We start from the raw sequence: 288,358 nt of genomic DNA on the forward strand, positions 1-288,358 counted from the left end.
CTGTTGTGCAATTATTATTTTCTAAAATTTGTTCCCTTCACACTGTTTCCTGAGTGAAGATCACCCCCAAGAACAGCTTTCCCCCCTTTTAATGGGGAAAACAAGATGGGGGAAAAAGAGATCCTTCACAACACCCAGTCCCAAATATGGGTTTGAAGTGAGGCAGGGTGAATCATGGGATGTGAACATGTGAAGTGGGAGGGACACCTGAGTGTGTTCATTACCACTTAGGAAAGTGGCTGCTTGGAACTTCGTAACACTAAATGGTTTGCAGAATGGGGTGCAGACAGGACTTCCTCCTTTTATGCGATTGATGGAGGGAACCTCTCCGATGGAGCTTTCCCTTGTCTGGAAGCCACAGAGCCAGGAGAGAGGGAGACAGGTGGCATAAACAGCTGCAATAAAAATTACAATGTGTTCGTCTGTTCAAAAGTGTGTCCAACTAAGATCCTTTGGGATGGCTGATCCTGACTCAGGAAGAAACCAGGAAAGAATTTCACAGCCTGTTCTGCAGAAATGTCTGGGATTTGATACAGATTGTGCAACTTCCAGGTAGGTATCAGCTAAATTGCCTCCCCTTTTCAGAAATTGGCTGGGCTTTAAATCGAACTGCTTACATATGCTGCAACCGATGCTTTTTATTATGGTACTCACTATACAAAGTACCATCACCTTTCTTTTTCTTTCTTTTTTACTGCCCATGGCAGCCATTTTTTGCATCACGGGACAGGGAAATTTGACGGCTTTGGTTTCTTTCAACATATCATTTTTCCAATCTGAAAGTCAGTTTTTCTGATTTCTGCATCAGTCTGCTTTTTAAAAACATATAATAGATAAAAGTTAAAAAGTAATTAAACGATAATGGAATTAAAATGATATAAAAAACAAATATATTAAAACACAGAGAGTAAAAACATTGTTAGATGTGCATGTGCTGCATTTTGTATCCTATTTCCATTGATATGTGCATTTTCTTGCATACTTTAGAATTTTTGTATCTGCTGTTTGACTGGAGAACTTACAGACACTTATCCCAGTATATGCATTTTTGTGTACACCCAGTATGAACATTTCAGTCCATAAATATAAACGAAACTATAGGGATCCACGCCCTCTTCAAAAATAGTAAATCGTTAAATCAGTTTCACGCATTTGCTCAGTTAACATTTTATGGCTGTAGGGGTTAGCTCTGCCTCCACCTTGATGGTACGATAAAGGCAGACTAAATGAGGAAGATTGATTTATGCTGTTGACAAATGCCGGGCACTTAGACAAGCCTTAACAAGGAAGTGAGATGAGCCCTAAATGCAGATGGGCACTTCGTTTCCTCCAGAGAAGGAAGTTGTCAAGTATTTTTACATTACCGCCATATATTTTCCACTTTGAAAGGATTCCTGGTATTGCTGTCAACAAAAATATTGCAATGCCATATAGAGCTCTTGGTTACAACATCTGACAAAGGATACTGTTGAGGTGGGGAAAGTGTCAAGGTGATTAATGGGCTGCAGTTATACTCTGATGAGGAAAGGTTACAATGAACAGGACTTCTTCTTCTTCTTCTTCTTCTTCTTCTTCTTCTTCTTCTTCTTCTTCTTCTTCTTCTTCTTCTTCTTCTATTTAGATGTTCAGGTTTACAAACAATCATAAAGCAAACACATAAGACAATTTCCATAAGTTACCGTACCTTTGGCTCCCCTTCTCCCCTATTATCAGTCCTTAAATTAACTTTTTCTCCCTTCTCTGTTAATCCAATTCTATTAAATCTTCATAGCCCAACTTTTGACTGAGTGTTATTCCAATCGTACTAATAATTTTAATTGTTTACAATGATTTTTTAAATAAATTATATATTTTCCCCATTCTTTATTGAAATTTTGGTCTTCCTGGTTCCTAATTCTCCTGGTCAGTTTTGCCATTTCTGCAGAGTCCATCCGTTTAATATGCCATTCTTCCCTGGTAGGGACTGTGGCTTCTTTCCATCTCTGAGCTAATAGTGTCCGGGAAGCAGTAGACGTGTACATGAAAAGCCTCTTCTGGTCACTTGGAATTTTGGCAAATTCTGAAATGAATGGGACTTTTTAGCGAGGGGGGGTAGGCAAATAATTCTTTGTGGGTGTCAGGGACTGGGCAGCATAGCTGCCAAGTTTTCCCTTTTCTCGCAAGGAAGCCTATTCAGCATAAAGGAATTTCCCTTAAAAAAAGGGAGAACTTGGCAGCTATGCTGGGCAGAGGAGGAATGGTGGAGCCTGACCCTTCCCGAGAAGAGGAAGACAGTTCAGAATTACAACAGGGGTTTGAGGGAGGTCATAGCTCAGCCCCAGCCGGCACAACCAATGGTCAAGGAAGATGGGAGCTGTAGACCAGCAACGTTGATTCCCCATTCCTTGCTTTAACTGGAGCTTTGGGGGAGATTATTTCTATGTGAAACTTGTATTCTAATTCTCCGGTTCTTTCCAATGGAAAATGTTGCAACAGGCCACAGCAGCAGAAAACCTTTGACGTAAGATTGATGTCTACCCCAAGGCATATGTGCATCTCTATTTATTAGTCCTTTTGAAATCCCGATGATTTTGTACAGTTCATATCAAGGGAAATTTACTTCTGAATAGGCATTCTTAGGAGTGCACTGTCAGCCACAGACCCTGCAACTAGAAGGCCTGCTTCGCCGTAGCTCATGGACTCAGAAAGACTAAACTTTTGCTCTCAGCTTATTGACATGGCAGGAAACACCCAATGCCTCCAGGGTCCTGGAAGTGCTTTGTACACACATTCTCATGTCACAAATTTTTATAGAGGAACTATATGATATATGCAAAGAGGGAAATTGGCCAGAAGATTCCTTATTCTCGAAAGTTTCAGAAAGGAAATGACCTTGCCTGCCACAGGATTTTTACAAAGGAAGCTGGTTTTGTTTTGTTTTGTTTTCTGTTGGGGATATATACACACACACACCACATTTTCATGCCATCTCCTCCAGTTATTTTTATGTTTTTTTTCTGAAATGCACCATTGTATCTGCAAGGGCAATTATGTGAACTTCTCAGCCAGTGCAATCCCATCAACTAAGAGCCATTGTGTTTAGAGTGTCAAACTATGATCTGAGAGACAAAGGTTCAAATCCACACCTGCCCATGAAGCTCACTAAGTGACCTTGAGTCAGTCACATGGTTGTTTTAGGGATTAATTGAGGAGGGACTATGTAGGCCATCTTGAACTCACAGGAGTTTATTTCACCCAGGTCAAAGACCCACTTTGGCACGCACACATTTGCGTGTACACACCCACCCACCCACCCACCCACCCACCCACAGGCTGAGAGCCTCAGTGATGCCCCTTAGGAGGCTTCAACCGTGGCAAAAAACCTGACTAGCCCCCCCCCCTCTGCTACAGCTCCGCTCATAACTACAAGGGAGGGTTGTTAGACAAAGAACACAAAACAAACTATAGTGGTACCTCGGTTTACAAACACAATTGGTTCCGGAAGTCTGTACTTAACCTGAAGCGTACTTAACCTGAAGCGAACTTTCCCATTGAAAGTAGTGGAAAGTGGATTACAGTAATCTGTTCCAGACGGGTCCGCGGAGTACTCAACCTGAAGCGTACTTAACCCGAGGTATGAGTGTAATTGGTTCCGGAAGTCCGTACTTAACCTGAAGCGTACTTAACCTGAAGTGAACTTTCCATTGAAAGTAATGGAAAGTGGATTAATCCGTTCCAGATGGGTCTGCAGAGTACTTAAACTGAAAATACTCAAACCGAGGCATACTTAAACCGAGGTATGACTGTATCGAGGCCCTGTTCTGATCACACTCACCGTCTTTCATTCCTCGATCTTCTACTCGCCAATGCTTTGACCTTTTTTAAAAAAAACCAGAACCCCCTTTTCTCTGTTTTGTAGGTGCAACATTTCTCCAAACAAGTCTCCAGAATAGTCAGGCTTTGTTTAATAATAAGCCCCCTGCTCTCCAGCAGCCTGCTGATATCTAAGCCTATGCAGTATAGAGTCTTATTTCACCATGGGGAGCAACCTCAGCCCCAAAATAAAGATAAATGAAGTGTAAAAAAATTTTTTAAAAAAAAATGCTGCAGAACTTGCTAGCTGCCTGCCAAGCCTTCGTTTTGCCTGGGGCAGAGAATGAATCAAATGTCCCGAGCCTTTCTTACCGGCACTAAATGCTCCAAGATTTCACACATGAAAATCAGGACACACTTGTAACGCCCTCGTTTCCATATGAAGTGTCCCTGCCCCAAGCTACTCGTGCACACTTAAACATTGTGAATGGCTGTGCTCTTCCTTAAATGCTCTGAGATTGTCCGCTTGCCACAAATTAAAAAGCCATCTGTGTGTGTGTGTTTGCTTGGTTGGTTAAGGGGAAATAATACTTGCCCAAGATGTTATCAACAGTCCACAATGGACCTCAGCTGCTGGACAGTAGGAACAGGCAAACATGCCAATTTCGATTCCTCTCAGTCTCCTCATTTTTCCGCACTTCAATTCTTCTCCTTTCCACCTCTTGAAAATTAAAGACCTCATGGAGAATAAGACCACCTGTGACTACTAGTTATGGCTATGCTCTGTCGCCATGGTCAGAAGCCGTAATGCTTCTGAATACCAATTGCTGGAAACCACAGGAGGGGAGAGATTTCTTGTGCTCAGATCCTGCTGCTTGCAGGTTTTCTGCAGGCATCTGGTTGGCCACTTTGTGAACAGGATGCTGGATTGGATGGGCCATTGACCTGATCCAGCAGGCTCTTCTTATCTTCTGAAAATTCCCCAGCATTTTACAGCAAATTTCCCTAATATACAAATTTTTACAAACAACATTTCCTGGAATGTAATGATTTTTTGTGGGTGAACTTTTTTTTTTTGCTAATGTGTGCATTTTTAATGCACATTTCCCCCTAATAAACACATTTATTGTTCACATCACTTGGTTGGAGGCCTGCGGCAGAACGTTCGGAGACTGTGAAGTATAGCTGTGGTTTCGGTATGTGTATTTTTAGGGAGGAAATGCGAATTGAGTATGTGTGCATTCAAATATAACATGAACCCCATCCCTAGTGTGTGAACTGGTGAGCTCTGCAGTCTTTCTTTCGTGTTTATGTGCATGCAGTGAGAATAGAAGTGATACATCGGCTCCCTGCTCCAACGTCTAACTCATAGCTTTCCAAACTGTGTGTTGTGGCACTTTAGTGCATCGGCTGCAGTGTGTAGGTGTGTTGGGCAGTATGTGTCCATATCTCTTAATAACGGGTTAGTTTAACCTCCAGTTTGCAAGTAAAACCAAATTACCGTGTCACGAAATGATGCGTGTCTAAAATGTGTGTCACCAACATGAAAAGTGTGGAAAGCTCTAGTTTAACTTTTAGAAAGCTGAATATTGAAGAATGACAACTCTAGTAACTGAGTACTGGGCAGTGCAATAATACTGTGCCCTATCTGGAGGATCACAGTTTTAAAAGGGCAGGGCTTTTTTTCTTTCCAGCCGGAATTCACTGGAACTCAGTTCCGGCACCTCTCAGGTGGGTGCCATTGCCATTATAAAAGAACAAGGGACCTCCCTTGGTGAGTTCATGGTGAGTTCTGGCACCTCTTTTTCTAGAAAAATAGCACTGAAGAAGGGTACCAACAAACTGGGACATGTCTAGAGGAGGGTGACCAAGACAGTGAGGGGCCTGGAGATCAAGTTTCTGGGGAATCATGGAAGGATTTTGATATGTTTAGCCTGGACAAGAGACCATGAAGAGATAATATGGCTGCTGTCCTTAATATTTGGAGGGCTGGAATGGTGGAACAAGGGCTATAGCTTGGATGGTGGATGGTGGAACAAGGATGGTGGAACAAGGGCTGTAGCTCAGTGGTAGAACATCAGTCTTCATGCAGAAGGTCCCAGGGACTATCCCTGGCATACATGTTTGGGTGGGGAGAGACCTCTGCCTGAAACCCTGGACAGCTGCTGAGCCAGATAGCCCAATGATCTGCTTCAGTATCATACAGTGATGGGTCTCCTGCAAGAGCAAGGGGCTAGACCAGGGGTAGGCAGCCTAAGGCCCGGGGGCCGGATGCAGCCCAATCGCCTTCTCAATCCAACCCACGGACAGTCCGAGAATCAGCGTGTTTTTACATGAGTAGAATGTGTCCTTTTATTTAAAATGCATCTCTGGGTTATTTGTGGAGCATAGGAATTCATTCGTTCCCCCCCCCTCTCAAAATATTGTCCGGTGCACCACATGGTCTGAGGGACGGTGGACCGGCCCATGGCTGAAAAAGGTTGCTGACCCCTGGGCTAGACTATACAATCTTTGAGCTGTTAGCCTGCTTCATGATTCTTTTTTTTTTAAAATATTTTTATTAATTTTCCAATTAAAACCAATTATATCACATTCAATATTTCAAATTATACACATATATATATCAATCAAACCGAATGTTATGCCAAATCATCTAAAGAATTTTTTATTTGGGTTCCCATGCTTCAAGAAATTGGGAATTCCTCGCAACTGTCCACTGCCGTCTTTTTTCTAAAGTTCAAATCGTCCTCCAAGTTCATAATAATCCAGATCTTCCCCTTACAGTCACATAGATGTTTTCCACTTTCATCCGATTGTTTCCCAGCCGCTGAGATAAATATCAAACAACGTTTCACAGATGTTCTTTCTCCTGTGTGAGTTAATCAGTCCAGCCTCCCCATAAATCTTCTTAATGGAGCTCCTTGTTGCGTCGAAGCAGCCCGAAGCAGCGCCATCTCAAAAAGCTCAAATCACTTTCGCTTTCTCTCATAGCCATGAAGATTCACGATCATTATAGAATTTACAGCTTTTTCAGGCAGGAGACCCAAACATCAAACCATAAACTCTTGGTAAATTAATGGATCTCCTTGCCCTATAGCTGAACTTAGCTTCAGGTCGCTGCTCCAATTTAAAGTGCGTCACAACTCATAAATCCTCCGAGCGCGTCCAGAACTCCTTCCGTCCGACTAGGGGGAGGCTTTTCTCATCGGCAACTCCACATCTTTAAAAAAATATGCTCAGTAACAACAGTTATAAAGTTCAACTCACACAGTCTTTTGCTTCTCTTTCACTCCAAACAAGCCAGGACATCGCGTCCGGGAAGGTACGAGGCAACAATATGAAGGAAAAAAAAATAAAAACTCGCTTCCCTTATCGCTCCGTCCCCATCAATCCTTCTTCCAGATGCAGTACAATCTTTGACTCCTCTCCTTTCAGCAGCATAAATTTCTCAGCAGTAAACAGCGCTTCTTCCCCTCCTTCTGAAGTATGTCCATAGATTTAAGCCTAATTATCTTCTTTAACCATGGAAATCCCCGCCATGCAGATTAGCGTCCGGGAGTCCTGGCCCTCGTAAGTGCTCAGCCCAAGCTCCCCCCACTCCAAAAACAGTCGGAGTGGGTCTGGGGGCATCGCGGGCCAGCGGCCCCTCTCCGTAACCCCCGGAGAGGGTAGGGGGTTGCCATTTACTCCCCTAGCAACCGCCAAATTCCTTACGAAGGTCAGAGAGATGGAAAACAGGTCCGCCATTCCTGCAGGCGGAAACCGGAACCACCCTGCTTCATGATTCTAACGCGTACTAAATGATAGCTACCAAAAGCCCCAAACAGACAAACATAGGGGCAGATGCTGCAAACAAAGACTGTCTTTAGGATCATAACCTAGGGATTCGTAACATAGAACTTCGAGGACAGAATTTAGATTTATGGGGGCCTTATCTCATAGGAGAGGCACCGCAGTAATATCTGATTTGAGCACTATCCTGTGACAGAAAAAAGAAGCAGACTCTCCCAGCCATCACCATCATCCTCATGCACTTACTAGGATTCACATAAACTAATGCATCCTGTCAGTCAAAATATGTCTTATTCCCACAGGATTTCCCTCTCACTGCTATGCTCTTTGTACGGAACATTCTGAGAAGGTTATAAGAGGGATTTGCAGAGGCCTCAGCCCAGGACTTGAAACTCCGCCTCTCTTAATTGCCCCAAAGGATGGAGAGCTCTTGCCCTTATCAACCACCGTGCAAAGTCTTGCAAGATAAAAAGAAAAAAGTATTAATGGAAGAATCTCCCCCGAAAGGTTTGTTTAATGTAATGCCTCTCAGTTCCTCAAGTGCGTCCATTTCTTAATGACATCGTGAATATAATATTTCTCCCGATGGAAAGAAGGCTGTTTATTCTGGGAGACTTCTTGATTTATCATTCATTTTAATGGGAGTGTAGCAGGCAACGCTATACTTTGCAACTTGAGGAAAAAAGAGGCCCAGAATTAATGAGGATTCTGTGTGGGATTTTAGTTAGTCTGAAAATCCTAAGCAAATCTCCTTAGAAATAAATAGCTGTTGAAAACAATTGACCTTTCAAATAACCAAGCAATGGGTCTTCCCAGTCATCTGCAGTGTTATTGTCTTGCATTTATTATTTGTTACCACTACACAGCTTTACTTCCGCCTCCAGGGCTGTGCGAATTGGGGTTCAAAACATGGGGGGGCACCATGTTGGGGGAGGTTAACTTGGCTGATGTGTAGAGTTCAGGCACTGTGAGTTTCTAGACTCCCCCTCTTCCTCCTTTTGTGTTCCATTGACTAGAGCAGAGATGATAAGCTTCTTGTCCTGCAGATGCCGTTGGACTCTATCTCCCATCAGCCCCAACTATCATGGCCAGTGGTCAGGGATGATGGGAGCTGAAGTCCAACAACTCCTGGAAGGCCCACAGATTTTTTTTCCCATCCAAGGGCTAGAGCAGGCACGTCCAACAGGTAGATCATGATCTACTGGTAGATCACTGGATGTCTGTGGTAGATCACTGGTAGATCTGTGGATTCCCTCAAAGAAGCTCAACAACTTTGACTCCCCTAAAAAAGCTCAACAACTTTGACCTGAACCCCTCAAAATGGGTTTTCCTTCCTAAAAAAAAGCTCAACAACTTGAACCCCCCCAAAATGGGGTAGATCACTGCCTGTTTTTAACACTGTGAGTAGATCGCTGTCTCTTGGGGGTTGGCCACCCCTGGGCTAGAGAATGAATCTCCATGGGCATGGTTGTGTTTAGAGCCCTGCCAGGAAGTTGTTTATGAGCCTGATTAATAAACCGCTCAAGTCATCATTGCATCTGTGGACCCTGAATTCACTGCTCAAGTTTCAACAGGCAACCAAGTGGTCAATCTGCATTTAAAAATTGCACCTAAATTCCCATTCCTCTCATGGACTACAACAGCGAGCTCAAATCTAGAGCCAAAATGACTTAGATATGCTTAATGGCATAATTCCTTTCCAGCTTTTCATATCCAAATGGACACATCAAATCAGCTAATAGTCACGAGAACAAGCGCATATAAAATCATAAAATGGAACAAATAATTAGCTGGGATGTCTTACACAGAATGTCTTCCGCGGACAGTCTCCGGATTTACAAATCAGTCCCCTTACAAAATCCATTGAAATTGAAAAGTGTCCCCGGACTCATTGAAAAAAATCTGGTAACGTTTGAATGTACACAGCGAGAGTTTCTGTTGAATCTCATCAAGAAGGTCATTCAACAGAGCATGGGTCTGTAAGCTCAGGGTCATGGGTTCGAGCTCCAAGTTGGACAAAAGATTCTTGCATTGCAGGAGTTTGGGCTAGAGGCAGTGGTGTTGCAATGGGGGGCGGGCGGGCGGTGCGGTTCGTCCCAGGTGCCATGTCCGGGGGGGGGGGTGACAAGAAGGCACCCTGTGGGGGCTCGTGACAGCGTGAGCAGCCATCATGTCATCTCAGCCACATGTGGAGTATCCTCCATTCGCGGCTGCAGCCGCGAGCAGAGGATCCCGGCACCATGCGTACAGCGCTGGAGTGGCAGAGCTGGCAAACCGCTGCACATGCACCATCCATAGCAGTTTGTTCGCCCCTGTTTAGGTGACCCCTATGGTCCCTTCTAACTCTACAATTCTATGATTCTGACTCAGGTGCCAACGCTTACTTTGTGGTTCATTGAAGCAAAGCATCTCTTTTATTCTTTTTGTCCTCCTTTGGAAGGTAGGACTCAAGCCAATGGCTTCAAGTTGCAAGAAAGGAGATTCCGACTAAACATCGGGAAGAACTTTCTGACAGGAAGAGCTGTTCTAGAGGGGAACCGACTCCCTCGGGAGGTTGTGGACTCTGCTTCCTTGGAGGTTTTTAAGCAGAGATTGATTGGCCATCTGTCATGGATGCTTTAGTTGCAATTCCTGCATTGCAGAGAGTTGGACTAGATGACCCTTGGGGTCCCTTCCAACTCTAGCATTCTAGGATTCTATGACTTTCTGAATGCAAAGCAAATTCTCCTCCTCTGTGGCACCAACTTTCACACGTCATATCATGGCATGGCTGTGCTACTGTTAATGGCTAAAACATTGCCTCAGCATCCTTGCCAGAAAAGTTGATGTACTGTCACAGGATAATTCTAGCATAATCTGCCGTGAAGAAAAGCTCTGGTGTCCAAAGGCTACATCCATGCTGTGACAATTTAACCATCTCAGCAGAATTTGGAAGGAACGTGACGTTTCTTTTTCTTTTTTGTCGGAGTCCTCTTTGTCACATGCTATTGTTTCAAGGATCAGTTAAACCTCTAAAACCCTAAATGATCTGGGACTTCAGCCTTCTTGGGGCATTTTCCATCTTGCCACCAAAACATTAATATGCCTTCCTGGGGGACGTTCATCTGTCCAAAATGTGAGGGAATATGGATAATGGCAAAACCCGTTTGCCACTGTCAGCATCCTTGTGTGAATGTCAGCATTCCTGAATTTTTGAAATGCCCTCTAGTATATACACGTTACTAATCCTCCTTCAGAAAGAAATGCTGACGATGTCATTCATCTAGAGGCCTTAAGGCTTTTTTTTTTCACACACACACACACACACACACAGAGTCACAAATGCTGTGCTTATTTCTGCTTGGCAACTGACTCAGTAGGAGGGAAGAATCACGCTAAAATAAAATAGAGCGTGTGTCTAAATAAAGCGTTTTGGCTAAACGCTAGGAGACACATCCTAACAGTATAAGAGCTGTTCAACTGTGAACAGGAAATAACAACAACAACAACAACAACAACAACAACAACAACAACAACAACAACAACAAATAATAATAATAATAATAATAATAATAATAATAATAATAATAGGCTTTCCTTCTCAGGAAGTATTTAAAGAGAGGCTGTCAGGAATGCTGTGCTTGCACTGTGCCCAGAAAATCCTGCCTTATTCACGGAGCTTGTTTTTCCAGTAGGAGAAGGAAAAGTGACAAAGCTCATATCCATGGATGTTTGGGTTCAACTACTTTGATTAAAAGAAAAAGAGACTTGTTTAGCATTATATTTGCATTTTGTAAGGGAGCTGAGTTCATAAATAAAAGCTTGTTTTAAAACTATGATTTCTTTAAAAGCCTATGTGGTGTTATATATATATATATATATATATATATATATATATATATATATATATATAAATACTAGACTAGATAATGCTTGGCTTGAAAAAAAAAGATGCTATTTTCTTTTCTTACCTTCATGTGACTTTTCACGTATTGTGACATATCACAATTTAATCTATAGCTATGCTGTGAAAATTTAACCATCTCAATGTGAATGGGAGAATTTGAATGGCCAGTTAATTAATGACCACCACCATCATTAGTCACATTTTATGCACTCAGGTGTCTCAAAGCAACTTGCACAATAAAAATGGAAATAACAAAGACTTTAAAATCAGATCTGAAATCAGCAATAAACTAAAAATAAAAGGCTCATCTGAAAATATATTTAAAAGTCCTGCCCACCCCATTGAAAGGATGAGTACAACAAAGGTCACTTCCATACCTAACTATCCTCCCAATTAAAAACCCAAATTCTGGGTAAATAAGTATGCCTTTGGCTGGTGCCTAAAGACAGACAATGATGGTGCCAGCCTGTGCTTCCTTGGGGAGAACATTCCACAAGCAGGGAGCCACCACAGAAAAGGCTCTTCACACTTCCATTGGAAAGAAACCTGAAGAAGGGCAAATTGTGTTGAAATGTCTGTGTTCTTCAATTGGTGAAATGTAAATAAGATAAAAATATGTGTTGTTGTAAGAAGAATGTAAATGATTTTTAATATGTTAATTTGTAATGGGTATGGGGAGAATAGCAGAAAAACCAATAAAAATGATTGTGTTCTTCTGCGCACCTATTTGGAAACAAATGTGCAATCTATTGGCTCAGCTCTTTGAGAGACCCATGAGTCGATGGATCTCTTTGAAGATGGTGGAGTGCTCATGTGTTTGGTACCTACAGATCATGCTAGAAGTTATGCAGAATGTGGGCACAGACAGTAGGCCCAAACTTGTTCCCTCAAGCATGCTTTCCGCCTACATATGTGTAATGTAGCTTTGGGTGATGGAGCTGCCAAATTACTGGTTCATGTGGGGTGTACATGTACCTGTGCCTCCTCTGCCCAAATACAAACAAAACAAATAAACAAACAAACTAAAACAAACGAGTTTGGATTTCTAACCATCCACTGAAAAGGTTATTTAATTCAGTTTCTACAGTGCTCGCATGAGGTACGTCATTTTCTTAGCATGGGAGGTGGTTAATAGTAGCATTAGTATTGGTAAATTTCTGCAGCAATGTTAATGTGCAAAGGGCTTCACAACATAGCTGCCAAGTCTCCCTCCGAAAAATGCGGGATCAGCAGCGGCGCGGCACCGGAAGTCACTTCTACGCATGTCCGGACATGCGTAGAAACAACTTCCTGTGCCGCTCTACTCGAATTTTCGGTGCCCAGGCATGGGCAAAGCGGCACCGTAAGTCGCTTCTACGCATGTCCGGACATGCATAGAAGCGACTTGCGGTGCCGCGCTACCCATGTATGGGCACCGGAAATTGGGTGGCGCCAGGACCCAAAATGGAACCTCCCTGGCAGTTAAGAAATCCGGGGGATTTACGGGATTTTTTTCAATCCGGGCTGACAGCGGGAAACTGTTTAAAACACGGGGGTTTCCCGCAAGAAATGGGAGACTTGGCAGCTATGCTTTGCAACTGTTATCTCATTCATCTGCACACTGACCCCATGAGATAAGAGATGGAGGACGATATACAGTGAATCATTGTCCAAGGCATTCTAAAACTCGGAGGGGCTAGATGCTCAGCACATATGCTTTCTGGTATGTTTAAAAAGTGACCCAGATATGTAAATACTCGACGTTCCTCAGCCTCCATGGGTTTCGGCCTCCTCGGAAGCATCCAAAGTTATACAAAACTATGCTGCGGTATGTTTTACAACTCCCTTCATGAATTAAGATATGGAAAATATGTTTCATGCCGACAGCTTAAGTTAAGGCAGAGTCCTGTGACCAGGAGCATATGACAGGTCTTGTATAAGTTTCTTTGGCTCACTGGAGAAAAGGCATTCGGAGAGAAGACTGTGCCTCTGCAGAATTTTTTCAGAAAGCATGCAGATCTTTCGACCCGTCTCACTGTGTGCCAGATCAAAACATGAGACGCAGATTGTGTATTCAAATGTCAAGCTGTAGGGTCTCCTCACCACTAGCACAATGGCCACAGGAACATTTTCTTAATTGGAAAAACCTGTTCTTTAAGAATGCCTGCAGTCTGTGTGTACCAGAGATAAGGAAAGTAAAAATTAAAATAAAGCATGCCCCTGAATATGAGTTGCTGGGGAATCACAAGCGGGAAAAGTGCCTTTTGCACTCAGGTCCTGCTTATATTATAGGCATCTTTTTGGCCAATGTGTGAACATGATGCTAGACGAGATGGTCCTTTCACCTGATCCAGCAGGTCGTGGGTTTGAGATTCCTGCATTGCAGGGGGTTGGACTAGATTACCCTTGGGGTCCCTTCCAACTCTACAACTCTATGATTCCATGATTCCTATGCCATTAACTCATCAGATTATTTAACTGATGAGACAATGTTCGATCCTGGTTGAAACCATATAACTGGAGGCAACCATCAATGTTCGTTGTTTGAATGTGATGAGAATATGTAACATTCCAAATATCATCAGCATAACAAATTATAGTAATTAGTTGACACTGCAAGGGCTTTCATTTCAATGAGTTCAATTAAACACAGAACAGGCTGTGTCCTGGCCTGACCTAACCCATATTTGTCTGCATGGCTGCTTTCAAAACCTTCCCTGTCCCTGACCCCAATAGCTATAACAAATCTCAGTTGCCTGAAGGTCTCCTGGTTGTCACCCATTCCCCATGTTATCAAGTAAGCCTTATGCTGCTTTATTAGCCATGTGGGTTGGAGGTTCGCCACCCCTGCTTTGCCAGATCACTCTTTGCCGTTATTTCTCCTTTGTCTATAGCAAAAAAGGAAGGAGATGAAAGAAATTTTGTTGTTTAGTCGTGTCCGACTCTTCATGACCCCATGGACCATAGCACGCCAGGCACTCCTGTCTTGCACTGCCTCCCGCAATTTGGTCAAACTCATGTTCGTAGCTTCGAGAACACTGTCCAACCATCTCATCCTCTGTCGTCCCCTTCTCCTTGTGCCCTCCATCTTCCCCAACATCAGGGTCTTTTCCAGGGAGTCTTCTCTTCTCATGAGGTGGCCAAAGTATTGGAGCCTCAGCTTCACGATCTGTCCTTCCAGGGAGCACTCAGGGCTGATTTCCTTAAGAATGGATAGGTTTGATCTTCTTGCAGTCCATGGGACTCTCAAGAGTCTCCTCCAGCACCATAATTCAAAAGCATCAATTCTTCGGCGATCAGCCTTCTTTATGGTACAGCTCTCACTTCCGTACATCACTACTGGGAAAACCATAGCTTTAACTATACGGACCTTTGTCGGCAAGGTGATGTCTCTGCTTTTTAAGATGCTGTCTAGGTTTGTCATTGCTTTTCTCCCAAGAAGCAGGCGTCTTTTAATTTCGTGACTGCTGTCACCATCTGCAGTGATCAAGGAGATGAAAGAAATATCTGCTACTAAGCCCCGCTCAGCTTGGTTGGGCTGCTCCACAGGTTGCTGAGATCTTTTTCTTCGGAGGGCATAAGCATGGCATATGTGACATGAAAAGGCCACCAAGACCAGAGGCAGTGAATTATGTACATCTGATTTCCAGGTGCTGGAAGCTGCAAGAGGGGAAAGTGTGTTTGGGGACAGGTGCTGTTTGCTGGCTTCCTATGGGCATCTGTTGACCACTTGTGAGAATACAGAAGGGCTTTCCTTATGTTGCTCTGCTTCCAGAAAAGCAAGTCTTTTTAAATAATAATAATAATAATATTTTTATTGGGTTTTCTGCAAGTGTTACAAACATCACAAATAAACAAAGGGCAACAAACACTAACAAATACTACTACAAGAAATTAGAAAAAGAAAGAGAGAGAGAGAGAGAAAGGTTTGCATCAAAAGAGTAACATATCCATAAAATGGGATTATCCTAATCCTGTGACTTCCCCCCCCCTCCCCTGGTTCCTTAAAGTTCTTTTTTTAACTACATAACATTTCTACTCCAATTTTCTATTTTAACCTCAAATTTCCTGTACCATCTCTAAAATTACAAGTGCCTTTTTTTAATTAAATGATCTTTATTACAACCACTGACATACATAAATCACAACAAAAGTACATACATACATACTAACATATTAACATACATACAAACATACAGCATACAGCACAAAATCAATGTAAGTACATTACAGTACAAAATCAATGTAAATCAATGTAAGTACATTACAGTACAAAATCAATGTAAGTACATTACAGTACAAAATCAATGTAAAAATCATCTCAAATAATTCCTACTTCTACAAGTGTCTTTTAAAAATCCTGCCAATGTATTAAAATGTTTACAGTACTTTTGCAACTATATAATAAACATTTCCCATTCTTTTTTAAATTTCTCATCATCTTGGTTTCTGAGCTTTCCAGTTAATTTCGCCTTTTCAGCATAGTCCATTAACTTGGTTTGCCAATCTTCTTTGGTTGGGAGTGCTTCCTCTTTCCATCTTTGGGCTAGCAATATTTCTTCTGGTCTTTTGGAACCTCCGCTTCTATAATACCTTATTAAAAAGGCTTCTGGTTTTTAACAAAAGTTGCTCTAAACATTTTTTTCATTTCATTATAAATCGGCAGCACATATACTAAAATTGAAACGATACAGAGAAGATTAGCGTGGCCAGAAAAGCAAGTCTTGACCCCATCACATTCTTCTTGGAGGCCCATTTTGACGGGCCCAGTAGAGAATTCAGATCCACATTCAATATTCAGGTACAATTTTGCATGCCACTGTTCAGCACATGTAGAGATCAAATCCCGTCACAAGTACCTCTGACTACAACTTGTGTGCCTAGTGAAAGCAGGTAATGACAGGCTCAAATTCAGCCTATAAATCAATGCTTTCAAATCAGGCCAGAAGTCAAACTGGGCCACCCTCCCTATAAAGAGGTTGAAAGTGTGTCTCTGAAAACATGGCTTCTGGTTTCTGTTCATACATGTAGATAAATGGCAAATTGAATCTCAACTTCCTTTCTGCATTTCCTTAATGCCAGGGAAGAACAGAAAGGAGGGTGGGGAGAGACAAGGGCACAGCTTGCTAATCATTAATCATCCCCTCTTTGGCTTCCTGGGTGAATTGGGATATTGTGCTGCTTTGAAAGCCTAGCTAGACACCCATCCAGTTAGGAACACTTTGTTAACAATCTGTAAAAATAAAAAGAGGGGGAAAAGAGGAGAGAGTTCATTTCTATAGCTGTTTGTTTTCATGAGATTTCGATTGATGGCTGGTTTTTTGTTGTTGTTAAAGTTCTCACAGCTGGTGCTATACAGTGCAGCAAACTGCTCTGTTCAATTTTGCAGTTGAGTGAGTATTTCCCAAAGCTGCCGGGTAAAATGGAGATGGACAATGCTTGCCTTTATCATACTCTATTCTGTGGAATAAAATCCTATTGGAATTGGAACATGTGGCATCAGCAAAATATTACAGCATAACACCAGATGGATGTAGTCGTCTTCCTCCTCCTCCTCCTCCTCCTCCTCCTCCTCCTCCTCCTCCTCCTCCTCTTCTTCTTCTTCTTCTTCTTCTTCTTCTTCTTCTTCTTCTTCTTCTTCTTCTTCTTCTTCTTCTTCTTCTTCTTCTTCTTCTTACTATGGGGGTTTTTTTGTAGGAGAAAAGAAGGGGAAAACCATAGCCATGATTTAGCCACCTTGATGATTAACTCATTTGGCCTTGTTCACACCATGCATTTAAAGTGCTATGAAAACAGTCGTGGCTTCCCCAAAAGAATTCTGGGAGCTGTAGTTTGTTAAGGGCTCTGAGAGTTGTTAGGAGGCCCACACCCCCCTCAAAGAGCTACAATTTCCAGAGTGGTTTAACAACCAATTCCTCTTCACAGGGAACTCTCATACAGACTTGCCACATGGTTGGAACACCCATCCAACCAGGGGTCCAAGTGGCATGAGGGAATAGCTGCCCACATTGTGCAGATGCTGGGGAATGGGCTAGCCTAACTGCACCAAGGTGTGGTCCTATTTCCTTGCCTACCTGTGAGTAATAGATGTTCTCGCTCAGGCAAGCTTTTCATCATCCTTCTGTCCAGGAGGGAGCAATGTCCAGCCTGGGTAGGAGTGGCCGTTCCTGATCCTGAGAATACTTCACTGCCTGGAAGACATTGATAGCGATAGCTCATCTGATGGAGCAGCAGCACTCGGAGTGGAAGGGTCTCAGATCCAGGGCCGTCTTACCCATAGGCGCAAGGGGTGTGGGGCACCCGGGTGCCAGGCTCTCAGGGGTGCCAGGCCAAGAGTCCTGGGCCGAAAAGTTGAGTCCAGGGAAGAGCCCGCCCGTCGGTCGGAGCGCCGTGGCAGGTTCTTGTGCTGCCGGCGGCTCTGTGCCATGAGTTCAGGGGCAACCGAGGCAGCAAGATGCTGAGGTGGCCGGCCGGCTCCACCCTTCTGCACGCCTGGGACTGGGCAACCGGGGGGGCGCTGGACAGACCTTTGCACCCCAGCACCACATATGCTTAAGACAGCCCTGCTCAGATCTAGCCCTGGCAGCTCATAAGAAGAGTCCCACTGGATTTTTGTCCATTAGTAGAAAGACAAGCATGCTTTTGGCTTCACTGCAAAATTCTTTGATGTAGGAAAGGAAGGTGGTATTCGCGGATTAGCTTCCTGCATGGATGAATCTGAACAGAGAATTTTTGTCTGAGACCAAAACACATATCTTTCTCCCCTCATTTCCTTGCCTCCTCTATTTCAGTGGTTTGGAACATTACATAAATATCTTGCTTTGTACAGGATTCCAAAACGATTATTAAAAATATAGTATTTTTTTTCCATTTCAAAACTAAATAAGAAAGTAGAAGGAAAGGCACAATGGTTTTCATTTTCATTTTTGTCCTCCCCAGCTTCAACTGCATTAGTTTTACTAAATCAGAATCTCCATCTGTCCTGGAGGCATGCCAAGGACAACCCATGCAGATGCACAGGCATGTGGCCACAGATGCAGCATCACTAACATTAGAAGAGCCACACTTCATCGTGATTTAGCTCAACTACTTTCAGAGGTCGGTTTGCACCAAACTATAATAAAAGCAGCAATTATTCCTAGAAACTTTGGGGTAAAGCATTAGGGTCCCAGGTTAGTGATCCTGTGTGGGTGCAAGAACTCGTGTTTCTAAACAGAGATCTCCACCCATTGCATCTGTCTCATTCACACCAAAATCGGATATGTTTACTTCATTGAAACGGTTACGTAATTATAACTCATGGACATCCAGTGAAGATTCAGGGCCGATAAAAGAAAGCAATGCTTAATGTAGCACATAGTTAAACTATGGAACTTGCTCCTACAGGAAACAGTGCTAGCCACCAACTTAGATGGCTCTAGCTTGCAAAGACCATGTAAACAATACTTTCAAAGTAGATGCTACATATCCAGCTTCATGCACCTTACTCTCTTACATCCGACAATATAAACAAGCCAACTCCTTCAAACCACATTGCAACTGGGCCATTAAGTCACATCTGGTTTCAATAGCACACCAGCTACACCAAGACCAGCAGCTGTCCAAATGAATGGTTTGTTCATGGAGTGCATGGCTACAACGGGAGGCCTGGGTTGTGCTCATTGAACTCAGGTTCCATTAAGGAGCTAAGGAGAAGCAGGATGAACTAAGCAAGCTGGTTTTATCCTGCTCCAGAGGATAAACCAGCCTTCTTCCCTTGCCTGTTCCCCAGCTGGTTCCTCCCACTATTCCTTTATGTCCATCTTTGTGTCCATGACATCTTCATCCCCCTAACTCCTGAAAAGGACCTGATGCTACAAAAGAAAAGAAAAGTACCATGCACATTTTAGAACCGCTATCCTACACATTGTTTTTTTCCCTCCTGCCGCCACTTGGTGTGTCATTACAAAAAAGAAAAGAAAAAAAGAATGAGACAAATTCATGAAGGATCAGGCTTTCATTGGCTGCAGAATTATGATGGCAGGGCCTCTCCTCTTCCCAGAGGGTTGTGAGCGGGAATCGCTTCCCGTGCTTGCAGGGGGGGCGTGGCAACTCCCTCCGGCATTCAATCTCCAAAGTGCAGCCCCTTATCAGTGCTGAAACCAGCTGACTCGCGGCAAGATGGGCGCTGCTGTAGCAAGCGTGAATGGTTCTTTCAGGAGTGTGTGCATGGGGGTTGTGTGCTGGTGGAGGGGGAATGCTTGTATCTTACTTTTGGGGTTCCCATTGCTTGATTTTGCTTGCCTCCTTGGGAAGCTCTGTCTGGGTTTTCAAGAGTGATTGGCGTGTGTTTTGAGGGTGCACGAGGGAGGGAGTTGTTTTGTGCCGGCCCTTTTGCGGGGGCAAGAGGCTCCTCATCAGCTTCTTCCCCTCATCCCTTTCATGGGCTGCTTCCAGATCCAGATGTGGCAAACTTCTGAATTACAAGTTGCTGGGGTAGGAAAATACAGTTGCCCTCATATCCTGCTTTTGGGCTTCTCATAGGCGCCTGGTCAGCTACTGTGTGAAACAGGGTGTTAGACAAGATTGGCCTTTGGTCTGATCTAGCAGGGTTTTTCTTGTGTGTCACAATAGCCGGAGTCATGGGAGGTTAAGCAGCCATTCCTTGGAGTGTTGCAGGGAAGTTCCTATTTTCCTCTGTTAAGAGGATACATGCACCTGGGGCAAAATGCACAACAGATCCCACCCATTCCTAGTTAGCTCCTTGGCTGAATGTCCTATAAAAAGGCCCACCTAGACCAGAACTCCTTTCTCACAATGGCCAATCAGACATCTGTAGGAAGCCCAAAAGCAAGTTGTGAGCACAACTCTCTCTGCCCTGGTGTTTTGCAGCAATTGATATTCAGAGACATGCTGCCTCTGATATTGGAAGTGCAATGTTGTCGTTTTGCCAGGTAACCACTTTTAAGGAGTTTTAGGACATAGCCAACCATTTTTTAAAAAGTGTGGCTTTTCCTAGTTTATTTACAATATAATTTGACAAGAGAAGCTTACAATAGGCAGGGGTTTGTGGGGCAGCCTCTTGGCAACTATTCACGAAAGCAGGATGTTTGCATCCTACAGAAAGCTAAAATGTGCGTATGTTTTTGTTGTTTTTGAAAGCACAGATTTTTGAAGAATGGCTTCTTGCTGTAAGAGAACGGTTCAGTAGCACAAGATCAGGAAATCCTTTCTTTACAATGGCAACTCTGTAATGGCCACTGACCGAGCCAAAATTACATTATGACTCACTCAAGAAGCATGTAAAGTTTTTTTTCCTCTTAAATGTCTGGTGTTTGAGTCATCCAACACTCAGTCAACATTCCTTTCAGGCAAAATCTTTATTTTATTTCATTTTTTAAATGGCTGAATTTAGTCGGCTGGAAACTGAGAAGAACAGCAGCCAAAGGTCAGCGCTAGACAAACCTTTTCTTTTTTTAATGGTGTATTTGTGTAGTGATCATTAAATTAACTGTCAGCTTGTCAGTACAAATTTTCTGCTCTTCGTATGAAGCCTTTGAAGACCAAGAAGAATTTTGCACTGAGGCCCGTGTAAATCATGACCTCTCAGAACAACATGCGCGAGACTGAAATGAATCTCCATGGCCATGAGTTGTACTTTATTCATGTCTCTTGACAAAATGTTTAATAGTTTGCTGCGTTACTCAAGTTCAGCAGTGCTTTTAGGACCACTTCAGACATAACAATGTCCCTAGATGGGGAAAATATTCTGCAAAAGACTAGGAGTGCTACCTGTGAGAAGAGTGGTCACATCCACACCATACATTTAAATCACTATGATACCACTTTAAACAGCCATGGCTTCCCCCAAATAATTCTGTTTGTTAAGGGTGCTGAGAGTTGATAGAACTACAGTTCTCAGAGTGGCTTACTAATCCACCCCTCTTCTCGGGGAACTCTGGGAATTGTAGACCAGCAACATCTGGAGGGCCACAGGTTCCCTGCAGCTGTGGTAATATGTCTGTGAAAAGTGGAGTTTAATGATAATAAAAAAATGGCAGGGCATTGCTGATATGAAATAGGCTTGCACTGTTGTATTCTCTTTTTAAAAATAGGGCCGCATGTTCGTTTACAGGCATTGACATTTAGCTCATTAGAAATAAGGTTAAAATTTACACCCTGGGACAGACTGGGGGAAAATGTTATTGGTTTCTGAGGTCACAGGCACTAGCCAGTAGGTGCTTGCAACAGCTATGAACATGTATAAGAACCAGTCCTTCCCTTCCAACCTACTAGACACATTCAAATCCAGTTGGACCAGAGATCGTGGAAAGAGACACACAGAGAAAGATTGAATAAGGCTGCCATCCTATCGCCACTTACCTGGAAAGTAGCCCCACTGAATCCAGTAGGACTTACTTCTTAGTAGACATGCTTAGAATTCCACTGTAAATGTTGTTACTGCACACGGCTTGGTTAAGTGTCCATGTCCGAGCATGAATAAGCTCTGAGCCCGTGACTGTGGATAAAACCATAGCATCCAAAGCCCATATACAAATATTGATATACATATATACCAACCAGGGGCTCACTGACTCAGCCTCAGAATGTGTGCGATTGAATGTTAACATCTTCACAGTGAACTCTGTGTGGAGTTGGAACTGAGCTACTGGAAAAACCACAGGTAGGACAATAGGTTTGCCAGAGGCTGAGTCACACCATCCCACCATGAAACTAGAGAGGATGTTTTCAACAGGGTTTCTTGAAGTGGTTTGCTCTGAATCATGCTGGTACTTTGGCCTTGCGCAACAGCTTCAGTTGAACAATGACAGATCTTGACTGGAAGTAATAAGCAGAATATATGAGTTCCCTCACTGAAGCAGCAGGATTTACGTGAGAGGGATGTTCAAGTTTATATTTCAACAGTGGAGGGCACCATAACAGGCTAGCTCTTGCGTATTATTTACATTTGTGGTGGTTTAAAAAATAGATTTTGAGGGCATATCTTGGTGGAACAATAGGTCAAACAGTTGCTGATTAATCAACTGCAGTCTTGTTGACTAACCAACTAAGGAAGGTCTGTTGTTTGGCTGCTAGAAGGAGGAATTCAGCACACTATGTCAGCCATCCTGTCAGCACAAACATTTCAGCTTGCCAGATGTAATTATGCCCCCCCCTCTAGGCATGCTGTTCTGGGGGTTCCCTCGACCACCATGACCCAAGCCAATTTTGGAAGGTTATGCAAGCGTCCTGTTTTCAGTAGTGATCAGCCAGATACTTCTGGAAAGTTCACAGGCAGGGCACAAAGCCAACAGCCCTCCCAGTTGTTAGTACTCAGCATCTGATATTGAAAGAGAAAGCACATCTGAGAAGGGAGGTTCTGTTTAGCTTTGTGGCTAACGCAGATCCAGCCATCTGAGCTAGTGGCCATCACATCTTGTGGCAGTGAAGAGAAACAGAGGGAGAGAGGGAGAGAGAGAGAGGATGAGAGGGCCTTTGGCTAGTGCAAGAAAAGTTTATGATGAGAGAGGGAGAATCAGACTGAAAAGCTCAGAAGGAAGGCCACGAGTTGCCCTGGAAAAAGGGAAAAGGTGGTCTTTGCAGCATGATGTACCCAGAGAGATACTTTCCCAGCGTAGATCTCATATTAGGGTTGCCATACATCCAGGAAATCCCCCTGGACGTGTCTTCTTTGTGAGAGCCCATCTGGGTTGTTGCTGTTTTTTACAAGTTACAGGAATTGTCCGGGCTGGAAGGGGGTTGATTTTTAATTTTTAATTTGTATTTTACTTTTGTGTGTGCATGTGACTTGGTTTAAGGTTTGGGTTCTGGTTTGGGCTTGGGGTGTGGCATTGGCAGCAGCTCACAAGCGGGGGCGCAAGCGGGCGATCAGCAAAAAACAACTCAACAGCTTTTTTTCTCCGTATTTTTACTTCATGAAATATGGCAAACCTATCATAGATGATTTCTTAGGAAATCAGCCCTGAGTGCTCACTGGAAAGACAGATCCTGAAGCTAAGACTCCAAGACTTGGGCCACCTCATGAGAAGAGAAGACTCCCTGGAAAAGACCCTGATTTGGGGTAAGATTGAGGGCACAAGGAGAAGGGGACAACAGAGGACAAGATTGTTGGACAGTGTTCTCGAAGCTACCAACATGAATCTGACAAACTGTGGGCGGCAATGCAAGACAGGAGTGCCTGGCGTGCTCTGGTCCATGGGGTTACGAAGAGTCGGACACAACTAAACGACTAAACAACAAAATCATAGATGGAGACTCCATTGTGGAGTCCAGTGATTTAGCAAGAGTCTATAAATCTTACAAAATGCAGTATTAGACACAGAATTCAGCTTCCTGAAAAACTCTGCTTTCTTTTCTTTTTAAAAGTAATGTTTAAAAGTCCTTGTGATGGAGGAGAACATTTCTTGAAAGTGTGTGTGTGGTGAGGTGCCTGGTGAAATCTCAAGCCTTGCTGAATATGACTTTCAGTAGCTAGAAGGTAGTATGTCAGCATCCTATAGAGTTTCTTGCTCTATCCCGAATGAATAAGAAAAAATTGTAAATACCCTTAACTTGCATGATTTATATGGGTCACAAAATTCATCGTCGGTTGTTCCAGAATCTGGGTTACTGTGACACAGAATTGTGATGTGTGTGCCATCGTCATCATCAAAAATATTTACATACCACTTGATATGCAACGTCCCTGGGCAGTTTATATAAAACACAGGAAGATAATAAGAAAAAGAAAAAATGTAGGTACAGCATTTAAAACCAAAACCACAAAGGCAGACATCGGTAAAAACAGAGAAGCCATCCATAAAACATTAAGCTAAATATCAATAAATCATAAAACGGTATGATGTATGTAATTTAGAGAAACAGAACCAGCCAGCTCCATATTGGGCAGTTAAGGATTTTTTTCAGCCACGTTGAAGAACTGTAAATAATTACTGGGTGGAATTTCAATCACGGAGCTGTGCTTGCAAACAGCTTAATGCAAGACTGATGTTTCACCAGGCTGGCTCCAAAGCAGATGACTGCCCACCTCATATGTTTCCTGAAGTCCTAAATCTGCAGTTCCTTGAGTAGATAAGCCAGTCCATTAGAAGAAATACAATGATGAGAACCCCACAGCTAAAAGAGGGGCAGAGTCAAATATGGGTACAAACTATGTGGTTTTTTAGGCACAAGGAAGTAGATCTGGGAGGTTTTCCGTGTGTGCTTCAAAAAAAACCTTGGCAGACTGCTTGGAGTCTGCAGGTAGTTCTGCCACAGCCTCTCTGCAATACTTGAATGTGCTTTGAGCACCTCCTGGATAGTTGCCAGGAGGAAAGGAAAATAAACTTTGGGTGCCAAGCAGAGATTTCTCTCTGCTCTGCAGATTTTACAGAACAAAATAATCTATTTTAGAAGAGCAATTGAGACAACTCCCTCGCATTAAAAGAACGTGCAAGAAGTGTCACGAAGCCTCTTGAAAATTCATGGAGGATTTTATAGCGAGCTGATGGTATACTTGTAAATCACTTGAAGACTATTACAGTTAAGCAGCATAGAAATGGTTTAATTTATTTCTTGTTTATTCATTTAATTTCATCCAAAAATCACAGGGCAGTTGACAATATGAAAACTAAAAAATATATAGCATAATAACAAAATGAAACGAAACAAACAATTACTACACACACACACACTGTTTAAAAAGCCAATGTTCTAAAGGGTTGGAAGGCCTGCATGAAACCCATTTTTGAACCACCTTGTACTGGGCTTCATTTTCATCATACAGAAGTTCTTGATTCCGGCACGTAAGAAAGCAACCCATTACATGTCCCAGATTATGTATCTATCTGTCTTAATTGTAAACACAAGAGTCATGTGCAAAGCATCATGTTTCTAGGTCATCAACACTTTTAGCTCACACTGGGTTAGCATTGCTACATGCTGCACCAGCCAGTTGCTACAAATCCTTCCAAAACTTCAGCTCCAATCAAGCAAGCCATTTTGGTGCGGTCTTTTTCACAGCTTGAAGTCCAAATTTCCAATGGCTTGTCCTACTGTTGACAAATAACCTGTTGAGCAAAGTCAATCAGTTTCTCTTACACACAATAAATCAGCAAAATGCATCGTCCCAACTCTGCTATATTTTACACTTTAACCCGCGTGTATTACTTCTTTGGTTAGTACGTGTACTTTTCAACTGGTAAACCAGTTTATCCTGTGTGTTTGGGGGGGGGGAGAGTCTCTCAGAAGCAATAGAGGATACAAAGAATGCAGTAAGACTCTTCCGCCATTGAATAATAACAGTTTGAATGCGGATCTGGTATCATGGAGATTTGAGGAGACATGGGAACTGAGAGAAGCTGGGTAGGTCCGGGGATATGGCAATATTGTACGTAGGTTGCTGAACAATTTTGATCGCGGGCAATTTAAAATGGCAGTTCTGCTCTTTAAGCAAAGCCTCTGGACAATGGGTTACAGGACAGGCAGAAAGCAGGCATCAGCCACCGGCGAGCCTTATCAGGAGTGAGGACTTCAAGTCTACTCCACCTATTGACACTGCTACCCAAATGACTTGTGGCACTGTTGATGGAAGGTTGATACCAAGATCTGGTGAAAAAACTGTTCCCATGGCAACTCAAAGCAACTGACAATATTTTAAGAAAAAACAAACAAACAAATGCAAACATTAAAAGCAGTGAAAGAAAGAAGGAAAGAAAGAAAGAAACCCTGTATTAAAACATCTCACCCACTCAAGCAGGTCATAGATAGTTAAAAGCCAAAGGCCTATGAAGTGTAGGTGGGTTCCCACCAGGCAAGACACAGTGATAACAGTAAGAACCTTTATTGAACTAACAGAACTGGACAACAGGGGCAAAGCAATTGCTTATATACATTTCTGAAGGCCTGGGCCACTCCCACTCCCAATGTGATTGGCTGCCTAAACTTCCAAGCTGCGAATCATAACTCAGAGTTTAAGTGCCAATGGCAGAGGCCCAAATCCTGAAATGTTCTGTGATTGGATATCATGTACCGAATCAGAACACAGGGGCTCAGACTCCTTAGTCCAGACTCAAGCTCAGGCAAACACAGACCACTGAATACATGACAGCCTGGTTAAAAAGGAATGTTTAAATGTTAAAAACCTTCCCAACAGAAACACAACACCTGGAACCCCTGAAATCTTGTGCAAACGGTTGGTGGATATTGGGGTGGCATGTAACAATATGAGAGAGAGAGAGAGAGAGAGAGAGAGAGAGAGAGTTGGGAAGGGGAACATAGGTAAGGGAAGGCATGTAGAAAGTCCCAGGTTCAATCGCCAGCAGCTCCTGCCTAAAACTCTGGAGAGCAGCTGCCAGTCAGTGTAGACAATACTGAGCTAGATGGACCAACGAACTGGTGCAGTATAAGACAGCTTCCTGGTACTGTTTAATATCTCTAGCTCTTGCATGAAACCCGATCGGCTTGCATGGCTGGCGAGTGAGCAAACTCCATGGAGCTCGCATTCATGTTCAATTCCTGCAAAATTCTCCACCCTCCCCACTTCAAACATGATAGATATTCTTCTGCACAATGCAGGATGAGTCTCTGCAGGATTGGTGGGAGGCAGGCAGTGCGAGACAAAGTGGACTGAATTGCAAACACTGATTCAAACCGACCAGATAAATCTTTGGCTTCTGGTCTCTCGTAGCCACTATATTTGTCCTGTAAACTCCAGCAACCTTTATTTGGAGAGATAGAACAGCATTTCCCTAAGGGCAGGAAAACAGCAGTGCTGCTGTCCTTTTGCAGAGGGCAGCGTGACCAGCACACATGTTAACCTATAATGGCACATTCCTTCTAAAAGCACCCGACCCCACATAAATAGACTATGCAGCAAAGAGAAGCGCTGGCGAGCGTGACTCTCACTTGGTTGCAAACCAAGATCAGCTTTTACAATATTAGGTGAAACAACCACATTCCTTTTTCAGAAACAGTTAAGGTAAGTTGTACTTTTGTGCAGGCTCCAGTGAAGGCATGGGGAACCTCAGGCCTGGAGGCTAAATGTGTGTGGGGGGGCAGGCCTCTCTGCTTGGTTCTTGGGACTCTAACCAGGCCACACCCAATCCCCAGCCACACCCTTCTTGCATCTTTGTACTCTTGGTGGTGCATTTTGCTTGCTCAGATGGTAGGAGAGTGTCACAGGCTGGCAGAAACAGAAGATGCAGATAGGTAGTTTGCTGAGGGCTCAGGGAAGGGATTTCAGGGGAATGGGGAGGTTGCTACCTGGACCAGGGGTGGTGGGTGAGGACTGATTGGGGTCAGGAGCACCAGCTGATGAACCCCCAAGGGAAGAAGGCTCAGAGCCTGGGGACTGGTGGTGGGACAACAATGAGTGGCCAGAGGGAGAAGACTGGGAGAAGGAGGTATTGGAAGCTGAAAAGGCAACAGGGTGTAGTGAGCAGGGAGAGTCTGTGGCAGAGAAAAGTCCAGAATCAGAAGCTGAAGCAGGAGAGGAGGGAGGCCAAGAGGCAGAGATGAGTCAGGCTGGTGAAGAAGCAGAGGGGTCTCCTCTCCTGCTGTGACAAGCCTCCCTCCACCCTGGTCTCGCATGACCAGGTGAGGCATGAAGCAGGAGGAGCAAAGGCAGGCATGCCGGCGTAATCTCAGATTGCTTAAGAGAAACCCTGGAGAAAAGGAGACTTAGGCAGCTGTGGGAAGGTGGGGACCTTCAGACTCCACAGCTGCTTCATAGGGGCAAGTCCTACTGAGGAAGAATTGCTGTGCTCATTAGGCATGGCACTCCTGAGTAGATCCTGTTTCTTCTAAAAGTCAACTTCACTTACTCTGTGTGGTTTATGGTTGGCTCATTTCTGACAGCCTGATACTGAGGATCCTGGGGAGGGTCCAAGTTGGGAGGGAGTTCCATCCACCTGCTATCTTGCCCCACCAGTCACTGTGGCAAGAACCACAAGCCATGCCTCACTCTCCACAGCTGTCAGAGCCTTTCTATCGCACTGCCCACCCCAAAGCCCTCAGACAATGGGTCTAGCCTTGCTTCTCCAAAGGAGTTGCCCCACCTTCCCCGCCTGCCTCCTCCATCTCCTAGGTCCTGGAGACACCAATGAAGGTGTCAACAGATGGAGGAGGTTCCACCTTCTGGGCGGACTGCTAGATTGCTTGCTAAGGAGCCCACCCCATTAATTTATAATAGGATTGCAAAGGGCATGACTCAATGTCTCCACTTGAAGAGCTGGCCAGCCTACCATCCCTTTGCGCATCCATGCCTTCAATTAACTACAGTTTGTGCATTGCCTGCTGTAACTTTTATTAGCATTTTGCATATGTATCAACTGATGAATCAACACCTGAGTGTGAAGCCTTCTTCAACTAGGGCGGAATCTACACAGATATAAAAAAACACTGTGAAAATGCTTTTTTTTTAAAGTATTGATTTTGCCATAGCTCACCATTGCCATCTAGTGTCACATTTTATTTATTGCACTAATTATGGACTCACACAAGACCACATTCATGGAAGACAATCTTACTCGGCTACAAGTGATCGCCAAAGAAGAAGACATACCTCAAGCAAATTGATGATTTAGGGAGACAGGAAGAACACAGAGTTAAACCCCAGCTGCCTGGGACTTTGCTTATCCTCAGCAATTGCTGACATGTCACATGCATATACTGGAGGCTTCTGCCCCTGTTTGCTGCACTCGCCAACCTTGCCTACCCTTTTGCTCGTCTCCAACCAATTTCTCCCCTTTTACACCTCATTCAACACCTTACCTGTCCCGCCCCAGCTGTTCCTACTCCTTCCTTGATGCAGGTATATTTCAATGGGAGATGGTGCTCCACACACCGACTTGCTAAACCACTGTGGGAAGCACTTCCCCTCCACCATTAAACAGCTTGCCTGGGGCCTACCTGGCATTCCGCATACCGCAGTTGCTGCGGCTACCTATTGGTGGCCACCCCTACCACAGAGCATGATGACACCTTACGTTTGTTTGTATATAGGAAGAAATGCACATAGGCACACATCATGCCCGGGATATCTCGTGTGATTCAGGGCATACCTGAAGTCATGCAGGCTTAATTCCTACACTTATTTTGAGTGGGATTTTGAAGGGATTGACTATCAGTGGAGGCACCTCTATATCATATATGCACAGTACAGTATTGCCTGATGATACAGATGGGATTTCTGATAAGAGCAGTTATGCATCTGTCCTCAGTTACTTGCTATCTCCTTATCCAGAAGATTTGGGCTGTTGTTCTCCAAATTTGCTGATATGGTATGCAGTGAAATAAAGGCAGAGGGGGCTGGAGCACAAAAGATGGGTGTGTTTTCAAAAGCAATGTTTATTTGCAAAGGGTTGAGTCCAGATTTTTTTCAGTAGGTCTCCTCTCTTAGTATGACTAAACCTGGATCAAATCCAGAGGAATGATCGTATTGGACAGTTCCTTCTGTTATCTCAACACCACCCACCACACTTCATTTCTCCATCTGGCCTTTTCCTTGATTTCACAAGAAAATAAAAGAGAAAATAAAATAAAAGGCTTCTTCTTGTGTCGTTAGATATGATTGCAATTGAAAGAGGATTTTGTGTGATGTGGCCATCAGCATGAAAGTGGCTCTCATGGAATTTATTTTTATAAACCTGGGTAAGATCAAGCATAATGGCATAATTTTACTTTATTAAATCTAAATCAGGAGATGCATCCTGCCAGGTCTCTAAAGAGAAGAAGCATCCAGAGGTCTGTCTACTTAGCCCTGGAAAGCTGCCATATCAATAAAAGGGGATTACGTTAGAATTTGCTTTCTTAGAGGTTTAGATTAGAAGAAGAAAAAGGAAAAAAACAACACAATTCTTTGCACATAATCCTCACCAACCGTACAGAATGTAATGAAAAATGATGTCAGATTACTCCAGGTTATTTTGAATTCATCCTGTGGCATTCAGTACCAAAAAAAAAAATCAAAATCATATCCCTCCTCAAGAACCGCTGCCAGACATTTCCGAAAGCATTTCGAAAGGATGTGATTCTCTATTATTAGAGGACCTAAAATACCTGCAGGCCCTCCAGATGGTGTTGGACTCCGACTCGCTCCCATCAACCTTAGCCAACATGCTCAGCCATCAGGGATGGTGGAAGATTTAACCCAATAACATCCAGAGGGCCACTAGTACTCCAGCCTTGCAGGTTTAGAGGATGGATGTAATAACCTCTGGCTGCATGTTCCTGCAAGCTCCCCTCTTCAGCCCTGAAGCCACTGCAGGTGCTTTTTGGTGGGCAGGAGGCAGGAGTGGCATTAAAGGTTGGTGGCTTTGGACAGCAGCCCAAGGAGGCCTGGCGGTTGGGGATGGTCCATGGTTGACTCTTGGCCTGATGCAGTTGGTGAGGTGGAGCAGAAGCAGCCACCACAGCCTGTCTAGGGGATTGAGTCCCCTCGGGTTGTCTCTGCCTTTTCCGTCAGTGCTGGAGGCTCACCCCCAGGCTTTTTTTTAGCTGGAGCTCGGTGGAACTCAGTCGCAGCATCTCTCAGGTGGGCACCATTGCCATGATAAGAGAACATGTTCATGGTGACTTCCAGCACCACCTTCTTTCATAGCTGCCAAGTTTTCCCTTTTCTCACGAGGAAGCCTATTCAGCATAAGGGAATTTCCCTTTTAAAAAGGGATAACTTGGCAGCTATGCCTTTAAGAAAGAACAGCCCTGCTCATTCCCACCCTCACTGCTGACCACACAGAAGGAGGGAGAGGGTGAGCAAATTGCTCTAGAGAAAAAGCAAGTAAGAGGCGACGTGAAAGAAGTGGCATGGAGAAAGTGGAGAGAGGAAAGCTTTCCTCCCGCTCTCATAACACTAGAACTCATGGGCATGCAATGTTGGAAGATTCAGGACAGATAAGAGAAAATACTTCTGCAGGCAGCAGAATTAAACAGTGCAAACTTCTTCCACAAGAGGCAGTGATACCCCAACTCAGATGGCTTTATAAGGGGATGAAACAAATTAATGGGGAATAAGGCTATCGGTGGCTATGCCCTGCCTCCATGCCTGGAGGCAGCAGTGCTGCTGAATAACAATTGCTGGACACCACAGGAGGGGAGAGGGCTCTTGGGATCAGGTCTTACTTGCAGGTTTACTACAAGCACCTGAGTGGCCACTGGGAGAACAGAATGCTGGACTAGATGGGTTGTTTAATAATAATGATGATGATGTATTTATACCCACCCATCTGGCTGGGTTTTCCCGGCCACTCTGGGCGGCTCCCAACAGAATAGTAAAAACACTATGAAACATCATCGTTGGCCTGATCCAGCAGACTCTTCTTATGTTCTCCTCAGCTGCTATCCCCATTTGCAGTGTAAGTAATTATGAGCAGTTGTTAACAGCAAGGAGGGTCAATGGCCCCTTTCAGTTCTCTTCTTATGGGCAGAACACTGGCGAGAGGAAATGAAGTCTGTTTAGTCTTGCTAGTCTGCAGGGGGATTGCTAGTAGGCTGGCCACTTGTGTTTGGCTGAAAAACAGAAGAATCATTGCTTTGACACTGGTGATCTTTGCTTCTTCCAGTACACTGGCATTAGCTCACCTCTCTTCCCAGGTGATGTGTAAAAAAATTGGAGACACCGTTGATGGAATTCTTTGAGGAGTTGGAGATGGCGTTTATAAGTGGTCCACGTTTCACAAACATACAGTAAGGTTGGAAGTACAACCTTAGTACAATAGAAGCCATAGCTCAGTGGTAGAACATCTGCTTTGTATGCAAAAGGTCCCAGGTTCAATCTCTGGTATCTCCAAGTAGAACTGGGAACAGAAATGTCCCAGTCTGAAATGCTGAGGTGTCACTACTGGTCAGTGTAGGCAATAATGATCTAGATGAACCAAGTAATCAAAGAATGGGTTAGCAATCTGGGAGGGAATGATACAATCAATCAGGAATGAGGAATTCAATACTGTTGCAGTATTCCAGTAACAACATCCCTGAAATATAAACGCTTACACCATCAGCCTGACCACAAACATCCTCTGATGCCTAAACATTCAGAGAAATGGATTACAACCTCCATCTCGGCAAAGCTTTGTTCAATCACGGCAGATTTGCAGTAGCAGCAGTGAGTCAACTACAATTAGACATTCTTGATCTGCAAAGAGAAAATGATTTCATTGCTTTCTGTCTGCTGGAAGAGATTGTGAAATAAAATCCTCTGGCAGCATTCACTCTCCAAACTCCCTTCTTGTTATCTTTCCCCCATCAGAAAAGTGGGCCATATCTTAATTGACAAAATGGATAATATAGAGCACTTCAAACACACTAGCCCTATTCTCTAGGTGAGTAGAACAGGAATGAGGAACCTGTGGACCTCCAGGTGGTGTTGTACCCCAGGTCCCACCATCCCTGTACATGGCTTTGTAGTCCATGCCTGGCTTTGGGAGTTGGAGTCTCACAACATCTATAAGGCCAAAGGTTTCCTATCCATGGAGCAGAATGACTGCAAGGATGGGGAGGGGATCACACCTGCTGTTCCTAACTTCATACACCCACTGACCATACTCTCAAGCTCTTCACCTTCAATAAAAGGCGAGGAGATGATTTATTGCACATTTACAGCTATATGTGCATCAACCCTTCCAGTAGATTAGAGACATGGTGCATCCAGGGTTCTCAATCACATAGTAGGTCTACAGCAGTATCAATAAAATCATAGAATCATAAAATTAAAAGGTTGGAGGGGATCCCAAGGGCCATCTAGCCCAACTCCCTACAATGCAAGAATCACAGCTAAACCATCAATGACAGATGGCCATCCAACCTCTGCTTAAAAACCTCAAAGAGAGTCTACCACCTTCTAAGGAAGTCTGCTCCATGGTTGAACAGCTCTTATCATTAGAAAGATCTTCCTGGTGTTTAGTCAGAATCTCCTTTCTTATAAGCTATTGGTTTGGGTCCTACCCTCCAGAGCAGGAGAAAACAAGCTTGCTCCATCTTTCATGGGACAACCCTTTAGATATTTGAAGATGGCTATCATATCTCATCTCAGTCTCCTCTTTTCCAGGCTAAACATATCCAACTCCCTCAACTGTTCCTCATATAGCTTGGTTTCCAGACCCTGGATCACCTTGGTTCCCTTCCTCTATACATGTTCCAGCTTGACATTATCCTTCTTAAATTGTGGTGCCCAGAATTGGACACAAGTGCTCCAGGTGTGGCCTGACCATGGCAGAGTAGAATGGCACTATTACTTTCCTTGATCTGGACACTACAGTATACTTCTGTTGATGCAGCCTAGAGTCTCCATTTGACCATTGCTCCAGCTAGCTTACGTAGTACCACCTACAGGATCTGACTGCAGCTCTCCATGATTCCAGGCAGGGGTCTCTTCCTGCCCAGAGAACAGTTTTTGCTGGGTTGAACCTGGGACCTTTTCCATGCCAAACATGTGCTCAGCCACTGAGCTATGACCCTTGGTTCTGGGGTCACATGACAAAAAGGTATGTATTGGAACAATGCCAGGTTATGCTAGACTTTAGTAGCAGATGGGGTTTCATCTATATCACTGTGATGATCCAGGAAGCATTCCTAGTCTGCAACTCATAGCACACGCTCCATCCCAGAGAGCCAACAGCCACATGTCTGAGTCACTAAGAAAGAAAATAAAGTAACAGATTCAGTTGGCCAAGAGCTGTGGGTTTTGAAAGCAGTAAAAACTGCACATCAACACACCATTTCTGCGGTAGCCAATGCAAAGATTTGAGGTTAGGAGTGACGTTCGAAGCCTGACGGAATCCAGTGTGAAAGGTTGGCATGGGCAGCTTTGCTCTCAGCTCAGCAAGAATGAGAAGCTTAAAAAGTTCAAACTGAAACAATCCAGCTAACACAAATGCCTTACTTGTTAGAATCGTTGCATTTCTTGTTTTTATTTATAGGCAGTGATGTTGGTGAAGATCTTGAATATAACTGGGAGACTCCTGGGCATTGTATATGTCTTACACTAAGATAGGGTCTGTTGTGTTAACAAATTATTAGTTTCATCCTGCTTGAAAAAGACACAATCATCTACTTGCAGTGGCAGTGGAATTTGCTACCAAGGAGTGTGGTAGAGTCTCCTTCTTTGGAGGTCTTTAAGCAGAGGCTTGACAGGCATATGTCAAGAATGCTTTGATGGTGTTTCCTGCTCGGCAGGGGGTTGGACTGGATAGCCCTTGTGGTCTCTTCCAACTCTACGATTCTATGATTCTATGATTCTACTTTGCTTGTAACCATACTGTAACTCTTTCTTCATTTTCCTGTTATTTTCACTAGGGGTACTGATATGGGATGCGGGTGGCGCTGTGGGTTAAACCACAGAGCCTAGGGCTTGCCAATCAGAAGGTCGGCGGTTTGAATCCCAGCAACGGGGTGAGCTCCCGTTGCTCGGTCCCTGCTCCTGCCAACCTAGCAGTTCAAAAGCACGTCAAAGTGCAAGTAGATAAATAGGTACAGCTACAGCGGGAAGGTAAACGGCCTTTCTGTGTGCTGCTCTGGTTCAGCAGAATTGGCTTTGTCATGCTGGCCACATGACCTGGAAGCTGTACACCGGCTCCCTCGGCCAATAACGCGAGATGAGCGCCGCAACCCCAGAGTCGGCCACGACTGAACCTAATGGTCAGGGGTCCCTTTACCTTTACCTTTACTGATATATGAACATTTCGCCAACCCCAAATTTTCATATAACAGTACCAAATATGTTGTTTGAGCTCAGGCTTAGCTATGAAATTTGAGATTAAATTTAAGATTTAAGAGACTGCAAATTTGAGACTGCAAAACTTGTGTCTCATCAAAGGAGAGGCCAGATTTACAAGCCTGCAGTGTTTTTTTGGGGGGGGGGGGTTCGACCCCCTCGGGAGTCTCTTCCCATTCTACAATTCTATGATTCTAAGCCCCAACATTTCATCTAAGGCTCAAACTTTAATCAAAGTTCCAATCCCCACCCACCCAGTTCCCTAACCCTGAGCCTCTGAAGGTTATTGACCATAAAATATTTTTTTTAAAAATAACCAAGAAATCAGACAAAAAAAGACTTTATGACACCAGCTCCAAAAACACACTTTGAAAATAAACATGGTATGAGATAAAGGCAAAACGGCCTTTATAGGGGATGATTCGCCCCTCCTTTCCCTGCTCAAGATGCCCTGGAGCAGACAAAACCTACCAAGCTTCTGAAATGTTGTCATTGGAAGGAATCCCTTACCAGATCTCGTCAAGATGCTGCTGATTGACTCGACATTCCTAAGTGCATTCAAGTCACCATCTGTTGCCATGTTTCCTTCAGGTCTGCTGATGATGTGGTGGGGGGGGGGGGTTCAAGGACAAACTAAGAGGAGATTTTGGGCCACAAGTTGCTGTTACGGTAATATTTCTGTAGAAGATGCTGATTCCTATTTTTCTCCCCGCTCCAGCATAATCAGCCTTTTTCCTATTTGGAGGAGTGTCCATTAACAAAATGCACACATAGGCATAACCATTAATGGACTATTGGAATGATGATTTATACTTAGGCAGTAGCATTGATCAATGCGGAGATCAAGGAGATTTTTATCCGAGTTGGCTAATTCCAGTAAAAGCATCGTGGACAATTGGCGCTTTGTTTGGGCTCACTGAAATGAAATATACTGCATTGCGGTTCCTGTTCTCTAGGCCTTTTTGGGGGGGGGGAGGAATCAACAAAGGGAGAAAGGAGGAAGAGTTAATAGAGGTTAGTTAAATCTGAAATTGCATGTGGAAAACCGGCAAGTCTCGCCTTCTAAGATGTTAACATAAAAAAGAGGCAATGTGGTATAGTGGTTAGTTTTGATCTGGGATCTGAAAGGCCAGGGTTCAAATCCCCAACTCATCCATGAAGCGAACTGGACAATCTTGAGCTAGTCACTGCCTTTCAGCCTAACCTACCTCACAGGGTAGTTGTGGGGATTAAATGAGGAGGGAGAGAACCATGTTTGCCACCTTGAACTCCTTGGAGATAAAGGTGGGACATAAAGGCTATACATTAATTAATTCAATTAATTGAAATGAAAATGAAGTCCATTCATGATTTCAAGTTTGGATTAAGGATGTGTCTTGGGACTAACAAGGCTGGAGACTAGTAACATAAGGAATGTCATGCCTAAAAAAGGGACAGCCTCATTAATGCTGCTTGGCAAAGTTGAGGTGTGAACAAACCCAACATTTTAATTGAAAATTTCATAAAAATAGTAGGGCTACTTGTGGTCTGAGGCTTGAAGCGTGCTTTTAAAGATGCTTAAAGTGCCCAGTGATGGTGACCATTTAGAAATGCAGCTGGGGTGAATATAGGCTTTGAGTGCCTCTGATAATTCTGACTTTTGCTCCAGGTCAATGCCTATAAACATGTCAGAATGCCACCTTTCCCTTCTCCCTCACTTGGTCTCATGTAAAATATGCACCCACATAAAATTGCTTCACACAGTCCTACAACTGTGCAGAAGGAATGTATCCCGGTGTTAGAAATCATTATTTCTATCTCCAACGCACTGCTTACAGAGTGCGATGTCTGCACATCAGGAACAAAATATTCAAGCTTTGGGCCACGTATTTTAAAAACCTGAAATTCTGACTTCTGCTTCTGTTACTATTTCACATCCAGGCTCTGCTGCCTGTCTTCTGGGATGAATTTAATGAAAACTGTCTTCTTTTAAATTACCAAATTATGAGATGTGCTTCTTGTATACACTATGATGACAGTTCAGGTTAGTGGGGAGCAGATAAATTAAATTACAGACAGATGTGGTTGCAAAGGGCAATCATCGTGCCTAATTTAGATAACAGGCTAATGACTCTGAAAAAGAAATACAGTAAATATATCCCAATGGGCTTGGCATGTTTTAAAAAGGCCTTTCTGTCTCCATCAATGTAAATGCTCCAGCTTATTTTGAGACAGAGTTGCAGCAATACCCAGCGGCAAGAATTTGCCATGTCTGCCTCCAGAAAAAACAATTACCCGAATGCTGCTACCTTCTGTCTTCATAATTTAGACGTCATCCCAGGAGGGTTGGCTGCTCACAGCCTCTATGATGTTTCAGGGAGGTGTTTGTGGAACAGGACAACAGCAGTATCAGAGAAAGCATTCCCCCAATCCTACACACAGGTGCTTGAGAGCTGCCCATGATTTACCTGTACAGTGGTACCTCGGTTTATGAACACAATTGGTTCCGGAAGTCTGTTCATAAACTGAAGCGTTCATAAACTGAAGCGAACTTTTCCATTGAAAGTAATGAAAAGTGGATTAATCCGTTCCAGACAGTCCGCAGAGTACTTAAACTGAAGCGTTCATAAACTGAAGCGAACTTTCCCATTGAAAGTAATGGAAAGTGGATTAATCCGTTCCAGACGGGTCCGCGGAGTACTTAAACTGAAGCGTTCATAAACTGAAGCATGGGTGTAATTGGTTCCGGAAGTCTGTTCATAAACTGAAGCTCTAGTTACAGGTAGATAGCCGTGTTGGTCTGAGTCGAAGCAAAATAAAAAAATTCCTTCAGTAGCACCTTAAAGACCAACTAAGTTTATATTTTGGTATGAGCTTTCGTGTGTATCTGAAGAAGTGTGCATGCACACGAAAGCTCATACCAAAATATAAACTTAGTTGGTCTTTAAGGTGCTACTGAAGGAATTTTTTTGCATAAACTGAAGCGTTCATAAACTGAAGTGAACTTTCCCATTGAAAGTAATGGAAAATGAATTAATCCGTTCCAGATGGGTCCATGGTGTTCATAAACCGAAAATTCATAAACCGAGGTGTTCATAAACCGAGGTTCCACTGTAGTTAAGCACACTGTGAGGTGTATGGGGTGTTAGGGGAGAGGGACATGCTGTGCTCCTTCTGGGATGGTTTGCCCACCTTTGGTCCCTGCACTCAGTTCTTACCTTTGGCTCATAGAAGCTGTAAGCATGTGACAGCGGCCACACCCTAGGAATGGCTTCGACTGGCCCGCTAAATCAGGCAAGAGTAGCTGATGGGTCTCAAACCCTTGGTGAGTTAGGGGCTTCCCCTGCACATGAAGACAGGCTCTGGCAGATTGAGTAGACAAGTGGGTCCAATGGTCAAGAAGGCAGTTTCTGCACATGCTGTAGAGGAAAGTGAGGGGAAGATGGGGATCATCAACCTGGGGAGTAGCCCATCTAGGAGACGAAAAATTCTGACCCTAAACCTCTGCTGCCTTGCAGGATATATTTGAGAGAAGAAAAGGCTAAGGAGTAAACCAGGCATAGGCAACCTCAGCCCTCCAGATGTTTTGGGACTACAGCTTCCATGATCTCTAGCTAACAGGACCAGTGGTCAGGGATGATGGGAATTGTAGTCCCAAAACATCTGGAGGGCCGAGTTGGCCTATGCCTGGAGTAAACCTTACACAAATCCAAAGTGAGTCCCTAAGATGGTTGGATGGCGCCTTATATGCCTCCTTCCAGCAACTCATATAGCCATGCTGGTGCCGAATGTCTTGCTCTGTTTTCCTTTGGAGCACATCAGGAAGGCTGGGGGTGGCATGTTGGGTCATATGGGCAGCCCAGGACCTCCATACACACTGCCCAGGCTTGCACCCTGGAGAGGTCACTTTGGTGCTGCAAACGCAGCCATTTGACTAAACCCCGAAGATGCAAGTACATTGCAAAATTCAGAAAAGTCAGAGTTTCAAAGGATGGCCATGTTTCAGTTCTTGCATTCATTGTTTTGGAAGGTGTGAATTAGGGAGGTTTGCTTTTAAGTGCTTTTAAGTGCAAACTGAATCAGACTTATCCACCTTTTACACACCTTTTTGCTAAGCTAAAATCGTCTCTGGTTTCCCCTCTTTTTCATGGCATTAAGAGTGGGAAGGAAGAGCAGGAAAACATCTGATCGAGCAAAATGATGCAGTGATGTGTATACAGTTGGCAACAAAAGAGCAGGGAGCAGCTTTTGTTTGCAAAAACTGTTTATTTAGGAAAGACTTAGTGTCTCAGCATTTGCGAAGAGTATATTTTTTTAGGTTAGAACAAAAACGAGTTCAGTATGTGAAAAATAAACCAATGTCTTTGGGATTCATAGGCACCTTCAGTGTTATTTTTCTGGAAAAAGAGGTAGTTGAACTCACTATGAATGCCTCCCTTGTTAACTAATAATGGCAATGGTGCCCACCTGAGAGGTGCCGGAACTCAGTGCTGGCGAGTTTTGCTGAAAAAAATGCCCTGGGCACCTTTATAGAAATATAAAATCCTCCTTGGTTGTTTCCACTGTTGATTAACATAGACTCTGGTGCCTAGACTGCTCTCTTTATAGAAATATACCTTCATGCTGATTGATCAGTTCAGGGAATTCTCCAACATATCCCCACAGTTCCCCCAAAGCATTTTGAAGATGAGGAAATTGAGACACCTTGTCCTTCATTACCTAAGACAATTTGTGCACTGTTACTATTCTTCCCTTGCAATTCCCATCCTAAGGAAGTTGTTTATGTGCTTGTGTGACTTCTCATGAGAGCAAGCTAAGAGCTAAACTATAAGATGCATCTCACAATCCACTGCAATATACAGGAAGTTCTATGGACTTTATAGTGTCTGGGCTTGTTGAAAGAAAGTTGACCAGACAGCACAGAAGTCAAGACGGTTGTAAAGTTGTGAGTCTTCAGCCAAAATTTAGGGATTGACAGACATCTCCTAGCTAACTTACCACCACCATTCCACTGCCCCATTGACAGCCATCATTGCCCCCCCCAAAACCCTTCTTAGCAACTCCCCCCCCCAGAAAATGGTGTCTTATCAGCACTACTTCCACCTGTGGTAAATTCACATATATGTACAGAGCTCATGCTCAAGGATCCTTCTGAAATCTTCAAAAGCTCCCCCCTCCATTTCACCACCTGCAAATGGGTGGAATCTGAAGGGGTGGGGGAGAAATTTCAGCTCAGGTCTACATAAGAAAGGAAACAATGTACAAACAATTGGGAGTCAATTTTAAAATCTGGTTTTTCTTTGTTTTTCTTTTTTTTCCTGTTCTTTTTCTCTTTTCTCTTTCTTTTCAATTGTTTTTGTACCTTTTTTTGGATATGAGATTGTATATCTCTTTTTATGGATTGTTTGAGTTTCTCTGTAACCATGTTTAAGAATTTGAATAAAGCTTATTTTAAAACTTAAAAGAAGAAGAAGAAAAGAAAGTATGATCGGTTTGTGAGAGTGTGACTCAGGCTTTCCCAACTTTGTGCCTTCCAGAGGTTTTGAACTACCGGTATAACTTACACCAGGTTGGGAGTTCAAAATGGCCGAAAGCACCAGGTTGGGGGTGACTGCTATAACTTGACCAGACAGTCACTCAGGTTTATACTACTGCTATTCTTATTTATTTATATGGTACCTATGACCCATGACTTGAACAGAATATTGGTATTCAGAAACATTAGTGCTGTTCACCATAGAGCAGAGCATACAGTCATACCTCGGGTTAAGAACGCTTCAGGTTGAGTACTTTCAAATTAAGTACTCCGCGGACCCGTCTGGAACGGATTAATCCGCTTTCCATTACTTTCAATGGGAAAGTTCGCTTCGGATTAAGTACACTTCAGGTTAAGTACGGACTTCCAGAACCAATTAATTACTTAACCTGAGGTACCACTGTACATTGATTGTTGCCTTCATTTTATGGATCAATGGTCTCATTAGACCAGGCATAGGCAACCTTGGCTCTCTAGACGTTTTGGAACTACAACTCCCATGATCGCTAGCTAACAGGGCCCAGTGGTCAGGGATCACAGGAGTTGTAGTTCCAAAACATCTGGAGAGCCAAGGTTGCCTATGCCTGCATTAGACCAGGCATCCCCAAACTGCGGCCCTCAAGATGTTTTGGCCTACAACTCCCATGATCCCTAGCTAACAGAACCAGTGGTCAGGGATGATGGGAATTGTAGTCCAAAACATCTGGAGGGCCGAAGTTTGGGGATTCCTGCATTAGACAGTAAAATCCGTGTTAAATTGCTGTTTTAGGGGGTGTTTTTCTTCGTCTGGAACGGATTAATCCACTTTCCATTACTTTCAATGGGAAAGTTCGCTTCAGGTTAAGTTCGCTTCAGGTTAAGTACGGACTTCCGGAACCAATTAAGTACTTAACCTGAGGTACCACTGTACTCATCATGGCTAGAAGCCATGGACAGCCGCTCTCCCCAATGAATTTGTCAAATCCTCTTTCAAAGCCATCCAAGTTGGAAGCCATCGCTGCTTCCTGTGGGAATGAGTTTCATAGTTTGATGGTGTTCTCTGCAAAGAAATACTTCATCCTAGAGGGAGGGAAACTTTTCTCTATCCACTTTCTCCATGCCATGCATAATTTTTAAAATAAATTTCTGTATCATACCACTTTAAATAAACCTACACATTTAAAGCACTTCCTTCCCACATTTAAAGCACATAGCTTCCCCTAGAGAGTCCTGGGAACTACAATTTCTTTTCCTTTTCCCCCCTATAATTTTTATTAAATTTTCTGTTTTACATTTTAGAAAATTTATTTAAACAACCTGAAAATATCCGTGACTTCCCTTCTTCTCTTCCCATGGTTCATTTTGCATAACATAAATCCCTGCATATTTTACATAAACTAAACCATGCAGTATTCCATTGTTACATCCACCAAAACCTATTTACACTGTTGAATTTATCTTAATGCTGCTCACGTTTTCAAGTGTACACAATTTCTTCCCACATATTCAATAAACATTTTCCATTCTTCTTTAAATGCATGTTCTTCATGGTCTCTTATTCTATACCAGGCATCCCCAAACTTCGGCCCTCCAGATGTTTTGGACTACAATTCCCATCTTCCCCGACCACCGGTCCTGTTAGCTAGGGATCATGGGAGTTGTAGGCCAAAACATCTGGAGGGCTGCTGTTTGGGGATGCCTGTTCTATACAGTATGTTAGGTCCACAAGCTGCACATATTCCATCAGTTTAAGTTGCCATTCTTAGTTAGTTGGGACTTCGCTCGTTTTCCTTTTAGGGGCTAATAAAACAGGGGTCGCAGTAGTGGCATACACAAATATATTTTTTTGGCACCTGTGAATTTCCATCTGAATTATCCCCAAAGGGAACTAGAATTTCTTAAGGGTGCTGGAAATTGTATTTCTGTGAGGGGGGAACTACAATTCCCAGGATTCTTTGGGGGAAGTCATGTGCTTAAATGTGCATTAAATGTCTGGGGTAGGTCTACCCCCAGCCTGTGCCCATTTGGCCAATACAAAACACAATAATCTGTGTACCTTCTTAATACACAGCACATTCCTTCTGTTAGTTTTTAGGTGTAACAGCACAAGAGCCACTCACGAGACTCAGTTCTTTTAAGGATCTTGTCCACTTGATTTTTTTTTAAAGGAAATTTCTGAGCAATGACTGTACAGAGCCTCCACCTGGCTTGCAGCCCTCCCCTCCCCTCCCAGTTCCTTGGAAGCCAGAGCAGGATCTCGGCAGCAGCAGAAGCCCAGGTGGCCCACAGCCGATCTGTAAATGCTTGCTGACAGGAAGTGGGAAGGGAGCTACACTACACAATCTCGCAGCACGTAAGCTCTCTTCCCACATCCTGTCAGTGTCACTTGCAAACTGGGCACCAGCCGGCGGCTGACGAGATCTCAGTAGAACTGCTGCTGTTTTGCTGAGAGGTTGGCAGCAGCCCAGCTGGCCATCCTGGGCTTAGTTTGGGCTCTTTGCCCTGAGAACGTGGATCCACATTCACCTAACAGAGCCACTCTTCCTTAGAATTGCCACCATTGAAGCAGACAAAACCAAGGCTCAGTATAAGGCCCAGGGCCGTCTTCAGCATACCTGGTGCCCTGGTGCGACAGATCCCTCCGGCGCCCCCACCCCGTTTCGCAGCGCAGCGGGCGGGCGCAGCGCGCAGCACGGCTGCCGCCTGGAGGGGCAGCGTCCTGAGCCACCCAGCCTGGCCGTAGGGCTGGCCCTGGGCCAGGGGGCGCTGCCCGCCCCCTGTTGCGACACCCCTGCACGCAGCGGAGGCAGCCCCAGGCCCGCACGCCTCCAGAGAGCAGCCTGAAGCCGCTGAACAGCTGAGAGGCGCGCATGGGGCCGCATCCGCCGCGCCTCTCCACGGGCGCAGCGGTGCTCCTGGTGGCCTGGCGCCCCGTGCCACGGACCCGGGCCTAGAGACGGCCCTGATGAGGCCAATTCAGTACAAGGATGCAACTTTAGCTGCTGAGAAAATAGGAAGCCACCTCACATTGAGTCAGACCCACTGGTCCATCTAGACCAGTGATGGCGAACCTATGACACGCGTGTCAGACGTGACACGCAGAGCCCTCACTGCTGGCGCATGCCCCACCGGCCCATTCACGCTGTTGTTGTTGGTCCCCCCCATTTGTTCTCCTGCTCCTCCTACAGCTTGTCTGGGTCCTTTTTTGTTGTTGTTGTTGTTGTTGGTAGCCAGAGATTGTTTTTAACTCTTTCTGTGCTGGTTTTTTTCTGGCGCTTTGGCAGACTATGATTGGGTGTAACAGCATTCATTTTTTAACCCGTTCTCTGCTGGGGGTTTTTTGGCGCTTTGGCAGACTATTTCGGTGTCGCGTGTTAGTTCCAGCAAAGGTATTATTCATCATTTATTTCTGTTCTCCCCCCCCAAAAAAAAGCGCAGCAGCTTTGGGGCACCCCCCCCCCAAAAAAGCAAAGCAACTTTTGCACACACCCCCAAAAAAACCCTTCAAAACTTTGGTCAGCAGTTCCCCCAAAAAAGCTCAACAACACTGGGCACTTTGTGATAAATAAGGGTTTTTTGGTTTGGTTTGGTTAAATAATTAGGTTTTGGTTTATTAAATACAGTTATATATTACAATTATACATTTTTGTTATTTAAACTATAAATATCGCGAAATTGTGGGTTTTTTTCCTCGAAGTGACACACCACCCGAGTTATGCCCGGTTTTTTGGCGATTTTTGACACACCAAGCTCAAAAGGTTGCCCATCACTGATCAGACCAGTATTGTCTACCCTGACTGGCAATGGCTCTCCAGGGTTTCAGGCAGGGAGTCCCTCCCAGCCCTAAGTGGAAGTGCTGGAGACTGAACCTGGGACCTTCTAGGTACCTTTTATCACATGTGGTGGTCATGCAAGGTAATAAAGGCTTTCTGGGAAATGATATATAATGAACTGGAAAAAAATGTTTAAAATAACTTTTGTAAAAATAAAATAAAAAACAACAACAACCCAGAAGCTTTCTTATTAGGAATTGTAGGTACTGACATCCCAAAGGAACAGAAAATAATTTTCATGTATGCGACAACAGCAGCACAGATGCTTCTAGCCCAGGGATGGAAAGAAGAAAAAGTCCCTACAAGAAAGGAATGGCAAACCAAGCTGATGGACTACGCTGAAATGGCAAAACTGACTGGAAAGCTCAGGGACCAGGAAGACAAAAACTTCAAGAATGAACGGGGAAAATTTTTTAATTTACTTAGGAGATCACTGTAAGCCGATGAAAACATTAGCAGGATTTTAATCTTACTTGTAATGTAACAAATACTATGGACAATATGGATAGATATAAAACTTAAGACTATGAAATAATATGCACAGGGGCAGCTCGCCCATTGGCCCTAGTGGCGCGGGGTGCCAGGGCGCTGAGGGGCACCCCAGCAAGTGGGGGAGCTGCGCGGCGGCCTCCCTTTCCCTCCTCCTGGATGCCCGCCAGCCGCGCCGCTCAGGGGAGAGAGGTAAACGAGCGGAGCAGGGGCACTAGGACCCTGTTCCGCTCTGCAGCAACAGGGTCATCCCTCACTCCGGCGCTGTGTTTCATTGGTAGAGGCGATGCCACATGGCAGCACCTCTACCAATGAAACACAGCGCCCTAGCTTTCCTCTTTTTTAAAAAAGAGGGGGGGCGCCCGAGGGATCTGCACCAGGGCGCCCGATGACCTTAAGACGCTACTGAATATGCAGTTGAAAACATTGACAATAGGACCCGTGGAGGGAATGGGGGGAAGTCACGAGATTAAGAGAAATCTCTTTATATGGATATGTTATTTGGTTTTGTTATAAATTTACATCTGTAAAATCAAATAAAAATGATTTTTTAAGAAAGAAAGAACCTGGGACCGTCTACAACAAGAAAACCTTTAATAGGAAAATAAACCAAGAAAACCTTTAATAATAATAATAATAATAATAATAATAATAATAATAATAATAAATGCAAGGCCGATGTTCTACCACTGAGCTACGGTAAAGCTACAGTTTGTTGCAGTACAAACATCTGCCTGCCATGCTGCCAGAGGAGCAAACTATCATTCAGACTGCACAGTCATGAGTATTTTGCAAGAAGAAAATGAATCTGATGGCCTGATCCCATGAAGTCTTATGTGAACCTCCAAAGTACACAGAAACTAATGACTAGAGCAGGAGTTTGGAACGATTCAAAGAGCCCTGGTGCGGAACACTGGTACACCAAAGTCTGTTTTGTTTTGTTTTTTCTGCAATGGTAGAAAAGCGCACAAAATCTGTAGAGCTAAAGGCAAGATTAAAAATGACCTTTTTTGCAGTTTGGAATGATTTTATTAGGTACACATGTCAAGTAGAACACAGCTCAAGTCTGCCAACGCACTTTGTGCCGATTTGGAACTTATTACTTTGGACATTCCTGGAATATCGCAGCCCCACTATTCCTTTGCCTGTTGAAGATGATAAAAAATGGTTTGTTTCGCTGTTTGGTCACTCACAGTCTGGAGCAGGGTGGTTTAAATAAACATCTGAACAGCACCTGAAACAAAGGAATCTAAGGCTCAGGTTAGAGCAATTCCTAGGACATGTTACTTTTTAATATACTGAATTGAATCATTTTTATAAAAAAAATTAACCAGTGTTGTTCATGCAGCAGTTTGATGTCATGTCTGAGCCACACAACCAAATAGAAAGAAATCAGTGCTGAACATGCCTAATAATTCTGCACAGGAACCGGGCTGTAAACTACTGGTAGCTTTGATGGCTTAAGCATCTGAAGTATGCACGGCTTGTGAAATATGGACTAATGAAGCATTATAGACATCTTGGTGATGCCTGTTATGTAAAGAACTAAGACGGCTGCACTTGCTCTGCATTCTCCAGAATACTTTGACTTCCACAAAGCAGTACCCATTTGTACGGGAGCTGCTTTGAACATGGCCAAGGAAGAATTTGCGGGTTCGGTTAAATCACTTTCTCCTTTTCTAGAACCTGTAAGCACACATCACTTGAGGGCTTGTTTTCACATGCAAGAGGTAATCTCTTCTTTCCAGACACCCCTCGTGGCTTCTTTGTGTCTCCCACACATTACCTTTGGGGTACGTTGCAATGAAACCCACCATTCAAATCCTTGGAATCCCTGTGGAATTGAGATGAGGTGTAGCCAATCTGTGAATGAAACAATTGCTTTGGGCCTGTGAGCCATATCTGGATCCTGAAGATATTTTAGAGGCATGAAGTATTCACCTACTGAGTTGTGGCTAACGTAGGCAAGAGATAGTGCCAGCTTATCGTGAAACTTCCCAATGCCTATCTTCCAAACATAAAATCCAGGGTCAGGAAGAAAACAGGTCAAGATCAACCAAGTAAACCAACAAGGGTTTCTGTCCACTATCTGGTTTACAAAAGCAACAGCTGGCTCTATGAATAATGCTTAAATGTAGTACAAGAATTGTGGGTGTGAGTGTGAAACTTACCTCACAGGCTTGTTGTGAGGATAAAATGGGAAGGAAGAGAACCATGTATGCCACCTTGAGCTCCTTGGAAGAAAAGTTTGATATAAATGGAAACAACAACAACAACAACGACAACAGATGATGATGATGATGATGATGATGATGATGATGATGATGATATGAGCTCAGTTCTGGTTCTGAAAACAAATGAATGGTCCAAACATGCTCTCAGAAGCATCCTGTCAATTATTCACAAGTATTTTAGGACATGGGAAGTTGACTTGGTATAAATCAGACCATTAGTCAATCTAACTCTGTCTACACCAGCCTGATGTTCTTTGGCTACTGTTCCAAACATCCCTGATCATTGGCCATGCTGGCTAGGGCTGGTGGGAGTTCAACAACAGCTGTAAGGCACCAAAATGGGAAGGCTGATCCAGTGGCATAGCCTGCGAGGGGGGCTGAGGGGGCTGCCTCTGACACCTCTCACACCCAGGGGCGTAGCAACAGAGGTGTGGGGGTGTGATCCGCACTGGGTGCCATCCTGAAGGGGGGTGACATTTGGGGGCGCTCCACCACTCCCCCAAGCCCAGTGAGTGCCAATGCGGCGAGCAGCCAAAGCGGTGAAGCTGCTTCTGTGGCTCTCCTTTCCCTGTAGGCTTGGGAGTCATGGGGGGCATGCTGAAGGTCACCCCCCTTCAGCCTGAAGAGGGGTGACATTTGGCAGGGGGGGGGGCCGCACTGAGATCGGCCTGCGGGGAGGATCGCGCAGCCGCACCAAGATCGGACCGTGGGGAGGATCGCCTCACGCCTTGGGCGGATTGTCCCCACCCCCGTGGGTGGATCGCCCTGCCCCCAGGTGCATGGCATGTGTTCCACTCCGGTTGCCGGAGCACCTAGCTCCACCACTGCTCAGCTCTGCTCCCAAGTTGTATCTGACCCGGGAGGTGGGGAGAAGCAGGAGATTCATTGAAGCATTTCTCTCCCTCTCCTCAGCTGGGCAGTGCCACACAAGGATGCTGCCGAGGCAGCATTCTTGGGCGAATGCTGGCCTTCTGGGAAGGCACTCTGGCGTTCCTCAGACCAATCCTCCTCCCCTCAAGCCAATCCTCAGGGAATTGCAGCTCTGGAATGGGATTGGGAGAGGCAGAACAGGAGAGGGTGACCTTTCCCTGTCACAGGAAATCTATGACTGAGTCTCCCAACTTTTTGCTTTCAAAAGTGCCCGGGGGAAAGAGTGTAGAGTGTTCATCTTTCCCCAATCTCATTTTCCTGACCTAAACCGTCCCCTTCCCTAGAAATTCTCAGCTCCTGGAGCCTCTTGTGGCAGGGGGGGCTCTGGGGGGGAGGGGGGAGGCGGAGGGAAACTCAACTACAAAATGGATCACCTTTGGATGGTCACCTCTCATGGGTATCCCTAGTGGCAGGAGGGGGCCTGTGGGGAGGGGACACGAAGAAGGTGGAAATTGTTGGATAATCTGATTAAAGAATAAGATTTGAATTTAAGAGTAAGAAACCCGCTAGGATTAATATTAGGAAATTATGAAAACCAGGAAGAAGGGATTTGAGGAAGTCACTAAAATAATGTTTAATAATGTAAGAAATTGAAAAATGAGATATTTTAATTCCTTGTTTGTTTTTCCTTTTTTGTGTTTTCCTTTTCTTCTTCTTCTTCTTTTTTATATATAAATAGCTGGGGGGACACCAACCCATATCTCTCCTTGTCATCCTAGGGCTTCTTGGAGGCTCTGGGGGAAAGGAGGGGGGTGAGGACAAACCCATCTATAAAATGGACTTCATTCGACTCTCATCGTCCACGGGATTCTCTTGTGGCAGAAGGGGACTTGTGGAGGGAGGGAGAGAATGTGGATGAATATGTTCTGTATGCTTTTGTTTTTTTGTGTTATTATATAAAAACAATAAAAAATTTATATATATATATAAAAGAAATTCTCAGCTCCACCATGCATGTGTATACATGCATGTTACCTATAGCTGGGTTGTGATCCCCCCCCCCAGCAAAGCTAATAGTAACTGGGGGAAGGGGGCTGATTTTCACAGTGGAAATGGAATGAGGGGAAAGGGTTAAGTACCCCTCCCCCTTGAGCTGTTGCTCTGCTCAAAATCGAGAGTCATGCAGCTGCTTTAAAGCAAAGAGAGACAGAGCGGGTTGGGAAATCCAGTCCTCGATCATCTACGTTGTGCCTTTTTTAAGTTCCCAGTATCCCAGGCCGCTGCCGCTGGAGGACCTATTGCCCTGAAATGTCTTTGTTGTGCTACGACATTCTTGATAACGACGCTCTAAAAAAAGGACTTATCCAAAAAAAGGAAGGTCAAGAGCAGGGCAATGAAAAGGCTCTGTCCCAAGGGCTTGCCTTATGAGGAGAGAGACCAGAAGGGACTGTTTTAATTTAGCCTCTAAAGAGGATGATGAGTCAAGGGAGATAAAGAGCACTTGGAAACAGTGCACCTGACACACACACACACCACTAGAAAAAGGAGGAAATATCATGGAATTAAAAGATAATACATACAAACCAGGCACCAAAAGATGCTCTTTTGTTCCCAAAAGAGTGAAGGCAACTTGCGGAAAGCTAGAGGTTCATTATACCACTGGGAATCTTGTACAGTCTGTGTTCCTGATGGACAACTGGTGCCTTGACAGCTAAAATGGGAGTGGTGACTTCTGGTGCCCAGAATGGGCCAAGGGACCTAACTCTCATTGCCAAATCTTTAAAAGCATATTGTCAGTTTGGAAGAGGTGCAGAAAAGGGCAGCTAAAACGATACAACAAATCTGTGGTCGATTCGTTAAAATTTGGAAAGTCAATAAATATGATTTGGCTAAAATTAAAAAATAGATAAATAAAATCAACTGATCCAGGGGCTGGAGTAACTGTCCTATGAGGGAAGGCGACAGTGTGAAGGGCTATTTAGTTTTAGGGAAAGAAAGGTGATGGAGTAACATGATAGAGTTGCCTGGAATTATGCATGACGTGGGGAAAAAAGGAGGTGCTTTCTCCCGTTCTCATCATGCTACAACTCAGCAATCCAATGAAGCTGTAAGGTGGGAGATTAAGAACAGGTCAAAGGAATAACTTTGACATAGTGCATAGTTCTACGGAATTCACTGTGACAAGATGCTGCCAACCAACTTGGATGGCTTTAGACATTTCCATGAAGGAAACAGCCATCATCAGTGGCTATTAGTAGAGATGAGGAAGAAATTCAGTTCAGTTTTCCTTCAAAGCCGAACATGCCAAATTCCTACTCTTCAATACAATACATAAACCAACCTACATTCGTCCTTTGAAATTCACATTTTCTCTGAATTTTGCAATGCAATCCTCCAGCCAAGAGGGGTGTGCAAAAATGAATATGCTTGGGTAAAGTGTGCATTAAAATGCATATGTTGTCAAAAACTAACATACAAAAATGTGCTGTACAGTGGTACCTCTACTTATGAATTTAATGCGTTCCGAACGCACATTCGTAAGTCGAAAAAAATTGTAAGTCGAATCCCATAGGAATGCATTGGGAGAAAAAATTCGTAAGTCGAAGCAACCCTATCTAAAAATTCATAAGTAGAAAAAATCCTATCTAAACTGCATCCAATATGGCAGACGGAGCTCCGTTCATAAGTAGAAACATTCGTAAGTAGAGTTATTCGTAAGTAGAGGTACCACTGTATTAGGGGAAACCACTTTGCAAAAATGTGTAGATGAGTCACTGCACACAAATATACATTTATTAGGAGAAATTCATGCTGGTGAATTTGCAAGATGCTTTTTAAAATATGCAAGTTGCTGCAGAAATGAATTGAAGATTGGAAAAATTAGAAACTTGAAGAACTGAAATGAACATCCACCCCTATCTACTTACTACTCATGATGACGGTATACCACCTCTAGCATGTATAGCACTGTACATGCTAGCACTGTACATGCTAGCACTCTAGCACTGTATACCCATGATTTTCAGTTGCTGGGGTACATGAGCAGGAAAGGGCTGCTGCCCTCATGTTCCTGCTCATGAATATCTATCATAGGCATAGGCAACCTTGGCTCTCCAGATGTTTTGGAACTACAACTCCCATGATCCCTAGCTAACAGGGCCAGTGGTCAGGGATCATAGGAGTTGTAGTTCCAAAACGCCACTGTCTGAAACAAGGCACTGATAGGCCTTTGGCCTAATCCAGCGAGGCTCTTCTTATGCTCTCATCTGGCCTCCTACTTACTTAACAGCAAAGCTTGCTAGATATAGCCTCTAGACTTTTGCATTGCAGTTAAAGTCTGCAAAGGGCAGTCCTTTTCAAGCAAAGACCTGCCTTTCCAGTTGAAAAAGTCTAGACAAATGCCACTGTGTTGAATGGAATGGCTAAAAAGACTACAGAAGCAAAGAAGCGAGGAGGAAAGAATAACTGAACATATTAAAAGATTAGGGTAGGTTCATAGGATGGAAAGTTCTAAGAATCAACAGTGCTCCACACCCAAAAATATTCAAGAAGGGTCCCAAGTGACTCATCTAATGAAACGAGGAAAATTATATTGTCACCATAATCCTTACTTGGTTGATTACCGCCGAATTGCATATTCTTCTCAGCAGTTTTTGGAACGCTGCCATTTCTTGGGTTTCAAATGCATTTCAGCCACTGCAGATGTCAAGTGTGTTCAGAAAGCGCTTCTTTACTCTTGCTGTTTTCATAATGCCTCACCACCCCCACTTAGATGGATTACAACTCCCATCAGGAGTGCCAGCTTGGCCTTGCAACCGTGGGTGCCCGGGGCCATGGGTGCCCTACAGCAGTGGTCCTCAACCTTGGGCCTCCAAATGTTTTTGGCCTACAACTCCCATGATCCCTAGCTAGAAGGACCAGTGGTCAGGGATGATGGGAATTGTAGTCTCAAAACATCTGGAGGCCCAAGGTTGAGGACCACTGCCCTACAGCATGCATGGCCCTTGTGCCAAAAATTTTGGGTGCCCAGCCCCTTCATGGGGGATTTGTGGGGGCTCGGGCACCCAAGGTCCCAGGGAGTTGCTCCTATGACTCCCATCAAGCCCAGCCAGTGGACAGGAATGATGGGAGTTATAGTCCAGTAACATCTAGAGGGCCACATGTCCCCCACCCATGCTTTAATAGTTGTGTAGGCAAGCATGATGTCATCCTCCCTGCGTAGCCCTCTAGGGAAGGTCTTGCACTCAGAACTTCTGTTGACTCCATGTTGCTTCTTGGCTCTCTTCTCAGCCAACATGGTCCAAACAGATAATAGGTTGGGCAGCAAAATCCCTTTGGAGCCAGACTGAAAGTACTCAATCATTATGGAAGACCTAGAAAGCAGTTCGCCTTGCTAGCTGCTGCTACTGGTTGTCAGATAACTCTATAGCAGCAGTGGCTAACCACTGGTTCGGGGACCTGATTCAGCCCCCCTCCCCAGCAAAACTTTCTGCCCCCCCTCCTAAGTGCTCAGATTTTGGTGCTGACAAAAAGGAAAGATACAGTGCTGAGGTGGGCAAAGGCTAGTGCCTTGGCAAGGCTGCAAATTGTGCCCTTTCCGGTCATCAGACTGCATGAATCTGCTTAGGATTGGAGGTTGTGTGCCTGTGATATTTATCTGCATATATGTGTCATGGATGTAGATCTGGCCTTCAAGGATCGCGCCATGGTTGTGGCTGCCATGGTGGAAGCAGCAACTGAAATAATGGGCTAATGCTGCCAATTTCTTCAAAAGTCCAATACAATACAAGCAGCACGCAAGGGCACAAGATTCAATCAAGTTTCAATCAAGTATTATTAGTACAAAAAGAAAACAATAAGAGAACCATATACAAATGCTGACACAGAAAGCCAAAACCAAACGTCAAGCAGATAGCATATACAAATAAATACCGAAAGGCAAACCAGTCTTTATGGTCTTTGAGGCTATGTAGCGGTCAGCAAAGTGGCAGCAGGTCGAACGAAGTGTCAATGATAGACAGGCTGCCGGCGTTTTTCACCTGTTTCGCCCATATGACGGGCTTCTTCAGTAATTTCTCCTTCTGGTGGAAGCAGCAGCGACTGACACATTCTTTGCTGGACCCTCTCAATGTTCAGAGGCCGCTCAGCTCCACCACTGCTCCCCGTGATGTCACCTCATGGCCTCCTCAATAGAAAGATGGTGCCTCTGCATAAGAGCAGCCTCTGAAAACGGAGTGACAAGTCACAGACATTTGTTTCACCCAAAGCAGCCTGGGACTTGTAGTTTCTACAGGAGCTGCAGAGCCCCATGTTTCTGGGGTTGAGAGGTAAATGGGTATACTGTAAATCCCCCTGTGATCCTCAGATGAAGAGCAGGATATAAAATTAATAAATAAAGAATTAGTATAGAATCATAGAGTTGGAAGAGACCACAAGGGCCATCCAGTCCAACCCCCTGCCAAGCAGGAAACACCATCAAAGCATTCCTGACAGGTGGCTATCAAGCCTCTGCTTAAAGACCTCCAAAGAAGGGGACTCCACCACACTCCTTGGGAGCAAGTTCCACTGTCGAACAGCTCTTACTGTCAGGAAGTTCTTCCTAATGTTTAGGTGGAATCTTCTTTCTTGTAGCTTGAATCTATTGCTCCGTGTCCGCTTCTCTGGAGCAGCAGAAAACAACCTTTCACCCTCTTCCATATGACATCCTTTTATATATTTGAACATGGCTATCATATCACCCCTTAACCTTCTCTTCTCCAGGCTAAACATACCCAGCTCCCTAAGCCGTTCCTCATAAGGCATTGTTTCCAGGTCTTTGACTATTTTGGTTGCCCTCCTCTGGACACGTTCCAGCTTGTCAGTATCCTTCTTGAACTGTGGTGCCCAGAACTGGACACAGTACTCCAGGTGAGGTCTGACCAGAGCAGAATACAGTGGTACTATTACTTCCCTTGATCTAGATGCTATACTCCTATTGATTAAGCCCAGAATTGCATTGGTTTTTTTAGCTGCTACTACTAGTTGTAGTAGTTTAAATATGAGGGTGGGGGTGCTTTTGTGTCTTCACAATAGTACTTTTTCATACTCATTTGTTTTGCAGGCAACAAAACAAGGTACAGCAACACTGTGCTTCATTTACGAGAGAGAACGTGTTGCCTCATGATATCTGCGATCACCAAAGTTATATCCTCAAACTGGGACTGATAACATCAATCTGCACTGAATTCTGCCTTGTATGGCGTCGTGGGCACAAATGATGCATAACAGCTGTCTGCTGGAAAGGAATGTAATCACATAACAAAAGCTATATGGCTCTGGATCACTGAAATTCTTCTTGCAGCTGTCTACAATAACTATATATATAAGTTTATCCCCCCCAACCCCCGGTAATGGCTTCATCCACCTGTTTTGAGTTCAAGATTCTCCCTCTTCCCCACCCCCCAAAAAATTACAGGTTCACACACAGAGCTGACCTAGTCATCCTATACATTTTGAGGGTCACATGTGTTCCATGCAATGTGACTGCTGCAGTTGATCCCCCCCCCTTTTTTACACCATTGATTAGTTGGTGTGATCCAATTTTATTCAGGTTATTATTTAAGAGAAGATGCCCGTGAGAAGCTTGCAAGCAAGGCACGAGTGCAATAGTCATTCATAAGAAGCTCTTTGTTGGGCTTCTTGTTGAATGGTTGGATATGATGCAAGGCCAACTTAAAAACCCACACAATCTTGGTATAAACCCTCACTTTATATCATAACAACAACAAGAACAACAACAATTTATTATTTGTACCCCGCCCATCTGGCTGAGTCTCCCCGCACTCTTGGCGGCTCCCAATTGAATATTAAAACAATACAGTACAGCAGTAAATATTAAAAACTTCCCTAAACAGGGTGGCCTTCAGATGTCTTTTGAAAATAGGATAGCTGCTTATTTCCTTGACATCTGATGGAAGGGCGTTCCACAGGGTGGGTGCCACTACTGAGAAGGCCCTCTGTCTGGTTCCCTGTAACCTCACTTCTCGCAATGAGGGAACCGCCAGAAGGCCCTCGGCGCTGGATCTCAGTGTCCGGGCTGAATGATGGGGGTGGAGACGATCCTTCAGGTATACAGGACCGAGGCCATTTAGGGCTTTAAAGGTCAACACCAACACTTTGAATTGTGCTCGGAAACGTACTAGTTTCTAAAGATCCTTTAAGGCAGGAGAGGGAACCCCTATGGTCCTCCACATGCTGTTGGACTACAAGTCCCATCATCCCTGACCATTGACCAACTGGATAGCTCAGTCGGTTAGAGTGTGGTGTTGATAACAGCAAGGTTGCAGGTTTGAACTCCAAATGGGACAGCGGCATATTCTTGCCTTGCAAGGGTTGGACTTAGATAATCCTCAGGGTCCCTTCCAACTCTACAATTGTATGATTCTATGATTGGCCATGTTGATTGAGTTAGATGTTGATGAGAGTTAGAATCCAACAACATTGCTGCAGGGAGCAATTTCCCCCACCCCGATGTAAAGGCTGACTGAGAAGGCAAAAAGCTGACCAAATACAATGGCACGCTGTCAGAAAGTCAACATAATAGCACAGTCATGAAAGATGAAATCCCGGGGAAACAGAAAGATGGATCCATGATAAGATGATGAAAATGCCTGTTGGAGCAGAGCATTATATTAAAGTCATATTTCTGCAACATTAAAGTCATATTTTTAAGATGTAAAGAGCTATCCAAATGATGGAGGGAAAACAACGATGGGAACATATATTCTGGCATGTTACAACTGCAGGCGGGCCAAGAATCTGAGGAGTGACCAGCTAAAGTATTTCAAAACATACATTAGGAGCAAGAAGCCTGCCAGGGAATTGGTGGAGCTCAGAGACCACCAAAGTGCAAAGGGAGATTGGGGGTGGGGGAATCCGTAAGCGTCCATTGCAGTTCTTTTTAACTGCTTATTATTTGGCGATGTGGATGTGAAATTTCTAATAGTTATATTCGAAGTGTACTAATTTTGAATTTTCATTATATACATTTAGCTACCTTCCCTAATCCCTTCAAGGTTTTGGTTGACAACTCCCAAGAGCTTCTTCCAGCATGGCCAGCAGTCAGGAATGATGGGAGATTGTGGTCCAAAACTGTCATGGATCCCATGGGGCTGCCTTCGATGAGATGGTCTGATCCCAAGAAGGAGTGGGAGGAACTCAAAGAGTTTGAGCTAGATAACAGCGGAAGGACCCTAGCGGGATGGGGAAGGTGCTATGGACTTTTTCTAGAACACAGGTATTGATTGTGTTCTTTCCCTTTTCACGACACCGCTTGGGATTTGAGCTCTGTGTGCAGTGCAACCCACAGTAGAATTCATTACTAATTCCTTTTTGTTGCTTATAAAGTATGGTCTGTATCCAAGCATAACATGAACACTGGTAAATGGGTAACTAATTTATAGGTAGGAAAAATGAGATGTGTGCACATTCATTGCTGTTTATAAAACTTCTTTTGGTAATCATTTTTAACTATTTAGAAACATAATTATATTTATTTGAGATGTCTGTTTTATTGTTGGCTTAACATACATTATAATTTGAAGCATATTGGGTAGGAAAACTGTAGGTATCTGTGTGCAGTTATTGCTGTGTATAAAAAGTTGCTTGGGTAGTCATTACAAACTATCTAAAAGCATAATTCTATTTATTTAAGAGGCATGCTTTATGGCCAGTTTAATTTATAATATAAAGTGTTCCATTTTTTAGATAGAGACAATGCTCCTATGGTGCTGGGGATGAGCTAAAGAAGGAAATACCCTAGAATAGGCATCCCCAAACTTCGGCCCTCCAGATGTTTTGGACTACCACTGGTCCTCTTAGCTAGGGATCATGGGAGTTGTAGGCCAAAACATCTGGAGGGCCGCAGTTTGGGGATGCCTGTCCTAGAAAATGTAGGACACTGGATCGAAAGAGACCTATTTGGATCCCAGCATTCATAAGTTGGCATGCACACATGTCCTTTAAGTCCCCTATTCTTCATGGTTCCAAAGAGCAACTTTGCAAAAAACAAAACAAAACTTGACCTCTAGACCTTTCTGGTTTGGGTCCATGCAGTTAGACACACAATGATGGCAGCAGGCATGTAGGGAATTCGCAGAATCGTAGAAACTGAACAGTTGGCAAGGAACATGAGGACCATTGAATCCAATCCCCTGCAATGCGGGAATCTGTTTCCAATATGGGACATGAACACATGACCCTTAGTGATGTGCATGCAGGGAATCTCAGGTTCATTATCTGGAATTTCCAGACACAAAAGGATGAGGCAGCAGGTGATGAGAAAATGAGCCTGCTGAGCTACAGACAAGTCAGACTATGTGATGGAACCAAGGGCTAAGCTTGATAGGGTGGGATTTATATTTTCTTGCCACTGTGTTTCCTCTTGGGCTACCTTTCTCTGCTTGCCTGCATGCTTGCCTTCAGGCCAACACCCCTGATTAAAACAAACAAACTTAGATGGCGCCACATGCTAAAATCACCCATACTTTCCCACCGATGGCAATTCTCTATATAATTTTGGAGACTGACTCTGGAATTACTGTGCAGTTACTGCAGGAACATGCAACAAAGAAGACATATGTTTGTTCATGAGTCCATGGTAAGGTAAAAGGTAAAGGACCCCTGGATGGTTAAGTCCAGTCAAACGTGACTATGGGGTTGCGACGCTCATCTCACTTTCAGGCTGAGGGAGATGGCATTTGTCCACAGACAGCTTTCTGGGTCATGTGGCCAGCATGACTAAACTGCTTCTGGAGCAACGGAACACCATGATGGAAACCAGAGCGCATGGAAACACTGTTTACCTTCCTGCCACAGCGCTACCTATTTATCTACTTGCACTGGTGTGCTTTCAAACTGCTAGGTTGGCAGGAGCTGGGACAGTGCAATGGGAGCTCACCCCGTTGTGGGGATTTGAACCGCCCACCTTCTGATCAGCAAGCCCAAGAGGCTCAGTGGTTTAGACCACAGCACCACACACATCCCCAGTGATGAGGATCATAATGTATTTGTTTACAGAGATTATATCCTACAGCTTCAGTGTAGGTTTGTGCTTCCAGGGTGGCCAAGAGAGGAGCAAAAATCTTTTCCTCTGGTGCCAGAAGGTGGTAACAACGTCTCCAAGCAGACCTCCCTGGAGAGGACATTCCAAAGGCAAGGAGCCAACACAGAAAAGGCTCTCTTGAGAGACCACCCATTTCACTTAAAGCCAAAGAAAGGCCTTAGATGATGCAATTGACAACTCTGTAGGGAAATCGTTCATGAAGCAACATTCAAAATGTTTTCAAAAGATCAGCAGCTGCTTCTAATCTTTGGAAGGGCCTATCCATATGCATCTCTAATTTTAACATGAAGCAAGTCATCTGCAAAAAGTTAGCTGCATTGGAAGATACAAATCTGTTTTTTGATCAGACCTCAACCAATCAGTATGGCTTTCCCCCTTCCTAAGATCTGGAAGCAATGCAAGGAAACAAACAGGAATCACCACGAAAACTAAATCCAAGCCAGTAACTCTTTTTCAAACTCTTTAGTCCTATTTTTTGATTAGGCACTCGAATGCCGATAGAATTTCCCCTTCTTCTTACCACAGGCATTCCAGTGGCAATTCACATTCTCCGGCAGAAATGAAAGAGGATAAACTGTCCCTATAATCATTTAATGCACAGTAAGGATACGAAATGAAGGAATGTGATCCTCCCCACCACCTCCTGACTCACATGCATACATATTCATTCTCCTTTTATTTCAGCCAAAAGAACCAGGCTGAATTAATTTAAATAACTAGGTAAGTTGATATGGAAAATTGCAAGCAATATGATTTTCTATGAAAAGAAAATAATGTAATGGGGCCAGTTTGAAAGAACACCAAAGGCATTTTATTCACATTGCTTGTTCCCATTACTTTCAAAATACACTTATTTTTCTGCCTTGGGCCAGTTTCGAATGATCAGTCATTCCCTGCATATTCAAGGAAGCTTGAATCAAGCTTTTTTTGCATTCAGAAAGGAAAGTAAGACATCTGTATTGGGATCAGGAAAGGAATGAGAAAGACAGGCGTCTATTTTGCAAATGCCTTATCCTGGGCTTTTGCATATGAGACACTTTGGACTCCCCATGCCTAACTCAACCTACCAGCCACACATGGTGGTTTCCAATGGATAGGCAAGGTTTGATGGGTCCCCACCTGGCAAGCTATGTTTAGTTTGGAAGGTCCTGAGTTGTGCAGCTCTGCTTTAGACGCCATTCAGACACTTTTAATGGCTCTACTGATCCAAATAAGGATGGTGACTAACAAGAATAAAATGAACACAATAATATATAATAAAATACACGAAAACAGCAATAAAGTACAAAATAAGGAGAGTAAAAACAAAGCCTGCAAAAGATCAGCAAAATCAACCAATGAAGTAGCTTATTTGTTTCCAATGCATTTATCAGCCAAATGCTTGCGTAAATAAAAATGTAAAGGTAAAGGTAAAGGGACCCCTGACCATTAGGTCCAGTCGTGACCGACTCTGGGGTTGCGCGCTTATCTCGCATTATTGGCCGAGGGAGCCGGCGTATAGCTTCCAGGTCATGGGGCCAGCATGACAAAGCCGCTTTCTGGCAAACCAGAGCAGCACATGGAAACGCCGTTTACCTTCCCGCTGTAGCGGTTCCTATTTATCTACTTGCATTTTGACATGCTTTCGAACTGCTAGGTTGGCAGGAGCTGGGACCAAGCAACGGGAGCTCACCCCGTCACAAGGATTCGAACCGCCGACCTTCTGATCAGCAAGCCCTAGGCTCAGTGGTTTAACCACAGCGCCACCTGGGTCCCACTCAAATAAAAATGATCTACATGTAAAAAAATAGACTAAGCATAGTGCACGTGCTGTGTGAGAAATCAGAAAGATAACAATTGTGAGAGCCAGAGCAGTGTACTGATTAGAGAGATAGATTGGGGTTAAAATCCCTGCTCAGCCATTGAATGACCTCGGACTGGTCACAGTCTCTTAGTGTAACCTGTTTCACATTGTTGTAGGGACAGAACTTTGTACCTTATCTTGAGCTCTTTGGACAAAAGGTGGGATAAAAATGAAATAAGGTGAATGAATGAATGAAATAATGGACCTGAAGCAGCGGACACAGGGAGGGATTGTTCATAAGATTGAAAGCAAGGCATGATCCAGGCCAGGGACCAAAATAGCGAAGGAGGAAGACACAAAGGAGGCAGGAAATGAGCAGAAGAGAAGTCTAGCAGGCTTAATAGCTTCCTTCACCAACAATGATCCCTGAACTGAAGGAATGCAGGAGGACAGGAACTATAAAGCAGGAAATAAGTGGTTCGTGTAGAAGGGCTGAAGTTCCATGGTAGAGCATCTACATTGCATGGTAGAGCATCTACATTTCCCAACATCAGGGTATTTTCCAGGGAGTCTTCTCTTCTCATGAGGTGGCCAAAGTATTGGAGCCTCAGCTTCACGATCTGTCCTTCCAGTGAGCACTCAGGGCGGATTTCCTTAAGAATGGATAGGTCTGATCTTCTTGCAGTCCATGGGACTCTCAAGAGTCTCCTCCAGCACCATAATTCAAAAACATAAATTCTTCGGCGATCAGCCTTCTTTATGGTCCAGCTCTCACTTCCATACATCACTACTGGGAAAACCATAGCTTTAACTATACGGACCTTTGTCGGCAAGGTGATGTCTCTGCTTTTTAAGATGCTGTCTAGGTTTGTCATTGGTTTTCTCCCAAGAAGCAGGTATCTTTTAATTTCGTGACTGCTGTCAACATCTGCAGTGATCATGGAGCCCAAGAAAGTAAATGTTACTAGATACTTTATTTTAATTTTAAATAACTTTTTGCTTTTATTAGGAAAAAATATTTATCTTGTGGAGCTAATTTCCAGAGAGGTGGTTGCGTTAGTAAGAAGTAAGAATTGCAAAGTCTTGCGGCGCTTCTAAGATGGGTAACTAGAATCCATTTCACCCGATGCATGAAGTGTAACAAAAGTGTTTCACACACAAATGCAGGTATAATGAGCTGCGGGAGTAAACAGTAGGGTCAGGTGACAATGAAATAAAAAAAGGCACAATCAATTCAGTTAAAGGTTAAGTATATGCAAAATATACACAATATGAAAAATTCACAACAACTGTAACTGGGATATTAAAACCATCCTAGTGTTGCTAAAGATGCCTGCAGTGAGATATATATCTCTTCAAGTTAAAGAACTGACCTTCATAACTTGAAAGGGTATGTGGTTCAGTGGTGGAGCACATTCTTTTCATGCAAAACATCCCAGGCATTTCCAGATAGAACTGAGAGAGATCTCACCTGGAATCCTCTCACCTGGAATCCTGGAGAGCAGCGCCCATTCAGTGTAGGCAAGACTGAGCTAGATGGACCAATCGCCTCATTGCTTATAAGGTAAACATTCTTTGAAATTGTTCAAGAATGACAACTTTCAGGTTTGCAGCAAAGCATTCTGGGAAGTTTGGAAACATTCACCCACTGGTGTGTCCACTTAGTCTTCAATTGCCACATCAAGTCTTTGTCTTCTTTTTGTGGCCCTCTGATATTGAGGGTTCCTTTTGCTTGACCTGTGCTACCGCAAATAGGGTTTAATTCCTTCTAAATTCAAAACACAGTACCCAAGACACAGTGGGTGGTATTCAACTAAGCGTTACTCTGATTAGACTCACTGAAATTAACCAGCATGAGTATGTTAGATCTAGTAAATTCTAGTAAAGTCAACCCTGAGTAAGGCCAGCTACACTGTGGAATGCTACCCTTAATTTTAAGAACTGTAAGCTAGGATGTAATTTGTAGGCAAGCTCCCATTATGTGTTAACATATGCTCCCTTTAAAGGACAAAATGAAACGTCAGTTATTGGGGTCTTGGGGGAGGGGGGAGCACAAATAAAGCATTGATTTATAGAGGGAAATGATGTATTCATCCTATTGGGGGGAGGAATTAATGAGCACCCTTGTGTAAATGAAATGTGCCTGAACCGAGTCTGTGCCTTTTGCCTCAGTTGTCAATGTCATTAATCAGGAGCTATAATTTGTGCGTGTGGAATATGTAATGGAAATGAAAACACACATTCTGCTGTAACTAATCCTTCACTCGCAGTTAACTCCATTTTACAAGATGGTATTGTGCCCTTAAAAAGCAGTGTGCCCTTAACAGAAAGAACTGTATTTCATTACTATCAAATACTACTGCTTAATTTATAATCCTTTTTTTGCTGACATGTCTTAAATGCTCCATGTTCCAGCTTGATACTCTACCACACAACTTAGGAATGTGGGAAGTTTCGCAGAAAAGGAGCAGGTACCATTTCTTCTGGGACTCCCCTTGACTCATTATGGGAAGCTGGTTATTCACAGCCAAGGTTGTCTCTATATGGGGCATATGGGACGGTGAAGAGGAGGGACGGACTGAAACATACTGCCATTCAGAGACAGTGAAGACCAGGGGTCCCCAGACTTACCGGGCTTCGGGCCGGTGCCCGCCGCGCCGATTGCGCGGCGGGCCGGAGGGCAGGGGAGTGCACGCGCAGCGGGCCGGAGGGCGGGGGAGTGCGCGCCCGTGCACATGCGCGCACACACACGGTCGGAAAAAAATCGTCGAAAATCGCTTGTGCGCATGCGTATGGGCCTCCCCCAACCCGGAAGTGCATCGGAAATGACCTCTCCTGGGTCGGGAGAGGCCCATACGCATGCACACAAAGGATTTTCGGCGATTTTTTGCCGATTTTGAAGATCGCCGCCGTGCCGCGCGCGGTAAGAGCGGGCGGCGGCAGCGGGCGGCGGGGGTCATCGCGGGCCGGATTGGGAGGCCAATTGGGCCGCATCCGGCCCGGGGGCCGTAGTTTGGGGACCCCTGGTGAAGACATTCCGCTTCTCAGAAGCGGCAGGACCATTCAATGACCTGCTGCCAGGGCCGTCCTTCCCATTGGGCTGACTGGTGCGGTGCAGCATGCCAGGGCGCCCGCCCAGCAGGGGGTGCATCAAGGAGGCACACAGAGCTGCCCATGCCTCCGCCTCGCCCGCTTTGCTCCTTTCCCGGCAGTGGTGGCTGAAGCGAGGCGGCAGCAGCAGCGGCGGAGGTGCCTCCGTCGAGGGGTGGCAGGGAAGAGGAACAGGGCTCCCTTCCACCCACACTCCTTCAAGTCACAGCGAGCACAGACAGCGCGGCCCCACAATGCTCCGCGGCACCTTGTGGGGCAGCACTGTCTGTGCTCGCTGTGACTTGAAGGAGTGTGGGCGGAAGGTAGCCCTGTTCCTCTTCCCTGCCACCCCTCGACGGAGGCAGCTCCACCACCGCCATCACCTCGCTTCAGCCATGGCGGCGTCCCTGCTGTCGCGCCACGCCCTCCGGCTGCCCGCTGTGCCTGGCCCTGCCCGGCGGAGCGCAAGGGGTGCCGGAGGGATCATTGCGCCACGGTGCCCAATACACATATGACGGCCCTGCCTGCTGCACCCAAGGACCCCATAAGTCTCCAACAAATGGATAGAGGGGGCATTCAGACATACAGTGCATTTGTGTTCCTGGGTATAATGTCTCATTTCCTAACATACCTTTCACACTGCAGTACCTGTTGCATTATGGAACTGTGGCTTTCTGACTGATATGCCCACATATCATGCTGAATTTCATTCACATCAGAGGGCAAACAGATTTTTTTTATGGAATCAAATAACACAGCAGAAATGAATGCTGAACATGAACTATTTATTTATTGCATTTCCTTAGACAGCGGTGCCTCGACTTACGAATTTAATATGTTCCGTAGGCACCTTCGTAAGTCGAAAAACGCCATTGGAAATGCGATTTCCCATAGGAATGCTTTGAAAATGGAAAAAATTGTAAGTCAAAGCAACCCTATCTAAAAATTCATAAGTCGAAAAATCCCTATCTAAAACCGCCACGGTTTTTATTTCAGATGTCGAGACATTCAAAGCGTGCAGCCATTACCCCCATTCGTAAGTCGAAAAATTCGGAAGTCAAGTCGTTCGTAAGTCGAGGTACCACTGTATTGCAGATATTAATGCTACCTAGCCTGATGCGACTTGATTAAAAAAAAGCTGACTCCTTTTTGGAATAAAGCCATTCTCAAGAATAGGCTTAAGTCGCCTTCGGATGCATTGTTGCACCCTTACCTGTGCGTTGCAGGTAACAACTAGAGATCTTCTGTCTGGTTGCTTGTGTTGTTTATGTTGCAGTAAGGATGTTGACAGAAATTGCAAAAATGACAGCTGAAATGGAAAGTCAGCCTCATCTCTCAGCTTAGCTATTATTTTCTTTTTTGTTTGCGGTGAAAGCTTGCGGTTGGTGTTCTGCACAGACAGAAAATGGGAAGATGCTATAAAGTGTGTTTCCCCCTTGAGGCCAGCATACCCACCCAGTTTCACTGATGGAAACGAACTATTTTTAGAGAACACAAAGGGATGCTTCAGGCTTTCTGTCTTCCCTGGCCCAATAATCTGCTTCTGAAGTATGATCACCATGTACATTTGGGGCATGCGGTTTTCTTCTGTGTTTTTATAAGCAAAAATGGAAACAAAAGAGGCTTCTAAGTGCTGCTAATTTAAACTATTTGAAGTGATTACAGCTTCGAAACATCTAATATCCTTTTGATGACACATACTTCTAATTTAATTGACGACAAGCTATTTGACCGCAGGACCGGTTGGTGATAATAATGGCTGCACATTTCAAGAACATCAGATCCATTACCTTAGTGGGACTTTATAGCATTCTGTAGTGTTGGACACCAATTATTTTGCCCATTTTTAAGATGGGGTGGTGGTGAAAGCTCAGATAACATATTTTTTCTACTCATTCAGATATAATGTGGCATATTTGTTTTTAAATTCATGCTTGATTTTTTTTTTTGCTTCGAAAAGTGGTATTTATATTTGAAATACTGAATATTTAAACATGGTAAGGGGTGGGTATGGCAAAATTTCAAATAAATATATATGATCCTTCATTACATCTTCCTAATATGGTATTTATTCCAAGGAAGTTTCCATCAATCAGGTGTAAGGTTTGTACATCAGATGCCCTTGCATCAGGTGAACATTACTCTATCATTCAAGCATGACTGCAAATGAAGGAAAGGAAAATAAGCTCACTGGATGAATTATGGTCCCTGTGGAGTTTGCTGTTGAATTTATGGTAGGCATACTTCTGCCAATAGCTTGTAGTGACAGTATGGTGAGAATTCTCTTTTGTGATTTAAGACATGAGAGTTACTCTTTCATGTACATGCTAGGAACTACTTTAGAACCCAAGTCCAGTATCCCTTCTCTATTGCTTCAAAAAATATGACGTGAACAAGTGGGATTTCCAATCAGCAACATAATGTGCAGTTTGCAGTGCTGCTGTTCAGGATACCGGCTAGCTGGCCATGCCCTTTCCCAAAATGCTTCATCCCATCCCCAGTGCCCCCCACCCACAAGAAGTTAAAATTGGTTACTGAGCATCCACGTTGGACTGTTTTTGCCGCCAACCCCCCTTTATGATTTATTTTTTAAAAGAATGTTTTATATTTCTGCCAACTTTGGGGCTCCCCCATGCCTGCTGCTGCCTCCCCTGTGTGCATGCTCAAATACAGACGCAACACATAGCTAATGAATGTAATAAATGTATTATTATTGGTAGCATTTATTACATTCATTAGCTACGGGTTGCCGCTGCATTTGAGCAGATATCTCTGTATTGCAACACAGGGGTTTGTTTTTGTCACCCCTGTGTGCATGGCTGGTGCCATTCTGGCTACATAAGCAACAACATTCACCACCCGAGCATTGGAAATAGAGGAAAATATTGCAGTTACAGCTACCTGAAGGGCTTATTGGTTTTGCAAAACAAAAGTGGGGATTTAGGATGAAGAGGAGTTGTTACTTGCCTGCGTAGGATGCACTGTTACGAGAATTCATGAGCAATACTCAGTGAATATGGAAATCATTGTGGGATTGTAACCAATGGGTTGAAGATTACTAGCTGATGCTGTATTTAGGGAATGAATGTTTTACTGCATCATAATCAGAAAAATATGATTTTGTTAGAAGTGAAATGCTGCTGCTGCTGCTGCTGCTGCAACAACTTCTTAGCTGCTTGCTACCCAAAGGTCTCCAAGTAACATACATTAAAATTATAAACATCTTTAGTGTCTTTGTGTGCTGATTTTAGTAACTGGAGTGCTATGCAAATATTTCCTATGCAGAGTAGATCCATCAGACTCAACTGATTTAAGCTGCTAAGTCTGTTGATTCAATAGCTCTTCTCTGAATAAAACTATTGTTGGATATAACCCTTGAGTTTCGCAACAAGGGTGGAGAACCTTTTGTCCCATGAGTTAAGTGCAGCCCACATGATAGAAATTAATAAAATTATGCGAGGCATGGAGAAAGTGGTTGGAGAAATGTTTTTCTTCCTCTCTCATGACCCTAGAACTCGTGGACCTTTTTATGAAGCTGAACGTTGGAAGATTCAGGACAGACAAAAGGAAGTACTTGTTCACACAGTGAAGAAACTATAGAATGCATCCATGGGCGTAGCCAAGATTTTTGTTGGGGAGGGGGCAGCCAAAGTGAGCTTTTTAAAAAAGAGATTGCCCCCTAATGTTGTGGAGCATTTGGGGGGAAATCACAGGTAAAATTACCCCCAAGAAGAGGACATTACAGGGGGCAGGCTTGGGCGGGGCAGGCTTCTGCTGGGGAGGGGCAGAACCTCAGTTTATTGAGTACTTTCTTTTTATATTTTTATATTTGATTTTCCAAAATAGAAAAAAGAAAGGAAAGGAAAAAAATAAAAATAAACTTAACATCAAAAGATCATACAAATCCCATATGTTGAGATTACCGGTACTCGGACCTCCTGACTTCCCCCCATCCACGGATCTTCTTAATTCTATTTTCAACTGCATATCAATACTTCTCCAATTTTCATCTTCCTAGGTTATCTGTACTTTCTATTACATTACAAGTGAATTTAGAATCCTGCTAATGTTTTGACCTGTTTGCAATGCTTTTGTATATACATTACGGTATAAACATTTCCCATTCTTTTTTAAAGTTCTTGTCTTCTTTGTCCCTGAGTTTCCCAGTTAATTTTGCCATTTCGGCAGAGACCATCAACTTGATTTGCTTGATTTGCTTGGGATTGCAGCATCTGAGCAGCCCTTGTAGTTTCTTCTGAGCTTTTGGGATCTCAGTACCTATAATTCTTAGTTAAAAATGCTTCTGGTTTTTTAGGAAAGGTTATTTTAAACATTTTTTTCATTTCATTATATATCATTTCCCAGAATTTTAAAACTACATTACAATTCCACCACATAAGATAAAAGGTACCTTCTTTTTCTTTACATTTCCAGCATATATTGGTGCTTGTTCTATACATTTTTGCTAATTTTACTGGGGTTAAGTACCACCAATACATCATTTTCATATTGTTTTCTTTCGATGAAGAACATGCCGTAAATAATTTATTGAGTACTTTTAATGGTTTTCATGAACGCATCCTCACAGAGCTTGGGGAAGAAAGTGTGTCTGTATGTAAAGTAGAAGTCTGGAAAGATCTGTTCTTGGTGCAAAGATCCTTGCAACTTTTTCTATGGTGGATTACAACTGCCATCACATACCATGGGGAATAAATTGTCTGTGTGTTTCCGTTCCTAGCAGAGGCTAGGAAAGTTAACTTGGTTTGTGTTAGTATTCTCACTTCTGCCAGATTGATTTATATGCCAGAAAGGTAGACCTTTCTTAATTGGATACTGTAAAACAAATATAGACAAATATTTCAACATACGGGCTATATTTCATACAGTTTAGTCCTGGGTAGGGATAGAAGAATCTGCCCGTCTCAGATTCTTCCAGTTCCTTCTTTTTCCAATCTTGCCACATTTCCGCATCCGTTTATTTAATTTTTTTTAAAGTCCTCACAAAAACTCATCACCTATTTACCCATGCACATTACTTCCAAGATACACATTTTCCTAGGCAAGTTTATCTGATATACACAGCTTTCCAAGCAGTTTTGCCTAATGTGGAGCATTTTGCACCGTATTTTCACTAATGCATGCATTTTAATGCACATTTACAACCCCCCCCCCCCGGTACACATAGATTGTTATTCACCTGCTTTGCAAGATTCAGAGAAGAATACACATAGAAAGATGACTGTTTCAGGAAGCGTGAATTAAGTAAGTTGACATCAAAACTGCGAAGCAAGCTGGATTTCTCCCTGTCTGATTTCTCCCTGATTTCTCCCTGGATTTCTCCCTGTCTGAGGTGAGGGAACTCCCTATGCCTACTTTCTCTCCCCCCCCTGCCTGCCCATTTGGGAGGATGCCAGCCTCACACCAATCATCAGCAGTGGGGATCTTGATGGCCACTTCCCTTTCCCCTTTGAAACAGGTATAGTAAGTCATTCGTGCATCCCTGACCAGCCCAAACTCTCCAGAGATATCTGGGTTGCTTGGCAAAGGGGTGACTGTTCTTCTCATTCTCCCTGATCAGAAGCTAACCCTCAAGAGATGTGGCATGTTTTTCTGCCCCTCCATGGCTGCATAAAGCACCCATATCAACCACTGGGGGAGGCCTAGATGAACAGCTCCCATGGGATGGATGTGGTCTTTGTAGAAGGAAGAAGACAGGAGGACATGTGTCACTGTTTCTATACTGCCATCTCCACAGGGGCAAAGTCGTTTCTCGAGTAAGATCTTTTGGAATCGGCCCTCAAGTACGGCAGAAGGCAGAACATCCAGTCTAGCAAGTGTAAAAGCACGTCTATATTTTGGAATAGTAAGTTTGTGCAAATATGGAGCCATAGAATCAAAATGGAAGGTAGGAAAATGAGCATACCATGGACAAAATTCCTTTATAATAGTCAGATTATTTTGGTGCTCTGTATCTTTTAAACATTGTCCGATTAGACTTTTTTCTTTGATGGGGCCCATCGTGAGTAGATGTTGTGGGGATAGGAGTGACTTTTTGATGAACAAATTTGGTCCAAGCACTTTTGTGGGAATCTTGTGTTACTAAAGGCAATAAACTGGGTGGGTTTGAATTTAGGTGGAGCCAGAAATCAAGAGTTCTTTGCCAGGTCCGTACTGCTACAGAAGGGAGATTTGCCTCCAGTCGTAATGATGCATTTGGAATGCATGGCGGGACAGAAAAAATCTGCTTTGATTGGACAGATTCCAGAGTGCTGCGATGGTTACCAGTCCAAATTTGGGGCGCATTAAGTAGCTGCGCTAGGGGTTTGGCTTGAAAAACTTCTAGGGCTGATGGAATGTGTTTGCCACCCTTCATGTGGAAGAAACGGGTCAGCATTTTGGCACTTTGTTGGTGCTTTTTCTTTGGCACAGTTTTGATGTGGGTCCCATGACCCCGCTGACTGGAAGATAAGGCCCAGATACAGTACTTGAAGGCTTTAACCTGTTCGATTGGCTGGTTATCCATGCGCCAGCCACGGGGCCTATATTTTCTTGAGAAGACCATAACTTTGGTTTTCTGATAGTTTATGGCCAACTGTTCTCTCCAGCAATATGCTGAGAATTCTCCCATCAGTCTTTTTAGGCCTATTTTTGTTTGGGATAGGAGAACCGCATTGTCCGCATTTAATAGCATTGAGATTGGTTTTGCGGTCCATGGCTGCTATCAACTACTGGGGGAGGCCAAGATGAAAAGCTCCCATGGGATGGATGTAGTCCATTGATATAGTTTGCCCAATCCTGCTGTAAAAGATGGGTCTGGGGTGTTTTGTTTTTTTAATTAATCCCTTCACAGCTGGACATGGGGTTTTTGAGAATTGATTGCAGTTCTCAAAACGTACAATTAGGAAACCTTTAGCTTGGGCCCCATACATGAACTCCTTTAGGGATTATGACTATAAATTATCTTTAAATGCCTGCTTTCCCCTGAGAAAGCCTGGAAGCACTTGAAGAATTTACAATGAATGATTGTCATCCTCAGATACGATGTTGAATTTGCAATAAATGAGAGATGAAAAATGAGTTTGCTTCCCCTCGGGTTTTTTGCAGCGTCCAAAGAGATTTGCAAAACCTGGGTGGGACTCCTAAAACTGAGCGCTCATGGAAAGCAGTTTGCTATACTGGGGTGGTCCCGTGTTTTCCAGGTTTCCAATAGCAATTTGGCTGCCTGGAGCAGAGGAAAGTTGACACGAAGAAGTCATCAAGGAAAATCTAAGTTATCATTTTGCATTGGCACAATTCCAGAGTCCCAAGCTATCATATATATATATATATATATATATATATATATATATATATATATATATTCATTCCAATATCATGCTGCCAGTAACTGATATGATACCTGGATGATGTACTTCCTTTGGGTGGACATAGTTAATTCAGGACCTGATACTGATCATCTGCCCCAGTGGCTTGCTAATAATGCTTATGGTAGGAAATATCCATTCATTTTCTGCCCCCATCTGGGGGTGGAGAGAGAGAAGATTCCCAAACCACAACATTGCCTGCACAGATGACAGCACTCTATCAACACTTGACTTTGGAAGCAATGGGCTCTGGGAAAGGTTGCACTACCCATAGGAAGCAGAGAATACAGAGGAAAGAAGCCAGACCTTTTGAGCCTTCTTGACAGGAAGAAAAAAAAAGCGGAGTAGAAAACTGACTAGTGCACTTAATTCCTGTTTGTTTATTGAAAGCGTTTTTACTCAGCTTCAGCTAAAAAGGGTTCTCAAGCAGCTTACAAGCCAGTAATAAGACAATCCCTGCCTTCAGACTCACAAGGTAGAAGAGATGACATGAAAGGAAAAGGGATAGGGAGGGAGAAGGGAAGAAAGTGAACTCAGCCATTAGTTCTTTGTTCCATTAACTAGTTACTGTATTGTTAATGACCAGCAGGAATGGGGAGAGTTCAGTGAAAGGAGAACCCAATAGTTGCTGCCTTCTGAGCTGAACTGATGAAGAGGACCTGCTGTCCCATATTTCCTTCTGTTATATATGACCTTTGCTAGATGACAGTTAAGGGAGGAGCCTCATATACTCAGGTTTCTACTGTCGGCACCCGTCTTCTCAAGCGGGTGAAGTCATACCTTTTGAGAATCACAGCGCCCGCTGTGGCTGCAGAAACAAGTAACTCGTAACTACTGCTGCCTCCCACGTTGTTTTTGCTGCATTAGCAGCACCAAAGTGACCTCTCCAGGGTGCAAGTCTGGGCAGCATAGCTGCCAAGTTCTCCCTTTTTTTAAGGGAAATTCCCTTATGCTGAATAGGCTTCCTCGCGAGAAAAGGGAAAACTTGGCAGCTATGCTGGGCAGTGTGTATGGAGGTCCTGGGGTGCCCAGATGACAAGACCCCACTCTCGTCCTCACTGATGTGGTCCAAAGGAAAGCATTTCCCTCAACAGCACATGCAGAAACCGCCTTCTTGGCGATTGGATCCTTATTGATCTTGTGCATTCAATCTACTGGAGCCTGTCGTTGCATGCACGTGAAGACCCTAACTCACCGAGGGTTTGAGACCCATTGGCTACCCTCACCTGGTTTAGCCGGCCAGTTGAAGCTGTTTCCCAGGATGTGGCCGCTGTTTCATGCTGACAGCTTCGAGGAGCCACAGGTGAGTGCTGAGTGCAGGGTGGCGACCCAAAGTGGACCAACTTCCCCAGAAGGATCATGATATGTCTAGTGCTCTTGAAAATAATAAAGACCTGCAATTTATTATTTTAATAGCTATGTGTTTTTTTTGTAACTGGTCCTGAGGCTATTTAGTAAATGGCCAGCTGTAAATGCAAATAATACATAATATTTTAAATTTCCCTTAGGCTTCATTTAAGTTATGAGGTAGTGCAGACATTAGGCTTTGCGTATGCAACAAACATCTAATGCACTTAACCCTCCTCCCCAGTCCAGTAATCTGGGGAACTGTAGGTTGCTAAGGGTGGTGGGAATTATAAAGGTAAAGGTAAAGGGACCCCTGACCATTAGGTCCAGTCTTGACCAACTCTGGGGTTGCGGCACTCATCTCGCATTATTGGCCGAGGGAGCCGGCGTACAGCTTCCAGGTCATGTGGCCAGCATGACAAAGCTGCTTCTGGCAAAACAGAGCAGCACATGGAAACGCCGTTTACCTTCCCGCTGTAGCGGTTCCTATTTATCTACTTGCATTTTGACGTGCTTTCGAACTGCTAGGTTGGCAGGAGCTGGGACTGAGCAACGGGAGCTCACCCCATCACAGGGATTCAAACCGCCAACCTTCTGATCGGCAAGCTCTAGGCTCTGTGGTTTAACCCACAGCGCCACCTGTGACCCACCGTGGGAATTATAGGTATGTGTAAACTACAATTCCCAGGATTCTGGGGCAGGGGGCTGAAATTATGCACTTTAAATATGTGGTGTGTCTGCAGCCTTATTTATGGTATTCTGCACTCAACATATCCCAGTGGCGTTGTGAAACTATGCCAGTTCTTCATGATCAGAGTTCACATTCAGGAAAACTGCTGATTTTTTAAATAACTCGCCTACCTGAAAAATGTGAATTTCATAAGTGTGCCCCCCCCAGTCACTGCTACCCCCGCATCTTAACTGAAGAAATGTCATGGAGAATGTGGAGGGGGGGGGGAGAGAGATTGACTTAAAGGGAGATTGACAAAGGATGACCTGCATTATTAATCACCCATTTAATTCCCCTTGGACAGTTATTATACTTTACACAGACGGACTAGACAATCTTCCTGTGATATGGCAGCCAAATCCTGCCAGTCATATCTTGGTCTTGTCAAGAGAAAAGCTAACTGTCATCAGAACAGCTGCATCATCATTCTGTTCTGTTTAACATCATCTTCGTACATGTTTGACTTCGGTTCCATTTAATTTTATCTCCTTGCATTGTTTGCTAGCACTCTGTAGGCTATGAAGAGAATACACACACACTGAGATTCCTTCAGGTCTTATTCACATGTGCACCAACATGACCCAGTCTTTCTAGTGCTGCCTCGGTTTGAATTTCAGGTAGGGGTTGATTTTCTGAATGTTCCCCCCATAAAGACAAAGCAAAACCCTAAACTGCCCTTGCAGGTAGAAATCTAATGAGGACTTGACGCTTCCTCCACGAGAGAAACTATGTTATTGATTTATATAGCGTTCATAATTCAACACAGGAGAAGCAAGAGAGAAAGGGGATGGAAGGGGAGACAGGGGTGAACTGGGAAGGGAAAATGTGATTGTTTCAGTTACACATGCTTAGCTACAGTACAATAGTTCGGGGCAATTAGGGAACTGAGCCAAAGGCTTCACAGAAAATGTAGATTTTGAGCAGGGATTTGAAAGAAGCAAGCCGGTGACATCATGCAGGTGCTCTGGAAGCGAGTTCTAAACCCCAGCTGCAATACACTTTTACATAAAAGAAACTGTCTTAACTTCCTCCTTCCTATTAACCATGCCACCCATTGAATGTCCGTCTTGCCTCTTCTCCCCCACAAAACCCTTACCAGTCAAGAAGTTTATATAAAAAACAGGTTAAAAACAAACACCAGACTTCTCCAAGCATTGTGGGAGAATGAGCATGTTACTTGTTGCCAGGGTGCATTTTAAACATATATTCTTCCCTCTGTGTTGAAGGAGTCATACATATAGCCAGACCTGTATTTGTTTATTTTTCCAAAAGAGGACAAGTATCATCATGGCCATTCAGCTCCACAGCAAAGCAAGCCTCCTGCAGCCAGGCTATCCCCAACCTCTTCCAATCTGGTTTAAGGCCCAGGTTTGGCACTGAAACAGCCCTGGTTGATGATCTGCATCAGAAAAGTGATCTTGTTGAATTCTCAGCAGCTTTTGATAGCGTTCAAAATTTGGTATTGGAGGCAGGGTGATACAGTGGTTTCCTACCTCCCAAGTGCCCTGGGAAAAAAATGGACACCGTTTTCTCATGCAAGATCATAGCGGCCATTTTGGGTCCCGCTCTCTCTCTCTCTTTTCAGGGGATGAGAGCAAGACGCTGGTCACATGACTGATTCAGAAGACGCACATCCCAGTTTGGGGCTTGAAGAAGTTGGATGTTACCGTATTTTTCGCTCCATAGGACGCACCTGACCATAGGACGCACCTAGTTTTTAGAGTAGGAAAACAAGAAAAAAATATTTTGAATTGTCCTCATAGTTGTCAGCTCACAGTTGTGCATCTTACAAAGAGGGAAAGCTCCATTTTTGAGAATCAGCTCAAAGTTGTTGAGCTTACCTTGCAAAGGGAAAAAAATCCTGTTTTTATGGGGTTCAACTCATAGTTCTGCAGCTTCTCTAGGAAAGGAAAAGGGACCCATTTCTACAGTTTCCAGAGTGTCTGTTCCCAACTACATCTGTCTCAGCAGTTATGGCTATTCCTGGACCACTGGTGTAGCCTTGCCACACTAATCCATGCCCAGGCAACCTCATGTTTACATGATTGTAATGTGCTTTCTGTAGGGCTACTGCTGAAGATGGTCTGGAAATTGTAGCTAGTGTAGAACATGACAGTTGGAATTCTGACCAGTGCATCCATATGGAATCATATAAGGCAGATTCCAGAGGATCTACATGGCTACCTGTATGTTAGCGAGGCTGAATTCAAGGTGTGTAAAGCCCATAATAACTTGGTACCCAAATACTTGAAGGAGCTCCTCTTTCTGTGTCAGCTTAGGCCAGGGGTAGGCAACCTAAGGCCCATGGGCCACAAGTGAGGGGTGTTTAACTGGCCCACAAGCTGCCCCTGAACCGAGCTGTCCGCTTGGCGAGTCCCCGTGCGTGGCGCTAAACCGGCGTGGCCCGGTGCGGGGACTCGCTTCTGCGGTGCTGGAAATCACGTCTGCCGGAAATCATGTCTGTGCATGCTCAGATGCTGGAAATCGCAGCCACATGTGCTCCCGTGTGATCCGGCCCACGGAGGGATCTCCACTGGAGTGAACTGGCCCAGGCGAGGTAAACCTTGCTGATCCCTGGCTTAGGCTGATCCCTGGCTTGGTAGGGGTGTCCCTTCTCATTGTCCTGCCACAGGTGTAGCCTGCTATGCAGCAATGTAAGACAGGGCTTTCTCAGTGGCACCTCAACTATGGAATCCCCCCCCCCCCGGAGGCACAGATAATCTGGGGCTTCCAGCCTCAAAGATGTGTCTTTTTGGTCAGCTGTTTCAAGAAAATGGAAATTCAAGGTTTAGGTCAATTTGCAGCTGTGTTGGTGCAATGACCGCTATCTTAAAATGTTTAACATTTGTTGAATGGTTATATATTGAAATTTTATTATTTTAATGAACCGCCTTGAGATCTTAACTGATGAAGGGTGGTTTAAAAATGGAACCCCAAAAAATCCATTATGTGCAGACCAACTGCATTTTTGTCATTGCAAGAAACCTCGGGGAATAACATCCAAAAGCATTTCGGACAAGTTTTGACCGATTGTGCAGAAAACTCCTTGGTTAACAGCGATTAACATTCCCATCGTTCATAAATGTGTCTACTTCTTGGAACACAGTTATATTTCTGGCCATCAGCAAATCCCAGCTGTATAATTATAATACATTACAAATTCTGGAAACCATTTTCAAGAAACCATTTTCAAGAATCCACGAAATGTCACGGAACATTTCCTAGAACGCACTGACATGAACGAAATTTGTGCACTACTGAGTTTGGTGAGCAAATTGGATTCCTAATAGCATGATAGAAGCAATAAGTAGAAATAAAATATTTTATTTGCAGTGTTGTGATTAATGTTTGTTTTAGTTAATTTAATGAATTACCTTCCCTAATTATGTCTCCTTACATTATATAGGAGATTATTATTAGCAAAGGCATTCAGGAATATTACTATGATTTTCAATAAGTAATGATACAATGCAGTAGAGTTAAAATGGGATGTAAATTATATTCTATTTGTTACAAATTATGAGAAAAAATGTGTACCACTAAGATAATCACAAATTCCTCCTGTTAACCCCTACTTTCCCTTCCTGTGTGTCTGTCCTTAGAGCAGAGATGCGCCAAATCGCGACCCATACGTGTGCAGACACGGCACTGTGGATTGCGAACACTGCGGGTTGTGAACGTGCCTCTTGCACGGATCATATTCGCAACCCGAGTGTCCACTGTACATTCTTTCTGCAGTACCCCTGTGCGGCTCAGGAGCCCAGTTATGTCACCCCTTGCCTGCAGAGCTGGCAGCCCCTCGCCCCTTTTCAAACACCCTCCCTTAGGGAGTGTTCCCTCAGCCTTCTCTCTTCTCCCCTCTCCTTGGAAGTCCTCTGGGCATCCGCAGCTGCTGCCCTTGGTCTCTGAGTGCCCCCTGCCCCAAGACAGGTGCCTCCTCACATTGCCCCACAGCGAAGCACCCTTTGGCCAGCCCCAGAGGTCCCATTTGCCTGAGGAGCTTGTAGCCGGGGCTGCTGCAACAAACAGCTGTGCAAGCCGTTGGGAGGCAGAGAAGCAAGAGGGCATCAGAGGAGGGAGGGAAGGAAAGGGGAAGAAAGGCCAGTGTTGCCCGTGACACCCCTGACCATCAGTCAAGGCATGCCATGGTGCCATGGCACGCTGGTTGAAAACGACTGTCTTAGAGTGTAAAGCGCCTTGTGGCAGGGCCCTTCATTAAGCACATGTATGCTTGAAAAACATGGACCACTTATAAATGCCATCTCCAACTCCTCGAAAGATTCCATCAATGGTGTCTGAAAATTTTTACACATCACTTGGGAAGTTGTTGTTGTTTAGTCGTTTAGTCGTGTCTGACTCTTCATGACCCCATGGACCAGAGCACGCCAGGCACTCCTGTCTTGCACTGCCTCCCGCAGTTTGGTCAGACTCATGTTGGTAGATTCGAGAACACTGTCCAACCATCTCGTCCTCTGTCAGCCCCTTCTCCTTGTGCCCTCCATCTTTCTCAACATCAGGGTCTTTTCCAGGGGGAGTCTTCTCTTCTCATGAGGTGGCCAAAGTATTGGAGCCTCAGCTTCAGGATCTTTCCTTCCAGTGAGCACTCAGGGCTGATTTCCTTAAGAATGGATAGGTTTGATCTTCTTGTAGTCCATGGGACTCTCAAGAGCAGGCATCCCTAAACTGCGGCCCGCCAGATGTTTTGGCCTACAACTCCCATGATCCCTAGCTAACAATACCAGTGTTCGGGGAAGATGGGAATTGTAGTCCAAAACACCTGGAGGGCCGAAGTTTGGGGATGCCTGCTCAAGAGTCTCCTCCAGCACCATAATTCAAAAGCATCAATTCTTCAGCGATCAGCCTCCTTTATGATTTGGGAAGACAGGCAAACTAATATCAGTGTGCTGGAAGAAGCAAAGATCACCAGTGCAGAAGCAATGATTCTTCAACATCAACTTCGTTGGACTGGTCATGTCGTGCAGATGCCTGATTATCGTCTTCCAAAGCAACTGTTCTATTCCAAACTTAAAAATGGAAAGCATAATGCGGGTAGTCAACAAAAGAGGTTTAAAGACTGTCTCAAAGCAAATCTTTAAAAATGTAGTATAAACACCAACAATTGGGTAACACTGGTGTAAGGGGAAGGGCTTACAGAGAACAGCCCCCCCCCATCAGAAGCAGCCCATCTCCAAGCAGTCAGGAAAGCGAAGGGGAGGATGAGGAAAGTCAGGAGACGGGAAAGGGAGTGCCCAGGCTCTGGCAACATCCAAGAGCCCCTGCTCCACAGGCAGGAAGAGAGGGAGAGGGAGAGAGAGGAGAGGAATAGGGCAGACAGCAGACCCTTCCCCCTGACACCAGAATTGAGGAGGAGGAGAAGAGGGAGGAGATTCACTGTCCCGAGGCTCTTACGGTATGTTGGTCCAAATCGCGGAAGGGGGCAGTGCCGGATTCTGATTCGGACTGACAAGACATGCAACCAGCAGCTCACTTCACTGTAAATAATGTGCACAAATAAAACCTTCTGAAAGACAAGCATGCGGAGGGTTCTTTCTTCAAGAGAAGTTGTAACAACCCTGACAACTGGCCTGTGAATGTTCCAATTGAGAACAGCCTCTACCAAAGGTGTCATGGACTTTGAAGAAGCTTGAACTCAGGATGCAAGGGAGAAACTTGGTAAGAAGAAGGCACACTTTGCAAACCCTCACTATGATCAACTCTGGCCTGGAAACCTATGTTCCCATTGTGGAAGGATGTGTGGATCCAGAATTGGCCTCCACAGTCACTTACGGACTCACTGTTAAGACCATATTTATGGAAGACAATCTTACTCAGATCGCCAACGAAAGAAAGAAAGAAAGAAAGACATAGATGACACCATATAAATAAATTTCAGGCGTTTTCCATTTTAGTCTGGCTAATTTCACAGAAATTGCTCAGAAGGGTGCCTGCACATTTGAGCTCCTTGGAGAAAAAGGTGGCTTATATATGCAACAAACAAACAAACAAACGTGAGCCTGAGGCCAATGGGCTTCTTTCCCACATACAGCTGCGCTATCCTACGCCTTGCCCCCAAACCAACTTATTCCTTAGCAAGAGAGTCAAAGACCGATTGTACACCCATCAGAAGACGAGGCAGCAGCAACTTCACAGTGCGCACATGCACCGAGGCTGCAACTTAATGGTCTGGCGTGCGCTTGCTTGCTTGCGACATATGCACTACTCGACTCAATTCAACCTGTAGTAAGACAGACCGCGGGCCCATTTGCCGGTTGGGGCCACGGAACCCGGTCTTGGCGCACGCGCGCGCAAAACCTCAGCCCGGCGCGCCGCTCTCCAGCCTCCGCTCGGTCTCGCGCTGCTGCCCGCTCTCCCGCCCCGGACCCTCCCCCTCCTCCTCGCGTCCTCCCTCCCCTCCCCCACCCCCGCGCGGCGTGCGCAGCGCCACCATCGCTGGAGGGGAAGCCCCGGCTGCCAAGTGGGGCGGAGTCGGAAGCGCGAAAGCAAAGAGGGCTGCTGCGGGGCGGGCCTGAGAGCGGCAGCAGCTGCTGCGAGGGCAGGAACGAGCGGGCGCGCAGGCGGGTAGGCGAGCGGGTACCGGCCGCGCGTCGCCCTTGCCCAGCTGCCTGGGGAGCAGGAGCGGCGGGTGGCCCGACAACCGCCGCGCTAAGCAGCGCCGCGCATTGGGAGAGAGCCCAGCCGGCAGGCGGGCAGGCAGGCAGGGCAAGCGAGGCGAGCTGCTCATGCCCCAGGCACCCAGGGAGTAGCTGCCGCTGCTGCTGCTGCCGCCGCCGCCACCAGCCGCCGCGACGGTGAATGAGCTGCTCCCTCACTCCGCCCGCCTCCTCTTCCCAAGCGACGACAGCGGCTCCGCGCGGGGCTCCTCTGCGCCCAAGATGGACGGTTTCGCCGGCAGTTTGGGTAAGTTGGGGCGCCTGGTTGCCCCTCGAAGGGTGAGCAGGGAGAGAGGTGCCACGGTGCCCCCTCGGGCGGGGGTGCCTCGGTCGAAGCAGGGAGGGAGGCGGGCATGGACTCCCCGCCCCCCTGCCCGGGATTTTTCGTGTGTGCATAAGGAGGAAAACGCACCGCACTTCTTCTCCTTGATCTTTTACTGTGATCTTTTACAGTACTGTGATTCCACCCCTCTCTCCTGGAGGGTTGACGTGCAGTTACCTTGATGCAGTTCGCATCTTTCTTCTCGCCGTCGCTTGCTCGTCCCCTAATACCTCCTCCTCCTCCTCCCGAACTGCCCAGCAAAAACCCTTCTTTTCTTGCCTCCTGCGACGGGCATCGGAGGGAAACGCATCCGTGTCAGTCTTTTGGTTTGCCTTGCGAAGGACGGGGCCGCTTTCCCTCCCTTGACTGAAGTGTGGGGAGAGATGCAGGAGGGGTGTGGGGAGGGGGTGTCGACGAAGAAGACAGAAATCTTGTTCTCCCATCCCCCTCGCGTACCCCCCACCCAGTCTTAAGGAAAGCGCTGGGAGACATGCATGGTCTAGATCTCGTTATCATTGGGTTGCAAATGGGCGTTTAAAGGGAAAAACGTGGGGTGCGACCTCACGCTGTTGCCGAGCCTGTATCTTTTGCTCGTTTGCAAAAAAAACCAAAAACAAACACCACCCGTCACAATATGGAGTAAAATACTGCCTGGAGAACGAAACTAAATCCTTGGTTGAGGTGTACAGTGTGCTTATCTCTCTCTGCTCTTCTTTTCTCAGAGGTTTAATTGGCTGATGCACCTGCTTTCCTGTGCATCCAGTACTTGCACTGCTTGGCGTGTGCATAGGGTTGGAGATTATGGCATGGGAGTTAATGTGGATGAACCTGTTATTTGCCCTTAGGCAGTGAAGCTAAATAGTGTTTTCACTTTTGTCTAGGGCCCCACACGTCTTTGCTGTTTTCCCAGCCCACCAATGGCCTTTCTGAAAAAGGTTTAGGATGCAAGTAGATGTGATGCTTAGTGTGACCCAATGTGGGCTGATTTTCTTTAAAGTGGGGGCTGTGCTTCCAATGGCCTTTAATGTGGGATGGGGTAAAACAGGGGTGTCCAAACTTTTTTCAAAGAGGGCCAGATTTGATGAAGTGAACATGCATGAGGGCCGACATTTTTTTTAGGATTGAAATTGTTGAGCTTTTTAAGGGATTTTACCCCAGGAAATAAACTGCCACAGGGGCCGGATTAAACTGCCCTGTGGGCCAGATTAAGCCCCAAAATGGACTTTGGACATGCCTGGGGTAAAAGGGCAGTGTGAGCTGTAACATCACACCCCTTTTCCAGCCCATGCTTTGCACTCCTTCCTTGGAATCTCTACAGTTCTTGCTGCTGCTTGGAGTTCACCTCTGATTATGGAGCCTTGATGGGAGAGAAATGCTTTTGGGTGGGAAAATGTAGGCTGGATGAGAAAGGCTTCAGCCTCCCTTTCCTGCCCATGTTGCTCCTTAAATCTTCCTTCCGCATTGTAAGGAACTGAGAGTGACCTGACCACATGACATAATTTGCCACTGTAAAAGCTGCTTTATCTCTGAAATAGATGCCTGAGGAAAGAACTTGTTTAACTGACTGTGTGCGGACAGTAGTTTGCTGGAGAATGAAGTGTATTGTACAAAAGTTGTTTCCTGTGATACGTATTTTCATCTTTCCATATTGCTGTGGGGCCAAATTGTTTTAGTCTCTTGCAGTTCTTCAGATGTTTTTTGTGAAAGATGGAATAAACTCCCAGCAGCTCGAACTGGCAACCAGAATTTAGATACAATCATTGTGGATGTTTCTTGAGTCGTGCCCATGAGTATCTCATTGGCTGTGTTTGAACATCATGCCATACTTTACATTTAACCAGTCAATATTTCTCCTCAAACCACAAGCAGAAAATAAACTGTAGCTGATGCTTTGGAGAGAAGCAAACCATGAGCCCGTGTTCATAAAGCACGAGAAACCAAGGCTTGCGGTTTTTTGCTCTCTACAGGGTGAAATAAAGCAGTGATGTTTGAGCAGCGTGTACTACCACACTTCTTATTTGTGTTATGTCATACTTAAACATTAACTATTTGGATAATGTGACATGTAAGCAAGGCCTTCCTATCTCTCTGCCTCCATTCCAAACAGATCTGGAGCAGCTACTAACACTTTAAAATTATCTGACTAGGAGGAACGAGTGCATACCCACATTTATGTACTGTACATTGCCTTTTACAACTGAGCAAGAGGTCAGAATTAATGCAGGGTTAAATCTCAGCAATGACCCCCTGCCATTAAAGAACACTTTATTTTTTCATTCTCTGAGGAACTCCACTCCTTAGACCATTTGTCTGGCAAATATCATGACTTGGGTCTCTGAGCAGGCCTAGGGGAAGTGGGTGGAAATAGAATAGAATCTAAGTCTGCAGACTGTAGCTTCCTCATGCTTCTCACTTCAGCCTCTAGTCCTTCGGGTTTTGTATTTGCAGAAGTGCAACCTTTCTTGGAACATTTCTGCTTTTTGAATTATAATCCAGGGATGAGGAGTCTGTGCCCCCCCCAATGTTGTTGAACTCCAGCTCACATCAGTGTCAGCCAACTTGACCAGTCACCAGGGAGCTTCTGCTTGACCTCCCCTTCTGTTTTTATACCTTCTAATAAGCTACTAATTATAAGCTACTAATAACTCTTGATCAGGGCAAAAATATTGCAGTGGCGTTCATAGGAAGATAGTTCCATAGTTCCAGAGAAGCCTGCATAACGTTGGAATGCCCATGCAGAATTTCGCCTTTTCTTTCCCTCCTCAATTTCCAACCATGTGATCAGTTTTAATCTTCACAGGGCTGCATTTCATAAATCAGCTTATCTTTTTATGTAAGAATTGGTCACAAATATAGCTTGTTCTTTTTTTACTTGGCAAGGTCCCAAGAATAGAGATACACATGTTGGCATTGGGCATACAGAAAGAGCACCGACCACCTCCTGATCTTAAGGGACATGACCTTAGATGTGACATGTAGTCCTGTTGAAACTGGAGACATGCATAGCTAGCCGTAGTTAATGGTATGGACTCAGTATTTTAGCAAGGCATAACTGAGTGTACTCTGAGTTTACAAGTTAACACTCCTTCATACACACACAAAAGTCCTTGTGTTCAAACAAAATTCAAACAAACAAACAAACAAAATATTGTATGCCGGGTGTCAGACTACTGCTCTTTTCAGTAAAATGCCATGTTTCTGCATGCAGTCTGAAGTGTTACTGTCCAGACATGGATATATGCCTTCATTATGAAGTAGGCCTGCTTGAGGTCAGCGTGTGCAACGCAGTCCCAAGCATTTACCTGTAGAAGTAGGTGCCACTGAGTGTAATGGGACATAATTAAATGCATGCCATGCTTTTTAGGACTGCTGCCTTAGGTTGCGTTTATGCATTTTGTAGGGTCAGTTGCCTGTTATTGTTATTATTATTATTTATTAATGGGGTAGGGGGAAGAGGGGTAGAGCATCACTAAGTCAAAGTCTTTTGAGAAGCCAGACTTTTAAATTCTGGACCAATTATGTGATTGCTTTACTGGTGTGTTGTGATTCTGTAGAATTGCTTCCTTCCCATTTCCTCCCCAAGCTTCTACTCTTGGCAGTAGTGAATTAAGTTCAGGAACTTGAGTGAATGTTCTGCCGAACCACCCCCAGTGTGTATACTAAGTCCCAGTCTAGGAAGACAAACCCAGGAAGGTTTATCTTCCTAAATTAGGAATACAGAATCAGCAGTTGAACAGATTCTCATGTGTCTTGCAGACTCTGCTTTCCTTCTCAAGCACCAAGAGTGTTCTGAAGTGGCTGGGGTGTCCTGAGAGCCAGAAAGGCTCCTCTCCCCTGTTGAAATCCCATGCCAGCTGTAAACTCACAGGGTGGGATTAGGCAAATCACACTTCCCCACCTGCAATATTAAGATGATAATCCTAGTTTACCATACATGGTGACCCCAATTATAGTGACTGCATTTATTACCTGTCCCTTTCAAATGGAGAACCTAGGTAGGCTAAAGATGAATAAAAGAGAGCCATTAAAACTCCTTTTTAGTTTAAAACTTGCCACCATATTGGAGAATTTTTGGCTAGTCTCCCTGTGTTCTATTCTTGGGCAAGGTGCTTTAACCACGTGATAAGTTATCAGTTCCATGTTTTGGATGATATACAAGTTAAATGGTTCCATTATTAACATTAACTATTTTTAACATTGTGGTTTAATTGTTGTAGGCTGCTCTGGGGTCTTAAGGCGAAGAATGGGTAATTAATACAGATGACTTGCAACTTGAGTGGGGGTTAGGTTCTGGGGATTGTGCGTAAAGCTGGAATTGCATATAGCCAGAACCACCCCAAAACTGCCCCTGCATGAAAACCCAGTGTGGAAAGAACTTTTAAGCTCTGTGCCTTACATGCGTTTAATTAGTGCAGTTGCGGGTGGCCAACAACCAAGTGGATAAAGCTGTTAAATGTTAAATGCATGCAAGTTGTGTGTTATGTACCGGTTACCTTGTGAGACATGATAGGAAGGTATTTCTGCTGATACTGAATCTTTATACTGAGACAGACGACTGATCCGTCTAGTTACGTAGATATTGTCTATGCAGTGGCTCTCCAGGGTATTAGGCAGAAGTCTTTTAGCCCTACCTGGAAACGTTGAGGATTGAATTTGGAACCTTATGTACACAAAACAGGTCATTTCCTGCTGAGCTGTGGCCCTTCCTACCGGTATTTAAATTTGTGCTGAATGAAATGGCATTCTTCTAGATTTGTTACTTTAAAGGGTGCTTCTGAGCTCTTCTTTGTCCTTGGGTGGACATGATACATGTTCAGATGTAGCTACCTTTGGAAGTGAGGGGTCTGGGAAGGAAGCAGCACCCAAAATGAGAGACAGCTTCTAAGTGGTGCTGCAAAGTATCTTCAATAAGGCAATAAAGTAGTCACATTTCATATACAGTGGTACCTTGGTTTTCGAACAGCTTACCGTAGTTCTGAACAACTTGGAAATCGAACGCTGCAAACCCAGAAGTCGGTGTTCCGGTTTGCGAACTTTGCTTCGGAAGTCTAACGTGCTCTTGAGCTTCCATTTTGACTGTTGCGCTGCTAATTTGCGCCCCCCCTGGCATCGTAATTAAAGCCTCCTTCCTTCTGTTTTGGCTGTTGCGCTGCTAATTTGCATTCCCCCCCATTGTAATTGAAGCCTTCTGTTTCTGATTGCAGTGTTCTGAGGTGCTATTTGGTGCTTTTGTTTTTGCTATAAAAAAATATTGCGGTTTTGTTTGTGTGATTTGTTTTTGTGTGTGTGTGACTGTGACTTGTTCTTCGTTTTATGAGACTGTGACTTCGTTTTTGTGACTTGTTTTTGTGACTGGAACCCTACTGATTGATTGTGTGACACTGGAAATGGATAAAAGCCCCCAATCCAAACAATGACCTATCTGTGCAGGTAAGTTTTTTTTTTATCATCTACATTACTGTCTTATTTTATAGTACAGTGGTGCCTCGCTAGACAAATTTAATTCGTTCCACGGGTCTTTTCTTATACGAAAAATTCGTCTAGCGAATCCCATAGGAATGCATTGATTTTTTTTATTTTTATTTTGCCCATAGGAACACATTAATTGAATTTCAATGCATTCCTATGGGAAACCGCGATTCGCTAGACGAATTTTTCATAAAACGAATTCGTCTAGCGAGGCAACCTCCACTAGAAAAAACATTTCGTTAAGCGGAAATTTTGTTAAGCAGGGCATTCATTAAGCGAGGCACCACTGTACAGTACATAGATTATTGCTTTCATTTTATGGATCAATGGTTTTGTTAGATAGTAAAATTCATGTTAAATAGCTGTTTTAGGGGTTGTTTTTAAAAGTCTGGAATGGATTAATCCGTTTTGCATTACCTTCTATGGGAAAACGCGCCTTGGTTTTGGAACGGACTTCTGGAACGGATTAAGTTTGGGAACCAAGGTACCACTGTAAAGGATTTGGAACTTGCTCTCCAGGGAAGATTGGATGGCTGCTATACCATTAACAGTCTTTGATTGTTTGTTTGTATTGTATAGACATTCCTTGTATAGAAAGCTTTGGTTAAGCTTGCTAGCTGCTTTGAAGTCTTTAAGAAGAAAGATGGGATGAAAACGTGCTAACAGATAAACCCATAAAATACAGTTAATAGGTAAAAAGTGAATATTCCTCCAAAAAGGAGTTTCTTTACAATCTTCCGGAAGGAAAACATGTGTACACATGTACTGTATTAAAAGCTATGATGAGGGGGAAATAAATTTCAAAATACTCCCTCTTTGTCCAAGGTACATATAACATCACAATGTATAAATTCAGTTCTACAGCCCTACACTAAAACCCATAACACTTTCATGTTGGGTTTTCTGGAAAATGTTACTTATTGAAATGATCTTGAGCGTGAGCCTAACCCTCTAGGTTTTAAAATGTTTATTCTGGCAGTTGGGGCATCTGCCTGAACCAAATCGGTGAACCATAATTAGCAGTATGCTGCTTAAATCTGGCTCCCTGCCTGTTATTCCATCCAGTCTCAAATAATTTTCCTGGGCATTTTGAACCCTGTGATCAAGAAAGTACGTAGAATGAAATTATAATGGCTCCATTCCTTTTTCTTTAAAAGAATGTATTTGCCTGTGGGTGACTCATGCAAAGATGATAGTTAATATTTATGAGCATCTTTATTCCAATGTTGAGGTTGATCAGCATATCAAAGAGCAATAGTATTTGGTCAACCCTTTAAATGCCGACCTCCTACCTTCCTAGTACTGTATGCCTAAGGAAAATTCATTTTAAACACACACACACACACATAGGCAGAATATGCTTATTCAAGGTTATAAAATCACCGCTGAGGAGTTACTTGTTCTTGTATGGAAATGATTTTTTAGACCTTATTGCTTGTGTGAGTATTTATTCCATTTCTAATTGTGCTGTTGGTGCTTGTTGCTGTAAAGAGAGCCAACATGTGCCCAAGCATCAGATCATGTCTTGTCCTTGCGATTAACACAGATCTCTTCTTTCAGTGTGCTCATTTCTGAGTTGTATTTGATTTTTAAAATCTTCTGGCCTAAGCCAAATTTTCTAAAATGAAAATTTTCTCATCGCAGAAGCTTTTTCTGAGGACAAACTGTTTTAAGAAACGGGCCCTTCCTTGCTTCATCACCTGTTGGTAGTCCGGGCAACATTAACAACTGCACTTCATGGTGCTGTGAATGCAGGAAGCAATGGCCTTGCTCTGATCTGACTTGTATGTCACCATGTAGACAAGCTACAATGGAATGAGAACAATGATTCTTACCCTCACTCTGCTGCCAGGCAATAATGGAGAGGTATATTGCTGTCACCACTACTGGTAAGAGCCACTTAAAGAATTGGCCAAAGTGGTGGAGAGAATCGTCTTCACAATCTATTAAAGGACAGCGTTGTTGGGGGTTTATTTTGACTAACCTACGAACTGTTCAGACTGTCCAAAGCTGTGTTCTAGGTTAAGATCTGGCACATGGGCATTGCAGATGTTTATACTGTATAACTAAAGCTCCCTATAAATAGCTAATGATTGGAATGTTTTGTTTTTCCACATCTGCATGCTATTATTATTGTTATTATTTGTTTGTATTTTCCTCCTGCCCTTCTTCCAAGGATCGGATGGCATCATACAGCTCCCTGCACCCCATTTTATTCTTTCAATAGCTCTTTGTGGTGGGTTAGGGGACTGGCTCAAGAACACGCAGTGAGCTTTTACTATTAATTAGTCACCGTACAGTCTGTTAGCCACTATCCTGTACCAGTCGTGTTTGAAACCTCCGTTGAATCTACCGAAACTTATTGCTAAAAATGTTGGGGGAAGTATTGTGCAATACACTTGGGAACGATCCTAGCCCTTTGATATCTGCAGCACTTACAACTAAATACAGTGGTACCTCTACTTACGAATTCAATGCGTTCCAAACGCACATTTGTAAGTAGAAATTTTTTGTAAGTCGAATCCCATAGGAATGCATTGGGAGAAAAAATTCGTAAGTAGAAAAAATCCTATCTAAAAATACGTAAGTAGAAAAAATCCTATCTAAACCGCATCCAAGATGGCGGATGGAGCTCCATTCGTAAGTAGAAACATTCGTAAGTAGAGTTATTCGTAAGTAGAGGTACCACTGTACTGTATTTCTATTGGTGCATCAAGGATGATTCCAGTTCCTTCTCTTCCTCCATCTCCTGATAGCAGTTACAGTCATACCTTGGTTCTCGAATGCCCAGGAACTCGTACGTTTTGGCTCCTGATTGAAAACCAGAAGTGAGTGTTCCACTTTATGAACGTTCTTTTGTAAGCCGAATGTCCGACAGGACTTCCACAGCTTCAGTTTGGCTGCAGGAGCTTTGGCCTGCAGCCAATCAGAAGCCACGCTTTGGAAGTCAAACGTTTCAGAAGTTGAAGGGACTTATGGAACGGATTCTGTTCGACTTTCGAGGTACGACTGTACTTTGACTGGAAGCTTACCACATACTAACAATGCTCTCTCTCTCTCCCTAATGGGCAGATGCCCGAATGCGGAAGAATCGTGCCCAGGGAAAAACCTGAGCTGTGATTGGATAGTTCCGTCTGTATGTAGAAACCTCCCTCACAGAAATTTTGAACCTAGCTAACGTAAGGGCTTCATAAGCCAGGCATGCATCTGCACATGGGACCTGTATGAGCATTCTTTTCTTGCAGCACTATAGGTCCTTCCTTCTATCTTTTTATGCATTCAGTTTCAATTTATTGTTGTGTAACTTACTTATGCCTATCTGGTACCTGCTAATAGTATGGTAATTGTATGGGCTTCCATGTTTTCTTAACACTTTGGGAATCTTGTGTAAGTGCATTTGCTTAAATACCTTGCTGGGAAAGCTGTAAATTCTTCAAGCTAATTAGCTAGCTGAGAATAAATTGTCACAGCTATTGTGAGCATGTGTTTTCCCAGTGAAGTAAGCCTTTTTGCAGAGCCAGTTGCCTCATTAATAATTCCTCCTGTCATTGTTATCTGGATGTCAAAAACATTATTGCAGATGGTGCCCCGACAGTGCAGGCAGAAATACCTTCCTAACACGCCTCTTGCAGTTTGAAATATTTGACACAGCTGTCCTCTGAATTTGGACTTTCTAGTGGAAACTTGTGAGATCAAACAAATCCATTTCTACAGATAATTGCTGAAAAATTGTGCTTGAGATTAGAAGTAAAGAATTGTATGTAAGCCGTGGGAAAGTGCTGAAGTCTTAGAGTGCTAGAGGGAGGGTATAAATGCATATGTTGCAAGCTAGCTTTCACAGCTGATGCCATTTATTTATTCTCTTTCATGGAATCTTAACCAACTCTGTAACTTATGCCCATTTTTGTAACCGCTTTGCGGAAATATTGTGGTGTAAGAATGAGAATGTCTTGGCACTATTGTGACCGAAAACTGCTTGTGACCCCTTTAGCAAAATGTGTTGTACTGCTGTGGGCCAGGGCTTAGTAAATTGGACTTTGAGCTTGAGAGAGCTGGGTTCAAATCTTAACCTTCTCTGTGAATGCATGGTGTGGCCTTAGGAAATTTGCATTGGTGTTGCATCAGAAAAGTATATACAGTGGTACCTCGACTTACGAATGTAATCCGTTCCGAAGGCACCTTCGTAGGTCGAAAAATCCATAAGTCGAAAAGCGCCATTGGAAACGCGATTTCCCATAGGAATGCATTGGAAATGGAAAAAATCATAAGTCGAAGCAACCCTATCTAAAAATTCGTAAGTCGAAAAATCCCTATCTAAAACCGCCACGGTTTCCTTTTGGATGTTGAGACATTCGTAAGCGCGCGGCCATTTGCTCCATTTGTAAGTCGAAAAATTTGGTTGTCGAGTCATAGTAAATAAAAAAAACAATACAGCCCAAGACAACTGCAAAGAGTTGGTGAAATGTGTGGTTTTTGAATGGGTGTTTGAAAGAATTTGGATGAGATGCATCTCAGTGGGGAGGTCATTTGACATGAAGGGAATGATCTCCTAGTCTTTTAAACTCATGATTAAAAGCTTGTTAATGGGGGTCTTCGCATCATGGGTTATGTGTGTGTTAACCGATAAAGAAAAGAATGAAGTCTTTATTTATTTATTTGTTTATTTATTTATTTAGAGTGCTCAATATTTCCTTAAGAGTTTCTGCCTGCTCAGTCCTGGGCTTGTGACCCATGCACTCTTTGTCCTTATTTAAAATACTACCTACAATATTATTTTAACAACTTGGAATTATGTGAGCCTTTCTAGTGCATCCAGCTAAATTGGCAGGCTTTCAACTATGTCCTGGGAACATGGGAGCTTGTTGGTTGAAGGAACGCTGTCAAGTACATTAAGCACAAAAATCTGGCTTACCTTGAAGGGGATAACTTTTTGGATGGATTTATCCATCCTTCTGAGTAAGGACATGCGGATGTGTATGAGAGAACAAATTTAAGTATTTGTCGAGCACCTAGAAAGGATGTCGTAGAAGAGTGCAGATTTCTCTATTTGCATTTAAATGTGCTTTCTGTCTGTAAATAAAGTTGTGGCCTTAATTTACCCATTAACCTAAAATCACGTGTCCGGTTGTGTTTAATTTACTCCATGCGGGTGACGGATCATCGACACGCAACCATTCTTGTAAGCCATTCCATGGGTGTGGAAGGCTGTAATCTCAAAGGGTAATGCTCTTGTGCCATATTTTAGGGGGAGATACACAGTGTCTTTCTGACTCCTTGGGCAAATTCTATGAAACCACTTGCCTTAAGGGAAAACAGTTCTTAAGTATTCATGCCTTAATTTGTCTGTACCCTTTTATTTTTCCAATGCAAAGATAAGGTAATGCATGTCATATAGAATATGTAACTTTTCTGCTCCCTTATAATATATATATCTAGAGACAAAATTCCAAAGAAAGAGAGTTGAGCCAAGTAATATTCTGACCCCCCCCCACTATGAACCTTTAACTACAAGGGTTCTTACAGATTTTGGAATGAAATGGGGTTTTCTTGTCACTGAGAACCTTAGTTTAAGGAGCCCTGAACTGCTAGCCATTTTTATTTATTTCTTTCTGTTTGGAGCTGAATACAGCCCTTTAAAAACAAATGAACTATGCACTGAATATGGATTTCAAGGCAGTAGAGAAACTGTGGGATGACATGAGACTGTCACAAGGTTGAAAGGGGTCAGAACATCCACTTTGCCTAAGGGCAGGGTCATTTTTCAGTAAAATGTTTTGCAAATTTGTTACTTGTGTTTATAGTCAGCCTTTCTTGCGCAGAACTGAAAGAAGCATATGTGGGGTTCCAAGGTCATCTCTAGATAAGCACTGGCCAGATCCTGACATTTTTTTTTTAGTATAAAGCAAGGTTGCTGTGTCACGCAACTGCCGAAACAGTTGCTGCAGTTAACATCTACATGTAGTTGTAGAAGAGACTTGTTACTAGTTTTCCTTAGGATATACATGCTACCTGTCACTTCCAGTATTTCTGCTTTTAGCTTGAAAACATCTGAGTCTCCAACAATCTTGGTAACATTTGCTCCATAAGCCTGGGGGTTCTATCTCATCAATGGCCATTATAATTTGTTTGAGTGCATTCTGGAGTTGAACACTTAATGAGCATCATGGTGGAATTGAACAGTATTGAAACATGCCCCTGAGATACATTTTTTTTTCAACTGGTGGTGATTCCTCCTCCTGGTTTGTGACATTTGGAATGAAGGAAACTTATTCGGGTAATGTTATATGCTCAGGGCTTTTTTTCAGCTGGAACTCGGTTCCAGCACCTCTCAAGTGGGCACCATTGCCATTATAAGAGGACAAGAGTTCATTGTGAGTTCCAGCACCTCTTTTTCTAGAAAAAAAGCGCTGGTTATGCTGAGATGACATATACAGTGGTACCTCTACTTACAAATAACTCTACCTACGAATTTTTCTACTTACAAATGGAGCTCCGTCCGCCATCTTGGATGCGGTTTAGATAGGATTTTTTCTACTTATGAATTTTTAGATAGGGTTGCTTCGACTTACGAATTTTTCTCCCAATGCATTCCTATGGGATTCGACTTACATTTTTTTTCGACTTACAAATGTGTGTTCGGAACGCATTAAATTCGTAAGTAGAGGTACCACTGTATAGGGGCATGAATCTGACCACTGGAGCCTGGGCTTCAGATGTTTGGGAGCTATGGGCCATTTTTAAAACAAAAAAAATCACCAGGGGGCCTGTAGGAAAATTTACAATTCAAAGCTATATAGTTTCTGTCAACATGTGGATAGCTTCAATTTTTCAAGAAGAGAAATATCCCCTTGCATTGCCAATGCCAGCTGTAAACATCTGCCTGAATGCAACATAATTTGTTTAGAGCTTTCCCCACTCTTACATTAAGTAACATGGGTAATAAAACCATTTACCTGTCTTGTTTAAACTTGATGATGTATCTTACGTAAATTGAATCTTTGTAGTTTTCCCACATTTAAATTAGTGCAGCTGCTTTAGGCTGTGTAGACACACCTAGCACCTTGTAAAATGTTTTTTCCCCCGTTGCTCGCGGTGAAAACGGAAATGAGTTTGAGAGCATATAATTTTTTAAATTGGAGGAAAGTGTAGAAGTGGTTTTTAATACTGCTGCATTTTCAGGAACTTATTTGGAATATGTAATTTACTTGGTCAAGAACAAGATGGCTGGGCTGATTTCAGTAAGCCTAGTGTTCTTCTGCTTTGACGATCACTCGTAGCTGAGTAAGTTTGCTTTCCATGAACACTGTTTTAACAGTAACTATGTAAGTGATTGCGGAGGCCAATTCTGGATCCACACGTTCTTCCACAGTAGGGACATAGGGCTGGAGTTGATCATGATGAGGATTTTCCAAATGTGCCTTCCTCTTAGCACGTTTTTCCCTTTCGTCCCTTGCATCCTGAGTTCAAGCGTCTTCAAAGTCCATGACACCTTTGATAAATGCTGTTCTCCAATTGGAGAACACTGGCATTAGTTCGCCTGTCTTCCCAAGTGATGTGTGAAATTTTTTTGAGACACCGTTGATTGAATCTTTCAAGGCATTGGAGATGGCGTTTATAAGTGGTCCATGTTTCACCAGCATACCGTAAGGTTGGTAGTACAATAGCTTTGTAAAGAAGCATTTTGTTTTCCCGGTGAATGTCCCCATCCTCAAACACTCTGCACTTCAAGCTGCACTCGCATAACTCAGGCGAGTAAGCCTAGTGAACAGCTAGTCACTAAGAAGGAAAAAAGAACAGGAACTCACATCTTGTATCATTTCCTTATGAGGGAAATGGCTCTTTCAAAGAATATAGGATGTCCACTAATTGGCCGCTCCTCTATCTATCAATCCTCCGTACTTGTGACACTAGTTTATGTAGAGCCACTCTGGGGTTGTTGTTGTTGTTGTCGTTGTTTTAAAAAAATACGGTGTGCTTCCTAATAGTGTTTTGTTCCAGGTGATACAAACCAGATATTTTCAAGCAAAGCAGTAACATTTTGCAAGACTACCTAATTATCTTTTCTTGCAGTATGTAATTGCTAGAAACTAGCATTTCGTATGAAACTCCCCAGACTTCCTTAGATTAGTCACTCCACCCCACTCCCGGAGTTGAAGCGATTCCTGTTAATAAGGACACCGTGACTTTGCTTATGCAGATATTCTGCGAATGTGCTCTGTATAAGAATGCCAACAGCGGTTAGCTTTTTTGTTTTTTTGTTAATGAAGTGAGTTTTCAGCAGTAGAATATATTTGGCATGCGCTTGTGCCAGAATGTGTGAAAATGAATTGGTGTTACTTTTCCCTTTTTTTTTTTTTTTTAAAAAAAAGATGATTGCCTAGTTGGAAATTTCTTACATTAGTTATGTCTTGGCAGACTAGGACCCTGTAAGACAACTCTGTTTGAGGTAAAGACGTTATGTAGCTTTATATGGATTAACCTGAAAATGGGAGTTGATAGAGGTTTTTCTACTATGCTCATTCCATATCAAATGCCAATTCTCTTTTCTTATTTGTCCCTTCCATTATTCTTCAACTAGGATTCTCTTCTCCACTCTCACTATGCCTTCTGCAGCACTGTATATGTTCAAATGTATTACTGCTTTATTCCATTTTTAAAGAAATAAACAAGTTTGTTTTTTAAAATTCTTGAAAAATTGCTACAAGAAGGAATTCAGCTTTGTGACTTAAACAAATATGGAAGAGCAGGTTTCTTCTTGGCTAGATCTGGAGAGAAAATTCTGCTTTAGCCTAAAATGTTCTGAGCGCACTTCTACAGTGGGTTTGCTCCTGAACATCTGTATGAAAACTTTTATTAGCTATTTAAACACATTCAAAATAAATTTTTAACGTGCCCCTAGCTGAAAGGGTTATGTCAACAATTAAAATATTCAAATATCTACATGGGGCTGCTGACAATTTAAAAATTCATCAAGCTAGCATAATAAAATAGTTAAAAGAGATTAAAAAACAACAACGCCACCCAGGTTGGAATTATTGTATTTGCTTTCATGTAGAATTTAAAATCCAGGCCATTTCTAGCTGCTGCCTCTGCAGTTCAGTATTTTGAAGTGAAATTGGTAACTACTGAAGTGTCTGTTTCTGCCATGTACGCTGACAAACTTCAGTGGTAATAGGCTTTGTCTCTGTTTCAGACTAGAGCAGTGTGCCCTAGTTACATGTTAAATGGCTTTTTTCATTTTTTAGGAGGTGAACTCTAGGCCATGGGAACACCAGAAGGAATGTCAAGTGGTGACACTGCTACATGAGAGGAGAAGCGAATAGCATCTATCACTCACATATACACACAAGCACATGCATGTACACTCTCTTATTGATGTTTTTTGAGGGGAGGGTTTCATGGCAACTCAACTGCAGGCAGTACTCTCCACTCCCACCCCCTGCACGCCGCTCTTTGGAACGAAGCATTGCATTGTTGAAACACACAAAGGGTAGACAACTGCAGTATCTGTGAAATAACACTTTCTTTTTAGTTGGGTGGTGTGATGAGCACAATAACTGGATCCATTAAATTTGTCATGCCTTTGCTTTCTACTGTGGATGCTTGGGATATGTGTGGCAAGGCGGGTAACTGCATTTTATTTCTAAAGCATTTAATGCTTTAATCTCCTTTAACAGATCTAATTGATTTAATACATTTAATATATTGCAAAGCCTCAGTGGCACTTACATTTCAATTTAACAAGCAGAATCTATCCCCTAGGAAGAAAAGTGGTTAAGAGCGGTGGACTCGTAATCTGGTGAACCAAGTTCACGTCCCTATTCCTCCACATGCAGCTGCTGGGTGACCTTGGGCTAGTCACACTTCTCTGAAGTGTCTCAGCCTCACTCACCTCACAGAGTGTTTGTTGTGGGGGAGGAAGGGAAAGGAGATTGTTAGCCGCTTTGAGATTCCTTAAAGGGAAGTGAAAGGCGGGATATCAAGTCCAAACTCTTCTTCTTCATCATCATCCTGTTGTAGGGAGAATCGGGAGCTGTCAATGTCACCTGTCCAGGTGCTTTGCCCAGGCCTGACCCTCAGTAATGTATTTCCAAGGCAGAAGGCGATGGCCGTAGCTTTGTGGCAGTTGGGAGAAAATTTCTTAGACTGCTAATGAGGTGTAGATGGATATCACCCAATGGGTCTAGTCTGCGCTGCTGATCTGACTAGAACATGGGGCTTTTCCACATGACCTGTTTGTTAAACATTCTTTCTCATTTGCTTACACAAAGCTTACATGGAGGTTAGACTATGTGGTCTTATTTACGGAGAAATTGTGTGATAATTTCCATGTGAGTTACATTTCCAGTTACTGTACTATACATTTTAACTGTAACTGAAGGGATTGTTTAATAACATATAAAGGCGGCACATTGCTCACATATGTTTCCTCTGGACAAAAATATTTTTTATTTATCTAGCATTTGTTTGTGGGAGGAGAATGTAATACCACACATTTAGCCAGAATTATCCTGATTTGCTTGTGCAGTAGCTATACGCTTTCTCTATTAGTTTGTAGATTTTCGCTCTTTGGTGCGTTTCCCTGTCACTTCCCTAACTTCAAAAATACAGTTTCTTTTTAAAAGGGCTTGAATTGCTCCCACAAAATACTGACATTGTGAAGGTAGCCATGGTTGGGTTGGAAGTGGGTAGACCTGGAACCGCTAAGGTTTAGGCGGCATCCATGTTCCCTCTGCTGGTTCATAAGCCTCAAGTGGATCTGAAGAGGTGTGAGAAAGAGAGAGGGAGCTGACCTCAAGCAGTGGATGTGCTTCTTCTCAACAGGTCAGGGACGAGGCATGCCAGACGAGAGGGCATAGGTTGCTGCAGGATAAAGGAAGGATTGGGGGTTAGAAAGTGTTCCTCCAGGTGTATTTTCATTAAGTGAACAAGTATTTTCAGATCTGGCAAATAAGACTGACAGTTCAGCCTGGTCTCCTGGGGCAAGCAAGGAGCACCTGGGACTAAGCACTGAGGGGTTGGACCATGACAAAGTGTGACTATCCCCACTTCCCTACACTGCCACCAGCTTCCATCTACGGTACCGAAAAGCCAGCATTGCTGATCTGCCTGTAATATATACCTTGGTTCTCGAATGGCTTAGTTGACGAACAAATCGGCTCCCGAACACCAAAAGCCCAGAAGTAAGTGTCCCGGTTTTTGACCGTTTTTCAGAAGCCGAATGTCCGATGCGGCTTCCGCTCAAGTGCAGGAAGTTCCTGCAGCAATCGGAAGCCACGCCTTGGTTTTTGAATGGTTTCGGGACTCGAACAGACTTCCGGAATGGATTAAGTTAGAGAACCAAGGTTCCACTGTAAAAGGTGTAATATCTAAGATAGTCTAATGAAAATGTTAGGATTAAGGCTTCCAGAATTGTGTAAATTTTTACACTTGTTTTTATATGTAAATAGCTTGAGAACTTTTTTGTTGAAAGAGTGGTGCTGCGTTAGGGTGAAGTCAAAAACTACTCTTCCCTTCACTCATCTCAACCAGGTGAAACCGGGCCTCAGCCTTTGTTTGTTCTTTCTGTCGCGGTGGATTGAAGGGGAGTGATCTGTACTTCATGCTACAATCCTATGGGCTGATACAAGATTGCACTGCAGATCATTTATTTGAACAAAAGCCTTATTCGGAAGAACTTTATTCAGCCCTAGTTCGACGCGCACTTATTAAAGAAACCTCTTATCCTGTGAAAAATGTCTGCTGGTCTTTGCTGGGAGCTGGAGCAAATATATATATTTCTGTTTCTGGTTTGGAAAGCTGGCCTCTGGTCTCTGGGGAGGCATGGAAAGACTGCCAGCTCTTCAAGGATGGCGAGGGCAGCAGCTCCCCCTTTGATGACAGTGAAGAAAGAACGAGGAGAGTTGTGATGGCTTTTGGCATTGTGTTCTGCGAATGGCATCCAGTGGCTTCTGTTTGCGTGTACTCTGCCTCCTAACTGCTAATTCAGCTCTTGTGCAGTGACTTTGAATTTTCCTTGACAGCTAGTCCCCGGCCCTTGCAGCGCTGACAGGACAAAGCCAGGATTCGACACCATCTGGCCGCCGCCGTACGGCATGCAGGGCAACTCTTCCTCAGAAATGTTTTCACTTTCGTTAATTCTGAGTTTGCTCGACATGCTTTCCATATTCCCTTTCTGTGCCAGAGACTGTCATGAGCTGTTTTCTTTCCAGATGATTTTGTGATGGCGTTATAGTAGCGTTTCCCAAGCATTTGAGGCACACTCTCCCTTGCACCACCCTGCTTTGTAACCTGCCAACTTAATACTTTTATATCTCCAGAGCCTTGCTTGTTTGTGCAGTAGTGAGGAAGGAACCTCAGGCCTCAAGAGATTTGGCCCTCGAGACTCTAGTCTCCTTAGACCATGCCCCTCCTTCCCAGGCCACAGCCCTCACCAGCCCTGCTCCACGCTTTCCTTGAGTGTTTTTGCTTGGCTGGAGTCTGTCTTTAAACTGTGACAATGCCTCTTTTCTTGCCTGGATGGAGAGAGGCACCTCTGCCTTTTGTGTGGCTCAAATGGAGCCTCTTGGAAGAGTACTCAGATTGAATAAGGTTTCCTGCCCTGTCCTAGGCCCCATCTGCACTGTACATTTGAAGCATCAACAACATCCCACTTTAAACAGTCATGGCTTCCCAAAAGAATCCTGTGCAAAATATAGTTTATGGATGCTGATACTTCTTGGGAGACGCCTGTTCTCAGAGCTACAATTCTCAGAGTGGTCCCTCTTACCAGAGAACTCTGGGAAGTGTAGTGTTAGGCAGGGGGAAGTGATTTGAAAGTTGTGGAGAGAGGCTTAGGAGCCAGAAATGCATTGCATTTTGCTGCATTCAAGCTGTAATGCAAAAGTCATACAGCAATCTAACACAGCACCAGAAAAAATTGCCCCAACAGGCATAAAAATTTGAGTGGTCCGCCTAGACCCTCTGCAATGTTTAAGTGGTTGTGAAGAGGGGAGTTTGAAAACCACTGATTTAGGCAACTTTATGCAGAATAAGGCTGTCAATGGCTGCTAACCATCATGGTTGTATACTACCTCCACTGTTGGAGTGGGTATGCCTCTGAACACCTGTTTTGTCTCCAGAGTTTCTGGAAAGCAATAGTTAGAGAAACAGCCTGCACATGGGATGCGGGTGGCGCTGTGGGTTAAACCACAGAACCTAGGGCTTGCTGATCAGAAGGGCAGCGGTTTGAATCCCCACAACGGTGTGAGCTCCAGTTGCTTGGTCCCTGCTCCTGCCAACTTAGTAGTTCGAAAGCATGGCAAAGTGCAAGTAGATGAATAGGTACCGCTCTGGCGGGAAGGTAAACAGCGTTTCCGTGCACTGCTCTGGTTCTCCAGAAGCGGCTTAGTCATGCTGGCTACATGACCTGGAAGCTGTACGCCGGCTCCCTCTGCCAATAAAGCGAGATGAGCGGCCAGGGGTCCCTTTACCCCTTACCTTTACAGCCTGCACATCCTACTTCCTAGAGATACCTTGTTTGGCCACTGTGGGAAAGGGGGCGCTAGACTAGATGGACTTTCTGTTTGATGCAGCGGGTTCCTCTTATGCTCTGAGTTTCTATGTGAGCCAGTGTTCTGGGCATTGGTTTTTGAAGGAGGTGATCCTACATAAGATAGAGGACCTCATCCAGAAAAAATATATAGCTAAAGCAACAAATCACACAGACAGAAGTTAATTAGATCAGGGTTATGCAAACCTCAAGTTTATGGGATCTACCTTGTTTTTTACTCAAACATCAATACTCATGAATTGGCAACTGGTGCAAAAGACATACATTTACAATTAAAGAATTATGACCCTACAAATTTGTTTCGACATCCAGAACTGAATTGAGCTCTCAGCCTTCCTCATTTTTTTCTTTATTTCAGCAGTATAATTTAGTGGGTTGGGAGAGAGGTAGTTGTTGCTATTGTTAAACGATTGGGAATTGGAAATCCTTGCCTGAAATCACCCATACTGGTAGATGCCAAATCTACTTTCTGCCCACCCCTGATTTACGTAGCTTACTAGTATTCTCAAAGTCAAAGGTGCAGCATTTATGAGCTTTGTCAGTTGCAGGGATAGATCACCTGCTTTCTCCACTTAGCAAATATCACTTTGGATGCAGTGCAGCGTGCTAAAATAAGAGGACGATTGAGAGAGCTTTTCTCTGTTTAGATAATCATTGCCATCATTATGTTTAATGAAGGGATGGTTGTTGGCTTGCTGGCCCTTTCTTTTTCTCCATCCATGTGTTAATAATATCAGGAGCAATTTCCAGATTAGTTTTAATTAGGTTTAACAAATATGCTGTATTTTCACAGATGAGATAAGAAGGAAATTATGCTATGGTTAGCTAATGTTGCGCAACTGTGTGTTCTTTCCCTAGCAGGAGGCGTTATTGTGCTGAATTCCGCAAAACACATGAGATGCGTGGCCATGGTGGCTGGCAACACAGTGATCATTGCCAAAGCAAAGCACATAAGTAACAGCTCACGGAGGTTTTAGAGACATGATATAATTAGTGATTTCCTTTGTAGCCTCCATGTGCTTATCTCCAGCTCTTTATTCATTTCTTTGTAAAAAAATATTTATATATTTGCAGTTCGTCCAATACAGCATGGTGGTATACAATATATACAATAAAATATAGGACACAGTTAAAAAAACAACAACCCAGTACAAAATAATCATTTAAATGACAGGCTAAGCAACTGCATAGGCCTGTCCACACAAAATGGTTTTCAAGAGATGCTGGAAAATCTAAAGCAAGGGTGCCTGCTGAATCTCTGCAGGAAGAGTCTTCCATAGCACAGAACCAGTGTCACCAAGGTAAATGCCCAACTTCTAGTGGAGCCTAGTCTGATCTCAGTGACATGGGAGACAACTAACTGCCTTCTCTAGAATGTATTCATAATGCAGACGATGGGTAGGAAACCTGGTTCCCTCCAGATGTTGCTGGACTACAGTTCCATTTTTACTCAACCACTGATCATACTGGCTAGGTCTGATGGGAACTGAAATCCACAATATCTAACATCCCTGTTAGAAGGTTCATAACGTCTTACCAGTGAAGAATAATGTTGAATTTAGATACTGCTGTTATCCAGAAACTTGTACCCTGCAATATAGATGGGAAGACGCTATTCCTGAAAGCTTCAAAAAATGTGTGCATTTTCTGAGAAATGTTTTGCTTGCATTGTTCACTGCATGTGGGCAGGAGATGAGGACACAGAGAGAGGCAAAATCGTGGTTCAGAAGGAGAAATAAAACACAAGTCTCCAGACTGTTTGTGCCTAGCCATTGCAATTGTGCTGGAAGGCAATTGCTACTTGATCCATAGCTGAGATCTCAAAAGAACACATATTTAATGTACAATAGCAAGAGAGCCATGTACCGTGGGCAAAATATTGTCCATATATGTTATTGGGTGACACTGGGAGAAATCATGCTCTTTGCACCATTTAAGCTACAGAGTTGTTTTAGGAACAAAACAGGGCGAGGCAATCATGTAAATGCCCTGAGCACCTTGAAGAAAAGGTGGACTAAAATGCAGTAAAGCCTCTTCCCGGCTCGACGGGAGGAGGTGTTGTGGGCACACGCGACCTCCCGTGTGGGAGGAATGGCTAGCATTCCTCCCCAGCTCATTGGCCATTCTTCCTGCCGCGGCACGCCTACGGTGCGTCCAATCAGGGCGCACCGCAAGGGCGTGGCTTACCTATAAAGGTGAGCCCGCGGCAGGAGCTCACCCTCTTGCCCTCGGAAGCGACTAACCTTAAAAAAAAAAACAAAAAAAAAAAACACCGTGTATGCTTCTGGACGGATAACCAGGCGGTCGTTGGTATCTTATCCAGACAATCCTCTCATTCCCCTAGGGTCACTGCCTTACTTCGGGCCTTCGTCCTTCAGTGTCTGAAATTGAACATCTACTTTTCATCTAAATTTGTACCAGGTGTTAATAACGATATCGCGGACGCTTTATCTCGTTTCCAGATGGACCGTTTCCGCTCTCTAGCGCCAGAGGCTCAGGAGTTGCCGGAAGCATTCCCGGAACACCTTTGGAATCTTGGGAACGAGATGTCTTAGAGGGAGTATTGGCGTCGGTTTCCCCCTCCACTCTTAACACCTATAAGAAAGCTTGGTCGGATTTCAGGAATTTTCGATTTAAAACTCTGGGTTCGGGCCCTAATACCCCACCCACTACGCAGGAAGTACTAATGTACCTTGCAAGCTTGAGGAGGTTGGGCAGGGCCGCCAGGACCCTTCACATCCAAACGGCCGCCATTTCCTTTTTTAGTAAGGCCAGCTTTTCCGTTGACCCTTGTGCGGACTTCTTAGTTCGTAAGGCCCTTGAAGGGTGGCGCAGGCTTCAGCCCCCACGTAAGGACTATCGTAAGCCAATAACATTCGATATTTTGATGCAAATTCACAGACACCTGAGGGTCCTTTGCTGGTCCAAGTTTGAGACCAGACTTTTCTCGGCAGCCTTTTCAATCGCATTCTTTGGTGCCCTTAGGGTCGGTGAAGTGGTATGTGAGGGCCCCCCTGACAACATTAGGAAGGGCATCTTGCTGTCAGACTTGACATTGTCCAGCAAGGAATTGGTTATTCGCATTCGCCAATCAAAAACCGATCAGCTCGGAAGGGGCACCTTGATGCGATTGCCCGCCACAGGCCAAATAGGGCCGTGTCCAGTAAAGGACACCAGGCGTTTCCTACATTTAAGGCCCCCATCGCCTGGCCCTCTATTGATTCACCAGGATGGCTCTTGTTTAACCCGCCACCAGTTCACACGCGTCATGCGCCGGGCGATTTCGTCCTGTGGACTAGCTCCCTCGGAATTTGCACCTCATTCATTTCGTATTGGGGCCGCCACTACGGCTGTGCACATGGGCCTATCAAATGAGAGGATTCAGGATATGGGCCGGTGGAAGTCCAAGGCATACAAGGGATACCTCCGCCCTGCTAAGTAGTTTCCTCAGGCCACGCTCGACATCCACACTTACGTTCTCTTTGCTTTGCTTTCAGGAAATCTTATTAACATCTGGATGGTGGGCCATAGCATTATACACTGGGCTCGCGCTCGTGCTTGTGATCGGAACATGGGCCCGAACCTTGGGCTGCCACGCAGTGTCAGGATCACCTGGATTACCAGACGCGGCATGCGCTGGTCTGAATTTCTGCCGGCTGTAAAGGCTAAGATTGCTTTACGTGGGCCCCCCGATCTCTTGGTGGTGCAACTTGGCGAGAATGATTTGGCATACCGCAAAGGCCAAGATTTAAAGTGGAATATTTTTCGGGACTTTGATGAACTGTTGGCTGCCTGGCCAACTTTGACCATCTGTTGGTCTGCCCTGCTCGAGAGACGCACTTGGCGTGATTGCATTTCACCTGCTGCTGTGAACAAAGCAAGGAAGTTTTTGGATTTGGCTGTTGCCAAAAAGGTCCTGGCCTTGAACGGACTTGTGATATCGCATCCTGCTATAACCTTCTGTGAAGAACGCTTCTACCGTGCTGATGGCGTGCATCTCTCTAATGATGGCAACGATGTCTGGCTGGCTGATGTCTTGGATACTATTAGGTGTTGGTTACGGAAGTAAAGGTATTGGCGGCGAGCCCTTTCGGGCCCGATTGGCGGTAGGCATTGGATTATCCCTTGTAGGTACAGGTGTGGCGGGGAGGTTGCTGCCATCACCTCCCCGAAATGCGGAGGGGTACTCCCTTAAGGAGTCCAAGGGGCGCTGCCAAGTTCGAAACCGTGGAAGGTGAGGGCCTGAGGGCACGCCCCGAATGGTGGCCCCAGGATGGGTACCTAGTTGATGTGCATCGCAGGTCCCATCCAATGGTGGTTAACCCTTCACAGACTGCCAGCAGAGCGGGCTGGAGTCAGATATAGTCTATTAGATCCAATGCCTATGCCAATACCTCTCTTCTTCCGTAATCAATAAAGTTGTGGCCTATTCGACCCATTAACCTTAAGCTATGTGTCCAGTGTCTTTATTTCATTCCGGGAGGCCGTGGGAATTGCCACACAAAGCCTCTTCCCGGCTCGACGGGAGGAGGTGTTGTGGGCACACGCGACCTCCCGTGTGGGAGGAATGGCTAGCATTCCTCCCCAGCTCATTGGCCATTCTTCCTGCCGCGGCACGCCTACGGTGCGTCCAATCAGGGCGCACCACAAGGGCGTGGCTTACCTATAAAGGTGAGCCCGCGGCAGGAGCTCACCCTCTTGCCCTCGGAAGCGACTCACCTTCTTTTCCCACCCACCTCCCCCCTTTCAGGCAGGGTTTCCTTCTGACGTTGCCTACGGACTTTGGTTGGTCGCCGTATTCGGGGCCTGGTAGGAATTTTCCCACCTGGCAAATTGGCTCTGGCCAGGTGGTTTTCGCCTACCTCGTGGTAATCGTCACAACTTGGGTTTTGGCGGTAGGCATTGGATTATCCCTTGTAGGTACAGGTGTGGCGGGGAGGTTGCTGCCATCACCTCCCCGAAATGCGGAGGGGTACTCCCTTAAGGAGTCCAAGGGGCGCTGCCAAGTCCGAAACCGTGGAAGGTGAGGGCCTGAGGGCACGCCCCGAATGGTGGCCCCAGGATGGGTACCTAGTTGATGTGCATCGCAGGTCCCATCCAATGGTGGTTAACCCTTCACAGACTGCCAGCAGAGCGGGCTGGAGTCAGATATAGTCTATTAGATCCAATGCCTATGCCAATACCTCTCTTCTTCCGTAATCAATAAAGTTGTGGCCTATTCGACCCATTAACCTTAAGCTATGTGTCCAGTGTCTTTATTTCATTCCGGGAGGCCGTGGGAATTGCCACACAAATGGTTGACCCTGAGCTCGCAGATGGGTGCTTTCTGTTGTCTCTGCAGTCCAAGGGTAACTGACAATTGGAGGAGCAATGCTCTCTTCTGCTCATCTTGAGTCTTCATAAAAATGAACACTCTAGTATGTGAACAAGTCTTTGTTCAATCATACAATTCTTTTCTTGCAGTCTCTACTTCCATGGTCATTTGGATCGACAATTTTAGGTTTGTTGTTGTTTAGTCGTTTAGTCGTGTTCGACTCTTCGTGACCCCATGGACCATAGCACGCCAGGCACTCCTTTCTTCCACTGCCTCCCGCAGTTTGGTCAGACTCATGTTGGTAGCTTCGAGAACACTGTCCAACCATCTCATTCTCTGTCGTCCCCTTCTCCTAGTGCCCTCAATCTTTCCCAACATCAGGGTCTTTTCCAAGGATTCTTCTCTTCTCATGAGGTGGCCAAAGTATTGGAGCCTCAGCTTCACGATCTGTCCCTCCAGTGAGCACTCAGGGCTGATTTCCTTCAGAATGGATAGGTTTGATCTTCTTGCAGTCCATGGGACTCTCAAGAGTCATTTTTGGTTAGGGTACCACTTTTAATTATTTTTAAAGAGGGTGTTTAGTACAAGGTTCTCCTCCCCCCAATGTAACAGTGAAATGGAATTGCTCTTGCCACATCAGCAGCCAGAATTAAGTTATTCTTATGCATTAAAAACCAACACCAAACCTTATCAACAACACCTTTCATCAGAAAACCTCAGGGCAGGTTACAACAAATGCATACATACAACAAGCTACTAAGACAGCAGATAATATCACAAGCCTGTCAGTTTCCCGCTGCTGTGTAGGTCAGTTGAACAGCTTTAGGAATCCTGCCACAAAAGGTGGGTCTTCAGATGGCATCTGAATCCGGACGATGTCTGTGCCAGGCTAAACTCCATAATAGTGGTGTACGTTTTCCAGAAAATTTAGAAAGTAGAATTTTTTTCCTGTGCAAATTTGGCTAATTTGATTAGGGGAAATTACATTAGAAGGGCCAAATATAGCAAGTGTAATTTTTTTAATTAACAAAACTAAGAAAACAAAAAACGTTGAAACTGCCAAGCTTGCCCTTACCACCCTTGACAAACTATAGCTCCCACAGTTAATTGGGGGGAGCTGTAACTGTTAAAGTGGTATAACAATCCTTTAAATATATGGTTTGGGTGTGGTGCCAGTGTAGAACATTGGTGGCGCTGGGTAGAATGTCCGCTAGTGCCTGTTTTGTTTGATAGTAGTAATTCAGTGTTAATTAGTGGAGTAGATATAGCTGTGCAATTTAAGTGCAATTCAAACTGCACAAGAAACTTCACTTATTGAAGTTTTGAAAAACCCGAACATCAGCTTCACAAAGAAAAGTGCTGGAGTGTGTATTCTACTTTGAGCATTTCCTCTCTCTTGAGGAGTGAACACATGGCTTAATTGTATTCCACTGAAGGTTTTGCGCCAGTTCTTAGTTAATGATTATCTCGTTGATTAGGTCTTGTTTGAGATGACTCATTTCTCAAGGACTTCCATTACTTCAATTTACAACAGGAAGCCTGCAAGGAAGTGGAACATCAGTGGATTGAAGACGGGGCACTTTTCATTTTATAATGTTCTTGATTATAATAGCCAGTGACATTAAAGTTAATTATTTCTTAACTGGCTTTCTGTGCAAGACACCCGTTTTCATAACTTGCTTGATGGAAATGAATGCCACAATTCTCCTAGAGGAGAAAGCAGCAACAAACTAGTATTTTTGCAGCGTGGGCTTGGAATGAAAGGGTGGGAGTCTTTTTCACACAGCTAAGGTGATGTTAAGAGCGACCGTTAGGGCTCTTGTGTAAAATAATAAAACCACATTGAAATCAAGTCAGTATGAGAAAGGATTTAATGGGTAGAGAATATGACACTGTAAGTGGTGAGTTTAGTGTTTGCTTCTAATCTGCCTGCCATTTTGGATTAACCAGAAATGCAATGCTAATGTCAAGTCAGACATTGCATTTTGGGTTATTTTATGTGTTGGGTGGCCACCATGGATCAGAACCTAGCACTGGCTCTGCTTCCAGTCAATTGCTGCCAACTCCCTGCCAGTAAAACACATCCAGAAGGCTGGCAGGAGATGAATGGCAATGAATGATGTTTGGCAGCCCTGGGAAGGGGCCCAGGTTGGCATTAGTGAGGACCCTTAGTAGTTGGGTTTGAAAGCAAGCGGACAGGAGAGCAGTACTTCCAAGAGCAGCACGTAACAGGAGTCCTAAGGTTTCCTGAAGTAATTTTGGAGTTGAATAATTAGTACATAATTTTCTTTAAGAATGTAAGAATAGCCAGTTGGATCAGGCCAATGGCCCATCTAGTCCTACATCCTGTTCTCACAGTGGCCAACCAGCATGCAGGACCCGAGCACAAGAACACTCTTTTGGCCTCCTTCGGTTTCCAGCAACTGGTATTCAGAAGCATTGCTGCCTCCAGCTGTGGGGGCAGAACAATAACCATAATGGATAGTAGCCGTTGATAGCCCTCTCCTCCAAACAAATGCCTTCGTAGTTCGGGTCACATAAGTACTAAGCCATTCTTTAAAATCTGTTTTAAGACCACTTTTAATAACTTAACAAAGTAACAATGACTTTATTTAAATCATTCATAAGTGGAATTCAGGGCAAAACCCTCTTGAAGTGGTGTACAGTATTTTTTTTAATAGAAAAAGAACCCTCCAATAAGTGCATCATAATTACTAAAAAGCAGCAGAAACATAAAGCAACTAAAATCGGCAACAGAACCACACAGAGGACTGGTAGAATTGAGAAGACTTTAGAGCCCACCTAAAAGTCACGTCTGAGGAGGCCAAATGGATTTCTCAGGAGAGGAAATTCAAAAGGTGCGGGGCCACCACTCAGAAGGCTCTTTCCCTGATATCCCCCAACTTGATCATTCTTAGTAGTGGACCTAGAGAGCAGGGCCCAGGTGAGTTCACAAGGATCTAAGTAGGTCTTCAAAGAAGCTGCTGTAATGGATGCAGGGCTGGGATTGTATGCTTAGGCACCTGACTTGCACAAGCAACTTGGCAGCTGCATCCTGTAATGAAGCTTCTTTACTGTCTTCATTGACTATGCAAAAGCCTTTGACTGTGTCGACCACAGCAAACTATGGCAAGTTCTTAAAGAAATGGGAGTGCCTGATCACCTCACCTGTCTCCTGAGAAATCTCTATGTGGGACAAGAAGCTACAGTTAGAACTGGATATGGAACAACTGATTGGTTCAAAATTGGGAAAGGAGTACGACAAGGTTGTATATTGTCTCCCTGCTTATTTAACTTATATGCAGAATTCATCATGCGAAAGGCTGGTCTAGATGAATCCCAAGCAGGAATTAAGATTGCCGGAAGAAATATCAACAACCTCAGATATGCAGATGACACAACCTTGATGGCAGAAAGTGAGGAGGAATTAAATAACCTTTTAATGAGGGTGAAAGAGGAGAGCGCAAAATATGGTCTGAAGCTCAACATCAAAAAAACCAAGATCATGGCCACTGGTCCCATCACCTCCTGGCAAATAGAAGGGGAAGAAATGGAGGCAGTGAGAGATTTTACTTTCTTGGGCTCCTTGATCACTGCAGATGGTGACAGCAGTCACGAAATTAAAAGACGCCTGCTTCTTGGGAGAAAAGCAATGACAAACCTAGACAGCATCTTAAAAAGCAGAGACATCACCTTGCCTACAAAGGTCCGTATAGTTAAAGCTATGGTTTTCCCAGTAGTGATGTATGGAAGTGAGAGCTGGACCATAAAGAAGGCTGATCGCCGAAGAATTGATGCTTTTGAATTATGGTGCTGGAGGAGACTCTTGAGAGTCCCATGGACTGCAAGAAGATCAAACCTATCCATTCTTAAGGAAATCAGCCCTGAGTGCTCCCTGGAAGGACAGATCGTGAAGCTGAGGCTCCAATACTTTGGCCACCTCATGAGAAGAGAAGAATCTTTGGAAAAGACCTTGATGTTGGGAAAGATGGAGGGCACTAGGAGAAGGGGACGACAGAGGACGAGATGGTTGGACAGTGTTCTCGAAGCTACGAACATGAGTTTGACCAAACTGCGGGAGGCAGTGGAAGACAGGAGTGCCTGGCGTGCTATGGTCCATGGGGTCACGAAGAGTCGGACACGACTAAACAACTAAACAACAACAACTGTCTTCATAGGCAGCTCTATGTAGAGAGCATCATTGTAGTCTAGTTTTGAAGTAACCTGGGTGAATGTTAGATCTTTACTGTTTTATCAATTTTTCTCCCCAGGAATAACATAAGGGTTATCTTTAGCACTGTAGTTCTGCAGTGATAATTTGAAGCGTTTATTAAGCTGTTGCATCGATTTATGCTGATCTCAGTAAGTAATCCATTGGGAATCTGGCTTTTCCTACAGCTGAAGCCATGTATCATTCTTGGTCAGGCTAACCGGTTCCTTGTGTCTGTGAAGAATGTATGGCTTATGAATCAGAAGCTTCAGGATGCAGGTTCCTTGGAGATATAAAGTCGTATGAGGGTGGTACTTGAAAAATGACTGTGTTTCATGAGTACTCACATTTGCATAGGTAACCCCATGCTGGGCAATTTTTGGGTGTGAACTGTATTTCCCTGCTGTAGTTTGTATATGCAGATAGGTTGTGATAGACAAGGCTAACTGCAATGGTGCCTTCCATGTTGCCTGGTAACAAGTGGGAAGAGCTGTATTTGTTGGAGCTGTCACTTGTCCAAATCATGAACACTCACCGTTTCTGTGCATGCTTGTGCATCTATGGTGGTCCTGATGCTGGGTAACATGCTGACTGCATCAGCCTCCCCTTGTCCTCTGAAAGGGAGACTCATCCACAGTGAAAAGGAGACAGTTCCACAGTGTAAATGTCCTTGATCTGGTGTAACATCCCCCCAACCCCCAATACTGTGGCTATTGATGTTACACCAATGCAGAATAGATTGGTTGGCGAATCATTCTGCTGTTTGAGCGGTTGTGTTCTTTCTGTAAGAGCTGTTTGACAGTACAGCAAACTCCCTCAGGAGGTGGTGGACTCTGCTTCCTTGGAGGTTCATAGGCAGAGGCTGGATGGCCACCTGTCATGGATGCTATAGCCGAGATTCCTGCATTGCAGGGGGTTGGACTACATGACCCTTGGAGTCCCTTCCAACTCTACAATGATGCTATGATTCTGTGTTGCCAGCTGCTTAAATAATCCTGATGCTGCATTGCTTCCATGTTCAGACGATTTATCTTCCCCGCCCCTAGCCTTCATTTCTCTCGGTTTGGTAATACTAGAATGTTGAAGTCCTTCTGAAGTGAAGCTGTTTGTATAATCTTCTTCTGGGGGAAATTAAAACATGTGCATGCACTTTTATCTCCATTCTTCTTTTCTCCCTCTACTTTTGGAGGCTCTGCTATGGATTAGAATGCAAGGCTGCATTCTATTCCCAGATGACGTTTCCAGGTGGAAAGCTCATTTCACATAGCAGAAAAAGCCAATCTGAATTTTATTAGATTTCTAGAGCTGACGGCTTCTGATCTGATTATTTATAGAAATAGCATGATATCACAGCATAATACTGCTTGGATAAGAATATGGTATTTATCATGACCGTACTCTTCAAATCTATTTTATTCATTTATTTATTACAAGTCTTCCTATCCCACATTTCAGGATGCAAATCCTACCAAGGCGGGGGGCATATGAATATTTCTTTACAGAGCTGAAGTTCTATATTGTTAAAATCTTCAAAGCGCCTCTTTCTGTATATGAGTAATTTAATTCTCAAGGATTTATTATATTCTTGCAAACAAATAGAAAAATAAAGCCTGTTGTGCGTGTGTTTTTGATGAAAAAAATCCACTTTTATGGTCCCTGTTCTGTTGTTTTAATGTTTTATTTAGAAATAGAAATTGGGTGTAATGTTTGAATGTACATAATTTACTGTAATGCAGGGGTACACATTGTGGAAGATTCTGGACTACAGCTTCCATCATCCTTGGCCATTGACCATGCTGGCTGAGGCTGATGGGATTTGTAGTCCAACAACTCCTGGAAGGCACCATAATGGCTATCGCTGTGGTAGTTTATAGAAGTGGCACTCCTGGGTTCACTTCAGGCACTTGAATCAGGAATACACTTCACTAGATTCGCAAGTGATGCTTTTGTGGGGACAAAGGAAAATACAATACAAGGAGAAAAGTTAGGCTGCGTGTTGTAGGTGTAAAGCTAGGTTTTTAGGCTCTGTTCCAAGATGGAGATTGCAGACTGAATAAGCTATACAGTAGGTGGTAAATATATAGAGTTGCACATCTAGGATTCTGAGATGCCATCTAGGATTCTGAGATGCCATATACAGGAGGGAGAAAGGTTGTTTTCTGCTGCTCCAGAGAAGCGGACACAGAGCAATGGATTCAAACTACAAGAAAGAAGATTCCACCTAAACATTAGGAAGAACTTCCTGACGGTAAGAGCTGTCTGACAGTGGAATTTGCTGCCAAGGAGTGTGGTGGAGTCTCCTTCTTTGGAGGTCTTTAAGCAGAGGCTTGACAGCCATCTGTCAGGAATGTTTTGATGGTGTTTCCTGCTTGGCAGGGGGTTGGACTGGATGGCCCTTGTGGTCTCTTCCAACTCTATGATTCTATGAGATAAAGAAGCAATAGCTGCTCCCAGTTTTTGAAAACAAAGCCCACCTATTGCCAGGATTATATTTTAATCTACTGGGTTTAAATTGGGTGAAATAAGGCAGTAGAGCTCTTTACAAAGCAGGATATTTGCAGAAGTACGGGTTTAGTAACCCAGGAGGATTCAAACAGCACTAAACATGTGCGGTCATTATTATTAATTTTAAGTGCTAGGCTCACTTTAGATAATATGCCAAAATTGGGCACTCTGACTTGCTCGGGAGCAAGTTCCACTCTTCTCAACGGACAAAATGATTGGTTGCTTTTAGCTGTAGGCTATTCTTCACACCCCTTGGTTTTTCAATAGTGGCTGTTGTCTTTCCAAGATGTAAACATATTCTTATTTGAATATACAGTATACTGGTGGTGCTACATTTTAAGCGAAAATTGCTTTTGATACCCCAGTATGAAACAGGTGCACCGAGAAGTAAGTCTGCTGGTTTTAATATGAAGTGTTTGTTAATAAGTATACGTGGACTATTTTGTTTATCTGTTCAGAAAGCGTATGTCAAACAGGGATAAACTAAAACAACAACAACAAAGGAGTGATACAAGGGATAGCATCAGGCTCCTGTGTATAAGAAGCAGGTAACAAATAACATAGGCATGAGGCTTTTGTACAAGTTATGTGTATCCTTTCCAATAGCTTTCTTTACAGTGGTACCTCGGGTTACAAACACCGCGGGTTACAGACTCCACTAACCTGGAAGTAGTACCTCAGGCTAAGAACTTTGTTTCAGGATGAGAACAGAAATTGTGTGGCGGTGGTGCAGCGGGAGGCCCCATTAGCTAACGTGGTACCTCATGTTAAGAATGGATTCAGTTTAAGAATGGACCTCCGGAACAAATTAAGTTTGTACCCAGAGGTACCACTGTACTGGAGTTGCTTCCAACGATACACTCAAGGCAAAATTTTAAGTACAGGCGGAAGTTCCTCATCAGAAAAAATATATGAGGAATTTGAAGGGAAGCCAGAAGAATCTTAATGAGACTAGCACAAATTTCCCATGAGTGTCTCTCACACCCACTTTGTCAGATAGTGAGAAGTGGGGAAAATTCGGTAAGGAAATAAAAAGGGGAGTGGCTGTTGGGGTGTTTCAAAGGTTCAGTTAAAAGGTTCGTGTTAATCCATTTCACATTCTCACTCTCACTCTCATGGGCGTAACAGTGATAAATACATAAAATAGTCCTACATCCTTTGTGGCTCTTTTGCAGCTGCATACACAAAAGTAAAAAGAAGTTGTCTGTCTCATAAGTAGAACAGATTAAAGAAAGTGGAATTACGATGTCTGCCTTATGAAGAACATATTTGTATGTAAGCAAATCATCCATGTTCCACTGATGAGATGTGAAGGCCTGAGAAAATATGGGGGGGGAATGGAAAATATGCCCTCTCCTGCTCCCCCCACCCCCCAGGGATTCTTTTCAGTTTTCCCAACTGGAATTTTGGAAAAACATTGAAAAGAAACTTCTATAATATGTATTATCTTCTGGAATGAGTGAAATGCTTTAAAGACAGTTTTACTCACTCAAAATTCTTCTGAATGGTTACTAATATAATGATAATAGATAAAATAATGAATTCAAGTAGAGAGGCAGAGTGGGGAAGTCTTGCTGGAAGTGGAAGGTCTTCAGTATGTGCCAAAAAGACAACATTCTTTTTCAAGAAGTATCCCAAACTGTACCCAGACTAGCCATATTATTTTATACAAAAAAGCTGTCACCCCGTGAAGTTGATACCACTTTATTAATTAAGGTATCAGAGAACTATTCCAATTAGCAGCATGTAGTATTCTGGCTATAGAACGACACTCCTGTTGTATGCTTACTTCCTGATAAAGATAGGGAGTCGTCAGAGTAAACACCCAAAGTAGGATTCTGTAAGCTTTATAAATGTGCCAAATAGTAGAGTTTTATATTCTAGCTAAATTATAGCTAATGCATGTTATGCTGTCAAAGCACTAAAGCTAAGTTTAGGTTTGATGAGAAAGTATGGCATATATTTCTCTCTCCCCCAGACACAGAAAAAAAAAGTTCCTCCCCCACATGCTATCAGAATACAGGTAGGTAGCCGTGTTGGTCTGAGTCGAAGCAAAATAAAAAAATTAAAAAAATTCCTTCAGTAGCACCTTAAAGACCAACTAAGTTTATATTTTGGTATGAGCTTTCGTGTGCATGCACACTTCTTCAGGTATCTGAAGAAGTGTGCATGCACACGAAAGCTCATACCAAAATATAAACTTAGTTGGTCTTTAATATGCTATCAGAATGTTCAGAAAGTTTGCATCTCTTGAGTGATCTTAGCAAATTTAATATTTTTTTCAGTGACCCCTAGAAAACTACCAGAGAGGATTCCATGGTGATGTAAACCTCTGTGAAACACCCCTCTCACCTTTTGAATCTGTTCTCATTTTGTTTGTGCGAAATCTAGTGGGAAGCTGCCTACAATCATTCATACTTAAAAACTTTCTCCTTGAGTCATTGAGCTCTTTCAATAAAGACTGCGGCGTGAAGACAGATCAGTGGTTCATCAATTGCTTTGATAAGCTCAGTTTCTTGATCAGAGCATGTTAGAAGATTATTTTTCTTAAACAGAAACTCAAAAACGGCAGAATAGCTAGGTTCGAAACCTTAAACATCGTCTGCAGAAAATCATATACACCGAATTTCAGACCATATGGATGCAATTTGTCAAAGTTATGAGTAACTGAAAAAAGAGCTTGATAATGAAATGTTGTTGTTGGCTCTTTAAACTCTGGCATATATCTGCGTGCATGCTCTGACAAATGGTATGTATTCCATTTGAAAATGTCATGGATTTAATTACATAAAAATGACAGCATTACTCGTTTTTTGGGTTAGGGCTTTTTTCGCAGGTTAAAGTATTAAAATGCATTACTGATCTTACACATTAGTTCTGGCACAGGAATCATAGAGCAGATGCTGCTTCCCATATTTCATGAGAATTGATACACCATTCCTGCTTACGGCTCGTTTTGCAGCTCTGCAATATCATTTTAAAGGTGGTGCAACCAGAATTGAATTAGCCCTCAAAGTTTATGCTATTTAGATACTCGCTGTAAATAAGCTCCAAAAATTCCTAAATAGTTAGGTATGAATAGTTTCCCCCCCCTTTTAAGCACTCACCAGCCCATGTTAATGCTCCATACCCACACATTTTTCAGTCTTGTCCTTTTTCAGCTCCATAGATGCAACATATAATAAGTATTTAGGGGAAATCTTGCTCCAGAACAGGTGACAATCTTACTTGGAGACGAGAAATTGTCAAAGAGAGAGGGGCAGTCAGTGGATGTGACCATGGATGCCTCTCTCTTCAGCCACGAACTCAGTAAGAGACCCTGGTTACTATCGGCAGTATCCAACAAAGTAGTTCTTTTAGCACAAAGACTTCTCTCTGTGCAACAGAGCTTAACTCGCCTTTCCTCTCCCCACATAGGCTCCCTGCACCTCCCAAATATGTTCTAGGGTTTCTCCCAATCCCCTGGAACAGACTTGAGGGGGTTGCTTGGGGGAGAAGAGAAGGAAGGGGAATTCTGTCACACAGCCAGAAGTCCTTGTGCTAATGGAACTGCTTAGGGCAGTATTGAACAATGCCCCAAAGTCACTTTCTTTATGCGTGTGTCTAAACACACAAGAGCTTCAGATTACAGAGAGGAAAGTGTGAAGTGTCTTATTTTCCCAGGTGTTTCTTGTCATAGGCAGGCAGGCAAGTGCCTATTGACTCACCTGTCAATTCCATGTCAGTTCCATGTTCCCCAAGTTGGAATTGCAATCCCAAACATCTGAAGGGCACCAGGTTGGATATGGACTTAACCTGAAGCAGGTAAGAGAGGACACATATGCACAGGCTGTGTGATCCGTATGCCTTCTGTCATGTTTGTTTGTTCATATGTGTTCAAATGAAGAAGTGTGCATGCACACAAAAGCTCATACCTATGACAAACTTAGTTGGTCTCTAAGGTGCTACTGGAAGGATTTTTTTGTTTTTACTGCGTCAGACCAACACGGCTACCTACCTGTAACTAGTTCAAATGGAGAGTTCCTCTTATTTTCTTTTCTGAAGCATGATTATTAACGTTGCTAACTTGGCCCCCTTTCGCTCCCCAGTACATAGTGGTGCAAATATATTTAAGTACTTCTAATTTTGACGCCAGGTTCCTGATTTTACGATATATAATTGCTGTCAGTCTTTGTCCATGGAGTTTTCTTGGCAGGGATACTGGAGTGGCTTGCCAGTTCCTTCTCCAGGTGGATCACGTTTAGTCAAAACTCTCCACTATGACCTGTCCATCTTGGGTGGCCCTGCATGGCATAGCTCATAGCTTCTCTGAGTTATTCAAGCCCCTTCGCCACGACAAGGCATTGTTCTCGAAGCTACGAACATGAGTTTGACCAAACTGCGGGAGGCAGTGCAAGACAGGAGTGCCTGGCGTGCTATGGTCCATGGGGTCACGAAGAGTCGGACACGACTAAACGACTAAACAACAACAACAATTGCTGTCAGTATTCCTTCTAGGCAGACCATAATCATTGTACATTACTCAACACGAATTGCTTGCTAACACCCCCGAATCAATTAATTCCACTTATTATTATTTTTTATTTGCTTGCTTTGGACTTGGACATGCAAACAAGCAGTAAAAAAAAAGTATTTGCATTCTGCCTACCTGTGCCAGCAGGCTTTGAGTGAAAAAAAGAAAGGGCAAATAGAAGTGTTGACATTATGAACAATTAAGGATTTGGAATACGGAGTAAAAATGGATTTGTGGAAAGCTAGCTCCAGTTAGCAGCTTGGTGAACAGATGTCCATGTTTGCCCTGAGTTCCAAGCTGATAGTGGCAGTACCAGTCGTGGCAGCCAAAGCAACACCTGCAAATGAAACTGGGCCTGTAATTCTATCACTTGCACATTCTTTTTTGTGTGAAGCTGAACAAAAAATAAAACAATGGTTTTCAATCTGTGATATAGGTGCATTAAAATCCCATATGTATCTAATCAAGTTCTTTCTGGATTCTGGTCAAGTTTCCTCTTTTAGTTATTTTAAAATAAGCACCTTATGTTTCAAGTTGACATGTGCTTTTTCACAAGAAATGCATGGCAATAATGGCATTTTTAAAAATGCTGCGTTATAGCATCCTGTGAAAACTTTGCGTTCTAATCGCATTGAGTCTTATTCAACATCTTTATAAACGACTTGGATGATGGGCTTGAGGGCATCCTGAGCAAGTTTGCAGATGACACCAAATTGGGAGGGGTGGCTAATACCCCAGAGGACAGGATCACACTTCAGAAATGACCTTAACAGATTAGACAACTGGGCCAAAGCAAACAAGATGAATTTTAACAGGGAAAAATGTAAAGTACTACATTTGGGGGGGGGGAATGAAAGGCATAAATACAGGATGGGTGACACCTGGCTTGAGAGCAGTACATGTGAAAAGGATCTAGGAGTCTTGGTAGACCACAAACTTGACATGAGCCAACAGTGTGATGCAGCAGCTAAAAAAGCCAATGCAATTCTGGGCTGCATCAATAGGAGTATAGCATCTAGATCAAGGGAAGTAATAGTACCACTGTATTCTGCTGTGGTCAGACCTTACCTGAAGTACTGTGTCCAGTTCTGGGCACCACAGTTCAAGAAGGATACTGACGAGCTGGAACGTGTCCAGAGGAGGGCAACCAAAATGGTCAAAGGCCTGGAAACGATGCCTTATGAGGAACGGCTTAGGGAGCTGGGCATGTTTAGCCTAAAGAAGAAGGTTAAGGGGTGATATGATAGCCATGTTCAAATATATAAAAGGATGTCATATAGAGGAGGGAGAAAGGGTGTTTTCTGCTGCTCCAGAGAAGTGGACACTGAGCAGTGGATCCAAGCTACAAGAAAGAAGATTCCACCTAAACATTAGGAAGAACTTCCTGACAGTAAGAGCTGTTCGGCAGTGGAATTTGCTACCAAGGAGTGTGGTGGAGTCTCCTTCTTTGGAGGTCTTTAAGCAGAGGCTTGACAGGCATATCTCAGGAATGCTTTGATGGTGTTTCCTGCTTGGCAGGGGGTTGGACTGGATGGCCCTTGTGGTCTCTTCCAACTCTGTGATTCTAAGAGTTGCTGTCCATAGCCTCTGGACATTATAAGGAACATGGGCTGGTAGGCACAGGTTACCTCATTACCAGGAAATCTCTCCCTTTAGTATCATGTGGATTATGCATTACTGTGCCTGGAGCCATGGTTTTAAAATGCACTAATCAGACTGCTGAGACATCGCTCCGTCTCCTGGATAGCAGAGAGCAGATGGTCGTGTAGTTTAATAATTCATTTTCCAAATGCAAGAGCCGGAGGAGCACCGAGAAGCTCGACTTTTATTTGATTTGGGATGTAGGTACAAGTGTCATACTTTGCAATGCTGATTTTGTGTAGCTGCCCTTGAAGTGTACCCGGAAGCTGCAGTTAGTGCAAAATGCAGAGAGGCTCAGCTGTTCACTGGGTCCGAGTATCTCCACCATGCGACACTGCTGCTGTGAAATAATTGCACTGGCTGCCAATTAGCTGCCAAGCTAAGTTCAAGATGATGGTACTGGCATACATAGCCCTTGAGACAAGAATACCTAAAAGATGGCTTCATCCCATTATACAGCCAACAGTTTACTTGCTCCGCAGGAGAGGGCAGCCTGCAGGTGTCCATTTTGCATGGCGTATGTCAGGATGCTCCCAGTATAAAGACAAGGAAAAGTTTCTTACAGTCCTTTTTTATTTCAGTCTTTACAGAGAGAGCCTATAGAACCAAGTGAATCTCTAACCCGCCTGTCTCTCCCACTTCCTCATTTGTCATTGTCTCCTCTATGGGTGCTGCTACGTGCCCTCTGTCTTTGAGCTCTTTGCTCTCCTACTTTTAAGGCTCACCGGGTTCTGGGAGATGGAGGGTCTGGAACATAGCTGTCAAGTTTTCCCTTTTCTCACGAGGAAGCCTATTCATCATAAGGGACTTTCTCTTTAAAAAAGGGAAAACTTGACAGCTATGGTCTGGAATGCTTTCTAAGGACAACGTATCAATTGGGGGGGGTGTTCTGGCTCTCCCATGATTTCCCAACTTTCCCCCACATCTGCCTCTGAGCTGTGACCTCCCTCAATCCCCTGTTGTAAATCTATACTGTCTTCCTCTTCCTCCTCCCTGGAAGGGTCAGGATGGGGAGGTGGTCTCCACCATTCCTCCTCTGCCCAGTCCCTGACAATGTAGGAATCAAACCTTTAGCATGGCGGCACCTAGGCTTTGACTCTCCTTCCCATTCCATTCCATATCGAAATGGTGCCATCGCTATTATCTTTTGGGTGTCTGTTGAAGACTTTCCATTTTCAGTGGAGACTCTTATTCCAGCCAGCATCTGTATTGGATTTGAAATTGTTTTTATATATCCAATTTTCTATATATGTTTTTATTGTATTGTGAAATCACTGTAAAACGAAGTGTGTAATCCTGCAGGATACAGGATAGTTGGAGCTGGTATGTATGTTTGTGTTGGCCGACACATTTGAGAAATGGTATGTTGCACATGAATTTTGCATGCATGGCTTGTAGCAGTTTTGTTTGCTGTCAGTAAGCTGCAGTTTGTACTGTCAACATGATAGCCACCTGGAGGTAAAACTGGACAGTGTGTGCTCTACATGGCAAGTTACATGCACTCAATTGATTTTAACAAAATGATTGCCAAACCACAGCATGGAAAGAGGAGGTGCAAAATACATGATGAACTAGCTGGAATAACATTGAGAAATCCCAGTTCATTTGAATTTGGAGTCAGTAGCTATACCACTAATATGTGATAAACAGACTTTAAGTAATCTACTAAAATAGGGGTGGAAAACTTTGCCCTTAAACCACTAATATGTGATAATCAGACATTAAGTAATCTACTAAAATAGGGGTGGAAAACTTTACCCTTAAATAGCCTTGGACTTGACATATTCCTCAAGACTAACTAGTCTTCTGAGAACACTTTTTTTTTGCAACATGGAGAAAGGTGACTCTTTATTAAAAATGCTTCGTAGGTAATTTCCCCCTTTCCAACTGAGATATCTGCTCTCTGCCTCTTGAACAGGGCAAAAACCACTGTGCATTTTATATTCATGTTGTCCACAAGTAGTAATTTTTATAATTTTGACAGAGCCTGAGAGTATCCTAAATAGTTACTCTTGGGAGAGTAAAATGAGATCTACCTAATCAGAATGTTTCTTTCTGTCTGCACACCATAGGCTCCTAGTGTTGTTTTCTGGACTGGAATATTTTCCCATTTAATACTCTTCTGCCAATATATCAGTCTTTGGCTTATGCATATGCCAAGACCTATTTACTTTTTGCTTCACTGGACTAATTGCTGCTAAGAGTTGACTGTTCCACTATCTTCACCACCATCAATATCCTGTTCAAGTAAAAAACCTCCCTTTTATCGTATCTCACTGCAAATATTACCCTTGTGTCTAACCTTCTAGAATGCTCTTCAGTGCTCTTATTTAATGTTTTCTGACTTGCTCATATATATTTGATTATGTTGGCTCAAAAAGTTGCGGGAGAAATTTCTCAGCAACTGAATGTTGAAAACAGCTTGACATATTTGTCAAAATTATTTGGGAGAAGTATTCTGTAATGCAGGGGCTACAATGAGCCCCCTTTTCTGACTGGTATCAAGGACTGCTGTTGTAGTATATATCCTGCCCTTCTTCCCAAAGGAGTCCAGGGGATACGTGTGCTTTTATCACTCAGTGGTCAGCCTGGATAGCTCAGTTGGTTTGAACATGGTGCTGATAACGCCAAGCTTGCAGGTTCAACCCCTGTAGGGGACAGCTGCATAGTCCTGCATTTCAGGGGGTTGGACTAGATTATCATCACGGTCCCTTGCAACTCTACGATTTTATGATTTCCATAAAATTGCCAAGGCTCAAGGGTTGACATGCACGTGTGAATAAGATATGGGAGATCAGACACGGGTGCAAATGCATTCAAAGCAAGTTGCAAACTGCCATCCAGATACCGTAAGCAGTCTTCTGAGCCAACAGCAGTGCTGTCTTACCTGGATCAAGTTTCAGTTGTACCAATAAAATGCGGAAAACCTCTTTGGAACTTGAATGTTCTTGTTTGGCAGTCACTTTCATCTCATAGTTCTAAGTAGTTGTAATGAAAAAGGTAAACAAATGGAAGTTTTTCCTGTCTGTAATATAAAAGCTTGTGGGCGAGATGCAGGCTATGAAAAGGCGATGCATTGTGTAAGTGCTGTCAAAATGATCCTGTCTAATGGGCATAATAGTTTCCAGTGTAAGAATATTTGGCTATTATTTTTGTGGCTTTGCTTTAGGGTAGGCAGAGAGGAAAATTATGTGCATGTTGTAAAAGGTAAGGTTACCAGGTTTTTCCCCAAGAATCCGGGGACACTCTTTTTTTTTTTTTGAAAAGAGAAAAAAAAGTTATTTAAAAAAAAATTCTAAAAAGAAAATTAAGAAGTGATCTCTTCTGTAGTCTCCTCTGTCGCGTGGCCTTCCTCTGGGCCCCGGCCTGATCTCTTGGAGCACCATCCCCTGTGGAGTAGGCTCAGGTCGGGCCTGGGCTCGGCCACATGTCCTTGCCCTCCCGGTGCTCTTCTACCTCTCTTCTTTAGTGGCGGTGGCAGCAGCGCAGCAAGGGCAGGGCTCCCCTCTTTTTTTCTCCTTCCTCTTTCTCTCTCTTCCTTCTCCTCCTTCTCCCTGCATTGGCTCCGGGGGTTTTACTAGCCCTGGAGCGCCGCTGGGCAGTTGGCCGGGTGGCTGGGTGCTCTCACTCCCGGCTCGATTTGGGTCACCGGGGGGTGGTGCTGGTCAGCGGTTCCCCCCATTCTGCTTTCCCCTTAGCAGCGGCAGTCTCAGTATCCCGGAGCCAGCCTGGTAGTGCAGTTGTCTCTGGCTGGCTTCAGGAGCTGCTCACTGCCGTGGCACTCGTCATTGTACCTCGCCGGATGTGTCTTGTGCCGTTGAACCAATCACGCAACATTCATTCCCTACTAATAAATCTACAACACTTAAAATATAAATCCAAGGACATTAAATGAAATCTGGGGACATTCCCGGGACGGATTTTGTCCGGGGACAGATTTGTAAATCCAGGGACTGTCTCCGGGAAATGGGAACATCAGGTAACCATATTGTAAGGGTAGTATGTTAATGCATCTTTCTATAATGACGCGTCTCCTCCTTAACCCCTTAGTTGTTTTAAAGCAGGCATCCCCAAACTGCGGCCCTCCAGATGTTTTGGCCTACAACTCCCATGATCCCTAGCTAAGAGGACCAGTGATACTATTTCAGATACTATTTCTTCAGATACTATTTCAGTGTATCTGAAGAAGTGTGCATGCACACGAAAGCTCATACCAAAATAAAAACTTAGTTGGTCTTTAAGGTGCTACTGTAAAACTTTATTGTTTGTCTGGTTTTGATATTTTCTGAAGCAGCAACTAGGAATAGATCAGGCATCCACTTTTGGATTTGTTAGTGGGATGTATGTTGAATTTTTCACATCTGTGCCTTTTTAATTTGTAATAATAATCTAGCATATTTTATTGTGTGTTGGAGAGTGTGTGTGTGTGTCCAGTATCTTGTTTCTACAGCTCATTGTTACCATTGTCCCAGAAGACATGCAACCTCCACTTGCCTTCCATCTCTCGAAACATTTTTGCTAACTCCTCATCTTCCATCTGTTATAAGGGGTTTGTACTATAACATGTGCCGAGATGGGCACTAATTACAATTAATTGACTACGTTAAAAGTAAATTGGCCTCCACATGGCTATTCAGGTAAGCACTGCTTTTGACAATTCACTACCTTGAGTGGTATTAAAAATCTACACTTAATGGTCAAACGGGCGTCCCCTACTTTTGCTGCACACAGCAGAAAACACTGTAAATTAGATGGTGTCATGGACTGTGAATAGCACTTGGGTGCTTTTTCAGTGTGTAAATAATGGGAAAATGCAGTTTATTATTGGTGCAATAATATTTTCATATTACTGCAAAATGCCGACTCAAGACCCTTCTCCGTGTTCATGTCTCCCTATAGGTGGGGTGGGTGTGAGAGAGAAATGGAGGAGGATTTGCTTGTGCACGTAGACATCTTAGTTTGTTACCCCTGGCCCACTGTCTGCTGTTGTAGATAGCCCTGTAGGCAAGAGTGTGTCCTACAACATGTAACTGCTCTCAGAGGTGTTAGTTCAGTTGGTTAGAACATAGTGCTAATAACACCAAGGTTGCGGGCTCAATCCCCGTATGGGCCACCTGCATATTCCTGCATTGCAGGGGATTGGACTAGATAACCCTCGAGGTCCCTTCCAACTACCCAACTCTATGATTCTTTGAATCTTGGATTTTGCTTTGTGAAACCCTATAGCACTTAGCCTGCTTATCTCTTAAAAGGATCTGTTCTACCACATGCTTGAACAGGTTCCACACCTTGAGTAGCTGTCCTGTACATATGCTAAATCTGCTTCCTTGTCAATTGTTGCTCTTTGATTGTGTTGTAATTATTTTTAGTGCTTTGAGACATGTCGAGCCACGACTTCAGGTTTTAAGACACCGATTCTGTAGCATTGTTTGGGTGCAGTGTGCATCTTTCCCATTTAGTTAGAGTCGAAAGGGACCGGTTTTGTTTAGAAATACGTTATATGAACATTTAATTCAGTGAAAGGAAGCTTGAGCTTGTGGACGTGTCTTGTCTGTTACTCTCTTCAACCCACTGTCTGAATCGTGCATTGGCTAAAAGGCCCCTTTTGAATATCACCAGCAAATTCTGCCACCTGAAAAATAAAGCAGGTTTGGAAGTAAATACAGAATTGAATTGTGACCTTTCACTATAGCTAGAGTACAAATCATGCATGTGCTATCCAGTCTAAGGGCCAGTAAGAACCACCTCATATTAGCACGTGGTTGCAAGCATGTGTCTATTACTGCACAGGAGTCCACAAAGCCTGCCACAACCATGAGATTTTAACTTGGGCAGCTTCCCCTCTTCCTCTGGATGTTTAGTGTCAAACGATTCCCCTTCCACTAAGCAAAATGTTAAAATGCATTCTATGTGTCCTATTTTCTTTCTACTTTGGATCAGGGTCGGGACTTCATCGCGCAGAGAAGGGGAAGTTTAATCCTCCCCAGTCAGTCCTATGTGCAAGTCTTAGAGAAAATTCCTCCTTCTGCCCCAAAGCTAATTGAAGCCTGTGAAGTGTCCTCTCCTCCCATGTGGTTGCAATAAAAGTCAAGTGAAATGGTTAGAAAAGATCAATTATACCACAACAAGTAGTCTTCAGTGTGCCATTGTTTGAGAAGAAGAAGAAGAGTTTGGATTTGATATCCCGCTTTATCACTACCCTAAGGAGTCTCAAAGCGGCTAACATTCTCCTTTCCCTTCCTCCCCCACAACAAACACTCTGTGAGGTGAGTGGGGCTGAGAGACTTCAAAGAAGTGTAACTAGCCCAAGGTCATCCAGCAGCTGCATGTGGGGGAACGGAGACGCGAACCCGGTTCCCCAAATTGTGAGTCTACCACTCTTAATCACTACACCACACAGGCACACAGAATCACTGGTTTATAACTTCAGTACCAGATTCAATTCTGCATGTCAAATTATTTTCAAAGTAGGGGCCTTTGACTTTATATCACAAGAAAACAAATATTTTGCAGAGTGGCATTTTTCAGGAAACTCATAATTCACGTGCGATGTTGTCCCACCCACCACTGTCCTGAGTTTGACCAGTGGTTCCCAAACCTTTGCTTCCCACACACCGCTCAAAAGTAGCTAATTGTCTTGGCAGACCACCTAATGGTCCCCCACCCCAGGTTGTAGCAACTGTTATACACAGTGTTAGATGCTGTATGATTTTCAATTGCTTTTTTATTTCTTGCATTGTATTTTATAGAACTGCAATTTGCATTCCTTAGAATTCCAATTGCAATGCAACAAATTGCAATGTAACAAATAAAAGAAGCAGTAAAAATACAGTTGAAATCAGTATGAATATTTAACATAGACATGCCTCTGACCAACTGAATGAAGCTTGCGGATCACTGGTGGTCCATAGTTTGGGAAACCCTGTGTTAGAATATCATTTATGCAGCTGGGGGGTTCTTGGAAGTTTCCACTATGCTAATGTGCCTTTCTTATAATATGTAAATTAAAAAGTGGGTGGCCTGTTCAACACTCAGAAGCTTAAAATCTACAGTCTGCAACATATTCTCCTTGTTACTGGAGATCCAGTGTGGTACAGTGAGATCCATGTTCTGTTCAAGTCTCTGTTTTATCTATGATCCCTCTGGATGACCTTGGACCTAACCTAACCCACAGCATTGTAGCAAATGGAAGGTGGGTGGAGAACCTCCTACATGAGTTCTGTGTCTCCTGCAAAGTACTACTCTTATTGATAGGCATCTTTTTCTTGGTGTTCTCATATCATTATTTATTAATTTTTTTATTGCAACTTTGCTCTTGGGGGCTTTTTTTTTAAAAAAAGCATCAAAACAATACAATTCGAAATAGAACAAACAAAAGCATTTAAAATTGTGGTGCGTGAACGAAGTAGTTGTCTATGTGAGGTTCCTCCCCGTTGTTTTGAAATGTCTAATTACTCTGTGCAATATGATTACTCTGCAAAAGTTAATGCTGTTTCCATTGAATAACTAGGAACACATAGAGAGAGCTGTTCATTGAAATCAGGTAGAGGAAATGTTGCAATTCCTCCATATATTGCAAGGTATATTATTTCTTAATTGAAGTGCTACTTCGTTACACGCAATTTACCTGAAACCTATTTGCATTAATTGCTGAAGTGGGAGAGAGTGCACCTGCCCTTCTGCCAAAATTTGGCACACAGGGGTGGCAGTGAGAGATAAAGATCTGGCCCAGAGGGTCAGAAGGGCTCCCATCCCTGCAACAGAACAATTACCAATTACAGGATAATTTCCCAGAGGATAGTTTTAAGAGCTAGGACAGAAATGAAGAACCAACCAGGTGGTTAGCAAAAATAACTTCTTTTTCTTCCTCCCTCTAAATATCCCTGATTAGTGTACAAGGCCACCCGACATCAATGAGAAGTGGGTTAGGCAGAGAGTGAGAGATATTTTCCCAGAACATTATGATTGAATAATAAGACATCTCCAGGTTTGGTGTTAAAAGGATCCATGCACCTGCACTTTTCACCTGCCTGGTGACAGCTTTAGACTTGAGCTAGTGGCTTGAGCTGTGCTCAGTCTGAATAATAATAATAATAATAATAATAATAATAATAATAATAATAATAATAATAATAATGGCTTAAGCTACAAATGTGAGACTATGTGCAAATGTTCTGCTCTAGTGGTATCCTGTTTTGTAGTACATCTCCCCCCCCCTCTGACCTCAAATGCAAATTAGTCCCAATAACTGTTTATTACTGTAAGAAAAGGTAGCCTTATCAGGTTTTCTTTGAATACAGGAAGTCGAGTGTGCCAAAATTAATTCTCTTTTGACTTGCGCCATGTAGGGTTTTAGCAACCACACCTCTTTGAAGCTGCCTTCAGGTCTTTCCTGTAATCTTTGTCCTTTCCTTGTAATAATATCTGGTGCTTGTATCTACCGGTATTGGAGTAAAGCGACAGCTCAAGCGTATTAACATCCATTCTTCTGGAGCGGTGCTAGAAGTTGTAAAATTCCTTCAAGTGAGCACAGTTTTGCTGGCAGGCTTTGTTTGCTAATTGTTTTCAGTTGCAGTTGGGCAGCAACAGAGTTTGATGGATTCTGGTAGGTGGCTTTTAGTACAGAGTACTGTCTATGATCAAACCTATCCGTTCGGAAGGAAATCAGCCCTGAGTGCTCACTGGAAGGACAGATCCTGAAGCTGAGGCTCACTTTCGCCACCTCATGAGAAGAGAAGACTCCCTGGAAAAGACCCTGACGTTGGGAAAGATTGAGGGCACTAGGAGAAGGGGACGACAGAGGACGAGATGGTTGGACAGTGTTCTCGAAGCCACCAACATGAGTCTGACCAAACTGCGGGAGGCAGTGGAAGACACTGGAAGAGTGCCAGGCGTGCTCTGGTCCATGGGGTCACAGAGAGTCGGACACGACTAAACGACTAAACAACAACAACAACTGTCTTTGATGGCAACTCTTGGCAGCACTTTGACCTTTTGCAGATGCTTTATTGAGGTAGTAAAGTAGACTTCAAGTTCCCACCCCTCAAGCAATAGTTTGGAACTGACTGCATGAACATATTAGGCACTGGTAGGGTTTTACACAGATGTAAAAATGAGTGGTGCCTGTCCTGAAAGGATGCATTTCATTTGACCATCCTCTTTATTTCATCTCCCTGTGCTGCCAAAGATACACAGCAATCTGTGGCCACACTGTGTGTATCATTGCAGTGTTAGAAACTCAAATGTATAAGCTAGGAGCCTAATGGCTCCTTAAACCAAGGTTACAGTCACCAAATGTCTAGTTGACATTTTGGGGCAAGATGGCTCTGAAGTCTTATATTTCAAATGATTTGATTCTCAATTAAACATCTGGCTAGTTCAGATGACAACCTTGAGCCAAGAGCATTGAGAACCTAGAGAGAAAAAGTCACTTGATCAGGACCCATTCTGACCTCTTTTTCCTAATGGTGACTGCTGCTGCTCAGGCTGCAGAGAAAAAAGCATTTTGTTTCCAGAAATCCATTCTGATTGTGCAGATAAAATAAAACTTGATAGAATTCTACAGGACGGGGTATTCATGTGTGAAAACAATGCAGATCCAATTGTCCCTAGGCATGCACCTCCAGATAGTGGAGATGTCACGTGCCAGTTTGGCATCCAGGCATCTTAATTTGGTCTCAAGTGATCAAAAGCCAGGTGCAAAATGCACCTGGCGCCTGACTAATTTTGATCACTGTCTGCATGCTCAGTCTTCATTGAGTTACCTCTCCCACCCAAGCTTACACACCCTCAGATACCTGTATTTTTTCAAATCTTGAGGTCCCCCAAGCCCGTAGATTTAATTTTTACTTTATTTTATTAAAAAACCTTTATAAACCACTTAATTTTCCATATTTCTGATACTTCTCCTTATTGCATGGATAGCACTACATAACAATAATCGCTCCATGAATTAGCTTTAGTATTATAGGATTAGTTTCCAGATTTACTTCCTTTTCCTCTAGAGAAGCCTTTCTCAGCCTCGAGTCACATTAATTAATTATCAGGCACTCAAGGTGGCTTACAGGTTAAATAAGAACATTTAAAAACATGGGGGGAGAAACACACTTTTTTTAAAAAAATTAAACATTAATAGGATTAAAACCATATATAAATCAACCTTACAAATAAATATATAGAGCAGAGTATATATTCTGCTGTTCTCTGATTGATGGAAATCGGTTTATGAAGAGACATTGCCCCCAAAGCCTGATATATTCTTATTGTGCTAGAACATTAGTGAATGTGATAGGGCTTCCCATTCCTTTCGAGACCCCTGCACTCCCCCTCATCTGCTCCAGAAGGTACCCAACTCTCTGGAGCAGATTTCGGTCATGCAGAGGGACCTATAGGAAGGAGAAAGGTAATCATGGTTTGTACAAGCTGAAGTAGAACACCAGAACTGCAAATTTCCCATTGCAACAGTGAACTGTTTGCTTGAGCATTGCATGTTCAGAACACCTTCTCTTGCATTATGGTCACACACACCACTTCACATCTCTACCTGGGATTGTTATAAAAATGTAGATAGTATTTTCATTAGCTCAGTTGGTTGGAGTGTGGTGCACCAAGGTTGCAGGTTCGGTCCCTATATGGGACAGCTGCATATTTCTGCATTGCAGGGGGTTGGACTAGATGATCCCCAAGGCCCCTTCCAACTCTAGAATTCTATGATTTTAACAATCTAATTAAAGAGGGGGGGGAATCCCTACCTGCTAAATTTGTTGTTAAAACAGGCTATCAAAAGAATATGCGCCCCTTTATGCCTGCAGCAGTCCACACAGATATAAGCAAATGTGTAGTTTGCATATCAGAACAGTTGAATTTTCCCATTCAGACACTTTGAAAATTTGGATCCCAGCGGCAAATACTTCTTTGCCAAGTTCATGATTAATCCTTTTTCTCCAAACATGCCTGTACATAATGGTTACTTGAATTAATGATAGCCATCTTTACAGGTGTTGTAAAAATTGTGAAGAACATCTCATTTTTGATCATTCTGCTTTGCATTTTTATTTAATGAATCTGTATTTATTTCCCATTAACGTATGTTCTTACCCAGAGAAGTAGTTTTTGTGCCATTCCTAAAAGGCCTTCATTCTAGTGCAGGCATCCCCAAACTACGGCCCTCCAGATGTTTTGGACTACAATTCCCATCATCCCTGACCACTGGTCCTCTTAGCTAGGGATTGTGGGAGTTGCAGGCCAAAACATCTGGAGGGCCGCAGTTTGGGGGTGCCTGTTCTAGTGGCTATCCTAACATTTCTTTAAAGCTTCTATTGTGCTGTTGAATCTCTAGGAGGTTAAGGGAAGCATTTCAGGATGATAATTCAAGGCACTTGTAATGTTTGTGGATTTCATTTAGTTATTTTTTTAAAAAATATACCCTGCTTTTACCACCCAGGTCCTAGGGGCTTAGAACAATAAAAAATATACAAAAATGTAAAATATTTTAAATGACAGAAATTTCAGGACTCAGAAATGTAAATAAAGAACGTTAGAAACTTTTAAAACAGGCTTCCTCAACCTCGGCCCTCCAGATGTTTTGAGACTACAATTCCCATCATCCCTGACCCCTCGTCCTGCTAGCTAGGGATCATGGGAGTTGTAGGCCAAAAAACACCTGGAGGGCCAAGGTTGAGGATGCCTGTTTTAAAACATCAGATAAGCATTCATCACATAAAGGTGGCCTCCTGAAATAAAATGGTTTTAACCAGGCTTCTGAAACTGTTGGAACTTCTGTTGGGAGGAACTTCCATAAAGGTGGCCTCACAGCACTGAACGCATAGCTTCTCATTGACATGGGTCCTAATAGGTGAAAAATTCAGTCCCTTAGGTGAGGCTATTAGTCAATTTGTCTACTTCGCCTGGCAGCAGCTTTCCGGAGTCTTGGGTAAAAATCTTGCTCCTTGCTTTGCTACTGGAACTTTTTATCTGGAAATGCATCCAAATCAAGTTGCAGAGTAGAAATCGACACATAAGAAATGCTCCACTAGTGAAAGACATTAACCTGGACAGATAGGGAGATACATCTACCCTCTTTAGTGACGTACATAAAAGTTAGGAGAGAACTTGGAAGTGCAGCTTAACTAGCAAGGTTCTTTCAGGCTGTAGATCAGGCATCCCCAAACTTCAGCCCTCCAGATGTTTTGGACTACAATTCCCATCATCCCTGACCACTGGTCCTCTTAACTAGGGATCATGGGAGTTGTAGGCCAAAACATCTGGAGGGCCGCAGTTTGGGGATGCCTGCTGTAGATTGTACCCTTTCACATGAATACCAGCAGCTGATTATGCCGAAACCAGATCATGATTGCATGGTCCTTTGCAACATAAAATTGAGCATTGCAGTGCAAGATTTTTATGATCAAGGAAAAACAAGCCGACACAATCTACTGTTGTGAAATTGCTTTCAGCGTTGACTTTTGCACTACTCTACAAATAATTATAGGCCTCAGGATATGCCTGAGCATGCAGGTGTACCTGCTTGCATCTTAATGACTTTACAGTTTATTTTTATAGCCCAAATGTTCTGGTTCTTCAGCTTTTTGCTGGTGAGTCTAATCCCTGAGCCAGCCTTTGCCAGCCTGGTATCCTCCAAAGTTGTTTTGGACTACGACTTCCAAAATGGGGGTGCTGGCTGGGGCTGAAGGGAGTTGTAGATCAAAACATCTGGAGGGCACCAGATTGCTGAAGAGTATGTCCCAAGTTATTGGAAAGCTACCTATCTTCATGCTCTGTATATCATGTTCAGATGAAATGCTTAGCTTTGTTGTAGGGGTAGATACCTGGCAATGGCTCTTCAGCCCTCCCTGGTTGCCTGTAGTAACTGATTGCCTGTAGTAACAACACCAGTTACTTTCCTCCTTGCTGGATCCCTGTAGAACTTTGAAATCAACAGATCTGTGGGCACTGTATCTTCAGTAAATTAAAATTCCACTCTTTGCTCAAGCCATTTCCTGCCTTTGTCTAAGGTGGACCTATTTAGCTTCACTAAAGGAGAAGATCTGGGACATGTCTACTCCTGTCCAGAGAATACCAACATTGATGATGATTTTTGTTAGGAAGAATGAGGGTATCTGCAGCAGCCTCAGATACATTTTAGGATGTGACTTACATGCATTTCCCACCTCTTTGTGCTCGCTCACCTTATTGCAACTGCTTGTGGAAAGGCCTGCAGTTGTTGACTAGTGTTCTATCTTTAGCATACCAGGCAATTTCTAATTAAAGTTTAATTGCCAACCGGGAGTCTTGGATCAAATTAAACCGTAAATTGTTCCAATTTACACTGGGTTGCAAAATCAGCCTTACGCTAATGCAAGATGAAGACGTATACTGAAGAGTGAGAGCACTCTGTATTTCCAAATCTGCTTAAAGTGTACAAGAGATTTGTGCACATAATAAAGTTAATTAGGTCTCATTTTGTATCCAGTCCTGTACAAACATTGTAAGCCAGAGTCAATTTTCCCCAGGATGAAATGTTATTCTGAAGAAGCCTGAAGATAACTATTATTAGGTACCTAGGGTGTTCACTTGCTTTTATTGTTTGCAAAACTGTAATGCGGAAAATGCTCAATATTTTTGTTGTTAAAAGTCTGCCATGCCCACCTGTTACTGAACATCTTGTCCAGATAGTATTTGATTTGCATGTTCTAAGAACAAGAATAGAGTAGCAGCAGGGAACACGCCATGCATCTGATAAAATGTCAATGGAAGAGCTAAATTTATCCTGGGAGATATTTTTCTCCTAAAGAACAGTACATTTATGACTTCTCAGAAACGTCAGGAGTCAGAACCGTCAAGGGGACTATTGGGTTTCCACTAAGAATCAGCTATGGAAATTTGCCTTATCAAAGATGACACCACAGAGGTATAGCATCTGTTCTTTAGATGCCAGAGTTCTGGTTTTCTAAAATAAGCAGTACACATGTTTTATGACAGGCTGATGTGCTGGGATAAAGGGATAGCCTTTTTGAAACAAAGGACATCCCTTTGAAACTCGGAGTGAAAGTCATTATGCATGCAGAATTGCTCTTTGCTTTTTTTTTTTAACAGATTGCACAATAGTGCAGAATTCATTTGTTTAAGGGGATTTTAGTTTAAAGACAGACTCGTGGTTTTCATACATTTACAAAATGCTTCAGTCTTGAATACTTGATCCAGAGGTATGTGAAAAACATTATATTGTTCCAATACTTGGCAGTTGTTTTTAACCAAGACCTAGGAATGTTGGCATTATCCAGTGATGTCCTTTGGAAGGCTCCTGTGCATGCAGATTGTTCTCATGTTTGGGATAGCTTCTTTACTAGAGGCAACCGGGGAAGTCATTCCAGATGTATATTCCTCCTGGGTGTGCTCAGTGAATTGACATTGGAAACGTCTGCGCTCAAAGAGTATTCACAAGCATTTGAGTACATGCAGATCGGAGACGCACACAGGTCTGATCATTTTTTACTAATTTTCAGAGGGGGAGATGTGGTAGTCCGTGTCGCAGCAATGAACGCAAAGTGTCCTATGGCATCCTAAAGGCCGAGGCTGCATTCCAAATCTCCATCCACCTTGTTGGGGTGTGTGTGTGTGTGTGGAGTTGGGTTGAATGGAGTGGAGGCATTCCTATACAACAGCTCCACCAGCTTCTGCCCTCAGAGTGATGCTGACATGACTCCTCTGGTGTGGACCACCTTGTTTTCGCTGACAAAAGTGCAATCCTAACCCTGGAAACCACTGAGATTCTGGGGTAGCTTGTGGAAAGCCCCAAAGCAGAGTGGTGAGAGGCTGACCTGACCTGGGATCCACTGGATTCCAAGCCACCTCAGTGCCATCACTTCAGGCTCCAAGTAGCATCTGCCCCTGGCCAGTCTTGAGTACCAGGGCTCATGGCAGTGGCTTTGTGGCTGCACCATCCCTCGTTGTTGCCCAGTCTTGTTAGTATTGCTGTATAAGAAATTCATTAAGGCATACGCCGTTGTGGACTGTAATCCACATCATCAGATGTATTCTCAGTAACAGGTAAGAACATAAAAGCCTTGTTGAATCACCACTCTGTTTTAGAATGATAGAATCATAGAGCTGGAAGGGATCCCAAGGAACCCACTGCAATGCAGGAATCTCAACCTGTGGTCTCCCATCCACATTTGAAACCATACCAGACCCTGATTAGCTTTGCAGATATGCTAGCAGTTTTATTTCTGCAGTACTTCACAGCGGCCCGCCAGATACCTATGTAAACCCTGCAAGCAGGACCTGAATGCAGCAGCACTCTCCCTGCTTGTGATTTATATGCACCCATATTTCTGCTCCATTAGTCTTTACGAAGCCTGGAACTTCACAAATCTTTTCAGTGCTTTTCCCGCCCTTATTTTTCATTTTTGAACACCTTATTGCTATATGTTCTATATCAGGGCATTCATCTACCCCTTTAAGTATCCTAGGACTTGGAAACCAGCATTATTTTTTGGTTTTCCTATGACCTTTTCCTGTTCACAGCTTGGCCCTTTTATCACCTACCCACAAACATGCTTACTGTTACATTCACTTCCTCATTTGTGCAACTATTTTGCCTTCCTTCCTGTATTAGCATCCTGCTTAGAGCAACTGAAGAGGATGAGAACCAGAGGAAGGGCAAAAAAAAAGTTGGGTATTAGGATTCCGCTGTGGCTTCTTCTCCCACCTGCTGTGTATAAGTTGTCTCCAGCCTTGGGTTCAGCATGCATGGAGCCAAGGAGTGGAATTGTGCCTGCTGGCTACAATCAAGTTATATTGATGTGAAGTTTCAGAAGGATGCTTCTGTGTGCACACTCCAGCTGTATGCGCGCAGGCCCTTTCACATGTGTCCATGGTTGCATGGAATTGTCCATGCCCATAGAAGCCCATTCATGCCTTTGCCCCAGTATATGGAGGTTGGGGGCTGAGGTCAGACAGTGACATCCTGTTCCTCCTACCTGCACATCGAGAACCTGCGAGTATCAGGTTTATACTGGGAATGTTAGTCTTTAGTATGTAAAGGTTTTGATTATATATTTTTTAAAGTGGATTCAGTTGAAATAGGAGAGCTCTTGAGTTTTGGAAATGTAGGATAGAAATGATCAAAGATCAAACTTCAAACAAAAAAAGCCCTAAGTCATCCTGGACTGTAGCTTATGCATTGGACTTTTGGACACAAACTCTTTGAGCAGATGAAGATGGCTATTGCCTCTGTGCTTCCTTGTTTCTGTGTACGAATTCTTGCTGCCAACAAGTGACATTAGGAAGATGGGAAGTTGCATTACGCTGAGTCAGACAGTTATTCCATGCAGTTGATCACTGTCTACTACACCGACTGGCAACTGCATTCCAGATTGGGATCTCTTCCAGGCTGAGATGCTGGGGATTGAACCTAGAACTTTGCTGTATGGAAAGCAGTGCTATGGCCCCTGCCCTCATGGAGATCATACATTTTCTCCAATGCTATAAGTGCTGAATGAGAATAGCCTGCTTATCATCTTGTAGGTCGAAGTGGTCTGTCAGATAGCTAAAACCCCTCAAGACTCATTCCTCAGCTTGGACTATCCTGACCTCTCCTGGTCTATGTTTCACATTCCTTGTGAACCAAGTTAATCAGTCTTCATAATGCAAGCTAACACAGCTTTCAGGCTTCCCTGGGAACTGAAATTTAACGCTGCCATTCCTTGATCATTGCAGCAGCAGCAGTATTATTGCTCCTCTTTAAGACTCTGGATCCCTCCATAGGTTATTTGTCCAAACAGCACACTTCTTGCTTCTTTATCCATCTTTTTTTGCTGAAGCTCTGAGCTGGCTTCACTGAAGTGGGTTGACTTTCCTGTGCTGAGAGACTCGAGGATTCAGCAGAGGAACTTGCTGTGATGCCTCTTGACATTCTGTCTGCACCTTCTCTCGACACAACCCCTTTGGCCCTTTCCTCATCAGCAAATGTGGCGCTGAAAAAGATGCTCCTTCACAGTTTTTAGAGCTTTCTCTCTCTCTCTCCCCTCTCCCGTCTCCATCTCCCTGGTGATGGATTCAACAAGCCTTTAGGAGCCCTATTTCTTTTCTTGACCTCTGTTGGAGGAATTCAACATAGCGCTGCAGTATTTGTTCTGTCAGTAAAGCTTTTCAGCTTGCCGGATGGAAAGACACCCCCCTTCTTCTCCCTGCATGCATGCTGGGTTTCTTTGGGGGGGGTTCTCCTGACACCCCCCCCCCCAACGATCCAGTTTGGGAGGAGGGGAAAGCACTTGCAGAGGCCCTTGTGTGGACTTCCCCCCGCAGAACTTGTTAATTGAATCTGGCCTTTGGTGCCCTTATAAGTATATAGATTGAACACTTTAACACTGTCTCCTTAGTGCTGTCATTGCCATCTTTTTGGCACCCGCACAAGACTTTCTCTTTCTCCTTGGTATTTGTTGATCTTTCAAGCTTCTCTGTAGCTTTGGGACTATCTGCTAGCTTGGTTATATTTATGGGGATCATGTCGAGGTTGTGAAGTTTCTATTTCTATTTAATTTAGTGCATTGCTATTTTTTGTTGCGCCTGTTTGCATGTTATAAAATTATGCTGTATTCAGGTGGGTTTTTTGGTGGGTTTTTTTGCAATATTGCTTACCGTATGTTGCCTTGGGGCATTTTTGGCATAAGGGAATGCATACATAAGAGTGATAATAATAATAATGTAGGTAGATATGCAGATGCAATGCCTGAAAAGAAATTGCAAAGTTAGTCAGGCCCTGGACTGCCAACTCACCATACTGCTCTCTATAGCACTTTGGAAAATGTTTCATGAATTCTCCTCCAAGCTGAGTGATTTGCTATGCAGAAATAATAATAATAATAATCTTCAGGCAAAACAGCAGGGAGACTCAGAGGGTAGGTGGGAAAGATGATAGCAATAACCCTCGGGATCCAGCGGGGCTCAGTTGGATTTGTAACAAGTTGGTTTTGATTTACAGTGTTTAGCTTTTTGACTTGGGAGGAAAGGGAAATGGGTCACACTGGGAGACAAGTGCTACATCCTGCATAACAACTTGTTGAAGTATGTTTTAGACTTGCCCTTTCTCTGAGTCACCACTGCACAATAAAAATTCACTGGGTCAATACAATTAACTGCTTGCCGCTTCTATTCTGAGCATGTTAAGACAAAAGGAACTGCGAACCAGATAGCTTGTGTATGCAGGAATGATACCAAGGGTTGTATCCAGCTAAGTTTTCAGTGTAGACCCATTGAAATTGATGGACCTAAGTTAGTCATATTCCTTAATTTTATGCCAAGCAGAACTTAATTAGGAATCTTCTGTATACATCTCATTTTTCTTCTTTTTTTTTAAACACACATGCACACTTTTTAAATCTTTGTAACATTTGTTAAAATCCAAAAACTGTTCTCAAAGAAACTCTCAAACTTCTTCTGGAAATTTTATATTTGTCTGAAATGCCTGTAGAACTAATTACTAATGGGGATGAAGGATCTTCTGGGACCTTTGTACACAGAACCTAGATGGATTGGTTGATTTGATTGATGGTTGGTTGGTTGATCGATGGATATGTTCTCATAGATGCAGCTTTTCCTTCCTTGCTGCATGTTCGATTTCAGGGGCAGAAGCAGAAAATCCAAAAGACTGAGGGTTGTTGTTGTTTTTCATGTCTCAAGACTGGGTTCATGTCTCATAGACTGTAAATCCTTATTAAATAGAAGCTGCTTTGAGTGTGTTGACAGAAAGGCACAAAGTGTATAAATAAATAAACAACATTATTGGTGTGCCTTGCAGGGCTGTTACAAAGATTATGGAGAGAATGCATTGAACACTTAAAACTATTAAAAACTATTAAAGTATTAATACTCTTGGAGAGTCCTCCAGGACCCAGGATTTGATATTTCAGAGCGGCATAAGCATACTTGTATGACTGGTGCAAATAACTGGCTGATCTGTTTCTGTTGTGGGGAATGCTAGAGCAGGAGTAGACATCTGTACCTCTTGGGGTCTCTTCCTGCTGTCCCAGGTTTTCCAGCATGAGCAGAATGAACAACAGCGGTGACAATGGACATCCTTGCCTTGTTCCTTTTTGAATATTACATTTATCTGTTATCAGCCGATTTACAATTATTTTTGCATTCTGTTCTGAGTAAACAGCTTGTACCCCCCTATTAAAATTTGGTCCAAATCCCATTTCCTCCATCACTTTCCTCATGAAGCTCCAAGACACATTATCAAATGCTTTTTCTGCGTCTATAAACATCAATGCTGCTTTCCCCCCTCATTTCTCACTTCCAGGTATTCTATGATATTCAATACATTTCTAATATTATCTTTGCTTTGTCTGCCTGGAAGAAATCGAGATTGATCATAATGAATAAAATCTTTTAGAATTTTTTTCAATCCATTTGCCAAAACAAATGCAAACAATTTGTAATCATTATTTAATAATGTTATAGGCCTATAATTTTTTTTTACCAATGTTACATCTGAATCTTGTTTTGGCATCCAAGTTATATAAGCCTCTTTCCATGTTTCTGGAACCTCCCCTGTTATTAGGGCCTCATTCATAGTATCTTTCAATGGGTTCACAAGTTGGTCACTCAGTTTTTAAAATAATATTTAGCTGTCATTCCATCTGGCCCTGGAGACTTCCCTACCTTTGTTTGGTTTATTGCTTCAATTACTTCTTGGGACGATATCTCTGTATTTAATATCCTCATTTGCTCCTCTGTTATCTTTAGTAACTTACTATTTTTGATATAGTCTTCTATCAATGTCAACGTCTCTGGTCTCTTTTTGTAAAGATCAGTAAAATATTTTGCAAAGGCTTCCCTTATTTCCTTTGTTTTCTCAGTTATTCTACCATTAAGCTTTATCTTATTCACATAGTTATTTTGCTCACTTTTTCTCAATTGCCATGCCAAAAGTTTCCCTGGTTTATTAGCATTTTCAAAAAAAAATCTGCTTTGTTTTCTTAATTTTCCATGTTATTTTCTCATTAATTAACATAGTGATTGGAATAATTTTATCACCTGTTTTGTTGTTCCTTTGTTTGGTGCTCCTATTAATTCTTTTTCTTTCTCTGCTATTTTATTTAAAATTTCATTCTCTTATCTTTTAAAAATCTTTTAAAAATCGAATTTTGCTGGATAAATAATCCTCTCATGACCGCCTTGCTAGCGTCCCAGACTATTTGAAATTTGGTTTCATTATTCAAATTTTGTTCAAAATATTCTCTTAATACAACAGTTTTATATATTGGACTGGCATTGTACCGTTATGTAGAGTCAGGGTTGGTAGCAAGTGGTTATTCTGACCATTTATATTCTATTATGTGAAATTGAAAAGTTTTACTACTGTGGATAAAGCATTAACTGGTACTGGTCTGTGGAATGTGAGGTGCTGAAAAGTAGGAGATGCCTACTGGCAAGAATCTCACGTGCTAACCTTGCCTGGCTGACACAGTTTTCTCTCTTTGATCCCTTTTCAGATTAATCTTCACGAGAGCCATATAGCCCCCTTTACGTGAAAAAGATCTGTCGAACTCAAATTTGGTGCTCTTGTTCTTGGCACAGAAGCAAAAATAGTGAAAACATTCTGCATTTATAAGCAAATGAAAACTATATTTATTGTGCCTAAAGCAACAGCAACATACTTTTGAAACATCTGTCATTCTGATGTGTGTGTATTCATTCTCATGCTCTATTTTTTATAAATGAAGATTGCTTTTTGAAAGCATAAGCACATATTTCTGAATTCTCTCCATACTCACCCACCCGAAGGAAGACTGGAATGTGCGAATGAAAACTGAGCTGCAGCAGACTAGCATTTTGTCCCATGTGTGATTTTGCTTGCTGCGTCCTCTAAATTGTGGTATTGTGGCCTTGAAGTTTACTGAGTGATTTGGGCCATTCCCCCCTCTGCTTAACATGCAACACCAAATGGCAATAAAGATAAAATTGGGTTGGTTGGGGAACAGGATAACCTTCACGATTTTTTTAAAAGAAGTGTGGGATGCAAATATAATTTCAACTACTAAGAGGCAAACACACTATTCTGAGTTTTAGCTATTACCGTAGAAGTGGTTTTTTTTTTTTACTTGAACAGGAATTGCAGTGTTTTGTACTACATGCATAGCAAACTTCAGCTTTCTGTGGGATGTAAAAGCATCTTAACTACTTTGGAGCACACTTTGAAATTAAGGAGAAATGGGTACCAATTTTCAGATTTTAACAATACATTCTGGGTTGGATCCAAAAGCCTCTTCTACATATCAGATTGGATACAGGGAAAGCTCTTCTATTAAAGTAAGGGCTCCTACAGACTTGATTGAAGAGTGTTGCATGAGAAAAGTGACTCCAGATGCAGATGAGTTACTTTGTTTGTGCAAATTCTTCCGTAAGGCCTTAATCAGCTCATTCTCGAGAACTTTTTATGATCTACTTGGGTTAAAATGCACGACAGCCTGCAGTATATGCATTTTATTAGATGTTTCTTATGCTATAATGCAACCCCTCATATATAGTGGTGCTGCACTGCTTATACATGGAATAGCTTTTCTGCATTTTCTCCTTCTCATTGTTGCCTGGATTGAAGTTAATGTGTATTTTAATTCATTTATTTTGGAGAAGGAAACCTCGGATCTCAAACTTCTGTGATGTGCTTGGGAGTAGTAGTAGTAGAAGAAGAGTTTGGATTTGATATCCCGCTTTTATCACTACCCTAAGGAGTCTCAAAGTGGCTAACATTCTCCTTTCCCTTCCTCTTCCACAACAAACACTCTGTGAGGTGAGTGAGGCTGAGAGACTTCAAAGAAGTGTGACTAGCCCAAGTTCACCCAGCAGCTGCATGTGGAGGAGCGGAGACGCGAACCCGGTTCACCAGATTACGAGTCTACTGCTCTTAACCGCTACACCACACTGGCTCTGAAACTATAAATAGTTACAGAGTAAAAAATTGATACTGCAGCCCTAGCAGAATGCCAAAACTATGCATTCCTTTGTGGAACTCCTAAAAAATGTTGTTGGTTCTTTTTATTGTGGTTCCTGCATTCATTCTGTGCTACCAATAATTGGATCTATAACATTTGTATTTAAATCTTGCCCTTTCCAAAGGCTTCAGGGTGGGTAATTAACTTATAAAGTAAAATCCCAATTACAGTAATTAAAGCACGCTCAACTCACCTTATGGCACCACATTCCAGGCTGACGAAAAGTTATCTGAATTGTTTCTTTAAAAAAAGAACTAAATAAAAGCTGTTGGATTTTTTCCCCATGGTAGAAATGATAACAAGATTAAATTGAGCCTTCCTAATTTCACTGAAATCCGACACAACATTGTCCTTGGTCAGATTCCTTCCGTCTCTCTTCCATAATTCAAGCTACATGATGCCTTATCTTGCCAGGTATTTGAAATGTACTCATGACACAATTATTTTACAGCATGGTAAATACACCACATCCCCTTCAGGTGAAGTTAATTGCCGTTCTGTTTCATTTGATCCATTGTTCGCAAAGAGTTTAAAAAGAAGGTGTTTCAGTGTTCTGTTGGAACTTGAACACTGAAGCCTTGTTGGAAAATTGCATGTACTACAAACCATGGGACTGCCAGCTCTTGCTTGTGTGGCCAACTGAGTTTGATGTTTGACTGCCATATAGTGAAATGCCTTCTGTAGTAAATGTTAGACCATGTACACTTTTTAAATTATCCCAATAGCTATGAAAGTGCATGTTTTAGAGCATTAGTTAAATCATGGTGTTTGGTATTCACAGTTGACACACAGATTGTCAATGGAACTTAAAAACTTTTTTTTAAAAAGGTGTCTCCCTCTGTGTTCATCAGCTCCTTAGAGAAAACATAAAATTAACAAAACATACCTGTCAGGGGGACTCCTTACAGGGAGCCTCCCTCCATCATCCTGACCAGCACTTCGCCCAGCGACAGCACTAGCAGCTGGTCAGGGGGAAGCGGAATGGAGGAGGGAAGGCTCAGAGAGGCATCAGAGCCCTGGCAATGCTCTGGGGAACAGACGGTGGAAGAAGGGCTCAGCGAGGCATCAGAGACCCTGCACCACTCTGACCAACAAGTGGAGGAGGGACGGCTCAGGGAGACGATGGAGCCCAGGCACTGCCCCAGCCGGCCAGAGGAAGAAGGGGCACCGCTCCTTCCGGCGCCCAAATTGAGGCGGGAGCCCAAACGCAGGGCGAAGGGGTGGCATTTCGGGGTGCCCAGGTTATTACGCTGGCCTTGAAGCCGACCGGCACCATTGCCGGGTTCTGAGAGTGACTAGGAGGTCATGTTTTCTGCTACCTCTGCACTGTAAATAGTATGCACAATAAAACCCTTAAAGACACAACGGTCTGGAGCGTCTTTACTCGGGAGTAGCCACAACAACTCCCTGACAATACCCTTTAAGAACACAATCTCTGCTTCTATAGTGCTTTGCATCTTTGGTAGCTTTGTCAAGTGTGCTCTGGAATTTAGAATCTTTCTGAGTTGAAAATGTGACTGACTTTGAAGGGTCAGTCTGCTTCTGGAAGACTTCTGATCTTGATGAAACCATGCTGGAACTCTGTCCCAAGTCCATTCACTTGATTAACGATGGTTATGATTGGTATGAGGAAGCCTAGTCTTGGAGACTGGCTCCAAACGCAGGCTGCTGGCTAACCTGTGTGTTACCAGTGATCACAACTGCAGTGGATTTGGTTGAGAAGGCAGCCATCAAGTGCCTTCAATACAGTTGGATCCAGTTTTGTGGCTGTTTAGCATCGTAGTGGCAGCTGTATCAATAGAGGCTGTTTTTATTCACTGAAAATTTCTGTCTGTATCTTGCAGGGTGTCACTTTTTAAATCATGATATGAAGTTTTTGCATTTGGGAAGCAACAACAAAACTCATTTTTTGTAAGGTTCTCTTAATCTCTACTTCTTTCACAATTTTTTAAAAAAGCTATTTGAGACATTGGTCATGTGCCCAGCCAAATTTTAGCCTTAGAATTCATATTCCAGGTAATAGCTATTTACTCCTCTCATTTGATTAGTGAGCTAAGAGTTCCCCAGTGTGATGCATCCTTTTTGAACAGGCATCCCCAAACTGCGGCCCTCCAGATGTTTTGGCCTACAGCTCCCATGATCCCTAGCTAACAGGATCAGTGGTCAGGGATGATGGGAATTGTAGTCCAAAACATCTGGAGGGTGAAGTTTGGGGATGCCTGTTTTTGAAGGTCCGTAAGGACAAAGTCATATTAAGAACTAGTTTGCAGTCTCTCCCTAAAATATTTTGGGCCTTTCGTATTAGACAGGACATTGTGTACAAGTGTTCTTTCCTAATCCCTCTGACAAGGAGCTTCATGGTATGTTAGCAGAGCTCTACATTTTTAACCACATCACTCCTCTGTGAAGTGTTTATGAAGGACAATGCTCTCTCCTCTCTCTTCATTGCTTAATAGGATTTACATGATTTGTATCTTCTGTGAATGGAAGGAACTGAGTGGTTGAGGTGCTAGCCCACCTTGACCAGGCGGAAGGACCTTATGCACCAGGCTTCAGAACCTGTGGTTTTCCAGATGTTGTTGAGCTTCAGCTCACATTATCCCTGACTACTGGGTGTTTGGGGCAAGGCTGATGGGAGTCCAGCAACATCTGGAGGGCCACACATTCCCCATCCCTGCTCAGCAAGTTCCATGATCTGACATGTACATGTGTAGATCCCATAGAGCCACTCAAAGGATAGTAGTTCCATGTATAATTGCATACCTTTTATCTGTCAATTTGGAACAAAACAGGATTCTTTGTCCTGACCTATTGGCTGTTTTATTTTGCATTGCGCTTTCTACTATATACCACCTTGTGATTTCAGTGAAAGATGGTATATAAATATTTTTAAACCAATCATAACATTGTTCAGGTAAGATAGCTCACTTCTTTAGATTCATATAAACACATGCATATAAATATCCCCAAATGCCTTTGCCTTCCAAAGCCTGACTGGGAACACTTTTTCTGTAAGTGTAGTGTAACACCAGCCAGGTAGCAAACCTAAATCTAAACAGTATTTTACATACGGACTAGAAATGATCTTCTCATAATTACTGGGATATTTTAAACAAGCAAGATATCCGTTTACACTATTCTTTGTATAATTTTTATTGCGCCATAAAAATTCCAAAATCTAAAATTACCACCTGGCTATTAACAAACTTGAAAAAAGGTCAAGTCTCAAAATGGACTGTTGTGCTTATATGATGAGTAGCATCTACTTTAGCACTGGGATAGCAGGCTTTGTGGTTTCCCTATTGTTCTGGACTGCTATTCACATCTTTTATTCTATCACACCCTTCGACTTGCTAGTTAACTTGTGACTATGTCGCAGTCCTACACACACTTGGGAGTTTCCAGAGGGCACCAAAACAAGAGTCTTGTGGCACGAATAAAACCTATCAAATTTATTTTGGTATATGCGTACACCTTCTTTTGGAGGCCACGGGTGGTGGCAGCAGCAGCAGCAGCAGACTGTGAACAGTAACACCAAAAGGAGACAAGTTTTGTTACACAAATTGAAATGCTTTCACTAATGGAACCACATCATTGGATGCTAAGCAGTAGCTGTTTCTCCAAAAACAGCTGGTAGCACTTAACATCTTGGAACTGGCAAACCAATTCACACATGCAGTGTGATAAAAATCCATTGTCCTGCTTCACTCCACAAGTGATGAATCATAGAATTGTAGAGTTGGAAGGGACCCTAAGGGTTGTCTAGTCCAGCCCCCTGCAATGCAGGAATCTCAACTATATCATCCATGACAGATGGCCATCTCTGCTTAAGAACCTCCAAGGAAGGAGAGTCCACCACCTCTCATGGGAGTCTGTTCCACTGCCGAACAGCTCTTACTGTCAGAAAGATCTTCCTGATGTTTAGTCGGAATCGCCTTTCTTGTAACTTGAATCTTGTAACTTGCCATTGGTAGTCTTGATGAATGTAATTCAGTGGGTTCACACTGCAGCCTGCCTTTGCGGTTCCACTGTGTCCATTAATTTCAGTGAGTCTGCTCTGAGTATGACTTTAGATACAACCCTTTGAGTGTAAAACTGAACTTGAACCAGTAAATAACTATGCCCCAAGCATCAAAAGGTTTGTAATTTCAGCATTAGGAGGGACTCGGACACTAATCTTGGGAATGCAGTAGGAAACAAGCCTGCCTTTCTGTTTGGAGAGGCTTACAGTCAGAGCAGGGAGCAGCAGGAGAATCTGCACTTTCCTGCTGACCACACAACCATTCTTGGCTTCTTGAGATGCTAATGACATCCGACTGTGGTCACTGACTGGCCCAGGAGCTTGTTGATGAAGAAGTTCTTTAAACACTGTCTATGGCATAATTGCAGGGCTTGAGAGATGTGGTAATAACAGAGTGTCCGTTGAACCAGGTGACTTTACACGCTATTTTTTTCCTGACATCAATGTAAAGATAGGGAGTTAGAAGGGGAAGCAGCAAGCAAGCGAGTTCCTTCCTCCCCCTTCCCCAACTGATATAAGCTGGAAACACTGTGCCAGCTTAGTTGCATGCCAACTATTAGGAGCTTCTGGGAGTTCTTTTGGTTTTTTTGAAATCGGTAATTCTTGCTAGCATAAGGGTAGAACCCAAAGTGGGCTGTTCGTATGCAGAACATGAGATTGGCGACGGGTGGGTAGGAGCAGGGGGAGATGGCTGCAGGCGTATCTGCTCCTGTGGAGTATGCATCTATGTTCCTGAATGTGGAAAACTTAACAGGTGTGAGGCATATGGACTGCCTTTGTGCCAAAGGAAAATTGTCACCTTCAAAGCCAGCTCAGATACTAAGTTAGCAATTTATTTGTAGTGGGAAAAGTTGCAAGCGAATGGGCTGAATGTGCAGATCCGAAGCTTGACTGGTAGACATGTTGGTTGGTTGGTTGGTTGGTTGGTTTAGTAATCATACTGTAGTAAACATTAACAACTTAAGTTTTAATTATTTTAATTTTTGTAGGTATATTCTTATTGAGCAAAATGCTAAACTAGAACCTCCATGTTAAACATTAGCCAGGGTGAGGAAGGAGACAAAATGTATTCAATTTCTAATTTACATAGGCCTAGAAAACAAAATGTTGAATTCCATTTCCACAATAATAATAAAGCCTCAATTTTCAACTCTTTCCAAAAGCTACTATTAAATACTGATTTTCAGTAACTATATATATATATAGAAGGGTGGTTTTTTGTTTTGTTTTTTACATTGCACCTATAGTGTTTCTAATTCTGTCCTTCTTTCGCACAAAATGCAGGACTTCTCCCATTTCTGTGGTACGGAAGGTAAAAGAAAATACTTTTGTCATCCCAAGTGTGTGAATCTTCCCTGGTTCTGTCTTAGGTTTCTGCTTCCAAGTCATTGCTGACTCAAGAGTGGGGAACCCGTGGCCTTGCACATGTTATTGGACTATAACTCTCATTCTTTACCAGTGGTATGGTGAATGGGCTGATGGAAGTTGCAGTACAACAAATTCGGGAGGGCCATAGGGTCTCCGTCCCTGATTTTATTTGCCATGCAAAGGGTACTTCTGAATCTAACATTTTAAAAAGTAGGGCTTCCAACTTTCCTGTATCTTACAGTATCAGTCGGCTAACTAGCATTGGCATCTGAAAACCCAGTAAACTTCCTATGCTTACAACTGTTTCTTTTCTGTGGCATAGCATTCCTGTTGAGATACGACAGGCGGGCCACTGTCTTCATTCTTCCAGAAACAAATGAAGACATTTTGTTCAGATAAACTTCCCCAGTTGGGATATATAGCTCCCTGCCACGGGTGTCTCCTTTTGATTGTTTTCCAATTCATTTGCTTTTATTTTGGTTCTCGTATTGTTTCAGAAAGTGCAAATTTAACCATCTGGCTTCATGTGTGAACTAAATACCACCCCCCCCCCCAGGAATATTATAAAAGACCTTGCGAGCTGTGAGCATGGTGTGGCTTTCTTGTTGCCCGCTGTTTCCAAAAGAGGTCCGGGGACCCTTTCAAAATATTGTGGGAAAGGCTGCAGCGAAAAAGGGAGTGACTAGAAATCAGGCAAGGCTCCTTGAATGCCACACACCAGCTGTTCTGGAGGTGTTTCGAACCCAGTGTTCGAAACTTCCATTGTTTTAGGCACATTTTGAGATGGAATTTCATTAGCGTGAGCAATTCCTGAGCTCTGGGTGCAGTACTGTGCGTATGCTGTTGGAAAACCTGCCCTGTCACCATATTGGAACTTTGACACTACCTCGACGAGTAGCGGTGTAAGTTATTTGCAAAACAAACGCATAGTTACGTGAAGAAAGAAACCCCCTTTTAGTACATGCAATGTCAAAACAGTAAGTTTAATACTACGGTAGTACGTTTATTTAAGTTTCAATAAAGAGCTTAAAGTTTACTGAAAGTTGAAAAAAATGAAGAAAACAGCTCTTCCGACGATGAGACAGCAGCTACTAAACTAAAACTTCCGTAGATGATGTGTGCTGGGATGCTACTTCGGCCAGTTCGCCCCTTGGCGTCATCTAGCGGCTCATTTCAAAACTAAAGCGAGTTGGAAAACGTGCCCCTATGGAAAATGTGCCCCCGTCTCCCCTATACCTCATTAGAATTAGTTTGGGCCATGCATCAGTATTCTGCAACAGGAAACAGAAACTGATGCAAATAAAAGAAATCAGATATATATTTGAACAAGGTGCAGCCACTACCACACTACTAGACATTGTAAGTTTTTAAGATTCCAGGCTGTAAAATGGAGGTTGCAATTTCTCAGAAGACTATTCATGAAGTTCAGCTTAGAAGCTGCAGAGTATAGAGGCTGTGTGTTGGGGTTACTGATAGCTAGTCCACAGGAAGGAAGGAAGTCTAGGGCAAGTTCACAAAGAAACCACAGCAAAAGACACAGATAAAACGCTCAGGGCATCACAGCCACCCAGCATCCATTTAACCATCTTATATGCACCCGGTTACAATGTTTTTATTCTCTCTGGCATGTTAAACATATTTGTAAACAATCCCTGTACTTTGAAATTTTCCACTTTTGCTGTTTTATTGATTTTGAATTTTGTTGCCTATATTTTTGTGCTGCTCTCCTAGAGTGGTTATTACGTTTTAAAGTGTACTACAAGCCCGCCACCCCCACATTTTAAATATATACCTTGAACAAAATAAATTTAATCATATATGACTGAAGCCTGAGGCTTTCTGAACTGAAAAGCATAGGCTGATCTAAGTGCATTACTTAGGATTTTGAAGCTCTTTTAAATCAAGACTCTTGTGGGAAAGAATTCCTAGAGGGCAACACGGTCCCACAATGGACACACTGTGGAGAACCTTCTCTTTTAGTTCCTCACACCCTTTTTTGCCAAAGTCCCATAGCTATTGTACGAGGGAGGTGGTTTTGGGTGCCATGAAAGGGCAGCAAATGGTTAGCTACCATGGGGAGGGTTATTGTTTTGTTTCTTACTATGTTACGTATTTTTGGTTTTTTTTTAAATTGCAAACCGTCCTGTTTTCCTCAGGTGAAGGGCAGTATAAAAATTTAATAAATAGTAATAAAGAATAGCTTATTGTTGAATTTTTACTCCCAGGAGGCGCCTGTGGGATTTTTCTGCTTCAGGTGCTGAAATAACTTGACCAGCTTTAGGGTGACTTTCATTTCCTGCGGCACCTCAGGCACACCCCAGTTTTGCCTCTATTAAAGGGGCGGTTTTGGGGCCTTGTTCTGAAACCTTTCAAACTCTGTTTGACCAGAGGCAGCAGTGCAGTTAAATTAAGATGCCCAACAATATGAGATGGGATGCAAGTGTCATTCAGGAAGAAATATTGTCTATCTTCACTCAAAATTCCATCATAACCCCTCAGAATTTTGACTTTAACAAACTATCAACAGCAGCCACCGAAGTATAAATATTTTTATGTAGCACTTCCAGTTGCTCATGAATCAAAGCACATTTCCTCTATCTAAGAAAGATGAAGTAAATCATGAGGGGGCAAAATAGTCTACAGAAAGTTCAATTAACCGCAACAGAACAATTGCAAAATTCTGTTAGAAAAATTACATTAGTAGTTGCAAAATTCTGTTAGAAAAATTACATTAGTTTTGAGGAAAATGTGCACGGTGTGATTACAAGCTGGCTGTGCATTTCTTATACAAAATTGCACTGAATAGTCGGTTCATAAACCCACTCCTTAAAAAAAAGTTAAAAATCATTCTTTGATTTTTATTTTATTTTTATTTTATTTTTCAGATCCTTGTGAAAATGCAAATGCAGAAGCATCGTACTAAATCAATACTCTCAAATATTAAGAAATCCCCACCTCTGTCATTAAATTAGTTGACATTAAATCAATTTTCTCAACTCCTTGTCATAAAATGCTTGCAAAGACAAGAAAAGAACCTCATGGAAACATAGCAGGGGAATATGTTTTATTGCTGTAGGGGTTCAGATAGAACAGTTACATTTATGAGTTGCAGGAGATAGTGGTTTGTTTTGACGTGGGTGTATGCCTCATACCTCCATAAACAGGAACATTTAAACTTATCTAAAGGAAATGGTTTAGCAGAGCTATTTTGTTTATGAATCCTGCAATAAACCTAACTGCTGGGGGGTGGGTGGGAATTACAAGCCAATATATATCCTGGAGGATGGGGCAAAGAGAGGCAGAAAAGATGTGAATAAGGTTCATTACTTTAAGCAAATATATTAGTGGTCTACTCAATTCACACACACACACACACAAAGTGCATGCACACAAACACACATACGAAGGAGACAGTGTTGGACAGCCACAGAGTGCACAAAACTTGCCCACATTTGATCTTAAGAGGAGACCTCAATTTTGTAATTTATGGGTGAAGGGAGTGCCATTAGAATTTCAAGGATAAAGTGTTGGACCAAGACTTGAGTGAGTAGAAGGCTATATGCACAGTAGGGGCCTTCCCTACTGTTGTCTCTTGTAGCCTCCCCAAAAGAAATTCTGGAAGGTTAGAGCAGTGTTAGAAACTGAGACATGAAAGCTAGGAGCAAAATGGCACCTTAAACCTAGGTTATGGGCGCAACAATGGCATGTCTAGGTATGCTTTTTTTTATAACAAGAATACAAAGCTGGAAATCATTTAACTGCAGCTAAACTATTATGCTCTAGTCCTTCCCCTGCCGGCCCGCCCCTAATATTCTTAAGAGAGGTTTCTTCTCCAGTCTTCAGAGAGTAGCTGGAAGTGGGGAGGCAGAAAAAGGCCTTCCTTTCCTTCCACTCTGCAGTTTTAATCTGAAATCATAGGCGCAGCAGTGCGCCCAGAGCTCAGAAACTGCTCACGCTAATGAAATTCCCTGTCTCAAAATGCACCTAGAACAATGGGAGTCTTGAAAACTGGAAAAGTAGTTATCCGCTTCCACAGGTGACAATTGATACTTAACTGTGGAACATGACCATTTAGTATTTCTAACTCTGCAGCACATTCCTTGTTGTTGCATGTAGTGTAGTATAAGCATTTTATTTACTCTATCTTTCTGACAATCGCTGTCTTGTAAAACATTAGTAATTAACTGTAATGCCAGTTTAACCTGATTTTGCCCCTCTAGAATTCAGTGATTCCCAGTAAGCTCTGTTGGAGTGAGTAAATCAGTGCACTGAAATGTGATGACAACTGAGAGCTTTTTTTAAATGCATAGTTATATTAAGGGTGAGAGAACAGTGCTGCAGTATTGCACTAATTCACTACTGTATTATATGCTACACACCAATTTATGAATAAAAAATGTCATGTATCCTTGTTAGCCAGTAAGCATTATGCTAGTTCTTTTCTAGGGTTCCTTTCTCTTTGTATTAAAATCTTGCATTTAGTCGGCAGAGTGCTAGGAGAGATGTTAATTTCTTTTAACATATTTAAGAGATGTTGGGGGTGGAGAGTTCTCCACACAGTAAGATTGCTTTGTTTTGACATTTATCTTGCTGTGATCGTTCTGCCAGTTGGCTTTAGGCACGGCTACCAAAAGAGTGAACACATGTTGCATTCATTAACTTTCCTCTGGCTCTGCTCAATTTTGCAAGTCAGACAAAAGCATGATCATATTAAATTGACTATAGTGTGCAGTTGTAATATGAGTTCTCTCACACACTTAATGAAATGATAATCTTGAGAAACCTGCATCTCTCCCCCCCCCACCCCCAATTGTTGAGAGTTACTATGCCTCTCCAGCTCGGTGCAAATTCTTGTATGTGCATGTGTTGCCCCCTCCTTCTAAATTAAAACGCTGCAGCTGTAGATGTGTCATTCAGCCTTATTTGCATCTTCTCCTTCTTCCGTGATGCATTTGGCAATGTACAGTACATGGGGAAATCCCATGTCATCCTTACAATGGTTGTGTGAGGTTGGCCGGATTGAGAGAGTGAAACTGACCAAAGTTTGCCCAGCATGCTTCTTCATGGCTAAGCAGGAATTCCAACTTGGGTCTCTTCCAGCTATTTGCAGTGTTCTGTCCAACCACACTAGATGTAAAACCACAGATTTAATGCCTTTTCAAACTGCCTGTGTTGGATAATTTTGTTTATGTGTGTGAGCAAGTCCACTTAGGTGCAGCTTGTTTACTACGCATATTGATCTTTCGACTTGGTTTTTCTTTTATCGCTTATTTTTTGGATCTGTTGGCTGCTTTTCATCAGTAGTAGTCCCAGGACGACTTGTAGTAGTAGCTACATAGCAAATGCCACAGCTGTATGCAAACTAAAGTTCAATACCCTCCAACATGTTGATTCCCAAAATGGTGACGTGCGTCTTCCCATAAGTGCTCCCGTATGGGTCAAGTGACCCGCGTGAGATCATGGTGCCCCAAAGACGTGCTTTTGGGGGGGCTGTGCTCTCACAGCACCCAAAAACACATGTTTTGGGGTGCCTTGTGAGATCACGGCCACCAAAATGACGACTGTGCTCTTGCCGGGGGGGAAACCTGGATGTCCTGTTTTTTTCTGGGACACGTGCATGGTATGCTATAATCGTAAACATCCCTAAATATCAAAACATTAAAACCATAATTATATCAGCAGCAACAGCTGCACTACCCCTGGCTGGCAATACCCTTGCACAAGGAAAGGAGACTGTAGCTAATGCTAGTCAATAAGGATGCAAAATAGGAGAAAGGCATAACTGGGGGACCACTACTAAGAAACCCCCGCCCGAAGCCCACTTCCCAAAACCTTCACTTGCTAGTGGGCCTACCAGAAGAGGTGCCGCTTCAAGTGTTTAAGCCCCAAGTCATGTTTTTAGAAAGCATGTGATCATATATTTTTTAGTCAACATTAACTTAACATGTTTTCAAACCACTAGTAGAAGAGTTTGGATTTGATATCCCGCTTTATCACTACCCGAAGGAGTCTCAAAGCGGCTAACATTCTCCTTTCCCTTCCTCCCCCACAACAAACACTCTGTGAGGTGAGTGGGGCTGAGAGACTTCAGAGAAGTGTGACTAGCCCAAGGTTACCCAGCAGCTGCAAGTGGAGGAGCGGGGACACGAACCCGGTTCACCAGATTACGAGTCTGCCGCTCTTAACCACTACACCACACTGGCTCTATTTATTATTTACTGTCTCTAGTGTCTATTTAGTATTTATTTTCTAGGTGCATACCTTGGCATACCTTTTGGCTTTATTTCTCCTTTTTTCAAATAATAATAATAATAATAATAATAATAATAATAATAATAATAATAATAATAATAAGCCCCTTTATTTGTCTCCTTCCCTGAAGTGACTAATTGTAGAATATTTTATAAATCAAATTATGAGTTCTCTGACCGTAATAGCAAAAAAATGCCCAACAAATGAAGGGGCCAAATCTCCCAACTCCTTATTTTGATGCTGCAGGAACGCTGGGTTATTTGTTTATTTAACGTCTTATCCGCTGCTCTGTGGGCCATCTTCAGGAAAAGAAAAAGCCAAGTAGTAATTCCAGAGTGGACTCCGTAAGACGGTTGGATAGCATCATGTTACACCTCTTTCTGGCAACTTTTGCAGCCAAACTGGTGCCAAATATATTGTTCTGCTTTACTTTGGACCTCAGCAAGGATGCTGAAAGTGGGGTCTTGTCATCTGGGCATACACACTGCCCATGCTTCCACCCCGGAGACGTCACTTCTGTGTTGCTAACACAGCAAAAGCAATACGGGAGGCAACCGTAACGAGTTGCCGATCTCTGCAGCCACAGCAGGCTCTGTGATTCTCCCAGCAGTTTGATTTCAGCTCTGGAGATGCACTCCATTGTCTCTTGAGACAGAAGGATGCTTCCAAGAACAACATTTCAAAAATCTATACCGCCCTTCATCCGAGAATCATAGGTGGCTTACAATATTGAAACACAAAATACACACCATAGTACAAAATAAAAACAATACCCACTCCCCGCCTCCATGGGCTACAGCTCGTTAAATTAGCCAAAGGTCTGGGAGAGGAGGAATGTTTTTGCTTGGCACCTAAAGGATATGTAGCGAAGGTGCCAGGTGAGCCTCCATGGGGAGAGCATTCTACAAGCAGAGAGCCACCTCGGAAGAGGCCTGTTCTCACGTTTCCGCCATTCTTGTGGAGGAGGCAGATGAAGAAGAGCCTCAGATGATGTTCACAGGGTCCAGGATGGCTCACACGGGTAGAGATCTGTTAAGCTGCCTGTGCAAATTGTGGCACCAATTCAGCCTGATGTGAAGAAGAAAAGGGAGCTTAAGATTCAGGGCTCCGAATGCAATCTCTTGTTTCAGCTGCTTTAAACAAAAGATGAGTCTGTATTATGTTGACACTGTTGTGTCCCAGTCGATTCAGCATGCTAGTTAATAATAATAATAATAATAATAATAATAATAATAATAATAATAATAAATCATATAGCCTGCTTAATCACCAACTCTTTTAAAAAAAGAAAGAAGAAAAAGCAAACTTTTAGCCCTTAGTGATCTCTTCAATTCTTACTTCGTGCTGCAAGACAGATTACTGTGTTGTGTCTGGGCTAGTAAGTGCCTTTATTAGTGTATTTGTGACATCTAAGGTTTAGCCACTCCTTACAGCAGTCTCAGATTTTCTTCCCCCTCTCCCCTTATGTATCCCACCCCCTTCTGCCTCTCTCCCTCTCTCTCTCTCTAGCACACACACACGCTCGCTCTCAAACGCAGAAAGCTCTTTTGCTCAGTAGAGCTCCAGGGCTCGGAAGGAGGAAAGCTGATTGTCAGGACTTCTTGCTTGTGCTCTGCATAAGTGCTTTTGTGGCGGGCCATCTGGACTGGCAGGATTTCCTCAGAATATTTAAAGTATGTTGTCTGATTTGGAAAACGGGGGATTGCCGTGAAACTCTGGGAAGGCAGCAAGCAGGGAACGTAGACAGAACTGGTTTGCGGCTCGTAACGTAGGTGGCAGGAATGGAAGACGCATTGCCTTGCCTTGCTTCGGTGTGCAATTCATCAGCACTTATGAACTTCTGCACCGGTAAAGTATAACTTCTTTCCCTCCCTCCCCCTGCTTTAACTGGGAACACCAGTACAGCCACCGCAGTTTCATGCTAACCCACAAGGGGAAAGGACTGTCTCCCTCTTTTGTCTCCCCCCCTCCAAATCTTGATTTTATTATATTTTTTGTAAATCTTCCTCTACAACTTCTTTCACAACAAGAAGAAATGTATTTACCTCTTTGCAGACTTAGTTCTTTCCTAGGCTTAAAGGAAATCTGTTTTTTTGCTAGTTAATGCCTTTCACGTACAATGGAAAGCAGAAACCAAACGTTTTCGTTTGGGGAGACTACTCTTGCGGTATGAAAAATCCCCTCCCATGAGATAAATCTGAATATTGCATGCTTGGAATGGGGGTGGGGGAAGAGAACCTGTTGTATCATTGAATTTTAACCTTCAGCGTGTGTTAAAACACGTTTCCATATTTGTGTGCAGGATGCTTCAGTTAGACTTAACTTTCAGTGAAAGGTTGAACCCCTAGAGGAAAGTTTTGGATTGCATAGGGGGCCCCCTCAGGAAGTAGTACCGTAAAACATCTATGCACAATAAGTCATTATGTATGCTGCAGTCTTGAGCATTTGCAGCGCGGTTTGTATTTCTGCACAGCATGTGATATTTTCCAGACCAATTTATTCCTGGCTTTCTTGTGATCGTTAATCTGCAATTACTGGAGCATCTCAGTACAACTTCATATGCATACATCATTATCAGTAGCTAGATCTGTGTTTGTAGAAGAAAGCTGCCTATAGACGTTCTTGCTTCATAGAGTTTTTACGCTGGTTGTTTAGAAATATTGGGCCAAGAGTGCAGAGCCAAAACAAAATGTGGTAGAGCTCCAAATGCAATCCTGTTTTTCAAATGCACCTAATGATAAGTGAGTATAGAAATATTAATCTTGCTGATTTGTCCAAATTAATACATGTGTAAAAAAAAAGGCAGGTTCTTTTCTTTTTTGGGGGGGGGGCAGTTTTAGAGCATTAGGATGAAGAGAAAATGACTTCTGCAGAAAGATATAAAATGTTAAAATAGAAACTGCTTTGTACACCAAAAAAAGTTATACCGTTCCCCACTTACTTTTATTGGTAGGAAAAAATACACTTTTAAAGATAAATTCTGTAAGTAATGTTCAGTGCTGCAAAAAGCAATGATAGCACAGTATGTAATACAAAGGTGCTGAAATCCTGGCGTGGGGGTGGGGGGTTAGTTGGAGTTTGGTGGTTTAGAATGCTTGCTGATACAAGAAGTTAAGTACTCTTGTGCAGGATAAAATTTGTTCCCTTGGATTATGCAGATATGTGGCAGGAAATGGAGTGGAGGGAGGCAGAGATTCACCTTCTTTGTTTCCACTGAGTTCCATACTGGAGATTGCAAATCCAAATCCCGTTGATACTGCTACTGGGTTACATTTGTGGGCTTTGATAACAACTTTTTAAGGACTATTATTTTTCAACAAAAAAGCACTAAACATACCGTAGTTGGGTAGGCATGGGGGAGGGTTGGTTAAAGTTGAATGTGGAACTTAAGTAGCCCTTGAAATATTTGTGCTTACAGGTAAGCAAGCGGGGAACCTGGTTTGCCTGTGGCTGACATGTCCTTTGCATTTATTTATTTTGACATCTATAACTTTGCTTTGTATGCTATTCCAGTTCACCCTGTACAGGTTTGGTAACTGGTTGTGTTTCATTTCATGAGCAAAGCAACTTTTAAGTGACCTCATTCATTAGCTCTAGATCAGACATAACCCATAGATATTATAAAGGATGCTTTTAGATGAAAATAACTGGGGAAATAGTTCCATTTGTAGCATGTTTTGTTTTTGTTTTAATTTAAAGTGAGTTGTACCCTTAACATAAAAGGTCGTTTTGACCTTTTTAGGAGGGCAGAGTATAGAAGCCTATGCAAAAGCAACATTTGTATAATTGTGGGGGAGGAATGCATAAAATAGCTATCAGGCATGTTCACAATTTCATACATGTTCACAATTTCATTTTACTTGGGAAGCTGGTGGATGTTTGTTGTTGTTCATTTTTAACACTTGAAACAAAATTGATCACTCATTTTAAACCGGTCACCTGGTTTTATTTTACGGCTGTTGTCTGAGTAAAGTTGGAGAAAACATTTTTTAGAAGTTCCAGTTCTGTTATGGTTCACAAACAAACTTTTTTATCAGTTCGGTTTGACTCCCTGCAAGTAAGTATGTTTTGTGCTGTAGCCACAATTAACATAGAAGTAGTATGTATGGGCCACATCCTGTCACACATTCCTGCACTTAACAAGCAGTAGGGGAGGACACTGAAGGTCACTTGTGGATCAATGTTGTGCAAATCAATTCATTTGTGGTTGAGCCAAATTAGTAATGCAGGATCAAAGAGCTTTGCAATACAGCCTGTAATTTTGATTACAATCTGACATTACAAATCAAACTGGTGAGAGCAAAATAACTGATACAGTCCACTCCATATATTCTTACAGTCTTACTGTGGACAGATACATATTCTGGAAAACCATTTTCCTGGTGGTGACAGTTACTCTTTGTAAGTTACTGTTAAAACTATCCACCAGGCAATAAGGATCTGTCTATAGGTGCCACTTCTAGAGGATAGTGCTGTATGCACCAGATCTTTCATAGAACCCGAAGACAAAACAAAGCCATTTTTAGTGTAAGGTCATGATTAGGAAAATATTTCACAGCTGTTCACCCTACTGCCACCATTAAGCACCAGTGTGTTGTAGGGCTGGAAACTGCTCGACTTAAACACCTCATATGTAAGAACCCCGGGTACCTAGTGGCCTGGAATGTTTCCTGCTTAAGTGTCAGGCATGATAGCAAGAATATCTACAAAGGACAGTGTTCAAGCCTTGATTTGAATATTGTGCATACTATGGTTGCTGTGTCTTTTTGTTATTTTATTTTTAAGAGAACTAGCAGTGAGAGTAATTTGTTATTTTTATTTTTAAGAGATCTAGCTGTGAGAGTAAGGTGCACATCACAGGTCTAAATTTGTGGCCCAGGTTTCAGTGATGAAGCAGACCCCTGCAAAGACTTCAGGAGTGTCTATTGTTCACATACGATTTCATTTTTCTTGTTTGTTAGGGTAGTGGGGAAAGATGAGGAAACAACAAGATTTTGAGAACAAATGTGTTTTTGCTATCAGGTGCTGTGTATCTTCAACCTTTGGCCTTGATTCTGAAAATTAATCCTAGGTGCTTCAGCTGGTGTCATGAAATGTATTTATTCCATAACATTTATCTACCCTTTGATTGTAAAAACAAACAAACAAACAAGCCTCAAAACAGTACTGAATTGGCCTTGTGTAGGACCGATGCCTGAAAGAATTACAGTTGGTACATAAGAAAGTGTGCAGTGTGCTGTTCAAAGAGTCTTGGGTCTAAAGGTTCCCAGATGGGATAACTCTCGAACTGTGTGGAAATTAATCTAAGCTCCTCAGAGGAAGAGTGGGGTATATACCTAACTCATAGAACAATTTCCCCTTTATTCCTATCAATACCTTTGATATTAAATAAAACCAAGTTGGACCGGCAACAATATGTTGCAGGGTAGAATACTTCCTGCTTAGGATGCCAGCTCCATTCCAGTGAGAGCCAGTGTGGTGTAGTGGTTAAGAGGGGTAGACTCGTAATCTGGGGAACCGGGTCCGCGTCTCCGCTCCTCCACATGCAGCTGCTGGGTGACCTTGGGGTAGTCACACTTCTCTGCAGTCTCTCAGCCTCACTCACCTCACAGAGTGTTTGTTGTGGGGGAGGAAGGGAAAGGAGAATGTTAGCCACTTTGAGACTCCTTTGGGTAGTGATAAAGCGGGATATCAAATCCAAAGCCGTTGTCGTCGTCCTCCTCCTCTCTTCTTCTTCTTCTTCTTCTTCTTCTTCTTCTTCTTCTTCTTCTTCTTCTTCTTCTTCTTCTTCTTCTTCTTCTTCTTCTTCTTCTTCTCCCAACATTCTGTCAGTATTTCACAGACATTGAGATGGTGGTGGTTAAATTTATTGAGGTTGCTGAGTTCTTATTCCGCCGTTTTGTCCACCTTAGGTTTTTCCCTTCCTTAAAGTTCCCCTAGGGCTGAAGATTTCTCTGTCTTGTGGGTTGATGCTACCATTTTGGCTGCATGAATTCTGCCACTCGCACCATAAACTTTAGAAATAGTGGAAGTGATCATTCTGACAAAGGAGCTGAGAAGGTGATTTTTTTTATTTTTTGGAGTTCCAGATTCAATATTTTCATCTGACAGGATGAAAGGAAGATTGTGATGGATGGTTGCCATCCAAAGAAAGTTGCTCGTTTACACTTAGCTTTGGCATTATGTGCAAACTGGGCAAATGAATGGCAAATAAAAGCAGCAAATAACACCTTGTGCCTCTAAAGGTTTTAATTTTAATTTCTAAAAAAAAGAAAGGAAGGACCCAACCTGCAATACTGTTTTGAGAGGTAGCTTAAAACAGTTGCAAATATGTTAGGCTTGTTCATTATAAGTGAGAAGATGCACATATAGCTAAGTTTTGCAAACTGTGGTGACCACTGTGTGTCGAAAAATGAAGGGCGGTTAGTAACTGCTTTTCTTCAGGGTTGTCTGGATCAGGCCCACAATTTTCATATTAAACATACGCTCTGAATGCTTTTCTGATTTGCGTCTCCCTTTTCAGGTAACTGATACCTCAGAGCATGTCTTGCCTTTTCCAGCTGTGCCCAGAATAACCTAGGCTATGTCAGCACTGTGCAGAATGATGAGCAAAGCTTGCCTTTAAGACTGAACAAATGATTGTTTAGCTGAGCAGCGTAAACCAGATAATGCAACGCGTAGCTTCCAAAAGCTCTCCTTTTTCGGGGGGGGGGGGGGGGAAGGAGACTCATGGCTCTTCCGGCCTTAGTGTGGTTTCTAAGGCCATTACGATATATGGTTTGGTATTTGACTGCAGGAAGTAATTTCATTAAAGCGATTAATACTTGCATAAGATAAATATGCAGAGATTATAGGAATTACAGTTCCCCTCTCACACTTCTCTTTACATAATGGGTTACCTCTGTGCAACCTCAGAGAGCAACCAGGCTGCATTAATTAACTTTCTTTTTAAGCCGCTGGTCATAATTACACTGATGGCATCAGTCATCCATCATGTGTTGCACTCCCCCTTTGTAATGACCACAATAATTCATCCAAATAACTAGGAGCAGGGAGGTTGATCTGATAATGATAATGAGTAATATACAAAAAAGTATTTATCATTAAAGCAATCTTTGTTTTAGGAAAGAGTAATTCTGCAGTTAATCGATTCTTAATGAGTACAGTATCTGTAAATCAAGAAAGTGCATAACCTTTGTTGTGTTGTTTAGTCGTTTAGTCGTGTCCGACTCTTCGTGACCCCATGGACCATAGCACGCCAGGCATAACCTAGATTCCCTATTTATTATTACACCGTATTATACGTACACCATATTATTACATACCCTTTACACAATTTCACAGAAAACGCCCATGTTCCCAGTTGGCCACCTTAGTAAACCAGAAACGATGAGTTCTCCTCCCATGTGAGGTTGATCACCAAGAAACTGAATGAGCACGTCTGATTGCTGTCTGAAATGTAGTAGATACTTCCTTACAGCTGATTCAGACATGCAGCAGAATCCCATGGTGCAGTATTGGACTGCATGTGAGGGAATCACAACATTTTATTTTTCCACTGAACAATGGTTATCCTGAACCACGGATGGGGTACTTGTGGCCCCAGGTGTTGCTAGACGACAACTAGCACCATCTCTGCCTTGGCCATGTTTGGCTTGTGGCTGGTGGGAGTTGGAACCATAGCTGCCAAGTTTTCCCTTTTCTCGCGAGGAAGCCTATTCAGCATAAGGGAATTTCCCTTTAAAAAAAGGGAGAACTTGGCAGCTATGGTTGGAACCCAAATGCACCTGGAGAACCTCAGGTTTCCATCCTTGGCCTGACCTATTCTCTGTGATATGTTAGGTTTTTGCATTCTTCATTTTCACAGTGGAACTTTTAAATATGTGAGCTCCACAATAAACAAATATTTGATAGTGTAGTATTTGTCTAGACTGTACCTATGTGATTCTGGCCATGCATTACTGCATCTCTTGGGAGTAGTTGTAGTTAGTTTTCCCTCCTGAGCTATCATGTGTCTGTGTGTGTATGCAACAGTTTGAGCAAAATAGAGGTAGATCCATTACAGAGGGTCTCCTTTTTATCAGTTGGAAAGTGCTTTTTAACTTCATAGGAAACGGCATGGAATCTGAAAGAACAGCGAGATTGACAGCTGAAACTGTAATAGCTGAGGTTTGATTTTCACCTATAAAATGTACATTCACTGCAATAAGTGGCAGTGATGCATGCCTATAGATTTGAGTGAACATTTTCTCCTACACACACAGACACACAAAAAAACACCCTTTTAAAAAATAACTAAGTGACAACCTGCATCTTTCCCAGGTCTTGTTTCTAGATTGTTTTGTGTGTGTGTGTGTGCGCGCACACACACACACATCTAAATAGTGTAAATGCATGCCCTTAAGACCTTACAGCACACACATACACATTCTAACTTTGGACATGTGCTTCATGTTTCCTAAAAGGATGAATAGATCCTGTTGTAGTAGTGAGGGTGATCAGTGAGAGCTCAGTTAACTTGGCCTGGGAGCGGAGGGTTTTTAACGAGCGTATGTAAACGTGGCTGGTGAAATTATTCTCCACCTGGTACCAGTTAGTCCACATAAACAAAGCCTTGTATGACATCCTGTATTTAAAAACAAAAGCGATGTGTAAAACAGGATTTATAAATAGCACATTCATGCAAATGATCCCATACGTGGAGCTCTTCTAAACATACCAAGTCTATGATGTGGGACTAAATTAGAACTCTGTGTGGAATAATGGGAGCAGACGTCCTGGAAGTCCGGGCCACTGAAATGCAGCTGTGCTTTTGCTGCATGTGATCCTAACCAAAGAAAGGGTGTGAGTAAAACTTTCCCATGCAAAAAGATTGTGCAGGTGGGGTTTGGGGTGTTGTTGATTACGGTACTATCAAAACACATCCAATAGCATATGGAATCGAGAAGTGAAAGGTTTTAAAAACTTTTTTTCCAAAGCAGAGCTTGTTGGAACAGGAAGTTCCAAAAGCAGCTTGGTGTCATTTCACATGCAGAAATGTTAGGGTAGCAGGATGTTTCCCAAGGCCACACTTCATTCGAGTTTTAGAGTCCTCACTTCTGCTTCAGAATTTGTCCTCTTGGTGACCGTTCTTCGAGAACGTAGCATTTTAATTACTTCTGCGACTGGAAAGCTAAAAATCACACCATGGGAGAGGAGATGGGGGGGGGAGTATTCCAAAGGCCAGTTTACACCCAACACATGTGGATCCTGTGCACATAGTATGTCCTTACTGGCACAGGTATGTGGTAATATTGTGAACCGCCCTGACATCTTCGGATAAAGGGTATTATACAAATTCAATAAAATAAATAAATAAAATATTGTGGGATTCAAAACAATACTTGCTTCTGCATGTGATGCCTGAAACAAATTCACTTGAAAAGCTCATCAGATCTCTCCCTAGCCATTCATTGCTTGTGCGAATCCCATAGGAAAGCATTGAATGTTTTTTGAATATTTTTTTTTGCCCATAGGAACGCATTAATTGAATTTCAATGCATTCCTATGGGAAACCGCGATTTGCTAGACAAATTTTTCATAAAACGCATTCGTCTAGTGAGGCAACCTCCGCTAGAAAAAACCTTTCATTAAGCGGAAATTTCGTTAAGCAGGGCATTTGTTAAGCAGGGCATTTGTTAAGACTGTTCTCTGTCTGTTTTCAGTATTGGTTAACCTCATCAACTCACCTCCCAAAAGAGGTTGTTTGAACATCTTGCTGGTTATTATTATCGCTAGACGAATTTTTCGTTATAAGAAAAGACCTGTGGAACGAATTAAATTCATCTAGCGAGGCACCACTGTATAAGTTTGGCAGATAAATAAATGTGACCTTGTTTTGGGAAGGAAGTTCCCTTAATTTCAGACTGCAGCAGCTTGAGGCGCTACCTCATTTACATGTCTCTGAGTTGGGAGAGCGAATAGTTGCAAACTAACATCAGTGACAGAATAAAATAAATATGAGTTCATAAATGAAGAGTCAGGCATGCACTGTCTTAGATTATCTATCATAATTACTTCAATATTTTTTCCTGTTTTGTCTTTGAAATGTTCCAGAATTGATCAGGAAACGATGGGTTTAAACAGCACAACTCTGCTTCTGGGCAGAAATGTTTAGAGGCCACACACCACTTTTCTTTTTTAAAGTGTCCATGTTTGTTATTGGAATAAGCAAAACATGTTTACTAGGTTTGTAAAAGCTCTTTCCATGCTGGTTTGAATAAAACTCCTCCTAGCAGTAGTTTGGATTAACGTAGTTTACAGCAAAATCTCTGCCACAGGAAAGTTGCTATGTGCACACAGAGCAATTGGGTAAAATGTTTTCTTGATTTAAGCAGATGCAGGGCAGAATTGCTTAGAGATGCATGCAGTTGAAGCATGCAGTCATAGACTCAATTTAGCCAAGCAGTTTTCAAAATTAATTCTCTTTCTCATGTCCTTCTAGTTCACGGTCATTATGTTTCTAAAGCTTTTCCTACCTACTAGCACCGCGTGAACCAGTCAATGCTTCTCTCGATTCCTTCCTCCCGTTAACTCCACCCTATGCCTCTACATAACTCCATCCTTATTTCAGGCATCATTATATCTCAGTATATTGTGATGTTTAGGTGGTGATATGTTGCAGTGTTAAAAACCAGATATTGCCCAGCCCCTAGCTTAGAAGCCCAGTGTTGTCTCCTTGACTGAAAGCCACACCCCCAGGGGTCTTTTCCCAACACCTGCCATCTAAGCGGAGTTGTCAGGATTTAACCCTTTGGGTTTTTGCTTGTAAAGCACATGTCTTCCACTGAGTTATGAGCCCTTCTCCATGAGATGCCAAAGGTTCATCTTTCTAAGACAATGTGCAGATGCTAGCTTCCCCATGTTCCAATTTGATTGCTCCTGGGGTACCCTCACATGATGGGGATGTAACCATGACTATTGCTCTTGGGGGAGGGGAAGAATATCATGGAAGAGAAAAAAGACAAGTTAGCCTCTATTCTTCCTCTATTTAACAAGGTGCAAGTTCAAATATTTTCTCACCCAGGACCTAAGCCTCAGTGGGCTATGTGCCAGGAACAGGAACTCTATATAGAATCATAGAGTTGGAAAGGGTCCACAAGGGTCATCTAGTTCAACCCCCTACAATGCAGGAATCTCAGCTAAAGCATTCATGACCGATGGCCATCCAAGCTCTGTTTAAAAACCTCCAAGGAAGGAGAGTCCACCACTTCTCGTCGGAGTCTGTTCCACTGCTGAACAGCTCTTACTGTCAGAAATGTAAAAAAATTCCTTCAGTAGCACCTTAAAGACTAACTAAGTTTATATTTTGGTATGAGCTTTCGTGTGCATGCACACTTCTTCAGATACACTAGAAACAGAAGTGTCAGACCCTATATATATACAGAGGGTGGTGGGGGTGGGTGGGAATGGGAGATGGGCTGATGGGAGTGGTAAACCTGTAGATGGCTGTTAATGGCTGCTGATGGCTGCAATTAGTCCTGGGCTGAGGTGCTAAAGAAAGCTTGATCATGCATAATGAGATAAGAATCCGATATCTCTATTCATCCCAGGTGCTTCCATGGTTTTAAGCTTGGTAATGATTTCCAATTCAGCAACTTCCCTTTCCAGTCTGTTCCTGAAATTTCTCTGTAATAAAACAGCTGCTTTGAGATCTTGTATAGAATGTCCTGGGAGATTGAAGTGTTCTCCTACTGGTTTTTCAGTCTTATGGTTCCTGATGTCAGATTTATGTCCATTTATCCTTTTGTGTCAGAAATGTATGAGAGATGTTGCCATAATATTTTTTTAAATGGTTTACCAATTTATTATCTTCTACTTGCTGTAAAAGCAACCAGTTTTTTCTACCACTTATATAACACACCAAGTATCTCTGTCGCCAGGAGTACAGCTGCTCGAGACCCTAGGAGGGTGGGGTTGGGACGTGAGATGTAAAATGTTCAGAATGGATAGGTTTGATCTTCTTGCAGTCCATGGGACTCTCAAGAGTCTCCTCCAGCACCATAATTCAAAAGCATCAATTCTTCGGCGATCCGCCTTCTTTATGGTCCAGCTCTCACTTCCATACATCACTACTGGGAAAACCATAGCTTTAACTATATGGACCTTTGTTAGCAAGGTGATGTCTCTGCTTTTTAAGATGCTGTCTAGGTTTGTCATTGCTTTTCTCCCAAGAGGCAGGCGTCTTTTAATTTCGTGACTGCTGTCACCATCTGCAGTGATCATGGAACCCAAGAAAGTAAAATCTCTCACTGCCTCCATTTCTTCCCCTTCTATTTGCCAGGAGGTGATGGGACCAGTAAGCCTAATATAGAACTTTCCATGCCGATGGGGTCACATTTCTGCCACGAGTTGCTAGCACTTCTTTAGATTCTTATCTGTGGAACTGCATTATTGCCTGTTGATTTTGCATTTGTAAATCTGGCCTGTTTCTCCTTTAGTCACGATTGTATTAACTCACCGATGTAGGTGTTGAGGAGCTATCATAACCGCTTAAAAATATAAGCAGCTGATAATTGCCAAATTTAAAAATAATACTGGCAGTGGAACATCTTGAAATGATCAACAGTGGGAGATGTGAATCATACACCAATATGAGTAATCTAGAAATAGACCGGCGATACTTTGAATTGAGTCTGTGGTAGCAGATTCGCTTTGAGTACTGATTCCTGAATAATTTCATCTTTCGGCTTGTTTTTGTGCGTCTTCATTTGATTATTACAGGAGTGTCTTTAGATGTGTGTCTGTGTTGCCCACTCGCATCATTTACATTCAATATTCTGCTCACGAAGAACACCAGTTGCAACTGGAGCAGGATGGTATGAGAATAGGGGCATGAGCCAGAAATTAATGTTACTCAACAGGAAGGATCAGGCAGGTGGTGGTGGGATTCAATGAATCAAATTCATGAAACATCCAATCTAGCAATAAGTAACAACCCCCTCAGCACAAGGTTTTCTGCTTATGCAACAGGACTTCTAACTGCGCCCTTTAAAATTGTTTTGGAGGTTCACACAACCCCCTGGAGCAGATTTAGGCGAGGGGGCTGGGCAGGTGGAGGACAGTTCCCGCTGCGCAAGAAGATATCCTTGCGCTGATTGAACACTTACTTAGCGGTCCTTTGGATACAAGCCAATGTATTTTTGACCCTGTGACCCCAGCATATTCCAAGGGCAGGTTTTGAATGTCTACTTCATATAAGATATCCCCCTAAGATCTTAGATTGCCGTTAATAGCGATGCAGAATTCAAGTTGAGATTCTGCATTTCCAAAGATAAGATTCTGTAGACAGTTCATCCCACCTTCTTGTTCAGGAGCCAGCCTTAAAAGAAAACTTTGAGTCCGATATTTAGAGCAGCTTCAACTCATTACTGTGTCGGATCACATTTGCGTGGCACTCTGCCCATGAGATAGTCCTCCGGGAGAGGCGATTTTCACCAGTTCCTTCTGCAGAGCCCTGCTGTCCTCCTGAAAAGCTGCTCCAGAAGGACAGAGGACTGCCAGCGCTGAGAGCTCTAAGGGAAATTGGCAAAATCTAAAACGCTAAACAGTTCTGAAATGTCCAGTAGCAGTGAAGCTGTTTAAAACTGCCCCTGTGTGGTGGTCATAACACACAAAGCCAAATATGTTTGAAGTGAGCTTCAGAGCCCTTCCCTGTGTCGTGCATTTTTGCTGACTTTACATACTATACTGTGGCATTGCTTAATGGTGTTATGTGGACTGGTTATTTCTCGTGCCGATTTTGCTTCCTTCCACTTTGGGCACTTTGTACAGAAGGATTGGGTATAAATAATGACTAATGATTTATTTGCATTCATTTCAAAATCCTGCACAAACAGAGCTTTAGAACGCCGCATGACGTTCCTTCTGATTATTTCTTTCTTGGCAGATGACAGCATTTCTGCAGCAAGTACATCCGATGTCCAAGACCGCCTTTCGGCTCTTGAACTGAGAGTGCAGCAACAAGAGGATGAAATCACAGTGCTGAAAGCAGCTTTGGCTGATGTTTTGCGGCGCCTTGCCATCTCCGAAGATCATGTCGCATCTGTGAGGAAATCGGCACCAAGTAAAGGTAAGGCAGGCCTCGAGTGCACATGGTTTGGCATTCATTTGGGGAATGTTTATTGATTTAAAAAGAATTTGAGGGCGGTGCGCAGTAGCACGAAGGGAAAAGAAAAGCTAATTCACAGAACACATTTTAATAACAATCATTAAAATATAAAGCAAGACAAAGGCAAAAAAGGAAACACAAACAAACTAACTAAAAAGCAGACTAAGGCAGCTATCAGTTCTTGTAGAAGATTAGTGAAGCTAATTGAGCTTGACCCCAATGCACCATAGGAATGTAAAAAGCTGCCTTATACAGAGTCAAACCATTGGTCTGTTTAGCTCAGTATTGTCTGCACTAACTGTCAGCAGCTCTTCAGGGAACCTGAGTGCATTTTTATTAATGTTCTTAATTGTTAAACGTAGAATTGTAGAGTTGCAAGGGACCCTGAGGGTCATCTAGCCCAACCCCCTGCAATGCAGGAATCTTAACTAAAGCATCCATGACAGATGACCATCCAACCTCTGCTTAAAAATCTCCAGTGATTCAGAGTCTACCACCTTCCAGCGGAGTCTCTTTCACTGTCAAACAGCTCTTACTGTCAGAAAGTTCTTCCTGATGTTTAGTCGGAATCTCCTTTCTTGTAAGTTGAAACCATTGGTTCGGGTCCTACTCCCCAGAGCAGGAGAAAACAAACTTGTATCCTACATATGACAGCCCTTGAGATATTTGAAGATGGCTATCATATTTCTTCTCAATGTCCTCTTTTCCACGCTAAATGTACCCAGCTCCCTCTATTGTTCCTCACAAGGCTTGGTTTCCAGATTCTTGATCATCTGGGTTGCCCTCCTGCACACATCCCACCTTGTCAAGAATCCTTTTTAAATTGTGGTCCCCAGAATTGGACACAGTACCCCAGATGTGGTGTGACCAAGCCATAATAGAGCGATACTATGACTTACCTTAACCTGGACACTAGAATAGCATTAGTTTTGTTTGCTGCTACATTACACCATTGACACATTTTAAGCTTGTAGTCTGCTAAGATCCCAAGATCCTTTTCACGTGTACTAATGGCAAGCCAGGTGTCCCCCTGGCTTGTTATATCGCTATTGGTATAGCAGTCACTTAGAATTAACATAGGTAGGGTTTATAGGTCCTTTCCCCAAGGTGCTTACTTAGAGTAGGCTCACTGAATTAACTGGGTCTACTCTGAGTATGATGCGGGTGGCGCTGTGGGTTAAACCACAGAGCCTAGGGCTTGCCGATCAGAAGGTCAGCGGTTCGAATCCCAGCAACGGGGTGAGCTCCCATTGCTTGGTCCCAGCTCCTGCCCACCTAGCAGTTCAAAAGCATGTCAAAGTGCAAGTAGATAAATAGGTACAGTGGGAAGGTAAACGGCGTTTCCGTGTGCTGCTCTGGTTCGCCAGAAGCAGCTTTGTCATGTTGGCCACATGACCTGGAAGCTGTACGCTGGCTCCCTCGGCCAATAATGTGAGATGAGCGCCACAACCCCAGAGTTGGTCATGACTGGACCTAATGGTCAGGGGTCCCTTCACCTTTACTCTGAGTATGAGTAACATTGAACATCAAAGACAGGAGTGCCTGGCGTGCTCTGGTCCATGGGGTCACGAAGAGTCGGACACGACTAAACAACAACATTGAATAGCATCCTAAGTTCATTGGCTAGACTATGGCTTAGAATCTTCTGTAATCCACTGAAATTCTGTGGCAGCTTGCCAGCAGGTTCTTCACAGACAAGTTGGCATGGACGTTCCCTCAAGGCAGAATCTCAGAAAACCACAGACACACTTTCTCTAACGCAACCTTTCCCAACCCGGTGCCCTCCAGATGTTGAGAACTGCAGTTCACATCAGCCCCAGCAAGCATGGCTGCACTGGCTGGACCCGATCAGAGTTGTAGTCCAGAACATTTGGAGACCACAAGACTGGAGAAAGAACTAGTTTGTGAGCTGTTTTCAACATGATACTGTTGAAAATGTATGAAGCTTCTCTCTATCTGGACAGAATGTTTGTCCACCTGTCTCAGTACTATCTATTGTGACTGTTAGTCTCTAGAGTCTCATACAGGAATCTTTCCTAGCCTACCTGGAGATTTTGTGGCCTTTTACATTCAGGGCATGTACTCTACTGCTGTGCCTTCCTCATAAAAATATGAGAAAAGCTAGCGCTGGCGATGAAGAAAACGAAGTGTGCGTGTTGAGGGGTGAGGAGAATTTTAGAAGCACCTGTAAAATGCAATTTGCACATTTTTAAAAACAAACAAACAGTAATTTTCTTTTGCGATCTAGCCACAAATTAGCAGCTACTTCACCTGCATACTATAATATTAGCAATGGCAAGAATTGCCATGCTGCATTGTTAGAAATGTTTATTGGCCGTATTCCACAGTAAATGTCTATTGTCATTTGTGGATGCAGTTAATAACATTTCCCAGAAACGGTTTCGCAGCACCAAGAAAGCTATACCGCAGAGGTAGGTGCTAGTTCCTCATTACTTGCTAATTTGGGTCATGCATCTGGCTCCACTGACAGGATATGAAGGAAATACTTTGCCAGCAAATAATCAAATGCATATTCGGGCATGGTACGAAACATCACCATCGTAGCACTAAGTCTGCTTTCTGTAGGTATTCGTTCTTCCCTCCCCATTTAAAAAAAAAAAGAGCAATATTTATTCAGCCCAATACAAATGAAAATGATAAAGCTATTGGAACTTCGCAGTAGTTTTGATACATAAAATGTGGAGGATTCACAATACCTCCAGAGCACATGTCTGTACTTAACTTGAGAAAGGGTAATATATGCAATTCCTTGCCACAAGCAAACCTCTACAGTAAATATGTTAGCAATTTCCGAAGATAAATTAAATATCAGTAAAATGAAAAAATGTTAGTAATTCCCAGGTGATTACGCCAAACTCTGACTCCCATCTGCCACCATTTTGTTACTTGTGTGCTTCAGTAATTTCTATCTTAGGTGGGTCCTGGGGGCAGAAAGTTTGAGAAACCCTGATATAGGCCACATCTTGTATTCTTGTGCATCAGCTGGGAGCACTGTTATACAGTGGTTCCGCTCCTTCCTCCTGGACCGTGTTCAGAAAGTGGTGGTGGGGGATGAGTGTTCAGACCCCTGGGCTCTCACTTGTGGGGTGCCTCAGGGTTCCGTTCTCTCCCCCATGCTTTTTAACATCTATATGCAGCCGCTGGGAGAGATCATCAGGGGGGTTGGGCTGGGTGTTCATCAGTATGCGGATGATACCCAGCTCTACCTCTCTTTTAAATCAGAACCAGTGAAGGCGGTGAAGGTCCCGTGTGAGTGCCTGGAGGCGGTTGGAGGATGGATGGTGGCTAACGGATTGAGGTTGAATCCTGACAAGACAGAAGTACTGTTTTGGGGGGACAGGAGGCGGGCAGATGTGGAGGACTTCCTGGTCTTGAATGGGGTAACTGTGCCCCTGAAGGACCAGGTGCGCAGCCTGGGAGTCATTTTGGACTCACAGCTGTCCATGGAGGTACAGGTTAATTCTGTGTCCAGGGCGGCTGTCTACCAGCTCCATCTGGTACGCAGGCTGAGACCCTACCTGCCCGCAGACTGTCTCGCCAGAGTGGTGCATGCTCTGGTTATCTCCCGCTTGGACTACTGCAATGCGCTCTACGTGGGGCTACCATTGAAGGTGACCCGGAAACTGCAATTAATCCAGAATGCGGCAGCTAGACTAGTGACTGGGAGTGGCCGTCGGGACCACATAACACCGGTCCTGAGAGATCTACACTGGCTCCCAGTACGTTTCCGAGCACAATTCAAAGTGTTGGTACTGACCTTTAAAGCCCTAAACGGCCTTGGTCCTTGTGACGACCCTGGTCCCACTCTACCTTACTATCACTGCGACACAGGAATCCAGAGGGGAAAACACCCACCCTCTTCTCCTGCCGCCTCAAAAATAAACCCCTTTTCCTGATGGGCTTCTAAGTAAGGAGAGCCTTCCAGCCTACGTGGCCTGGTACCTTAAGAAACTCTAGGCTGTCCCCCAGGAATAACCTCTTGCCTCCTGTAAAGGGTCTCCCTCAGTTGGATTCCCCCACTGTAGAAGTTTGCCCTAGGCACTCTGGCAACTTCTTGGCACCTCAGGTTACCCTTCTGAGCCTCCTCCGTGTAACTTCAGGACACAAACCACCACCTCCCTGCCTGAGGTGAGTTTGGCCCTCTCTTGAGTCACCACGGCTGTGAGTCCTGGTACCTCGCTGGAAAAATACAAACAGACCTCTTGTTGGCAAAAACAGAGATGAAGTTTTATTGTGTTAAAAACATAAGTGATTCTTTAACGTGTCATTTATTAATTAGCTTTGTTCCAGTTGTACAAAATAAACACAGTCAAACATTTAACTTTAAGTTTTCCTAGCCTCTTAACTGTCTTCATATAAGCCACCACATAACACCACACCACACCTTCCTCCCTCTCCCTCCTAACTGACCAAACCGACACTCCCTCCTTTCAAACCGGGCACAGTCCCGCCCCCATCAGAGTTCTATGCCAGTCAGGCTGGAGGTGGGTTAACTCTTTGCCAGCCGGGCAGAAATAAACATTTTAAAAGTGCTTCAATTTGTCACATATCTCCCCCACCACAAAGACATTGCGTCGGCTTGCTCTTAACTAACTAGAGCAATGCCAAAGCAATGGGCTTGGGGTCCAAAATACTTCAAAGCATTCTATAACATTCATATTACAAAGTCAACTAAATTAACATCTCATAAACTTGTACACAAATAAACCATGTTTGGCATGTGTTAGATTATAACTCCTAAGCACAAATGTTTTGCTAGGGTTATCACCGTTTCATATAATACTTTGCACCATTCTATACCTCTCAAAAATATACCTAGACAAAGCGTCCGCTATGATGTTTTCCTTCCCACTTATGTGCTTACCCTGTGTCTATTTTATGAGTTGCTAGGTTGGTCCTCCCTGGGATGTTTGAGAAGCTCTGAGCAAACTGAGCAAGGACTAATTTTAACTGCTCCTTTTGCTCTGGGGTCAGACTTTCATCGAATGACACCTCTGCTAGAGTTGTGCCCTTACTTAGCTCTCCCCACCCAGTTAAATGAATTCCTTGTGTCATCTTCCCCTTTACTTGTAACACCAACTTATTTCTGTCAAAATAAGGCTTAAGTAAGTTTACATGAAAATTTTTACATCGGTCCCCTTCCCCATCTAACTCTACTAAATAGTTCACCGCTGATATCCTCTCGACCACTTTGAAGGGACCGTCCCACGACATCTCCAACTTCTTTCGACGTCTTGTTCTTAACACGAGCACACTGTCACCAGGCTGGAAAGTTCTGTCTCTTGCGTGTGCATCATACCATTGCTTCTGTCGACGCTGTGCCTGCTGCAAGTTGTGAGCAGCTTGCTCCCGTAGCTCTTGAAGGTCGCTCTGCAGCTCCTGTAGATACGTCACAACATCAGGGCTGTCGATCTGCTCCTCCCCCGACCACGCTGCTTTCATCAAGTCTAGGGGTCCTCGTGGCTGTCGTCCAAATAGGAGTTCAAAAGGACTGAACCCTGTGCTCTCCTGCGGCACTTCGCGATAACCAAATAGGAAGTGTTGCAGCCTCTCATCCCAGTCGTTAGGATGATTGATGGAATAGGTTTTTAGCATCCGGCTCAGGGTCGAATTAAATTTCTCCGTCAAGCCATTCGACTGTGGATGATAAGCCGTAGTTTTAACATGCTTAATCCCACAAAGAGTTAAAAGCTCTTCCATGGTCTTGGACGTGAAGGATGTCCCTAAATCTGTTATAATTTCTTTGGGGAATCCCAGCCTTAAGAACACCGACATGAGGGCTTTTGCTACAGTCTTTGAGTCAATGTCCTTTAGAGGTATTGCTTCTGGATAGCGCGTAGCATAATCCACTAGGCATAAAATAAATTTATTCCCCCTTTTCGTAACTCTGGAGATAGGCCCGAGGATGTCCACTCCTACTCTGGAAAAGGGCTCAGTAATTACGGGAATAGACTGTAACAAGCCTCGCGTTTTGTCCGCTCTTTTGCCTGCTTTTTGGCAGATCACACAGGACTTGCAATACTCTTTGATGTCTTTGCCCATCCCAGGCCAGTAAAATCTTGCTTGGATTCTATCACTAGTCTTTCTAATGCCTAGATGCGCTGCTGAGGGTGCGTCGTGTGCCATTTGTAGCACTTGCAACCGGTAAGCTCTTGGCAACACTAACTGTTTCTTCCTTTCCCAAACAGCAGCAGTTTTCCTCCTCCTAGAAATTCTATACAGTCTTCCCTCAATGGTGGTAAATAAGCAGGGGTTCTCCACAGTTACTTCGGCATTAGGACTTTGTGCTTTACCCCACAGCTCTTTTATAGTTTCATCCTCTTTTTGATCACTCAAGAATTGGGCACCGTGCTCCTGGACCACTGGCACGCTAATCAGCCCTTCATCCTCACCAGGCTCTATGGGTGACTCTATAACTGCAGGAGGATTACTCTCAGTGACTTGAGACTGTGACCTAGTTATCACTTGAATACGGTGCTTCTGACTAGCTAGGTCATTCCCTATTAAAAAGGGTACCTCCAATTCATTTAGGATTCCTACTCTCCATTTGCCACAAAATCCTTTGTAGGTAATATCAACTTCAGCTAATGGTACTTCAAAATGTGGGCCCCATATGCCTTTTAAACTATAGGACTGACCCTTGAGGTACTGCTCCTTTGGAACAAATTGTGATTTGACAAGTGAGACTTCTGCTCCTGTGTCCCTCAAACCTAAACAAGACTGACCATTTAATTCAATTGGCTCCATGTAATCTTGGTTGCACTCCTGCTCAGCCCTCCAGACCTGTAAGACCTTAGAAGTAGTCTCAGCTGAACTGTCTGCTTTCTCTGAGCCTTCTGTCTGAGGCGAGCTATTTTCCTGTGACTGCATTACCAGTTTTACTTGTTTAGCTGCAGAAGGTGTAGTTTGCGACTTAACCAGCAGGGGGCACCTGGCACGTACATGGCCCTCACGATTACAGAAAAAACAAGTGATTTTCTTAGACCCTGTCTTGTCAGAAACTGATTCCCTGACAGGAAAATTTTCTTGCCTGTCTTTATTTTCTCTGTTTCTCCATGGATTACCCTTCTGTGAGTGTTTTGGGAATGCTATTTCATTGAAATCTCCTTGTAGTTCGTCTAAGACCTCAGCAACCTGTGCCACAGTTTTCAGTTTTTTATCCCTCAAGAACCAACGTAAATTGCTAGGGATTTGCTTAAAAAATTGTTCTAAACAAATTAATTGTTTTAACTCATCAAAGTCCTTCACTCCACTCCCTTGAATCCATCTGTCAAGTAATTTATCTAAGCGGCTAGCTAGTTGGGCATAAGTCTCTTTATGTTCCTTTTTTGCCTCACGAAAAGCCTTTCTGCTTTGTTCAGCCGTGAGTCCACATCGAACCCTGACCCTTTGCTTAAATACTTGGTAACTTGACAGCTCTTCTTCCCTCAGGTCAGCATAAATTTCACTTAGTATCCCACAAATTTGAGGTCTTAAATAAAGCATCCAGTTCTCCTCAGGTATTTGAAATTCCACACAAACGCGTTCGAAGGTAAATAGAAACGATTCGACATTATCGTCTTTTCCAAATTTGGGGAACCTTTTTAAATTAATTGCGATACTATCATTGTTAACTGGACTCCGAGTTAATTCTGATCTCAAACGTATCTCTTCAAGCTTCATTCTGTCCTGTTCTAATTGAACCCTTAACCTCTCGGACTGCATTCTCTCCTCAGCTTCAATTCTAGCTTTTTCTCTCTCACTTTCAGCTTCAATCCTAGCTTTTTCTCTCTCACTTTCAGCTTCAATCCTAGCTCTTTCTCTCTCACTTTCAATTCTAGCTTTTTCCCTCTCACTTTCAGCTTCAATTCGGGCCATCTCAATTCGTAGTTTCATCAGTTCTACCTCAGAACCTGGGCTTCCCTCAGCCCCCTCCGTTCTTTCATCTCCTTTTGCCTCTCTGGGTTTTCTTACGTGAGTCATTTTCCTCACAGGAAAATCCTGACAGACTCAAACCAAACTAGGCGCGTGAGCTTTGAATTTCGATCCCGACGCTGCCACCAAAAATGTGACGACCCTGGTCCCACTCTACCTTACTATCACTGCGACACAGGAATCCAGAGGGGAAAACACCCACCCTCTTCTCCTGCCGCCTCAAAAATAAACCCCTTTTCCTGATGGGCTTCTAAGTAAGGAGAGCCTTCCAGCCTACGTGGCCTGGTACCTTAAGAAACTCTAGGCTGTCCCCCAGGAATAACCTCTTGCCTCCTGTAAAGGGTCTCCCTCAGTTGGATTCCCCCACTGTAGAAGTTTGCCCTAGGCACTCTGGCAACTTCTTGGCACCTCAGGTTACCCTTCTGAGCCTCCTCCGTGTAACTTCAGGACACAAACCACCACCTCCCTGCCTGAGGTGAGTTTGGCCCTCTCTTGAGTCACCACGGCTGTGAGTCCTGGTACCTCGCTGGAAAAATACAAACGGACCTCTTGTTGGCAAAAACAGAGATGAAGTTTTATTGTGTTAAAAACATAAGTGATTCTTTAACGTGTCATTTATTAATTAGCTTTGTTCCAGTTGTACAAAATAAACACAGTCAAACATTTAACTTTAAGTTTTCCTAGCCTCTTAACTGTCTTCATATAAGCCACCACATAACACCACACCACACCTTCCTCCCTCTCCCTCCTAACTGACCAAACCGACACTCCCTCCTTTCAAACCGGGCACAGTCCCACCCCCATCAGAGTTCTATGCCAGTCAGGCTGGAGGTGGGTTAACTCTTTGCCAGCCGGGCAGAAATAAACATTTTAAAAGTGCTTCAATTTGTCACAGTCCTGTATACCTGAAGGAGCGTCTCCTCCACCACCATTCAGCCCGGACACTGAGATCCAGCACCGAGGGCCTTCTGGCAGTTCCCTCATTGCGAGAAGTGAGGTTACAGGGAACCAGACAGAGGGCCTTCTCGGTAGTGGCACCCGCCCTGTGGAACGCCCTCCCAGCAGATGCCAAGGCAATAAGTAATTATTTCACTTTTAGAAGACAACTGAAGGCGGCCCTGTTTAGGGAAGTTTTTAATGTTTGATGCCGTACTGTTTTTAATATTTGTTTGGAAGCCGCCCAGAGTGGCTGGGGAAACCCAGCCAGATGGGCGGGGTATAAATAATAAATTATTGTTATATTATTATTATTATTATCATTCATCAGTAGAAGGACAGCTGATATTTCATCTAACTCGTTGGACATACATGCCACAGTTTAATATATGTACTATAATTTATGCATTGGCTGATACACCATCCACATAGCCTAGTGAACTGATCAACAGATCCACTGGAAACTGTCTGGCACCTGGGAGGTCCAGGTGAATTTTATTATGTTGAAAGTTTATAACTTGTATTAGAAAACCACCCAGGTCCTGTTGGCTCTCTGTAGGCCATCTCCTGGCCAGACACTCTTCTGTGAAACCTATGGAAGGGTGTCTTGATATCTCGTCCTCCTGTGGGCTTTCTGTCCCATACAGGAAGCTCAGAAGTGTTGTAGACTGGCAAAAAAAAGGTTAAACACGAACACTTAATAATGTTTTTTAAGGTAAGAGCAAGAAGAATAGAGAAACCCTGTCGAATCCTGTTTCCTGGTTTCCCACAGGCACCTGAGGGACCACTGTGAGAACAGGATGCGATACAAGATGGGCTAGCAGGCTCTTTTTATGATTCCAGGAACCCCTCCCTGAAAACCTTTCACTGTAGTTCTGCCCTCCTGCCCTCACAAAAGTGGGAGGGAGGGAAACAGCCCTCCATTCACAGTTTCATGAATGTGTGGGTTTTGCCACAGCATTACTTAAGGTATCTCTGTTGATCAAGGAGTTAATCTATTATGTGTGTGCGTTATTTAAAAGTACTTTGCATCTAGGTTCAAGCAGGCCAAACAGATTGAATATAATGAGTTGGCTGAAGGCTGTAATCCCACCCAGAAAATGCTTTTGATGAAGTAAGATGATATTATAAGAGGATCCATGGCAAGTACATGAAGCAAGTTGGCATTTATAAAAGCAAATTTGTTGTTTTAAGAGCCATTAGCAGCATTCTAATGCCTTTTGTTATAGGCAGCAGTTACACAGTAATTCTTATTCCAAAGTAGAAAAGCATAATAAATGTTTGGGCCACTAATTACAGGAGCAGCAGGCTGTTTCAAGGTCTTAAGAATTAGGTGGGTAGCATGAAGCAATCTTGTAATCTTGTGTGGAAAGCACATTCAGCATTGTGGGCCACAATTAAAATATATAATATATGCCAGGCTGAATGCTTCTTGGGTGTTGGTTTTTAAATGTAATCGTCTTTACACGAATGCCTTGCTTGCAGTTCATGTTATATTCATTCTGCATACATAGCTGCCAAGTTTTCTCTTTTCTCGCGAGGAAGCCTATTCAGCATAAGGGAAAATCCCTTAAAAAAAAGGGATAACTTGGCAACTATGTCTGCATATGGACCTTGTGCTGGCAGCCTCCTGTAGCAACACAAGAGCTCAGTTCGGACGTCACACCAAGCCATGGTTTACATGAACCATAGTTTAGAACCCCAAACCATGATTTGTATTTCCAAACTATAAGACAAACTAGAGTTTTGAACTCTTTGTCTGTTTTGGTTTTCCGTCTGCTCAGCTCTTCTGCCTGCAGAAACAGCTGTACCATATAGAGACAGAATTATGGCCGTGTCTACAGTTTGTCAGTTCAGATGTCAGTCGTGGCAACCATACTTAAGATTCCTTTGCCATGGTTTGGCATGATGCCCAAAGGAGCAAAAAAAAAAAGAGAGAAGGCAGGTTTGATCTCAGACTGCTTTAAAAACCAGCCATGCTATTTGGCTGATTGGAAGAAATATAATTCTTGTGGCCAGCAATGCTCATGGCAAGCCTTCAGGGCGGGGGGGGGGGAGAGAGAGTTCAAGAGAGAACTGACAATTCTGTTTCTATTAGATCCATAAAAAGCAGGTGGGATTTTTCTGAAAGTCTCAATAAAAGAAGAATTTTATCTTCTGCAGCAAAAATTATTTCTGGAAGCAAGCACATTTTAATTTATCCAAATGTCATTGTGAATTTTGGATCATCTTATGTAGAAACGATATTTATTTGAAGAAAACTAGAGAAAAATGAATGGATTCAAAATTGATAATACCCTCTCCCCTCCCCCAACTCCACCCCGGAAAACACTTATAAACAGAAAAGGTCAATTCAGTTATTGGTGTAGATTTTACAGTACTGTACCTAAGCAAAATAGGGTGCAAATACTGTGACCAGGAAAGATACTTAAAGATTCCGAAGCAGCTGTTATTACTTGCACGTTATCGATGGAAACCACTTCAGCCACTGTGCATTTACCCTGAAAATATATATTAAAAAATGGAAGCAGAAATCTTGCAACAGAACATTAAATTGGAGGGGAGGGGAGCTTCCAGAAAACTGTCTGGCAAATCACAGAAGTTGGTCTAGGTTCAGCAGTATTTCAAAGTGATTCATGCATGATTAGCCAGTTACCCAAGTCCAGTTTGGGGAATCTTGGTGGCCTGGCCATGGTTCAAGCTACCATAGTTGCTGAGTGTATTGTCTAGAGTCTAGACCAGTCATTTACCTCATTGACTGAACATTGCAAGGGCAACAGAGGGCCCTTTAAACTCTTTGGATTGGCTGTACAGCCCAAGGTAATCTGCAGGTACTCCATGAGGTTACCTACAATGCCCACTTCTCTCTTGTCAATCAGCCAGTTGGAAGGTACATCAATTACTGTCAATTTCACATGTACAAACGTCACATTTCTGAATGCCAGAAACGTGGTTTAAATTGCCTTTCCCCAGTCTGGTGATCTCAATATGTTGCAAGACTCTTAACTCCCACCAGTCCCTGTCAGCATGGCAATGGTCAAAGGTTATAGGGATTGCAGTCCAACAACATCTGGAGGCACCAGGTTGGTGAAGGGTAGATTTTTATTCAGCACTTTGTGTTTCACTGCATCAACAGTTGCACAGCCTTGTTCATTCTACAAGTTTCCTAAGGATGCAGAAATCTGCATATGCAAACCAGAAACCTACAGTTCCCGTTTCCTTTCTTCCCTTTTATCGGTTGCCTTAAAATGGATGTGTATGCATTCTGTGAAGTAATAAACTGGAATGTTGGGATGAACAAACAAATATGGAAGGAACAAAGTGCTAAGTTCAGTTTTATTTCTTCATTCACACTGAAGGATTGTTTCATCATATGCTGAAGACTCAAAGTCTGTTTCTTTAGGGGTGATTTTTTTCAGTACTGAGTGTTGTCTTGTTTTGTTTTGTTTTGTTATGCTGAAATAATTTTAATTAATCTGTCTTCACCCTCTGTTTGTTTAAGTACATTTTGTCTTCCGTGTCCTTATCAAATCCCATGACTTTTCAGTTCCACCTGCATGCAGTTGACATCCAGGTCTACCCCTCTCTCTTTCACTACCCCAAAATATCCCCCTCACCCCAGTTCTACGTCTCTGGTATTTCTGCTTTGTTGTTGTCTCAAACACAATCTGTGCAAGACTGAGCTTCCCTTAGTTTCCCCCAAGCCTTCCTCTCCTGTGCACATTCTTTATCAATTCCTTGGCATCCCACCCTGTGGAACAAGCACACTTTGATTGCTTTCTCTCTCTTGCTTTCATTACCCATATCCAGTCTGTTGCCAAAACGTGTAGCTTCTTCCTTTTAAAGGTAAAGGGACCCCTGACCATTAGGTCCAGTCGTGACCGACTCTGGGGTTGCGCGCTCATCTCGCATTATTGGCCGAGGGAGCCGGCGTATAGCTTCCAGGTCATGTGGCCAGCATGACAAAGCTGCTTCTGGCAAACCAGAGCAGCACATGGAAACGCCGTTTACCTTCCCGCTGTAGCGGTCCCTATTTATCTACTTGCATTTTGACGTGCTTTTGAACTGCAGGAGCTGGGACCAAGCAACGGGAGCTCACCCCGTCACAGGGATTCGAACCGCTGACCTTCTGATCAGCAAGCCCTAGGCTCAGTGGTTTAACCACAGCGCCACCTGGGTCCCTTCTTCCTTTTACAGCACTGCAAAATACGGCCCTTTTTCTCAGTCACCTCAGCAAAAACTCTGGCTTCCTAGCACCTAGACTACAGTAATCTTTCCCTTTCCTTGTTATTCTCTTTCGTTGTTTCATCTTGGTCCCTCCCCTTCTATCCAGCGCTGTCCTGCAAAAACCAGTTTGGAGAGACCTCTCTTTTTCCTTTGATTGTACGACACACTGTCTTAAATGCCTTCACTGTATTAATGTCATCTCCTGGATCCAGCGTGATCCCCCATGTCCTTGCCTTCAGAGTTCTTCGTGGTCTTGGCTCCAGTCTCTCAGCCCTTGCATCCCAATATATCCCTGCACCTGAGCTTCTCTCCTCCAGTTCTACCATCCTCCAGTGGCTGAGGATCTCTTTCTTCGGCCAAAAGGCTTCATACTTGTCTTTCTTGCTGCCTGTATGCTTGGAACTGTCTCCCAGAACACCTGTCTTGCTTTCTTCACATTTTCCACGAAGACCTAATGTGTAACTGAGCTTGCAAATAAGCCTAAGTAAGTGTAATTGAAATACATTGCTATCAATGTGCAGATGACATGCATCTCTGTTACTCCATTTCATCTATGTCAGGGAAGCGAAGTGTCTTGGAAGAGGGCAAGGAGATGAACGAGGGCTAATAATTTGAAGCTTATTCCAGACAAAACAGGTGCTCCTGGTTAGAAGAGAGGCGGATTCTGGATTTGTTTTGGGATGACTTTTAATGGATAAAACTAATTAGTGCAAGGATTTCTGTCTGTGCAATGGGACTTCCGCTCTTTGTCCAATCCCATCCCATCCCATCCCCCCTCTGTTCTGGGGAGGAGTGGAAGTCCTGTTGCACAGACAGAAGTCCTTGTGCTTAAAGGATAACTTCTTTGGACACAACCCTTTGTTTTGGATGGGGTGTTAATCCCCTTGAAAAACCAAGTTTATAATCTGGTGATGATCCTGGATTTGGGGTGCCTTTTAGTGTTCTAAATTCGCAATTACTGTAGATTAAAACCACAAGGTGATCTCTTAATAGGCATTTAAGAGCTAGTGTGCTGTAGCACTTAGAACGTTGGAACAGGAGCTGGGAGATCATGGTTTGAATTCCCACTCATTCTTGAAATTTACTGGGGGCCTTGGACCAGTCACTACCTCTCAGCCTAACCCTACCTCACAGGGTTGTTGTGAGGATAAAATGTGGAGATGGAGAACTGCGTACGCCCCCTTGAGCTTCTTGGAGAGGAGGCAGGATATAAATGAAATAAACAATTTTTAACTCCGACCTTCCCCAGATGTACTTTTTTTGTAGTATTTTTTCATGAAGAAATTATTTACACATGATAGGTTCCTATACTGTATATCCCTACCAGCAGAGGTTCATGCAGGAAGATCAGCAGCATCTCTTGTTTCTGCTAGGATGCTTTGCCTTCTGCAAAGTCTCGGAATGTCAGTATTTCATGACTTTTCCCTTCACACTACAAAATGTTGGCACTTGCATAGTATGCCAGAAATCGACAAGCTGAAAGCAGAGGAGGAGGAGGAGGAGGAGGAGGAGGAGGAGGAGGAGGAGGAGGAGGAGGAGGAGGAGGAGGAGGAAGGTATACTCTGGTGCTTGTGGCTGCCAACGAGATAGATTGCACCACAGCTGGTGTCTGGGAAATGCATTAGGACCTCATAGGGTGTCAAAATATATGTAACATAAGACTGCAGGCCCGGAGTGCAAAGACATGTCCACAGCACACACAATGGCACTAGTTAGAGACTGCTTGGATTAAGCCTGCATTTGAAGGGCAAGATGAAGGCTACTGCGCTCCCTCTGAAAAAGCTGCTTCCAGGCTGAAAGCCTAGTGTAATGCATCTGACCCCAGAGGAAGATAAATGGACCATGTCCTCTTGCTCAATGTGGAGGCTGAGAGTTGGCTTAGACGGAATCTCTAATGGCGAAAAATTCTTTGCACTCCATGTGTGCGGAGAATAGGAGAGTATAAGTATGCGATATGTTATCTGTCTCCCACATAAGCAGCGTTTCTGGAGATGCAAATGTGTGTCACAGCTGGATGGAATTGTCTTACAGGAGAAGTACAGCCAGGGTTCAGTTTACATTTGAATGAATGTACAACTTTTGCAGCGACTTTGAAACTGGATGACTCCCCCCCCCCCATTCCTCTTTTCTTTCTTTAGAGGATTTCCTGTAATATCAGCTAGAAACAGACTCTTTACATGTTGATTTGGGGACTATGTTGACAAATAACCAAAACCTTTTTTGAGTAATGATCTATGGTGCACATTTACCCCCTGCAAATTGCAGTTTCTGTTGTTCAATTTCCTTTCTTTATGTGCTTTAACATTGACTTATCAGTACAAAGGCTGTACCAATGGTTAATTCTAACCAGTGTTTTCATTCTTAATCAGGGTGCGTACCCCAGTTTCAGGACAACCCTTGTGGTTGTCTTCTGCATTGAGTTTAATTATTTTCTAAACAGTCACTCAGAATTAGCATTTTGCGAACATTTAAATTGATGAGAGAGAAAGGATTTTGCACAGATTTTTGCAAACTCCCCAGTATTTTCTAAAGAATTGAGTAAAGAATGCACAGGGAGGTTTTATGCATGCATTTCTTGATTGGACCTGTGTTGGATTTGAGAAGCTGCTTAAAGCCACTCATTGCAAATGGATCTTGCAATGGAGAATTTCTGGTGGTATATTTTATTCTTAACTGCTCCTAGATGCTAGAGGTCAGTGGCCATTTAGGTGGCTTCAGAGATACTCCCAGAAGCAATGGGATGGAGTGCTTCTCTTTGGATTTCTTTTGTAATGTCATGGAGAGATAAGTGGATACCAGATGCTTTGGATACTGCCCAGGAAGTATGAAAAGCGGAAGCGCTTCTCATTCACACTTACTCACAGCTGCCGTTTCTATTTTAATGTAGAAGAGCCTACATTTGTTTCCCCCTTGAAGAAATTATTTATGAATGTAATAAAAAAATTCCCCTGATTATGTTTTTCAGTGGGTATGAATTATGAGTAAAATAATGGACTTCTGATTAAATGTGAAAGATGCTTCGATTTTTGCCTTTAAAAATTATTCGTAGGAGCCTTTGGATGAGTTTTGCATTAACACACATATAGAGGCCATCAAGTTCAGATAGGGGGTTGGGGTGGGGAGATGATATGAAACAGACCAGTTAATCAACAGTTTATGTGCCTACAAAATTGAGTGTTGTGAAGTATGTCACAAAGAAAATAACAGACCTGACAATAGCCCTGTCCCTACAAAACTCTCACTCTCTCAACTGACAGGATCACACCAACTATCTTAACCGCATGTCATGCGCAGTGCCCCCTGATGTCTGAGTGCACAGTACAGGTATCTGTGCAAAGTCTTCTGGAATCTACAAGGGTTCCAGATTTTGTTGACACCTTCATGCATACAGCTATATACATGAAATCTCCCTGTAGACATGCTAAATGTGTAGGCATCAGGAGGTGAGGCAAGCTCAGGTCCGGCTCTAGGGGTAGGCTGGGGGGTGCCGGGCCGGCAGGGGGGCGCCAGAGCGATCTTCGCACCACGGCGCCAGGGCGTCCGACATGCTTGAGACGGCCCTGGGCAAGCTAGCATTTGCTAGTCAAGGCTAGTCAGTATGGCTGATCTGTTCATGCACTGGTGGAACATGTGCTTTTTCTGAACAGTGCTAATATTTTTAGTTAATCTGTGGGGTTGGTTGATCCATCAGCCACCCATGGCAGACAGCATATCGGAAATTATGAATCATATCATATCCTGGAGCAGTACAGTCATGCTTACTTTTTGATAAAGCTAGAGAATCTGATATCCCACCCCGTGCATTGAGTTTGTGCATTTGTAAACTTTAATTAAGGAAGCAAACAAGTTGGGAGTACATTTTACACCCCTGAATATACTTTTGGTGTAGCAGTTTTTCATTAAGGAATGCAATGCTACTATTATGCATGTGCATTGGCGCTAAAGTAAGGTTACCAGATTTTTTGAAAAGACAAAAAAAGTTATTAAAAAGGTTATTTAAAAATAATAATTAAGAAGTAATATCTTCTCTTCTGTGGTCTCTGCTGCGCGGCCTTCCTCTGGGCCCCGGCTTGCTCTCTTGGAGCGCTAGCCGCCGTGGAGTAGGCTCGGGTCAGGCCTGGGCTCAGCCACATGTCCTTGCCCTCCCGGTGTTCTCTCCTACCTTTCCTCCTCAGCGGCGGCGCAGCAACGTCGGGGCTCCCCTCTTTTTTCTCCTCCCTCTTTCTCTCCCTTCTCCTTCTCTCCTCCTCCTCCCTGCATCGGCTCCAGGGTATTCCTGGCCCCGGAGCACTGCTGGGCAGTCAGCTGGGTGGCCAAGCACTCTCGCTCCTGACTCGAATTGGGCCACAGGGGTTGTGTGTCAGCAGTTCCCCCAGTTGACGCACCGGGCATTCCCGGTTTCCCCTTCGGCAGTGGCTGCAGCAGCGGCAGTCTCAGTAGCCCGGCGCCAGCCTGGTAGCGCAGTTGGCTCTGGCTGGCTTCAGGAGCTGCTCGCTGCTGTGGCGCCTGCCATTTTGTCTCACCGGAAGCCCCCATATGATGTGTCCAATGATGTGTACCATGATGTGTACCAATAAATCTACAACACTTAAAATTGAAATCTGGGGACATTTCGGGGACGGATTTTGTTCGGGGACTGTCCCCAGGAAATGGGGACGTCTGGTAACCATACGCTAAAGAATTATTAGAGTATAGTAATAGCCATATTTATAACATATGTTACGTATCAGAGCAGTCAGGGATTTGGATGGCAGATTTGTAGCAAAGTGGAAGCTTTAGGGTATGAAAAGTGAGGTTTGGTTTTTAATAAAGTCATTTAGTGCGTAGCCACGAGGTACTGACAGCTTTATTTCCCTTTTCTTGCCTCACCCTCATTATGTATGACCACCCGGTTCCCTTAATCTCTGTCAGTTCTATCCCGACTCTTCTTGATCTTTCTTCCAGTCCTGTGGCACTGAGCTGTCTTAAAGCTTCCAAGGGTTTTCATAGTAGCTTTCTAACACACTCTGTAGTCGTCCTGTCTATATTTTTTCTGTGTATCTAAAAATGGGTATTCACCGTTGTTCTCTAATGGCAACCAGTGCTGCCCATAACAGCCTGGAGCCTGCAGGTTCTTCTCTGGGTGCAAACATTCTCAAGTTGTTCTAGAGTGAAGATTCAGGTCAGTTCAGACTGTGACAAACAAACAAACTGTCAGAGGTTGTTGCGGCTACTCAAGAGTAACGACTCTCCACATGCTTGTCTTTTAACCGTCTTTATTGGTGCACTCTATTTACAGTGTAACGGGGTGTTGGAAACATGTCTGCTCATTCCGATCCAGAATCCGGCACTGCCACCCCTGCGCGACTTCCCCCAACATAAGAGTCGCGGGACAGTGAATCTCCTCCCCTTTCTCCTCCTCCGTAATTCCGAAACCGGGGGAAAAGGTCTACGCTCCGTACTTTCCCTTCGCCCCTTTCCCCTTCTCTCTCTTCCCGCCTGTGGAGCCGGGGCTCTCCCGTGCTGCTAGAGACCTGGCACTCTCTCTCCGTTTCCTGACTAGCCTCTTCAGAGCCCGCGTTTCCATCACTGCTTGGGGAGGAGCTGCTTCTGATGAGAGGGGGAGGTTCTCTATACTCTCTTCCCCTTACACAAACAAACAGTATTTTTTACCTCTTTGCAAAAAGGGTTGTGGAAAAATAAGGTTTTGTTACTTTATTATTTTTATTGTTCATTCCGTACAGTTGTATTCATTTCATGATAAATTCCATTTGTCTTCAATGTTCCTTTTTGTTGTTTTTCTTTGTACTTAATTTCAGGGGGAGTATAGGCAACTAATAATGCCTGTTATTTTTGGTGCTTTTCATTTATTGACATGGAATGTTTCAGATCTCCTTACCTTCTAAAACATCAAATGTGCCAAATTTCAGATGGGGGGGTTCCCCTCTTTTCTTACAGATAATTAAAAATGCCATTGCAGGCACAGTGTTAACTCTTTGCTAAACTGAGAGGGGGAACGGGGCAGGTAGGGAAAAGCACGTTGTGGAGTAGATTTTAAGAGCTTAAAGGAACTATAAGGTAATTGAGAAGCTGGAATTTTTGTGAGGACAAAGGCAAAGCCCAGAGGAACCCACAAATGTTCTGTTTCCCAAAGAGCAATGTTCATGCATTCTTGCAACAAAATTAGCCTTTATCTTTCTCTAGCCATTTCTGTTCTCTGATTATGTGCCTGTAGGAGCAACATAAAAGGTTTAAAGAGGGCTTTGTCTAAATCTGTGTTATCTTTCATTCACACACACATACTTGACAGGTTTTTAATGAAAGGGGTCTCTCAAGCTTGGCAGATATTATTCTATGAAAATTATCGAAATGGAGATGGAATCCATTATCTGCGGAAGACATTTTCACTACTTTGATCTCCAGCAGTTTGGCTCTAATCCTCATTGCCCAAACACAGGATCTCATTTTACATTCAGCTTGCATCTGACTCCTGTCCTGAGCCAAAAGATAACGCCCGAGAGCTAGTCTGGCTGTAATGGTTCGTTCTGGTTTGGCAATTTCCATGCAGCATAAAATCAGATGGTTGTATGTATAGTAAGTGCAAGAATGTTACTGTGTTAGGGTTGAGATAACCAAGTTCCATTTGGACTTTCATAAACACCCCCTGCAGTGGTTACACAAGCTGGATTGCTCAGTTGGTTAGAGCATAGTCCTAATAACGCCAAGGTTTCAGGTTTGATCCTCGTAAGGCACAGCTCTGCAATATTCCTGCATTGCAGGGACTAGAGGGTCCCCAGTGTCCCTTCCAACTCCTATGATTCTATGATACATGCACTTGGTCATCTGTAGTGACTAATGCAAATGGAAAATGTCTCCAAGGCATTGTAAGATGGATGCCATGTAACCTATCATTCCAGAGGGCTATCTGTATAGATCCTGCTGACACTCAGCAGAGTTTAGCCAGGTGTAGAGCACCTGGTTATCTGAAAATCCCATTTAGAACAATGACTTGAGTCTCAGCATCCTTGGATCATGCTTCTCATCTTAAAACGGGGCTCCCATCCATCTACAGGAACTTAAGGATGCAAAGAGAGTCTGTTGGATCAGGCCAGTGGCTCGTCTATTCCAGCATCCTGTTCTCATAGTGGCCAGCCAGGTGCCTACAAGTAGAACTTGAGTGGAAGATCACCTTCCTTTCTGTAGTTTCCAGCATCTCTGTCTATGAAGATGGAGCATAGCCATTGTGGCTAGAAGCCATTGTGATAGCCTTATCCCCCATGAATTTGTCCACCCTTCTTGGTGGTCCTGTTGTGCACCTCCCTGGAAACCTCTGGGTGAAGGGCCATCTAGAAATATAAACAAATATTTGCAAACAAATCACACAGTGCTACCTTTTATGCAGCCAGCAAGTAAAATCTATCACCCAGGACAATTTGTTCTGTTGAACGTCGTTTCGACACAAATCTAGCCCTTTTCAGGTAATTCAGTGTGACTGAGGGCAAAATTGATGCTGTCGGAATGCGCTCCTGGGGGGTGGGGGGATGACAGACCCCCCAGTACCTCTGAGCGTATCCGGGAAGGCACGTCTCTGGAATGGCATTCCCCTTCATTCCAGAGTGCCTCTCTGCGACACTCCTCCTTGGAAAAGTGCACACAGGTCTTCTGGCATTTCACAGTAATAAAAAGAAGACATCCGTAGGTCTCAACTACGTTTTATTCACACTATATACAGAGGATCCATAATCACGCCTGTGTTCTCCACCTCAGGCAGAACAAGACTGTTGCATACTGCAAAACTGAAAGTAATATAATACAACAATAACCACGCTCAGACGGAAGAGATAAAACAGTCTTCCGTTCCTACACTCTTCTCAGACATTTCATGTGATTTATACCAATCACACTACCCAGCATCAGGTACACAAAATTCTAACAGTACCAGCCCTGCCCACTCCTGAAATTAGAATGCCTACTGGTCTCTCCCACACCATTCCCATCCCTCACGTATTTAACATTAAGGTCAGATGGGGGCTTGGAAGCATGTTTAGCTGAGCAACCTTAGAATCCTCTCCCCAACCAATCAGGAAGCCTTTATTCTTCAGTTTATATGGATGCTAGTGATTTTAGGATAGATGAAAGGGGGAAACATTGACATCTCCCCCACCCCAATTCTTTCCTTTCGTCAAAGCAATTTTAAAAAAAATTATTAAAATCAAACTTTATTGAGATTTAAATCAGAACATATCAAATCAAGACAGAACAAATTAAAACATATCAAATCAAAACATAAGAATGCATACAAATCATCATATTTCCAAAGTTTTTATCTGAAAAATAACTAATATCTAATACAGAGTTCAGTTAGACCTTCCTGTCTAGTCTCTTTTCTCAATGAAATTCAACTAAAATAAAACGTACACCAAATATATCTAATAAACATGTCAAACAAATAAAATATTTTTCCTCTCCTTTCATATACTTCCACTTGTCAAAGCAAATGTTATTCCTCTTGAACATCCGATAAATGCCTGTTTCAGTTCTGAATTTATATATTCCCTGTGAAATACGAAAGCAGTTTCTCCATGTTTTTTCTTTCTTTCTGTCTGACAGGAAATTTAGAGCTGTGGTAGTTGTGTCCCTCCCATTCACAACTCCACAAAATTGGCAGCCTCTGAGGTATTGATCTATTATGGTAATGCAGAATGGAAGGGAGTTCACCTACAGTTCAAGGGCGAATGAAGCGTCTCAGATATAGTTTCTGCCTTTCTGATCCCTGGGAAGGATCTCAGAAATAGTTTCGTTAATAGTACTCGATGGCACCCAGCCAAAATTTCCTCAGGTTGCTGCGTGCAAAAGGAAGTTGCTTTCGCTCTGAAGTGGCCAGGGCAATTCCTCTTCTCATTGAGCAATGTCTGAGCCCAAGTGACTGAGTGCACATCAGAGCTGTTGAATTATCTTCATAATGTTCCATGTGCAGTGGTAACATTTAGACATTTAAAGAATACAGTGGTCCCTCGACTAACAAATTTAATCCGTTCCGAATGCACATTCGTAGGTCGAAAAGTTTGCAAGTCGAAAAAAGCGGTTTCCCATTGGAAACAGAAAAATTCGTAAATCGAGTAAACCGCATCTAAAATTCGTAAGTCGAGAAAACCCCACCTAAACCGCAACGGTTTTCCTTTCGGATGTCGACAAAACATGTGGCCTTTTTTTTCATTCGTAACTCAAAATTTCGTAAGTCGAGGGACCACTGTATTATCATTCTCAACATGGTGTCTGGGGGCATCACAATGCCCACAGACACCCCCTTGGCACCCGGCAAGGCCCCTGGTCCTTCCTAGTTTTTTAATGGTTTTCTGAATTTCCAGTTCGGGGAAGGGGGTTGCCTCGTTTTTTGTGTGTCTTTGTGTAGCTGCTCTGCCTGTTGGGGAACGCCCTTTCAAAGTTTCTTCTGCGAAATTGGTACTTTATGGTGCCCATGGCAGTTCGTTAGATTGCCAAATGTGCCACCAGACACAGAAAGTTTGGGGACCCCCTACTAAATATAAATACATTAGATATCGTTGCCATCTCCTTATAAAACAGACAGGGCAGTACGAGCTATTAATGTACATTCCTACGTAATCATTGTCATCAGATCATATTAAGTAGATAAATGTAATGGTGAGCTGTCATGATAAGGTGTGCAGTGGGACAATATTGCTATGGACAGCAGTTCATCTTATTAAACTGAAGCAGTAGGTTAATGATGGTGGCCGTGAAATAAGAGCCATCTGGTGGCCATAACCCATGGAGGGTTTTGAAGAATGAGTTGCAAGGCCAAGTTATCAGAAAAGAGAGAGAAAATGACAAAAGACCTGGAATCTTTTCTGTAGATGACAATGTACTCTGTCTTCCATGGAGTCACAGTGCTGGGCAAGATATGTTTTAGTCTGATTTAGCATATATAGTTTAGGGATAGAGATAGAGATCGATATATTTGTATTCATAGACTTCACTTTAATAGTAATCTTGCTCTCTGATCTAGAGTATGGGGGGAAAATCTTTTAAAAATAATAACCCAATACAATCACCTGGCAACCTGGTGGTGTTTGGTTTATTTTCATTCCTCATGATAGTCTTTGAAGTTAAAAGAAAGAAACTTTAAAATTAAATTTTATTAAACTTCAGTATTTTATACAACAACAAATGCACTCCAAGTTCAGCAAATTGCTTGTTTTGTTAACTGCATATATAGAGTTTTTATTACGATGATGATTTGTTTCTACAGTATTCACAACCTTTACAGAATAGGACAACATTGAAAGCTTGGGTGGGTGGAAAAGTGATATTTATTTTGTGTGAAGGAAAAATGCTTCCTGTGTAAAATGGGGGTGGGGGGGAGCAAGTTATAACTCTTTTTCCAAATGGTGGTTTATTGATTTTTAAGGATATATATATATATATACACACTTCAAAGGGCTGTTTTGCTTGGATTCCACTCAAGTACCGTTGTTGACTGACAAGCCGGCCACACATATACCAGATGTACAGCCTTTTTATCTTCACTGTTGTTCTATCAAAGCCAATCTCAAATGCGATAAATCTCAATTTGAATGTCAGTGGGGGATGTTTTTGAAGGCTGTTACGAATTACCTTCTCATTGCATTTCTCGTAGGTCAGCCGGGCCTCCGTGAAGCTCTCTCCCTGTCCTGCATCACTAATGGAAGTACAGGAAGCAGAAAAGCTAGCCATAGTCCTTCCATACCGATAGCCCGAAAAGAAACACTTTCGTCTGCTGCTAAAAGGTATACCTCATCCTTGAAACAATGAATAAATAAACTCGAGAAATGTGGGACACAAGTCAGAGTATACTCAGTCCGCAGAGCAGGGTTCAAATCCCTACCCATCCAGGAACCTCACTTGTGAATAATTTGCAATAATTTATATACCGCTTGATCGTAATAAAAACCTCAAAGCAGTTTACAAAAAGAACAAGACTATAAAATTACTCATTGAAAAAAGCAGTTTATAACATTCCAAAAATACGTAAATAAAATCACTGATAAATTAAAACACATTTCCACATTCTACAGGCACCCCCCCCCAAAAAAAGTCTGCCTGATGTCAGTAGTCAGCATGAGTATTATTATTGTTATTCTTACTATTACAAGTATTACTACTATTATGAGAATTTTTTAAAAAATGGCTGGCTATATCACTTTGTAGCCTATTCTGCCTTCATTCTCCCTTTGTTTTGCCTCTGTTTTACCAGCTTCCTGATTTAGGGCCAATTATTTCCATTTTTGTCTATCGAAAGCCCAAGATACAAAAAGAGATACAGTGGTACCTCGACTTACGACCGACTCGACAACCGAATTTTTCGACTTACGGATGGGGGTAATGGCCGCGTGCTTACGAATGTCTCGACATCCGAAAGAAAAACCGCGGCGGTTTTAGATACGGATTTTTCAACTTACGAATTTTTAGATAGGGACTTACAATTTTTTTTCGTTTCCAATGCATTCCCATGGGAAATCGCATTTCCAATGGCGTTTTTCGACTTACAAAATTTTCGACCTACGAAAGTGCCTTCAGAATGGATTAAATTCGTAAGTCGAGGCACCACTGTAGGGAGGATAATAGAAGCTGAAGTTAACTACTTTTCTTAACCATTTTGCTTGATGGCCAGAAGCTAACAAAAACATGTTTGTGTGGTATTCTGATATATTTATAGGTCCTGGGTGTTCTATTTGTTGCATTTGAAAATCTTAGGGCTTTTCCTAGTAAAGACACAAAGCTGAAGCAGTTTCTCTGCAGGTCTGTGCCATATATTTGCCATGTGCCCATTTGCATGATGATGGTTGTGTTGATGCCTGCATTGTTTGTGGTTTAAATACAGCCTGTCCCTTAATCCCTTCTGCCTTTGACCTACAGGAATGGACTGCGTTGTTGTATGTGCAAATAAGTCCAAATTGCTGTCCTTTGAAATTCCATCGCTCTGTCCATGGTGGAATAAGATAGTTTCGCAGTATACCAGAGATAAGGAACCTGTGGCCTTCCAGAATGGCCAGTGATCAAGGAAGATGGGATTTGTAGTCCAATGGCATCATGAGGACCAGTTTTCCGATCCCTGCCCCAGGAGTTAATGATCTTAGCTCATACATGGTGAATCTAAATATTCCCCATCAAGTATGATATATACCATATTAGTAAAAATGCTGCTTAAATCATCAATATTTGAAACATATTTTAATAGCAAGCAGAACATCAGTGGTTGCTTTTGAAGCCTAGCTGTCACTGCCAAACGAGTCTCGATTCAGGATGTAACTACCCTGGAAGAGACAAAAAAGAAAGAAATATAATATTTGATTTACTATAGGATAACTGGCATGATGGCTGTCACAATACCAGCAAGCAAGGGCTGCCAATACATCTGTCATAATAATAAACTTCAAAGTTGTTTTCTCTAGTGGTAAGACATTTCCTACGGTTTGTTTTTCCATACAATATTGCTTTGTCAGAGATCCTGGAAAAAGTTGAAAGTTAATTGCAGCAGTGACACCCCCTTTCTTCTTAACTTTATTTTTCAAAAATATAAACTATAGTTGCATCCAACAGTATCGCTTATGCCGATGGAAGGTATTTTGGTACAATGGAGTCTTCCATCAGCAGAATGGGGAGGGCCTTTTTTTAACCAATCCCTCCTCAGCTTGCAGCTTTCCATAGACTTCCAAAATCTGCTGCAGATGGTTCAGGTATCCTGTGGGAACAGTTTAGGCAATAGCATGGGGGCTGCAGGGGCAGAAATCTCCTCCTCACTGTTCTGCTGGTGGATGATCCCTGCTGGATCAAAGAGCAGAAAGGAAACCATTGGATTCAACCCTTTAAAAAATTCTTAAGGAAAAGAAATATGCATGATAAATTTGGGGGTGCATTTATTTCTTAAACAATGAGACCAAAATTCTACTTTGTTCTTCAGAATACTAAATGTGCATCTGCAGAAGGTGAGGGCATATAATTTGGATGATTTAGAAATATATTAGACATAAAAACTACTCTGTTGCAACTGCTTGCTTTTTGCATAATAATAATAATAATAATAATAATAATAATAATAATAATAATAATATGTGAATCATAGAATCGTAGAGTTGGAAGAGACCACAAGGGCCATCCAGTCCAACCCCCTGCCGAGCAGGAAACACCATCAAAGCATTCTTGACATATGCCTGTCAAGCCTCTGCTTAAAGGCCTCCAAAGAAGGAGACTCCACCACACTCCTTGGTAGCAAATTCCACTGCCGAACAGCTCTTACTGTCAGGAAGTTCTTCCTAATGTTTAGGTGGAATCTTCTTTCTTGTAGATGTGAACACCAATACAGCACATAACAACCTATATTCGTGAGTTTCAGATGATTTATGTAATCTAAAATAGAGCCACTTTTTATGTTTGGTAGATAAATAAAAGATCTTAAAGCAAGCTGTTTATGAAGAAAATGAATTGCATATTTGGTTTCTGTAGCCGTTAACCTGACATATTATTTCTTTTGCACAAATGTTTTCATTGTGTTGGGTTCTTTCCCCCCTTTCGCTTTTCTCCATTTTGTGTTCATTTTAAAAATACAATCTTTACCTCTTTCTTATACTTTGTTTTTCAGTGGTACAGAAAAAAGGAAGGAAAAACTTCACGGACAAACAGAGAAAAAAGAGGACTCTCATTCTAATGATCAAAACCCACAAACTCAAGCATCACCTTCACCTTCTCCCCAGCCCTCTGCACAGACTCTCCCAACACACAGGCAGACCCCAGAAGTCAAGAGCTCTGCTCCAGGCAAAAGGTTTCCTAAGTACCCAAGTACACAGCTAGGAAGTGGTTGCAACGATACTAACATTGCGCTTTGCTCCCAATTAAAAGCATGCCTATGTCTTTTATAAAAACCATTTTTCAAAAGATTAACATAACGGGTTGGTTTGCACATGGTGCTAAGCCATGCTTTTAGTGGCACAGCATATGTGTGAGCTGGAAGAAGTTTTAGGAGAATCTCAGACTCACATGTTGTCTCTCTGACAATGACGTTCCCCAGCCCCCAGCTCCAGTCCCTGGGAAATGAACTCCTTCAGAGTTTAGGTTCACTTTTCACGAATCCTGGCTTGTTGGAACCAGAGGCCCTGGTTTATGACAAACTCTGGTCAGTTTCAAAACAGCTTAGCTGCGCACTGTGGCTTTATGAAGCTGGCTTTTGATGAAGCACAATCCTTGGTTCATGTCTAATGGCTAGGGAGGTTTTGTGGAAAGTGACGCTTGAACCTGAGCCAAGAGGCGGGGTGGAGGGCAGAAACGAGCCCATGGAGCAGGCCAATTCCAGGCCGTGAGCATAACTCAAAGCCATGGTTTAATATGACATGCAGACCAGCCAAATGAGGCTAAATATTCCCTCTCCTCTTTTCAAAGGAATGGTATTCCACTGTTTGCCAGAGAGTAGCTGTCCCCCCCCCCCACGGCCACTTCTTCTAAGCCCCAACCCCAGGGCTTTGTACTACAGTGAAGCATGAGAAGGGGAAATTCCTGTGAAAGTGATGGAGCTGACCCAAACAGCCCTGTTGAGCGTGGACTCCCTACTCTCAGTGGCATTTGGCCACTCAACTGCATTCATTTAATAGGGAGGTGGAGGGCAAGAGCAGGGAGGTCATCATGGTGCAAACATACTGGCCGAGCCCATCCAGAGCTCCCACTGGTACATAGGCATCATGCCTGCCTTGCTGCTGCCTTGCCCCTCTGCATCCCAGTAAGAAGCAGCAATTCAGTCCCACCAGCCGCTGCCACCTACTCTGACTGTGTCAGCCTCTCCCCAACCACAATTGATACAGCCAACTTTCTTGTAAACGCAGTAGAGACACTTTCAGTTTAATGAGCTCGAGTCCAGCATCCACGTCTATGGCCATAACAGAAATCTGCAAAGATTACATTTGAATCTAAATGTGTTCCATAGTTTCTGTAAACACATATCTAACTAATACTTTGTGCTGCCTGCGCGTGATGGCATACTACTAATAGCTCTCAGGTCTGCTTGGTATAGTTGCAAACTTTAATTTTGGCTCCTTGTTTCTCAAACAGCTGTTCAGTGTGTTGCTTTGCCTTCTTTTTCGGTCTCTGCATGGGTGCACAGTGACCCCTTCCTCTGTTCACCAACGATATCTAGTTCTTTACACCTAGATTAACTGTATGCCTCCATCCGGCAACTCCTGCAGCCAAGCATATTGCTCTGCTTACCTTTGGACCACCTTAGCGAGGCTGAGATGGGGGATCTTGTTATCTGGGCAGCCCAGGAGCTCCATGCACACTGCCCAGGCTTGCGCCCTGGAGAACTCGCTTGCATCTCAAGCAATTGCATTAAGTTTTAGGCTGCAATCCATTAAGGTAATTAATATAAATATCACACATACACACCTGCCGTAAACCAGAAAATAGAACAAAGACCATTCATGAATTGAGCAACAGCGCTGTCTGTAACAAAACCACCCACGATCTTTCTGCGTGTATGTAAATAAGCTGTCTAGAGATCAGCCCTCAAGTGCTGCGTCAGGGTGGTATTGGATGCTAAACCAAGCAACATGAGAAAGTGAGTTCATGGCTGGATGATCTGTGCATTAGGACCTCTGCACAGGACTGTTCAATGGACAGATGGGATATAAATTCCTGTCTGAAGTCTGTGCCTGCACCATTCCCCATAGAGTGCTGGGGGAACGGGGACAATGCAGAGGCACCCCTAGACCAGTGCACTAGGCTTTAGTTATCCCTTTTTTCATCAGTTTACAAATTCCAGATGTTGCTTGCTGCTGTACAAACACGGGGAGTTTCTTACACCAACCAGGTCAGACTGCCTAGTCCAGTATCTGGTTCTCCAGGAAGAGTCTTAGACAGAGGTCTTTCTCATTACCTGCTACCAGACTCTTTTGGCTGGAGGTATCAGGGATTGAACCCGAGATTTTCTGCTGGCAGAGCATGTGATCTATTGCTGAGCAGTGGGTTCTCAGTAAAGTTAGGGCAGAGTGCAGAAGCAAGAAGCAACACCCCCCCCAGTGCACTTGTAGTTCTGGGACACACACCTCTCCAGAAGAGGACAATAAAGCTGGGGTGGGGGGAAATGAACTGCTATGTCCTTGGAACAAAAATTCTCAGTGCTTCTGAGCAATAACTATGTAAACTGAATAGAAACAGAAACAGACTCTACAACCTGGAAAAAGACAATGCATGTACTTCTCCAAACCAAGAAAAACTTTAACAAATATATATATATAAGATAAAAACGAAACAATAATCCTTTCGCAACTGAAAGTAGCAGTTGGAACGGTCTCCGAAATGATTCAAATACAGTGGTGGTTATTATATCTTGCCGTTCTTTTTCAAGAGAGAGAAACTCCATAGCAGGTCACGACTATTAAACCTCACCTTCAAAATATATCAAATTTTAGTACCCTAAAATAACTCCAGAATTGGATAATTGAATCCAGTTCATTCGGATAATTGAATCAAATTGAATCAAATACCAGCTGCCTGACCATCTCCTTAGTTGCTGCGTACACACCATAAATTTAAAGCACACAATTTTCCTGCCAAATAATTCTGGGAACTGTAGTTCATTAAAGGTGCTGGGAATTGCAGCTCTGAGAGGAGCAAACTTGAGTCCCCAAGATTATGTGAAGGAATCAGTGTGCTTTAAGTGTATGGGGTGTATATGGCCAGTATTGTGTCATAGGCTCTCAAGGGCCTTAAGCAAAGTTCTGTTCCATTAATTGCTACCCGATCATGTTAATTAAAGATGCCAGGCATTGGAATCTGGGACCTTCCAAACGCAGAGCAATATGGCCCATTACTGAAGGCAGCGCCAGATAAATAACCCTTAAAATATCTTCTTAAAATCAGACTTACGGTAAATGCTTTACACAGAACAAGTTCTCTCCAACCACATCAGCAGTTAAGAGTTGTCGAAAAACAACGATAAGAGTTACATGAATTAAACCAGAAATTCTAAAATTCATTTAACTTAGCGGAAGGTGCTTCAAGATCAAAAAGTTTCAAAAGTTATGTTAACTCTCCCTTAACAAAGGATTTCAAGAAGATGGTTGCACCAGTCATACTTCCAAAAGGGGGATGGGGAGAGATTCCAGAAATTCTTACTGCAAAGTTAATTCAATCATTATAAACTTTCTTACACCGCTTGGCTCCTAATACACATAAGCAGAATTCCTCTCACTATACTGGTCTTTCCTAGCCCTTCCTTCTCATTTCATTGTTCTGCATTCCTTGAAAAGCCCATGTTGAAGGTCTGAGGACCTCCAGCAGAGTGAGATGGGGCTCTGCAGGCTTCAGCATAAAGAGGGTATCTCGCGTGAGTGGAAATGTTGCCTGCTTATGCCAGAGCACCTTTGAACTGAAGCCTTTGTATACCTGTGACTCTTTCTGCGTATCACATATCATTCCCCAGCACCTGGACACATAGCAAAGTAGATAAACTTGTAATTGCCACACATCCGGCTTGTGTGCTTTCCCTCTAAATGGAAATGCTTCCTGCGTAGGAAAAGCATAATGTTTGATATAGCCCCAACTAATGCATGTTTAAGTCTTTCATAAACTCTTTCTCTGTTATCTTGCACAAACTTAAAGTGGACTTTGGTCTGTTCTCCTGTCTGGCATTTGACTGTACGAAGGCATTTGTTCTTGGGTTTCGCATATAAATCTGCCAGAGCAAAAAGAAATGTCTGTGTGCAGTTTTCCCCCCTAACGTTTGACTTCCTAACTTTTTTCGTCACTTTCCCCCCCTTTTTTAGCTTCTGAAGGTCTTGCAGAAATTAACTTGCCGTTGGTAGCTTTCGCATACCACCCTTCCGGAAATTGTTTTAACTGGATAAGTTGCTAGGCTGTCTATTGGGCAACTGTGGAATTGTGATGTGAACTGACATCTTCCCCTATAACCGTTCTGAATCTAAAACCAAGCAAAAATAGAAGCAGGCTTTTAAGAAATCTGCATTTGCAGACATTTGAATTGCAGATGGTGTATTAGATGATCAGACTACTCATCCATGAAAGCCTTTGTTACATTTAGCAATAATAATAATAATAATAATAATAATAATAATAATAATAATGGCAGATTGCAAAGTATGGGAAAGCATAGCACATAATTTTAAAAATGGCGTTTACATAGCACTTGACAGTGTTCCGATGTTATACTGATGAGGTTTAAAGACTGTTGCCCTTTTGACGGTTTTCAAACATCCATTTAGATCGCTTTCTCTTATCCTTATTTCTGGGGTCTTCTGGATTTGCTTGAAGGATGTCCTGGCCTGGCCTCCCTCTCATCTGCTGCTGCTTGAGCTGCTGTGTTTCCAGTACAAATTGTTACGCGGCATCATTCATTCCTGCCTTAACATGCGACATAAAATGTGCTTGTTTTCTAGCGTAAAGAGATCATCAACACTTGAAAAATCACACAGCGCATGGGAAAGTTCAGAAGAGAGCCGTAATAAACTAATGAGGGCAACCTCTGCCTCAAAACTGATATCGAAAAGTGGCAAGAATGCAGACAAGTAAGCGCTTGATTCAGTGCCGAACCTTTTCTCCCGAGTTAATGCTAAAGCTCTTGCGAAATGTGTATTATATCATTGTGTGGTCCTTCACCCTGATTTATAACTCCTTTCGTGCTTTGATACACAACTGATGCTCCTGAACATTAGAATTTCCCCCTTTTCCGGTTCGTGTGTTGCACGGAATGAGTATGCAATCAGAGTATACAAACCCTGTGCGCACAGATAGTTAAGCTGTACACTCATACAGTTATTCACATGTAGCATTCAGTGAGTGCACAATCTGTACATGAGTGTTGGAGCTTGTGCCCAGTGGTTTGAGCTGCATACTGTTTCACTCAAAAACTTGTCCATGTGTAGAGACAGCTTGTGCCAGTGTTCAGTGCCATGTATGAACAAAGCTCGAACAATGCAGCTCTATCTGTTGGGTGAAGCTCTACATGCATTGCAGCCTTCTACAAAATAATAAATAAATAAATAGTTGGAACCGAATACTCCCCCCCCCTTAAATACCTGGCTTGAATAATCAGCTCTTTGTTGGATTTGTATTGTTTAACTGTTTACCCCAATTCCACAATACACCAGGTTACTTTAAGTAGAGAAATTTATTTAATTATAGCTTTTAGACGTGTTATGTAATTGTAAAATTCCATTTTTAAACATGTGTTTTATCCACCTTTCAGATAGATGGTGACTATGCAATTTTATTCACTATAGTTAGGTGTCTGTTACAAAGCTTTCTTTCCCAACATAGTCGAAACAAAAAATAAATAAATAAATCCTTCCAGCAGCACCTTAGAGACCAATTAAGTTTGTCATTGGTATGAGCTTTCATGTGCATGCACACTTCTTCAGATACACTGAAACAGAAGTTACCAGACCCTTATGTATAGTCAGAGGGTGGGGAGGGGGTATTACTCAGAAGGGTGGTGGGAATGGGTGATTGGCTGATAGGAATTGTAGTCGTCAACACTCCGGCCCCCATGGCAGTTTATTTCCCGGGGGGAAATCCAAAAAAAGCTCAACAACTTCAATCTTCAAAAAAAACTCAAGAAGTTTGGGGTAAAATTCCCCCCAAAAGCTCAACAACTTCAATCCTAAAAAAGGTCTACAACTCATGCATGTCCACTTCATCAAATCTGGCCCTCTTTGAAAAAAGTTTGGGCACCCCTGACTAGGCTCTCAAACTAACATTTAATAACATCTGTCATTTTCTAGTTAATGTTTATATATATATAAATAAATATATATTAATTGAACCTGCATTTCTTTCCCTAGACACAAAGATGTCATCGTCAGCCAAGGTAATTGGAAACATTTGTTTTTGAGGTTACCTTTACTCAAGGTCAGCTTGTTGCTTCTGCTAAGACTGATAAATCTATTTCTATAACCAGTTCAGATAACTGTAATAAACCTACAAGTTGAGTCATGTTTTAATATGATGGTTAGTCCTTGCTTCAAAGTGTACTGCATCTAGCGGCATTTCCCTATTGGCTTCAGACCTATAAAGATGAAAAGAGTATCTGTGTCTCAGAGAAACTTTGCATGCATGAAGCTCCACCTGCTTATAAGTGGTTTCCAGTTTAAGCTGCTCCACATTCACAATTCCTTTCTGGGTTTGTATCTGCTACCTTCATGCTTAAAAGCCAGCAACGCTTCTCATGTGTCCAAACACTCTGAAGAGCGCAAATCATTCACACGAGGCTCTGGATCAGAGCGAGAAACTCCAAGCACTCTTGAAATCGGCTCGGTCTCAGCAAAGAGGATTCTGCCTCTTGTGAATGTTGTATGGCATTCATAAAAAAACCCAGGGAAATCTGTGATGCATATATGATGTGCTATATCTGTTTCCCATGTTCATTTTTAAAATACTAGATTGGGTTTGAATGGTAGACTTCACCCAGAGCAGGAGACACCTGTAAGTTGTTTTATTTCTGTCCCATAACCAGCAAAAATGTCAACTCGAGAAAAGAACAGCCAAGGTAAGGATTAAAACTATGCAAGCTGGTTGCTTCCCTAGTTAAATGCTTTTTTTGATCTTTTATTTGGCTTTTTAGTCTTTCCAGAGCACATGGGTTCAACCTATTCAATTTTAAAAGAAACCTATCCCTGTATTTTTTTTAACCTAAATAATGCAATATTGTAATTAAGAAGCATCATATCCCTCCCTCCAACCCACATACTCAAAATCTGAAATGTTAATTGATACATGCTTAATTTCCTCTTTCCAAGAATTGACATGATATACATGTACATTAAACATTATCCCCGCAATTGTCTTCTAACAGTATCCTGAAATGCCAACTAAAAGATCCTTTTTGCCCTTGGTATTCTGGGTTACAAATTGTGTACTATGCAATCAAATAACAGAAAATATCCTCCTTTAGTAACAATTTTTTTAAAAAAAAAGATTAAAGTTTGTTTCTGTCAGTAAATTCTGTCTGGCTGTCTGGCTGATGCTGGCTTGTTGATAGAGAGAGGGGGGAAACAGTGTATGTATTGTTACTGTCTGCTAAGAATATTATTCCTGATTGAGAATGACTGGCTTTGATCTGCAAATGTCACTGAAGCATGAAGCTTGAAACCTGGAGCATGTTGGCTCATGTGCATGTCATATAGAGCATAGCCATTGCATTTTATAAAAAAAATCACACACAAATCCTATTCTTTATGCTTTCCACAAATCTGTAGTCTGCACAATTCCCTGCTGAAGAAATCTGGGGATGCCTTTCCCTGTACTCAGATCACTTGCTTGCCTTGTAGCAGCTATCTGTTCTATTCCGCAATTGTTTGCTTCTGCACTCCTCTTGTGGCACACTGTGTGTAAATTATTGTGATATGTAGAGTATATGATATATAGGAGAGCATAGACCTTAATGAGCTCGTGGGTTTCCCTATCCCTAGAACTCAGGACCATGTTTGGGTTCAATCTTACTGCCTTACTCATTTGAACAAACAAACAAAATTCAAAGTGGGGATAATGGAGTACAAAATAGGTCTGAGCAGGTGCTTTTTCATTCTTGTATTACGTAACTGTGTGCTTAATATCTTAATTAATGTTGTTGGTTAGCTGGTTTGGATGCAGATGTGAGTAGCAGTTCAACGCAAGGTGCCTCATCTAATTTTCTTACGTAACGGCTGATACGTTTCAAACGGCAAGATGTTGAGAAGGGAAAAAAGCATGATTAATTGTGAAACTGAAAAGCTATGACTTTTGGTAATTGACATGTTATCCCTGTTGGAGCTTTCTCCGGTAGCCTTACGACTTTATAATGCCCTTCAGGCATTTTCCGAATCTTGCTGGTGTAGTTGAGAAATCATATTGGACGAAGCTGTAAATTCTCGTTCCATTGTGAAACCCAGCTTTGGAGCTCTGAACGTCATGTGTGGTGGCGAACTACCTGTCTTTTTCTGGCACCTCAATTGCGTAACACTTACAATGGCATAAGCATTCATGCACTGGAGTCCCCTTTGTCAGATGTGTGAACTAATGGAGCGCTGTCTCTCATATATGCTGTGTTGCAGTGAAGTGATGGACTATGGTTATCTTAATGGGAACGAACCTACATGATTCTTGCATTCATGAGCTTCCCTTTGCTTGTTTGAAACAAGGGAGCTTCCTAAGTCCAGATTTGAAATTGGTTTCAGTAAACCGTAAATAAGACTGACCTCAGTTTGCCCAAAGTTGGGCATAAAATTCTTTGCTCGGAATCTGTTGTCTCGAAGGTTTTTCTTTACCGGATGACACCAGAGATCGAACATGGGACCTTTCCCCCAAAAGCAATGCATGCCCCTTCTCCTGCTGACCAGAAGTTTCTATGCTATGGCCCTTCCCCCTGGTAAGCTGAAAGTTTCTGTTCTCATAAAAAAATCAAAAATAAAATCAAAATGAGATTCCAGAGTAGAACTGATGAATTAGAACTTGCCAACAAGTATTATTTCTGTTTGTTTAGGCCTTCATTACATATCTTTAGGTGCCAGTCAAAAATGTTTGTCTATACCAGAGCTTCGTTTAATCAGCCAATCCATGGCCTCTTATATGTGTTGTGTAGGAGGCGAGCTATTGGTTTGCTTTCATCATGTATTATGTGTCCTCATTTTGTAGTTTTATGTTGTGATCTTCGGATGAATGGCATTATACATGTTTAATAAATAACAAAAATAAATAATAATGATTTCCTCTCCTACTAGTAGTGCTAGAATAAATTACAAATTACTGATATTACAAGTGGTCATTGTGCCAGTTGTGTACACATTTAAGGTTTGCATGAATTATCATAGGCTAGCTGGTGACCGCGGGTGGCGCTGTGGGTTAAACCACGGAGCCTAGGGTTTGCCGATCAGAAGGTCGGCGGTTCGAATCCCTGTGATGGGGTGAGCTCCTGTTGCTCGGTCCCAGCTCCTGCCAACCTAGCAGTTCGAAAGCACGTCAAAGTGCAAGTAGATAAATAGGTACCGCTACAGCGGGAAGGTAAACGGCGTTTCTGTGTGCTGCTCAGGTTCACCAGAAGCGGCTTTGTCAGGCTGGCCACATGACCTGGAAGCTGTACGCCTGCTACCTCGGCCAATACCGCGAGATGAGTGCCACAACCCCAGAGTCAGTCACGACTGGACCTAATGGTCAGGGGTCCCTTTACCTTTAGCTGGTGGTTTTATTTTATTTTATTGCCGTTTGGCCCTGCTGTCTACTTTCTCTCGTTGCACCTGTATATAAAAATACTTGCCAACTGAGGATATCTGATGAAGTAGACTCTGGTCATGAAAGCTTATGCCAACCTTACATTTGGGGATGGTTTACATACAGTCTCACACATCCAACTATAACACGTTCAAGTGTGGGCACTATAAACACGTATGTAGATGGGAATCTATTGTTGCTCATGTTTCCTGTTGCCCTCCCACTGTGTTGAGTCCAAGCCACTCACTCGGCAGTTCTGAATTCCTTCTAGTTTTTCAGGAGTCTCTGGTCTTCAGAAATAACAGCAGTTACAAAGGGGCAATTGCATTCTTTCCTCCATGGCGTCTGCTGTCCTTTTGTAATTGTCGCCTTCAAATTCAGAAGATCATTTCAAATATTTGTTCTGTTTAAATAAAAGAATTCATCATGCCCACTGCATGCCCATGGGGGCACCCTTCCCTTTAAACCACTTCAACTCTCGCAGCAGCTATAGCCAAGTGTACGTGCATTTTTTTAAAAAAGCGTACAAATTCTTTGAAACTAAACATCTAGAACATGCCGTGACTTTTAGAATCTGTTCTAACGGTTTAATAAATTTTCTGCCATGTTTGGCTTTAGATCAAGGATGCAGTTGTGTGCCAGTACCTATTTTAAGGACTTTGCTTTTAACTTGGCTGCACGTGAAATACAGCCTTTATGCTTGGCTGCCAGGGGCAGCAGGTCTCTACATGCAGATGCCTTCAGCAATAATGGCGGAAATGAGATACAGGATTACATGTTTAAGTACCTGATTTGAATGTATGAAATTATGAGGCCCACCTCCTCCCTAAAGCTGGGTTTCTTCTTGAAGCACTTTTTTGTACATAGAGCTTTTTTTAATGTAGGGAATTCATTTATTTTTGTTCCTTAAAACTAATAGAATAAATTGAAGGAAGGGATTTTTCTCACCTCTTATAATTGCGCACGTTGCAATTTACCTTCCTAGTGCAGAATGGTTCTAAAAGAACTCTAAAAATTAAGACCATGTGCCCGTTCAGATCAGATCAAATTTTATTGCAGCTATAAGCTCATACACCATGTGCCCGTTCATACATTACTTCCTTTGGATTTCTTTTAATTTTTTAAAAAATAGCACATTGAAAGTGACCATAGAATAGAGGTGATGAGCATCTTTGAGTCTCTTCCTAAATGCACATCCAACTTACTCCGCATTGCAAAGATGCATATCTCATCTCTTACTTGGTTGCATTGTTGCATTTATTTTTTTTCCACTGTGAGTTGCAGCAAGGAAACATTGGAGGCAACTCTGCAATTATTATAGAAGGAAAACCTCCTGCAGAAAAGGCTGCCGAATCATATAAGTGCTACTACAACACCACAGATTGGTGCTGTTGTTTTTCTGTAGTGAAAAGACCGCCATTGGATCAGAATTTTAACAGTACGATCTCTTTCCTTTGGAAAACGAGAGTCGGTCTCAAGATGGCCTTAAATCATATAGGGGCTGCTTGGAATTGCCTCTGTGTGACGGCTTTCCCCCACTGCAATATGTAGAAGCGCTTCCATTTTGTACTGCTGAACTGTGTGGAGTGTTTGGATACCAGTGACATGTGTTGCTGGCATGCATACCTCATGATGCCCAAGTACGTTATGGCAACCGTCTCACATCTGTTAACAGCAGCGGCAGAACTAAACCACTGAATGGTCCATTTCAAACTATCATTGCATGATAGGTGAATTTGCAGCTGAATCACCATGGAAAACATCAGCCTTCCCACTCCCTGCTTGAACATGACACCAATAAGAAACTACGAAAGATTATTCCTGATTTCTAATTATGCTATGGTAGCGAGCTTTTGGTTCACACAACTTTTCTGCAGGCAGCAACAAGAGAAAACCTTGGTTTCATGTGAAGATGAGTTCTGTGTACATGGATGCATGCAATCCATTTAATATGTATAAGTGGGCAACCTGTGGCTCTTCAATAAGCCCCAGCCAACTGTTGTAGCTCACCAACATCAGAAGGACCAGGCTTCCTCAGCCTCAGCCCTCCAGATGTTTTTGGCCTACAACTCCCATGATCCCTAGCTAGCAGGACCAGTGGTTCAGGGATGATGGGAATTGTAGTCTCAAAACATCTGGAGGGCCGAGGTTGAGGAAGCCTGAGAAGGACTATAGGTTTCCCATCCCTGCTACGAAAGTTATCACCTTGAAGCAATTCAGGGCATGTTTTTTTATTACAAACATTCCATATGCTGCCTTTACAGAGCTTAATGCAAAGGTTGCGACTCCCACCAACCCGATGATGACGTTCGAAATTAAACCAGTGTCTCCTTCCTCTTACAAATCATTTGGGTGTTTTGTTTTGTTTTTCATGTTGGTACTGTTTGTTCCAAGAAGAGGCCTTTTGTTTTCTTATTTGGACGAAAAAGGGCAGGGGACAAGAGGGTATAGGAAGTATGTTTGAGGTACACATGAAATACTTCATCTTATTATATCCTTTAAAAAAAACAGTTTGGGAGGGGACCAATAAAGTTCAGTTTGATGTTCTGGAACACGGCAATTAAGCTAATATAAATTAAAAGGGAGTTCAACTGCTGCTTCTCCTAGCTTGTATTTACAGGAATTTGTCCCTGGGCAACAACCTTCTGTTTGGAAAAAATGCTTTTGTTGATACGCTGCCATTATCTGTACAGTTTCAAAAAAAAAAGTTTTGCATTAATGCTATAATTGCCCTGTGGGCTTGTATACCTAAGAGAACGTTCTGTAGTGTTGGATTTCAAAAAAGAGAAACAAGGATGTGTGTGAGAGGCTTTACCACCCCCACGTAAAGTTGATAAAAATTTGTTTATACAGACATTTTAATTTAAAAAGGTCTGAAAATGCGCTCAGTGAGTTCTCTGAAGTTTGCGTAGCATACCAGAAGAAAACAATGCCACTTTGGTTTTCCTGTTATTTCTTTGGGGTGAGGAAACACGAGAGATGCTTGGTGTCTTTTGTCAGTGCTATTTATAACCTGAACTTCCACAGCACCACACTTTAACCTCCTGTTTCTCTCATGGCACTTCTGAGTTCACTTAGGACAATAATTGCATTTCATTTATTTCAGTCAATAAGAAGTTGAGAAAGAGAGAAGAAAACAAAATACATAAGACACAGTATGATACATTAAGTACAATATTAAATATAGAATTTAAAAGCAATGTAAAATATCGAACCAGCAGGAAATATAAAATAATTATATTAAAATGATGAGGAACAACTTAACGTGTTAATAATTTTAAAATTAGGACAAGATCCTGCACTGACAAGCTATTGCTGCCACACAAAAACAAGCTTCCTTGGCAAGTAATCTCAGGAGACCGGTCAGCCAAAAGATAATCAATGTAAAACACTTGAATCAGCCTCCATAAACCTTTGGTCTTCAGAAGTTGTTGAACTACAGTTCCCATTATCCCTGGCTGTTGGCTAAGCTAGGTGGGGGTGATGGGGGCTGTCATGCAACAACCTCTGGGGATCCAGAGTTGCAGCAAGGCTGCCTTAGATAATAGAAAGGTGATCCCACCCCTTGAAAAATATTGATTTATGCAGATTTAATAAACCGTGAATAGAATGAAACTATAATCCCTTTAATTCAGTGACTGCTGTAGTTAGCTTTAAGTGAACGTTTATCAGTCTGATGATAATGTTGAGATGCGTAAAAATTCCCCCTTGGTAGGTTTTACAGATAAAACACCAGAAGAAGAATAAAGCTTGCTCTTAAGAGTTTAATTGGGATGAGGTGTATGTATTATTTACCGCATACACCTTACCTCTCATTTTAATAACATGTTTTCTTAATAGACTAGGCCTTACCTCACTCTCTCCTATGAAATTCTTTTTAGGCTCTAAAATGTAATGGTCTCTGTTTGTGGTGTAATTCACACTACAGGCTGCCTATCTCTTAACTTTTTCAGTGTATCTAATCTATTTTTGCCATTCAACATGCTGTGGTTGGGGGTGAGTAATCTCAAAGTGGAGACAGTCTTGTGCTCCACCACAAAGGAAGTAAATTTTCCATATGGCCCAGAGCCCAAAGTTGGAGAAAGGTAATGGGATAGTTATGCCCACCTGAAACGCAGTGGGATGGCATCTCACCCACCAGGCATGGCTTAATGTGCCTCTTCCTCAACCTGTAAAAATGGGTCCTTGCTCCCTGCTACTTGCACCTTTTGCTTTTTCTTAAGTTGTGCCTTGGGCTGGAAGAAGAGAGGCTCCCGCGCGACCGCTGATCTCGCTATCCTTAGAAATTTTTAGGAGTGGCCATGTAGAACCACGTAGAAATGAATACCAACTGAATGGGGAAGTGGGGAGAAGCAGCAAATGTTTACAAAGATTCAGTACCTTTCAGTAAGAGGGCAGCAGCCCATAGATTACATCCCTCAGGCTTTGAAGCTGATAAGATGGGTGGTTGGTGGGTGGTGAGAAAGAAGGATGTCTTTGTTCCACCTCCTTATGTCTGAGCCAGGAAAGTTGTGCGGAGGATGTCCCGCCAGGATCTGTATCAAATCCATAGCTTACAATTTTTAAAATGTAGTTCTTTACAGGGCCTGTTAGCGTTTCTGCTTGCAAAGCAAACTCACTTACAGGGCATGCTTTTGTTTTGTTTTGACAGAGGGAGAGTACATCAAGATGTTCATGCGGGGACGACCAATCACAATGTTTCTTCCTTCAGATGTAGACAAATATTACGAAATCAAGACAGAACTGCCTTCTGAGAAATTAAAACTGGAGTGGGTGTATCCTTATCACAAACCTAAAAAACAAAAACAAAAAACCCCAATGGTTTCTCCCCCCCCCCAGTGGCTTTTTCTTTTTTCTTTCCCCACCCCACCTCTCCTTTTTCTGTCTTGTTTTCTTTTATCACCGTGAAGCCTGCATAATTTAATAGTAGTGTAAAGAAAAAGAAAAGTCCTTCCTCTAAGGGAAAAAATAATTTTGGGATCACTAAATAATAGGCTATTGGTTTTCATCTGGTAACCACTCATACTTTCCTGGTGCTGTTTGTGTTGACTTCTTCCGTCTTGCTTGGCACAGGCGTTTTCCCACAGTCCCTCCAATGCTTTGCACATTCCACACAGTTAAGCACTGGGTTACTGTTTCGTTTGAGAACATTTAAGAGTTTCCTTGCAGGATCAGATCCAAGCGCCCCCTTTAGTCCAATCTTTTCCAGCCTTGTTGGACCTCCAGTGCCCCTTCATCCCTGAGCGTTATGTATGTTCTCTGGGGAGGTGGAAACTGGAGTCCAGCAGAATAGGGGGTGCCAAGATTGGGGAAGCTTGATTTAGTCCAGCATAGGATATCTAGTGCTAACACCCCAGGAATGTTTCCAAATAAAATAGATCAGTGCAACGAGATGTATTAAGGCTCCTATACCTTTGTAGTTTTTAGTTAGTCTGGAGAGAGCTAAACCATGAACCCAGATTTGGTCAACACACTAAGCCAAACCATGGCTTAGCTCGGCAAAGTAGCCATGATCTCCTCTAGGAGTCCACATGCTCATGCATCCTTGCTAAATCATGGTTTGGTTTAGCATAATATGTGATTGAGGCCAGTGACTTAGTGCTAACCATGGTTAGAGAAGATGCTGCCACTATGCTAATCGCCTGAAATAATAAGGGAGTGTGTGTGTAGGAGTATTTTAACTTCCAATCTCCTTATGTTTTATGTGTATTTATTTAAAGCATTTTTCTCCCACTCTTTAGTCAGAAAAGACTCCCAAGAGTAGTTGACAGATTTCAATAACCAGACAGTCCCTTCACAAAACATGATAAAAAAGTAAAAGAGATTTGGAGGGAAGAAGTAAAACAACAGCAGCTAGAAAGAATTATTGTAATGAGCAGCTGGAGTTTAAAGATTTCAAGGAGAGGAGAAGCCAAAAGTTGCTGCTTTTTCTGCAGAGCAGGTGGAGAGGCCCTGCAGCCGTATCTCTCTGCCTCTCTCCTCTTTACCTGGGCCTCTTTTATTCGTTTATATTTTTTAAATAAAAAAATACCCTACCTGTCTGTCATCTATACGGCATTCAGGGCAGTTCACAACTGAAACCAGAAATATAATAATAAATAGAGATAGGTAGCAGAAACTAAAAAGAGAGGTGTCAGATAAATATTTTATTTATTTTCTTCGTGTTTCTATTGTGCAGAAGTTGTTTTATCTCACACCCTATTTTAAAAAAATTACTTTTCTCCCGCTGGAATCCTTAAAAGGGTTCTGAATATTTTGCAATTGCAATTCCACCTTGCGAGGAGCTTTTGGAATTTTCACACACTTCTTTTAAAAGGCCAAATGGAACTGATACACTTCCTCTCCGGAATGGAGCAATAGGAAGGCCTGTGCTATCTGATGCAATTCCATGGCTGCAAAACAGGTTAAGGTACTTAAAGGTTGTGCAGCAGCTTCTGCTATTGCCTAATGAAAATTTCAGATTTCAGATTTACAAACTTGACTCTGTTTTAATCTTCATACTTCTGGGTAGTCTTTCTGTGTTTGTTTGATATTCATGCAACTTGCAGTACGTTTGTTTCCTATGTGGCTTTTATTGAACACACACGCACCAAAAAGCATGGGGAATCTGAGTTCCCAAAAGTTAAAATAGATGTTTGCGGAGGTACAGTGTTTCACATCTGAGGCAGCTTATGAAAGAACGATCCATTCATTCCCATTGCCACAGACCTTCACGGTGTGAGATTTCTGGAACTGATTCCTTTTAATATTCATGGATTTTAAAAACCTTGACTTAAAAAAAAAAAGATACGGCTATCGTGGAAGGGACTGTCGAGCCAATGTTTACCTCCTTCCTACTGGAGAAATAGTATATTTCATAGCATCCGTGGTAGTACTGTTTAACTATGAAGAGAGGACTCAGCGCCACTACTTGGGACATACAGACTGCATTAAATGGTAAGTGTTATGAAGTGGGAGGTATACATGCTTTTTAAAGCTTCTGTGGTGTGTCTTACAAATGTGACTATTCATATTCTGTACCAGGTTTTGCATACGAATGATACGCTGAAAATACTAGCAAGCAAGGTCATTTGAATCTGGATTAGAGCAACAGGGTTTTTTTCAGTGAGGAAGAAATAGAAGTCTCCTTCTCTGGTGCTTGGTCCATAGCAGGCATGGGATACATTTTTCAGCCTTAAGACCACATTTCCTCCTGGGAAACCTTCGAAGGACCACAAACCAATGGCAGGCTCGGCCAGAGGGAGAAGCGGGTGGAGCAACAAATGCCATTTTTTCTCCCATTGTAGAGCAGGATTGTTTCTGGACACATTCACACATGCTCCTCTCTGTCCAGACAAACAAGGGTTCAAGGACCCATTTCAGCCAGGCAAAAGCAGTCCAGGTGCAAGGCAGACTCAGTGAGGGTTGTGGCATGGAGAGAGTTCTGAAGGCTGGAGAGGCCTAGGAATGCATTACAGGCTGTTGGACTAGATCAGGCATAGGCAAACTTGTCCCTCCGGATGTTTATGGGACTACAACTCCTATCATCCCTAGCTAACAGGACCTGTGGTCAGGGATGATGGGAATTGTAGTCCCAAAACATCTGGAGGGCCAAGTTTGCCTATGCCTGGACTAGATGACCCTTGTAGTCCCTGCCAATTCTACGATTCTATGAAATCTTCTCCTTCATCACCATATAACAGATTTAACACTCCATTTAACACTCCAAGCTGCACACAGACAGCAATGTGCTGCTGTTGTGCTAAAAGCTGTTCAGTGACACACTCTTCTTCCTTTTCTCAGAACAGGGGTTCCGTGAAAGGGCATTTGTAAAAGCAAGTTGTTACCATGAATGTTGGCCCACAACAAGTGACTTCCTTGTTGGCATTGTGTCTTCTAGCCTTGCTGTGCACCCAGACAAAATCAGGATTGCAACTGGACAGCTAGCTGGAGTGGATAAAGATGGAAGAGTAAGCTTTTAAAGAAATCCTGCCTCAATAGCTGGTTTGTGTTTATGGGAATCAGGAAGGCCTTGTGGAGTGTCTGCTTTTCACTTCTGCTCACCTCTGGTGCATAATTCATGCATAATCTTGCGTTGTGCATTGACGTATTTCCCGCAGAAGGCCTGCGGGGCTCTTGAAACATTTATTTTAGCCAGGCTTCCTATCCCTCTTCTCTCCCCTTCCCAAAGTGGAGGGAGGGGAGCAACTCTTACTGGAACTGTGCTCTCACGGCTTCAAGGAAAAGGAAACGTGACCTTGTGCCTTAGTCAAAAGACCCAAGGGCTTTGGCAAAAAGCACGGCAGGAGCACACAGTAAAGCCACTCATAAACAGTCCTGTGCACTTAAAGCACTGTCATCTCTGCAAAGTATATATAGATGGACGACTTGGCTGTTGGGAGGAGGAGACACTTTGACCGAGGTCGCATTTTGACTAATTCACTCCAAAGAAATGAAGTTACACCAGCTGATAGTTGACCTAATCTTCATTGCAGAGCCTGTTGCATCAGTCATTTTTGCTAGTTTCATGATTTATTAGCTTTTTTGCGTCTGTTATCACGAATCCCTCAGGGGAGGCTTTTTTGGGAGGGGGAGTGAACCCTGTGATGTGAACAGATTTCAGCTTGTTCAACTCTAGATCCCACCCATTGCAAATATTGTTTTACCAAATACCTGGTTAGTTGCTATTCAGACTGGTGTTTCAATGCACTTTCCCCCTCTCGTGACAAGGTCTTTGCAAGTAAGTGCTTAAGGCTGAAATCCTATACCTACTTGCCTGGGAGCAAGCAACATTGGAACTTGCCTTAAAGCAAACGTATAAGATTATACAGTACTGTAAATCCTGTTTCTGAAGGTTGATCTGAAAAGCAGCATGCTCAATTACCCATATTGTTGCAAGGTCTTCATTTCTCAGTAACTGGTGTTCACCTCAACCAAAAGATTAAACTGCTCAATGTAAGGCTAGTTTTGCATGCCTCTGTTTCCAGCTCCTTGCAGTAACCATTTCTATGAAATTGTTTTCATTTTCAGTCTTTGCCTCCCCATGTTAGAGTATGGGATTCGGTGAGTGTGGGGACTCTGCAAGTCATCGGCCTTGGGACTTTCGAGCGTGGAGTAGGATGCCTGGATTTTTCAAAAGCGGTAAGAAGGGAAATGAATTTTTTAACAAACAAAACAAAAAAACGTTACTGGATTTTACAACATCACCCCTTCCCTCTGAATCAAACCAGAGTCATGTAAGATACAGGCATATATAGTACACAACATCGCCTTTTTAAAGAACCAGCTACTATATGCAAGGTTGTGTGAAACACCTGTGGATTTGTATGTACCGTATTTTGCTAGTTAAGCAACAAAACTTGATTTGTATACACTACTTTTGGTGGGCATTGCTTTGGGTTCACACAGGGATTTTTTAGACTGGAATCCATCCAATCGCAATTTCTTAGAGCCATCCTCAGGATCCCCCCTTCTGTAGCGGGTGCGGTCATGCGATTAGAGGCTGGCTGCCAAGCTTTTCGGTACGTGGCCCTGAAAGTGAAGCTATGGCTATGGCTTAAGCTATGCTTTAAACCTGTGGGTTTGGCCCCCTTGATATTGAGGGATGATTTTCAATCATCCTGGGAAAGGGAGGTCTTAGATGAAGTACAGACTTGCGGACTGTCACATCTTGGAGTCTATGACATACAGTCAAGCTAGAGCCGTGATTGCTCAGAGATTGGGTTTGTAAAACTGCATTCAGTGGGCAGATAAAGGAAGTAGGAGAGTCTGCCTCATCCATACTGCTAATCAGTTCTATTTCCACTATGGAAGAATATGCTTCATATCGTGTGCAGAGTGCATGAAGCTATTGCGTGGTTTCCAACTCGGTCCTGTCCAATCGCAGCCATCCTCAGAGGCAGCTTCTATGCATTCTTCTTGTTGTTTGCTTGTTTGCTAGTTAACTGCACCAGGGCATTGTAGCTTTGAACAAAAAAAGCTTTGTCCTAAGGCTATTGTCAGCCTAGCAGTTCGAACCAATCCTCCCACAGCAGCATGGTGCGCTGGATCAACATATGACATGCAGAAAGTACAGTGGCATGGGAGTTGTGGTGCTTCAGCTCAGGGATGGGAAGCCCATGGGCCTTCCAGGTGTTACTGTATTCCAGGTCCTGCCAGTGACCATTGGCAGTGCCTGGTTAGGGCTGGTTGGAGTTGGCATGCGACAGCATCGAGAGGACCATGGGTTTCCCCAACCCTGCTTTAGTTCTCAAGCAGCCAGATCCTATGGAAATCTCCTCCATCAATTAAGTGTTCTGACAGTAAGTCTATGCTGTGACATTGTATCTCCCCTAATTGTGAAAAATAATGAAAAACCAGAATAAGTCGCCTAACATGCAACTTAAGAGTGTTGAGAACTGTGGGGGATGGGTGTGTACATTCTACTAAAATGCGGCTCACTAGAGGATTGATAACTCTCCATGGTGCAACACAGGACAGATGACCGAACAGCAACACACAAAAGAACCCCACAAAGTCTGCAAGCAACGCCAGGAAATAGAAATGAAGGCAGCATTGTGTATTTGTTTCGACACCTGCTGAAAGATTTGTTTCTTGTAAGGAAGTTCAGGAAGGCTAAATTTTGGCAAGCTCTGATACAAAGGATTTGTTTTTCCCTCTGATGTTGGACTTGACCTAGAACAGGAAATAATGAAACCCTTGCTTTGCACTTCTGCCCTTTTCGAAAATAGCTTAGCCCTATCCATTTCTTTAAATAGCAACTGTCTAGTCTCAGTTCTTCAGCATTGGCTATATCAGTGTTTGTAGCATAAACATTTGTATTTCTACGTCTCTGGTGGGGTGGTGATAGCAGTGCATCCTACATTTGTCAAAATAGTGAGGTTTTGTAGAATAAGAAAACAAGTATGAGGTTTCCCAGGTCAAAGGCGACCTACCTGACTTTAATAATAGTTTTTTTATCTAACTTAGTACCAATGGTACGTGTGCATATGTTACATCTTGGGCACATTTAATGTATACCACTGCTCTGGTGTGCTAAGACTGCACACGTAGCAACTTGAGAGTCTAGCAGAAAGTTTAAGCTGGCCTTATGGAATGCCACTTGTGGGCGATTTCCTTCCACGTTCAGAGTCATTTACAGACTGAGCATGTAACCCAAGCCATGCTGTTGTTGCACCTGGTTTGTGTGTGAATCTGCACTTGAAAGTTAGTAAAATGTCATTGTAAATATTGAACGCTAGGTATTAATAACCTCAAATAATCATCAAAGTAATAGGGAAATGGATTTGTTTTATCTGCTTTAACAGCATACATCACATTGGCCTGGTTCTTATGACTTGGTAGGCCAAACTGTGGCTTACCAAGACCGGCAAATGTGTGACTCTTGGAGTGACGTTGCAGCCATTTTGTTCCTCCTCAGCCCTTTTTACTGCTGCACCATAAGGCAATATTTGGCTCATCGTGTCATCTGAACTGGGATTTGTGGTTAAGCTCTTTCCTCACTAACCACAAGCTGTAGCCAAGGTCTAGGAAGGAGCAATTGCAAGGTCTTCCCCACTGTCTTGATAAACCATAGTTTGACGTTAGGCCTTTTGAGTACTATCTGACTTGTAGCTTAGCCTACATCTAATGATGACATGCTTTGCTAATTTCTTCTCTTAAGGACTCAGGTATACATTTGTGTGTGATTGATGATTCTAACGAACACATGCTGACTGTCTGGGATTGGCAGAAGAGATCAAAAGTAGCCGAGATTAAGGTAATTAGTAGAATTCATATATCCGATATCCTGTACCTATATGTACAGAATCATTACACATCTACACATGCTGTGAACTGTAGTAAATGTTTGTTATTTGAGACGGCAGCTTCTTCAATGTTTGATATGGAGAAATGCGAATGGAAAACTTAGAAGCCCATGTAAGTCAGATAATCACAGAAAGACTATTTTACAGTGTCATAGGGCAAAATATTTGCAAAAGTTCAGCATATATGATGGTTCTTTTTATTTATTTGGCGCTTTTACAAAGCCGTACGTGGTTTCTGACACAGAAGTTATCTTTATGAAGGATCTTTCATTGCATGTGTCGAGAACCTAACGTCATTTTTTCAATCCCCCGCCCCATTCCTCACATCTGCAAACTGAAAAGAGGTTAGTGTGTAGGTGGGATTGAACTCTAGTTCTCTTCTGCTTTCAGCCCCTTATTATTAGCAGTGGTAAATGAATGTATTCCAGATAACAAGGGCTTGGATCCTATGATAAATTAACTGAAGGAAGTTCACGATGGAAGGTTTTCCATTTTTCCCTTCCCTCTTTGGTGAAAAAGCTTCTTTTCAAAGTGGGAAGCCCTACTTAAAAATGTGGGGCAGAGTCCAGGAGCAAAGGTGGAATACATTCAAAGCAGCCATATGCAGGGGACAGTTTCTTGGAGAACCCCAGGTAGCAAGAATGAACTGCTATTAATAAATATACTCATTTGCATGCCCATTATGTGGTATTTGTTTCCATAACGGTGAATTGTATCCACTTATTTGCGTAAGCAGGAATGTTAACCGTGGTAACTGCCTTTTGTTGTTTCAACAGACTACAAATGAAGTTGTTCTTGCAGTAGCATTCCATCCAACTGACAAAGACACAATAATAACATCCGGCAAATCCCATATTTTTTTCTGGACTTGGAATGGCAATTCTTTGACAAGGAAGCAAGGGATTTTTGGGGTAAGCATCTTTCCTTCCTCTCTGGGCAAGCTTCCTTCCTTGGTAGCCAAGATCATCTGAATTTATCAGACTGATGATCCTTAGATAACTGTGGTGGAGAATAGTTACAGGTAGGTAGCCGTGTTGGTCTGAGTCGAAACAAAATAAAAAAATTCCTTCAGTAGCACCTTAAAGACCAACTAAGTTTTTATTTTGGTATGAGCTTTCGTGTGCATGCACACTTCTTCAGATACACTGAAGTGTGCATGCACACGAAAGCTCATACCAAAATAAAAACTTAGTTGGTCTTTAAGGTGCTACTGAAGGAATTTTTTTTATTTTGTGGTGGAGAAGAAAAAGGACTGTTCTCCCTAATAGGTCCCATATCTCATATATTGAGTGACTACACAGAGACATGCATTTAACTACTTCCAATGTAAAGCCTCGAGAGAGTGATTTTGGGCAGGGGATACAGAGTCACTTAGCCTTGTCCTTGTGAGCCATATTCCCACTCATAATCATTTCTCCACCTCGTGCAATAACAGGGTGGAGCTCTCTAGGCCTTGGCAGGGGGTTGCTTGGCAGGGGGTTGGACTGGATGGCCCTTGTGGTCTCTTCCAACTCTATGATTATATGATCTAGCCCAGCCATCAGCTTGACATAGGGAATCCAGAAAAAGAGTGTAGCCCCCTCAGGTAGCTGTCCTCCTTCCATTTGAAGACCTGTAGGTAAGGAGAGCTTGCCACCCTTCTAGGTAATGGTTTCTGTTGTTGAACTGCTCTTGCTGTTGATAGGTTTTTCGTAATATTCAACTAAGTCTTCCTTCCTGTGATATCAAGCATGTTAGATATAGTCCTGCCTTCTGAGGCAACGGAAATCAAGTCTTTGTCTTCTTCTACGTGGCAGCCTTTTATTTATTTGAAGAGCACTATCATGTCCCTGGTCAGTATTCCTTCCTCCAGGCTAAATATACCCAATTCCATCCATCTTGTTGGACTTCTTTCCCATACTCAGCTGAACATCTGTGCTGCCCTCTTCAAAACCTTATCTGGTTTCTCTAGCACCTCTATTCTCCTCATCCCTGTGGAGTTCTAAATGCATGTTCAGTCTCCAAGATACAGGTCTTGAACTCCACAGAGTGGGGTGGGGTGAAAGCAGAAAACGGCAGAGACCAGCCTAACCATCTTGTCCTGCTGCTGCTCTACTCAAGCGCTGTGGCATAATGAATGGCAGCCATCCCCCACATTTCCCAAAGCAATGGTTGAGATGGAGAGAGTGCTACCATGTTTGAAGCAGCCCGTGGAAATGTTTTGGGAACGGGATGTTTCAGATTGTGCCCGTTTTGCTTTTGTATGCCTGCCTTGCACATTGTACTTTTTAAAAAAATGCATTTTGTTGTTCCCTTTTTTCTTTAGAAATACGAAAAACCCAAATTTGTTCAGTGCTTAGCATTTTTAGGAAATGGAGATGTTCTCACTGGAGACTCAGGTGGGATAATGCTTATATGGAGCAAAACTACTGTAGAAGCCACTCCTGGGAAAGGATCGAAAGGTATGGCAATTTGTTGAACTGGCTTATGTATATAGGGGCAGATAGGTTTAAAAATTCATAAAATGCAAGGAATTACAAAGGTGGTCGAAGGAATTTTCAGGTGCATGCAGGTTTCATACATCTTCAGCCTGTTGTGTCCGTCCATGAAATAACGCCAGATGGCTCTTAGTGAACTGCCCTCCAGCAAACTTTCTTTCCATTTTGACACACTGGAGCAGTAGTGTAAGGGGGAGGGCTTACAGAGAACAGCCCCCCCCCCCTCATCCGAAGCAGCTCGTCTCCCAGCAGTCATGAGAGCGAAGGGTCTGATGGAGGGAGTCAGGAAACGGAAAGGGAGTGCCAGGGCTCTGGCAACATCCAAGAGCCCCTGCTCCATAGGCAGGGAGCGAGGGAGGGGGAAAGAGAGGACAGGAATCAGTCAGACCGGAGACCCTCCCCCCCCCCATGCCGGAATTGAGGAGGAGGAGGAAAGGGAGGCGCTTCTCAGTTCCGAGGCTTTTATGTGCAGGAATCTGCAGGAATCTGACTCGAGCAAGTAGACATGAAACCAGCAGTTCGTTACACTGTAAATAATGTGCACTAATAAAAGCTTCTGAAAGACAAGCATGTGGAAGGTTGTTACTCAAGAGTAGTCACATCAACCCTGACAAGTAGCATAGTGATTTTTTAAAAAACCATGCTTTCATATTGCAGGCCAACCATATAATTTTCTCCCAGGCTGCTCCAAAATCAGCCAGCGCTTAAGTTTCCCGTTCATGCTTTTCATCAAGAATTTCTAAACCAGGTTAAAAACCACAATTTTTACCTGTATACTTCAGAAGAGACTTGAATTCAGGATGGGCAAAATGAAGCTACTTCTTCATATGGCATGTGCTTGTTGGAAGTCGCTGCTGCAGTATGTGGGGGCAAGCCATTGGTTTAGACGAGATTAGACAAATTCATGGAGAATAGGCCTGTCAGTGGCTATTTGCTACCTCCAGCGGTTTCAGGGACACCATGGCACTGAATGCCAGTTGCTGGGGAGCAGAAGAGGGAGAGAACAATTGCCTTCCATCTCTTGCTTGTGGGCTTCCCAGAGGCATCTAGCTTTTACACTGTGAGAACTGAGATTCTAGACTACCTTGGTTTACGAACTTAATCCGTTCCGAAAGTCCATTCTTAAACCAAAGCGTTCTTAAACCAAGGCATGCTTTCCCATAGCAGCGCGGGACTCAATTTACAAATGGAACACACTCAACAGGAAGCGAAACATGTTCTTATTCCAAGGCAAAGTTCACAAACCAAAAACACCTACTTCTGGGTTTGCAGCGTTCTTCATCCAAGTTGTTCATAAACTAAGCTGTTCTTAAAGGTACCACTGTATATGGATCCTTCGGCTTACCTAGCCGGACCCATCTGAAATATCAGCATATTATGCACTTGGTCCTCTTTCCTTAGGGACTCAAACAGATGCATGTGGCTTCCTGCGCTATCATATGGGCTATGAGATTGTCAAGAATCGCTTCTGCAGTTGCTCAGTGCTTAGAATGAGGCACACTAAGAAATATGCATGAGCAATGCAAAACCTCTTAACTGTGGATGTGTAATGTATCACATTGGAGAATATATCTTAACATAATGCAGTTTTATATAGCAGTATTTGGTCTTTAATATTGACACACGCATGAAAGGAACACATAAAAAAATGTAATGTATCAGATACTCGCATTAGAGCTTGCTCCAATTTTAATGTTCTGCCTTTCAAGTTAAGCAAGCTTTGTAGGCCAGCGTTTTGTTTCAATTTAAATTTTTAAAGAAGAATTACTATTTGCAACCAGCCATATGCAGGTCTGGCATTGCTGAGCCCTAAGGTAGCTCTTAAATCCAAGGATAATTGTTTTTTTTGGCAGCTAATTAAAATGCTGGGGCTTAAATGGGCATGCCAGAAAACACATACTGTCAGAACAGGACGTTTTAACTGCAAATATATATATTTTCAGCAAATTTTCTTTCTGAAGAAAAGAATAAAATAAAAATTTAATTATAAAACGGATCGTACATTTAATATCATAATAACCCTCCTAAAGCGAATGTCTCTTTGCTATAGTTGTCATAGCAAATGTTCCATAATGAAAAGTTGCATGTATTAATTATTTAAATGGTTCCAAGATTTTGTTGAGTTGGGCTTTTTATGGCTGATGTGTGCTGTTGAATTTATCATGACTTTAATAGAGTTTTAGGTCTGTGTGTGTGTCTCTGTGCATACATCTAGAAATGAAGCAAACTGCTCCCTAGGGGTGGCCTGCTCAGTAAAGTTGGCATCTTTTACTTTCACTTGGGTTTTATGGAGAGCTTTGAAGCTAGGCACACATTTGTTATATATACATTTTATCCTAGAACAGATGGTAGTTCACACCTAATGGCATCTGCCCTTTAAAAATTAATCTTGAAGATTAGCAAAAAAAAAACCCAAACACCTTTGCAGTAGCAGCCAGATGAACTAATGTTATTTGGTTAGGTTTTCTAATTAAATATTTGGGCACATTGTTGCGTGCAAAGCCTTCACACCAGTAATCCAATTCACACCTGAGCTGCACTAAATGCAGGTTTTATAGAGGTTTTTTAAACATTTGTTTCTGATTTCATCCTGCAGTGTTTATGTAGAAAATTACAAACCCTAACATTCCCAACTTTTACTAAAGCCACCCTAGAGATCCATGGCCCCCACAACACACACACACTCCTCTCGCAGACACACCTCTCATCTTTTAAAATTTGGGCAGATAGCTTCTTGTCATGAGAGCTATATGACGCCTCGAAGCTCAGAAGCGTCCCGTACTCCCTCCAAGCACCTGGCGTTCAGTATCCTACTGCCTCTGAGCCTAGAGGTTCTATATTATCTATCAAAGTTAAAAAGACATCAGATCATTTTTTAAAAGCATATCTATAGCTTTATTTGAACCATGATCCACCAAGGCAGTTTTAGTTCCAGAAGTAGTTTTCTTTTCTTCTTTGCTGCCCCAGAAGAAAGGACTAGAATCTTAATGGACTTGAGTTAACAGCAGAGCAATTTTGGGTTGAACAATAGAAGAAGCTTCTTACCGGAGCGATTTGACAATGGGACCAGTTATCCAGAGGCGTTTTGGGCTCTTATTCGCCGCTGCTCTTCCAGCAGATGCTTGCCAACCATTGCTTGGGGGGAAAGGAATGCTCTTAGCTCTGGACGTCCTACCTCAAGCAGGTGGTTGAACTAAATGGCCTACAAGGCGTTCTCCAGTTCTTTATGATTCCGTGGCCCAGTTCAGATCATCACGTTAGCAAGCCAAGATAAGCCTATGCCTGCACATGCAGCCATTTCCCTCCCCGCCCTTGTCGGCACACCACAGTTAAACTTACAAGCCTATAGTCTCTTGTTCCACCCAAACCAGGAGTGTGGTTTAAGATTCCAGCTTGTCCCAAACCTGGAAAACCCTAGTTTCCCAGTTCAGATGCAATGGGAAATCATAGCTAACTGATGGTTTCCTAACTTACTGCTGAGAAAGGAGGGTGGAAGGGGGCAGCGCAAGCGTGGAGTGTGCAGGCGGAAGGTTTGTGCATACCATAGCTTCCTAAGCTGAGACATGGTCATCCAAACTGACTTCGTGCTTTTCCTATAATATTCAGAGAGGACTTTAGTCACTACAGAATGGCAGTGGGAGGCCTCTGCCAGTCTAGGATCTAGGGCAAAAGATTCCACAGCATAGTTAGATTGCAAATTCAGGCAGGCTTGAACCCCCAGAGAATCTCTGTTAGGAAATTGACCACCAAGTTCCCAACAGGAACGATCATGAAGCCATTGGAAGCTACTTTGTAAGCACTTTTAAGTTGCAGTTTTGGCAGGCTAGAAAATCAGGGTGTTGTTGAAACCATCTACGTAGGAAAAAAATACCTACCCACCCACCCACACTCAAAAAAGTGTCTGTCTTTAATGTAATATTTTCATTTTTCTGATTATTCTTCTTCTGTGTAAGCTGGCAAAGCCATTATAGCGACTTAGTACTCTTTTCTCTTGTGACCACAGGTGTGTATCAGATCAGTCGGCAAATCAAAGCTCACAATGGCAGCGTGTTCACCCTCTGCCAAATGAGGAACGGGATGCTGCTCACTGGAGGTGGGAAGGACAGAAAAATAATTCTGTGGGATCATGACTTGAACCCTGAAAGGGAAATAGAGGTAGGCATATTACGGTCACCAAAGAAATGGAAGCACATAGCAATTGTGGTACTGCTGTTGCTCTTCTTGTTATTGCTGTGCAACTTCATTTACTTACACCCTCCCAATTGATTTTGTTATTAATGTTTTTACCTCACCATTCCTCTGATGAGCTTAGGACAGTATGCAAGATTCTCTCCCCCCCCCTCCGTTTTTATCTACACAACAACCCTGCGAGATTGGCTGAGTCTGCAGTCACCTAGTGAGCTTTATGAGTTGGTAGGGAACACAAGCCCCTTGAGCCTATTCTGCCCACATGTGGCTATTTGCCTTCTGTCATATTCATACAACTTTGCCTCCTAACGTCAAGCCCACTTTCCACATTTGCCGTGGTAGACTCTCGCCAACACACGTCTGTACCACAATATGTTTCTTGGGGCTCAATCCAGTGGGAAGTGTTCCTTGGTAAGCCCCATTGAATCGGGGTTGTGTAAAATGATGTCTGTGCAGCTCTGCTCCATCTTACTGAGCACCATGCTGCTGATTAATTCTGCCCTTGGTTTTATCTGTGAAGCAAGTCCAGTGCCATTCCCAGTTTACAAATGGGGAAACATGACAGATGCATCGCAGCTTGTCTTGAAATCCACAGGTGATCAGCAACTTGAACTCAGAATTGCCGAGTCCCACTCCAGCACACCCCTCACCTGGCCTTGGCAGCTCCCAGTAAAAAAGCAAAATGACATTTTAATCTCTATTTAGCAAATAATACAGAGTTATTGTATTGCGGTGATGAATTCACAGCCTCTGGGGGTGTTAAAATACCTGTTGGGTAAGGGAAACGGCTTCAAAAGAGTCATTTTAGAAAGATAATTAATAAAATCAACAAGTTTGATGCCATCTGGATATAAATCACCATTTAACTTGGTAAACAGCAATTTGAGTGATGTAGATTGTTATCTCTCCTAATCCTATTCCCTTTGTTAACGTGCCATGTTCTCTGTATACAGCTGTTATTTGATGCTGAAAAATCCTGCCAGTTCTTCTGGGAATAATATAGTAGTTAGATAAACATCTTTGCATTTTCTTTAGTTTGAGGTCCCCCTGTCCCCATCCCCCCGTTTTAGTTCTTCTTATAGTGCTACTTGGCATTAGACAGGCAAGCAGATCGAACATTTTAAAATAGAAAATGTAAGGAAGCAGCCAGCAGATGTTAAGATTCTTTATCACTCCAAAAGCTTGTTCCTCACGTGTTGAGAGATGTCTTTAACATACTTGCATGAGAAGCCTTCGTTCTACTGAGACTACTTAAAACGGTGTGCAGCGAAGAATTCAGTATAGCAGGTTCTTCCTTGTTTTTATCCATTCTGAAGTCTTCTTCGATGCTTGTGTTTCTGAAATCAGATAGCAGTGCAATACAACTCCTTAATGGTGTGTTCTAAGTATCATCCTGATTGCTCCTTTTACGTGGCCTTTACAAACATAGTTGCCAGAAGCGTCTTGCCAGATGAGGTGGAGCCACTATGCTAGCTTCCTGGCAGGTCAGTTTCATACCAGGAGGGGCAAGGAAGTGGAGGGGTCAGTGTGGTGTAAATGCACAGCAGGAAGATCAAGTTGGCTCCGCTGTTGCATTTGCATCGCACCAACATCCCTTCCCATCCTGCTCGCCCCTCCTTTGCTTGCCAGGAAACTAGCGCTGCAGCTGCGCCCAACCCAGCAGAGCACTTCTAAATGCTGCTGTCATCAGCACCAAGGAAGCATTTTATTGATGCTTCAATAATCCAGGCTGCTCCTGTTGATGAGTAGGGATAGAGTCTGCCTTCATTTGAGCAGCTCTGTTTGAGGCGAGAACAATTCACCCTTTAAGCAGACCCATTTTTCAAACAGGATCTCGCACTCCTGTCTCTGGGCACTCTACCTTCCCTGCCAATCCCTCCTCAAGTCCAGAAAAAGCCTTGCGTTGGAGAAGTGGGAGGATGAGTTGGCAGCAGAGGGTCTAATCAGCAGGGATGTCCCTCAAATCTAACCACTGGCCTGTTAGGCAAATATTGATAGCTGTCCTTTATTCCACTCCATTCAATGTGTTCTTTACAAGTATTGTAGTGTATGTCAGGAGCGGAGCACTAGATTTAAAATAGTTCGGTGCCGATTTAGACCCGTTTCCAAATTCCTCCTCAGCTGTGATATACACTGCATGTGCTTCAAGACGCTATTGTTTTTAGAAATCATAACTCTTGTGCTCCGAGGACTAAAATAATTGAGCTTATGGGAAATCTGTTCTATTAGGTTCCTGATCAATATGGGACAATCAGAGCTGTAGCAGAAGGCAAAGGTGACCAATTTCTACTTGGCACTTCGCGGAATTTCATTTTGCGGGGAACATTTAACGACGGTTTCCAAGTGGAAGTACAGGTGAGTTCACTTCGCCCCCTGTCCCACCCACCCGCTACTTCAGCTGCGCCATTGAAGATTTAACCGGTTTGGTACAGGTTATAGATATCTGCCCAGTAATTCAGGTTTGCTTTGCTTACTTTATAGGGGCACACAGATGAGCTCTGGGGCCTGGCGACACATCCCTTTAAAGATCTCTTCTTAACGTGTGCTCAAGATGGGCAAGTTTGTATGTGGAACTCAGCGGACCACACGCTTGAATGGACCAGGTTGGTGGAGGTATGCGAGCTTCTTTTTCTGAAGTTGTCAACTTCCTTGCCTACTCAAGTAGAGCTTCCTCTTAGGGGTGGAGCCGGCCTGTTCTACTGCATCTCATAACAAGCAATGGCAATGCCTTTGCAGTGCCAGGGGGCATAGCTCAGAAGTAGAGCACATGTGCTTTGTCATTGGGCCTTGTTGGTGTGGAGAGGGGTTGGCAGTGTTTTTGCATGCATGTTATTAAGAACAATAGAAAAGGGTGGCATTAATATAGTCTGGTTAGTGGTCATCTGAACATGTAACCTCAGGATTGTAGACATAGACCTATTGGACAGAACAAACTTGATGTCATTAGTTTCATTGGGTCTGCTCTGGGTACAGGTTAGTTGAATGCAAACCTAAGTTTCTTCTTCATTTTTGCATTTACTTACAGTTCCCCGTCATTGAAGCTAGTAAGCTTGGTATATTCCTTGCATTGCACACATATACTGTGCTTTAGTAATCAGGGACAGTGAAGATGCTCTTGCATTGTCCCCTTTAAGATTAGGCACGAGGTAGGGGACGATTAAGATTTCTAGCCCTCTAGATGTTGCTGAACTACAGCTGCTACCATCCCTGACCACGCTGGCTGAGCTGATGGGTTGATACCCAACAACAGATGGAGGACTATAGGTTCCCCATCCCCAAACTATATTCTTCTCTTGAATCTCTTATCATGGAGAGTTGGAGTACAGTTCTTTCCATATCATCAGGGTACCTGAGTGACTAATTTCTTCGGAAATGTTATTTTTTGTGGGAAAGAGTTAATTAATTCAAATCTTGCTGCAAGGAAAATAAATATTGCAGCAATCACTGACCATCTTGCTTCATAAGTTAGAACTGTGGTGCTTGCTCCATTTTCCTCTTTTTTCAGTCCAGGTGAGGCAGTTTGGCATATTATGTTGTTTTTGTGTGAATGTTATCTAGGTTTCAGCCTAAATCGTAAGACCAAAATGTGTCTTTCAGGAACCAGGACATTGTGCTGACTTCCATCCAAGTGGAACAGTGGTAGCGATAGGAACACACTCGGGAAGGTAAGGACTTTTGTGTCTCTGCTCAAGCGAAGCAAATGCAATTATTATATCTCAGGATATTGTTCTGGCGATTTGTTTGTTTCACCCCAATGTCTTCTCCTTTCCCTACATATCAGGCAAGTAACCTCCTCTGGGGAGGTTGGGGGGGGGGAACAGAACATAAAAATATAATGGTGACACATTAACCAACACATATATATATATTTACGGTATATATATTTGAAGCCAATGGGATTTATCATTACACAAGCAAAACAAAGCTGACCTACTCCAGCTAGAGATCTTGTATATTCATATTTTCATGCTTTGTTTTTTCATGGTAGTAAAATGCAAACGTCTTTTGGAATAATAAGGAAAACTCCTTAGATCAGATGTTCTCCCCAATAAGAGGAGAACTCAATTTTTCATACTCAATTTTGCTGAAACATAAGAAAATTTTGTCTTCTCTGTAGGCTGGAGGAACTGAATACATACTTGGGAGGGGGTAGGAAGAGCTGTATTGTGATGATCAGCACAGTGATATGTGACAATGCAATCACATTCAAATTTTGTCAAGAGGGAGCCAATGAACCTTGCAAAAAAACAACACCACCTACATATGTTGTCTTTTTACCCTGATTCAGCCCTCCAGGCATTTATCATGCTTGCTCTGCATTCAAACTGCCAAACATCCATCAACTGTTTAACAATTGAGTCATCAATTCTACAAGGCCAAGCACAAAAGATTTTTTTCCCAGAGACCTGTGATTTCGTTATTGCTTGGAGAATTATGGAGTGGTTTTTCCCCCCTTCATTTTCTTCTACCAATCAAAAGTATTAATGTTTAGTTTGCAGCCAAGCCCAACATTTCACAGCCTGCTACAACTTTACTGGGCTAGTTTACCATCTGCTCGCTGCCTACGTTTTCACTTGGAAATGAGAGATCCTCGAGGAATGTATATTTTCCCCAAAGCGAAACCCAGCTGTAGTAATAAAAAGCTCCAACGGAGCTTTGCATGTGAACTGCTGGATTTTCATATACAGGAAATTCATTTCACGGAGTCGTGGACTGTATAAGCAGACACCTTCCATGCATGTATCAAGTGAATGAAAGGGCAGCAGTCTTCATTAAAAGCAGGAGCTTTGGGGCATACATTGTCTCGAATGTGGATGGTGCCAGACATGTAGCCCAAGTTTTGTAAGTTTTAACAGGGCTGACCAGGGGTCTAAGGGATTGCTGGTTTTCTTTTTAAATTAATCTCATTGGGTTAATCTCTTATCCTTCTATCCCACCCAGTTCTTTAAAAGGTTCATGACAGCACACACCATTCATAAAAAATAGTTTGCAAACAATACTGCCTCAAGTGAACTTGTCTTAACACCCAAATTCGGCTCTCTGCTTGCTTATTACCGGAAAACGTAGCTGCTTCTTTCAGTGTCTTGATTAAAATTAATTATCTGGCAGCTAAGATCGTGGGAGCTATGCTAGAAATTGCACCCATATAACTAGTTAATACTCTGTGCTATCCTAGGAGTAACATCAAGAGCACAATAGCGGTGTAAGCAAAAAAGAAAGCACTCCATACATCAATGCAACACACCCACAGAATCCCTGGCAACTTCATCTGTGCCCAACAGCCAGGTTCATGTTAATGCTCCTCCATTAGCTATGCCTGTGAATGGAAGGCACTAATCAACATGCTGCATTGATGGGAGCAACATACTCAGTCAATATCCTCTCTAGCGAGCAACAAAACACAAACTGAATCATGTGTTTGGGGTAAAGATCACGGACGTGCTCCCATGCCTGTGCAAACGCACATGTGAACCCTTAAATCTTGCATATGTGTCCACGGGAGTGAACCAGACAGAGGTTATGGTAATGGGCATGGTTACTTCAGAAACACCAGTTATTTCCTCGCTTACTTTGGTGAATTGGCAAGGACCAACAGGGGCCAATAGAAATGAATGCAAAATCTTTATTTGCACAAAGTGACAGTAAAATGGCAAGCTTGGGGTGGTAGTACAGAAATATAAAATAGTGGGACGGGTTGTTGTTGTTGTTTAGTCGTTTAGTCGTGTCCGACTCTTCGTGACCCCATGGACCATAGCACGCCAGGCACTCCTGTCTTCCACTGCCTCCCGCAGTTGGGACGGGTAGATAACCACAAATTGCACAGGATAACCAAGCCCTGCAGCTCCTTGTGCCCTTGCACATACACACTGCCTTGGGCATTTGACTGAAGTGCCCAGAGGCAAAGCAGGAAGTTGGCTTCACCCCAATCAGGTTGCTCTGTATTCCTTGAGACTCGAGTGGTGCAGTGGTGAACCAGACTCTTAAAATTCTGGAGCCGATACTGCAAAATGCAAATATTTGCACTGGCTGCATTCAGACCATCAAGATATCAGCTTAATAAGCCAAGATACGGACAAGTTTTATGCACCCATATGCAGATACTTTGCATGACCAGTGAAGCAAGCCAGGATGCCACGGTTAACTATAGCTTCCTATTACATCTGAACTGGGAAACTACCGGTAAGATTAATGGCTTCTATACAACCTGGAATATGAAGCCATTGTGTAAAAGTTGGCTTCCAGAAATCCTGGTTTGTTTCAAAACTATTCACTTTAATTCGCCGTTGGGACGTAACATGAAGATATGGTTAACTCTGGTTCCTGGCTTGTTCACTCATGTAAAGTGAAGAATGAAGCAGTTGTGTGCAGGTGCCTGAAGCTCCTGCACATCTTGACTATCAGAACCAAGCCACGTAACACATGCTTCCTATATCAGTGGCTTCTCGTGGACCTAGCGATGAGCGTGCACAAAGTTTCTTAAACTATAATGGATGTGTCATTCCATTCACTGAAGAGTGCAGATCTGCACATGCCTGCCTTCCCTTGCTTAGATATGTAAAATTAATGCTTAAGGTCCTGTGGTGTCTGGATTGGCCTGTTCCCCTGCTCCCCCACACCGCAAAAAAACAAAACTTCTTTAAAATCTGTAGCATTAAGTTGTCATCATCTGTGCCAATTTGTAGAATCAATTTTAGGAAAGGACACAGTTTTCCTCTTCCTGATAACCCTTTGCTAGATTCTCTTTTCATTAAGTTCACTTTTTAAATACTTGCTGCATTATTTAAAGTGAATAAGAGATCCCAAGTAGATGACAGCTGCATGTATGGTGCTTTTGTGTGCTTTCGATAAAGACCTCCCCTACTTTAGATCTGTCGGGATTTAACACAAATAGCAGAAGCAAACACCAGCAATTTCAGTGGCATATTTTTATTTTTTTAAAAAAGCTTGAATGTTATTCAACACCAAAGCAGCAGGCTGAAACATGTCGGTCATCCAGCTGCAGTACAAAATTGGCTGTAGGTGAAACCCACATTTTTGCGTTGCCCCCCATGATATTATTGAAAGTGGTTTCTGCTGTTGTCCAATGAAAATAGTTTAGCCATTTTTTTTCCACTGGTTCCATCCATCTCTCACACAGCATATTCACAAGCTGTGGTGGTATGCTGAGCTGCTTCATGTTTTATGTCTTTCATGTGGTCCCTTAACCACAAATTGGGTCCAAGCCATTTGGAATAGGCCATTTTCCAGATATCTGGTTTTAAGACTTGGGAGTGCTTTTTGAAAATAACGAGGGATGACTTCTTCTTGAGAACTTAACTATGTAGCCTTGCCCGTGGTGTGGATTTTAAAATGTCAAGATGAATTTTGTTTTGCTGTCCATGTTTTTAATTTTGCGCGCACTATTTATAGATGGCACTCTGGTAGCTTAAGTAAAATGGCCCCAGCTGCCTCTCGCCCAAGAAAAATTCAGCATCCTTGCAGATTTAAGACCACTGCAATTACAATGTCCAACCTTTGTGGCCTGCAAATTTAGTGCATCCCAGTGCATGCAAATTAATGGATGTTAACGGTTACTTGTAATTGGTCTCCTTGTTGGCAACCTGTTCATGAGCGGCAGCATACTAGGATACAGTTTTCGTCACACAACAGGTGGAGAAAATCCATCCACATGGATATAAGTTGAGTGCTGTGTTATTCCATCATAATAACACAGTGCGCCGGTTCTCTGAAACCAGACCTTTTTTGTAGGTATGGTACAAAATTAGCCCTTTGCATTAAACAACAACCCAATAACCCCCCCTCCCCCAAATACCCCACATTTTAAAAGGGCATAGGATGTCAGTCAAATCAACCAAAGGCTTGGTTTAAAAGGAATGTTTTTGCCTGGCACCTAAAGGTGTCAGGTGAACTTCTCAGGGAAGAGCATTCCACAAATGGGAAGCCACTGCAGAGAAGGGTTGTTCTCGTGTTGCTGTCCTCCGGACCTCTTGTATTAACATTAATACAATGGAATGGAACTTTCCACACATCCCCAAAGTTATCAACCAGTTTCAAAAACAGAGGCCTAGCCTAAGTTACGTAAAAGTCCTGACTGAACAGAAAGGTCTTCACTTCATGCTGAAAAGACCACAAAGATGGTGGCAGGCAAACCTCCCTGGAAAGAGTAAAAATGTGCCATATTCAGAAAAACATAACACAAATATATGCATGTACAGTGGTGCCTCGCAAGACGAATTTAATTCGTTCCGTGAGTCAATTCGTTTTGCGAAAAATTCGTCTTGCGAATCGCAGTTTCCTATAGGAATGCATTGAAATTTCTTTTTTTGCCCATAGGCATGCATTAATTAAATTTCAATGCATTCCTATGGGAAACCGTGATTCGCAAGACGAATTTTTCACAAAATGAATTCGTCTTGCGAGTCACCATCAGATCGCAAGACGCATTTGTCTTGCGAAAAATTCGTCTTGCAGGGCATTCGTCTTGCGAGGTACCACTATACTGCACATACACATACAGTATTAGCAAAAAAAAGTATTTTTCAGCATTGCATGTCTCTAGGAATATAATGTCAGAGGGATGTGATCATAGCCCATAGAGCCTTAAAAAATTGGCCATAGCTTTTGCTAGAATGTTTCCCTTCTGTTTCTCCTTAACAGGTGGTTTGTTCTAGATGCTGAAACAAGAGATTTGGTTTCAATACATACAGATGGCAATGAGCAGCTTTCGGTGATGCGCTACACAGTAGGTAGGCAGAACTGCACTGAATTTCAGTGTTTGCATCTTTCCAAAAACATGTTTAGATTTCTCGTTTAACAACAAACAAACAAACAAACAAGGTAACATTACATAGGTCTTAGTATGGCTTTAACACTCATGTCAGATTACGTTCCAGCATTAACAAAGTAGATCATTGGTAAAGCAGGTGCAGAAATGAAGAATTTCACTTGTCTTTTGGCTGCACCTGAATCAACACTGTTGTTTGCCAGCTTCTCTCCATGAACAGCAGGCTAAATAAAGCATTTCAAAATGCTAATTCAGATGGAAAATATAACCTATCAGGTATGAGTCATGGCAGGCCTGCAAAAATGGGACAATTTGTTGTGAAGTTATGGTCCAAGCATGTAAAACAGCTGCTGAATGGGTCAACCTCAGCAGTCCAATAATCTTTGTGTATTGCTAAGTTGTTTATGCCCTTAATATTTTAAGTATCTGATATAATTTGATGTGCTTTCCTATTTTCATATTGCTGGGTAATGACTTGGGGTGGCTTCAATAATCCATGACAGCTTCCCCCCCACCCCCACCCCCAGGAAGCAGCACAGTTCTTATTAGTTGCCATTTCCTGTTTTTTGCAAAATATTTTAGGGGGAAGGAGAATCGATGGAAGTTTTTGCTCTGCTGCTTTCATGCCAGGTGCCCCATTGATTTGCCAGGTATGCAGGCCATTTGATTCGAGCCTGATCCTGGATAGCTCATTCATGTCCTCAGGTGGGGCCCTGCTAATACTGAGAGCAGCGTTCGAAACTCCCATTGTTCTAGGCGCGTTTTGCGACAGGAAATTCCGTTAGAGCCAGCAGTTTCTGAGCTCTGGGCTCAGTACTGCGCCTAAGATTTCAGATTGAAACTGCCACTGCTGGAAGGAAAGGAGAACCTTTTTCTGCCTCCCCACTTCCAGCTACTCTCTGAAGACTGGAGAAGAGACTCTCTTATGAATATTAGGGGGCAGGCAGGCAGGGGAAGGACTAGACCATGTGAAAAATGAACATAATATTTTAGCTGCAGTTCATTTTCAGCTTTGTATTATTATTGTTGTAAGAAAAGCACGCCTAGACACTCCATTGCAGCACCCGTAACCTAGCCTTAAAGTGCCATTTAGCTCCTAGCTTCCGTATCTCACTTTCTAACACTGACTGAGAGTAGCCTGCGCAGGAGGTCATTCATGCTGTAGTGGAAACCAGGAGTTCCTCGTCTGAAAAGGAACTTTTTTTTCTGTGTCATAGTGTGCCAAGCATAGAGGCTACATTTGCGAGGAGATGCATTAGATGCAGCTCTGTGTGCTGTAAGATTTTGGCTGAGATTCTCTGTGGGAGGCAGTCAACATACAGTCTCTTCTCTCCCCCCCACCCTCCCCCGAGCCTGTCAAATTGTCACTTTACATGGACAGCTATTCCATTCCTGCTGTGTGAATCAGCTCATGGTGTATGCTTGGAAATCATTATCATTTGCAGACACTTCAGAGGACTCTTTGCCGGTGTTCCAAGCCCATTGCATGGTAATTGTGCTTTAAATTAAGGCGTTCAGGTGGGCAAATATTTTCACAATCCAGTACTGAGTTCTCAGTTAGCACAGGTGCTTCTTGAGCTGAATACAGTGTTGTGAGAAAATGTCTGCATTCCGCAGGAACACCCAGCTATGCTAGTCTTACTCTAAATAGTCTTTCTGTGTGTTTAGAGCTTTTATGCATTGAATATTTTTTTTTAAAAAAAAATGTTCAGTAAATCTGTATCCCACCTTTCCAAAGTTTTTTGAGGCTGCTTACAAAAGTTGGCATAAACCTTCCACGGAGCCTTAAACGACACCTGAGCAACATAACAGGAGGTTTTTTAAAAAAGAAAAGAAAAAAGAGGGAAGCCTAAATCTCTATTGGCTAACCAGGCTTAAATTAGCAGGGAATGGTCAAAGAACCTCTGCTTTGGAGAGGTAGACTCACATATGGGCTGCAACAACTCTTGGTTTCCCACAAGACATACACTCAGTATCTGAAGAAGTGTGCATGCACACGAAAGCTCATACCTATGACAAACTTAGTTGGTCTCTAAGGTGCTACTGGAAGGAATTTTTTAATGTTTCGACTCAGCTTTGCCAGCCAGTCCTGATTCTGGTGCATTTGCCTACCACTTACATACTTTTTATTGAATGCTAAAAAGCAAAAGCAAAACCTGATTCTTTCATAGTTTTTTGCACTATGTATGGCCAGATTGTGGTTCCTGGAAGCAGGTGGGGGCGGGGAACCAATGTGGGTTGATGGAACGGGGAATGCTGAAAACTGGGTGCCTCCACCTGAATTTGTCCACTTCTACCCAGCCTCCAAAAATGTTATCAGACTCCAACTCCCATCAGCCTCTTCAAATGTGGCCGGTTTTGAGGGGATGATGGGGCTTGGGTCTCCAATAACATCTGGTTTCTCATCCCTGCTGTTTGCATCATGTGGTGTTTTCAATCCTCCATCGCCAACAGCAAGGCCACCACATGAGCTCTGGATGATGTTATACAGGGAGGGAGTTGTTCAGCACATCTGGAACATGTTTGGTATGCCAGTCGGCAGTGGATATCACAACATACAGTTTCTTTCTGATTTTCATTGCAGATGGCACCTTACTTGCAGTGGGATCCCACGATAACTTCATTTACCTCTACACAGTGACAGAGAATGGAAGGAAGTACAGTAGATATGGAAAGTGCACTGTAAGTTCCTATGCAGGATGAATTGGTAACAGTAAAAGGATTTTGCATGCAACATAATGGCAACCGGTGTGGAATTTTTCACATAATGATCAGGAACCCTGATAATGCCTTTAAAAACTGCAGGGGTAGCATGTATCTCTAGAGCAGGCATGGCTAACCTGCAACACACGGGCCCCCACAAAAAACCCAAATTGTCACTTAGACGAATTCCGTTTTGTTTTGGGTTTTTTTTGTTTTTTTGTTTTGTTTTTTAAGTCTGGCTGCTTCTATAAGTCCTCACTGCAGTACTGTGATGCCAAAAAGGTTTTCTTTTTTGTGAGTCACAATCCACACCCTACACAATTTCAACAGGAAGGGAGCAAACAGCCCTCACACTACCTGGTAAATGTCAACAAAGTTTGTATGAGGAACTGATGTTGTGTACCCACATCCAAAACCATAACGTGATCCATTGCAGCACGCTAACTTCAGGATTTGTGTTGGTTTTTAAAAGGCAATGAAAACATTGGGGTCCTCCCATCCACTCTTTCTCGTCATATGTTGCTGCAGGAGCCTAGCAATTCGGCTGTGATAATGTTAGAAAGCGGGAATCATGTGGTTGGGGTCAGTGGCACAGGTCCTTCCCTCCCATTCAATTTGGGCTCTTTTAAGTGCATTAACTGTTATGAACATGGGTGTCAGAGATTACAGTTAACTCTGGATCAGTGACTACCAGTTACAAAGATGGAATGCCATGTGAATTTTAAGGGAAGGAGTGTGACTCAAGGCTAGGAAAGCTTTATAAGTCAGAGCAAGACTTTGATCCATCTAGCTCAGTTTTGTCTGCAATGACTGCAAGCAGCTCTCCAGGGTCTTGGACAGGGTCTTACCTGGCCCTTTTTCTACATGCAGGAGACTGAACCTGCAGCATTCTGCATGCAAAGCTTTAGCACTGAGCTGCAGCCTCTCCCCTGAGATTCTGAAGAGCCTTAGTTAGTCAGAGTAAGGAATACCAAATTGCTTTCTTCAGCAACGAAGCGCAATGCATATGGTTCCAATCTGTGCCGTCTCCTGCCCGTGCACTAAGTAGACCCAGATCTGCTTAGTTTTGGCAAGGTTCCTGCACCGTGTGCCTTCAGACCATCCTCTGGGACCAGGGCTCCAGCTTGTCAAAAATGCAGCTTCGTAGGCTTCCACTAAGTGACACAGGAAATGCTCATAACCTTTTCACTCACGCTGCTTTCAATGGTTGATGTGGACTTTTATCGCACAGCATTTATCCTCTTGTTCCAGCGCGTGAGGATTGTGTATCTGTAGAATCTATTGCCCCCTTGTGGGGAATTTCTAATTTAACATAATTATTTGTTAAAAGAACCGATGGTTGTTAAAACAATCAAACGATGCATCGCAGGCGCATCTGTTACAGAATTCCAGGTTTTCTTTCCCCTGCTTGTTTGGTTGGTTTTTGGTCATTTTTAATCCTTCGTTACCTTTGCAGTGCTGTATTAGGTGTACTTAAAGGTAAAGGTAAAGGGACCCCTGACCATTAGGTCCAGTCGTGACTTAGGTAGATGCTATTTCCAAGAGAAACAAGAGTCAAAACTGGTAGACTGACACTAGATCACAGTGACATTGTTTAGGACACCAAAAACGTCATGAAACAGTATAGCAGGTCACACTGGCACCTCTGGCGACAACCACTTTGACATGGTGGGAACTAGAAGGGGTGGCTGGTGTGTGTCAGGAATTGGTGCTCATTCCCTGCCGGACTACTTTGGTTGTTATTTTTCCTCCATGGTCCCAGCCTCCAGATGTTGCTGAACTACAGCTCCCATCAGCCCTAATATGCATGGCCAATGTCCAAGGGTAACGGGAGTTGTAGTTTGGCAACATCTGGAGGGCCAAAGATTCCCATCACATGACTAAAAAGGAAGCCAGAGAAGGATGCTGGTGGATTTATCAACCAGACGCCTGGCATTTCTTGACAGTCTTTCATACAAAAGTCTCCACCGCTGATCCTGCTTTAGGGTTGTCGTCGTTTAAATACTTGCTAATACTTTCCCAAGCCATGTCCCTTCTGTGACCCCTTTCCCCAGTTATCTGCCTTGAATTCCTTCCCAGCCTGGTTTCTACGGCTGCTGCCCACTCTTGCCTTTCTGCCCTGTTATTGTTGCAGCCAAAACATACCTCCCAGACTCTGAGCCTTCTAATGTCACTCACATGTGCTGTGGCCTGCCTGAGGCTGCAAACACAGCAAAATTATCAAGTAGCTGGCCAGTGGCCCATATTCAGCTTCGCTGGCTGAGTGTTGTGCAGACTTGCTTTAGATACGGGATACTCTTGTTTTGCCAAACTCCTTACACAGGATCAGATGCTCTTGGGCAGGCAATCCTCTTCAGGGGCCTTTGTTCCAACACATGGAATCAGGGCCAAGCTTTGCCACACAGTGTCACGGGTGGGGTGATCTGTGCACCTCAAAAAAGTGCTGCAGCCCAGTGGCAGAACACATGCTTTGCATTTAGGTACCCTGGCATCTCCAGGTAGGGGCTGGGAGAGACACCTTTCTGAAACCTTGGAGAGCCACTGCTAGTCAGTGTGGGCAGTGCTGAGCTAGATGGACCAAAGGTCTGACTTCCTAAAGGCAGCTTCCCATGTTCTATGCTTTGGACAATCATTCAGCCAAACAGTCTGATGGAGAGCCATTTCTGACACTACAATTCCTATTAAAAGCTCTGAATTGCTTGCCTCTTGATTTCTCTGCCAGTTCATAAAAAAGGTGTGCATTATGTTCTTCCCTATTTAAATGATTTAAAAAGCTCCCTGAATTTCAGTTTCCATTATTTCACTTGCTAGTTCTGAGAGTGTTTCCTTGTTCTAGGGGATTGTTTTGGGTGCATATTTTGAATATTGAATCATGGTAAAATTGCCTCAGCTTAGCTCATCCCTGCTTTGGTTGTTTGTTCTGTAATATGATGATTCCAAACACTGATCAGAATACGTTTGGTCTGTGTGTTTAGGGCTCTGTTGTGTGCCTCGTGTTTGGGTACCAACCAGCTCAACATTTCTACCGCCCAGGAGTAGGAAATGCAAGATGCAATGCACTGTGCTATCTCCCTTGAAAATGGGGGCATTGGAGTAGAGGTTTGAAGCTTTCTGTGTTTCGAACCAAAAGGAGCCCGGAAAATATGAAGTTCAATGTGATATCTCCCTTGCAATCTGGGATATCTGCATGAAAACTGCTGTGCTTATGCGGAATAAATTTTTGCATTCCATGTTCAAACCTGAGCTCAGCCCATACAGATGTTGATCCAGATGGCAGAGAGGAAGTCAGGGCTCTCTAACACTGTGCCATACTTGCAGTAGTACATAATTCCTATTTCTAGCTCCAGAAGGAGAAATGGCCTTTGTGCATTAAACTTGTATATTCTGTGTACAAGGACGGCATTGTATCCATGCTCTTGCTCTGCCTTCAGATATTACCTTGTGTGTAGATGCGTATGTCTGTTGATAATTAAACCATGTATACTATGTAACATGATGGCACCATATCCCTGTGGTTGCTTTAGAAACTTGGTATTAGCAAAGTGTTTACATTGTGGAGTCCTAATTATTTTGTGTTTGATGAAATGGCTTCATTCTGTTTAGAGTCTATATGGATGGTTTCACTCTTAACGACTCTTAACATCTCTCTCTCTCTCTTCTTGTCGTATCCAAGAAGACTGTTGTTAGCGATGAGAAAGGGAGCTTCCCTGTTCACTCACTCAGTTTTACTAGCCAAAGGTGCCAGTAGTGATTACTCTCACTATGTGAACAGTAGATCAGAAGCGAAGTTTAATATGTCTCTCACTGTGGTAGCAGCCGAGGGGAGGTTTTTCCCTTTCGAATGGAATGCAAAACTCTGCTATTTCAACTATTGAAGCAATGTGGTGCCCAGACCTCTCCCATCGCAGTTGCTGGCTCAAAGGGATTTTCCGACTCAAGAGCGCCCCTTCCCAATTGGCCCCCCCCCACCCATTCTTTGCCTCCCCTAGGAATGTGTACAGCTGCCAAATGTCTGGCAGGATGTAGTAAATGGTGGTCCCAACTCTCTCCCCACACCTCTCCCCCCCCCCCCCAATGTCAGTTCTAGCTTCCAGCATCTTGAAGATTCAGGATGAGGAGAAGGAGCAGGGGAGGGGAGAGAAAGAGAGAGCTTTTGCTTTTAAACCCTGATGTATGTCTTCCAAGCTAATTGAGGACATTTTTAAAAGCTAGTTCAAATAAGCCAGTTGCTTATTTCCCCCCTCTACCTGACAGATCTTCCTGCATTTTGAATCACATGAGGAAATCTTGGTGTGAACCAGCCTATACGTAGATGGATCTCACAGCAACGATGTCCACTTTAACTGCAGCTGGAGTAATTGCAGAAATGGCTGCTGCGATGCGTAATGGCTGCTCAGAGTTGTAACACCAGACCATGGATTGGCATAATGTGGATGAGCCCTGTGTTTCCCTTCTTGCTCCACCTAGTGTAATATTTGTATATTGCACTTTGCAACACACTTAAAACATTTTTATTTGCAGCTGTATAGCTTGAGTCCACTGGGTCAGAAGTAAGAAGGGCAATCAGAGCATGCAGGAAGACAAGGAAGGACAGCCTAAGCACATGGCTAAACCATAGTCTGAGCCTACTTATAGCTCAGGTTATGGGGAGACTTCAAAGCAGCAAAAGCTAAACCTGCTGTAGACAAAAGGTGCCATTTGCCAGATACAAATTTAGCTTCACACATTTCAAACAGTCCTTTGTTACATTGCATTCCCGCATATCTTCTAGCATCCCATCAGCTTGCTTTTGTTGAGGATTTGGGATAATTTTAACACCGCATAAAATCAAATTGTCTATAATAACCAGGCAGAAGAGCTTAAGCATTTGTATCTTGTATCGGAGTGCAATCAGCAGGCCCTAAGCAGTTCAGTTCATGGGCTTCTACGTGCATTCCATCAAAATGAATGGGTTCTCTGAAGCGATCGAACTTGGTAAATTACTCCTACAGTCAGTCGTGACATTTTGTTTCTATGAACTATTCAAAGGGGGATTAAACAGCAAAGCAGGCGGAAATGCTTCTTTCTGCTGATCGAAATTTTGATAGCTTCCTTGTTTTCTCTTCCTCTTTTTTTTGGTGTTTGTGTGTGTTTTAGGGACATTCCAGCTATATTACGCACCTTGACTGGTCCCCAGAAAATAAGTATATAATGTCAAACTCGGGAGACTATGAAATACTATACTGTGAGTACAAAGCTGTAATTACCTCCAGCCTACAGGAGTGCCTGAACATTCATAATGGGAAGCAGTGGGGCGGGAAGGTGGGGGGGCCGGGGAGAGCTGATGCAAGTCAAGCTGTTGGTGCAAAACGCTTTCTGACAGGGGATACTGGCATGACCTTCTGTAACCTGACCTCCTGATATTATTCAGAGCTGCTTCTTGCTAACAGAGCTTCCAAATATAGCTTACATCTCTGCAGGGACATCAATCAGTTTAACAGTTTATAGGGGAGAGTGGTGCTGGTGTGTGATGTGTCACGAAGCAGGTTTTCGGCTTCAAAAACAACACACACCCTTGCCTCATTAGAGCCCCGTGTCACTTACTGGTGCAGACACCTGCTGGCATTTTAAAACTTCACTTTAGCAATGGAATAATGATACCTGGCCTGGCATTTATTTAGCATTCTTTCCTTAGCACTCCAAGTGCTTCGTGGCCCTTCGGCCTGCCCAAAGGCAGGACACCGGCAGTGTGTGGCAGCTTGCTGGGTCTTGGTTAACCTCCTGCTTTTCCACAAATGGAGTGAAGTTGAACACTTAGGGACCCTGGTACTTGGTTGATAGCTGCATGCAGCTTTGTATGCAATCTCTTCCTAATTTTTGGTATAGCCCTGCTGGTAATCCAGTGTTTATATATCCATGTGAGAAAGACAGGCTTGCCTTAGGCCAGGTGCGGGAGACTTGTGGCCTTCCAGATGTTGTTGAACTCCCCTAACTAGCATAGCCAGCGGTTTCAGGGACAGGAGTCGTACTCCAGCAACATCCACCTAAACATTAGGAAGAACTTCCTGACAGTAAGAGCTGTTCGGCAGTGGAATTTGCTACCAAGGAGTGTGGTGGAGTCTCCTTCTTTGGAGGTCTTTAAGCAGAGGCTTGGCAGGCATATGTCAAGAATGCTTTGATGGTGTTTCCTGCTTGGCAGGGGGTTGGACTGGATGGCCCTTGTGGTCTCTTCCAACTCTATGACTCTAAGAGGCCCATGAGTTCTCAGTTCGTACCCTTAAAGCTTTAGAAATGCACTTGGATGCTTGTTCGAAGAAAGACAGAAAAGGTAACACTCTTAATGTCAGAAACAGCTAAAACAAATGCTGCTTATGTGATTCCAATAAGGGTTGTGCATTTTTTTGAAGGGGACATTCCAGCTGGCTGCAAACTAATGAGGAATCGTTCTGAGTGTAAGGATATAGATTGGACGACATACACTTGTGTGCTGGGATTTCAGGTGTTTGGTGAGTAGCAAATATGACCCTTCATGCATTTTAAATCAGGGGTGCTCTGGAAAGCTAAGTGAGCACAGTGTTAATTTTGAAACACTTTCTTAGCTCTACCATTTAAGCAGGGATGCAGTGTTTCAACAGAGGCCAATGTTGCACAAAAAAGTGTGTTTGTAAAGAAAATGGCCTCTCCCACCCTCTTTTTCAAAAAGCTGTTTCCGAAAGGTCACAATTAGTAGTGGAAGGGGTAGGTTGCTCGACTTATTCTTCACATACCACATACCAATTTAGGCCAAATTCCCCACCCTTCAGCCACTTTCCGTTGCAGGATTCCATTCTGTGCATCATCTAAAAAAACCAGTGCCTCTTTCTCCAGAGCTGCCTTTGCTCACTCATGCGACTAATCAGCAAAGATTTCTTCAAGCAGGTGACAACCCTAATTTCTTGGCTTTCCTCTATTGAAGGAGTGTGGCCTGAAGGATCAGACGGGACAGACATAAATGCCCTTATCAGGTCCCACAACAGGAAGGTGATAGCAGTTGCTGATGACTTTTGTAAAGTCCATCTATTTCAGTATCCCTGCTCCAAGGCAAAGGTATGTCAAGATGACACATTTTTAGGGGCATGTGTGCATGTACAAGCATGTGTGTGCTCATACTGGAGTGGTAGCAAACTTGTTCCACTATCACATCTAAAGGTTCACCATCTCCCCCTGCTCCTTTCCTCCCCACTCATAAAAATATTCTCTTGCCCTCAGGGTCATTGGTGCAAGTGGACTTTTGCCCCCCAACACAGTTTTTGTTTGGGATGCAAGCTGTTCTTGCTGGGGGTGGGGAAGAGATCCATTGGGCTTCATGGGAGAAGTGGGGGGGTTGTTTCAACATTGCTTCCCCAAATCACTGATTTAGAGTGCCCAGGGAAAATAATGCAGTGTGATTAAAGTCTAGACCTGTCGTTCAAAATGATAAATCCCCCTTGCCTCTCAACCTCCCCTCCCCCCGGAGCTCAGAATATTAACTTTGTTGACCTTATTTTGCATTAAAAAAAATAATGCAGCATTTTGGGGGTACCTAAGTCCACAGAGTGAGTCGGGAATCTAGGGGGTCCAGCTTGAGATGCCTTGTTAACAGCATCATCCAACTCAAGACTATGAAAATCTCCCCTGAATCACCCCTACTTTCCTCCTAAATTGGGACGTTCTTAGATTGGCCTTGTAAAAAGCGTATTTTTGTTCCTGGGTATATTCACAGTGTTGAAATACTGGCATGAAGCTGCTATTCCAATTGGCCTTCTGATCCTCATCAAGCAGCACAGACTGTCATTTCCTGGTTTGTTCCAACAGGCACCAAGTCATAAATACAGCGCCCACAGCAGCCACGTGACTAACGTCAGCTTCACTCACAGCGATAGCCACTTGATTTCAACTGGAGGCAAAGACACGAGTATCATCCAGTGGAGACTTGTGGAGAAAGTAACTCTGCCACACAACGACATCACGGTAGAAATGGGCACGGCCAAAGTGCCCGCTAGTGCCAGCGAAAGCTTTGTGCAGCCGCCGAGTACCCCCGTTCCCCTCGCTCAGGCGTTGGACGGAATGGCAGCCAACGAAAATGCAACGGACGGTTCCCCGACGTCCTCGGAGAGTAATCTGGAGCAGACTGTGGAAGCCAACGAAGAGCAGAGCGAGGAGCAAAGTGAGGGGAGCAGTCTGGATCCAGGAGAGCCAAACGGTGAAGAACCATTCAACGAAACGAGCGAGGAGCAGAGCGAATCCACTATTACGGAAGACCGGCAGGAAAACTCTCCGTTGTCTTAACAGCTCCAAGTTCAAGATGGTCTTTTTAGAAGAAGGAAAAAATTCCCCTCATTGTGCATACTTTTGTAAAAGGGAGTAGGGTTCAAGAAGGGGAGAGGGAAGGGGGAGCATCTCCAGTCTAGGAGGAACCCAAGTTGTTGGGTTTCAGTGGACGACCTTTAGTCCGAACTTCTGTTTTCAATGCATGGAACTATTGTAAGGACCTGTCTTGGCAGTTCCGTTCAAGAGCTGGTCAGGATAGTAGGATAGATTAAATGTAATTCTGAAATTGCTGTCGGAAAGAGGCATGGTGCAAATGGCCGGGGGCTAGAGGAGAAGGGGGAATTAGCTCCAGCTGTATGCTGTGGAGCGGAGGGAAGCCTCCAGTGAAAGAACTTTTTAACACCAACCAGAAGGACTAAGTAATACCTTCTGCATAATGCAACCCGATTGCAGCAAAGCCAATAAAACGGCAAGCTCTTTATGAGAGCTCTTCCTTCTTTTTTTATATTAAAAAGAGAGGAAGAAGCGAAGAGGACAACACGATCGCGCATCATCCCCTCTGCCTTCTTTATTAACACCTATGCAATTTTCTAACACTACTAATTCCTACTAGCCACCTGGGTGCTGCTAGCTAGCTCTAAGCAACTCATATTAACGAACACTTCTCCTTCCCCGGCGATGGATTTTAAGTTCAGTCTTTTAAGACAACCACCTTCACGTAGTTTTTCTAATTGACCACCGTAGGACGTCTTTTCCAGGGAGCTACTTGGCTAGATATATTGAAACTCAAGAACACCTACTGTGACCTTGATGTGAACTGACTTGATTGCATGATGACACAAGTTCAGATTCTCAAGTTAAACTTGGCCTTCAGACGATACAGCTTATTCTCTCGCGAAGAGGCTAAATGTTAGAGGAATATCATTAAGTTATGAAATCTGGTGCTTGGGATTAACATAACAAATCAGTTGCTTACAAAAACTAGGGATAACCGTCATAATCAGAAAAAAATCAAATGGGGTTTTTTACAGCCTCCTTTTTAAATTACTCTAATGTAAATGTCACATTATGTTGCATATTTTTGGATTTTTTTTCTCTTCCGCGTGCTACAGGTTTTTTTTGTGCTTGTTTTATTCCTCTTGCCCAGTTGCTGTAAATCTTGCAGCTCAGAGATGGCTGGACCCTGGCCAGTTATGGGATACCATGGCATTTTATTATGCGTTTGGAAAAGTACAATTTTTTATATATATGTATATAAAAAACAAATACACAAAAAAATCCTGTTGGCTAAGTTTTTCTTAATTACCTAGCGTTTCCTACATTTTTAAAAAAACGTTTTCTGGAAAAAAATAATCCTAGTTGTTTTATGTTTTGATTCTTTTTTATTGTGCTCATATCTTAGAGTTTAGTTTTTAGAATTGTTTTTAGAAACTTTGGATGAGTTTGTTAAGTCTTAAGTGTGCAAGCGTTTACATGATTGTGCCATTCCAAAGTGCATCTGAACTGTCATTCCCTTCTAGTATCTTCTCAGGAGTAATTACTACAAGATCAGGTATCTATTCATCATTGGTAACATTGAGAACTCAAGTGAACTCCCAAAGGACACGTGTGTATGTATGCATATACATATATATAGATAGATATATCTCCTCTTTGTTTACATCCATTCCGGGAAAACCTCAAAATAATTCTCTCCAAACGGAAGAGAAGCGTGGATTCCAAGCAACCCATTTATCTGTTCGTTTTATTTTGAAACTGTGCTGTTAAATAGTAATGGTGTTGGAGAATTCTTGTGTGTGATTAGCTGCTTTGCCAAATAATGTCAGTGGGCAAGGCAGACAAGATGTAATGCAGAGATGGAGAACCTGGGCTGATCCAACTGGTTCTTGGACTTTCCCATCAGCTCCAGCCAACATGGCCAATAGCCAGAGATGATGGGAGTTGTAGTTCAACCATGTGTGAAAGGCCACAGGTTTCCCAATCCTAGTGTAATGGATTCCTTTAAAAGGAATACACTTACGGTGAAAAAGTACTATGTAGTAATGTTTTTTTTTTCAAAGCTTATTGAACGCATAACACTCTTTTTCATCCTCGATGAATACCATGAAACAATGCATTTCATTTTGAAAATATCTATTACCTGGGGGTTGCCATGTAAAATGAGAGAGTTAACGTGATTTTTTTCTTCCCCTCATGCTGTAGTCTAAAGGAGGGTTGTTGTTTTTCTATTATGCAAAAAAACAAAACAAAAAAAAAGCCTTACAGCTTTCGATTGCTGGCAACTACTGTTTAATGGATAATTTAATCTGTGATAATGGATGGGAATGGGTGGGATTATGTTAACTGTAGATGTTCTAGGGGAAAATTGTGAATGAAATATGATTTCAAGAGTGTCATGTGAATATGTTTGAGCCATTTCTATCATGCATTCCTGTCTCATGGCAGAAAAAAAAAATTGAAGATTTAAAAAAATAATAAAAGAATCAGAATAATGTGGTACTTTTTTCTCTCTTTGGGGCTGCTCACCTAGAATCATAGAATCATAGAATCGTACAGTTGGAAGAGACCACAAGGGCCACCCAGTCCAACCCCCTGCCAAGCAGGAAACACCATCAAAGCATTCTTGACATATGCCTGTCAAGCCTCTGCTTCAAGACCTCCAAAGAAGGAGACTCCACCACACTCCTTAGTAGCAAATTCCACTGCCGAACAGCTCTTACTGTCAGGAAGTTCTTCCTAATGTTTAGGTGGAATCTTCTTTCTTGTAGTTTGAATCCATTGCTCCATGTCCGCTTCTCTGGACTTGAATTATTGGTTCCAGATTAGGTGGTCAAAAGAAGGATTTTACCATTGCACAGAGAGAGGTGCTTTTGGACTCCAGTTCCCATCAGCCCCAACCAGCCTGGTCTTCAGCGGCGATTTAGCTGTCTTGGACTAGACCCAAGGTCCATGTAGTTCCAACAGATGCTTGTGGAATCTCAGATTCATCTGGAAATAGCCACTTCTTGGCATTTGTCCTCAGCATTTTGGTAAGGGGATATTTACAGGCTCTGAGCATGGAAGCCCCATCCCTTGCAATTATAACTTAATGTACCTAAAGATACGATTGCATCTGCTTTTTTTTTTTTTACAACAAAGTGCTTTGAAAACAAAGGCTTCTTGGCATTGGAGGAGTTAACAGCTGGATGAAAGACAGAATTTAATTGCTTGATGTTTGCTCGTTCACATTCCAAGCGAGATTGAGGAGACTTCATTGTTTCAGTCTTTTATTTGTGACAGATGTTTTGCTTGGGCTTTAATCACTAAAGAATGGGAAAGCTGCAGAACGGATTATGGCATTCTGAAGAATAAGCACTTTCCACGATCCAATCTACTTTTTATATGGGGGAAAGGCAGGCATTTGCTCACAGATAAGGGGTTCCCAGGGTCCTTTATCTCATGCGCTCTCTTCAGTCCTCTGGCCAAGTTCATTGTTAAGCTGCACCCTCCCTTGGTGCTGATGCTCTCCTTCCACTCAACTGTGTTCGTTCGCACAAACACTGCAGAATGCCATCCATATGTCTCTAGAATCTCATAAATGGACCAGGAAGGCAATAGCCTTGAATTGTTTCATCTGGTGTATATGGCCACTGTATTTGGAGATTTTACTAAGTTCTATCGCAACCAGAGCAATGTCTGCGATAGGCAGGGGAGTATCAGGATAGAAGAGTGGGAAAGTGGGGGGAGGGGGCAAGAAGAGAGCTGCATTTAGGAACAGACAGGAAGTGAGTGTTGGGGTTTAAGGAAGAATGTGTTTCACCACCTGTTGCTCTAACACAGGCATCCCCAAACTGCGGCCCTCCAGATGTTTTGGCCTACAACTCCCATGATCCCTAGCTAACAGGACCAGTGGTCGGGGAAGATGGGAATTGTAGTCCAAGATATCTAGAGGGCCGAAGTTTGTGGGTGCCTGCTCTAACATAATTATGACAGCAGGGACTCATAAAGGTGAGACAGTAGAAGAAAAAGAAGCTTGTGTTACCCAAGGTGGGAGTTGATCAAGGCATGAACTAGAGCAGGCATCCCCAAACTTTGGCCCTCCAGATGTTTTGGACTATAATTCCCATCTTCCCCAACCACTGGTCCTGTTAGCTAGGGATCATGGGAGTTGTAGGCCAAAACATCTGGAGGGCCGCAGTTTGGGGATGCCTGATCTAGAGCAGGCATAGGCAAACTCGGCCCTCCAGATGTTTTGAGACTACAATTCCCATCATCCCTAACCACTGGTCCTGTTAGCTAGGGTTGATGGGAGTTGTCCCAAAACATCTGGAGAGCTGAGTTTGCCTATGCCTGGACTAGACTCAGGACCAGCTGAGCCATTTGGCAAAATAATTGCAACAGGCAGTGTGTGGGGCAGTTATTGTTTCCTAGTACCCCACTCGGGTATCTCGTCTGCCACCACCTCTCTCCCTTCCCTTGCGCCTAACGTTTTGCTGCTGCCTTACCGCGCCTCCATTTTCTCTCTGGGGAAGGGAAGGGGGCTTTTAAAAACGGTTAAGCGATTTGAAAAGTGAGTGTCTAACCACCTTGGAAAATTGCGGGTAGTGCAGGCGCTCTCCCCGGCCGCTTCCCCCAGAATGCCTCTCTATGAGGATGGACTCTCTTTCTCTCAGAGCAAGGCCAGAGAGGAAGGGGAGGCATGTTTTTGCCACATCAGCAGCAGAAAGAAAACTTAAATGTAAGGGATGTGAAAGAGAGCGAGGAAGGGCAGCTGTGCCTCTCGCCTCAGGTGGTGCCTTGTCTCACCCCGGCCCTGGCTGGAATTTTTACCTAATTGCCAGAAGAAAAATGGTGGGTGGGTGTGTTTGAGATGTTGCAAAGGGAGAAGCAACTTGATCTTGGTTAGTGCTCAGCTTTCAGACTTCAGTTCTCTGAAACTGTAAACAAAGAACGGTTGGGTTTTATTTACAGAGTGCGGCAACAAAGAAACATGAAGTGCTTTTCATTCCACTTGGTTGGAGAACTCCATTTCCAGTACACACACACACTCCATTTTGGAGTCTCTGTCGGCTGCAGCAAAAACACTTGCTGAGATAAGTTTGGAACAAGATCAGCTTTGCGGCTTCTGCAGACTCTCTTCTTGGTTTCCAGCAGCAGTATTTTAAATACTCTCAATATGCCAATTTCTAAAGAAAACGAAATTTTCAGAAAATTTGCTATTTCTGTCTTTTACTCTCTCGCTAAGTGCAAAAAAAGGAGAATACCGCCAGGTTTTTCATCAGTGACTAATAATGTTAGTGGTCTCAGGAGAAGCCTGTCTGTAGACAGCATGGTGCCCTAGGAATTACCTTCAGCTTTTCCACATATATCCCTTGTCTTCTATCATTTTATGGGTCAGAAAAACTCCAAAAACAAAGTGAGCCATGTGGACACAACGTTTGTGAAGTGGCATAACATACAAGCTGAGTCCCATACAATTTGACTTCGGTGGGGAAACCACACCCCTTGAATAACACATGAATGTGGAGATGATGCTGCAATAGCACCTCATGAATCCAGAAGAAGAAGAAGAGTTTGGATTTGATATCCCGCTTTATCACTATCTGAAGAAGTCTCAAAGTGGCTGACATGCTCTTTTCCCTTCCTCCCCCACAACAAACACTCTGTGAGGTGAATGGGGCTGAGAGACTTCAGAGAAGTGTGACTAGCCCAAGGTCACCCAGCAGCTGCCTGTGGAGGAGCGGAGACGCGAACCCGGTTCCCCAGATTACGAGTCTACCGCTCTTAACCACTACACCACACTACTAGTAATAGTAGTATTAGCTGTCCTTCATCATGAGATGGCAGGGCAGGTTTAAACAATTTTTAGCAATAAAATATTTTAAACGTACGACAATCGAGAATAGGTTGGGTCCCAAAATATATATCTCGGATAAAATGCCAGGGAAACAAAAGTGTGTTTTCAGCTACATAATGAAGCTATGAAAGCTACATAATGAAGATGGCAGACACACCTCTGTGGAGAGGGACACTCTTGGAGCCGCCTCAGATTAATCCATAGCTGCCAAGTTTTCCCTTTTCTCGCGAGGAAGCCTATTCAGCATAATGGAAAATCCCTTTTAAAAAGGGATAACTTGGCAGCTATGGATTAATCTCTTTCCTGGGCTACCCTCACACATAGATCCTGCAAACCTCTGAAGATGGTGGAGCTTTCAAGAGGGCTGCCTCTGTCAACATTAACACGTGAGGGCGTCTGTAGGCAAGGAGTCACAGTTGCTGAGGTATTTGGGGCCTGAGTCCTTTAGAACTTTAAACACAAACGTGAGCACCTTGAACAGGGCACAGAAAAACTGGCAAGCAATGCAGCTCTTCCCAGCCAGTAATCTGGCCAATGCATTTTGGACCAGTTGAAGTTGAGTCCTCTTCAAGGGCAGCCCCACATTGCAATAAATCCAGTCTGGAAGCAGAGTAGTTGGTAGGTTAACTTGGCCATTAGCTATGTGCTTCCTGTATATCTCAGGAAGTGGGAAGAAACAGTGGTCATTTTGTGGTTCCTCTAAGCACCACTGTTCTCTGCACTTAGAAGAGGTAACTTGTTCACTGCCCTTTCCGAGGCTTGTGCATGGACCAAATAAAATATTATTTTATTTACCAACTACCGTACATTAGTAGTGAACTATGGTGCTGAGATGAGAGTGCTAAAGGCCATGTAGCCACCCTCAAGCTTATGGAGTCCCTGGTGTGCCTGGAGACGACTTGTTGATGGTGTAATCTGACCCGGGAACCTTCCCCGAATTACTGCAGTCCGCCTTGTAATGTGGGGTTCACACACACTACAACCCAACCACTACCGTAGTACCCAACCCAACCACGAGTGCCCAACCAATAGTATGCCAATTGCCCTCTCCCTTCTCTTCCTACAGAGATGTGCTCTGTACGCAGCACTACAGGGTGGGCTTCCTGCACTTTGAATATTCCATCAGTTCTGACAGAAGCTTCTCCAGAGAGATTGGGAAGGCCTGTAGAGCTTGATAACTTACAGGCTTGCTTTTAACTTGTAGAAATTGGAGTTCTTGGTGGCAATCAGGAAATCAAATGAACCCCTTCATTTGCTTTTAACTCTTAGCAGGACTCAAGCACAAGGGAAAGAGGGTTTTGCCTTCTTCAAAGGACAACATCCAGAACATACAGCTAGCAGATCTGGACATAAGAACCCCACCCCCACCCCCCACCCACAAAAGGTGCCTGTCTTCCCAGGCAAAATGAAAAAAAAAATCCTTCCAGTAGCACCTTAGAGACCAACCTTGTCTTCCCAGGGTTTGAACTCTGCTTATTGGCCCTCATGCAGTGCATAAAGGTGCTGTTCCAGGACTTGTAGAGCCTCCCCTGATTCAGATGTTATGGGGAAGTATGAGCTACATGTCAGCATGCTGACGGCACTGTGCTCCAAAACTCCTAAGGCCAGACCTGGGCTAAACACAGGCGTGGATCTAGATAATCCAGTGCCATCCAGGAACACTTAAATTTGGTCCTCCATAACACTTCCCAGCACAGTCTTTAGCATATGTGCCACCGGGGTGCAAAGGTCCGCCCAGAGTCCCCAAATTTAGTTTAGCCCCTAAATTAACTTTTATTATGCTTATGTCAGACACCAAGTTTACGCCTTACCTCTTGTGAATGCCAAACGCCGTCATTGAGTCAAGCACCACTGCTGTGAATGTCAAGCGCTGGTGCGGCACGTCTTTGGTAAATGAGCGCACAAAGTCGAAAGTCCTTTAGTGAGACAGTAGGTATACATTTCGGTAAATCTTAGGTATATATGCATTTTGTTTTTTTAGCTTGATCAAAATTATTTAATATTTCATAACAGGTAGATAGTTAAGAGTTTAGGCAGCTTCAGCGGTGGGCGCCTGGCACTCCCCATAATTCGGCACCCAGGTGCCCTGCACCCCTTACACCCCCGGGTAAAGACGGCCCTGACTCTTCCCCCTAAAAGTAGTATTGGTGGTAGGTAGGTTGCACACAATAATATAGACCATAGCTAGATACTTACTTACTTACTTACCTACTTAGCTAGCATCTGGCTATAGAGAGCTTGTAGACATAATTTGTCTCTGCAATGCCCCATGACCTACAGTCCTTTTATGAAGATTAGGGTCTTTTTTCTTTATTGCTTTGCAATTTTCCACAATTCTGGGCAGGATACAAGCTTGGACTGTGCTCTACTACCCATATTTTATATGCACATGTTTTCATTATTTTCCATGCCAGGTCTTGTCCTGAAATTCATATTTTACTACATATAATAAAGAGTGAGAATGAAAATCAGATGCTCGGTGCAATTGCTGCAGGTTTTTTGATCGACTCGGCGTTGGCGTTTCATAACTCCGCATTGATTTGTTGTTCGCTGCACCTACAACTTGCCTGGCACTGGAGGCCTATAATTCCCCACCCATAGAGAGGATGTTTGGGAGAGTTACCATTTGCCATATTGATTCCATTTGAAGAACATAACAAAATGGTCTCTTCAGAGCCTGCTCACTGGCAGTATTATTGAATTCAGATTTCATCAGCCTTCTCCTTTGGCTTTACCAAGTCATGGACAGAGAGGCAGGAAGAGGATGGATCTTGATTTAAAGGAGTGGAAGAAATGCCAGCTCCCAAATCATTAACCAGTGAACAATAATACTTAAGGCAGAAACTGTTCTTTTGAATAAGGGCAAGCTGCAGTTAAATCCAGCAAGTCTAGCCCTATTCAGGCATTACACTCGCAAGTAAGTACAACACAAGTTCTGGGCTTGAACATGTGAGCTCTGCCCTCCCTGTTGCTTTCTATGAGCTGGAAGAGGACACACTGCTTTTGTTGGAGAACTGTACCGCAATAGTCAGATAAGTGCATTGCAACATTCAGATAAGTGCAAATTTTGAAGAATTAGTTTTCTGGTTCTGTAGAGGAAAACCAATCTTCAATAACTATTTTGGGGTTGCAAAACAGCTGAAGCAATATATTACTGAGAGGAGCAGACAGGAAACCAGCAGTGTGTCCTGCTTAAGCAAGTTCCTCTGAGGAAGCAGGCATTTTTACATTTATTTTTATACTTGTGCGTTTTTCTGCTACAGATAAGGAATTTAGGCAGGCCATTTCAAAGAACAAAGATGTTCTGAGCTCATCAGCTAAAGCTTATCTTGCAGTTTTTTTCTCTGCAGTTACATTCTAAAAATTTGCTTGCAGTAAAAAGTTCAGAGAACATCGCCTTTCCTTCATCATGTGTGCGTCCCCTTCCCCCCTTCCCTTCCATCCATCCACTTGTCAGCAAATTTAAGCAGAAAGATTCCAGGCTTAGGATTTGAGACCTGTGGTCTTTTACTCCTGCAGTTCTTGTAATTGTGCTGGAGAGTGCAAATGTGATAAATTTGGCTTTAAACACAATATGAATCTAATTTTCCACATCTAGGATTTCAGTAGCCCAGCAATGAAAAACCAGGGGGTGGGGTGTATCTACATTTGCGGTATAAGAATTTATGGACTTTGACTACTGTAGGGGGGGAAATAACACCTCAGTTTCATGCCTCCAGAGGATGGGAGATCCAGAACACATCTGGAGGGATTTTATTTCTTAGGCTTCGGACTTAGATGACCAACATTCACCATCCATGACAGGTTGGGATATATAGATGTCCTGAATTGTATTGGCATGTTACCATTTCCCCCTCTTATTAGTTATTTATTGTTTGCTCACTTTGTATACAGTATAATGTAATTACCCTGTTACTGCAACTCTGGGTTGTTAGTAATGGTCATTATGTTAGAATAACACACACACACACACACACACACACACACACACACACGTCCCCCATCCCTCCATTCAGAACACACAATAGCACTAATGCGACTTCCCAAGGCAAAGATCCCACATGCTCAGACATCACCCAAGCTTATCTCCAGCTGCAACAGCTGAAAGCTTCATAGCCCTCTGTGATTCTTTAATGCTCAGCAGCAGATTTCCTCCACTTGCTGGTGGCTCTTGAATGCTAGTGCCCAACAACTTCAACAAATGGAAGCTGAATGGATGTGCTTGTTTGGGGAGATCCTTTTTTTGTAAACATTGGTTGGCTGGCGAACTGCATCGCAAAATTCGAAGAAGTGCAAATTTCAAAGAACATCTGTGTTTTGGTTATCGCACTGTTTCAGAAAATGTTATTTTTAATAAATTTGGCTTTAAATGCACACTGCGCTGGGTTTCCCCGCCATCCCTAGTCATGACCAACTGGTTGGGTTACGCGTAGGGAGGTCACTCAGTTTTCCTCCGCTTGGAATAGGAGAGCATTACAGTTCCAGAGGTTTTGCCTAGCTCAGATTGCAACCCAAACTGGAAAAGACCTCCTCACTCCTTCTTACCTGGCTGTTGCTCCAGCAGTGGCAGAAGAGGCAGGCAGGGAAGTGTGGCACATTTGAAGCACATTTTCCCCTGCAGAGAATTTCCCCGTCCAACACTTTTATGGCAGCTCAAGCTGATAGTCATCATGGCTTTTTCATTAAAGGGGGAAGGGCTTCCTTTTTCAATAAAGCCCTGTGAAAGTATTTATTTTCCTCAGCACTGCTGGAGGATTGACAGCTGCCCCCTTGATCCCTCTCTTTCAGGAAGCAAATTGCAAACGGTCTGGGGATTGCTTGCTGGCGTTCGTGTACAGCTGTTATTTGGGAGTCCATTCAAAGCTCAAAGGCAACAGGGCCTGGTGGTTGGTTTCATTCTGATCTTGTGTGTGTTTTCTCTTCCTTTACTATGACCTTTAAAAAGGCAAGAAACCAGCTGTTTGCCAGCCTTAAAAATGGTGTGCATTTGTGTGAAAGGCAGAGAGCTCAAGGCTTCCCAGGGTACCTCATTTGAAACGCGCAGGCTTAAAAAAGAATTGGGTCACTTCTGACTGCTACCATCTGGCCCACTTCTCTCAAAGATTACCCTGGAATGCATTTCACATGTGCGTTTGGAACCAGAGTATACCCTGCCAAAAGCCAAAATACTTTGCAGCTGAGTGTTGCCTGGAAGTCTAAATATTCCAAATGCAAGAACCAAGAGTGGCTTTCATGAAATAGCACAGCATTTCTGCATGAGTCTCACTGGGGTCCAAAGCACTTCTCATTGGTTTCCTTTTTTTTTACAAGTCAGTGATAAATCCCCTTTTCTTACCTCCCTCCACCCCACCCCCATAAAATATACTCCCTTAAAATGGAGAAGAATAACTGATGCAAGGTTTAATGCAGGCATCCCCAAACTTTGGCCCTCCAGATGTTTTGGACTACAATTCCCATCTTCCCCGACCACTGGTCCTGTTAGCTAGGGATCATGGGAGTTGTAGGCCAAAACATCTGGAGGGCCGCAGTCTGGGGATGCCTGGTTTAGTGAAATGGCTGTGGAATTGATGGGCTGCTTCCAGACAGCCTGTTTATTGAGCATTCATCCTGATTCATTTGCTGGGAGGTTAGATGGTGTTGGCTATATGTAAGGAGTATTCCTTCTTATTTGCTTACGGAGAGGTTAGAGCAAGCGTTGTCCCAGGTTTTCCAGTACGTTCCCACCTCACTTTCCTTATTTAGCAGGGAAGTCTGACCTTTTGGGAAAACAAGTTTGTTGCATGAGACCACCTGATCATCTGTAATTGTGCAACCCTTGGGCTTGCTGGTCGGCAGTTCAAATCCACAAGACGGGGTGAGCTCCCATTGCTCTGTCCTAGGTCCTGTCATCCTAGCAGTTCAAAAGCACACCAAGTAGGTAAATAGTAGGTATCACCACTGCAATTATCTGCAGCAAGGGAGCATATTCTCAATGTTTTGGGTTCAGGGCCACACACACACCATTTGAATGGAAATGCCCATCAACTTTGGGGTGGCCCAGCCTCCTCAAATAAATTTTTTGGGGGGGGGGGCAAAGGAGTTGGCTCCAATGGTTGGGTCCTTGCACGGTGCAGAATCCTTGAAATCAAGGCCCTACATTGCTCAAAGATCCCTGAGGCAAACCCTCAACATCTTCAATCCTAAAAAACTCAACAATTTCAACCCTAAAAAAGCTCAACAAAAGGTCAACAGCTTTTTTTAGCCCTCTTTGAAAAAAGTTTGGATACCACTGTTCTAGAGGAAGCCTTCTTGCCTCTCATAGCTTCTTTGACTCTCTTGGGAAGGGAAATGCATTGTGTATAATGCATTTTTTATGTCCAGATCTAAATACTTTCAGAAGAGGCCCTTTGTCTACGTCATTGCAATTATTTTCTCATTTCCACTGTGTCACATAAAACAGTGCCATCACTGTGCCATGACCTAGAAGCCCTTATTGGATATTAAGCGGGCCATTTTGTAATGGGAGCCTCACTGCAAATGTAAGCTAGGTAATAGTTTCAAGAATAGGTGTTATTTTTTTAATAATAATAATAATAATAATGCACATCAATGTGCTAAACCTTAATTCCAAAAGCAACTAAGCACTAGATGGAGCTCTGCTATAAGCTAAGAGTTACAGCCCTCTTTTCAGCGAAGTGAATTTCCAAAGCAGTGACTGAATTCAGAGCCTCAGAATTGCGCTTGCAAAAGAGTCCTTGAATATGAGGCTCAGAATTGACGACGATGATGATGATTTTGTGTTTATATGCACAGCATAATAAAAACACAGTAGCTACAGCATCTAAAAACTACGCAGCTAAAACAGCATTGCACAGTAAACACGACACTGCCTAAAACTGCTAGATTCGAGGCAGATTTATTTCACTAAAGCCCAGAGCAATTGTTGCTTCAGCCGAATGTGGTATTTGCTTTTGTAAATTTGTCCTGCTCAATCTGCCTGTCATTTGAGTCAGTCAATCTTTTTCTGCGTTCAAAGTGCCATGGGATTCTTACCTGTTTAAAAGTATCGTTTTCCAAGGCTGCAAAAGTCTTTACAGATCAACAGGGGCACAGATCTGTGCGTGTGTTGAAATGAATGGGTGAAGTACCGTAGCTGGCCCACTTGATACTATTAAGCCATTTCCTGTTCAGTTGTGGCTCCCCATTTGTGGAGCACTCTCCCCAATGAGATCTGCCAGATGCCATTGCTGACATCTTCTCAATGCCAGATAAAAACTGATACTCCCACTTTCCAGGATTTTGATGGACTATGATGTTTGCTGTTAATTGCTTCCTGGTGAAGCTTTCTGCCGCTCCCTGTGATTTTTTGCTTCTGGTTTTTTTGTGACATGTTTACATTATAATGTTTGAGCTGGGTACATCTATGAACATAAGAGCCTGCTGGATCAGGCCAATGGCCCATGTAGTCCTTCATCCTGTTCTCACAGTGGCCAACCAGAGGTCTATAGGAAACCAGTAAGCTGGGTCTGAGAAAGAGAGCCCTCCCCCATTTTCTCGTTTCCAGCAATGGGTATTCAGAAGCATTGCTGCCTCTCACTGAGAGGAGATATGGCAGACATTGTTGTGTAGTGGGTATTCAGTGATTTCAGCCCGATGCAGATAAGAAACTGGAGGTGAGGATCTGGTACAACATCTCTTTACTTCAAAGAACAGGCAGGAGCCAGAACACAGGAATGGGAAAAAACTGGAGCTTATATAATAACAGAGGACTAGCAGGGAAAAGATACATTTTGGCGGGAACCAATGGCACAGACTCCCTCCCGCGGAATCCAATTCTGCACCCTGAACCAGTGAATGATAGACGTTCCCGCTGGAACTTGTACATTCAAATAAACTCTGTACTACAATACAATAAACTCTATATTACAATACATACTTGGCTGTGGTATAACTTTAATACACAACAGCCACCTTCAAATATCCTTAAGGGCTGCCACATGGAAGAGGGAGCATGCTTTTTCTCCTGTTCTGGAGGGAAGGACTCGAGGCAATGGCTTCAAGTTACAAGAAAGGAGATTCTGACTAGATTCTCCTGAAAGGAGAAATGTAAAGTACTACACTTGGGCAAAAAAAATAAAAATGAAAATGAAAGGCACAAATACAGGATGGGAGACACCTGGCTTGAGAGCAGTACATGTGAAAAGGATCTAGGAGTCTTGGTATACCACAAACTTGACATGAGCCAACAGTGTGATGCAGCAGCTAAAAAAGCATCAATAGGAGTATAGCACCTAGATAAAGGGAAGTAATAGTACCACTATATTCTGCTCTGGTCAGACCTCACCTGGAGTACTGTGTCCAGTTCTGGGCACCACAGTTCAAGAAGGATACTGACTAGCTGGAACGTGTCCAGAAGAGGGCAACCAAAATGGTCAAAGGCCTGGAAACGATGCCTTATGAGGAACGGCTTTGGGAGCTGGGTATGTGTGACAAATTGAAGCACTTTTAAAATGTTTATTTCTGCCCGGCTGGCAAAGAGTTAACCCACCTCCAGCCTGACTGGCATAGAACTCTGATGGGGGCGGGACTGTGCCAGGTTTGAAAGGAGGGAGAGTCGGTTTGGTGAGTTAGGAGGGAGAGGGAGGAAGGTGTGGTGTGATGTTATGTGGTGGCTTGTATGAAGACAGTTAAGAGGCTAGGAAAACTTAAAGTTAAATGTTTGACTGAGTTTATTTTGTACAACTGGAACAAAGCTAATTAATAAATGACACGTTAAAGAATCACTTATGTTTTTAACACAATAAAACTTCATCTCTGTTTTTGCCAACAAGAGGTCCGTTTGTATTTTTCCAGCGAGGTACCAGGACTCACAGCCGTGGTGACTCAAGAGAGGGCAAAACTCACCTCAGGCAGGGAGGTGGTGGTTTGTGTCCTGAAGTTACACGGAGGAGGCTTAGAAGGGTAACCTGAGGTGCCAAGAAGTTGTCAGAGTGCCTAGGGCAAACTTCTACAGTGGGGGAATCCAACTGAGGGAGACCCTTTACAGGAGGCAAGAGGTTATTCCTGGGGGACAGCCTAGAGTTTCTTAAGGTACCAGGCCACGTAGGCTGGAAGGCTCTCCTTACTTAGAAACCCATCAGGAAAAGGGGTTTATTTTTGAGGCGGCAGGAGAAGAGGGTGGGTGTTTTCCCCTCTGGATTCCTGTGTCGCAGTGATAGTAAGGTAGAGTGGGACCGGGGTCGTCACATTTTTGGTGGCAGCGGTGGGATCGAAATTCAAAGCTCACGCGCCTAGTTTGGTTTGAGTCTGTCAGGATTTTCCTGTGAGGAAAATGACTCACGTAAGAAAACCCAGAGAGGCAAAAGGAGATGAAAGAACGGAAGGGGCTGAGGGAAGCCCAGATTCTCAGGTAGAACTGATGAAACTACGAATTGAGATGGCCCGAATTGAAGCTGAAAGTGAGAGGGAAAAAGCTAGAATTGAAAGTGAGAGGGAAAAAGCTAGAATTGAAGCTGAGGAGAGAATGCAGTCCGAGAGGTTAAGGGTTCAATTAGAACAGGACAGAATGAAGCTTGAAGAGATACGTTTGAGATCAGAATTAACTAGCAGCCCAGTTAATAATGATAGTATCGCAATTAATTTAAAAAGATTCCCCAAATTTGGAAAAGACGATAATGTCGAATCGTTTCTATTTACCTTCGAACGCGTTTGTGTGGAATTTCAAATACCTGAGGAGAACTGGATGCTTTATTTAAGACCTCAAATTTGTGGGATACTAAGTGAAATTTATGCTGACCTGAGGGAAGAAGAGCTGTCAAGTTACCAAGCATTTAAGCAAAGGGTCAGGGTTCGATGTGGGCTCACGGCTGAACAAAGCAGAAAGGCTTTTCGTGAGGCAGAAAAGGAACATAAAGAGACTTATGCCCAACTAGCTAGCCGCTTAGATAAATTACTTGACAGATGGATTCAAGGGAGTGGAGTGAAGAACTTTGATGAGTTAAAACAATTAATTTGTTTAGAACAATTTTTTAAGCAAATCCCTAGCAATTTACGTTGGTTCTTGAGGGATAAAAAACTGAAAACTGTGGCAGGGGTTGCTGAGGTCTTAGACGAACTACAAGGTGATTTCAATGAAATAGCATTCCCAAAACACTCACAGAAGGGTAATCCATGGAGAAACAGAGAAATTAAAGACAGGCAAGAAAATTTTCCTGTCAGGGAATCAGTTTCTGACAAGACAGGGTCTAAGAAAATCACTTGTTTTTTCTGTAATCGTGAGGGCCATGTACGTGCCAGGTGCCCCCTGCTGGTTAAGTCGCAAACTACACCTACTGCAGCTAAACAAGTAAAACTGGTAATGCAGTCACAGGAAAATAGCTCGCCTCAGACAGAAGGCTCAGAGAAAGCAGACAGTTCAGCTGAGACTACTTCTAAGGTCTTACAGGTCTGGAGGGCTGAGCAGGAGTGCAACCAAGATTACATGGAGCCAATTGAATTAAATGGTCAGTTTTGTTTAGGTTTGAGGGACACAGGAGCAGAAGTCTCACTTGTTAAATCACAATTTGTTCCAAAGGAGCAGTACCTCAAGGGTCAGTCCTATAGTTTAAAAGGCATATGGGGCCCACATTTTGAAGTACCATTAGCTGAAGTTGATATTACCTACAAAGGATTTTGTGGCAAATGGAGAGTTGGAATCCTAAATGAATTGGAGGTACCCTTTTTAATAGGGAATGACCTAGCTAGTCAGAAGCACCGTATTCAAGTGATAACTAGGTCACAGTCTCAAGTCACTGAGAGTAATCCTCCTGCAGTTATAGAGTCACCCATAGAGCCTGGTGAGGATGAGGGGCTGATTAGCGTGCCAGTGGTCCAGGAGCACGGTGCCCAATTCTTGAGTGATCAAAAAGAGGATGAAACTATAAAAGAGCTGTGGGGTAAAGCACAAAGTCCTAATGCCGAAGTAACTGTGGAGAACCCCTGCTTATTTACCACCATTGAGGGAAGACTGTATAGAATTTCTAGGAGGAGGAAAACTGCTGCTGTTTGGGAAAGGAAGAAACAGTTAGTGTTGCCAAGAGCTTACCGGTTGCAAGTGTTACAAATGGCACACGACGCACCCTCAGCAGCGCATCTAGGCATTAGAAAGACTAGTGATAGAATCCAAGCAAGATTTTACTGGCCTGGGATGGGCAAGGACATCAAAGAGTATTGCAAGTCCTGTGTGATCTGCCAAAAAGCAGGCAAAAGAGCGGACAAAACGCGAGGCTTGTTACAGTCTATTCCCGTAATTACTGAGCCCTTTTCCAGAGTAGGAGTGGACATCCTCGGGCCTATCTCCAGAGTTACAAAAAGTGGGAATAAATTTATTTTATGCCTCGTGGATTATGCTACGCGCTATCCAGAAGCAATACCTCTAAAGGACATTGACTCAAAGACTGTAGCAAAAGCCCTCATGTCGGTGTTCTTAAGGCTTGGATTCCCCAAAGAAATTATAACAGATTTAGGGACATCCTTCACGTCCAAGACCATGGAAGAGCTTTTAACTCTTTGTGGGGTTAAGCATGTTAAAACTACGGCTTATCATCCGCAGTCGAATGGCTTGACGGAGAAATTTAATTCGACCCTGAGCCGGATGCTAAAAACCTATTCCATCAATCATCCTAACGACTGGGATGAGAGGCTGCAACACTTCCTATTTGGTTATCGCGAAGTGCCGCAGGAGAGCACAGGGTTCAGTCCTTTTGAACTCCTATTTGGACGACAGCCACGAGGACCCCTAGACTTGATGAAAGCAGCGTGGTCAGGGGAGGAGCAGATCGACAGCCCTGATGTTGTGACATATCTACAGGAGCTGCAGAGCGACCTTCAAGAGCTACGGGAGCAAGCTGCTCACAACTTGCAGCAGGCACAGCGTCGACAGAAGCAGTGGTATGATGCACACGCAAGAGACAGATCTTTCCAGCCCGGTGACAGTGTGCTCGTGTTAAGAACAAGACGTCGAAAGAAGTTGGAGATGTCGTGGGACGGTCCCTTCAAAGTGGTCGAGAGGATATCGGCGGTGAACTATTTGGTAGAGTTAGATGGGGAAGGGAACCGATGTAAAAACTTTCATGTAAATTTACTTAAGCCTTATTTTGACAGAAATAAGTTGGTGTTACAAGTAAAGGGGAAGGTGACCCAAGGGATTCATTTAACTGGGTGGGGAGAGCTAAGTAAGGGCACAACTCTAGCAGAGGTGTCATTCGACGAAGGTCTGACCCCAGAGCAAAAGGAGCAGTTAAAATTAGTCCTTGCTCAGTTTGCTCAGATCTTCTCAAACATCCCAGGGAGGACCAGCCTAGCAACTTATAAAATAGACACAGGGTAAGCACATAAGTGGGAAGGAAAACATCATAGCGGACGCTTTGTCTAGGTATATTTTTGAGAGGTATAGAATGGTGCAAAGTATTATATGAAACGGTAATAACCCTAGCAGAACATTTGTGCTTAGGCATTATAGTCTGACACATGCCAAACATGGTTTATCTGTGTACAAGTTTATGAGATGTTAATTTAGTTGACTTTGTAATATGAATGTTATAGAATGCATTGAAGTATTTTTTAACCCCAAGCCCATTGCTTTGGCATTGCTCTAGTTAGTTAAGAGCAAGCCGACGCAATGTCTTTGTGGTGGGGGAGATATGTGACAAATTGAAGCACTTTTAAAATGTTTATTTCTGCCCGGCTGGCAAAGAGTTAACCCACCTCCAGCCTGACTGGCATAGAACTCTGATGGGGGCGGGACTGTGCCAGGTTTGAAAGGAGGGAGAGTCGGTTTGGTGAGTTAGGAGGGAGAGGGAGGAAGGTGTGGTGTGATGTTATGTGGTGGCTTGTATGAAGACAGTTAAGAGGCTAGGAAAACTTAAAGTTAAATGTTTGACTGAGTTTATTTTGTACAACTGGAACAAAGCTAATTAATAAATGACACGTTAAAGAATCACTTATGTTTTTAACACAATAAAACTTCATCTCTGTTTTTGCCAACAAGAGGTCCGTTTGTATTTTTCCAGCGAGGTACCAGGACTCACAGCCGTGGTGACTCAAGAGAGGGCCAAACTCACCTCAGGCAGGGAGGTGGTGGTTTGTGTCCTGAAGTTACACGGAGGAGGCTTAGAAGGGTAACCTGAGGTGCCAAGAAGTTGTCAGAGTGCCTAGGGCAAACTTCTACAGTGGGGGAATCCAACTGAGGGAGACCCTTTACAGGAGGCAAGAGGTTATTCCTGGGGGACAGCCTAGAGTTTCTTAAGGTACCAGGCCACGTAGGCTGGAAGGCTCTCCTTACTTAGAAACCCATCAGGAAAAGGGGTTTATTTTTGAGGCGGCAGGAGAAGAGGGTGGGTGTTTTCCCCTCTGGATTCCTGTGTCGCAGTGATAGTAAGGTAGAGTGGGACCGGGGTCGTCACAGTATGTTTAGCCTGGAGAAGAGAAGGTTAAGGGGTGATATGATAGCCATGTTCAAATATATAAAAGGATGTCATATAGAGGAGGGGAAAAGGTTGTTTTCTGCTGCTCCAGAGAAGCGGACATGGAGCAATGGATTCAAACTACAAGAAAGAAGATTCCACCTAAACATTAGGAAGAACTTCCTGACAGTAAGAGCTGTTCGGCAGTGGAATTTGCTACCAAGGAGTGTGGTGGAGTCTCCTTCTTTGGAGGTCTTTAAGCAGAGGCTTGACAGGCATATGTCATGAATGCTTTGATTGTGTTTCCTGCTTGGCAGGGGGTTGGACTGGATGGCCCTTGTGGTCTCTTCCAACTCTATGATTCTATGATTCTATGACTAAATATTCAGAAAAACTTTCTGACAGTAAGAGCTGTTCGGCAGTGGAACAGACTCCCATGAGAGGTGGTGGACTCTCCTTTCCTTGGAGGTTTTAAGCAGAAGTTGGATGGCCATCTGTCGTGGATGCTTTAGCTGAGATTCCTGCATTGCAAGGGGTTGGATTAGATGACCCTTGGGTCCCTTCCAACCCTAAGATTCTATGATTCTATGAAGGTAGAGCACAGTCATCATGACTATTGGGCATGGGCAGTCTTTTTTCTCCAATCCTTGGTGGCCATCCTGCAGGAGCGAGTTCTTTTGCACGTTTTTGGAGATCTTTTTTGTAACAAGTAATTAACAAGTTGAAGAAGAAGAATGAATAATGCTAATTAAATAATTGTAGTTTCAACATCCATAAAGTTGGAGCGTTTGGCTTCATACACTTATCATTCTGCTTCCAAGGAGGTTCCACTTTCTTGGTTTTTGTTTAGTTTTGAAGCGTTCTGGCTTTATTTTACTGCCAATAGGAGTAAATATTTCATTACAGCTATTCAAAGTTGCCCATCAGCTTGGTAATTCCGAAGCTGCTATCATTTATTCATACCGCTATCAAACTGGCGCAAGAATAATACGTTATTGTGATAGGTTAATATAATAGCTACAAAAAGAGGCATTAGAATTAATGCTTAATGGGAAATTGAGATAGGAATGAAGGAAACCCTGTCAGATGAAATTGCTTTAGTTTGGCCAGTTGCTCCTTACCAGATTGTGGAAGGAGTCTCTCATTTGAACATGATTATGTTACGCTGAATATACTCCAAGCCCCAGGACAGCCCCGGAGCTCACTCTTGTTGCCAACATGCAAAATGATTAAAAGCTTTTAATGCAAGGCCTGGGAATCGCTCATCTGCAAAAGCACATTGCCAAATGAAGACCATAATTCAACCAAAATAGTTGGAATTCAAATGTATAAAGAGAAGAGAAATGTATCATTAGCTGGGAAGAATGTGCTCTAAATCCAGAACACATTACTGTGCCAGGACAGTATTTCATTGTTTGGTGAGTTGTTGCATGTGCATATTCCACTCTTGAGTGGGTAAAGGGCTCAGTGCCTCAAATAATAATAGTACGGAGAATGATCCCTGACTCTCAGGAGCCTCCAATGACTCAGCTGGATCCAGACGCACCCTCAGACTGCAAACTTGCTCCTTCGGGGGGGGGGAGCAACCCCACCCAGGGTAGGCAGTTGATCAGTTTTTCAGACATGGAAACCACTCACCCATAATGCCTCTCTCTCGCATCAAAAAACATTTAAAACAGCAATTGAAAGCAGTTTGCCCTGACAGAGATCAAGTGATCAGCACCAACTGCACCTTAATTTTCAAAGACCTGTCCGAAGAAGATCTTAGGCTGCCAGTGGAAGGGTAACAAAGAGGGAGCCAGTCTAACCTCTCTTGGGAGGGAATTCCATAATGTGGGAGCAGCCACAGAAAAGGCTCCGTCTTTTGAGTCACCACGAACTGTGCCTCTGGTGTTGATGGAACAGAGGGAAAGTGCTCACCCAAGGATATTGGCACCTGGGCAGGTTCAGCAAAGTCCTTTATTTGAGTTTACAGACACCTGCTGCCACTGAACTAGCAGTGAGATATTCCATCTCTTAGACAAGAAGTAGATTATTTTATCCAGATTATCCTCATCTGCCAGCCTAACCACCAGGAATATATTTCAAGGCAAGTTGTTATCTCAACTGAGAATGACAATGACATTCATGTTCAACCCCTCCAGATCCACAAATAAATAAATGTGAATCTAGAAGAATTTTATCTGAAATAGTAATGCTACGAAGGCCTTTAGGAAGCAGGGAGATGTCAGATCATACAAGTTGCTCATGATCTGCTGTAAAGAAATGGGAGGGGGAAATGGTGAGAATAATGGATTCTGGATTGATTCTGCATCTTGGCAAACTTAGAATTCAAAGAGCCTGCTTTCAATAGATTTATGCCCCTGATCCAAGCTCTATTTTTTAGAATTAGAAAATCAATACCAAATGCCTGGTTTTTTATTTCACCACGAGGCATCCAGCTATTCTGCTTTTTATTGTATCCTGGCGCCAATATCCAGTCCATCCATATCCATTTAAAATAGTAAAGCAAATATGCCATGAAGATGCACATCGCAACAGGGCATGAGTTCCACTTTCAGATATTTTCCCAGTATTTAAAGATCCTCTGACTTGGGAAACTTCCCAGTTTTATCCCCGTAAGTTAGCTGAAAACCATTTTCCAAGCATATGCCTTAAGACCTGCAATGACCAAGTTAGATTCTTGCTTACTTGCAAATCCAACATGGTTTATGAGGGCATACATAGAATAAGAAGCATAAGAAACTGCAGAGTCAGATCCCTAGTCCATCTTTTGTCTTTTCTGATTGGCTAGTGGTTCTCCAGGATTTCATCTAGGTTTTCCTCTCAGACCTGCCTGGAGAGCCCAGAGATCAAACCTGGGCCTGCAAAGCGGGTGGTCTCACTGAGCTAGAGCCCTTCTGACTGGAAAAGAAAATGTGTATTTTGTTGCAGACAGTGTCATCACCCATTTCGTCTTCACCTTCAAGCTGTTAGAGTTTCACTTGCGGGTGGGCTCCAAAGATAATCACACTTGATGTCACAAACAAACAAACAAACATTGTATATAGCTTTTGCCTGTGGCACACCATCCCATCTCTCTACCCCTAACTGAGCAGTAGGCTGCAACAAGACCCTAGCTTGCATCCAACACTGCCATTGTGAGAGCATCACAAACCTCTGCTCACATAATAGGACTTTCCCTTCTCACCCCACATGCAGAATCTGCTACTGAGAGTTGGGTGATGCTGGGAGCAATGGGAGCCGTCACCCAAACATCTGGAGGGCACCAGGTTGGCAAAGGCTGAATTATAGGTTTAAATGGAAAACTATATTCCTCAGGATTCCTAGTGGCAATGGATGTGCCACGCCATACATTGAAAGCACTATGATACCACTTTAAGCAGTTGTGATGTCTTCCCCCGAAGAATTATGGGAGCTGTGGTTTGTTAAGGGTTGTTAGCAGATCTCTTTTCCCCTCACAGAAATACGATTCCCAGAGTTCCTGATGAAGAAGGATCGGTTGTTAAGCCACTCTGAGGACTGTAGCTCTGTGAGGGGGCCTGGTAACAACTCTCAGCACCCTTAGCAAACTAAAGCTCTCATAATTCTTTGGGGGAAGCCATGACTGTTAAAGTGGTATCCTAGTGCTTTGAACATTTGGTGTGAATGTGGCCTAAGTTTGCACAGAGGCTTCCATAGCTACTGGGGAGCAAGGGAAATTATGGGTGATGTTTCTGCCGCTGCCAGCCTTTCGTCGGTAGTTCCTAACCTTTCCTCCTTCCTAACAAAATAAGTTTGAAAAGAGAGTAAGCTGGGTGGGGCCAGAGACATGGCTCACCATGTAATGCTCTCAGCTGCTGCAATTTTTAAATCGGACCATAACCATCTAATGTAATTTGCTGCTGCTTCACAAGCAGCTGTTTGTATTCACAACTCTGCATAATAATCTGCCTTGGTTTTATGGTAGCCTTCAGTATCTGGCAGCTCTCCTTGCTTCTTGGTCTGCCTGCGCTCCTCATCACACCAGACCACATTAAATATCGAGCTTTTCAAGAAATCTGCTAGCTCACGCTTTTGTTTCAGAATCCAGGCTTCACAGGCTCCAATCCACCCCAGACATCAAAAGCATGATTATACTGCTTTAACCATCAAGGCTTCCCCCAGAGAATTCTGGGAGTTGTTAGCAGCCCTCTATTCCCCTCACAGAGCTACAACTTCCCAGAGTTCCCTGGGAAGAGGGATAGATTGATAAGCCATTCTACACTTCCCAGAATGCTTTGGAGGACACCATGACTGGTAAAGTGGTGTAATGCGGAATTCAATACAGTGGTATCTTGGTTGGCGAACGCCTTAGTTGTCGAACAAATCGGCTCCTGAACATCGCAAACTCGGAAGTGTGTGTTCTAGTTTGCGAACATTTTTTGGAAGCCGAACATCCAACATGGCTTCTGTTTGAGTGCAGGAAGCTCCTGCAGCCAATTGGAAGCTGTGCCTTGGTTATCAAACCGTTCTGGGAGTCGAACGGACTCCCAGAACGGATTAACTTCGAGAACCAAGGCACCACTGCATCTGCTTTGGATGTGGTCCTGGCATCCTTCAGATGTGTTTTACTGTATTGATTTTGTTCATTGTTTTGATATGTCTCGCTGCATTATGTATAGTGTAAATCACTGGGAGACTGTTCATTAAAAAGCAATATACAGTGGTACCTCGGTTTAAGTACACAATTGGTTCCGGAAGTCTGTACTTAACCTGAAGTGTACTTAACCTGAAGCAAACTTTCCCATTGAAAGTAATGAAAAGAATGGAAAGTGGATTAATCCGTTCCAGACAGGTCCGCGGAGTACTTAAACTGAAAGTACTCAAACCGAAGCATACTTAAACTGAGGTATGACTGTACACATAGAAAAATAGAATCATTGAGCTAGAAGGGAACTTAAGGGTGGTCTAGCCCAACTCCCTGCAATGCAGGAATCTCAGATAGGTCACCCGTGACATATGGCCATCCAACCTCTGCTTAAAAACCTCCAAGGAAGGAGAGTCCACCTTGCAATGACACACATGATCTTTCCCTGAAATGCTTGCAAAGACCTGCATAACATGACATTGAATCCCACCCACTTTCTCTTTTCTCTAAAGCAAGGGTTGCCAACTGGTGCCCTCTAGATGTTGTGGACTATGACTTCCATCAGCCCCGGCCAGTTGACCTAAAGGTCAGGGATGATGGGAATTGTAGTCCATAACATAGATGCACTACTCCTGCCGTGGGGAACCTTTGGTGTTCCAGATATGGCTGAACTACAGCTCTCCCCATCCCTGGCCATTGCCCATGCTGGCTGATGGGAGCTGTAGTTCAGCAACACCTGAGGGCCACAGCTGTGCTACTTTATTAACTGCCCTAGGAATATAAATCTATGTTGATGATATGGGATATAAATATTGAAAATACAAATAAATATATAAATAGCAAAGCTTCTATGACTCGGATGTTAGCAATTCAATCAGTTCCTATTCAATAGGTCTAGTTTTGCAGGTTTTCTGCCTCTGTTTTCTTGATAACATTATGTATAATGTATACATTATGTATAATGTATACATTATGTATAATGTATAACATTATGTATAATGTATAACATTATGTATATTCCTTAAAGGAATATGAAAGTACAATAAATAAGCATGCCTATTTAATTAACTTATATAAATTACCATGAAATTTCTTTTAGTTTTATTTATAAACAATTACCGTAACTGCTGAGGAACGGATTTTATTTTCCATAGCTCGGCCTGATATATCTGAAATACTCAGAGAACAGAATTCTTCCAAATACTGTGCACCCTTCTGAAAAAAAATACTACAAATCAGATCCGCTGAGCAGGAAATTCTTAATTCACAACAAAACAACAACAACCCAAACACACACACCCACTTTGACCTGATAGCCTAAAACTCTAAGGGTAGCATAGGAAATGTTGAGCATTGTGGCTTGCTTGGAAACTGGTCAGAATATATATTATTTTGCTTCCATTCCTCTATATAAAAGAAGCAGGTGAGTGGGTGGGCATGAAAGGACAATAATTATAGTGAGTTTGAGGGCAGTTTCAGGCGGTCCGTATTTTCAGGTGGCAAATTCAGGTTGTGCAGTTTTAGTTGATGCAATCAACCTGCTTCCCCCAGAAGAGTGGACCTTTTGCAGTAAGGAAAGTGAGGGGAAAATGCTCTGGAAAGTGTGGCACAACACTTCTGATGGTGCAACCAGCCTGCAAACAAATAAGAATGACTGCTTATTAAAAAGCCAACATTGTGTAGTTGCAAAACTGTGCCACCCTGGCGCAAGAGGGCAACTGATATCAGCAGGTTTGGAAGAAGCTGTTGTTGTTGTTGTTGTTGAAAAAAGTTAAGGGAGAAGGGGTCCCCAGAATAATAGAATCATAGAATTGTATACTTGGAAGGGATCCTAAGGGTAGCCTAGTCCAGGGGTCAGCAAACTTTTTCAGCAGGGGCCAGTCCACTGTCCCTCAGACCTTGGGGGGGTGGACTATATTTTTTGGGGGGAAATGAACAAATTCCTATGTCCCACAAATAACCCAGAGATGCATTTTAAATAAAAGGACACCTTCTACTCATGTAAAAACATGCTGATTCCTGGACCGTCCGAGGGCCAGATTTAGGAGGTGATTGGGCCACATCCGGCCCCCGAGCCTTAGTTTGGGGACCCCTAGCCTAGTCCAACCCCTTGCAATGCAGCAATCACAGCTAAATAATGTGTGTTTGTTTGTTTTCTTGTTTGCTTGCTTGCTTGTTTTCTCCTGCTTGGAGGCTAAGACCCGAACCAATGGCTTCAAGTTACAAGAAAAGAGATTCAAACTAAACATCAGGAAGAACGTCCTTACGGTAAGAGCTGTCTGACAGTGGAATAGACTTCAGCGGAAGGTGGTAGACTTCCTTGGAGGTTTTTAAGCAGAGGTTGGATGGTCATCTGTCAAAGATGCTTTAGCTGAGATGCCTGCATTGCAGAGAGTTAGACTGGGTGACCCTCAGGGTCACTTCCGACTCTACAATTCTGTGATTCTATGAATCTCTAGCAGATGGCCATCCAACCTCTGTTTAACAACTTCCAAGGAAGCAGAGTCCACCACCTTCTGAGTTAGTTCAGTAATCGGTCCAATGAAAACTGAACATTGGCCATGGCCATGAAGTGCTGACAAACTAACGGGGACAAGGATGGGAAACTGGGTGAGGCAGAAGGGAATGGAATTGAGTTGTGAAATCCTGAACAGGGATCACTCCACTCTGCAGCATTTACTTGTGGCCTTAATGAAAGAAGGGATCTTAGCCAGTAAGTGAAATCTTGCCATAAGCACTGGAGTGACAATACAAATGGGCTTGGAAGGAGTGGCCAGACAGATTCATTTCACCAATGTCAGCCAACCCCCATGGTTTCATTTATGCAGAGCCTTGGCTTTTAAGTGATTTGAAGACTTGTTCCATTTAAAGAAAGAAAGGATGGAACACACAATGATCCAAGAGAGGCCTCCCTTTTGAGAACTTAATTCACATTTTGTGAACGTTCCAGCTGCGGTGATAAATAGTGTTGAGAATCGTGTGCTTACCTTTGTGTGCAGTTCCATACAGTGATCGATGTACTGTAGCCCGTTATCATTTTTCCTTCGCATAATAGCCTGCAAAAACAAACACGCACGGAACATAAATCAACATGACTCATGATGTACTTGTTGAGCCACTTATTTCCTTGAATGGTTTTTCGGTGCCAAAACCCTTTTGATCTCCTTTGGCAGAGAAGTTTCCGCAACACGGCAGAGCTTGAGCAAGCCAAGTAGGGTAAGAGATAAACGGACTCCTCGGCTAATCTGGATGTCAGGTTTCCTTGCTTGCATTTTTTCCAGGAGCATGTGTTGCGATATGGGCTGGGAATGTCTGCGCCGAGCATATTTTCAGTGGTCAGACATGTTCTGCATTTTCCTGCAGTCCAAAACCTTATTCTGGCTACCAGCTTTTGCAAATGCAAGACCGCAACCCATTTACTTATGCAATCCATCCATCTTTTTCCAATTGAAACTTCCTCCCAAAAATGCCCAGGGAGGGGCAAAATACTGTATTATTGATAAAGCAACATCACTGAAACACTACGAAGTTGAAACAATTCTACTACATTTCATAAAATACACAATTGTAGATGCTGAATGGACTGCTCAAAACAATCCAGGGTGCAATTCTATACTTCTTTAACAGTGGAGCTCCTATTGCAATTTAACTGTTGCTGGAGTACAACAACATTTTTAAAAGCTTGATGTTTTATTGTGCTTTTAATATTCTGTTGGGAGCCACCCAGAGCGGCCGGGGCAACCTTGTTGTTGTTGTTGTTGTTGTTGTTGTTGTTGTTGTTGTTGTTGTTGTTGTTGTTGTTACTATTATTATTACAACTCCCAGCATGCATGACCCTTAGCCATGTTGGCTGGGGCTGATGGGGGATGAAATACAACAACACCTGGAGGTCCATGGGCACCACCACCCATGCCCCGTCTGAGGGTATCAGCGGTTGAGGTGGAGCAAAAGGAATCAGGTGGCCTTTGAGGTAATTTTGATCCAAATTGTTTAGGGCTTTGTAAATTAAAACAAGAAACTTGAAACTCACCCACTGACGAATCAGCAACCTGTACAGCTGTCTCAGCGGTAGAGTTGCGAGGGATCTGCTCCCTTGAGGAGTCTGGTCTCGGCATTTTGCACTAGCTTCAGCTTCCTGACCAGATACAAGGTCAGGCCTGCATAAAATGTGTCCTGGTAATTCTTTTGCATTGTTCTACTGAATTTAGACTGGGGTTTTGTTTTGTTTTTTAAAAAGAGAACCACCTTGAGCACTGATGTATTTGTGGAAAATGCAATCCATGTGTGAGAGGACCTTGTGTACATCTTTGTTTTTCTGTTTTTACTTTTGTTTAGATTAGTTTGGTGTTTTTTTTATTGTAACGTATTATGAAAAGTCTCACTAAAATCTTATTTTTTTAAAAAAAAAGCAGTACAGAAATGAATTGACTATGACATTTGTAAATTTCATTGTTTTGATGTATTTTTATATAAACCAGGAACATGTTTGAACAGGAGTTGACACTGGTGATAAATAACAGACATTCTTGTGCTTGTGGATTAAATGGTTTGTCTGTGTGTGTGCAATGAAATTGAACATCAACAGCAGGCACTAAAACTAGGATGTGACTGCTTTGAGTTAGTTCGAACTAGGTAGAAGAGTGTGAACAGAAGGGTTTTTGGATCTCTCAGCTATGTCTGCTCCTTGAAGATTAAATGTAAGCCCCTGGTAACTCTCAGAACTGTCTTGTAATCAGGAACGGATTTCAACTTAAACTGAGGGCACTGCAAAGAATTTAGCAGAATGATTACTGCATGTAGGTCATGACCACCCTTGGATTATCTACACACAGCAGGAGGGAGAAGAGGGGGCAACATCAATTGGGTTTTAAAGATCGGAGGCACCCCTTTTATCAGGAGATCCTTCCCTCCAGCGTGGCACTTTAAGCAAGGAGTGAGTCCAATCTTAACAAGAAGTCATTGATTTTGTGGGTTTTCGAGCAAGTACAGCTATTTTCAGTATTATCTTCGTGCGAAGGTGACTGAGCAGTGCACACTGCAACTTTTACTACGGCGAGCTGAGTTCTAAAACTTCCTTTTTTTCCTATAAAAGACGATGGGCAAACCCACAGCATGTCTGCCTGCGCTCGTTTCTTCCACATGAGAATCTGAGCACACACGACTCTATTTCACTTAGCAAAGCCACAACATCGCTACACAAGCATATTCTTCATATGACAAAACTGTATTCTTCCCAAGTTATGATTTTAACCAGAGAAATTGCTTGAGAGAGAGAGAGAATGGCAATCTTCAGGAATCTATGTCCTTGCCTAGGGCCAGAACTGGTCTGATCTCTATAAGGGATAAACCAGGATTAAATTCGTGGAGGTCATATGCCCCAACTGTCCATTTTTCAGTTAAATTTCTGACCTTGCCATGTGGCAATCTTGTTTTGGGGAGACATGCCAGGTTGCGCTTGGTTTTTTGCTTTTGTGGACACTTCTTATTTCAAACCTCTTCTCAAGGTCTCCAGAACGGGGGTGGGGAACCTGTGGCTCTGCAGATACTCTTGGACTCCAATTCCCATCAGCCTCAGTAAGTGTGGCCAGTGATGAGGGATGCAGGGAGTTGTAGTCCCTGCAACATCTAGAGGGGGCCACAGGTTTCCCACACATGCTCTAGAGATTAAGTGTTGGATGCAGGCATAGCTATGCCTAGAATAGACCCACCAAAATGACTGCTCTCCACATCGAATGGAGGGTGCCTTTTGCATGGTCGCACGCAGCTCCCCGGATCCCAGTGGCGGCTCCTGGTAGTTCGGGCTGGCTTTATCCTCCCCAGACTGGATACCTGGAGGTCTCCGCCTACCTCAGCCAATCACCCAATCCCGCCTGGGGAGGCATTGCCAGGGGATCGGCCAGGTAAGGGGAGGGACCGCCCTGCCCATACAACAGAAGGTGAATCTTACCTGCGAAGCATCAGTTGGTTCCAGAGCTTCTCCCACCCTGCCCTCCCTCAGTTAAGTCTTCTTTTGCAGGTTAACCTCTTCTCCACAGGTACGCAGGTGCTGCTATGTCAAGGCCGCTGTTGAAGGACCGGAAAGGAATTTTCCTGCATTGGCAGGTTTTGCTTTTCCCGTAGCAAAACGTCACAACTTTGGCAGTTTCAGGCCTTGGATGGAATCCTTTAGTCTATCTTCCTAAATGGGGGGGGGGGCTGAAGCGGTGACCCATGCCTCCCTTGTGGTGGTGATCCCAGGGTTCCCCTTTAAAGGCGTCTTGAGGGGAGGCATTGGCCACACGCTGAGAGGTTGTCATTGCTCTCCCCTGTGACAACGGCGAAACGGGGGGTGGGCTCCCTGCTTGAACATATGTTCTCCAGAGCCAGCCCAATCCCCACACATTCTGGATAACCCTGATGTCTCCCAGATCCCCAGCTGGAGACTGGGAAGGATAAATGCCCAATGCCTGAGCCAAGGTCTCCCTACATCTGAAACTTAATAAAGTTGTGGCCAATTTTAATCCCATAGCATGTTATCTCGAGTCATTATTCCGCTCAGGGGTCACCTGGGGTTAGGGGGACTCCGCCTGTCCACGCAATGAAGGCAACTTAAATCAGTTATGATGTAAATCACAGAATCATAGATTCATAGAATTGGAAGGGACCATGAGGATCATCTAGTCCAACCCCCTGCAATGCAGGAATCTTTCACCCAACGTGAGGATCAAACATCCAGGGACAAGCCTGCTCCAAGCCAATTTTTGTAAGGTCATGAATATAAGCCGCACTTTAACTTTTCATGGTCAAAATTTGGGGGGGGGATGTGGCTTATATTTGGGCCGATACGGTATGTCTCAAAGCAGCTTACAGTAAAATATACAATATACAAAAATGAAAAGCTGAATTAAATCTCAATGATTTGAAACTTCAGAAAAAAGAAGGAAAAAGAAAATGTCTGAGAAGTATTCAGGGTGTAAAGGCCTACTGAAGTAAGACAGTCTTGCTCAGGAGTCGGAAACTCAGTAGGAGCAATGCCTGGCTAATGTATTGTGGGAGGGACAGTGGCATTGCATGGTGGGCATAGGGGCAGTTGGCCTGTGCGCAAAATTGTTAGGGGTGCAAAATTCCATAACATGTTGCTTCCTCAATACAGCTGCATGCTTCTGTTGTTGGCCTCTGTTGAAAATGGCTTCTCTATGTGAACCAGGAAGTGACCTCTCCAGACAATGGAATGATTCTTCTTTTCTTATCTTATCTCTGTGGCTGTAATCTCATCGGTGACATGGATGCCGTCAGGCAGTTAATTGTGCATGTGTACTCCATCCATTTCCCTCCCTCCCCCCCGTGCTGTCCCGGGCACTGACAACTCATGCGACACCACTGGGGCATAGCTGTCAAGAACTCCCTTTTTTTAAAGGGAAATTCTCTTATGCTGAATAGGCTTCCTCGCGAGAAAAGGGAAAACTTGACAGCTATGCATTGGGGATAGAGTTCCATGGAGCTGGGTCCATAACACTATAAACAAGGCTTCTTGTTGACATGAGTTGTGCTTCTAGCCCACAGGGAACAACTAATTGTGTTCCCCCTGATTGTTGAATTGGGGTACACAGGGTAAGGCAGTCCTTAATGTATCCTGGGCCTGAGTTATTTAGGGCTTTGTACACAACTACAAACGTTGGTGGCACTGTGGGTTAAACACAGAGCCTAGGGCTTGCTGATCAGAAGGTTGGTGGTTCGAATCCCCGCAACAGGGTGAACTCCCAGCTCCTGCCAACCTAGCAGTTCAAAAACACCTCAAAGTGCAAGTAGATAAATTGGCACTGCTCTGGTGGGAAGGTAAACGGCATTTCCGTGTGCTGCTCTGGTTCGCCAGAAGCGGCTTTGTCATGCTGGCCACATGACCTGGAAGCTATACGCCGGCTCCCTCGGCCAATAATGCGAGATGAGCGTCGCAACCCCAGAGTCGGTCACGACTGGACCTAATGGTCAGGGGTCCCTTTACCTTTACCTTACACAACTACAAGACATATGAACTTGGCTCAGTAGCAGACAGGAAGACATGGTACTGCTTTGCCCCAGGAGCAGCTAGGTAACTCCAGCACCTTTCTGAATTAATGATGGGTGAATGCACAAGCAATTTTTCTGAACTAATGAATATGAGTTTCTTAAGAAACAAATTTCCCATGGCACAACTTCCCGTTACCTTTTGTTCTGATCAACAAATTCCCTGGTGCTTGCAAAATGATTGCATACTGATCTATCCTTTTTTTTTCTTTTTGGCATGGAAAATTTTAATTTAGTTGTCATCATAACTTTCTGTTGTCACAAAAAAATTACACAAAGGAATATATTTATTGTTTCCCTCTTAACAGCAGAAGAAATTATGTCTTCAGCAAAACAGCACTGAAGCTTTCTTTCATCTTCATGCTCATTAGAGTTCAAAGGAGGGGAGAAAAGATAGTTTTCAATGAAAATGGGGCAGCTAGGATGACATTGGCAGGGCTGTGCAGGAGTAAAACATTAAACCTGTGGGGACTTGGATTCCGTCACTGTCAAAAGGGGTCACAGTTTTGGGACAGCAAGTCCCCAGCTGCCTTTCTAGAGAACAAATGTGGAGCAAAAGGTTTGATCCAGGCCAGAACCTGTAATAAGTTCATCTTAAGAATGAAATAAGAGCCTGCTGGATCAGGCCAGTGTCCCATCCAGTCCCAGGACCCTCCAAGTGTCCCTGTTTTCCAGGGACGTCCCTGATTTAGAGAAGCTGTCGCCATTTCTGATTTGAGTTCAGTCAAGAGAATGAGCTGGTCATCACAAACACTCTTTTCCAACAACACAAGAGATGACTCTACACATGGACATCACCAAATAGGCAGCATCGAAATCAGATTGATTATATTCTCTGCAGCCAAAGATGGAGAAGCTCTATACAGTCAGCAAAAACAAGACCTGGAGCTGACTGTGGCTCAGATCACCAGCTTCTTATAGCAAAATTCCAGCTTAAACTGAAGAAAGTAGGAAAAACCATTGGGCCAGTAAGACGCAATCTAAATCAAATCCCTTATGATTACACAGTGGCAGTGAGGAACAGATTTAAGGATTTAGATTTGGTGGACAGAGTGCCTGAAGAACTATGGATGGAGGCTTGTAACATTATACAGGAGGCAGCAACAAAAACCATCCCAATGAAAAAGAAATGCAAGAAAGCAAAGTGGCTGTCCAATGAGGCCTTACAAATAGCGGGAGAGAGAAGGCAAGCGAGATGCGAGGGAGATAGTGAAAGATACAGGAAATTGAATGCAGATTTTAAAAAAATAGCAAGGAGAGAGAAGAGGGCCTTCTTAAATGAGCAATGCAAAGAAATAGAGCAGGCACCCCCAGACTTCGGTCCTCCAGATGTTTTGGACAACAATCCCCATCTTCTCCGACCACTGGTCCTGTTAGCTAGGGATCATGGAAGTTGTAGGCCAAAACATCTGGAGGGCCGCTGTTTGGGGGTGCCTAAAATAGAGGAAAGCAACAGAATGGGAAAAACCAGAGATCTGGTCAAGAAAATTGGAGATATGAAAGGAACGTTTCGTACAACAATTACCATAATAAAGGACAAATGTGGAAAGGACCTAACAGAAGCAGAAGACATCAAGAAGAGGTGGCAAAATACACAGAGGAATGGAGGTATCGTACACCCCAGGTAGTGTGGTTGCTGACCTTGAGCCAGACATCCTGGAGAGTGAAGTCAAATGGGCCTTAGAAAGCACTGCTAATAACAAGGCCAGGGGAAGTGATGATATTCCAGCTGAACTATTTAAAATTTTAAAAGATGATGCTGTTAAGGTGCTACACTCAATATGCCAGCAAGTTTGGAAAACTCAGCAGTGGCCAGAAATATCAACAACCTCAGATATGCTAATGACACAACCTTGATGGCAGAAAGTGAGGAGGAATTAAATAACCTTTTATCAAATCAAATCAAACTTTATTTGCATAGCCGACAGGCCATAGCATCAAAAGGACAAACACCAACAAAAATACATTACAAATATGGTTACCGATAAAACCTATTAAACCTATTAAAACCCATGGTAAAAGCTGGGTTATCATTCAATCGACGTCCCTCTGTCCCATGGGTCCCATGGGTGGCGACCTTCTCTCTGGTAGATTGTTCCGGGCCGGTTAAGTATAGAGTCCAGCCAAATTGAAAGATTGTGAATATAGCCTCAGGAGGATGGTCAGGACAAGGAGAAAGATAATAATAACCAAATAAGCAGGGGATAATAAATAAAAATAGATTAATAATCTCATTCCTTGGAATTTGACATAGGAAAATAATAATAATAATAATAATAATAATAATAATAATAATAATAATAATCCTAGGCGCCATTCAAATGGCAGCTATCAGTCTCATTGCTCTCTCGATAAATCTGGCAACCTTCTCTGTTATCGAACTGTTCTGGTCGGCTAAGAGTGAAAACAATTTGGCTTCACATGAGCAGCCCGGGATGGCAGATAGGAGCGGCGTGATGGTCTCATCCCTCAGATCTTTATATAGGGAGCAAGAAAAGAGAACGTGTGACACAGTCTCTACGTAGCCGGATCCACGGGGCAAACCCGGTTCTCGATTGGAATTATTTGATATCTACCTTCGAGAACAGCTGAGGGTAACATATTTAGTCTGGCCAGCGTAAAGGCCCGCCTAAATTTTGGGATGGTTAGGTTAGACAGATATGGTGCCCGAGAGTCAAAGTTGGAGGGGGGCAGATAAACGTAACAAGCACTAAATTTCTTAATAGAGGCCAGATTATTCTGCAGTTTGATGTCCTTCAGGCGCTGGTCAATAAGGGTTTTTGCCCTGAGGAGACCCATTTTAAGTAAGTGCTGTGCTTGGAGGCCACATGTAAGTAATTTTTGATGCACTGCTTTGGACCACAGACTTCTGTGTGCATCCTGTGTAACTAGGGGCAATAGGCCGGATGGATTTAAATTTAAGCGAAGCCAATAGTTGAATGTTCTTAACCAGGTCTGGGTTTCGACAGAGGGGAGGCTGGTTTCCAAACGTAGGGCCGCATTTGGTGCACATGGTGGAATGGCTAGAATCTGTCTTAAAAATTTGGATTGGACCGTTTCCAGTGTGCTACCGGTACAATGATTTCCCATCCAGATTTGGGCCCCATAGAGTAACTGCGCCAAAGGTTTTGCTTGAAAAACCTCTAGAGCCGCTGGAATATGCCTGCCTCCCTTCGTATAGTAAAAGCGAGACAGTATATTGGCGCTTTGGGAAGCTTTTTCCCTAGTGTATTTATAATGAGCCTCCCAAGACCCTGTTGACTGGAAAACTATTCCAAGGTATTTGAAAATTTTGACCTGTTCTATTGGCCAATTGTCCACCTCCCATCTGTGTAGTCTGTGTCTCTTAGCGAAGACCATGACTTTGGTTTTTTGGTGATTTACCACCAGTTGATCTCTCCTGCAGTAGGCTGAAAATTCTCCTAGTAGCCTTTTGAGGCCTACTTTAGTTCGTGATAGGAGAACCGCATCGTCCACATAAAGGAGCACTGAAATTGATTTCTCGGCCAGTTTAGGGGCATGAAACTCCGGAGATGTTAGGTATTTGACCATGTCATTTATATACAAATTGAATAAGGCCGGGGCTAAAATGCAGCCCTGCTGGACTCCTTTGGTGGCTGGTACAGGGCCAATTAGTTGCCCATTAACTGAGGTTCTTACATACAGCTTGGAGTCTTTGTACAGGCTTTTTAAAATCAAGAATAGTAATCTTTTGTCAATGCTGGAAGTATTTAATTTAGCCCAAAGTTTGACTTGTGAAATCGAGTCAAAGGCCGCCTTCAGGTCAATAAAGGCTGCGTATAGAATCCTACGTGTTTTATTGACATATTTGTCAATGAGATGTGCTAATACGAAGCAATGGTCAATTGTTGTTCTGCCCTGTCTGAAACCGGCTTGCTCCTCTGCCAGAACTGCCTCGGTTTCCATCCACTCAATTAATTTAGTGTGGAGGTGTTTGGCGTACAGTTTGCTGGGGATAGAAAGAAGACTAATGGGTCTGTAGCTTGCTGGATCTGCCATAGGACCCTTTTTATGAATTGGAATTATTACCGCCTCTGTCCAGCAACCAGGGATTGTGCCTGTTAAATCGATGTATGTAAATATTGACGCCATTATAGGGGCCCACCAGCTAATATTGATCTTCATGAGCTCTGCTGGGATGTGGTCTATGCCTGGGGCTTTGTTGTTTTTCAGTTGGGCAATTAGTTTCCCAACCTCCTCTACGGAAACAGGAGGCCAATATGGTAAATTCTCGGAGTGAGCACTTGGGTCATTGTGCTGGGCTTCCTCATCATAGAACAGGGTTTGAAAATATTTCATCCACTCCTGGGGTTCTACGGTACATGTGGGACCGATCCGCTCCTGGCCCAGGAAGCCCATGATGGTACGCCAGAAGGAGGTTGTGTCTTTCTCATTCGAGGCCTTCACTAAATTACACCAGGTCAATCTCTCAGCTTTTTGTTTTTCCCCCTTTAATAGCTGTTTATAGTTTCGTCTTAAATAGACGTAAGCCGTAAATAGCGAGGGTGCTCCGGTGTTTCTGTAATTTCGATAGGTTGATCTCAGACGTTTCCTTGCTTGTCTACACTCCATATCAAACCATCTCTCTTGATCCTTTACCGGCTTTGTAGCAGACTTAAGTATCTCAGTTGTTAGGAAGGTCTTTAATCTTGCTAATAACTCATTGAACAAATCCAGGGCCTTTTCCCCAGCGTTAGCTGATACAATGGCTGAGTAGATGGTGTTCATGTCTTCTGAGTGGAGGAGATGAGTTAGCTCTATATTGAGCATGGGAGTCCATTTAATTCTTCTAGGGGCCGGTAATCCCAGATTAACGGTGGGGGTGTAGTAAAGATTAGCCATGGGTTTGTTAAATGATGGACCATCGAGCTCTAAAATTAGTGGGAGATGCTCGCTTTTGGTGTTATGTCCCACTTCAAACTTTGACACAAAATTATAGGCGAATCTTGATATCAGTATATAGTCTATCACACTTCCTCCCGCCTTTGAAAAATGGGTATACTCCCCTGGACGATCTTCTTCCTTACTACCATTTAATATCATCAGCTCCCTTCTTTTTGCGACCTGGGCAAAAGAACCTTTTAATGAGGGTGAAAGAGGAGAGCGCAAAATATGGTCTGAAGCTCAACGTCAAAAAAAAACCAAGATCATGGCCACTGGTCCCATCACCTCCTGGCAAATAGAAGGGGAAGAAATGGAGGCAGTGAGAGATTTTACTTTCTTGGGTTCCATGATTACTGCAGATGGTGACAGCAGTCACGAAATTAAAAGACGCCTGCTTCTTGGGAGAAAAGTGATGACAAACCTAGACAGCATCTTAAAAAGCAGAGACATCACCTTGCCAACAAAGGTCCGTATAGCTAAAGCTATGGTTTTCCCAGTAGTGATGTATGGAAGTGAGAGCTGGACCATAAAGAAGGCTGATTGCCAAAGAATTGATGCTTTTGAATTATGGTGTTGGAGGAGACTCTTGAGAGTCCCATGGACTGCGAGAAGATAAAACCTATCCATTCTGAAGGAAATCAGCCCTGAGTGCTCACTGGAAGGACAAATCTTGAAGCTGAGGCTCCAATACTTTGACCACCTCATGAGAAGAGAAGACTCCCTGGAAAAGACCCTGATGTTGGGAAAGATGGAGGGCACTAGGAGAAGGGGACGACAGAGGACGAGATAGTTGGAAAGTGTTCTTGAAGCTACCAACATGAGTCTGACCAAACTGCGGGAGGCAGTGGAAGACAGGAGTGCATGGCATGGGGTCACGAAGAGTCGGACACGACTAAACAACTAAACAACAACAACATTGTTGATATGCTATCCGTCAGAGGAAAGGCTGCATGGGGAAAGAACTCTTCATCTTGCAGGGGAAAGGCTGTGTTTATTTGGATGACTTCAAAGACTAATGATCCTGTGAGTGGAACAAAATCAATATACGGTACATGTCTATCTGCTGCAAACAAAGGGTGGGAGTTGAAGCAAGTCTCCCAAGGCCTTAATTATTTATAATGTTTGCAGGACTGATTCAAAGGAGATAATTGAGCAGGGCAAGGCCTAATGGATATTGCAGGAGGGGATATGTGACCTGCAAAACTTTGGCTGGAGCTTCTAAAAATTTTGGTGTAATTAAACTGGCACAGATGAAGTTACTGGCCGTACAGTACAATATATTCCTGACTTGTCTCCAAAGGAAAGACTTCCCCAAACTGATGTGCTGCAGAGATTGCAACTCCCGTCCTCCACTCTGCTGCCTGGGTCTGGTGGGAGGTAACATAAGAACAGGAGAAGAGCCCTGCAGAATCAGGCCCAACTAAGCCAGCATCCTGCCCAACCAGGTGCTTACGAGAAGCCTGCAAGCAGCACCTGAATAATGCAACAGCATTCTCCCATACCCTCCAAGTCTTAATTTTCCAGAGTCAGTCTCGGAATTACAGAAGCCACCCTTGTTTCTGATTGGACCCCAAACTCCCATTGTTGTTTAGTCATTTCCAACTCTTCATGACCCCATGGACCAGAGCACGCCAGGCACTCCTGTCTTCACTGCCTCCCGCAGCTTGGTCAAACTCATGTTCATAGCTTCAAAAACACCGTCCAACCATCTCGTCCACTGTCGTCCCCTTCTCCTTGTGCCCTCAATCTTTCCCAGCATCAGGGTCTTTTCCAGGGAGTCTCCTACTTAGCCTTCAATAGGATGTCCCTATTTTCATTGCAGAAAGTCTGGAGGGGATGCTTTTCCTTCCTGTGCTTCCTATCACCTAGGATTCAGAGGCATACTTCCTCCAACAGTGGAGGTAGAACAGAGTCATCTGCTAGGAATCACAGGAGAGCTCTTGTATTCAGGTCCTGTTTGCAGGGGTCTAACAGGTATCCCACAGGATGCTAGACAAGATGGTCCACTGGGTTCTTCTAACATTCTTCTGACATGTTCATCTGAAATATTTCCTACCACCAAATGAACACCATGCCTCCCCAAGTCTCCACCTTCAAACGTGGTGGTGTGATTTGTTGTGTATGTGTTTGGGCATTTTGCTTAGCCTTATAGATGCAGCTCAGTAAAGCATAGCTTTGCACAATTATTTAGCAATGGCCATTATGTTAAAATGACCCAGTGGTGGGTGTATGAGATGTAGAAAAAAGTGGTCTGCCCAGGAAGGGCTGTAGCTTTGCAAGGTTGTTTAATGTTCACTTGCTGCTTGGAGTGGGGGGGGGGGGCTTTTTAGGAATCTTCAGACACCAGGCTGTAATTGCTGGAGGTGTTAATTAGCCAAGCAGGTGGTCTTGTTAGTCAGAGAGCTCTGTAACCCTGGTAATTTCCACAGCATAATGAATTACACGTCTCTGTTCAGGGACTCTCTGACATATAAACCAGGGTTGGGAAGCTGCAATATTTTGCCATTGTGGTTTTCTTCTCCCATATGAAAATCCATTTCTTCTACAGTACATCCATTACTGTCTTTGCATGAGAATCTACCAGATAATCTACCAAGGAAACCCTTCAAAAATATCTTGGTGCAAAGCTGAACAAGTTGAGTGTGGTGCAGTGGTTAAAATGTTGGACTAGGACCTGGGAAACCAGGGTTCAAATTCCCACTCAGCAATGAACTATCTGCAACTTTTCAATTTGAGGCAGAAAGGGATGAAATCTGCAGCCAATCTCACCCCTTTTGAAAACACGTATCCTGCAAAATTTCAGAAGGAAATCTGCAGTTGAATTTTCCCACAAGGGCAGCCGTTATTGGTTTAGGGTGAGTAAAAATAGAATAATGTAATTTTCTTTAGTGTTTCATGGACAATTGATCTGAAAATGGCAGACATATATGAGAGGGGACCCCTGGGTAATTTCGAAGAACTTGGTTTAGGGATGAGAAGAATTAACAGGGATTTGCTTTTTGGGCAAAATAACTCCCTCTGATAAGCTTAACTTGGAAACCACAACAGAGCTCGTCCTCCATCTTCTCCCAACTCTAGTGTTTGTTCTCCTTTTCCCCATCATCCCATCCTGGCTTTATTGGGTTATGGTAAGTTTAGAGACATTCCTTTTGCTTTCACTTTTGCTTTTGTCTGCAGAATATTTCTTTTAGGTCTGGATCCCTGGGGTGCCACAAAGTACTGCTGGCATCTTCACTTTGAATTTTTACAGATTTTTACAGCCTTTTACAGATTCCACTTGGTTTTCTGATGAGCCAAAAGCCCCTCTTCCCTATTATGCTCTCTGATTTGCTTCAGAGTTCAGGATCCATCTTAATCCAATGCCCACCCCAGACTTAATACCCCCTCCCTGCCAAAAGATGCATTCAGGTATCACCAATGTCACACTTAGCTTGGTCCTAAAATAGGTTGCATTTTTGCTTTTTTTTAATGGATTGGTATAACTGGTAAAAAACAAGCCTAAGAGCTATAATCTGTATCTGACAAGTATCAGAATAGCTTTGCACAATCTTGCTTAAGTTGTTTTTGCATTGATCCGGCAGAATAACTTGTTAAATTTTAAACACGCTTCTTATAAAATGATATCTTCTGAATCAGTGAGGAGGAACACTAAAAGTGACAGCAACATTTACATTCCATTAGTGATGATCTGCAAATCGAACTGGAGGTGGTGTTGTGCTAGTATGCAGAAGCAGCAGTGTGAACATATTAATCTTTGTCTTGTTAACCCAATATTTAAATGAGTTTTTAATGTTTAGGGTTTACGTCATCTTAGGCATCTCACTGCTACCCCCAAACAGAGTTTTTCTGAGGAAAGCACTTCAGGTCTTCCTTCATAGATTTGCGGAAGGGACTTGGGTGGCTCTGTCGTCTAAACCACTGAGCTTCTTTGGCTTGCTGATCCTAAGGTTGGCAGTTCGAATCCATGCGACGGGGTGATCTCCCATTGCTCTGTCCCAGCTTCTGCCAACCTAGAAGTTTGAAAGCATACCAGCATGAGTAGATAAATGGGTACCACTGCAGTGGGAAGGTAAACGGCATTTCAATGGGCTCTGGCACTTGCCATGATGTTCTGTGCACCAGAAGTGGTTTAGTCAAGCTGGCCATCATAGAGTTGGAAGAGACCACAAGGGTCATCCAGTCCAACCCCCTGCCAAGCAGGAAACACCATCAAAGCATGGCTCTCAAGCCTCTGCTTAAAGACCTCCAAAGAAGGAGACTCCACCACACTCCTTGGTAGCAAATTCCACTGCCGAATAGCTCTTACTGTCAGGAAGTTCTTCCTAATGTTTAGGTGGAATCTTCTTTCTTGTAGTTTGAATCCATTGCTCTTTGTCCGCTTCTCTGGAGCAGCAGAAAACAACCTTTCTCCCTCCTCTATATGGCATCCTTTTATATATTTGAACATGGCTATCATATCACCCCTTAACCTTCTCTTCTCCAGGCTAAACATGCCCAGCTCCCTAAGCCGTTCCTCATAAGGCATCATTTCCAGGCCTTTGACCATTTTGGTTGCCCTCCTCAGGACACGTTCCAGCTTGTCAGTATCCTTCTTGAACTGTGGTGCCCAGAACTGGACACAGTACTCCAGGTGAGGTCTGACCAGAGCAGAATACAGTGGTACTATTACTTCCCTTGATCTAGATGCTATACTCCTATTGATGCAGCCCAGAATTGCATTGGCTTTTTTAGCTGCTACATCACACAGTTGACTCATGTCAAGTTTGTGGTCTACCAAGACTCCTAGATCCTTTTCACATGTACTGCTCTCAAGCCAGGTGTCACCCATCCTGTAGTTGTGCCTTTCATTTTATTTATTTTTGCCCAAGTATAGTACTTTACATTGCTCCCTGTTAAAATTCATCTTGTTTGCTTTGGCCCAGTTCTCTAATCTGTTAAGGTCATTTTGAAGTGTGATCCTGTCCTCTGGGGTATTAGCCACCCCTCCCAATTTGGTGTCATCTGCAAACTTGATCAGGATGCCCTCAAGCCCATCATCCAAAAAAGCTGTCTGTGGACCTGAAAAAGCTGTCTGCGGACAAACGCCAGCTCCCTCGGCCTCAAAGAGGAGATGAGCGCCACTCCCCACAGTAAAATTTGACTGGACTTAACCACCCAGGGGTCCTTTTCCTTTACCTTTACCATAGATTTGCAAGTCCCTAACCATGGCTTTAAGGAAAGGACAACAGGTGGTACTTAGAGAAGAGAGAACGAGGTCTCCTATTGCCCATTTGCTAAATTTGTGCCATCAGGCAAGGGCGTACCCACCACGGGGCAAGTTAGGGCAGCTGCCCTACTCTAGAAGCAGGGCTGGTGGGCAGAGGCGGAGCACAGCCCGGCGGAGCGCGAGTTTGCCATTCCCGCCGCGCCGCGCCGCACCCTCCCTCCAGCTCCCCGGCGCGCCCTCAGGCAAGGCCAAGCGCGGCGGGGAACCAGGGAGCGCGGCGCGGTGGGCGGGAACACCGAACTCGCGCTCCGCTGGGCTGGGCTCCGCCTCCGCCCACCAGCCCTGCTTCTAGGGAGGGGCACAGCCCGGCGGAGCGCGAGTTCGCTGTTCCCGCCCACTTTGTGGCCCCTCCCCTTCCGTGCCTTGGCCCCTCCCCTTGCCCCCCCCCCCTAGTTTTGATCCTGGGTACGCCCATGCCATCAGGGATCCCTTTCACCTTTGAAGTATCTGCTGAGGAACCCCCTGTACACTGCAGAACATTTGGTACAGAGTCAGTTCATGCAGAGGAAGCATACAGTGTCCACTCTGAATCAAGTAAAAGCAGACAAGATCAGGACCTTGGATAGCGCTACTGGCTGAAGCATCAGAGACCTGGAGGATCATAGGTGCTGTCTCCTTTACTGCAGCTGGTTGAAGGACCATTGACTTATTGTGATATCATTGACTTCTGTGTGACCAGAGGTGTTTGCCATACAGCAAAGTCTTCAGAAGAAGAATCAGAATCAGAATTGTAGAGTTGGAAGGGACCACAAGGGTCATCTAGCCCAACCATAGCTGCCAAGTTTTCCCTTTTCTCGCGAGGAAGCCTATTCAGCATAAGGGAAAATCCCTTTAAAAAAGGGATAACTTGGCAGCTATGAGCCCAACCCCCTGCAATGCAAGAATCTTTTTGCCCACCGTGGGGCTTGATCCCACAACCCTGAGATTAAGAGTCTCATGCTCTACCAACTGAGCTATTCCAGGCAATTCCTATTCATGAAAGGGCCTCAGATAAGGTTCCTAGTTCTCTCCTTAAGGTTACAGCCTGCATATCATCCTAATCAGAGTCTTCTGTGCTTGTTTCAGATAATTGCACATCACTGTCTGGAAGGTAACATATCCTACCATTTCAATCTATGATGAACTAGATCAGGCTTCCTCAACCTTGGCCCTCCAGATGTTTTTTGCCTACAACTCCCATGATCCCCAGCTAGCAGGGCCAGTGGTCAGGGATGATGGGAATTGTAGTCTCAAAACATTTGGAGGGCTGAGGTTGAGCAAGCCTGAACTAGATGCTCAGTCTTTTGTCAGTTCAGTTGTCTGAATGTGATTTTTCAGGGCAGTGAATTGCAACATCTGTTTCACCTGTTTTGCTCAGATGGGGTCCCTTAGAGACAGTGATGAGTTCTTTAGAGGATTCAGCTGGCAGGATGCTTCAGTGCTGAGAGACCTCTTGTGACCTCCCTTCTTGAGTTCTTTCAGGCTGCACAAGAGACAGAGTTCACAGGATCTGCATCAAAAACATTATGTCATTTCTGTGCAGTCAGATTCCATCTGTTTGTGTCTCCGTGACTTTGGCAGAACTGTAATAGTTATTGTCTTACATTCATGGGCCACCCTGCCTCCAAAGGAACTTAAGGTAGGATTCGTGGCTTTTCCTTCCCTCCACCTCCTGTCGCATTTAATCCTCATACAAACCCTGCGAGGTAGGTTAGAGGTAGTAAGCAAGCTGTCTAAGGTCACCCAGTGAGCTTTACAACAGAGAGGGAATTTGAACCCACTCAAAGGCTGCATACACACCATATATTTAGGACATATTTAAAGCACATTGCTCTCCTCCCCCCCACCCCAAAATCATGAGAACTGTGATTTACACAGAGCTGCAATTTCCAGCCCACTTAACAAACAGCAGTTCCCAAAATTCTTTGGGAGGTCCTTTAAACGTTTGGTGTGGCACACTGGCACATTGTAGCATCTCCAAGAACAGAGCACATTCTACCCAGCAACAATTCTGTGATCCCGATCACACTGTATTCTTAGAACTGGAACACAGAGTGGAAAGTCAATTTAATTTTAGCCTAGAGGTGCCCACAATGACTTTGATGGTGAACGATTCTCTTTCTGCGGCTCACAGCTGCTCTCTAACTAGCACATGAGTTGCAAGTAAAAGAACTTTCTGTCCTGCTATTATGCTGTGTAACTGATCAGAGTCTTACATGATGATGAAGAACTATAAAAGTCACATTTTTGGTGGCAAGCAAGGGTTTCATGGGCTGTATTGCAGAATTAGTCTATCCATGCAATTAATATCATGCGGACGAGGAAGCAGAATCAGGGAGGAGGACATTCACCCTCCTCCTTCAACCACCAGCATCTTCCATATAACTTAAGAACATGATACAAGCCCTGCTGGATCAGGCCAGTGGTCCATCTAGTCTAGCATCCTGTTCTCACAGTGACCAAACAGATGCCTAAAGGAAACTGCAAGCAGGACCCACAATGTTGATTTCATGGGGAAAGGAATGCCTGCAGAGGGCTGTGGCCTACCAGGATTCTGGTCAAGCGAGCCAACACTGTTGATTAAACCTTCAACTGCAGATCTTAACTAGAGCCTGATTCACACAGGCCTTTATATCACTTGTAGCAGTTAACATCATTACTGCGCACTTGATAGTCATCAGTGTGAACTTAGCTAAATGTGTAGACTGAATCGAGATGCCATTGTACCTGAGGTAATATGGAGAGTGTTCTCTCTCTGGTGTTTTAACTGAGGTGGCCCTTTCGCATATGTAACTCAGCACGTAGTTTTTAAGTCATCATGGGATGAACAGTCATACATGAACTTAGCTCAATGGACTTCAGAGCCAATGGGATTGTGAAGGAAACAGGAAGTTCAAGTGCTTCCTGTTTCCTCTTCCTAACTCCATGGGTCACTCTTCTCCTTCCCAGAAAATGTGAAACCTCTCCCCCACATCAGGTCCTTCCGAACCTTCCAGGTGAGTAAATGAAGATGTTGTGTGTTTCAGGCATGATGGTGTAGTGGAAAAACAGGAACCACAAGGCAGCATCACCACTTCATCGTCTTATTCTAAAAGCACAGGTATAGGGAAGGTGAAGTGAGTTTGAACTCCCAAGTTTGTTTGCTGTGGGTTTGGGTTTTTTATAATTATTATAAAAAAGAGTGAGAGCTGTGCTATAAAACTCGGAGCCTTAAAATAGCCAAACTCCCTTCAGCTTAATTTAGAATGTAAAGCTCTTTCTTAGTGAGAGTTCAGGAAAGGTATGTCTGTTTTCTGAGATTTCTTTTGGCCCAAGAAATTGACAAATGTTTTGCCATTCCAGCTGGGGAAGAATTTTGAAGGAAAAGACACTCGATTCACAATACACCTGAATGTTACAAACTGGACAAGTGCATATTTCTCTGAGCATGTGACTACAAATTTCAATGGCATCGCTTTCTGGGATTTGGGTGCTTTTAAAGTAAGGGACTTGGGTGCATGGGTGCTTTGAAAGTTAACCATGAACACCTATGGCAGGAATGGCGAAGCTGTGAGCCTTCAGAAATTGACTCCAATTCTCAACATCCCTGACCATTGGCCATACCAGCTGTGACTGATGGGTGTCAGAGTCCCATCAACATCTCAAGGGACACAAGTCCCCCCTCCTGACTTAGGGTGTGTGAAAACAAATTCAGGGAACTTTCTATTGCGTCAGGAAAGAATGAAGAAAAAATTCCCTGCAATAAGTCCAATCAGCCTGCAAGTGAATTTAAGGAGAAATTATGGAATGAATTGTAGAGCACATCTTGCGATTCAGAGAAATGCTGCCTTGGCTTTTGTTCCTCATGACTGGGGATGATAAAGCTCACGGAAACATATTTTAAGTGTTCAGTGGACCTTAAATAATCTAATATTATCCCCCACTGAGTCTATGCTCTAATCCACAGTTTAGATAACTCATGGGTGGAACAGATCTTTTCCATCTGTTTTGCTTATGTGATTACAAATATTGGCCAGGATTCAAAGAGGTTTCAGCTAGCAGGAAATGATGTGCACCAGAGCCGAAATTAATATTCAGATTTTTGCCATCCCCCCCCCCCACTTCATTTAGAATGGAAATTTTATGAATCTAAAAATTCGGGTTAGAAATGGAATTTCTAACTGAAATTCAAGATCCTTAGACTTGTAGGAATCTCTTGGTTGAATGACAATAAACATATACCACCTGCTGCTGGAGACAGGTGAATATTAATGAATATTCTCATTCTAATTGCCATATTGTAAAATAGGATATCATATTTATTCTGTTTATAGTCCAACCTATTCCAAAGGCTTGGAAAGGACAACAATTTTAATTGTGCACCAGCTCTTACACACGGATAATTAATAGCTAACCTAAAATCCTTGTTTTGAAACACTGTATTTTAAAAATTTCTAACCCGTCTTTCAGGGCACAATGACCTCACAAGGTGGTTAACACAAAATTAAAATTCAACAATATACACCCATCAACTCCATTGATCTATAAGCAGCAGCAAATAACTAACAGTGCAGTTTGTTAATATCAACCAAATGCAGTGGAAGAAAAATGCCTTAGCTCTCTTGAAAACTGACAACAATGGGACCATTGTGTGAGGTCATGGCAACCCAAATGGCCACTGTTCTCATACAATAAAAACTGGGATGTCCTGGGTTTTCCAAGACTCTTAAAAGACTAGAGTTCCAGGCTTTGGGGGGGGGAGCAGCATGCTTTAAATGATGGTGTGGGTGTGACCAAAATCTCTTTGAGACTTTCTACTCTTAACTTCCAAAGCCTTGATCCAGCAGTCCCTTGCAGTGTGGTATCCCAATAATCCCATCTGTGGTTAATAATAGGAAACTCCATCAACAGATGTTGCCCCATGGGCTTTGGAAAGCAACATGTGCCAAACCAGTGATATTATTAAACACGAACATCATTTAGTAATTAGCCCTTAACAACTGCACATTTAAAAGGGGGCTGTGCAACATGCATTACTTTCGGTGATGTCCGTTTTATTCCTTTCTCTTTAGCTAACAGATAAAGGGTTTTTCCCTCCGTGAGGGCTGGTCTGCATTTTGATTGCACCACTCCAGTGGATGAATAAGGCTGCCTATTAACAAACATCAATTCAAGGTCTAGGCTAGCTGACCCTTTTCTTCCTGGAAATCCCTCGGGAGCTCTTTAGGTTAGGGAAGTTGATTAATGTGTTGGGGAAATAAATAGATGAAAGGGAACTGAATTAATAATAGTCAACTGCAGGCAAATTATGGCAAACTGGAAGGACAGATCGTGAAGCTGAGGCTCCAATACTTTGGCCACCTCATGAGAAGAGAGGACTCCCTGTAAAAGACCCTGATGTTGGGAAAGATTGAGGGCACTAGGAGAAGGGGATGACAGAGGACGAGATGGTTGGACAGTGTTCTCAAAGCTACCAACATGAGTCTGACCAAACTGCGGGAGGCAGTGCAAGACAGGAGTGCCTGGCGTGCTATGGTCCATGAGATCACGAAGAGTCGGACACGACTAAACAACAACAAGTAGGATTGGATGAAGGTGGTTAAATTATGAGAGATGGCAGGATTAGATGAAGAAGTGCAATTGTGTACAGATCTGATCAGAAGGAATCATTGAATCATAGAATTGTAGAGTTGGAAGGGATCCTGAGGATCATCTAGTCCAACCCCCTGCAATGCAGGGATATGTAACTGTCCCAAAAGGGGGTCAAACCTGCAACCTTGGTGTTATCAGCACCACACTCTAACCAACTGAGCTCTCCCTCTGAGTTCAGGGAGGGAGGGAAGGAGGAGCAAGCTCTTATCAGCATTGATATACTGCCCTTTAAAGGGGGGGAGGCTGTAGCTCAGTGGTAGAGCATCTGCTTTGCATGCAGAAGGTCCCAAGTTCAATCCTCAGGCAGGACTAGAAGAGATCCCCTGTGTCAGGAATAGATCAGCAATAAAGCACCTGGTGTCAATGAAGTTAACTCTTTACCCAAAGAAACAAAAACAGTGCAGGCCTAGTGAGCACAGCAACTCCTCCCAATAGGTCTTTCCCCAATGTGGAAGTTGCAAGGACTGAAGGTCCCCGCTTTCCCACCACTCTCTAAGGTCCCTCCTCCAGTGCTTTATCCAGCAGCCAAAGGCTCTGCCCTCTTCACTCCTCTGTGTGTTCTGGGAGACTAGAGGGGGAGGGAAACTGGTCATAGCAGGAGCGGGAGACACTCTGGCTTCTTCAGCAGCCTCTCATCTCTGTCTCCTCTCCTGCCTCTGATTCTGGACTGCTCTCTGGCCCAACCTCTTCCTGCTCACTAAACCCTGTTGTCTCTTCAACTTCTGACACCGCCTCCCAGTTTGCCCCCCCCCTCTTCTCATCGTTGCCCCACCACCAACCCCCTGGCTCTGAGTCTTCTTTCCCTGGGGGGGGGGGGTTCTCTTGGAGGTTTCCCAACTGGGGCCTCCCACCACTCCTCTGCATCCAGCCAGGCCATGAAACCGTCTGTAAACCCTGGAATGCCACAGCCAGTCAGTGTCAGTGTTTGAGGGGGAAAAGGAAAAAGGTTCTGACCTCCTTTGACTCCTTCACCTGGTCCTCAGACCCTAGTTGGCACAAAAGAGTACTTGAGAAAGAGTATCTTTGCAGAGTATTGCTGCTTTTATTCTTAAAAGTCTTCTTATCTGACCACAACTGACAGCTTTATACACATTAAGACAACCAGCTTTCAACCAACCCACAACACACACCATCAATGACCACTCTATATATACAGGCATATGTAGGTGAAAGGTTGCATGAGTCATGCAGGCTTTGCTGATTCATTGTAGGCCGCTGACTCATGCCGACTCAGTTCCTTTTGTATTAAAGAAACAGCGGCCAATTTTAGGCCATGACAGTTGTGTGTGTAGACCCTTTAACCTTCCCCAAATAAATTCAGACAAGACTCAAATTTTAGATTTGGTTTTTGGCAGAATTTAGGCCACAACTTTATTGATTACAATCAAGTGAGTGGTAGAATAGGCTCTGGTTTGACTAGCTCCCTGCACCCTTGAAGACAGCGCTGACCCAAGGCACACCATAGGTCAGCCTTGGGTAAACACCTGGCATAGTGGAAGGCGGGGTCCAACCAGTCCACCAGCCAGATGTCCCCCTGGACTCTGGCTCCGGGCACAACCCCTCTCAGGGAAGACCAATCAAGAGTCCCAGGATTCCTTTAACGGCATACCCATCGCATAGGGATGGCCAGACCGCTCTGCCACCCCTATTACCTGAACCAGAGCCTATCCACAACCTTACA

At 43.3% G+C, this 288,358-nt stretch overlaps 1 protein-coding gene across 7 annotated transcripts; it reads left to right on the top strand.

The window, feature by feature from the left end:
• The first annotated feature begins 78,986 nt into the window (after window positions 1-78,986).
• EML4 (EMAP like 4) lies at window positions 78,987-241,479 on the top strand. 7 transcript variants are annotated; one of them, XM_035111226.3, is made up of 24 exons: window positions 78,987-79,392; window positions 164,238-164,420; window positions 188,194-188,323; window positions 191,176-191,355; window positions 195,977-196,105; window positions 197,381-197,406; window positions 198,052-198,084; window positions 205,432-205,555; window positions 207,567-207,716; window positions 208,660-208,729; window positions 209,790-209,900; window positions 212,422-212,517; window positions 213,343-213,477; window positions 214,872-215,007; window positions 219,047-219,198; window positions 221,461-221,586; window positions 221,713-221,844; window positions 222,829-222,896; window positions 227,890-227,978; window positions 230,601-230,698; window positions 235,856-235,943; window positions 237,106-237,204; window positions 237,654-237,784; window positions 238,532-241,479. In XM_035111226.3, the coding sequence occupies exons 1-24, from the start codon at window positions 79,368-79,370 to the stop codon at window positions 239,003-239,005; spliced, it is 2,985 nt and encodes a 994-aa protein (XP_034967117.3). In that variant the 5' UTR covers window positions 78,987-79,367; the 3' UTR covers window positions 239,006-241,479. The 7 variants fall into 7 exon arrangements, with proteins under 7 accessions (XP_034967117.3, XP_088522867.1, XP_088522868.1 ...); XM_035111223.3 differs by lacking the exon at window positions 78,987-79,392 and adding an exon at window positions 151,809-152,158; XM_088666741.1 differs by lacking the exon at window positions 198,052-198,084.
• Window positions 241,480-288,358: the final 46,879 nt, after the last annotated feature.

The sequence above is a fragment of the Zootoca vivipara genome, chromosome 3 (assembly GCF_965207765.1).
Source record: "Zootoca vivipara chromosome 3, rZooViv2.hap1.1, whole genome shotgun sequence".
In the NCBI taxonomy this organism is placed as follows: domain Eukaryota; kingdom Metazoa; phylum Chordata; class Lepidosauria; order Squamata; family Lacertidae; genus Zootoca; species Zootoca vivipara.

Excerpts from the sequence above, each read along its gene's own strand:
- EML4 (XM_035111223.3), top strand. The coding sequence starts at position 152,092 with ATGGAAGACGCATTGCCTTGCCTTGCTTCGGTGTGCAATTCATCAGCA. Across the intron at positions 207,717-208,659 it reads CATACAGACTGCATTAAATG|CCTTGCTGTGCACCCAGACA; the intron begins GTAAGTGTTATG and ends TGTGTCTTCTAG. Across the intron at positions 237,205-237,653 it reads GCTGGGATTTCAGGTGTTTG|GAGTGTGGCCTGAAGGATCA; the intron begins GTGAGTAGCAAA and ends CCTCTATTGAAG.